Source organism: Schistocerca serialis, chromosome 1 (genome assembly GCF_023864345.2).
Source record: "Schistocerca serialis cubense isolate TAMUIC-IGC-003099 chromosome 1, iqSchSeri2.2, whole genome shotgun sequence".
NCBI lineage: Eukaryota > Metazoa > Arthropoda > Insecta > Orthoptera > Acrididae > Schistocerca > Schistocerca serialis.
Genome location: NC_064638.1, coordinates 253,953,517 through 254,241,874, shown reverse-complemented (window position 1 = coordinate 254,241,874; position 288,358 = coordinate 253,953,517).

The window sequence follows — 288,358 nt, the reverse complement described above, 5'->3', positions numbered from 1 at the left end:
AAAGTGAGTGAAATTTTTCAGCAATATCATTTCCAGTGCTGAAAATATAGTATCAGACCTTTACACTCTCATAGTGTGTCAAACAAATTTTACTCACATGATTAAGGGCGACAATATGTACAAAGATGAAATGGAAATAATTTAAAGATAATATCACGTTATTTAAATACACAACTTCACAAAGATAATAGATTGTGTACTTTAATTTCGTTGCATAGGTCTGCGATGTAGCTGCCAATTGTGTAAGCTTGGCATGCAGTAAATTACAACTAGACTATGACCTACTATCTTGAATACTTTACAGTTATTACATCTTTTGGGAACACTGATAAATTAAAAGGAGGTAGTGACTGCTGGTCTCCATGTGGTCACACACCTTGCCAGCTGCTCTTACTTGAGCAACACGTACATTACGGCAACGAACAAACAAGTACAGTCGCTGGAACGCAAATGGTTCAACGAAACGAAGGCACCAAAACCACTTACACATTCGATGGAGAGCGTTGTTCGAGATGGTGTCGAGGGATGTGTTTCTCCGACAAAACAGGCGCCGAAGCAATGCGACGAGCCACGCCCAGAGTTGACATCAGGCAGGTCCCCCACAAACTCGCGCTCGTCTTGCAAGGTAGACCGGCCCCGCCGCTGGTGACCGAGCCAGAGTGTTATCCCCCTTCGACCCCGCGAGCACGTCCTTCCGCCTCGTAGTAAGTCCGGCCACAACTCTCCGACCGCCAGAACAGCCGCCAGATCACAACAGGGGCAAAGATCGTAATACAGCCGGTTAATCGATAGTCACATGCCAAAGAGATGGTATGCCAGAAAAGGCGCACCACGGCTCATTCCGGCTTTTAAGGGTTATGCCTGGCTAGATACATACGAGTCCGACCTATTAGGCTTTTTAACGATGAACTCACTAGAAAGGTCCGTTCCCAGCTATAGACATAAGTGCGAGGAATAAGTATGAAGAGTAAGGAGGTATGCCATAACGATATACAGATACAGCAAGCAAAGCCGTTCTTATGTGAGTGTCCAATCCTTTTCTTCGTAGGCTGGACGGCCCTAACACATTATACCACAAAAATAAGCTACGAGCAGACCGAGCGAAGCAAAGTAGAATATAACGTCACCTCTATATCTACGTAGATACTATGCAAGCCACCGTACGGCGCGTGTCGTAGGGTGCCATGTACCACTACAAGTCATTCTCCCCCCCCCCCCCCCATTCAACTTGCAAATACAGCGAAGAAAAAAATACTACCTATATGCCTCCGTATGAGCCCTAATTTCTCGTATGTTATCTTCTCAGTCCTTACACGCAGTATACCTTGGCGGCAGTAGAATCGTTTAGTAGTCAGTTCAAACGCCGATTCTCTAAATTTTCTAAAATATTGTTCCCCGAAAAAAAAAACCGTTGCCTTCCCTCCGGAGATTCTGATATGAGTTCTCAAAGAATCTCCGTAAGAAAATGTTCAAATGTGTGTGAAACCTTATGGGACTTAACTGCTAAGGTCATCAGTCCCTAAGCTTAGCCGACCGGAGTGGCCGTGCGGTTCTAGGCGCTACAGTCTGGAGCCGAGCGACCGCTACGGTCGCAGGTTCGAATCCTACCTTGGGCATGGATGTGTGTGATGTCCTTAGGTTAGTTAGGTTTAATTAGTTCTAAGTTCTAGGCGACTGATGACCTCAAAAGTTAAGTCGCATAGTGCTCAGAGCCATTTGAACCCTGAGCATACACTCTACCTAACCTAAATTTTCCTAAGGACAAACACACACACCCATGCCCGAGGGAGGACTCGAACCTCCGTCGGGACCAGCCGCACAGTCCATGACTGCAGCGCCTGAGACCGCTCGGCTAATCCCGTGCGGCATCTCCGTAACACTCACGCGTTATGCGAACCTATCGGTAACAAACCTAGCAGCCCGCCTCTGAATTGCTTCGATGTCTTCCTTCTATCCGACCTGGTGTAGATATGAAACACTCGAGCAGTAAGTGGTTCAAATGGCTCTGAGCACTATGGGACTCAACTTCTGAGGTCATTAGTCCCCTAGAACTTAGAACTAGTTAAACCTAACTAACCTAAGGACATCACAAACATCCATGCCCGAGGCAGGATTCGAACCTGCGACCGTAGCGGTCTTGCGGTTCCAGACTGCAGCGCCTTTAACCGCACGGCCACTTCGGCCGGCGAGCAGTAAGTACTCAATAACAGGTCCTACTAGCGTCCTACATACGGTCTCCTTTACGTGTGAACCACTCTTTTCCTAAATTCTCCCTATGAACTGAAGTCGACCATTCGCCTTCCCTACGACAATCCTCACATACTCGTTCCATTTAATATCGCTTCGCAAAGTTACCTCCGGATATTTAAACGACGTCATTGCTTCAAACAGGACACTATTAATACGGTATTCGAACATTACAGGTTTGTTCTTCCTACCCATTCGTATTAACTTGCATTTTTCCACATTCACAGATGGCTTTCATCCATCACACCAATTAGAAAATTTGTCTACAGTCAGTCGACTTCGACACCTTACCGTTCACCACAGCATTATCAGCAAACAAACGCAGATTGCTGGTCACCCTGTCAACCAGATTATTTATGTGGTGTCACCGCCAGACACCACACTTGCTAGGTGGTAGTTTTAAATCGGCCGCGGTCCATTAGTACATGTCGGACCCGCGTGTCGCCACTGTGTGATCGCAGACCGAGCGCCACCACAAGACAGGTCTCGAGATACGGAATAGCACTCGCCCCAGTTGTACGGACGACGTAGCTAGCGACTATACTGACGAAGCCTCGCTCCTTTGCCGAGCCGATAGTTAGAATAGCCTTCAGCTAAGTCCATGGCTACGACCTAGCAAGGCGCCATTAGTAACATTGCATGTATCTAAAGAGTCTCACTTGTATCGCCACAATCTCCAGATGTACCAAAAGGATGGATTAAAGTTAAGTATTCCAGAAGCTATGTACTTTTCTTTATAGCATTCATTACGTATCCTGTTTCAGACCTCACGCCATCCTGCTTTAACTTAGCGCGTGCCTTTCGGCTTCCTCTCATTCTGTCTAGGCTGTCTTGTCTAGACACAACATTTATGTATATAGAGAACAAAAGCGGTCGCATCACACTTCACTGGGGCACTCCTTAAGATACCTTTCTCTCTGATGAACGCTCGCCGTCGAGGATAACATACTGGGTTCTATTATTTAAGAAGTCTTCGAGCCACTCACATGTCTGTGAACTTACTTCATGTGCACGTACCTTCGTTGACAGCCTGCAATTGAGCGCCGTATCAAACGCCTTCCGGTCATTAGAAATATGGCATCTGCCCGTTATCTTTCATCCATTGATAGCAGTATATCCTGTGCGAAAACGGCAAGCTCAGCTCCGCACAAGCGAGGCTTCCTAAAACCATGCTGATTCATTGACATAATGTTCTCAGTCTCAAGAAAGTTTACTATAATCGAACTGAGAATTTGTTGAAGGATTCTGCAACAAATGGAAAGTAGTGATTGAAACGCCCTGCTAAACCCGCAGGAGAGGACAGGTTGTTGGAATTGTGGAAAGGGGCCAAAATGAGCGGCTGTTAGTTACACTCGAACACATATAACTTAATTTATTTGACCAAACATTACAGTACAAATTCTTGAACTTTGTTATCGTGCTGAATACGCCACACTATCTTATGCCTTAAGGACACAACCACTTTAATTTAAAATAAAACGGTTAAAAGCCATTAACTCAGAATTCAGACGCCAAAAAGAATATTTAGAAGGCAGAAGGCCTCACTTTAAGTAAGTTCTATAATTTAGCTGAAGGCCCCAAAATCTAACACTTGAAAAGCAACAAACGTAATTTAAAGACGGCTTAAGGCCTATGATTTAAGACTTAAGGTAAAAGTAAATGAAAAACACAAGGCAGAAGGCCTTATCTTCAATTACGTTGAAGGCCCCAAACAGTCTGATGCTCGAAAGACAAAGATCCTTAATTTAAAAACGGCTGAAGGCCCCATAACTTTAAACTCAAGGTGAAATAAATTTAAACAACAAGCCTTATCTTAAATTAGGCTGAAGGCCCCAAACAATCTAACACTTGACGAGCAAGGAACCTTAATTTAAAAACGGCGGCAGGCCCATGACTCAAAACACAATTAAAATAATTTTTAGTAGGCAGAAGGCACAATATTTTAATCCGGCTGAAGGCCCAAATAATCTAACACTTGAAAAGCAAGGAACTTTAATTTTAAAGCTGCTGAAGGCCCATGACTTAAAACACCGCTAAAAACAATTCAACTTTAATTCTAAACCATCGGCTATGAGCCATACAAATGCACACAACAGAAAATAAGAAAAGGCAGTGCAGCTAACGGCGCTCAGAAGTTTCGGGGGTCGTCCAGCACTTGAAATGCTAACGTTCACTTAGGTGAGACAGGCAGTCGGCCCAACCATTCTCGATCCGACGACAACCCAACCAACAGACAGTCAGCAGACCCACCGACAATGTAACTTGGGCTCCACTCGACCAGCACACAACCGGTAGTTCAACTCAAACTTAAAAAGCATGGACACCCACAACCAAGCATACATTGAGCTGTCGAACTACATACTGTGCTGGACAGCGACCACACGGTGAGGAAAGGACACTGCCTAAACTTACATCAATGGCCAGTGCAGGTAACTGGAACGTTAACGGCCACAAGGCAGAAAATTCCGCTGGTGCACTTCAATTGAGAATAACCAAATACATTTTCACTCCACCTGATGGTGGCTAAACCTTCGCCAACTAGAACATACACGTTGTTGCTTGTGGGAATGTCACAACAGCCAAAAATGAGACCCAAACGGCACAATGTGAACAGTCTTGACTTGCTGGTAAATTAAATCCAAACTCAAATTTCGTGTCCAGGGTCGGTGAGATACGGACCTCGTAACAATCGGAACAGCCCCACACACTCCGACACTGCATAGAGACAGCCAGGGGGCCCGGCAAAACCACGCTCCGCAGAGATTTCCTCGCTGCTCCACGCCAACCGACCGACTCTCGCACACAGCACAGCCAGAAACTATAAGCACCAGACCATAGATACTACAAGATGCGAATATCGATACAAACTGCTGCTGCCTCTCACGGAGAGAGCGAACAACAGCATAACCACAATAACCGTAGGAAACCAAACACAGAATAGGAACCAATGGTTAAAAAGAATGGTTCAAATGGCTCTCAGCAGTATGGGACTTAACTGCTAAGGTCATCAGTCCCCTAGAACTTAGAACTACTTAAACCTAACTAACCTAAGGACATCACACACATCCAACCCGAGGCAGAATTCGAACCTGCGACCGTAGCAGTCGCGCGGTTCCAGAGAACCAAGGTTTAAACCAACTCATACATGAGCCCAACACGGCTTGGGGATATTGGTCTTTAATTTTGTAGGTCCATTGTTCTACCCTTCCTTTATTCTGAGGTCAATTATACTTTTTTCCCGCCGCTTGAAAGTCTATGCTTGAAGAGAGATTCACCTGATGCCAATCCGCCCTGCCATGCTCGCGCGTTGCTCCTACCCGTTTTGAGACACTCAATCGCCAACGTGAGATTTAGGCTGCACTACGTCTTCACTAAGAGACCAGTCACGCGCGTACTTTCGCACGCACAGCGTTCGTTTTATCAGTGATCAGCAGGTTAACATGATCGAACCTGAAGAATATCTTTTCGTTTTCCATCACGCCCCAGACAGCGGTCAGATACCAACTTGACTATCGCCCAGCATATGTCCAGACAACCAGGAGTGATGCTCTGAGGTGCAATCTCTTTTCATAGCAGGACCCCTTTGGCTGTTACCCGCGGCACTCTTACAGCACTACGATACTTTGAATATCCTTTACTCATCGTTCTGTTGCCCTTCACGGCAAGTCGTCTTCGTTTTACACTCCGCAAGACAATGCCTGCCCGCATAAGATGACATTTCCACTGTTTCTCTTCATGCTTGCCAAACCCTGCCTTGGCTAGCAAGACCGCCGGATCTCTTCCTAATTGCCGGCAGCTATGGCCGTGCAGTTCTCGGCGCTTCAGTCCGGAACAGCGCTGCTGCTACGGTCGCAGGTTCGAATCCTGCCTCCGGCATGGATATGTGTGATACCCTTAGGTTGGTTAGGTTTAATTAGTTCTAAGTCTAGGGGACTGATGACCTCAGAAGTTAAGTCGCATAGTGCTTAGAGCCATTTGAACCATTTTCTCTTGCTAATTTGCAACGTTTGACGGATTATGGGTAGGCCTCTCCAACCAACTCGGGATTTTGACTATCTTACGCGCCATTTGGACAGAATTTGGCACGATATTCCTCAGGAGGGAATTCAGAAACCCTGTCCATCAGTGCGAAGCCGAATAACTGGTTCCATAAGAGCCGGAGGTGGAACAACGTGTTATTGACTTGCTCAATTTGTGAACTCTTTCTCTGTGTGAACTCTTTCTCTGGATTAACGCATCCAGTTTTTCTGAAACTGTAATCGTTCGTTTCTCTGTGCATGAGCATCACAACTACCGATTTCCATCCAATTCGGGTAATTCGGTATATATACAGGGTGTTACAAAAAGGGGCCAAACTTTCAGGAAACATTCCTCACACACAAATAAAGAAAAGATGATATGTGGACATGTGTCCGGAAACGCTTAATTTCCATGTTAGAGCTCATTTTAGTTTCGTCCACCTACTCTCAATGGAGCGCGTTATCATGATTTCTTACGGGATACTCTACCTGTGCTGCTAGAACGTGTGCCTTTACAAGTACGACACAACATGTGGTTCATGCACGATGGAGCTCCTGCACATTTCAGTCGAAGTGTTCGTACGCTTCTCAACAACCGATTCGGTGACCGATTAATTGGTAGAGGCGGACCAATTCCATAGCCTCCACGCTCTCCTGACCTCAACCCTCTTGACTTCCATTTATGGGGGCATTTGAAAGCTCTTGTCTACGCAACCCCGGTACCAAATGTAGAGACTCTTCGTGCTCGTATTGTGGACGGCTGTGATACAATACGCGATTCTCCAGGGCTGCATCAGCGCATCAGGGATTCCATGCGACGGAGGGTGGATGCATGTATCCTCGCTAACGGAGGACATTTTGAACATTTCCTGTAACAAAGTGTTTGAAGTCACGCTGGTACGTTCTGTTGCTGTGTGTTTCCATTCCATGATTAATGTGATTTGAAGAGAAGTAATAAAATGAGCTCTAACATGGAAAGTAAGCGTTTCCGGACACATGTCCACATAACATATTTCCTTTCTTTGTGTGTGAGGAATGTTTCCTGAAAGTTTCGCCGTACCTTTTTGTAACACTATATATATATATATATATATATATATATATATATATATATATATATTGGGGGTGTCTTATGTAAAGCTAACGTCTCCATTTCTTCCAGTAGTATAGAAGCAAAAGATGTGACAGTATGGGGAGTAGCGCACTTTTACTTAATAATGTCGGTCATGTATTAGAATATTGCACAGTGCGTACGTGTTTTGTCTGTGTTAACTTCCGAACGATCAGGAAGTTAAACAGTACGCTCAGCCTCCTTTACCGGCTACGCAGTCTGCGGAAAGCGCAGTGGTTGTGTAGCTGGAAAGAGGACAACCACGGACATTAATTCCCAAGCGCCAGACGGCAACGTCGGAAGTAACTGATATGTTGACTCGGCGTCCCCGCGCACATGGCAGAAACAAACAGCGTAATACAACGTGGCAGCTCCGGAAGCGGCGGCCGTGAAAGACGCCGCACGTCGCCGGGCACCAGCCACGTCGCGCGCTCCCCACCCTCCGCCATTCACCCCTGAATTACGGCGCCCTACGTTCGTCCGTCCTGGACCTCGTCGCCGGCTGCAGCGGCGGCGGCGGCGGCGGCGGCGTCGTCTGTGTCCGCCCCCCTACAGCAGTCGCAATAATCATAATTCCAAAATTAATGTCGCTCCGGCGAAAGGAAATCCTCCGGCGCAACGTCTGCGGGCCCATTCGCCGGTGGACCGGGAGAAAATCTGGGACGGTTCGTTGCTGCGTGCTGTAGGCGCGCCTACGTGAGACGTGCCGTGGCCGTCCGAGGGGGCGGAGCGAAAGAGCTGCTGAAATGGGGATGGCCCGCGTCGGGATGGATGTTAAAAACACGCCAATTCAATCTCGGCACTGCATTAAAATATCGCGACGCCGCGCATAAATAACGGTTATGGTGCTCCGCTCCGGCTGACATACAAAGTTGGTCGTGCCGATATAAATACTCTAGAAACAGCGCTCTGTCTGGCGGACGGGCAAAATGTGTACGGATATATGCGAATACGTTCCGGACAACTCCTACGCTCCCGCTGTTTTTTTCCTATACTACCTTTTTTTTTCTCTTCTCGGAGCCGAGTCGCTCCGCGTTATGAAAATTTCAAAAGTTACTGAATGGCCAGTGTCGTAAATAACGCGCGGTGACGCGGCGAGGGTCTAAGAAACGGCGTGTTGCTTCTCCGCGGCACGGCCAGCGGCGGCCCGGTGACAAATACGTCTGTTTGGGGCTCGCTTTATGGCGGCCTTGCTGCCGTGCTGGACGTGGGCGTGGTTCGACAACTGCATCTCGCCTCAATGGCATTCCAGCAACAGCACTAGAGCTCCGAGGTACAGGCATTTACCGTGATGATGGCAGAAACTTTCAGGGATGTATGTATTAATTTTTAACTAAAACCATAGTTACAGGGAAGACTGAGTCGAAATTTACAAACATGTAGTGCGGCAACTCTGCCAGTGCAATAGGAAATGTAGATTGCAGGACGCAACCAGCTGATTTATTACATACACAAAAAAAGTGAAGCATCCAGAAGAAGAAGAGGGAATGACATCACTGGTTGAAAGGTTATGTGATGTCACTGCGATGATTACAAAACCAAATCAAATTTACGAAGAATTTGTCATTATCAGTATGGCATTTCACCCCCTCTGTCTTGAGTACATGCAATGATTCGGTTGGAAAGAGTCCCATAAAGCCATTGTATTCTCACCTGAGACGAGTTGGCCTCCAACTCTTGTAACTGGTCCCTGAAATCCTGGATGCTGACACTAGAACCGAGCTGATATCAGAGCTAATCCCACACGTCTTCTATTAGATCTGTGGATCTACACTACTGGCCATTAAAATTGCTACACCAAGAAGAAATGCAGATGATAAATGGGTATTCATTGGACAAATATATCATACTAGAACCGACATGTGATTACAATTTGTGTGCATAGATACTGAGAAATCAGTACCCAGAACAACCACCTCTGGCCGTAATAACGGCCTTGATACGCCTGGGCATTGAGTCAAACAGAGCTTGGATGGCGTGTACAGGAACAGCTGCCCATGCAGCTTCAACACGATACCACAGTTCATCAAGGGTAGTGACTGGCGTATTGTGACGAGCCAGTCGCTCGGCCACCATTGACCACACGTTTTCAGTTGGTGAGAGATCTGGAGAATGCGCTGGCCAGGGCAGCAGTCGAACATTTTCTGTATCCAGAAACATGCGGCCGTGCATTATCCTGCTGAAATGTAGGGTTTCGCAGGGATCGAATGAAGGGTAGAGCCACGGGTCATAACACATCTGAAATGTAATGTCCACTGTTCAAAGCGCCGTCAATGCGGACAACAGGTGACCGAGACGTGTAACCAATGGCACCCCATACCATCACACCGCCAGTATGGCGATGACGAATACACGCTTCCAATGTGCCTTCACCGCGATGTCGCCATACACGGATGCGACCATCATGATGCTGTAAACAGAACCTGGATTCATCCGAAAAAATGAAGTTTTGCCATTCGTGCACCCAGTTCGTCTTTGAGTACACCATCGCAGGCGCTCCTGTCTGTGATGCAGCGTCAAGGGTAACCGCAGCCATGCTGCTGTAAACGTCGTCAAACTGTTCGTGCAGATAGTTGTCTTGCAAACGTCCCCATCTGTTGACTCAGGGATCGAGACGTGGCTGCGCGATCCGTTACAGCCATGCGGATAAGATGCCTGTCATCTCGACTGCTAGTGATACGAGGCCGTTGGGATCCAGCACGGCATTCCGTATTACCCTCCTGAACCCACCGATTCCATATTCTGCTAACAGTCATTGGATCTCGACCAACGAGAGCAGCAATGTCGCGATACGATAAACCGCAATCGTGATAGGCTACAATCCGACCGTTATCAAAGTCGGAAACGTGATGGTACGCATTTCTCCTCCTTACACGAGGCAACACAACAACGTTTCACCAGGCAACGCCGGTCAACTGCTGTTTGTGTATGAGAAATCGGTTGGTAACTTTCGTCATGTCAGCGCGTTGTAGGTGTCGCCACCGGCGCCAACGTTGTGTGAATGCTCTGAAAAGCTAATCATTTGCATATCACGGCATCTTCTTCCTGTCGGTTAAATTTCGCGTCTGTAGCACGTCATCTTCGTGGTGTAGCAACTTCAATGGCCAGTAGTGTAGCTGGCCACAGAAGTACCTCAACATGCACCACGATACTGTCACATGAGAGTTAACAAATGAGGACACAGGATGTTCGCAGTGTAACACTGTGTCGTCAGAATTCTCTCTATCACTAGTAGGCATTACCTGAAGCAATACTAGATTGTTCCACTCACCATGAAGCCAGGATTCACACCGCAGCGCCTCTTCAAAACACTGGAAAAATGATACACCTCCGCAGGTCGCCATCATACTCGTCGACGACGGTCATCCGTGGTTGTGTAGAAACGCAATTTGTCACTGAACACAGAGCACATCAATTTAGCAGAAGTTTACGCTCCCCGATCGTTTTATTACTGTAAATGTAGACTTCGTGTCGTGGTGTTAACGGCAGCCTACGCATAGGACGGGAAACCCCCAGTTCGGCTGTTGCTGGAGCCCAAGTAATGGTGCAGAATGACACAGAGTGTTGCAATTACTTCTTTTCGGTTGGCTGTTGCAGATGTGAAGGGCTTAAAATGTGCTTAGTGCAAAATACAGCAATCCTCCGATGTGGTGGTTAGATGTGGTCGACCGGAACGACACGATGAGTACGCCTGCCATCACGTTCCCACGCATTCCAACACTTGGCCACCATCATGTGTGAATGACCCAACGAGCTTCGACCAATCGACCAAATGGAGACCCAAAATGAAGCTCCTTTCAGCCTCCCATAAATGCTTTCAACGCTGTCTCAACGATTACATGTCTTCTCTGTGTGTTTCGGAGTGATCACTCAACATATGACACCGTTAAAGCCTCCCAAATACTTAAATGTGTGTTGTTAGAATCTGGAATGACAGTGGTCGCTGGCCAAAGGTACATCAAACACTAATGCCTCGTTATTCAAAGAAACGCCTGGTTATACCGAGAACTTCATCTGAAATGCACATGAAAAAAAAAGAAAAACAAACGTGTGTGGTCAGTTGGAGTACCTATTTCGATGACAACGTGAAATGAAGTTTCGCCATTCAGTAGCATAAAGACACAATAATTATTTAAATCAAACACTTTTTAATACAACACGTTTCTAAAGCAGACTGAAAAGGATAAAATAATTTGTTCTGGCCCCACACAGATTCCTAACCCCACACTGAATGTCCTCAAAATTTACGCTTACGAATTTTTAATAGCTATGAAAATAGTTATAGAGTTTAAAACGAAAACTAGAGGGGTTTGTTATAGATACTGGTGAGGAGGTGAAATATTCATTCGTCAGTAATGTATTGCATGCATATCACGTTTCGCAATTAAAAATATGCACGTACTTTCATAGCTATTAGGAGTTAAGAACATTTATGGGGCTAAGAGAAATTATTTTATACTTTTTAGTCAGCTTTAAAACTTAATATATTGAAAAGCTTTTTATTTATATAATTATTTTCTGTTTTTCAGTCTTGTGTGTGACAAATATTTCAGTCGATTTCAAACACTGTGGCCAGATTTCAAGGGAGGAATGCTGTAACTTTCAGGATTATTTCAGTTTCTCTTCACCAAAGCTATTCAATGGTAAAATGATGGTGGTAACCTCCGCCATATACCAAACAAGAAAGCGAGTTAATATTGCATTATCATCCAGTTTTCAGCTGTCGAAAGTTTCAAGTCTCTAGCTCATCGGAAAGTTAATTTAAAATCAATTTCAAAATTTGTACTGGATAAACAGACCAGAAGTCGACCTAATAAAAACGTGCTAAAAATGTAATACATGAAAAAATACAAATGAAATTATTAGCAGGGTATACAAAGCTCACTGCATCACATGCCCTTCACGCAAAATTACTCTAGGCCAAAGAGCACTGTTATGTAGTTCGTAACTACGTGTTCACAATATATGACAATGAATTGCAAGAATTACTAAACTTAACACCTTCCATTAATATTTGGAACAATGCTGCAGTTCAAGGAAAAACCAGTACCAACTACAACGAACATGGAAAAAAAACGTTTCACTATGTATCTTGTTTAAGAACTTCCGTTAGTAAATATTGCAACTGAATAAAGACGATGAGAATAACCCAGACCTGACTAGTGTGAAGCAACATATCACAGTAAGTAATTGTTAGAGAAACCAACACAATGAAACAGCACATCCTATGTGGTGACTTGTATTTGACCAGCGAGAACTACCGGAATTATTCGAAATCAAACTGACATAAAATATCAACTCAGGTGCAACGTAAGTTAAACTTTGTTACAAGTATTACAGAACTGAAAGTCGTTGATGACGATTACCAATTCTGTGACTACACGTTTCTTAGTGCATACGGCTACCTGCGAGTATTTTCAACAGAAATCGTATTGAGAAAACGTTCTATCCCTGCACTTAGGAAGGAACTCCTCTGGCATCGCATGACTCACATCAGGACAATGACATTCTTGCGGAGTATTTGTTGCTACTAAATGCCCAATTGTTCTCAGTGACATTGCGTGTAGAGATTGTAAGTAGGCTATCCGGACACCCCCACAAACATACTCCATCTTCAGACCACGAGTGGCCTCCTGGGACCATCCGACCGCCGTATCATCCTCAGAGGAGGAGGTGGATAGGAGGGGCGTGGGGTCAGCACACTGCTCTCCCGGTCGTTATGATGGTATTCTTGACCGAAGCCGCTCCTCAATTGGCATCACGAGGCTGAGTGCACCCCGCAAAATGGCAACAGCGCATGGCGGCCTGGATAGTCACTCATCCAAGTGCCGACCACGCCCGACAGCGCTTAACTTAGGTGATCGCGCAGGAACCGGTGTATCCACTGCGGCAAGGCCATTGCTCCCACAAACATACGATTTTCGTATTAGGTGGCATGTGCTGCCACCTACTGCCTAGTTCTCCATACCAGTGACCCCAGTAGTCATTAGACATCGTGAGTGAGCAGAATAGGGCGCTCCGCGAAACTCAAGGATTTCGAAAGTGGTCAGGTGACTGGGTGCCACTTGTAACATGTCTGTACGCGAGATTTCCACACTCCTAAACATCCCTAGGTCCACTGTTTCCGATGTGATAGTGATGTGAAAATGTGAAGGGGCACGAACAGCACAAAAGCGTACAGGCCGAACTCGTCTATTGACTGACGGAGGCTGCCGACAGTTGAAGAGGGTCGTAATGTGTAATACGCATACATATATTCAGACCATAAAACAGGAATTCCAAACTGCATCAGGATCCACAGCAAGTACCATGATAGTTAGGTGGAAGGTGAAAAAATTTTGATTTCATGGTCGAGCGGCTGCTTATAAGCCACACATCACGCCAGTAAATGCCAAATGGCGCCTCGCTAGGTGTAAGGAGCGTAAATATTGGACGACTGAACAGTGGAAAAAGGTCGTGTGGAGTGACGAATCAAGACACACAATGTGGCGATCTGATTGCAGGGTGTGGGTATGGCGAATACCCAGTGAACGTCATCTGCCAGCGTGTGTAGTGCCAACAGTAAAATTCGGAGACCGACCGCTGTGACCGAGCGGTTCTAGGCGCTTCAGTCCAAAATCGCCCTGCTGCTACGGTCGCAGGTTCGAATCTTGCCTCAGGCATGGATGTGTGTGATGTTCGTAGGTTAGTTAGGTTTAAGTAGTTCTAAGTCTAGGGGACTGATGACCTCAGATTTTAAGTCCCGTACTGCTTAGAGCCATTTGAACAATTTTTGAAAATTCGGAGGGCGTGATGTTATCGCGTGATAGTTGTTCTATGGAGGGGGCTTGCACCCCTTGTTGCCCCTTGTTGTTTTAATTGGCACTATCACAGCACAGGCCTACATTGATGTTTTAAGCACCTTCTTGCTTCCCGCTGTTGAAGAGCAATTCGGGGATGGCGATTGCATCTTTCAACACGATCGAACACATTCTCATATTGCACGTTCTGTGGCAGAGTGACTACACGACAATAACATCCCTATAATGGACAGTCCTGCACAGAGTCCTGACCTTAATACTACAGAATATCTTTGGGATGTTTTGGAACGCCGACTTCGTGCCAGGCCTCACCGACCGACATCGATACATCTCCTCAGTGCAGCACTCCGTGGAGAATGAGCTGCCATTCCCCAAGAAACCTTCGAGCACCTGATTGAACGTATGCGTGCGAGAGTGGAAGCTGTCATCAAGGCTAAGGGTGGCCCAACACCATATTTGATTACAGCATTACCGATGAAGGGCTGCCACGAACTTGTAAGTCATTTTCAGCCAGATGTCCGGATACCTTTGATCACGTAGTGTAGCTAGTGATAGTCGCCTGCATTAAGACAAAGAGTCAGAGATATGTCTATATGAACTTTGACAATCGTGCATAAACTTTGTACAAATTTCATGGTGACAAGTTGCGGAAGATAAAGCCACCATCCAAAACTGTAAGTCTATACCTAACCGCCCCGATAGCTGAGTTGTCAGCGCGGCGGTCTGTCATGCCAAGGAGCCTGGGTTCGATACCCGGCTGGGTCGGAGATTTTCTCCGCTCAGGGACTGGGTGTGTGATGTCCTCATTCTCATTTCATCATCATCATCAGTGGAAGGCAACGGGAAACCACCACTGGAATTCCTAGACACTTATGCAGTGGACCTCTCTGACGAGGCTTCCCGCATGACAAGACCTGCCGTAAGGCAGAACACTAAGTTTGTTACAGCTAAAAGTTGTAGTGCAAAGCCAATGATCCCTAGTGAAATGGTTTGGTAACCAGTTATAGAATTAGCAGATATAGTGTTGTAAGGTGACAATATTCTCGGAAACCCTAGCTGTCACCTCGCGTTTTCATTCATATGCACGTAATTAAAAGTATTTATTTCTAAATGAATATTTAAATTCGCTCTTGGGCTCGGTGGTCCTTTGATGCAGCTGTTTGACTGTGAAAGTACTGTAAGGAGAGGATACTGTGCTGCAGAGTATTACGTTCTTCTGACGAATGCGTGAAAGACACGTGTTTTGTTGCTTTGTTTCTTTCAACTACTTGAGGCTTCTCATCTGACCACAGTGTGCGACGGAGGTGGACGCAGCCAGAGTGAGGAATGGCAGAGCAGTGTCAGGTGTGTGGATCGAGCAGTAACAGTGATAGGACGAACGACAGACGACTTGGGAGGTTGCGCAAAATTATTGCTAAAATTTACCATTTGAGGCAGACAGTCGAGGGTGCACGAGGGACGCTAGTATGATAAGTAAAACGATGGAACAATTTTTATTTTAATAACTGTGGAGTACGATTGAACTATGCAGTATTTTTGTATATTACCAATTAGTGTCAACAAACGGAGTGAAATTAATAATTTACAACTTAAAACGAATGAGTGTGAATCTTGTTATTCAGTTAACCATTTTCCCACAAAATTATCATCAAAGGAGCGACACACTCAACCATAGCTCAACATCATATTATGGGTAAAACATAGTAAGTTTTAGGTATTCTTTGGAGGACACTTCTTGAAATGTAGAAAATGGATCATGACAATCAATGAATATGAAAACGAGGAATTCAATAAACACTGCATGCATGCACTCTTTCACTGACATTTCTTTCTGCAGTCAGGCTACATCAGATAAACATAGAACATATGAGACCCGAGTTCCTTCCGGAATATACAGTTTTCGAACAACGTACAGGAATGAAGCCAGGTGACGTATTCGTGAACCACTGACATTTCGACAGGTGCACACCCTTGCTCTTACAAGGAAAAATTGTATCTAGTAAGGGCTGTGCAAGGGAATTTAAAACCTTTGTAGTGAAATTAATGATCAATAGGTGAGGTAATATTAACTCTGTTCCTCTGTTTTTTGTCAAGTGGGAGAGCAGGATTCCACGGAAGATATGAAGAAAAACCACCATTTCTACTTATAAGGTTACTACTTATAAGGTTAGTTGCTAGTTTAATTTCAACTGCTTCCTTAATGACTGTACTCCAACAGCTGTGAGTGCATAGCTCAATCTCAGTGTTGTTATATTTCATACGATGACTGGAGCCTAGCCAATGTTCTGCAGTGGTGGATTTGCTCGGGGTTGCAAACGTGCGTGACGCTTATGCTCAGTACACCGATCCTCCACAGTCCTGATAGTCTGACCAATATATAACATGCCACAACACCAAGGAATACGGGTAGATACCCTGCTTACACAAACCAAGATTTTTCTTCGCGGAACCTAAGACAACCTTGATCTTAGATGGTGGTCAAAAAACACATTGCACATCATATTTTCGCGAAATACGACCAATTATGTTCGAAGTGTTCCCTGCATAAGGTATTAATGAGGTAGAGTTTGGTACCATCTTGGTATTATCATCAATCACTCACTCACTGCACAGATGCACGATTACACAATGCACGTAAGATGTGTCTTTCACTCTAGCCATTCTGACAGAAGGTGTCCTCGAGATAGGCTCACTCAGCAGACCAACTCAGGGTCGAAGATGACGCAGGCGCTGTGCATCTCGGTACGAAGTACATCTTCACGTTGTGCTGAAGGGTTAACTATCAGCCTGCAGACACAAGTCAGCCTGAGTATGCTTTCTATAAACGGTATGTTCCGGCGTTATATATATAAATTTGTCAAACATTCCCACAAGCTTGTAGTTAAGATTTAGGTAGATGAAAGTATCCCTGATGATTGCAATATGGGTATCACATGCCTCAAACACATGGCGATACTATGGGGTGCTCTAGTTATAGGGGAATTTGCCTATTACCTACAGCATACAAAATATTCACCAACGGCCTTTTTAACAGGCTGGAACACTGGAAAAATGACACACCTCCGCAGGTCGCCATCATACTCGTCGACGACGGTCATCCGTGGTTGTGTAGAAACGCAATTTGTCACTGAACACAGAGCACATCAATTTAGCAGAAGTTCACGCTCCCCGATCGTCTTATACTGTAAATGTAGACTTCATGTCGTGGTGTTAACGGCAGCCTACGCTGTTGGTGACTAACAATGTGGGTTTCGCCAGGGAAGGTCTACTGTTGATCAGTTCTTCGCAATACGACAAATACTAGAAAAACTGCAAAGAATTTGGGATTGATACACATCACTTCTTTGTAGACTTTAGATCATCCTTCGAGAGCATTGTCAGATGGTAGCTGTATATAGTAATGGAAAAGTTAGATATCCCTAATAAAGTGATTGCCTCAGTGAAAACTACTATGGAAAACACCCGGAGTAAAATTAAAATACAGAATATGTTATCAAGTGCTGCGATCACAAAAAAATGAAATAAACAAGGAGACGCATTATCCTGCCTTCTGTTGAATATAGTCTTGGAAGTGGTTATAGGAGATGTAGGCATCAATACAAGTTGGATTATCCTGTATAAATCAGTTCAGGTGCTGGCATAAGCAGATGATATTGATATATCTGCAAGAATGCCAAGAGCAATTAAAGAAGCCTGTACAAGTATTGGAAAAGCTTCTAGTAAGAGGAACCTACAGATAACTGACGGGAAAACTAAGCATATACCTGTAATTAAGAAAGGTTATCCAAATGAGTCCCCATCGATAGAAATTGGATCATGTAAATTAGATTTCGTGCGTACTTTCACTTACCTCATTTGCATCTACATCTACATCTATATGGATACTCTGCAAGAAACAATTAAGCGCCTGGCAGAGTGTTCAGCGAACCATCTTCACAATAATTCTCTGTTATTCCAGTCTTGAAGAACGCGCGCAAAAAACGAACATCTACATCTTTCTGCGCGAACTCTGATTTTCGTTATTTTATTATGATGATCGTTTGTCCCTATGTAGATCGGCGTCAACAAAATATTTTCACATTCGGAGGAGAAAGCTTGTGATCATAAGTAAACTCTACGAACAACGTCAGTTTCGATATAATTCGGGAGAATGAGCAGACCACGCCATGAATGCAATATCTTCCGTCTCCAAGAAAACATCAGCAGCTCGCGCTATTCGTCCACGAGACTCAGAGGGCCATGGACACGGGTTCCCAGATAGAAGCCGTGTTTCTTGACTTCCGCAAGGCGTTTGATACAGTTCCCCAGTCGTTTAATGAACAAATTAAGAGCATATGGACTATGAGACCAACTGTGTGACTGGATTGAAGAGCTACGAGATAACAGAATGCAACATGTCATTCTCAATGGAGAGAAGTCTTCCGAAGTAAGAGTGATTGCAGGTGTTCCGGAGGGGAGTGTCGTAGGAGCGTTGCTATTCACAATATATATAAATGACCCTGTGGGTAACATCGGAAGTTCACTGAGGCTTTTTGCGGATGACGCTGTAGTATATCGACAGGTTGTAACAAGGGAAAAGTGTCCTGAAATGCAGGTCGATCTGCAACGAATTGATGCATCGTGCAGGGAATGGCAATTGAATCTCAATGTAGACAGGTGTAACGTGCTGCAAATTCATAGAAACAAAGATCCTTTATCATTTAGCTACAATATAGCAGGTCAGCAATTGGAAGCAGTTAATTCCATAAATTATCTGGGAGTAGGCATTAGGAGTGTTTTAAAATGGAATGACCATATAAAATTAATTGTCGGTAAAGCAGATGCCAGACTGAGATTCGTTGGAAGAATCCTAAGGAAGTGCAGTCCGAAAACAAAGGAAGAAGGATACAATACTCTTGTTCGCCAACTGCCTGAATACTGCTCACCGGTGTGGGATCCGTACAAGATAGGGTTGATAGAAGAGATAGAGAAGATCCAACGGAGAGCAGCCCGCTTCGTTACAGGATCATTTAGTAATCGTGAAAGCGTCACGGAGATGATAGCTAAACTCCAGTGGAAGACTCTGCAAGAGAGACGCTCAGTAGCTCGGTACAGGCTTTTGTTGAAGTTTCGAGAACATACCTTTACCGAGGAGTCAAGCAGTATATTGCTCCCTCCTACGTATATCTCGCGAAGAAACCATGAGGATAAAATCAGAGAGATTAGAAGCCACACAGAGCCCTACCGCCAATCTTTCTTTCCACGAACAAACGAGACTGGAATAGAAGGGAGAACCGATAAAGGTACTCAAGGTATCCTCCGCCACTCACCATCAGGTGGCTTGCGGAGTATGGATGTAGCTGTAGATGTAGATGTAGATGCTCTTTGAGGTCGATCATTATCGTCCATTAATTCGAAGTCTGGGCCCGCACCACCTCGCAACAACCGCACATCAGGTCCCAATATCTCGTCACGATAGCTGACAGCAGATCTGTTACCCTATGCACCCATACAATTTCAGGAAGAGGTGTTCGTCTTGTGGAGATAATTATGTCCACAACATTAGGTATCCACCTCGATATCGGTCTCTTACCATAATGTTTGGGTCCTGAAATCGTGTTCCACGTTATCTCCAGATGCGAATGCGTCGAGAATAACTCTCTAGACCAAACCTGTGGAAAGAACACTGCCCACTGTACCACCGTCCAGGTGGCATGTTGTCGACTTCACTCTAGACGTTCCCTTCTGCGAACACGCATCAGAGGTACACATACAGCAGGTCTCCAACAGTAAAGACCAGTCTGCCGAATCCTTCTATACACCGTTTGCCTTGATGCAACATGTCCATTAGATGCTGCTACGTCAAATGATAGGGAACGTGAAGTACTAAGGAGGTACTGTCGTGCCCTTACATCCAAATAACGGTCCTCTTTTTTGATATCACAGGTGGTCGGCCCTGCCCTGTTCTTTTGTTGTCCGTTGACGAAAATGCCATTTTCCTTACTGAACAGTTTGAATCAAACACAAGACGTGGAAATAGCGGATCGTTGTTTTAATTTTGGACACCAACGTATTACAGTTTTCGTTTGTAGTCTTTTTGGCAGTTTTTTTATTTTCTTTATTTATTTTTCAATTGAAATATTTCAGAAGGAATAAATACTTAAAAAACAAGTAGTTTGAAGTTGGAATGTAAATAAAATTTTATTGTTTTAAGAAGAATGTTAAGGAATGATAAGATACAGAAGAGATTTGTTAGCGCCATCACCGACTGTGACTGGTGGTCAATACCTCGGAATGGTTTCTTCGAGCTCTTGACCGCCAGTCAGAACAAAATAGTTCATAGTTAATAGTAGAGAAATGGTATTGCTAAACCTTTGACCTTTGGTAATTATCCGTGTACAAGAGCGGATGCTTTCTTGGCTAGTTTGGCAGCACTTAACACTACATTTACTCTAGTATTCTCTGTCCTTAACTATCATTTGACTGACGCGTACAATTTGGCAGTGCATTTTGGCGTGTTATATCTGATTCAGAATACTAGTTGCCGTATTTACTGTTACATCTCATCTTCCTTCTCCTCATCCTCTTCAGTGTCACTGTTGTTACTATCAATGCGGTTGTCGCTATCCAACTTCTGGAGAAGGTTGTTACACTGCATACAGGAAATCTGTTACGTCGTCTCCACAGGTACTCTTCGTGTGTTGTTTCTAAAATAGATTTTCTTAATGCATTTAATTATGCCAATTGTTCTCGGTTTCTTATTTCTGTTTATAGATGTGTTTCTGTTTTTGTGTAGTCTAGGGAGGCCGTGCAGCTGGATACAATCAGCCGCTTTTCCCCGCCGGTCTTTGGAGCACATAGGCGACCGAAGTCCCGCTCGCCGACCTTTGTGGCCGAGCGGTTCTAGGCGCTTCAGTCCGGAATCGCGCTGCTGCTACGGTCGCAGGTTTGAATCCTGCCTCGGGCATGGATGTGTGTGTGATGTCCTTCGGTTAGCTAGGTTTAAGTAGCTCTAAGTCTAGGGGACTGATGACCTCAGATGTTAAGTCCCATAGTGCTCAGAGCCATTTGAACAATTCGAAGTCCCACTCACTGCAGCCTGTCTCCGTCCACTGTGGCTGTCAAGTGGTAGCTAACAGCTGCCTTGGCGTACTGTTTCTAGAAGCAATCAGTAACAAAATATTTCCGGCAGAGGAAATAGTTGTTGTTACTGCTGCAGTTGTTATAAAGAAACGTAAAGTACAGAAAAGAAAGCACTGGCGTCATGCAGTATTTAGTTCGCGAGTAAGCTTAGGAGATTTTTATTGCCTTCACGGACACAGCGAGCAGATCCTGAGAAATTTCTATCACATGTCATTAACTTTATTCGCTGAACTGTATGCAACACTGAAAATATCCCACATAACATTGGAAGGGAGGGTGTCTGAGGTGGGAGCAAAACGAACTTCTTTGCTGCAGAATGATAGAACATTTCTTAGAACTATAACAAATTATTTGTCACAGATAAAAATTTCAATAAACATAATAGAACTCAATGTCATGGAAGTTTTACCTAATTGTACAACAGCGGAAGCATTGTATACATTAACGAAGCAAGAATTTTTTTCAAAGATTCAGGACTAACGAATTATTAAATTGGTTTTCGATTTATGTGATGGGATGAAAGGAACGTTATATGTAATTGCCGTTTACCATGACGGGATGGATTGTGGGGAGGGGGGGGGGGGGGGGGGAGTTGGATGATTCGTGTCAAAGGCGTTTGTAGAAAACTGCTGCGTTGGGTAAAAAGCAAAGATAATAAAAGAGGTTTGTCTTCATCAAATAATGCTGCGGTGTAAAACATTACACAATTTGTCTGTGTCTGATTTTGGATATTGCTTTGTAATTATTGTTGTTTTTGAAAGGATCTGTGCCCTCTCAGTAGTACTAACTCTCAGTTCATCGTTATGTCCTTCATCTTCGTCGTTTCTAATCGTGTCATCTTCTTCACATGAGTTATAGTACGTTCAGGAAAGAATCATGCGCTTGACAGCATTGAAAAATAATGTAATTTGAATGCTTTCAGTCTTGTAGAATAAGGTAATACACGAGTAGCGAATATTTTGTTCACTTACATTTCGTGTTGAATAATAAGTGATAAATATGTCAGGTCAGAATAAATATATTTAGTTTTGTCAGTCACTGCAGAACCACTCAAACACAAACACTTCTCTAGATCTTTTTATATCTTTACACTATGATAATCTCAAATTCTTCCACTTCCTTTGCACATCATTCCCTAAAAAATGACAACTGTCATTAATATATTTATATAAAAATAGACAGGTACTTAGTACTTGGCTGAGTCAATAATGTGTACCGAAACTGCGCACGGATGACGACAATCGGCCCACAGCAACCCGTGTGAAAGCTTCCGTAGGGCTCTGTGTAAAGCAAGTAGCAGACGATTCACTGGCAAGCGACGCTGTAGTTCATTGAGCCGAAGTCGAAACTCTGAGTGTCTCGGGTGAAAGGACGCATAAATCTCAATAACGCGAATTGCTTCGGCTCTCTATAGATGGTTGCAAGGTCTCGCGTGTGGTGTAGTGTATGTCTACTGTTTGATATTTGCCGACAGAAGAAGACTGTGTGTTCTGGGGCACCCTCTTCTCCGCATATGCATGTAGGTATCTATCACGAATTTAAGTGGTTAAAGTGCTTGGGCTAAGATCCGTATCCAGTTAAGAAACGTACGTACCATACCATTGTTAAATTCTCAATCGCTGCCTTATGTCACTAAGAAAGTCGTACAGTGTACTACGGCAAGAAAGGAAGAGTGATTGTTGGTGTTAATAACGATCATCCTCCTTTACCTCCTTTGCATTACTGCAGATGACGTGCCACTGAGCACATTTGTTCTGTGCATGCAGTACACGTGAGGTGCCTAGTTGTTTCCACTGCACTTTGTGGAATACGAAGGTTCTGTTATAGTTCACTAACCTGCTGTCTTCAAGTCGATGTCCCCAGCGCAGAAAACAGCACGCAGGTCGTAGGTTCTGTATCTTGAGGCTGAAACTGACTTTTAGCGAGGTTCTGTTCTTAAATAATGTATCACTTGTTTGGGATGCCACTCGCGTATTTTAATATAGCCACACGAGAAGACTACATGATCTTAATACAACACCTTCTGATACAGCAAAGTACATGATCAAATACAATGTTTACGAAAATGTATCTTTACACTATTTGTGGCACATGTCTGTGCCTCATGACTACCGGAGTGAATCTTTTAATACTGAATACTGGCAAACACATCCTGCCACAGATAACATGACTGTACATCTCGATTGCCTAATCCAGAGTGACGAACAGGAACATAAATAAAAATTGGAAACAAATGGTTCAAATGGCTCTGAGCACTATGGGACTTAACATCTATGGTCACCAGTCCCCTACAACTTAGAACTACTTAAACCTAACTAACCTAAGGACATCACACAACACCCAGTCATCACGAGGCAGAGAAAATCCCTGACCCTGCCGGGAATCGAACCCGGGAACCCGGGCGCGGGAAGAATTGGAAACACATCCTACAACAGACAACATGTCTGTTCTTCTCGACTGCCTAATCCAGAGCGACGAACAGCCCGAAACACTTCGCGCGCCATACCAGAAAAGGCGTGACCCGAACGCTTCCGAATTGCTTCGTGTGCGATTTCGTCAGTCTTTTGTTTCTGATTTAAATTGTTTTTAATAATTCTAAAATGACTGATTGATAGCTGTTGCGAGATATTTATATTAGAAAGTGAAATCATTCCAATGAGTAGTTTAACTAATAATAAAGTAGTTTAACTAATAATAATAACTATACTTTAACGTTTTGGCGCCCTTGCTCCGAACACAGCAGCCAATCACAGAGCAGTAGTATTATGCAGGCTGTCTTTCTCAAGGGAATGGTACCGAATCTAACATCTGTCACAGGTACCTCACACCACATTTCGTCATCTATATACTTCTTGCATCTCCACTCCTCTGGGAACAGCTTCTTGGAGCCTAATATGATGGCTGACTAAGCCAGAAATATTACAGTACGTCCCCTGTCACTTACATCCCACTCACCTTGCCATGTATACTAACTTCGGTAATGTGCTGGACGAGTATAAAGGTTAGAAGGCATGTCTCCCTGGTATCCCCTACCAGAAGGTGGGCCGCTCGCTGTCGTGGAAACCGTTTTCCCAGGCAGCCAGAGCTTTCCATGCCTCCGCACGATCCCTCTGTTGTTTCTGAAGTTGTAACTCGCCACGTTCCGGCACGGCTGAGCGGCACCCGCCCAATACATCACATTTTTGGGCGTGCTAATGTGCTCTGGATTCGAGCGCAAAGGCGGTGGCGGTGGCGGCTGTGGGGGCGGCGGGGGCGGTGGATGCGGCCGGCCATGCATCACGGCGGCAGTTCTTGCAGCTCCTTATTTACTGCCGCTTCCTTCCGCCGGGCCAGGCCGCCGTAACGAGTCGCCGGCGGCGCGGCGGAGGACGTCGTCGCCGTCAGAAGCGCGTCGCGGCGTCCCAGGGCCGGGGGCGGCGACCGACGCCGTTGCCAACCCGCAGCGCCGGCCGTCCCCGTAATTGCTTTATTACTCGGAATACGGCTGCGACACTGACTCTTAATTATTATTATTATTACTATTACTATTATTGTGATTCACTCCGGCGCGGGCTCCGGCGCGTCGCGGCATTTCCATCCTTCTCGTTCCGCTCCTCTGGAGGCGTTAACGTCCTGTTTGTTCCTGCGGCGGTGCGGCGTCTTCCAGCACTACCAAACAAGCGTGGCCTGCGAGGTGCTCCCACCACTTTGCGACGAAATATTTTATCCGACCCATTTGTGCCGACGAGTGCGTGAAACACGGCGCTGCCGAAACAAGAACGGGGTGGGTGGTCTCATCTCTCAAGCGTTAAGGAACTGAGCGTCCGCGCGAATGAGTACTGTGCGGGGGTTAGGCCAGGGCGCATTCTCTAGTGCTATGCGGTCGTGCCTTGCTGGAAACGGGAATGCTCCGGAGGTCGTTTACGAAGTTATAGTGGTGACTCAGATGGTGCAGGTGACAATACAGTAGTGTTACGTTTATCTTGTTGACTGCAAAATAGAACTGGCTCGGAAAATATTGTATTGTATTGTACTGTATGTCAACCGGGGACCTAGAAACGACGGAGAGGCTCCGTCCCCGCCGCAGCCGCAGTGGTCCACAACCCCACGACGACTACCGCAGTCCACTTCACCCCTCCTCCGCCCCACACCGAACCCAGCGTTATTGTGCGGTTCGGCCTCCGGTAGACCCCTCCAGGGAAGACCCTTCAACATCGCAGCGCGTCTGCAGTCTTTGGTTAATATATTAAAAAAACTAAAAACCCGGCCTCGATTGTGAAAAAAGCACCTAGTGTTAAGTGATAACCCAGGTTTCGGCGTAGATAACTACACCTTCTTCAGAACAACAATAAAACCCACAAGTGCCTAAGAAGACCTTCGTCAATGATTAAAAGAACATCGTAGTTATACATTTATAAACGCAAAAGAAAAGGAAAACACACACAGTACATATGTACAAAGTCAAAACCACTACTTACCTTAATGGTGTACCCTCCACCTCACACCGGTCTATGCTCGATGGGCCATGACCCGCCACAAACCTGGTTTAACACTTAACACTAAGTGCTTTTTTCGCAATCGAGGAGGGTTTTTAGTTTTTTAATACTCCCCAGGGAACGTCTCACACCAGACGAGTGTAACCCATATGTTTCCATGGTAGAGTAATGCAAACTTGTTTGCGCAGCAATCGCCGACATTGTGTAACCGAGGCGGAATAATGGGAATCAGCCCGCATTCGCCGAGGCAGATGGAAAACCGCCTAAAAACCACCCACAGACTGGCCGGTTCACCGGACCTCGACACAAATCCGCCGGGCGGATTCGTGCCGGGGACCAGGCGCTCCTTCCCGCCCGGAAAGCCGTGCGTTAGACCGCACGGCCAACCGGGCGGGCTCCGGAAAATATTTCATGCACCTCAAGATAAACAGCCCAACTTCCTAGTACAAATCTGTCCCGAATGGTTTAAGGAACATGAAAAATTTATCGGGTCAGTTTTATTTTGCCCATCCAGTACTACTTCGACCTCTGTGCTCCTTGGTATCGTCTGTCCTACACGATGTTTGACACATACTACTCATACCTCCAATACATCTATGCTCATCACACTAGCGATTAGCTGAACTCCCCAATAGACTGACAAGTCAACCGCGCCTATTCGTTTCCACCAATTTCGTAAAAATTTATGGTATAAGCAGAGCTTGGCCAGAAATGAAAGTGACACAAGTGGAAGCTCCAGATGAGCAAACGTTCAAAAAAATACAATTTCTAATGCTCGTAGGGATAGGCATGAGCCATATACATTTGCATAGTTTCCATGCAGAGACTGGCAGAGCGGAAGGAGTATACAACGGCATCCGATAGTAGTTGGATCGAGTCTATATGTCGGAACTATTTATTTTCGGTTTTTACGTTACTTTCACTGCAAACAAACCGAATTAATGTTTAGTATAATGTATTTATTCGTATTCTCGTGAAAGGCGTGAAAGGGACTGCAAATAAATTTCCAGGAAGAGGTAGTAGTCAAGACATATACGAAAACTTCGTATGTATAATTATATACTGATATTATTGTACAGTTCTTAATTTACACATTCTCGGGTGATATTCATCGTGAAAACAGGGTAAGCCACAGTTTCCTCGGCGTCTCGCACACTTTATAAACGCCACATTTTTGCAGTTACACTGTTGTTTCAAATTTTCTAAAGAGGAACAAACTTGGTTTCATTCATACAGAGTTCTCTCCGATGGCACAGATTGGCAGCAAACAACGAGTTACACATCATTTCGTCAAATATTGACGAGGATAGCTGATGTTGTACAGTGGAATGTATTTTGATGCAAATGTAAATGTTGTTTGACTAGGGCATCCCGTCGGGTAGACCGTTCGCCAGGCGCAAGTCTTTCGATTTGACGCCACTTCGGCGACTTGCGCGTCGATAGGGATGAAATAATAATGATTAGGACAACACAACATCCAGTCCCTTAGTGGAGAAAATCTCCGACCCAGCCGGGAATCGAACCCGGGCTCTTAGGATTGACATTGTGTCGCACTGACCACTCAGCTACTGGGGGCGGACATTTTGATGAAGTCTTCTCGGGATGTGATTTCCTTCTCTGTGGTAAGAGCTGTTCTGAAACTTTTGACCAAATTGTTTACCTGAAAACCAAAGTAGACATTGCAAGATTGCACTGACAGAGAGCTTTTGAGGGGACTCACTTTAATAATATCCATCTTTAAAAATGTAGTCTGATACTTGTGGTTTTGTTTGTCCTCCACAGAGGTCACTTATTGAAAGAAATTTGTTCTCCTGTCGTAGAACTTCACCATATTAGTCAAACATTTTTATAAGCCTTTTGTGTAAGTTTCCATGATTTTGATGAAGTAATGACGACTTTCCCTTGCCTTTACTTTTCAATCCTTTTACGAAAATGTTAATAAATGTAATAGATTGAGCATTACTCTGATTTATTTGCAGTGTAACTACCATAAAAACGGAAAATAAAAAACGTTGACGCACAAAGGACTCCATTATACAGCTTTCGAATTACCGTTCTATACTCTTCCCACTGCGCCAGTCGCTGCCTGAATACAACGCTGAAATACATGCTTATGCCTCTTCTGACCCACACCAAAAATGCTGTTTTTTATTAAACGTTTAGCCATATAGAGCTCCCACTTCTGCCGCTTTCATTTCTAGCAAGCCCTGCATATACCACAAATCTGAATTAAATCAGTGGTGACGAATAGGCGCGGTCTCATTGTGAGTTAGGGTCAGAAGGAACAGTTAGACGTTGCTATCAAAGCTTTTCCCAGAGATGAAAAACGACAGGTGGCAGTGAATGAGGCTACGGTGGACCAGCGACGTCGGGAGCAAAGTTTTTGGAGAAAGAAGATCCGTGACAATAAATTGGGCTCCGCGCAACTGCTTCGTGCGCCTGTAACGACCAGTCATGCAACACGATTTTGTTTACATTCTGTAAGTGGGCTGCTTCTGTATTGGCAGCGCTGTGTAGCGCTTTGCATTGGGTCTCTGACTGCACTTTCTTTGTAAAAGACTCTGCGGCTGGTTGAGCTCTTTGTTGAAAGTTAATCGCCAGTACTGTTGGGCAGTTGGAAGTTAGTCGCCAGCTGTGATGGAAGTACTGTTTCGGCAGTTGGAGGTGAACAGGCAGCAGTGATGGATGTTAAATGTGAGAAGTTAGCATTGATGGAAGGTAGAGGTCTGAAGTGTTAGCGTAGGCTAATGATCTGGAAGTATCCGTCTTAGAGATTGAAAATTATTCCTGATTATATATCTTTGTACTGGATGTCAATGACGATTTATATTCGGTTTGAACCGGATGTCACATTATTAAGGTAAAAAATACATTATTTGATTTGCAACAAAATCTTTCCTAACCACATGCCTATTACTAGTTAGTGGCTTTAGCAGTTAGAATCTTTTATTTAGCTGGCAGTATTGACGCTCGCTGTATTGCAGTAGTTCGCGTAATGAAGATTTTTGTGAGGTAAGCGCTTAATGAAATGTATAGGTTATTGTCAGGATTGCTTCTTATTCAGGACCATTCTCTTGTATTAATTATTTGAAGTCAGATTGTAATTTTTTTGAGCAGTCAGATTGCGTTGTGCTAGAATATTGTGGTTCAGTGTTGAAATGGTAAGAAAAGGTAAAGAGAAAGTAGGCTCATTATGTTCAGTTTTACTCAGCTGTTTCAGAATAAAATAACGTAGAAGTTTCATCTTCTCAGTCATTCAGCAATTTAAGTACAGATTCAAGCAATTAAATAAAGAAGTTTCAGTTCCTATGGCAACATCTCCGTGCCGCCGCAGTTGTAGCCCACAGTGTCTCTGAGGGTGCGGTTCCCATATCTTACTGGGACACTGTCGAGACACTATGAGATTGGGGAGTAGAAATGAAGTAAAAAAATTGTTCAACATAATTACTTTTTATTTAGACCACAAATACATGGAACTTGCTGAGGCAGAAGTAGTTGGTACGCCTTATTTTTCGAAATATTTCACCTTTTTCAGCTAGTCAGCAAGTAGCTGAGCCAAGCTCGTAACATTATTTTGCAAAATCGGAACAAAATTGGGTCTTGTCGTGTTGTCGGGACAAAAAGGTCCATGACGGTGACAGTCTCGATGTATCGGGACGGATGGCAACCCTGTCTGAGACACCACTGACAGCAGCGTTTTGTACTCCGCACTTCGAAAACTTGCAATACGACTGCCAATTGTCAGGGATCTCGTTTCATCGTATAGAGCATAGTTAAGAGGAACGGTGTATTGCTAGCGGAGGAGGTGATCCAAATTGCACAAGATAGGCTGTAACTATGCTGATGATTTGCCATCGCATCAAAAATATATGTATGATTTCTTTAAGGTATTGTACCGATTCGTGTTTTTTAAATTGATTTGCCATTAATTAAACAATAAACTTGTAATTAGAATGATAACTGATAGTTGGATGCTGACCCACCCTGATAGAGGGCTTCTACACACTGCTTCTGTAATTCGGGGAGACGCGTCGGCCCCAGATACAAACCGCCCAGCGGGTTGACGATGGGGACCGGTGTGCCGGCCAAGCTGGATGTGGTTCTTAAGTGGTTTCCTACATCCGACTAGGTGAAAACCGGGCTGGTACCCACGTCGCGCCTCAGTCTCACGATTCGAAAGCATTTAGCAAACGTTCGCACACTTTCACGTTCAATAAAAATAATACCAATCGCCGTTGTATAGGTTTATTTCTAGGCAACCGGTTTCGACGTTACACTCCGTCATCTTCAGGCCTAAACTGCTCCAATCCAACAACCTTCGTGTTACTGGATTGGAGCAGTTTAGGCCTGAAGATGACGTAGTGTAACGTCGAAACCGGTTGCCTAGAAATAAACCTCTACAACGGCGATTGGTATTGTTTTTATTGAACATTGAACAGCCGTAGTCCCATACTCCACCAGAAGATGGAGTTAAATTCACTTTCACGCTGGATAACGCTAGAAGGGTACACGAAGTCGGCCTGACTGGAGGAATGGGGAGAGTAGTGGTGGAGATAGAAAGGGGATCCGGCGGTCCCCTAATAGTAACACTGTCAAATTCGAAAATTAACATGCCGATGCCGAACCAGTGAAAATAAGGGATGAAACCTAGGAAACAGAAGAAGACTGCAAACTAGATGAAGTCACGAAGAAGTATGATGGTTGAGATTGCTGAACAGTTGTAGCACCTGTCACGAGCTCAAGAGCTCTTCAAGACAGACTTTGTGGGTTTCGGACATGTCTTTGCATATCATGTAATTTTCATGCGATGTCTCATTATTTCGATAAAGTGCTTGGACTATATTTAGTACTCTGAAAAGTGAATGAAATTCTCATTTTAAAACCGTATCAGGGACAGTTGCGGTTCTTGGTGCTTCTTAGTAAATAAACGAACATGCCGTTTCAGAGTACCACACGTCTTTCATAGTAACACTGAACCACTTCCACGTTCTGGTGTTCACTTCAAGCACCTCTCCATGATTCAACAGCTGCTGTTTTTTCCTGTGCAACGGGACGAATAGTTCTGAAATCATCTACAGATGACGGCAGGTTAGTGTTGATCCCATTTCACCTATTAAGATTCGTTATAATGGTTACATAGGTAGGTGGTGTGTAGTCACAAATAACTCTACCGCAGGGCATGCTAAATAGTTTGTTTATAACGTCCCACGCGAATTCTCTTGGGGTAGGGGCGGACGGAGCGAATAACGACGGAAACAAACTTCGCCCACTGAGTCAAAGAACATGAGGAGACGAGGGGCTATGAGCGATGCAAGGGGAACAAGGGTTCCTTGGGCACACAGTGCTGGTACTATACATGTGCTTTCTGGTTTGCTGCCGCGTCGCTCGACAAGCAGTTCGTAACGACTAAAGCACACACAAGTACTGTACTGTTACGTCACCAATGTTGACAGCGGCTGGACACAAACACTCGTGTTCCGAAGTCGACCGATTTCTACTACTTAGTCCTCGTTCAGTAAACAGTAGTTAACACGGACATTTACGAGTGCAGTTACCTGCCGTAAAGTGGATGATTTTTAAATTAACGGGATACCATTCCATGAAATGAAAGGGAAGGGGAAGAGAAAAGTTAAGTCAGTTTTTGGCCGACACTGAGATATCGCACCCATTCTCTGTACAATAACATCTTCTATCGACAGGTCGAAAATGGCAAATAGCATAAGTAAGAGAAGAGTTATGGGTGGTAAATGTTTTTCTGTCGGGTGAAAGTGTACAACCACTAAATAAATCATCCTCTCAGAGACAGAAACCAGCCCACTCAGATATCAATCAGGCGTCATGAATGTCTCCACTACTTTCGAAGGGGAAAGTATTTGCTTTGTAAACAGGTCTTCCACAGGAAAATGTAGATGTGACTAATTTCTACAACTGTTGCGGATTTGATTACGGACGATTCACCAGTTTAAATTCACAGTCAATTATTGAAAGGTTATTTAAGTGAGTCGCAACTTAATTGAGAGGTTAGTCACATTTAGTGTAACCTCCCCACAAAATAGTTTCCGTAACCTCCCAACAGTGAAAACAATATAATTATTTATTTCATTCAGTGTAACTACCCAACAGATAAATTCCGTAACCTACCAATAATACAATGTGACTAACCTCTCAATTAAGTTGCGACTCACTTAAATAACCTTTCAATAATTGACTGTGAATTTAAACTGGTGAATTTTGGACGTTAGCAGTGCTGCGTCATGGCCCTGAAAATGCATTATGAATAAATTGAAAAATGTTACCTCAGTTAGGTCGCCGGATAACGCATATATATCTCCTCCTATAAGAAATTTTTCTGGCGCAGCTCAGTGCAATGCTGGCAGATAGATTTGTCATATATAAAAGGAAACAACTGATTTTTCTTTCCAATAATCGGGATGACCAAGGATTGGAGAAATTAGTAAATACTTTAAATTAAAATGAATGATTGTCAAAAGTTACTTTTTAAGAGAAAGATTATTATTAAGTGATTTTTTTAAAACGTTTACATGGGACTTGAACTAACAATACTACGTATGCGCGAGGCTGCTTTTACCTTATACCACAACGCTCAGGCTCCGCCATAGCTCCACTACGACCGGCCAAGCCAACTCGATACACCAGACTGCTCGCTAGCAACTACTTACTCCTCCTGGTACACAGTTCCTACTGCTCTCTGGTCTGAGATTCTCTTATAGCTTACATATCGAAGGCAGCGCGTGAGCAATCCATCGAAATTACATCTGCTAGAGTGCTTAATCATGGACCTCTTACAGTCTTAAGAAGAAATTCTAGTTAATTGATTTTTATAGACTGAAAACTTTGTAATGGCTTCAAATGATAATGAAAGTCACTCTGTTATAGTTCCTAACTTGGTTTTAAAAAACAAGCATAGGTTTTAGGACTTTTAGGTAATTCTGTTTATCTCCGGAACTAAAATAAATAAAAATCTGAAATTTTGACACCATCATCCCATTAATAACAAAAGGCTGTGTACCCAATATGAACAAAATCAGATAATAAATAATATGGATTGTTTAGATTCGTAGAGGGTATGAATCTTCGTATCGACTGAATGTTACACTATGCAGTTCTCACGGCAGGCAGCTTCAGAGTGCTGTGAGCAAAGCGAAAAAAACATAGCCATCCTGCAGCCCTTGTACTAGATGACTGCGTGACTTTCTGCAACAAATGTCATCTCGTAACAACTTGCTGCGTTACACTCTCATCCTGCCCCTATTCCTTGTCGGTGTTTTCCACATATTCGTTTCCTCTCCGATTCTGCGCAGAATCTCCTTGTTCCTCACCTTATAAGTCCACCTAATTTTCAACATTCGTCTGTAGCACCACATTTCAAATACTTCGATTCTCTTCTGTTCTGGTTTTCCCACAGTCCATGTTTCACTATCGTACATTCTCAGAAATTTCCTCCTAGAATTAAGGTGATGCTAGCAGACTTCTCTTGAAGAGGAATGCTCTTTTTGCAAGTGCTAGTCTGCTTTTAATGTCCTCTTTGTTCCGTCCGTCATTGGATATTTTGCTGCACAGGTAGCAGAATACCTGAAATTCATCTACTATGTGACCATCAATCCTGATGTTAAAAAATTTTCTTACTGTTCTCATTTCTGCAACTTCTTATTACTCTCGTCTTCCTTCGATTTACTCTCAATCCATATTCTGTGCTCATTAGACCATTCCACAGAGCAGCTCATGTAAATCTTCTCCACTTCTCAGGATAGCAATGTCATCAGTGAATCGTATCATTGATATCCTTCCACCTTGAATTTTAATCCCACCCCTGAAAATTCCTTTAATTTCCATCATTCCTACTATCTTCACCTACTCTAGTCACATCTGCCGTCCCCCTTCTTCTCACTAATCCACCCACTGATCTGCATTCCGCATTACAATCTCTTTATTTATATTTTCTTTGTTCTTCACGGGAAATTCATTTGGTTGTCGCCTTGCACTGTCGGCGTACTCCTGAGTTAATCTTGTTTTCTTGTTTCCCCTTACTTCATGCGTTTCATCCTTTCCGTGATTTCTCCCGCGTGTTTGGTCGTATTTTTGCGAATTTTTTGCGAATACTTCCGGACGTAATTCTACGTCATTTACGTATTGTTACTCGTTTTTATGTACCATCATTGATCCTCGCTCCTTCCATTTGCGTCAAAAGTTTCCTTACCCCTGACCAGAAACCAGTCCCACGTGCTGTTCCTGCGTAGTTAATTGGTTCTTGAATTCCTCTAAATGGCCTTATCATCAAATTACCCATCTCCATCTACCACCCTTCCTTCCACAATGACCTCCATCTGTTCAGATTCCACTAGTCCTTAACCTTGACCAATATAGTCCTGCAAAACTATATCTGTCAGACAAAAGAACAATGTTGAATACTGCCTGATTCAGTTCACTCTTCCATCCCACTGCACCCAAATCACCCTCTGTTAGCTTTCCAGAATTTCTTAACCTAAAACCTTGTTAACCATCATTTCCTAAATTACTCAAAATATAAACTAGCTTTACATCTGCAGGACGATCCGCAATCCGCCACCTAAAAGCTGATCCTGAACTTATAATCCTACCTGCTGAAAAAGGCTCCATGACTGTTATTTTTATCCGCAAGGATTACCTAGAAGAATGTCTCTGCCAGCTGTCACATTCATCTACCTACAAACCCTGCCACAGCGACCCCATTCCAGAAATCCAGCAGGACCTCCAGTCTCTCCTCGGACCCTTAGGCCTGTCCTAGAACCTCTCCCCGGAGTCTCTCTCTCTCTCGCCACCCCTACCACTCCCGCCCCCCTACCTTCTACACGTTTGCTAAAGTCCATAAACTCAACCACTGCTCATCACTATTGATGTTGCCTCTCTGTACACCAACGTCCCTAATGTCCATGGCCTTGCCACTATTGAACATTACCTGTCCCTATGCTCGACAAATTGAAACCAACAAACTCCTTCCTAGCCGCCATTGCCAACTATATCCTCATGCACAGTTACTTCTCCCTTGAAGGCAATACCTATAAACAAATCAAGGATACAGCTATGGGTACTCACATGGCACCATCCTATACCAGCCTACTAATGGGCCATCTACGAGGAATCCATCCTCAACATCCGGAATCCCAAACCTATCACCTGGTTCAGATTCGTTGATGACTTCTTTGTTATCTGTATAAAAGATTATCTTATCCACATTCCTCCAGAACATCAGCACCTACTCCCCCATTCGCTTCATCTGGTCCTACTCAAACCAACAAGTAACCTTCCTCGATGTTGACCTCCACCTCCATCTCTGTCCATATCAAACCTACCAACTGCTAATAATACCTCTACTTCGAAAGCTGTCACCCGTTCCATACCAAGAAGTCCTTCCAAGAAGTGCCTCCCATACAGTCTAGCCACCCATGGCTATTGCATCTGTAGTGATGAGCAGACTGTCTCGAAATACACAGAGGTTCTCCCTGAGGCCTTCCCAGTCTGTAATTACCCTCCCAACCTTGTACAAAAACGGATTTCCATTGACTCATCTTTCCAATCACCAACGACCTTCCAAAGTCCCACCATCCAGCCAGAGAGGAACATTCCTTTATTAGTCTGTACCACCCACGACTGGAGCAACTGAATTACGTTCTCTGTCTGGGTTTTGACTATCTCTCATTGTGATCTGGAATGAGAAATGCCCTACCTACAATCCTTTCCACCCTCCCACATAGTATTCTGCCAACCACCAAATCTAGATTATATCGTCATCCATCCCTACAGAATCCCTGCTCACAAGCCCTTGCCTCATTGCTCATATTCCTATAGCAGACCTAGATGCAAGACCTGTTCCATACATCCTCCCACCACCACCACCTACTCCAGTCCCATCACAAAAATCAGCTATCCCATCAAAAGCAGGGCTACCTGTGAAAACCGCCATGTTTTTTAGAAATTAAGCTGCAAGTACTGTGTTGTATTCTAAATGGGCATGACAACCAACAAACTGCCCAAGCACATGAATGGCCAGCGACAAAGTGTGGCCAAGAAACAGCTGGACCACTGCATTTCTGAGCACGCCAGTCAAAAGATGTTCTTCACTTCAATGACTGTCTCACAACCTGTGCCAGTATATCCTACATTCCTGTAACCCTCCTGGTCTCAACCTACGTTGGTCATTGTCCTTGCCTATCTAGCCCCTTCCCTGTTACCATTTCATTCCTACACAGCCCTCCATTCCACCAGTGCACCCTCACCCTTTTTACTTCTCTCCTTTCTGCAATCCGCCTCTCCCCCAGCCTCTGCCTGACCACCTAACTGCATGTAGCTGTCCTACCCTCTCTCTACCTCATCCCTGTATACTCCCACCAGTGCACTTTCCATCCGTTATCCCTACCCCGCTATTCCTGCTCCTGCCCAGCCCAGACTTCTCCTTACCCCCACCAACTGGTTACCTTTCCCATCATGTGCTACTACTCCCAGCCTGTCTTCAGATATCAGAGACTGGGGTCATGTGTGTGTGTGTGTGTGTGTGTGTGTGTGTGTGTTGTGCTTGGAAATTTGGAAATTTGTGGAAAGGTCTTATGGGACCACACTCCTGAGGTCATCAGCTTACACAACACACTATTTCATCTAACTTAAACTAACTTACGCCAAGGACGACACGCACACCCATGCCCGAGGGAGGAGACTCCGATGTGGAGAGCCGCGTGGCGTGTTTGCCTGAGTGTGTGTATATGTAGTCTAATTTCGAAGAAGGCCTTTTTGGCCCAAAGCTCACTACCTGACTGTCTTTCTTTTGTGCCTATCTGCAACTCAGCGTCTCTGCTATAAGGTGAGTAGCAACTACGCATTTCATAATGTTGTTACATTCCATCTGGGATTTTCCATTGTTTGAGTTCTTATGTAATCAGGCTATTAGTGAGTCAGTGTCACTGTAGTTCACACGTATTCTTGTTCTGGAATCTTATCTATGAAGTATCATACAGTGTGTAGCTAATAATATTCATAAACGATACATTTGTTTTTGAAAGCATGTTCCAGCAATTTGCAATTAAATAAATGTGACCACTAGGCCGTTCTGATGGTATTAATGAGGATTTAAACTTACACTTCCTATATTATTGCACTGCAGTACGTTTATGGGCTTATTTGTTGGAGATTACTATGGGTTTCATGACTTTGATTGTTACCAGTAATTTTTATTAGTTAGCGTGAATTACGCTGCGTGATTTTCGTCAATGATGAAATCCACTGTAGTTATAAAAATTATTTATCTCTATAAAGGAAAGGACTACCCGGCTTCAGGACACATGACGTATCTTCAGGTGCATTTGAAAAATGTAAATGAATGGGTGTTAAATGATGAATGTCTATACAGCACTGATGAGTCGCAAAACTTACTCAGTGGGTTACTTTGTTTTCCTCACATACCTTTCAGATCGCCTACCTGTCTTCATGAAGATCCATGTGCGGCGCGCCCCTAGGCCTGGGCCGTTTTAAGTTTTCTAACTGGGGTTTAGGATGTGGGGCAGTTAATTCTTTAAATATTTTTTTTCCATTTAACGATGGTTTCCGCTCTTCTAATTGGGGATCAGGGAACCTTTATCCTTTAATGTAGGTCCTCCTCAGCAAGAGGTTTTCTGGCACAACTAGGATTGAAGAGGATATTTTCTTGCATATTTTAACCTTAGTTAGGCATCTTCTCTGGACTCACATTTTAATGTACGTATCTGTTTTTTTTTCTAAGAATTTCTATTGGTTCTGTTTAGCTTTGATTGTCGTAACCATGTTGATAGCTTTTATTACTCATTTCTAATTTTGCAGATGCACCTGGACATGTCCTGGAACCCAGTAGTGTTTTCCTTTTAAGACATAAATAATTTCTACAACTGTTGCGGATTTGATTACGAACGATGAATAACAGTTGCGGATATTCCACCAGCAGAAACCTGCTTTATTTTGCATTTGAATTACATTTTGATGTTTTCAGTGTACTCATATATAGGCCTACACCGAGCTTTTTGATGAACCTACAATAATAATAGGATGCGGTGCAATTACTATTTTAAATGTTCATTCATCCATCATACAGGAGATCAGATTTGGTACAATGTACTTGGCAGATACAGTCATGAAAGTAGGGGTGCATAATAAGAAACATTATGTATATATCAAGATAAACGGCATAATGATCAAGATCCACCAAAATTTAAAATCGGATTCTTAATGTCATCTAGTAGAGGAATGTAAGTAGTACAATGTGACAAGGTTTGTTTTTTGTAAATATGATTAATGTGATCGAAAATCTATGCTAACGATTGATGAACTCGAGCAAAACAATCGATGCTGAGGAAGAGCGACCATGATCGATTTTCTACTTAGAGTTTATTTCTTCTGCTTTTATCTTTCATGTTATACCGTTGTAGCTTAATCTTACTTTCTTCGCCAGTCGCTATACAGGGTGACAATTATTGAAATATATGATTTAAAATCGTCGTAAATTCTGAACGGTTTGCGTTTGGACGTTCAAACTGCACGATTAGCTGCGGGGCATGATAGGAATTAGTATAGTTTGGTTTAGCGACGAAGCCCACTTTTATTTGGATGGGTTCGTCAGTAAGTAGAGAATCCACACTGCATGATCGAGAAGTCTCTTCACCCTCAACGGGTGACTGTGTGGTGTGTAGTGTCAAGTCACGGGATAATCGGTGCCTTATTCCTTGATGGCACGGTGAGTACCAAACGGTAACGAATATTTTGGAAGATGATTTCATCCCCCTAAACCTCATGACACCGATTTCGACAAGATGTGGCTGACGCAAAACGCAGCTCGACCACATCGAAGCGGGAAAGCGTTTGAAGTCCTGGTGGAGCACTTTTGGGACAACATTATGGCTCTGGGGTACACAGAGGCCACTGGCGTGGGCCTCCATTCGCCGCCATATTCCCGGACACAAACACATGCTCCTTGTGGAGCTTTATTAAAGATAAGGTGTAGAGAAATATTCCCAAAACCATTGCTGAACTGAAAACAGCCATTCAAGAGGTCCTCAGCAGCATCGATGTTCCGACACTTCAGCGGGTCATGCAGAATTTCGCTATTCGTCTGCGCTACATCATCGCCAAGGATAGCAGGCATATTGCACACGTCATAACCTATATCCGAATATCTTAGTGACGCTAAAGTGTTGAATACAGTGTGTGCACGCCGTAGTCTGTAACTGATTTACGTTTTTCTCATATAGCTCAGTAGCTGTCACCGTGTACATCGTAAACGAAGTTCGAACTACGAGGGCTGTTCGGAAAGTGAGGAACAATAGGTCGCAAAATGGAAACCACAGTTAAAATCAAAACTGTTTTATTGTCAACAGTTAGCTACACCTTCCACCTACTTCTCTATACAGTCACTGCTCAGGCGTTGTACCAACTTGTCAGTTCCCTCGTTATAGATGAAGCCGCCAGTGCTTTCCGAAAATTTTCTACTCTGGACTGCAGCTCGTTGTCTGTGTAAAAATATTGTCTTCATAGCCAGCGGTTCATTTGAGCAAAGATGAACCTCAGGGGTAGCCAATTACGGGCTGTATTGTGGGTGATCAAACACTTCCCATCGAAAACGCTGCAGGAGCATCCTCATTGCCCCTGCAGACTGCGGCCGAGAATTGTCGTGTAGAACGAACCGCATGACAGTTATGTTATGAGGATTGCATAGCTTCAGGCGAAATCTTTTGCCAGGCCCTCATACTTGGTGGGAGACGCTAATTTATAGCCATTTTTACGTTCTCACTGTGACCTCAGAACTGAAAAGAGCGACATGAAGCGTTCAACGGGCGTACTAGACACAGTGCCCAGCGCATCTGTGCAAAGCTTCATCAGATTTTCACTGTATTTTCTAATTCGCGACTGATAGTTCCTTACTTTCCACATAACCCTCGCATTAGTAATAAGGCAAAGACCGGTATGAAATTTCTCTACATAGTGCATCCAGTGTATGCTGTAAATGGAGTTTTCTTGGTAAGTTGAGCAGGACACTCATATGTTACTGTTACCGACACTGTGCATCAAGTTATTTCTCAAGTTAAATAAAGACATCAAGAATGTTGCAGAATGAAGATGAACATTCCAATTCTGTGCAGAATACAAGTACAAGGAAAAGAAAAACATTGGGGTGTATTTCTCATTCTGAAGATTACGCGCCCTGAGTTACGTAACAGGTGACGACTGTAAGTGCTTACGACTGAGACTTTTCCAGATTCTTCCAGTTTTAGAAAGGAACAGAGTAACAAAGAAATTAAATCAAATGATAGTACACAAAACTCGCCTGACTAGACATATCGGTGTAAATTCTGCAGTGTGAAGAAGACCGAAGATGAAGCTGCATGTTGTGATTTTTCCTATGTGTATACGGTGCGTATTAATGGAGGTGGACAATTACAGGCTGTTTAGATATGTTATCCAGCATTCTTGGCATTACATTATCAGCAGACATCTTGTTACTCTTAAAAAGGCATTGGCTACGCCAAAGAAATCACATGCAGGGACCAGTGGAGAGCAGACGACAACAAAACACTAGAGCAAAAAAACTTAAAGAACAAACCGTATCTGAAGTGCATCAACATGTACAATCACTGAGAGGCCCCAAATTCATGATAGGAAACGGTTATATTTGCCAGAATTTAATATTCGAAAGTTACATCCGTTGTATTCAGAGGAAAATCCTCCAAACCATGTGTCTAACGAACAATATCGACTGATTTTTATTACTAACTACAACGTATGTTACGGTACGCAAAGGACGACCGGAGTGGCCGAGCGGTTCTAGGCCCTTCAGTCTGAAACCGCTCGACCGCTACGGTCGCAGGTTCGAATCCTGCCTCGGGCAGTAGTTCTAAGTTCTAGGGGACTGATGACCTCAGATGTTAAGTCCCATAGTGCTCAGAGCCATTTCAGCCTTTTTTTTTCGGTACGCAAAACTGACACCTGTTCAGTGTGTAACAAATATCGAGCCGACTGTTCTAAACTTGATTTACATATACACAATGAGAATCATGTAACTCAGATACAAACTTCAAATAAGCAGAATAAACATTTAACGTCGTAAATTAACCACATAAGAGGAAAGCAGACAAGTTTTACGAGAGTAAACATTCCGAACGTTTCAACTCTGGAAAATCTGTCATTAAGAAATAAATCTGTATGTATTACCAAAATAATCTGCCACTTTCAAATATTTTAACCAATGAAGTGTATTACCGCGGGTAGGTATCGTTTTATTCATTCAATATTCATTTACTTTCGTCTGGGAAATCAATATTTCATAAATATGACGAAACACTTACTAACAAAGAAGTTCAGACGACGTTCAGAACTAGTTGTACACCATAAAGGACGCAAGCATACATTTTTGATCAAACATCTTTCACTACTCGAAACAATTAGAAGACCTGAAGGTAATGTTTTGGAGTAACTACACTCATGTTCAGAAAAACAGAACACCTTGAACGACAAGAGATAAGACATTCATATTCCCAAAACATGTGCATAAGTATTCGTATATTCTGCAGAAATGATCAGCATTTTAGTCACCTCGGTTCAGCATGTGTCCTGCTCCCTAGTAGGCACAGGGTCCGCATGGGCCCCAATAACTTGTTCCATGCGTGATGGCATCGACGCGTATAAGGCGCGAATGGCGTCCTGTGGTATAGCCATCCAAGCTGATTTCACTTCGTTCTAAAGTTCATCTGTGGTGGTTGGCATTGGGTCACAGCGCTACACCTGCCGTTTCACCATATCCCACACATTTTCGATTGGCGACAGGTCTGGTGATCTGACGGGCCTGAGCGAAAGGCTGACACATCCTGCGACACCAAGAAAGGACATCGTGCAGCAACATGTGGTCGTGCATTGTCTTACTAGAAAACTGCGTTTGGAGTGTTGTGCAGAAGGAGTATGGCTACGGATTGCAGGATGTCATTCACGTAGCTCACACAGTTCACTGTGCCTTGGACACGCACCAGTTGTGGAGCACCACACAATATAAGACCGTGAGTTGGCGATGTGTGTCTTCTACGACTGCAATCACAGTGCTGCCGTCCTCTCTGTCTGTGGCAAACCAAAATGCAGCAATGACTTTCAAACAAAGAAAACCTGGATTCGTCAGAAAACATTGATGCCATTCCTGTCTCAAGTGATGTCGCTCCATACAGCATTTCCGTCTAGCAGGTTTATGCACTTTCGTCAAAGGTAGGCGGAGAAATGGACGACGCACACGTAACCCATGCCGTGATAAGCGGCGACCAACTGTAACCGCTGATAGTGTACTGTGTGTTACACTGTTCTGCAAGAGTCGAGAAGGACGCAGATCTGTCCTGCAATGCCATTCGGATGAGGCGTCGACCTTCTCGAGCTGTGGGGTGGGTGCTGTGACCTGACCCATCTCGTCATGTTCTACGGCTTTCCATGAACTATTCTGCACACACCCGTCGCACTGCAGAAACACTTCGTCATACACGAACAGCAGTTTCCCGGATGGATGCTTCACGTTCTCTCATGCCAATAATGGTCCCTATTTCAAACTCACTGATTTGACGGTACAGTTGGCACATACGTCTGCGAGGCATCCTGCACTCCTGTTCAAGTCACACTGTTCCATTACCTTTGGTTTAAGGAGACAACGAGAGCCGCAGGCACATTTTACCGGTAGGTGGCGTCACGCCGCCATATCGCCACTGACCTTGAACTCATTGGCCGACATGATGTTCAAATGATGTTCCTTTCTGTAGAACATACTAATGAACACGTTCGATGAATATGAACGTCCTATCTTGAACGTCCTATCTCCAATCGTTCAAAGTGTTCTGTTTTTTTCTGAACACGAGTGAAAGATGGTGAAGTACGACGTCAGTTTTTTGACGTAATGACAACTTTCCGTATTTCATCTCCACTGTCAGATACAGCGAAATAATCTTTGGTAGCATAAGGACGTTCCGTAGCTTCGTGGCCTCTCCCTGACATAATTGTACAACTAAAGTACCTAATGGTTTATTGAAATCTAATCTCTTGCAATGACAACGGCAGAAGTCGTGGAAAGCTCGAGATAGACAGATCTAAAATGACAACAATTTACTCAAGAACATCGCTTCGAAAAACTACGATTTCAAAGTTACACGCCGAAAAACGCGAAGAACATGTTTTATAAGGTGAACTTTTACGTTCTGTACGAAACCTTTCGACGCCAAGTTTAAGTTTCCATTCGTGTGGAAGATATTGTCTTGTGAAGACGGACGAATCTTTCTGAAAAACCGTGTACATTTTAAGTAATGACATCGTCACTGGAACGTAGCGGGTGCAATAATGTTAATAAAGTTAAGATGCAAAGGATCAATCTTGATACAGTTGGGGTCAGTGAAGTGAAATGGAAAGAAGACAAGGATTTCTCTTAAAATGAGATAGGTTAATATCAACAGCAGCAGAAAATGGTACAACGGGAGTAGGATTCGTTATGAATAGAAAAATAGGGAAGAGAGCGTGTTACTGCGAACAGTTCAGTGATAGGGTTGTTCTTATCAAAATCGACACCAAACCAACACCGAGAGCGATAGTTCAGGATACATGCCCATGTCACAAGCTGAAGATGAAGAGATACAGAAAGTACTTGGGAATACTGAAAGGCAAATACAGTACGTAAAGGGAGATGAAAATTTAATTGTCATGGGAGACCGGAATACAATTGTAGGGTTCGAAACCTGCCTTGGGCGTGGATTTGTATGATGTCCTTAGGTTAGTCAGGTTTAAGTAGTTCTAAGTTCTAGGGGACTGATGACCTCAGCAGTTAAGTCCCATAATGCTCAGAGCCATTTGAACAATTGTAGGGAAAGGATAGAAGAAACGGTTACAGGAGATTATGGACTTGGGACAAGGAGTGAGAGAGGAGACAGCCTCATTGAGTTCTGTAGTAAATACCAGATAGTGACAGAGAACACTATGTTCAAGAAACATAAGAGGAGGAGGTATACTAGGAAAAGGCCGGGAGATACGGGAATATTTCAGTTAGGTTACATCATGATCAGAAAGAGATTCCGAAATCAGATACTGGATCATACGACGTACCTGGAGCAGATGTAAACTCAGATCAAAATGTAGTTGTGATGAAGAGTAGGCTGAATTTTGAGAAATTAGACAGGAAGAATCAACATGCAAAGAAGTGGGATGTAGAAGTACTAAGGAATGACGAGATACGCTTGAAGTTCTCTAAGGCTATATATAGATACAGCAATTAGAAATATCTCAGTAGCCAGTACAGTTGAAGAAAAATGAATATCACTAAACAGCCAATCACAGAAGTTGGAAAGAAAAATATAGATACAAAGAAGGTAACTGCGAAGAAACAGAAGAAATACTTCCGTTGGTCAATGGAAGAATAAGTACAAAAATGTTCAGGGAATTTCAGGAATACAGAAATACAAGTCGCTGAGGAATGAAATAAGTAGGAAGTGCAGGGAAGCTAAGACAAAATGGCTGCATGAAAAATGTGAAGAAATGAAAAAGTTATGATTGTCGTAAGGAATGACTCAGCATTCAGGTTAGTGAAAGTAACCTTGAATGAAATTAAAAGCTAAGGTGGTAACACTGAGAGTGCAACGGGAATTCCACTGTTAAAAGCAGAGGAGAGGGCGGATAGGTGGAAGCAACACATTTAATGCCTCTATGAGGGGGAATTTGTCTGATGTGATGAAGAACAAACAGGAGCCGATTTAGATGAGATAGGGGATTCAGTTATATAATCAAAATTTTAAAGAGCTGTGGAAGACTTAAAATCAAATAAAATAGAAGGGATAGATTCCATTCCATGAAAATTTCTAAAATCATTGGGGAAAGTGGCAACAAAACGACTATTCACTTTGTCGTGTACAATGTTTGAATCTGGCAGCATACCATTTGACTTTCGGCAAGATCTCACCCACACAATTCCGAACACTGCAATACCTGACAAGTGCGAGAATTATCACACAATCAGCTTAACAGCTCATGCATCCAAGTTTCTGACAAGATTAATAAACAGAAGAATGGTAAAGAAAATTGTGGATGTTTTAGATGACGATCAGTTTGGCTTTAGGAAAGGTAAAGGCACCAGAGAGGCAATTCTGACGCTGCGATTGATAATGGAAGCAAGACTAAAGAAAAATCAAGACACATTCCTAGGATTCGTCGACCTGGAAAATGAGATCGACAAGGTAAAATTGTGCAACATGTTCGAAGTTCTGAGAAAAATGAGAGTAAGCTGTAGGGAAAGACGGGTAATAAACAATATGTACAAGAGCCAAGAGGGAATAATAAGAGCGGACGACTAAGAAGTAAGTGTTCGGATTAAAAAAGGTGTAAGACAGGGATGTAGTCCTTCAACCTTACTGCCCAGTCTGTACATCGAGGAAGAAATTATGGAAGAAAGGTTCAAGAGTGGGATTAAAATTAAAAGTGAATGGATATCAATGATAGGATTCGCTGATGACATTGCTATCCCTGATGAAAGTGAAGAAGAATTACATGTTCTGCTGAATGGAATGAACAATCTAATGAGTATAGAATATGGGCTGAGAGTAAACCGAAGTAAGACAAAAGTAATGAGAAGTAGCAGAGATCAGAACATTGAGAAACTTAACATAAAGACTGATGGTCAGAAAGTAGATGAAGTTAACGAATTCTATTTCCTAGGCAGCAAAATAACATGTGACGGACGGAGAGAGAAGAACATCAAAAGCAGACTAGCGCTGGCAAAAAGGTAATTCCTGACCAAGAGAGGTCTACCAGTATCAAACATAGACCTTAATTCGAGGAAGAAGTTTCTGAGAATGTACGTTTGGAGCACAGCATAGTCTCGTGATGAATAATGGGCTGTGGGAAAACTGGAACTGAAGAAAATCGAAGCATATGAGATATGGTGGTACCGATGACTGTTGGAAATTAGATGGACTGTTAAGGTAAGGAATGAGGGGGTTCTCAACAGAATCCGAGAGAAAAGGAATATATGAAATACAACAACAAGAAGATGTGACAGGATGATAGGACAGCTGTTAAGACATCACGGAATAACTTCCATGGAACTAGCGGGAGCTGTAGAGCACGAAAATTGGACAGGAAGACAGAGATTGGAATATATTCAGCAAATAGTTGTGGACGTTGGTTGCAAGTGCTACTCTGAGATGAAGAGTTTGGCACAGGGGAGGGATTCGTGGCGGGCCTCATCAAACCACTCAGAAGACTGATGACTCAAAAAAAGAAAAAAAAAGAAAAAAGACAGAGATAAAAATTTTCTCTCTCGATCACAAAATATTTTAGTTAATACATCGCCTGTTCCTGTGAGTGCTGCCCATAGTCAAGTACTCCGTATCTAAAGATGGTGCGTGAGTATTTGGAACCGGGCAAAAGGTAATAAAAATATTTTTCGATCGAGACTGAAAATTGTTATTTTACCACCCAGTGTATTGGTTTTGTTACGAAACAATGTTCTTATTCTCATTCTTTACCAACCGTGCTATTACAATTAGATGAGAAAGCATTCTACCTCTTATTTTGTTGATTTGGTTGAAATTATTTTAACGAACGGAAGGCTCAGAGGCACAGTTAAAGTTGGCGACTGAAGTACACTGCCACGCCCTTTTCAACGGAGCCTTTGAAACAGTGGCACGGCTAAGTAGTTTGTCACCCTCCATCACCGTCCTCACTGCCCAATCGATTCCACACAAAATAATATAATTTCTACGGAGGAAGCAATTTTCTGAGGCATGTGTTCAAGTAAGCAAACTGTAATGACAGCTATTTTGAAAACAGCTTTTATAATTGAAACAAATAGCTGAAACGCATTTTATTAGTAATATAATTTAACTGAATATTAATGAAGCAGTACAAATACACAAATATCTTCTTGTGGTACCCTGAGTTTAGCTATATCTTACAATCTCTTCCTTCGAACTTGTGCTGCAGAAAATTTTGAAACTGTTTCATCAAAATCGATATCTTCCGCTACACTATTTTTTATTGACAAAATTGACAGACCTGACAGTTGTGTTTGACTCATAGTGGACCTAAGTTAATTCTTAATTAGTATGTGTTTTAAAAAATTTCTCTCGCATGGTGCAAATGAAATACATGAACTTAAGAAAAATCTTAACGCCAGACTAGGTGTGTAATAAAGTGTAATAAAGAAATCGAATCAAGAGACTTTTCGTTTGTAACTCTGGTAGCCTGCAGGAATTTTACATTGAACGTGGAATTTCTGAAAGGATACCATCTGCAGATATCTCGTCATGGTTGTCAACTAAACTCTTACAGTCGCGGGAACTTCTATTTTTGGCTTTTTAATCAGACTACTGTGATTTTAAACAGTAAAAATATCTTATATGCGTTCCACGGTTTTTGCAATGTGTATCGATTTCTTGTAAAAGCCTAATAATTACATCGGTACAAATACTGAGCTACAGATTTTTTGAATTCAGGAAGCCCTACAGTACCTTAGATAATAAAGAATTTTACTATCCAAAATCTTCACTTACCACAAAATTATAACAACACGGTAGCTTTTACAGCACAACCGAATCGCCCAAAAAGGGTACTCACAGGCTAACAAGCTATGTTAATGAAGCTCCCTGTACAAAAACAGTATGTATCAAACTAAGATCATTTCTATCATTGTCTCAAATAATGTTTGAAAACAATTTTGTTTACACGCTATTTTAACCATAAAATGTGCGTAAAGACGCGAAAGTTCTATAATTGTCCCCCCATTCCCATAAGTGTCAAGAACGAAACGGAGAAAAAAGAAGTTTGCAGCTCGTGCCACATAGGAGTTTTGTCACCCCCCTCCCGCCGTCCACCTTCCAACCTGGTACCTGGAGCCAACAGCACCCCCATTGCTCTCCCCTAACTGCGCCACTGCGTTGGAATCAAGAGTATAGTAATGTGACATTTTCTCGTTTGTAGCGGAAGCTGCCTTACACAATGTGGAGAACGTGTGAAGTGTGAAAGCCGGGACTGCTGGTAAATCAGTTTCATCTGCTTTACCGCGAAAACATCGTATAACGGTGTGGGACTAGGGCATCATAAGTATATCAGATAAACAGTACAGTAAACGATTATATCTTCCTCCAGGCAAAAACGCATGTTTTACCACATTCCTGCCTAAATAATCACAACAAATTCCATTACCTCACAATTTAGTTCTTACGATAAGGAAACAACATTGTATTCGTTATTAAATAAGTCCGTTTCACATGCATTCAGCTGTGCGATCGAACTCTGTGGAAAACCTTAGCGCCTCAGATAATCGCGCTGGAATGAAATTCTTCCTTTTCCCCCTGATTTGTTCAACAGTGGCCACATCTGGCACGCGAGGAGCAGCAATGGCCGAAATCGGTCGTGTTTAAATTAAACTTTTAATACGTTTAGCTCATACTTTATAGACGTTTAAATCCGCACCAGAACACTTTTTTCCACTTCGTTAAAAATTAATCTCTAATTTCAAACAGAGATTAACAGAAATGAACTGTCGATACGTACCAAATGAGCGAAGTGTTTAAATTGAAAAAAGGAGTTTCCAGAGAGTAGAATAATTCCGAGCGCTATTCTTTTAAATTTGAGTTACACTTGCTCTGAAATGCGAGGTAATTCTTCTGAATGTTGTTTATAATACGATTCTGAAACAAGTGTCTTAGGAAGAACATGCTAGCAATGAAGTACAACGGTTTTGACATTAACACGAAATAAAATATAAAATGCATGTTTTACTTGTGTTTATATTATAATCAGTCATATAACAAACGTTATTCTTAGAACGGTGCGTAGGTTAGTAGTGTTTTGATTTGCATGCTTGTACTCCGACTGCTATGTGTTTACTTATGGACTACAATTTTTTGTTTGTAATCTGTTGCTATTTGAGTATGTATATTGTTATTTTGTCATTTGGAGATAGCTGGGCCGGCCGCTGTGGCCGAGCGGTTCTATGCGCTTCAGTATGGAACCGCGTGATCGCTACAGTCGCAGGTTCGAATCCTGCCTCGGGCATGGATGTGTGTGATGTCCTTAGGTTAGTTAGGTTTCAGTAGTTGTAAGTTCTAGGGGACTGATGACCTCATATGTTAAGTCCCATAGTGCTTAGATCCATTTGAACCATTTTTAAGATAGCTGGTGGAGCTGCGGACATCAGAAAATGGATATCAAAGAGGATAAATCGGAACATTTACGAATTGTTCTTATATTTGAATTCAGTGGAGGGGTGGCAGCAGCTGAGGCAGCAAGAAACATTTTTGCGGTGTAAGAAGATAAGGCTGCTGTATAGAACACGCCAAGAACATAGTTTTCTCGATTTAAGGAGGATCCTTTTGACATCAGTGTCTCTCAGCGATTCGATGAAGATGGTTTAAACGCGTTAATCCACAGAGATCAGCGTCAGTGGATTAATTACCAACATTCCACCACAAAGGGACGTTTACGTGCAATGGTGAATGCCCAAAAATCGGATGTGTGGGTACCACAAACTCTAAGCCAAAATCATAAATATGTGCTAACTCGTCATCATTTGGCTCGTCAACAACATCGACCATTTCTATCCTGTACTGGTGACGTGAGATGGTATCTCTATGCTAACATTAGAAAAAGAAGGAATGGCTGAGCCCAAACAAAGCAGCAACTCCCCATACAAAGAGTTGCTGGTATCCACAAAAGATAATGTTAAGCTTCTGGTGCATCGGCGACTGCGTGGTATGCTTTTAATTGCTTGCCTGAGGTGTAATCACCACTGCTGATATTTATTGTCGACAACTGAGAAGTCTTGCAGATACATTCCAAGAACAGCCACCAGGAAGACTGCGTGAACTGATGCTACTCCACGATAATGCCCTCCTGCATTCTGATAGACTGACAGAAAACACTATATGAAGGGCTTATTTCAGTAGTGGCACAAGTCCATTTTTGTTCAATTTGAAATACAGAGTCCTAAAGTTAAATGAGGGCTGAAAAATCTGCAGTTTTGCGGTTCTAGGCGCTTCAGTCTGGAACCACGTGACCGCTACGGTCGCAGGTTCGAATCCTACCCCGGGCATGGATGTGTGTGATGTCCTTAGGTTAGTAAGGTTTAAGTAGTTCTAAGTTCTAGGGGACTGATGACCTAAGATGTTAAGTCCCATAGTGCTCAGAGCCATTTGAACCATTTGAAATCTGCAGTTGAGGTACCAGAAATATTCAAGCATATGGCTTCTTGCTAGAGATGAATCTTTCTTTCTGTTTGTTTGGATCAGAAGCATTATAGACAGAAATGTGCAGGTAATGGACTTGTACCACTATTGAAATAAGCCCTTCGTATAGGAGTTGGATTGGGAAGACTTTCCGCATCCACCTTATTCACTTGATTTTGTGCCCACAGATTTTCACCGTTTCCGCTCTCTATTGAACAACCTCCAAAGAAACTCTCTCCGGATGAAAATGCACTCAGAAAACGGCTCGACGAGTTCCTCAAAACCAGGTGATTTCTACAGTCGTGGTATCGAAAAGTTATGCCAGCGTTGGCAGACTGTTGTAAATAGAGAAGGAGAATATACGCTACATGCCTAATGTCTCACTTATGTGTATCTGTTGTGTTTATTAAACTTACGGAAAAACGCTACGAACTTATGCACTAACCTACTAAATATCGTACCCACTTCATATCTGCGCCTACCACCCAAGAGCAAGTAATGGAGTCCCTGCAACATTCTGTGTTTACTCCAACAGTATCTGGATACTAGTGGTAGCCGGACTACGGAATTACCATCCCATGGTTAGTCTGTCGTTAGCACCGCAACACAAACGGCTGCGTTCGAAGTGGTGGAGTGCTGATAAAAGACATCACAACGTGTTCAGTGACGAATAGCGCTTCTGTGCTACCCCGGATGACGATCGTCGCTGAGTATAGCGGCGACCTGGGTAAAGGTCCCATTCTTCTAGTACTTTGCAGAGATACAGTGATGTTACACTTGACTTCATGGTGCGGGGTCTTCGGATATGGCATCAGGTCACAGCTGGTAGTGACCGCGTTAACTCTGAAGACACAGCAGTTCATCATGGACATCCTTCGTCCTCAAGTTTTGCCTCTTATGCAACAGTATGAGTATCGTGGTGCAATTTTTCCAACAGAACATTTCTCGTCCACGCATGGCACGTGTTTTAATGATCTTTCCACGTTATGTTGAGGTGCTCCCGTGGCAAGCAAGATCCTCAGGGCAGTCCTCAATGGAACGCGAATGGAATCAGTTCGGACCTCAAATATGTCCCAATGCTAGTATCTAAGACGTACAAGATCAGCTACAGGACTCTAGGATCGGCTTGCCTGTGGAGAGCATGCAACGGCTTTACGACACCCTTTCCAGTCGAATCAGGCTAGAGGATCAGCAATGTCATTCTGCACAGTTCTTTGTAAATTTGACACGGTTTAGTAATTACTGAATCAACGCACACGCTCTCAGTCCGTGAAGTTTCGCTTGTTCCCTTCTCTCTTTTGTGTTCTTCCCTTTTTCTTTCGTCAGATAGTGTAGACAATGAGCAGAGCAACAGAGAATTTGACAGGTCATAATTAACGGCAGCGGAACATTTGTGGCTGTTATCTGAGCCGCGGCTTTATTGGCCTGGAGCCTCGGCGTTGATAATCCACTCGTGCTACCATCGTTAAATCAGTAGGTGTACAATCGCGATTTACAGTCAGTGAAACGAACAAAGCAATAGCTCTTCGAATTAGTTGCTTCCCCATTTCTCCTAAGGCTTCAGAACTAAGTGATTACTGAAGTCAGTGTAGTACCTAAGCTGCAGGTCAGTATGCCTAGCCTAGCTGATGACTAGACCGTTGTCGAAGTGCGTGTTGTCTCCGAGAAGTACAACTAAAAAGAGTGCGGTGCCTACTCTCACTCTACGTCCCACTTAAACAAGAACAGTCGAATAACGAAAGTGGAACTGCCTTTTGTGATCAACCTATCTGAATCTTTAATCAGCAAATTATGAGGTAGCCGCTCTGTAATGTTGGGTACTACGCCATGGTGACCTCCAATTTCACTTTATAGGGGAATCCCTATTGGTGAACGCTGGCTCCTTCTTACAGAATGTTTCGTTTTAACTAAAATAGCCATCTTTATGATGATTGCAACTCATTAATGACGATAAGCAATGACTTTAAAAACATCGAGAGAAAAACGCTGTAAATGAGTAACGTCATCAATATATTGTCTTCTGTAAGCCAACATATACCTCGTCAATCCAACGACTTTTTGGACTCGATTGATAAAAAGAAGAGAAAATGGTGTTTTTAATGCTTCAGGTGACAGACATACACTGTGCCCCCCCCCCCCCCCCCCCTCACCCACCCAACGCACAGAACGTTCATACAACCATCGACAATTGTCAGAAAAGATCTTCCTTGGGATGTTATTCAACTCATGCGTCACGATGTCTTGAATGTCATCTCTTCACCTTTCATGTGAATTTCTGCAGATTGTCGCTTTGTAGTAGATTATTGTTAAAAACAGCGGGTCTTGTCACCCACGATAAATTTTTTCCAGAAAAGATGAGTCAGCATTTTGCATTTCAGTCTGGTCGCCGCAGGCGTCCACGGGTCGATTTCGCTCGGGAGTCAAGGTGTGCGTGATAAACTTCGCTCACACGTTTTCCTTCTTCAAAACTTTTGGGGAATGTCTTGAACACTTGATTTAGAGATGTCGCTCGATTGCGATTTGTAACACAACAACTTTGACACTACGGTAGGACGTCCTCTAAACTCTTCCTGTTCACAACTGACAGACCTAAAACACGTCTGTTGTACACAGTTGTTAGATCAGGCTCCCACCATAATTACTGCGCTGATGTCGCTAATAGCCACGAATAAAATCAGCCTCGGAACGTTTTGGACTGACCATTCATAAAATTACTATTGATTGGTTCAAATGGCTCTGAGCACTATGGGACTCAACTGCTGAGGTCATTAGTCCCCTAGAACGTAGAACTAGTTAAACCTAACTAACCTAAGGACATCACAAACACCCATGCCCGAGGCTGGATTCGAACCTGCGACCGTAACGGTCTTGCGGTTCCAGACTGCAGCGCCTTTAACCGCACGGCCACTTCGGCCGGCAATATTACTATTGAAATTTAAGTACTTTATAACTAATAATTTTGTATGTAACTTGATACTTAAATACAAATATGATACAGTACTTTCTCAAAAGTTCACATTTTGAGAAATGTGACTGCAGTACAATTATAAACCTTATAAATATGATATTGGCAACCCACCTATGTGTGACCTCACATGATATTGATGCGGGAACGAGAAATAAGGCTTAGACAATGTCTGGAGCAGAGCACTGTATGGTAGTAATGCTGCCGGAGATACAGAGAAGAACAAACTGGAGTATTTGTAATGTTACACAGTCGAAGGCAGTTAAATATTACATGGACATACAAAGTACGAAATTCTTCATTTGTGTGGCCATATTGTCCGTAGTTGCTTTACGGTTACGGAGGATACTTTAATTCGGTCTCTGCAGCTACAAGAAAATGCGTGTTTACCTTCACCAAATGCATTTCGGTTTATTGAAATAAAACATCATCAGTGGTCTTTAATTAAAGATATTTCCTATTTGACTTGCTTTCCAAATTAAAAAACAGTTTATTAAAAAAGGTGTTGATTTTTAATTACGATGTTTCATGCCTAGTTTTTCGCTCACATCAGCAAAACAGCATGTATTTGCACGTTATTGGATTATTTCTTCGTTTGGACGCAGCATGTGAAGGTTGCTGTGTGTGGGCAGGTTACTCCTGTAACCGAAAATGCAGATCTGAAGATGGTTCTAGCGGAACCGAAACCGGTCATCTGAATAAACATTTTATGCAATCAAGACGGATTATAAGTAACACTGTAAAACCACTGACTGCGGTTATCCCATCACACATTATGTCTGTTTTTGCATTGTCAAGATCTACAGTTGTAGACCGTTTCAGACAGAACTTGCAGAATATCATTAGTAGTTTTCCTGATCGTGCCGTTGTAATAGGGGGCGACTTAAATTTGCCAGGTGTAGACTGGAAGTGGTATGCCATCAAAATTGGTGCCAGAGACAGGGATTCGTGTGGCATATAAACTCAGTAAGTGGGTCAAAATTATCTATTCATTCTCTCAGTGACCACACCGGCACCGACACGGAACACAACAGAGAGAAGGCCGAAATACTGCATTCGATCTTTTGCAGTTGTTTCACGGCGGAATATCGCAACACTGTCGTACGAATATCGAAATGAGAGATATTGAGATAAACGATCGCGAAACTGAAAAGCAGCTACAGTCACTTAGTAGTAGAAAGGCATCAGAACCTGACCGGCGAACTTTAACTCGAAGGTACAAGGGATGGCGCATTTTTGACCAAAATTTTAAGCATGTGGATATAGGGGAAAAAATAAGAAGGACCACCAGAATTTTTGTGCTGTCGCGTTATGGTGGAAGCAGTTTCCGTGAGAAAGAAAGACAAAAGGAGACATTGTAAGTGAGTGAGGAGACTATGGCAGTGGGATATACTGTAAGTCAATGAGAGAGAAAGGGGACAGTGGTAGAGAGACGTGCACAGACAGTGGGAGAGAGAGAGTGACACTGAGTATGAAGGTTTAACTACAAAGATGGACTGGGTCAGAGGATTGAGAATTCTCTGTGTTAAAAGAACGCGAATATGTTAGCATGCCAAAGTTTTTGGAGAGGAAGGCGGAATGAGGCTTGAGACAGCTGGTTCCTACTTTTCTGTCACAATCATTTGAATAGGAACGTGTTTGTGCTCCGACAGAAGCATTTTTCCTCTGGTTTATCAGGTAGCTGGTTTAGAGTGTATGTACTTGGCTGGCGTCAGACGACAAGTGGTCTTTTCGAGGTACCTGCAAAATGTCAATCGTCAACATTGTTTGTCGCTTTGCTTAGCAGTAACTTCCTCTGATGCCATTTCGCAGACACTCTCAGCTACCCCATAGCACAACTCGATGGCTCTAGCACCCACAGATGTGATTGTGGGGTAGATGATTGCTCTGTGAGCAGCGATCACGCAGTTCGCGAGACAGGGCAGTGCAGAGCTTTGCAGGCGTGAGGTCGGTGCCACGCCGTTACGAAGCTATAAGTTTTATGGCCTCGGTCGCAAATGCGGCGTTAACGGCGTAAATCCCCATCGCGGCGTCTGCAGGAGCCTTTTGCAAATGACTGAAAGCTGCCGTGGGGGCGCGGCGGGCCGCAGCCAACGCCCCCTCTCATTGTGGATGCAAGCGGAGGGCTGCTAGCTGCTCTTCCGCGGCTCCAGGCTTACCTCGGCAGTTAAGAACGTTCTGGAGGCTTCGGGAAGGGGAGAGCACTCCGGCAGGTAATCGTCGCTCCAGCTAACTCACCTAACGAAGGAAAACTATCAAAAAGTAATGTATGGGTCCCAATAAGTCTGTGTACCCTTCATGGCTTTGTACAGTTTATTGGTATAATCACTTCGACAGTGACGAAATACGTTCTTGACAGTAGTATATCAACGAATTTGTACCGATTTTTATGAGTCACTTTTCTGACAAAGACATGGAACAGTGAGTTGCAGTCTGCCGTGCTTTTCTATCACTATTTCCAAACACAGTGCCTCGTTCAACAGTGTTATTTTTGATAAAAGTGCGATATATCGCAGTTAACACACGAGGAAAGTGTTTTTCTGGTCTAAGGAAAATCCTCATTATGTACTAGCAGGGCCGGTTTCCCGTTAGGCATGTCAGCTTTGGTGACGCCGATTGCCACGACCCATCTCCTGAATACATGCGACGATTTTTATGTCTGAGAGGTCATTTTCACTTTTTATAATATTGCAGTTCTGTTTGTTGGTCTACAGAATTCAACGTCAGGCTCCTTACATTTTAAAATTAAAATCAATAGTTAACGTAATAACTCAGAAGTATATTAAATAATTATACCGACGGACTTAAGTCGGTCATAGATTTAAGTATATTATTCAACCAATCAGAGTGCATTTCGGTATCTTGATTGCTCTCCACTGATAGACATTTCTCACAAACTACTGTTGCATGTTTTCGTAAATGAAGACATGCACAGCATTTTTTACACACATGCTTCTTGAGGCAAGTCCGGTTTACAAACGAAGATATGTACTGGATTTTTCATGTGCATACTTTCTTGTCTCCTTGTAACATAACTGGTATCTCTTTCCTTTTCTGTTCCCTTGTTGCAAAGAAAATTTAACGTTTTCTTGCTGGGATCCTTTGGGCTAGTATTTCACCAATATTGTCCTCATATCATCTGCTAGTTTTGTAATCAGCGCTCTTCTTTTGAGGTAATCTTCCAATAGAGTCAGAACCAAAGCTTTGAGTTATTCACGCCTATCCGAGTACACCAGACACTCGCTAATTTGGCCATTCTTGGAACATATGGGTGCCGGATTAGCGGAAGTACGGGATTATTGAGTGTCTGAAATTTATTTTATTCATTTATTTTGTTTTTTATTTATTTTGAAAACATAGGAGATGTAGTGTACTGTACTTTATTGAACCGAAGGATACGATTTAAAAAAATAGAGAATATACTTTATTAAATAAAAAAAAACATTAATTTTTAAAGAAAACTTCGTACTTGAGTGTATACTGTACATAATTATAAAGTCGTATCGCTAACTATGAAACATGTCCCTAATTTTTAACTGTCGCAATGATGATACGCGACTGTGGCAAGCTTTATGAAGCAACCGCTTTACAAGCATTACATCGTTACTGCTCGTATCTGGTTGTTGCATAATGAACTCCAGGAAGATCTCGGCAGCTTCAGCATCAGCAGTGTGAGATATCTTCACGCTCTCTCTTCCTGTGTCCTCTTCTTCCTCACTTTCATCATTAATTTCTTGAACGCTTTTGATTATTTCTTCATCTGCTAAAGTTTGCTCCTTCTAACAGTTTTCCTCATTCAGCCACTTAGTAACATCTCTATCATCAATTTCTTCTCCTGCTGGAAGGTTGTGGAACATGTCAGTGTACAAAGTAATTGGTAATTCCGAATTGCTTTCCACACCTTCAGCATAGTCTCGATAGAGTCGTTTCACTTTTGTTCAGAAAGGAGACGAGAAGTGAACTCGATAATGACGTTTAATTGATTCAAAAATTCCCTGGTCCATGGACTGAGCTAGGGCTGTCATATTGGGTGGGAGAAAGAGTGCTTGTACACCAACGGACTTTAGAGAAACATCTGAAGGATGAGTGGGAGCATTGTCAATTATAAGGATAGCTTTCAGTGGAAGCTTTTTCTTCTGTAGCTCTTTTCTCACTGCTGGTACAAACGTTTCGTGAAATCATTGAGAGGATATTTGTCTGTCCTTCCACGCTGAGCGCAATACTGTACTGTAGAGTACAGGTATTTATGTCAGTGTGTTGAAAAGAACGTCTATGTTGGGATTTTCCAATCACCATAAGCGGTAGTTTATGACTCCCATTTACATTACAGCTCGCTATTAATGTTACGCGCTCTTTCTGTTGCTTGTAACCACGAGCTTCCTTCTCGTTCTTGGCAGCTAATGTTTTTAATGAAGCGTCTTGTGAAAAGAGTCCTGCTTCATCAGCATTATATGAGGCATGAGCAGTTAAATCTTCTTCCTCTGTTATCTTCCATATCTTGCTTACAAACGTATCAGCATCGTTATCATTAGCTGAGCGACTTTTCCCGGTGATTGTCAGCAGCCGAATGCCATGTCGTTTTTTCCAGTATGATAGCCAACCTTCGCTCCATGCAAACAAGTTACTAAAGCCAACTTGTTTGTTAAATGCAGCTGCTTTTTTCTTTATAATCGGGACACTGACTGGAATTCCTTTACTGCGTTGTTGTATGAAACACCTATAAACAGCTACGTCCAGTTCTTCATTCTTACTCTTTAGCATAACTTTCCATTTGTTTGATCTCAGCAGCAATGGCATGCAATAGATTTAACTTATCTAAAATTTCGAGTTTCTGCTTGAGGTCTAGCGTAACGTGTTTCCTTTCATGATTCCGAACTGTAAAGAAAGCTACAGTTTCAAATACAGTATATAAAGAACTGTTTAACTAAGCATTGTTGCGCACGATAATTCATTGTGCATGTGTTTTTGGATGTGCCCCGGATTACTGAGAGGCGGGACAACTGAGGCCCGGATAAGCGAGAGGCTAGTGTATTCAATCTTGCTGCCCAAGAATGTTACTCCTGATTTGATGCCTGCAAAGTTTAGCCGCCTCCTCCTCCTCCTTGGTATAGCTACAATGTAGGTTGCATAGAGTTTGTCTACATCAGCTCCAGATTTGGTGGCATTATAGTGAAGTATAATTTGTAACTTTTTCTCTAATGCTCCTTAGCTTCCATTAGAAAAAGAAAGCATGATTGGGTTTAGCGTCCAATCGACATCGAGGACAAACTCCAGTTAGGGAAAGATGGGGAAGGAAATCGGATATTTCGAACGAAGCATTCTGACATTTGCCTGGAGGGATTTAGGAAAATCGCGGAAAACCTAAACATGGAAGGCAGGGCGCGGGTCTGAACTGTCGTCCTCCCGAATGCGAGTCTAGTGTGCTAACCACTGCGCCACGTCTCTCGGTAACTTCTATTTGATGATCATCCATCTTTAAAAAAGCACTTCTGGTGGGCTAACATTACAATGCATTTTATACACTTCATAGCTGCGGAACAGCAAACAAATAATTTTCATCACTTCCTGCCCCTCATTATTTTCCTTTTCTTCAGCCTGACGATCTGTATTTGAGTCGCAGATCCTGTTTCTGTTGTGTTTTCAGATCTGGATTCAGTTTTCACCAATTAATGATCTTCAGTCATCATCGAAAAGAAGGCTATTATCTCTTCCAAGTCCATAGATTTTTCTAAATCTTATGCTTCACTCATTGTCGAAGCTAGAATTCGTAGTATTAACGAAATGTACCCTCATTTACCAGACAGTATCAGAACTACCGACTTTTACACGCTCTAAACAATACTATGGTCGCATTCGATGGCAGAGACCACAGGATATATCTGCTGACGTCTGCCTTGTTTGGGACCTCGGCGTTAACGAGATAAGGCTGAAATTTCCGTGGAACAGTAACAAAGATGTCATGGACCTGCAAGCACTCATCTTTAGTTCTTGCTGTAATACTGAAAAAAAATACGTTATGTTTCTCACTGACACACGTGACTAACAAAGGGTTAAGGCCCAAACGACACAAGCCATCGTTTGGGAAACCAAACTGAGAAGGTCCACAGCGTCCCCACAGATATAAGGTTTGTATACAGAACGTACTGCAATTAGCAGCGGTCTCTTAGGACGCCAAACTGAGAGAGGTGCCATGGACCCCAAGTTGCAAGATTTGTATACAGTGCATATCAAAATTAGTAGAAAAATGGAAATAAGTGTACGGCATTGTGGGCCTGGAGTTCCCCATTCGGGCATGAAATAACAGCACTATACCCCGTCCCTGAGAAGAGAAAATCTCCTACCCCAGCTGGGAATCGAACTCGGGCCCCTTGGCGCGGCATTCCACGGCGCTGACCATTCAGCTAACGGGGGCGGACAGAATTAGTAGAGAGAACTGACACGGGTGAAAGCGTACGAGGGAAAAAAGTGGGGTGGAGGGGGCGTCAAATGATAAGTTGCTTGCATGGAAAAATGTTCCTGAACCGACCCTGTTTGCAACGGTTGGAAAAGAAAGTGTCTCGAGTTACGGTGTGGACTGCCATATTATCTCAATACTTGTGCGAACTACATTTTTTTAGGGGAAAGTGAATGGGAATTCTTACTTGGACGTTTTGAAAATGTGGTTAAAATCTTAGCTCCAAGACAAGGGAATCATAGATCATGTATCTTTGCAGCAGAACGCACTTTCAGCATAATTTATTCTTCAGAAGCATGGGTTCATTGGTGAACAGTTTCGAGGCCCCTTAATTGGGCTTGATTTATCAACATCTCCAGTCTCTTTGAAATGTTCGCCACTAATCCAGTACTTTATCACACTAGACAACTCATATGGGGAATAACCAAGTCCCACGTGGCTCAACGGTAGTACAAGACTAATGAAGAATTTCGCAGAAGTGCTGAGGGCGTCTTTCGAAGAGTGACTCTTCACATGCTCCGCAAGATGTCTGATCTGGTGCACATGCAGATCGCCAGGATACGTAGATTTTGTATGTTAGTGCTCCAACATGCTTGCACAATATGCTGTTTTAACCTAAGGTAACACTAATATATGGGCTATTACGGGTATAGGTAGAGATATTGTGATAATTGGTACCTTGATATGCACCCACTTCAGTGTTTTAGTTTACTTTCTCTCTGGGTCTAAAAGTCTTCATGCAGTCAAATAACGTAGTTTACTACCAGACCATCTCTGCACGGTCGTAACTGTGCTATGAAATGGACTATACTTATCAGAACAGATTATCCGTTTTCTGTCTGTGTGTCCACACTACAATACCTGACCTGTTGCCAAAGTTAAAATAACCATTAATGCCTTGCTTGTACCAAATATACTTGGAGGTACTAACCAACTTAAAAACACACTATTCGTAATACCTATAATTACGAGGGTTGGAACTTAATTAGTGGCAACTATTTATTCACAACCCGTACAAAAGAGTTACATGTTTGCACCTGTTAGTGTCGTTCAAAGTAGTCACCAATTTTGTTTAGAACGTTGCCAGCTATGTGGAAGGCGTAATATACCGTTAGCAGTGCCTGTTCTGTTCATGGTGAGAATGGAGCGGTCTACTGCCTGTGGAATCTCTGGAACAGTTCTGAAGCGAATGTCACGAAGTGGTTCCTTCATCTTCGGAATCAAATCAAAGTCACAAGTCCGGGGAGTATAGTGTATGGAGCAGTACTTCCTAGTCTCATCGACCGAACAGAGGCGCCGGCCCTTGTAGCCGAACGGTTCTAGGCGCTTTAGTCCGAAACCGCGCTGCTGCTACAGTCGCAGGTTCGAATCCTGCCTCGGGCATGGAGTGTGTGATGTCTTTAGGTTAGTTAGGTTTAAGTAGTTCTAAGTTTAGGGAACTGATGACCTCAGATGTTAAGTCCCACAGTGCTTAGAGCCGTTTGAACCATTTGAACCGAACAGGGCAACCGCAGCTTGCGCTGTAGGCGCCCGCGCATTGTCGTGCAAAATGATGGGTGGGTTGTGCAGAAAGTGTAGCCTTTTCTTCTTTCGCAAAGCTGGTCCTAGGTGATTCTCCAAAAACGAACAGTAATACTGTGCATTGACGGTCTGCCGTGGAGGAACGTAATGCTTTAGGATACCACCACCACAGACGTACACGAGAATCACCATAACTTTCGTCATACTGGGGCTCTGGCGCATTTCCGACTTTCGCGGCGACCCATAATGACGCCATTCATTGGTTTGGTGTCTCAGTTTTGGCTCGTACGATGTGGCCCATGTCTCATCCAGTGTTAAGATAGGGCATAAGAAAGCCTCTCCTTCGCGCTCATAGCGCTCCAAGTGCGTCTGAGTAGCGGCGTAACGCAGCCATCTCTGCATTTTCCGTTAAGCCATGCGGAACCTGAAACTTTCTGGCAGATTAAAACTGTGTGCCCGACCGAGACTCGAACTCGGGACCTTTGCCTTTCGCGGGCAAGTGCTCTCATTCTGGAAACATCCCCCAGGCTGTGGCTAAACCATGTCCCCGCAATATCCTTTCTTTCAGGAGTGCTAGTTCTGCAGGTTCGCAGGAGAGCTTCTGTAAAGTTTGGAAGGTAGGAGACGAGGTACTGGCAGAAGTACTGTGAGTACCGGGCGTGAGTCCTGCTTCGGTAGCTCAGTTGGTAGAGCACTTGCCCGCGAAAGGCAAAGGTCTCGAGTTCGAGTCTCGGTCGGGCACCCAGTTTTAATCTGCCAGGAAGTTTTATATCAGCGCTCACTCCGCTGCAGAGCATTCTGCATGCGGAACCTATCGTGATGCAATTTTTCACATGCCCAGGCGTTCCTTCAGGATACGAATCACAGTCCTATGCGCTTATCCGGTTTCGTGGGCGAGCTCACGAATCGTATGGCGTCGATTACTGTCCACTAACGCGGCAACAGCATGCACTTCTTCAGAGACTCTAGGATGATCTGCCCGATGTATGTCTGCCACAGTTTGCCGACCTTCGTTGAAGGCTTTTACCCAACGTGTCACTGTTCTATACGGCAATGCCGATTCCCCGCACACCTCCTGAAGACCTTGATGACACTGACGTTTGATCGCTCGCTCACAATTGCCAGTGTTTCCCTCGATTGTGCCCACGCCGGTGACGTGGGACGGGCGAGTCCATGTCAACAACGAGTGCTATCAGCGACAATAGTAGATTCCATTGCGTAGTGTCTCCGCAGCAGTGTTTCCAGTATTTAAGTTCCAACCTACCTATTAGTCTGCAAATTAAGTAAATAATAATGAAATGTTATTCATTACATTACTCAGTCATCAGTACAAATATCTTATACGCCTAAAACCCCGTGTATCTGTTCTTTTGAATGTGGAATGTATGCTTTCAGGGTCGGTGTTTCCTTCTCTTAAAACTTCATGGTTGACAGACTGTCACCGATGCATAAATCTCTTTACTAACGTTTCCTCCAGTCTACAAGAACCATATTCAGAACCACGTCGAAAAGTCAAAATGCTCCGAAATTATAGGGGCACGCTGGCCCGCATAGAGAGCATTACTATTCGTCAAGTGGTGCCGAAGTTGTAATCAACGGTGATACCATATACGGCTAACAACAGCAATCAGCATACTACATCAAGCATCTCCAGTTGGCTAGGAGTGATGTAAGGCACTTTCAATCTCTGTGTCTTCGTCTACATTTCGTTCCTCTCAAGTAGGTACTATCCCCCTTACCTTTCCAGATCCTGTTTCACTTGAGTGAAACACAGTTTCCTGGACATGCCTTTTGCTCCCCTGCCTTGGAGTACCTTTACAAGCGATTTCTTGGCTGTTCTCGTTCGATCCATACTTTTCATACATTGAAACCATTTTAAATTGGAGTTCATATGTTTTCACGTAGTGGCTGATTTTCTTGCATTTCTTGATAAATCTTCTCATGTTGAATTTTTTTATAGAGAAATTAACTTAAGGGGAATTATTTGTTAGTGAAAGTGTGCTCCCTTTTGAATTTTATTTATGATGACTGTGAAAGGCTTGGAGTCTCGGGCTACTAAATTTGTCCAGTATTATCTAACTTCTCGCTATCCAGGTCGATGGTAACATCTAATCTTTGTCTAATTCGCAACTGTTTTTATGTGACTGTTCTTTTAGGTCAAACTGTTTCATTTGATTTGTTGCACTACTTCTTCTGTGTTACAGCATATCGCCTATTCTTCTACGAAGGCATCTGTGCTTATTTTCTTTTCAGTTTTCTGTTTCTCTGAATTCGTTAATGCATCTATCGCGGCAATGAACAGACGCGGTGGCAGTGTGCTACCCTGCTGCACTCCTTTGCTTGAGGCAAATGAATGGGAATAGTCATCTCCTACCAAGATGCAGGTCTCGTCAGACATTACTACAACTTGTCTTTTGGCAAGCTGCCGTCAGCCTTTTGTAAATCGAGAAAGGAAAGATGATTTGTTTTCATTTGTCCCAGTATCTATGAATCCGGGGCAGCTTGAGCTTTCGATGCAGTCGTCGGTGTTCTACTTCTGGGGCTACTTCCTGCATACGGAGATGAAATATCAGTGAACAGCTTGTAAGGTGGGCCTCTCATTTTGATTTTTGTAAGTTACCGATATTAATGTAAGAGAGAGAGCAAGTTATTTTACTGTTAAGCAATTTTTCGTCCTATTGTGGCACAGACTTTGCCTCTGCGCAGTCTGATACATTCTTAGTTGAACCGTGGTAGATAATAGACATATTCAGTAGTGCTGTGTTGACTTTTGAGGGGAACTGTTAGATGAAGAAACATTTTTAGTTAACGACAGCATGGATGAAGATAGTGTATATATCGGTTTCACTTGCTTAGAGCTGAGAGAAAGATCACCCCACATCCCGAGTCATGCATTCAGGTATCAACTGATCAAGCTGTTTGATTTTTACACAAATCCTCTGTTAACCATATACCCTTCTTAAATCATTATTCACTTTGTTAAGCATAAGACCATGCAACGTTTTACTCTGTCTCTCTGAATACATACTTCGTTCTAAAATATTTTTCTTGGAATATCATTTCATAGAAATAGTTACTCTCCCCATCCCACTGTTTAAAGAATATTTATCATTACGCATTATCACACTGCATCATATGGTGTGTAACATTTTGAATATCTTTCGAAAATTTTGTTTCAAAATAGAAATCGAGCTAAGTCACTGCCTGCTTGCCTGTTTGCTGTTGTGCTTTCGAGAAATCTGCAACAACATTGTCAAGGCGCGAGGAAAGTCGAAATTTTCATTGGTATCAGACAATTGTTTCACTTCAGTTGAGCATTTAATACAAAGACATTCATTTCAGTTACAGTTCAATTCAAATTAGTTTCAGTTTATTCAACAGTTAGTATACGAGTTTAAGTTGGATAACAGTTTGTGGGTACATAGGTTTGGTAATACGTAGACTTTTTATGAAGTGGGAGGTAAATCTGAGGTAAAATTCATACAGAAACACGTAGCGAGGAATCTGCATGATAATGCCATTGACCGCAGCCTATTTATGTCGTTTGACTAGTATGATCTTTCCACATATTCCTTCCCTTACTCATTATGCAGGAAATCTTCTAAAGTATTATTCAGCTATCTAATTTTCGACATACTTCTGTAGCACCACATCTCAAATGCAGAAATTACTTTGTTTTCCCCCAGTCAATGACTCACTTCCATACAACGCTGAGCCTCTGACTTACATTCTCAGGAACCGTTTCTAAAATTAAGGCCAGTGTTTGATACTATTGGAGCTATTTTAACGGGGAATACTTTCTTTATTAATGCTAGTCTGATTCTTTGTCTGTCATACATTATTTTGATTCCAAGCTGACAGAATTCCTTCAATTTAGGTAACAGCATTCCTTCTCTTCGTGTATCTCGGTCTTCACAATTTGTTGTTACGTTAATTGTTAATCTTAATTCTGCTGCTCCTTTATACTTTCGTCTACCTTTGGTTTAGTGGCAGTCCGTATTCTACATTCGATTCACCGTTCCATTCAACAGTCAATTCTCGCTCCTTAGAAAATAGTTACAGAATCAGTTAGTCTCATCATTGATATATTTCTGCCCTGAGCTCTAATCTCATTTCTCAAGCTTTCTAGTATTTCCTTTACTGCTCAGTTGTACAAGCAAAGTAGTAGAGAGAGCGATTGCATAGCATCCTTACGCCAGTTTTCTTTTAAGGACTTCTCGTCTTCCCATCCTTACTATTAGCTCTTATTATTGTAGATTTTGTGGTCTATTGTCCTTCTGTTTCTATAATCCATACTAATTTGTCTCGGAACTGCAAACATGTTGCTACTTTGAACTGTAGAGCAATTTTTGTATATCCTCAAATATTACGAAAGTTTTAGGGATGTTTTCAAAATCTTTTGAATAGGAATCAGTTCCCTCATTTTCTGTAGAACTTTCCATCTACAGGTGTTTTGGCTATATAATAATTTCCTCAAACGTTAAATATTGCTCACTGAAAATTTTACCGCTCTTACAGTAAGTTGTTACTTTTGTCTTTCTTCCGAATATACCAACTAAACAGCCACAACCATTATATAAAAAAATGCTTTTAATCATGATAAGCTCACTGGAGAAAATCTTAGGCAGCTTGTTCATAGGACGCACCGTTCGCTTCGGAGGAGTGTAGATGGTGTTTAACTGGTATCAGATGGCCATTTGACCCTCCACCGATGCAAGTCACGACAATGAAGTACTGTCTGTGTGTCGGTGTGTATGTGTCAGTCGGTTGAATGGAATCAGTACAATAAAATATGTCGACGAGTAGACGTGACACAAGGGCAGGAAGACTTGACAATGATCACATTCTGAGTAAAGTTGCCCTATTTCTTGGTAAATCTACGCAGACTGCCCAAGGAGTCTGCAAGACATGATGTACCACTCGTAACCATGTAACAGAGATGAGTGGTCGTAAAAGATCATAACAGACAGGAACCGCCTTGAAAGAGACAATCTGTTTCAAATTTCCTTACAATTTATTTTGTAGTAATTCCGCCGTATTGTTTGTGTAGTTGATGTTGTTATCGTCTTCAGTCCGAGAACTGCTTTGATCAACTTGATACTGCTTCTTGCTATAGTCAGGCCTTACACCCGCTTCCACGTCCTTCATCACCAAGTTATCTTTCGCTTGCTACGTGAGAACGTGCCCTGCCAGCACATCCCTTTTTTCAGTCAAGTTGTACCATAAGTGGTCTTCCGTAACAAAGCATCTGGAGGCCCTAATCTGAACAGGTTAAATGAATTAAATGAATAAATAAAATAAATAAATAAAAGTCTTTTTTGCGCGTTACTTCAGTACTACTTCTCTAGTCAGTCGACGCATCCATCTAATCTCCAGCTTTTTTCTGTATCGCTAAATTTCAGATGCTTCTATTCTATTGGTGCTTGTATGTTTATTGATCAAATATCAGGGCTATATCGTGGCACATTCCATAAGAATACTTCCAGAAAAGAATTCCTAACATTTATAAGTTAGCAAATTTCTCTTTTTCAGAAAAGCGAATTGATTTACTGAATAAAATAACTGGTCTTCTATTTTTGATATATTCTTTCCTAACATAATTCCCCCAGCGCCATATGTTCCAATTTTATTGCACTCCATCACGCTTCTTTTATCTACATTTATTTCCGTCTTGTAACATCTTTTCAAGACAACATTGGTTCCCTTCAAAAGAACTTCCACGCCTCTGACAGAATGACAATCTCACCAGCAGATCTCAAACTTTTTATTTCTTCTCCCTGAACTTTAAATCCTTTTCCATAATTGCTCCTCGGTTTCCTTTGCTGTTTGCGCTACGTACGGACAGAATAGCTCGAGTGAAAGGCTCCAGCCCTTTTCAAATACTGCCTCCCTTTCATGTCATTCGACTCTGTTAACTGCCATCTGGTTTCTGTACAAGGCAGGTAACTTTTTTCTTTCCAACATCTTATCCCGGTTAACTTCAGAATTGCAAAGCCTGTACTCAGGACCACAGTGAGTTTTTTTTTTTCTAAATCTACAAATTCTCTAATTGTAGAGGTATGTTCTTTGGCCATACTGTGCAAATACTTTCACATAGTTTTGAAATTGAGAGCAGCTTTTCTCTTCTGTAGCTTCATTTGGCGTTTTTACTATTTTGTAAAAAGTACTTTTCAAAATTAGATAAACGACTGTTTCGAAACTGCAGAGAGATTGCCCTTAGGACATTCGCTGCATGGTGTGCAACATCATATTTTCCATGTTACCAGACGTGTGATCTTGCCACTTCCTCAGCCAAATCGCTAACCACGACTAAATATTACTTTCTGTCCCTCCCTACAGTTCATTTGGTGCAAGTGCTATGGCGACTTTTTTTTTTTAAAATCTAAAGGCAACAATATGACTTTATCGATTTTATGTGCTGTAACTTGAGGCGAACATAAACGTAATATTATATTATTTGAAAGTCTAGTAGACCCAATGACTCGTTCATAACATCAAGCAGAAGTGAGAAAAATAGTTATCCCGCCTTAAACTTGTTCACAAAGCACATAGGTACTGGAAGAAGTAATACATAGATTTCTAGAGACGCGTCGTCACTATCATTACGTTTACGAAAATTTTAATTTACTTTCAGTATTTCAGCTTTCAGTTTTCTAAAGAGCTAAGTACGCAAGCGGAAAAGTTCCGTTATCAGTTCCGAATCTGCACTCGAAGTTTCGTAACAGACTACATTCAAAGAATAGATGCACTCTGGGAGCAATGTCTGAGTAATGCCTTCTCCACCATATCGTTTCTATCAGTGGAATCCGTACACCGAAGTACGAAAGAAACCCATTGTGAATTTCTAAATATGGTAGAGAGATACTAAGCCCGTATCTTTGAGTCGGATCGCGAGTTGTGCTAAGGTGGCTCAGATGGGAGAAAGTTGCATAGGAAAACTGTAACTTTAGGTTCGGAGAAAACTCATATGGATGTAAGCACAATATCAATAGCTTATTTTCGGTGGAGTGTGCAGCATAGAATACAATGACATTTTATGACGAATAATTCCAGTTAAACTGCTAACAGTGTAATTAATAATGTTTCTTCCTTACTACGAGCTTGTTTCGGTCAAAGCGCCATTCTCAAGTAAACTTGTAGGTGCTACAATTGGTGAGTCTACTTACGTTTGTAAAAGCTATACATAAAGATCAGATTACAGGAATCTTTACATCCACTTTGAATGGATACCCATATTGCATCAGTGAGTCCACTGTTTCTTTGTTGCTAGACAGTTATAATCATGCAAGTTCTGTTTGTATGGGATATTTTAATGAAATACTTTTGACAGGTAGTTCAACAGTTTGTTGCCATCAATGCCTTGTATTTACAGTGCAGTCTTTGCTAATCAGTGATGTTAGTTGCGTTTCATTGACATTATAATTTTTCATAATTTGTACTCATGGCTAAATCTCAAACATAAAAATTATCTATAAAATTTTATTGATGTTTTGGAAAACGAAAATGGATAAAAACACAGCAATAAATAAACAAAAGACAAATAACAAAATTATAAAATCAATGAAACACGATTGACATCACTGGTTAGAAAAGATTACACTGTAAACATAAAACACCAACGAGAATTAAATGTCAAAGTAGCTGTCAAAAATATTTCACAAAAATATTCTATACAACTATAACTAAGGTGATTAAAATAATCTAACAAGAAATACAAAATCGGTAGTTTAATCACTAATGTAATAATGGGCATCTATTTCAACTAGTTAGATATAAACTGACCCTTACGTGCAACTTTTATAAACGTAAGTACACCACTCATCGAAAGCAAAATCGACAGGTTTATTCGAGATAGGCGAGATAACCGAAACAAACTTGTAGTAGTAAAGAAGATACATTGCTAGTTAAACTATCAGCATCTTAACTGGAGTTATTCATTATAAAATTTCTATAGAATTTTTTACCCCACATTTCTAAGGTATCACCTATAAATTCTCACTGAACTGCTTATTAACATTTTCTGAAAATTTAAAATTGTTGTAAAGCTTCCCTGTAAAAACGTACATCCTTTCACACGATTCTAAACAATGAAGCAGTATTCAGAAGCTCAGATAACCCTTGTCAAAGCTACTGGTCTTTATCAGAGTAGTGGGAAATACAGATTTTTGTAGATAAGTGGTGCAAGGGTATTTCATGCCAACAAAATTATTCTGATTAGCACCAGAGAAAGGTTTCAGTTCCTATGTAGAAAGGAACAAGAATTAATTTTCGCTGTCAGAATGTATTTGAACGACCTGTGTTTTCCTGATGACATGGTTCTATATGTTGCTGGTGCAGACAAAGAATGAAAGAAATTAATGCAGCAAGTTGCAAACATGGCAGGAAAACAATCAACAGAACAGAATTGGAAGGCATAGTTGTGACTGTAATGAAAATTAAATGACGTTGTGTAGGACATATAGAGAGGTGAATGTACGGTGGAAAAAATTGATTGCCGGCCGCGGTGGCCGTGCGGTTCTAGGCGCTGCAGTCTGGAACCGTGGGTCTACTACGGTCGCAGGTTCGAATCCTGCCTCGGGCATGGATGTGTGTGATGTCCTTAGGTTAGTTAGGTTTAAGTAGTTCTAAGTTCTAGGGGACTGATGACCTAAGATGTTAAGTCCCATAGTGCTCAGAGCCATTTTTTTTGAGCCAAAAAATTGATTGCCCAGACCAAGAATGCTTTTAATAAAAGGGTAAAAACATATTCACTACAAAGAATGTTGACGTGAGGAAATTAATGTTAAAGATAAAAGGCGGTGAGCTTGGACGAAGAGAGGAGACTCGCTGCATTAGCAACATGGTGCTATGGGAAAATGATGAAAACCAGGTGGAGAGAAATGACCAGGAACGAGGGGCAAGATAGGAAAGATGCTTCGTGGAACACCTACTAAGAAGAAAGGGCTAAGTTGATAGAACACATACTCCGACATGATAGTTCACTGAAAAGAATAACTGAGGGAGCAGATATTACAGACGAAGACCAGGACTGGAGTACATTAGACAAATAATGGAGGATATGAATTCTGCATACTACGAGCTGAAACGGATGTCGGACAAGCGAGGAGAATAGGGAGCTGCTGTTCACGGTTGACAAGTAGAGAGAGAGAGAGAGAGAGAGAGAGAGAGAGAGAGCGGCAAAATTAGTGGACGGTAGCTTACCCACGCCTAGGCCTATTCCTTATATGATAAATGTCAGAATGAAAGGAGAACAATGTCCTTAGTGTTATGTAATGGACGTTAAACATTAAACTGTAATCAAAAGAGTGTCTGTCAACAGCATAGTACTGCCTGTAAAACAGACAAAAGCCGAAACCATAGTCTGCGGCGCATTTCTCAGGAAACGAAAATAACATGGACATTGTGTTCGGCACGACTCATATCGCTTTATTATCAGAAGATCAATAGGAAATTCGGAGGGGATATGTTCATAGTACCGAGAAGTGCATGGGTTCCTATATAGTCTTTCGTTGAACCCCTCGGCACTTTTCGTATTCTGGCAGGGGTAGAAACTGATAACGCGGGAATCGCTCCGTCCAGCGCTACCAACACCATCTGTCGGTCCACAGGCGAATTTCGGTAGCTGTCGGTTACTGCGTGAAAGCTAAAACACATGTTCTCCCACGCGCCACGAGAACGCTACACGAGACTGCTTTATTCAGTCACTATCATTCTATTTATCCTCTGTCAACAGTCGGAAATTCTATATGTACATGAAAATAGTTGTAAAAGCAGAGGCAGTAGACCCAATCCGTAAGCACTGCTATTGCACTTTTTTCCCGTTGCACATCAATATTTCGTACGCTGATGATCGCGGAAATTTGTCCAACAATCGGAAATTCAGTGCGTACGTGAAAATAACTGTAAAAGCAGAGGCAGCAGACACAGTCCGTAAGCACTGCTACTGTACTGTTCTCCCGTTGCATTAATGTTTCGTTCATTGCTGTTCGCAGAAACTTGTCCAAGTAGGGCTAGATTCTAAAATTGCCATTTTTGAAGCAAGGGTGATTCGGCGAGTTCGAGAATGTATTGTGCCTCAAAAACTAATTCTGACAGGAACTGCACTAAATTTATTGTATCTCATACGACTGATGGGTCTTTCTCAACGCTTTTCGGGCAGATTACTTTAATACATTAATAAAAAACATATTTCACTAGTACGTGCAATGGACCATCTCGTTACAACGACTTGCATTACATCTTTCTTGTCATTAAAATGCATGATTTATAACAAATTATTTAAAAATTAAGAAACATGCATGTACCAATAATATTAGCCTATGCTGAAATTTTAGAAATTTAAAATAGAAAAAAAGAACATTGAATGAAAAACTCCTGTCAGGTAGGAACAAAAATAACAGCCAATAAAGACGCATTGACGCTGTTGTAGGTGGACAAACAGAATATAAACTTAAAAAAAAGGAAAAAACCACTCAACTTGGATACCAGCTGTAGCACTTTGTTTGCTTACAAAACATCACACCTCTCCAAGGTAACTGATTTACAGCATTATTTTTATTATTTCTGTTATTTAATGTTGAATGGCGTAATTAAATTGAACATAATGTTTTTTGAAGGTGAAGGATAGCTTCTCTTGGGGGAAAGTGCAGAACCTCCCAACACTATTCTCAGAGTGAGCCTATAGAAATGACAGCTAACTGTCGAGGAATGAACCAAGGCAACACGTATTTCCCCAGTTTGACGATTTACTGTGTAGGCTTGCCAGCTATAATGCAGGATTTGTAATTCTGGAACGGCGTATTGTGCTGCGCTGCAAGCATTGGAAACTGAGAGTGCCCTAGTTCATGGAGAGCAAATTTTTTACCTTGAAATTGCACGCTTTTTTACTCCACTTGTATCGAGTGTTATTTTTTACTAAACGGGTGTGTAGAGTAGGGATGGCGGTTATCACTGCAACAGTCAATTTTCGATTACACCGGTTTTTTCATCTCCACTTTAAGCTCACTGTTAAATCCGTTCAAAATAACAGGTTTCTGATATAACCGAGTTCTGTTTTTTTTTTTTGGTATCATTTGGACTAATAAACCTAGACTGATAAATTCTAAGACACGTTCACACTTTTGTATTATCGTTTCAGGATACGTACCATCAAAATATCAGATAAAATAGGTAAATAAATGAAAACTTCGTCTTTTTACCGTTCGCTGCTGCCCTCGAAAAGTAATTAGGGGTAGAATATTACAAAAGATCATCAATATTCTCATACTGATTGTATTTTTTTTCAGCTTTCCTCATAAATCATATTGTAACCGAGGATCATACCCCTATTTTCGTGTGAAGTAGTCCGAATCCAAGGACTACAAGTGGGTAAAAGCATACGATGTAGACACAGGCAGCAGATCAGCGACTTTCTAGTTTTATTATTAACTAAAAATTAATTGTCAGGTTTCTGATATAGTACTGTCACCTTAATGTCCTCTCTCCTTCGTTACTTTAGGGAAAAGGCAGACAAACAACAAGCTTTCGTAAAATTTTTTGAGTTCTCTTTCTTTAACTATTTCGAATGGTAAATCCGATTTTTGGCAAATATATTAATTTACTCTTTAATAGGAACCGTAGTACAGTTAATGGTGTGCTGACGAAGCAAAAAACATTCAAATGTATGTTTACCAAGAACAAATACGTGACTATTGTTAAAACTTCATCAATAAACTAATCCAGTGGTCAATATTTATTGTCAAGTTCGTTCATAAATACTCATTCTATAACGTCTAAACCTGTAAGTCGACTACTTTCGTGAGAAACAGCACCATTGAAAGACGATACAAATCTTTCAGAAGTCACATGACTTTCTAGCAACTAAAAATATTTCTGGGTTACACATGACAAATGTGGGATACACCATTCACTCTGCTCCCAGAAACCGAAAAGATCGCTGCTTCTGTGCTGCAAAGAATTTCAGTTACCCTAGTATCTCTGAAATGCTGCACCGATTATTATATCATGTGTGTCTTTCGGGTGTTGTTATTAAAACATCACTGATAGCTTTCCTCGGTTTCTATAACACTCCAGTATTTCAAAGCAACGGAAATTTTACGAATTAGCATTACTCTTCTTATAAAAGTTTTATTTAAAAACAAAAGTTTTAACACCACTTACCCTGTCATTTTCGGGCCAGTTCAAACTGGTTTTAGGTTCTACTTGTCTATAATGCTTTCAAAGTAGTGGACAACGTAATACCGCTATTATGATTTGCATTTTACTAACATTAATGCCGAAATACAAGTTACTTAGGAATGAAATAAATAGTAAGTGTAGGGAAGCTAAGGCAAAATGGCTGCATGAAAATGTGAAGAAAACGAAGGACAGACTCAGCATATAGAACAGTCAAAACAAGCTTCCGTGAAATTAAGAGCATGGGTGGGAGCATTAAGAGTGCAATGATAATTTCGTTGTTAAATTCAGAGGAGAGAGCGGATAGGTGCGAACAGTACAATGAAGACGCCAGTGAGGAGGCGTACTTATCTGATGAATCTAATAGAAGAAGAAACAGAAGTTGACAGGGAAGAGATAAGGGACTCAGTATTATAATCAGCATTTAGAAAGCTTTGGACGACAAAAGATCAAATAAAGCAAAAGTGATAGATGAAATCTATCGGAATTTGTAAAATAATTGTGGTTAGTAGCAACAAAACTACTATTTATGTTGGTGCGTAGAAAGTATGAAACTGGCAGTATATCATCAGGATTTCGGAAAAACATCATTCGCACAATTCCGAAGAGAGCAAGAGCCGATAACTGCGAGAATTATTCTACAAACAGCTTAACAGCTCATTCATTCCAGTTGTTGACAAAAAAATATACAGATGAATGGAAAAGAAAACTGAGGTACTGTTAGATGACGATCACTTTGACTTTACCTAAGGTAAAGGCACCGGTGAGGCAGTTCTGACTTTGCAGTTGATAATGGAAATAAGAGTGGAAAATAAATGAAAACAACTTCATAATATTGTTGACGTGGAAAAAGCGTTCCATAATGTAGCATTGTGCAACATGTGCGAAATTCTGAGTAAACTAAGGGTAATCTGAGAAATGACGGGTAACATACAACATGTACAAGAACCAAGTGGGAATAATAAGACTCGAAGACCAAGAACGAAGAAACACTGACGGAAATAAAAGAAAGATTCAAGAGTGAGCATAAAATTCAGGGTGAAAGGATACCAGACGTCAGGGAATAACTTCCACGGTATTAAAGGGAGCTGTAGAGGGTAGCATATAAGACTTGCAGTTGCTACTCTGAGACGAATGGGTTGCACTGGAGAGGAACTCCAGGTGGACTGCAGCAAACCATTCAGAAGAGTGTTCGTTGACTTTTTTTTTAAAATTCAACTACTGCATTTAGGTCATAATAGTACGTGTGAAAGATGATCTTTTGTCTTCAGCATCTTCTGGATAAATGTTACTTTTCAAAACATTAAACTTAATTTTAAAGTTGCATAACAGCTTCCTTTTTCAATACACGATACGGCTTTGGAACTAACCAAAAGAATGTGTCCCCTATGAAAATTGTCATGGGCTTAGAAGTTATAGATCCTCAGCTCATGGCAGCAAAATATTGGTTGATGATTTAAACAGATTTCAACATTCGAAACGTGGAGTTCTTGTAGGAAACCTAAAATACAGTTTCAGAAGAAATGTATGGAATCAACAAGCAATTACCAATGTTGTGCCATTGTTATAAATATGTCTGGTGTATAAAAAATGAGGTTGACATCATGGACATGTAGTTTAGGTGTCGCAATCGTCTTTACTTCCATAATCGACAGTCGGCGACTTGAAGTCGCAGGTCTTTGGACTGAAGAAAATGCTAAATAATTGTCGTGATGAAGTTGTATGGTATGTGAAGGGGAATTGGGGGCGAACGTAGACATTGTATACTGCATGCATGTTAATGTTGTGTTCAGAATTGCCACCGAAATCCTTATGGTAGTGTGTTGCACCCCAATGAGTTCTTTGCGAGGGAGGTACAGAGGAAAGATTGGGAAGTCTGTTTCCGTTCTGTCCTGTATGGGCTCGCATCCACCATGAATGCAAGACACCGCAAACAGCTGACGCACCAAGGAGAAGGCATAATTTTCTGTTAATAGAGTTGCGACCAAACAAGTCTTAATTATAATGACACTTATAAAGCTACACGATTTCCCGTCACTCTAAATCCGCCGTTCCGGCCTCCTCATTTAACGATCCGTGGTTTGCCTAGAGTACTTCAGGCAAACGCCCGGATGAATCCCTAAACGCGTCATGCGGTCCATACCGTTCATTATGAGTTACGGTTTCAACTTCATGTCTGGGGAAAACTTATTATTCAACTTTCCTAGCCCTTACTACGTACATCATCGTGATCTGTTGTGCTCTTGGAAGGTACTATCCGACAACTTCAAATATACCTCAAACAGTTAGAATCTAATTTCAGTAATATCAAGTTCTCAGTGGAGTTTGGGGGTAACTCCACAAATTAATTACACCGAATGATAAATATCAATGATCCCATTCATTCTTTTAAGATGTACGACAAGTCCATTACCACTGAAGTAGTACTCCCACTTAATTCTTAAAATCCAGTGAGCGTTAATCAAGCTGTCTTCTATTTAGTGATACAATGCCTAATGTGCGTCTCCATGAGTAATGGAAACTTCTCACGTACCATCAAGGAATGCTTCAGGTTTACATTAAAAAAAAAGTCTGCATTGTGCTCAACTCACTACCTCAATGTCTTAGTAAATGCTCCACAGTTCTATGTTTCGGAAAATTCTCTCAGAATGTGGCCAGAAAATCTAATCTATGAACTTTAAAACACCAATTTATGCGCGGAATGCTATTCGAAACGTAATGTCCAATGGTAAGCGCAGCACAGAACACTAGCTTTGGAAAAGAGTGAAATGTATAAAATCACAAGTAATTGTGACAAATTCCACGTAAGATATTCTGGTAGGGCAATAGACACCCGCTTGTAGGAAAACCATAGAAGTTAGAAATGTAGGATACGAGACTCAACCTTAGCAGAGAGCCTGTTTGATAAGGGCTACACTTAGAAGATGCCACATTTAGTCCCACATCCACGAAGGGAAAAAGATGAATCATCTTGAAACAATGGAAATTAACAAACATACAGCTCTTTTCTTGGTAATTGACTTATTATAAAGACTTGTTTATTTCTGGCGTACCGTAATCACTTTTTACACCGAAGAACCAAAGGAACTGGTACACCTGCCTAAAGCCTTGTTGGGCCCCAGCGAGCACGAAGAATAGCCGCAACGCGACGTGGCATGGACTCCACTAATGTCTGAAGTGGTGCTGGAGGGAATTAACACCACGTATCTTGCAGGTCTGTCCATAAATCCGTAAGAGTACAAAGGGGTTGTAACATTATGTGATTGCCTTATCATTTTAAATCATTCACTAATCGAGCAGTCGCTCGGCAAGAGCTACAGTTAGCAAATAATGTTGCGAGAATGTAAAGGGTGAACGTCCGGTGACGCAACGTGTTTATTGTCGAAGCGCCGTCAGAGATGAAGTGAGTCACTGACTTTTAAAACCGAGGCGCGGAAAACGGACAGAAGAAGAACACTTTTATACATTCTTTTGATGTACGAGAGATTCTCGATGAACAGTTACTCAGTTACTCATTTTTCTCTTGTGTCTTGTAACTTGTGTCGGATGCGCATGTCTTGCCGCCGTATTATTATTGTTACAAATAATATTATTTTAGTGTAAAGTAAAAGTGCAACACTAAACGTGCAATACTGCATAGCAGTAGATTTATTGTGCGACGTGTATGTGAAAACGTCAAAGGAATTATTTTCATTACGAGAAGAGAAGTGCCAGTCAAAACGGCATCCATGACAAAATCCTTCATTGCAGTGTAAGTTCATCTATTATTGGCATAAATTCAGCGTTAAATGGAACTGGTGTATGAACTATTTATTTAGTATAGAATCTATGTCTCACTCCTTCATGAAGTTATTTAATTTTCTTAATGTTTCTGCCAAATAGAGAGTTCACAGTCACGAATTCTTTCGTCGAAATCGGACGGAAGTTGCATGCGGCGAAATATTTCCTCCGCGCCATATTCTACTGGTAAATGCATGATAAACTACGGTCCCTTAGGAAATTCATGTTGAGCTATCCAAAAATAATTATATTTTTAATAGGCATTTACTGTCCTCTGCAATGCAACTTCCGACTGATCAGACGGTTATAGCTATATGTTACACTACAAAAGTAAACGTATTGTTATAATCAGCGACTACGAACGGGGAAATTTATAACTGTATGTTTATGTATACACATTAAGTAAACATATCGTTACAGGGTGGAGGTCTCTTCTGAACTTAACTTTGCAAGGCAACCCAGATATGATCATTAACATTCATGTCTGGGAGCTGATGGCCAGCGGAAGTGTTTAAAGTCAGAAGAGTGCCCCTGGAGCCACTCTGTAGCAATTCTGGACGTGTAGGGTGTCGCATTGCCCTGCTGGAATTGCCAAAGTCCATCGGAATGCACAATGGACATGAATGGATGCAGCTGATCAAACAGGATGCTTACGTACGTGTCACCTACCAGAGTCGTATCTAGACGTATCAGGGGACCCATATCATTCCACCTGCACACGATCCACACTGTTAAAGAGCCTCCACCAGCTCGAACAGTCTCCTGCTGACATGCAGGGTTCGTGGATTCATGAAGTTGTCTCCATACCCGTACACGTCTATCCGCTCGATACGATTTGTAACAAACTCGTCCGACCACGCAGCATGTTTCCAGTCATCAACAGTTCAACGTCGATGTTGACGGGCCCAGGCGAGGTGTAAAGCATTCATCAAGGGTACACGAGTGGGCGTTCTGCTCCGAAAGCCCGTACTGATAATGTGTCGCAATCTGACAATTGTTTGTGACCCCGTATTGAAAGCTGCAGCAATTTGCGGAATGGCTGCACTTCTATCACGTTAAATGATTCTCTTCAGTCGTCGTTAGTCCCGTTCATGCAGGATCTTTTGTCGGCTGCAGCGAAGTCGGAGATTTTATATTTTACCGTATTCCTGATATTCGCGGTACACTCATGAAACTGTCGTAAGGGAAAATCCCCACTTCATCGCTACATCGGAGATGCTGTGCCCCAAAGCTACGTCCAAACTCACTTAAATCGTGACAACATGCCATTGTGGCAGCAGTAACCGAACTAACAATTGCGCCAGACACTTGTTGTCTTGTATAGGCGTTGCCGACCGCAGCGCCTTATTCTGCCTGTTTTCATATTTCTGTATTTGAATGCGCATTCCTTTACCAGTTTCTTTGGCGCTTAAGTGTATAACACAATCATAACCGTCTTCGGCTCAATTGCCGCTTTATATGCTACTGTAGGAAAAAACAGAGAGCTTGTGCTAATATCTTACACTTAAAGCAAATCAAAGCTTCGCGTTCCGATTCTGAAGGGCCATCGGGACCGACTGTCGTGTTATCCTTCGCCAGAGGCGTCACTGGATGAGGTATGGAGGGGAGTGGGATCAGCACATCGCTCTCCCAACCACTGTCCGACTTACTCGACGTAAGAGCCGATACTTCTCACCCAAATAGGTCCTCCCTTGTCTTCACGAAGGCGAGTGCACCCCTTATCAACCCTTTTAAAAAGGAAAAATAGCTGGCAATAGCGGGATCGAACCCACGTCTTACCCAGAGCAGCCATATGTGCTGAGCACTGAGCTACGGAAGCTGCATTAAGACCTTAATACAAGTAAAACCATTTTCGCTAGGACTATTCGAAATATAAATAAAGTACGATTAAAATACAAATGAATCATTTCTATGGGTAACGTTAGATGAACAAATGTTCATCCGTTATCAAAATTAATCTATAACCAAAAATCATGGAATTATATAGATACAAGTAAGTGTACTATTCGTTCCCTACTCTTTGTACTAGACACGTGCACCTTCTGTAAGACGATCTGGCTCGTGAAAGCCATAAAATATAACAAATATTTCAGTGATATTTTATTAATAAAAAATAAGGGACAGTCGAATGAAAACGAGAGAGATGTACAAAAAGTACGCAAACTGTTTTCTATTTCATAATTAATCTCTATATCTATTAAAACATTTATCCTGCTGTGAGACAAGATGGTCAATGCCTTCATGGAAAAAAGTTTTCTGTTGCAAGGAATGTGTTCGCGACTGCGAATGTGATCATTCCAGCTGCACAATGTATTGGTTATAATAAAAATTCGTGCTGGACGTGGACTCGCACCCAGATTTCCCACTTTACTTGAGCAGTCGCCTTCAGTGCCTCAGCCATCCGATCACGCATCCAGGATGCACCCAACCTCTCAACGTACTGTACTCGAAAAACCGCTGTGCTTCTCGCACAGGGAGAGACAACGATTATTGTCGAGGCCTTGTCGTGGCAAGAAATACTGCATTGCATTGCCTGTGTTGTTACGGTGTACTCTTCAGTGACCTTCAGATATATCGTGTCGGACCTCCGTTTTCCAGACATAGTGCAGCAGCTCGAAGTGGCATGGACTCAACAAGTCGTTGGAAGTTCACTGTAGAAATATTGAGCCACGCTGCCTCTATATCAGTCCAAAATCGCGAAAGTGTTGCCTGTGTAAGATTTTTGCACGAACTGGCCTCTCGATTATGTTCCATATGTTCCATGGGATATACGTCGGGCAACCTGGGTGGCCAAATTATTCACTGGAACTGTCCAGAATTTTTTTTTCAAGCTGGTCGCAAACAATTGTGGCCCGATGATGTGGCACATTGTCATCTATAAAAATTCCATCGTTGTTTGGGAACGTGAAGTTCGTGAATGGTTGCAAATGGTCTCCAAGTAAACGAGCATAACCATTCCCAGTCAGCGGTCGGTTCAGTTGGACCAGAGGACCTAGTTAGTTCCATGTAAACACAGCTCACACCATCATGGAGCCACCACTAGATTGCACTGTGTCCTGTTGACACCTTGGGTCCATGGCTTCCTGGGGCCTGCGCCACACTCGAATCCCACCACCAGCTCTTACGAACTTAAGTGGGGACTAATGTGACTACGCCACGGTTTTCCATTCGTCTAGCGACCCACGGATATGATCAAAAGCCCAGGGGAAGCACTGCTGGCGATTTCGTGCTGTTAGCAAAGGCAATCGCGTTGGTCGTCAGCTGCCATAGCCCATTAAGGCCAAATTTCACCGTAATGCCTTCACGGACAAGTTCATCCTATGCCCCGCACTGATTTCTGCTATTATTTCACGCAGTGTTGCTGGTCTGCTAGCGCTGTCAACTCTACGTAAACGCAGCTACTCATGGTCATTAAGTGCAGGCCGTCGGACACTGCGTTGTCCTTCGTGAGAGGCAATGCCTGAAATTTCGTGTTGTCGGCACACTCTTGACACTGTGGGTCTTAGAATATTGAATTCCATAACGATTTCCCAAATGGAAAACCCCACGCGTCTAGCTCCAACTACCATTCCGCTTTCAAAGTCTATTAATTTCCGTCGTGCGGCCAAAATCATGTCGGAAAACTTTTCAAATCGATCACCTTCGCCGCCTCATTGTATAGTATAATTTAGTATTTGCGTTTGCCTGCGGAGCCATGATTCTACTCAGGAGTGCACCTCTTCGTTCTAAACAAATCGAAGGCCACAAATGTCTAATGTAAATTGTTTGGGCATTATGTGCAGGGCCTGTAAGGGTTTCCCAGCGCAACTGCTGCTGCGTACACGTAACAACATTGGTAACAGTCCCGATGTCTTCCTATGTAGTATCCATGTTTTTGCAGCCCTGAAGAATGAAATTCATTGCCGTTGATTTACTCCGAACGAAGAGGTACATTCCTGGATGGTATCATTGCTCCGTAGTGAAACGTCCCCTTTGAACAATAATACAGGACTGTGCTTAAACTGACACACAATATTTTGTTAGCGCAACGCAATCTGACTTTCAAAATTCCCTACAAAAGAATGGCCCTGACTAACATTAAACTATACCTTTCACAAATCACTTACCTCACAAAAATCTTCGCTGCTCAAGCTACTGCAATACAGCGAGCGCCATTACTGCCAGCTAAATAAAAGATTCAAACTACGGAAGGCACTAACTACTGATAGGGATAGTTAGCAAATGAAAGATATTAATAGAGAACAAACAATGTATTTACCTTGATATCATCATATATAAATATAGCAGTTCATGACAAATTTCAAAACTCCGCCATTTCTCTCCCCACATCCACCACTGCTGGTGGCTCACCTCCAACTGCGCAACGCTACGCGCTGTTCACAGCCAGCTGCCTAACACTACAATGGCGAGTATTACAACAATGCAAAGCAGCCACACAGCACAGCCAGTGATTTTCATACAGAGGTGGCGTTACCAATAAAAAACCTAAACAGCCTACTTACAGTAGGCAACCACAAATGTTTTTGCATGAAAGAATTGACCGTCTTTTCTCCCAGTGGAATAAATGTATTAAGGGTTACGGTGACTGTTTTTGAAATAATAAATAGTTTACAATTTTAAACATGGTTGTGAGAAAGAAACCATATAAGAATATGATTTGTATAATACATCAAGAATATTTTATTTTAACCTGGTTTCGACTCCAAGTCCCAAGAATAAAATACAGTAACAGATGAACAGGTATACGAGCAAAATTCACTGGTCATATAAAATACTTCATAAGAAGAAATCATTTAAAACCACAAAAATTATAGACCTTGTAACTGACATAAAATTGGTAATTGTCAATAAAATTTTCGCTACGTGGCCACCAATGGTTGTAAAAGGAAGCGGTGGTGCAGGTGGCATCAGGCTCTCATTCAAATGCTGTTGCAGCCTGTTGGCTGTTCTCTACAAATGATAAAGGTTTTACTTACTTTTTTTACATCTCTCTCGTTTTAATTTGACTGTGCCTTATATAAAAACAGAGTACAGGTCGTTGATTCAATAACACCATATTTAAAACAGACCAATGACTTTCCAATAAAAATAGTAAAGGTGAAATCCTCATGTTACAAATTTACGTTGATTGATAACGCTGCACCTCGAGCTGCTAGGAAGTGAACGGCACAATGCAGTACGCGGTCGCAGAGAGACACCATCAAAAGCTGGAGCATGTAGGACGCAGCGACAACCTCAGCTGAGTAAATCATCGTAAATATTAACATAAACATCTCCTCACTGAGGAGTCTGGCCGGTTCTTCCCGTTTCCTAATACAATTTCCCGTTTCCTCTAAACTTGTAGCTGTTTACTTTTTTCAGCTTTATGTGAAATTTGTAGTTGCTCGCAGAGTTAACAAAATCATGTCCCTCCCTTGCATATATAAGCCTGCTGCTAACCTAATGGCTCTGAGCACTATGGGACTTAATATCTATGGTCATCAGTCCCCTAGAACTTAGAACTACTTAAACCTAACTAACCTAAGAACATCACACAACACCCAGTCATCACGAGGCAGAGAAAATCCCTGACCCCGCCGGGAATCGAATCCGGGAACCCTGCGCGGGAAGCGAGAACGCTACCGCACGACCACGGGCTGCGGACTAAGCCTAATGCTGTTTTATTGTTGGCGTAAGTGTACTTCTTAAATCTCACCTCAAATGACCTACCTGCCGATATAGCGTTTATTTGCAGTCACGGCGTGGTATTTTATAGTCCGTAGGTCTCCAATATTTTTCTTATGTGTCAAGTAAGGACGCATTCGTATTTTTATTTTATTTCTTGTGCCGGCTGCCATTTCCAACCTTTTTCTCCGGAATGTTTGCTCAATTTCATCTGATGATTTATCTGTGTATGTCATAGTGCTTTATGATTGCCCCATAAAAAAGATTATGTCAAAAATGAACAAAACTTTAAAAAGATATGGCTATTTGTCCAATCTTGTACTCAGATCATCAGACGCATTTCCTTACCATGTGGGGCGGCAGGTAAATATTCAAATCGTCGATACTTTTGTAATGTCGTGATGAAGAGATTGCCTGTACATGGTTTACACCTACTTTCGCCGTTTATGAGAGCCTGAAAACTATTTTTGCGGTCAGCCAGAGATCGATGGAGAACATTCTGACCATACTTTCCAGTCTGCAAGTCCAGATTACTCTTTGTGCCCAGTGAAAGAAACTGTTCCTACCTGCTGTTTCCTCCGCGGATCAGGAACTATGACTATACATAAAAGTTCTGAGTTTTAAGTGATTGATGCACTCTGTAAAAGTTCACACGCACAAAATCATGACAATAATAAACAATAATAATAATATCCTTACCGGAAGCAGCACAATTAGCAGTTCAGAGGCGATCTGTACGGGAAGTTCTAAGTAAAATGACCTATCGTCCCGAGTTTTAATCACCAAAAAAAGTTAATTGCTCGCCTTAAAAATGGAAAAAACATCTCGCCACTTCCCACGCGGTTTCGGCAACATTACGGCAGCACACAAACAGTTACTTCCAGGACCGTGTACAAACCTCGCCAGTTCACTTTCTAGCTTTGCCGAAAACACTTTTGGTAGCTGCCCAGCTCTGACGTCATCCGAGGCGCAACACAAGCAGACGTTTTACTGATGCAGACAGTTTGATATCTCCGTTTGAAACGTCTCTTTTCATTGCCTTTCTGGCTGTATTTATATAGGGGCGCAGAGGACCACCAAACGGAACATTTGCTATCAACGGCCCTAGACACAGGTAGCAGTATCTAAATGGCCTCTTCCTCAGACACGTCTTAATTAATAGCTCTGTCCTTTAACTATTTCCAGTCTTCTTAATTTTTATATAAACATAGTTAAATTCACTTTAGTTACTGAAAAAGTCTTAGCTCGACTGCATTTAAACTTTGCTGGCTAGGATTCTTAGAACGGACTGACAGTAGAACGTGACCTCTAAACAGCCTTTTTAAGAATTCTTGTAGCCACTGTTATTCACAATAGTCTTGAAATATGTAACAGTTGTATTGTTGCATGGATGTAATCGAGTGCTGTAATTAGAACTTTATATTACGAATACACATGATGCTTAATCTATGACGAGTAAGGACCTTTCCGTTCCAAATTTGGTTTTTAGTAAATAACTTGAAAATTCGTGGAGGTGGCTTATTGGTGTCACATATTTAATGTTTTGACATCAAACTAAGACTACAAATAAATTTTCATATTTCTGGGTCTAATTTTAGCCCCTTCAATTTTTCACAAAAACTCCGATTTTGACCAAAATATTTCTGTGATCAATTTGAGACTTGTACCAAGTAGCGACAATTTACAAATTCTGAACAGTTTTTAGCATTGTAGTCTTATTGTCAGCGCCACTTATTGTTTTCTTAAGATTGTATATTTAGCGTAGCACATACATTTGATCATTCTGAGACCTTACATTGCTAACATTAATATTCTGAAGCTTATACTGAAGAAGTTTGGAAAAGTTATTTTAATTTTTAATTTCACCCTTAGGTTATGGTGCAATCCTTTGTATGTTAAGCACCGGCGCGTTATGATGACGTGGGAACTTGTTTCGCGCAACCAATCCTAATCGCAGATACTGCAAAACAACTCATCCACAATACTTTTTAAATTATTTCTCGCTCAATATTTTACTTTATTTCCGTTACTGGGGTTTAACTTAGCAGGTAATTTAATGCTCTATGATTACAGTTGTTTCACTTATCACTTTGCTGTCATCATGTGTCTGTCTTATAATATTGTACATGTTTAAGACAACATTATCATGCTCAGTCATCTCCTAGAAACATGTCACCTACGTTTACTGTATTTTGGTCAATTAATTTTTCTTCTCTGATTAATTGTTCTAATTTGTCATGTAGTTTCTTAGCTCAGCGTGTCATACATTTTACCTCTGTCAAATAATATTTACATAAGTTTCATCGAAATAATTCGTCACACTTTAATCTGATATCGAACTACAGTAAGTGGTCTCTCCGACAGACACTGAAAGACTCTTTGGACACACATAGTTTTGTCTCTCACAAAATTCACAGCGACACTTATTTATCTTTGTACCATACCTGATGATAGCCTAACAGCAGAAAACCGGATTCTTAGATAATACATACTGCAGAATATAAGAAGTGTCGTCGCGTGTTTCTCATTCACAACGAATATTTTGTCACGAACCAACGGAACGGTTATTCTACGTAAATCACCGGTAGCACACACAATCAGGGGTCATGTCCGAGGCTTTTTAGCAACTTTGGAAGTGATTGTGATTTCAGTGTTTTCACTGTTTCGATACCGTCCTCAGTTACCACCAGGTGATTTGCATATGTCCTGTAAATCTGCTGTAGCTCACTTTCAGATGCCTTTACATTCGCCCATGTCTTCGATTCAATAGCTCTTGATTTTGTAGTTTTTCTGCCCACTTAAATTGTATTATCCTTCTGCATTACATTAAAAATGTTTTCATTTACTTCCTACTTTTTCATCTGGATTTCTTTCTGCCCAAATTGAAAACTTCTATCTCAGCTTTAGCAATATGTTTCGTGCAAATCTGTTTCTTTCGTTGCAGAAAATTTCCTTGCCGTCCCTCATTCTTCACTTTGCTTTTCCCCTTGCGATGTACTTAACTTTTACTGACAAATATTTCGAGACCCCATGAATGTAAAATAGTTAGATCAATACATCCACGACTTTCGTGGGTACACCAATCCTTTAAATTTTTGAGCTCGTTGTCTGTTGTGGGGGTACCGTTCTACAACATCCCTTCATGATGTTTCTTCTTTACGTCTTCAATGAATGAATTAAATGATAAACTTTCATTAAATCTTGGGCGTAAAGCCGCATGAATCCCACTTCTTTTTCCACTATTTCGGCTGTGTATCGTTCACCCATCTTCAGAGTAAGCCGAATGACTGACCCTCCAGCACCCACTCTGTCGTTTCAGACTCGCAGGCAGCGCCAAAGCACATGGGGCCGCAGACACACAAGCAACAGAGACGATGATCGGCGGCAGAGTTACAGATACCAGTGTAGCACTGCGAGCTGTACGTGGTGACGTCTTTGTAATTTTATTACACAAAGTTCTAGATTCCTTAATTAATCCATTTCACCGATTGTCAGTTATTGTTTCTTTAACTATTGAGTACCAAAAATATGAAGTAGAGGCTAAAGTTTCGATGTTACCGTGCGCCATAGAGTGTCCAGTGTCAATACAGTGCTCTGCCACAGCCACTTTATAGTGCTGTAAGAGCCTGGTGTTGCTCTGGTGCCCTATGCATCTCTTATGTACAGTACGTGTCGCCTGTCCGATGTAAGAGCGGCCACACTCACAGGGGATCTTGTAAACCCCGGGCCTCCAAAGCAACAAATCATTTTTAATGGAACTTAAGTGTGCTGTTGCCTTTGGTGGAGGAAGAAAAATCGCTTTTACTTTGTGTTTTCTGAGGATACGTCCTACTTTTGGCGACAGGCTTCCCGCATATGGCAGGAAAGCCATGGATTTAAAATTTCCCGTGTCTTCTTCTGCATTCTTCATCGCCACCGTTCGTGTCATTCGTAGTGCATTATGTATCTGCTGTGGAGAATACCTGTTTGCTTCAAAAACTCTCTTCAAATGTAGATGATCCTCTTCCACATTGCTCTCGTCAGCGATGATGTGTGCTCTGTGTACATTCATCGTCTGGGAAGGATGGTGGCAGCTATTTGCAGATAAATATGAATCGGTATGCGCCTGTTTCCGATATAATGCATGTGTCAAAGTATCATCATCTTTGCGTCGTGAAAAAACATCCAGAAGTGAAAAGCATTTCTCTTCTTCGATTTTCATAGAAAACTCGATTTGTCTATGGATAGAATTGAAATCGTTTAAAAGTTTTTGTAATTTGTCTTCACTATGGGGCCGCACTACAAACGTGTCATCAACATACTTCCGAAATACTGTGGGCTTCAAGTTAGCAGATTCCCATGGCTACCAAGGGCGACAAGGGACTACACATGTTGACGCCGTAAGTCTGTTCATAACTTCATTATTAAATAAAAAGCATGTAGAGGTCATGACGTATTTAAACAAAGCTGAAATCTCTTCATCGAAGGTTTTGTCAATGAGAGGTAATGATTTTGGAAGGGGAACCTTTGTGAAGAATGACACTACATCGAAACCGACTAACGTATCAGAACTGTTCAGTATCAGTGATTTTAGTTTTCCAATGAAGTCCACAGAGTTAGCTATGTGATGGCACATTTTTCCACAATTCACCTTAATAACGACTCTAAGTGTTTGGCACAGTCATTGGTTGGAGAGTCAATGTTACTCACATAAGAAAAATTGCTTTCGGATCTTTGGAAGTCTATAAAGCTTCGTTTAAACATATCTGCTCGCCACATTTTTTTATTTAATGACGAATTTTTTGGATAGACCGACGGTGTCGCTTTGGGTAGTCTCCTTGATAGCCGACTTGTTTATGAAGGACTTCAAGGAAAAGGCGCTGGAATTTCCTAACTTGAAGACAGATCAGCATCGCTTGGGCGTTGTGTGTCAGTGGCAGCAACGCAGAATGGAGCGTCAGTCATTCGTCTCACTCTGAAGATCGCTGAACGATACACAGCCGAAATATCAGAAGAAGAAATGGAATTTATGCGGCTGCACGCCCAAAATTTAATGGAGCAGTGACTGCGCCGCGAAAACATGAAGGTACTGATTATGCATTTGTTTCCTTCTCACTAACTATAGCAGAAACGTAATAAGTGGAACTCAGTGTGGATGAAAATACTATTGCTACTATTAAATGTAGGACACGACATACGAATACACTGACAGCAACAGGCCTAACGCATATGGTACATGTCGAGTCTGTTGCCTCACTTCGCATACACTGTCCAATGTCAGGCAAAGCAGCAGCCACTTAATTGTCTCGTGATGCCATTGTTAGTGTGGGCGATGAACTGCTCGTCATAAGGACGACTTCACTTTTAGCTCAATGTTTTTTATATCGAATATTAAGACTGAAAGTCCGATTACTGGATGACTTAGTGGTTTATAATGTAAAAGGACGTTCTTTCCAGAATACGGATTCTTTATTTAGGGTAAACCATACAATCATTGGACACTTAAGGACGTTTTTCTTGGTTGCGAGATCAAGAAATTCTGAATACTCGAAATTATGTCTTCTTTCTTCCTGGGAAAACATTTCCTTGCCAACTCCAGTGTCCACCTTCAATTAAATGCGCACACTCATTAGGAATGACCCAGTCAGTACAAAATAGGCGTACAAGATAACTCTCCAGGCAGTAAAGCAAGCACCTATCGAAAGGATACAATCTTACCTATGTAATGTCTGTTCTTCTTCATATGTAGGAACAGGATATGGAGCAAAAAATTTATTGTGCTGTGGACTGCTTATGCTGAACTTCTAATTTCCTTGCAGCTGTTCTTAGTGATTTTCCGGAATTAATTTGTATTTCTTTAATCGCTTACTCCTTAGCAGGAAACTCATAAGAGGCTCGTTTAGGCATTCTGGCAGCCTACTGATAACAAGAAGTAAAAATTGTGTTATAGAGTACAGTAATGGGCCATGTGCCATGCAGTTATTGCCCTCCGTCCAAAAAATTGAAACGAGTAAGAAAGTCCGTGGTATAAAATTCAAAACGTATGACAGTTACTGGCTAAAACTGGGGTGGGGGGTAATCGGTAACTAAATATTCCTCATTATCACGTAGAGTTATTGGCCACACACAATTCTGTAATGAATTAGAATATACAATTACTTGAAATTCACGGTCTGCGAATATATACAGCTTCCACTTACTTATTAAACCGTTCACAGGCCTGCAGCAAAAAATTTTCAACTGCCAAAAGGATACAAAATTTCTTGTATCCATAACAATTCAACAAGAATCACAATATCTACAATCAGTGTTACAAGCTGGCAGCAAGTAAACTTCTCAGAGTAAACAATTTAAAGATAATGCTTTGAGGCAGTTGGAAGCAAACAATGCACTTCTATATGGAGGCTGAAATACTAACTTTCAACAAACATCATACTTATTTTGTAGTGTTATGTGCTGACTGATCAGTAACTGTCAGGTGACCAGGAACTGTATGGTTTACCCTATGAAACTTTCCTTTACTATATACCGATGAAAAGTAATGACATGAGGATGGCAGTGTTAAAAATATAAAAACGGAAAGTTACCTTTTAATTTTTCAAAATAAAAATTGTGGAGAATGCTTTAGACACGCATATCAGACAACAGATTTCATCTAGGTGATATGAATCTGGAATCGTATTTTTCTAGACAGTGGCTATTAATAATTTAATTTCTTTATTATTAATTAATATTTTGGCTTATGTATCATATTATTTGAGAAATTAGGTGTCTGAATGTAGATAATTTGACCTCTTGCTTCTATATAAATAGTTCAATTTCTTCAAAACGGTGTTTCAAAACTGGACCTCAAAATAAACAGCACAGAGTCCTCGTACAATAAGTTTGATGTAATTAGCTCACTGAAACCATCACCCACTCACAATAAATTTACAATTTTTTCTGCGTCAAGCTGGTAAATTAGTGGATTTACCTAATATTGTGTTGTTAAAGTCACTGGTAAAATCACTTCTTCTCTGTCACGTCACATTTCTCAGATACACTGCAGAGCGAAAAAACAGCCCTGGCGAACATTGACAGAATTAAAATAAACAATAAATATCTATTCAGAACTTTAAAACTCATTTCTATACAGTGTGCATACAGTGTGTTCGTAAATTCTTGTTACAAACTTCTAGTGCTTGTAGAGGGGAGTGAGTACATACAGATCTGAATAGGAAACCATGTCCAGAAAGTCCGGAAACGTCCCGTTTCATTCAACGACGGTTTCAGTACAGATGTTCTTCTCATCCTCTTCTGCCTGAGGAATTGAATTAGGCGTGACGCAGTGCAGTTATTAGGTAACAATTCGAAAGGAAACATAACGAAAATCCGTTATGATTTATGTATATCTGTTTGTATTGACACTTAAACGTTACGTGTTTACATTATTCAAACAAAAAAGAACCCAGAATACTGTAGATACAGAACAGTACTGAAGCATTACAATAGTGGCTCGATGTCGCGACGTTATTACAAACTAGAACAGGAAACTCTGAGACTTTCCTCGTTAACTCAGCAGTCGTGGACGGGGCGCGTTACACATCTAAAATGAAACCATCGTGGAACAGAAACGGTACGTTTCCGGGCATGTGTTCCTGCTCAAAATATTATGTACTTACTCCCCTCTATCAGTCCTGGAAGTCTGAAACGGGAATTTCCAAACACCTTGTATATGGACATAATGCCAACAGAAAATCTAAATTAATTCACACCTTATTTTCAACTTTAATCTTCTCTGCATACAAACAATGAATTCTGCAGTGAAGGATGTACCTCAGGATCCAAAACAGGACATTCTTGTCCCTGCAACGAGAAAGTTCCGTCGTTGCAGATTCGCCTCCAAGACTTCATTTTGATGTTTCGAAGGGTTTAAATCTCGAATCATTTAGGTTACTTCCTTTTGATTAACGAGCCGGGGCAGAGTTCATGAGATGGAGGGCAGTATTCTTCTACATATTCAACATTTACTGGTTCATTGAATTTGGGTCTGATACTGGGGCACAGGCAAATGTATTTAAGATATATTTGGATTTTGAATGAATGCCCCGCAGTGTTTGTGAGACAAAAGTAACCGTCTGAAAAATTGTCTTTAGGTTCATAACACACCATTGGAACAACTAATGGCATCGGATCGGCGTTTTCCTTCCAATCATTCGATTAAAATGGTAGTACAGTTTGTGTATGCAGTATGAGATGAAGACCTTTTATCTTTATGACCAACAGGACAATCGCCGGCCGGAGTGGCCGAGCGGTTCTAGGCGCTACAGTCTGGAACCGCACGACCGCTACGGTCGCAGGTTCGAATCCTCCTTCGGGCATGGATGTGTGTGATGTCCTTAGGTTAGTCAGGTTTAAGTAGTTCTAAGTTCTAGGGGACTGATGACCTCAGAAGTTAAGTCCCATGGTGCTCAGAGTCATTTGAACCATTTGAACAGGACAATCAAAATACAGTTTCTATGCCTTCTTAATTATCAGTTGTTGGTTTTCTTTGAGAGTTTCCACACACACAGAAGTAGTTGTCGGTGTGGTTTATATAACTACATTTTCAGTTCCCGTTTTTAACGAATGTCGGTTTTAAACACGACATCTTTCCAATGTCTCTCGCAATAAACACTCACTGAGGTTAGAAAAACTAGCAGTACACTACTGAACCAAAGGTAATTACGATGAGAATTGCACCATGAGTATTTCATCATACACTAGATCATAAAGTCTCTTTCTCACTGAGGATTATCTTGCTGTCAGGTAATGAAAAATTACGATCTCTATAACAGCTGCCATCATATGGCAATTGGTAGATTTTCTAGCATTTCTGAAAATAAAATGAAATAAAATTTATAAAAAATCAACCACCTAAACGAAAGAACAGTAAATACAGAAATACGGAAAATACACAATAAAAAATTGGAAAAGACTAAAAAGCAAAATGTCCTAATTGCTGGAACGTTCTGAAAGGCAGATCGGATTCTACACACCAAAATAAGTACTAAGTGGTATATCAGATGCGAAATGGCTGTTGACTAGTGTAATTAGAAAATGGGTTTTGACTGCCAGTAATTGGTGGCTGTGTTGCGCATCGTTTCTAAGAAAGAACGTGAGAGATATGATAGTGAAAACTACTTTGTCATGACTGATGGAAGAATGGAAACCATTTTATGTAATAACTGATGGAGTAAATATGAGTAAAATATTTGGTATATAAGGAGAAAATTTCAAGCAATCTTATTTTGTAACATGTTGATTTACATAAGAACCAACTTCTATATTTGGGTTAGAGAACCAAAGAAATGTTAGCCGGGAGAAAACTATCGTATGCAGATCGAGTTCCTGTAATCGGTCGTTGACTGTCCAGACTTGTCTGTTCATGAGGATTATATCGCACCCACTTTCCTCTGATTAACCTTCTTTCCAAAAATCGCTCCCTACTGCTATTGTGTCTCCCCACTATTTCCACATTACTGTTCGTGCTTTGTCATTTCTTTATAAGTACTGTAGACCCTAGCCAATTGCAAATTCAGACGTTGAATGATATGAAAAGTATGGCTACGATACGTTGTCTGAGATGAGGTAGGTTTCTGTTGTCTGTCCCAGACATATTTTAAATGAGGAAAACAGCCCTTGTGAAAAGTGAAAAATTCTCTCAAGATACAAAACTCTTGCAAATCGTCTTATGTCGTCTTGTTCTCTAATATATTTTTATATTGCTTCTTATATATACTTGAAACGTTTCTGTGGCATTCTACTAACGTTTATTTTATCCTAACAACAATAATTCACTTTGTTGAACACTCTCTTCACGGGCAGAGGACGTTTTTGTATGAAAATCGGCCTCGGAACAGAAAGAAATTACGACTTATCAACCTCAAGATGTACTAAGATTTTCCAGAAAAAAAGGTGAAATTACGTTGGAAATTTAGATATCTTTACAGATCAAACTGTCATCTTTCCTCTCCACTACCCCACAAATTGCGGTTCGCTTTCTTCCACTTACGAGACTATCAGTGTGTTGAAGTTTTCTATCTTACCAAGAAAGAAGTTGGAATTCTTGCTTCTTAATCTTTATTCTGTCGTTGTAAAGCTACGTGAACGTAACTCTTGTACAATTACAAATTTCGTATTATAGGAAAGCTACGACGTATCTTAATTTCTTTCTGTCATTCCAGTTTACTCTAGATGCGATATGAGGGATAAGAGCGATATGTGGGGCATTTTTCTCTGTTTTTCTTCTAATGTAACTCCTTACTAAAATGTATTTAGAAGTTATAGCAAAAAGCTGATAATTTTGGAGATAATTAAATCATGCCTTGGTACATCTACGACATTACCATGACTAAAGAACCGTATAAGCCTTGTGAAAATTGAAGAGAGTAACACTGATTGTCAACTTTGGAATTTTTGGATTCAAATACTGAATTGGAAAGTATACTAATTCGTTACATTATAGTACCCTTCGCTTCTTACATTGTTCATGGAGTGTTTCAATAGCAAATGAATTAGTTAGTTACAGACAGATCCTAAAATAGAATATAAAGTAAATGAAGAACGAAGGAATTTGGTGGCTTAACGTTACGTTGACAACGATTGGACAAAAAAAGTGTGACTAAAGATTACTTATTATAGATGTACTATTTTGAGGAGTGATATGATTACGATTACCTACTCCAATAAGATACACAGACGCATAAAATATTCAGATCTGTTTGTGTTACCAAACTCCACAGTAAGAGGGGATAGAGTTTCAAAGAATCTGTGTGTATACACTAATCACTAAAACACATACAGTGTACAAAAACCATAAAAACGAGCTTTGTAAAATAAGTTTTTCCAAGGTAATATCCTATTGTCATAGAAAGTTGATTTTCATTGGTGACAATTATCATTTCAGCACTGCATCTCTGTTACTTCGCAGGCTAATCGAAATATGAGGATATGCCAACAGTGGTATACAGGCTGATTCACGACATCTTACTTCTCAGGATAATCGATTTATAATGGTACGTCAAATATTCACGACATATTGATATCATCTGTGCGTCAGGAATACAATATTGTTCTTAGAATCACATTCTTTTTTCATCAGTCTTCTGACTGGTTTGATCGGCCCACAACAAATTCCTCTATTCTGGCAAATTCTTAATCTGAGAGTAGCACTTCTCCCTACGACCTCAATTATTTTCTGGCTGTTTTCTAATCTCTGTCTTTCCGTCCAGCATTTAGCCTTTACAACTCCCTCTAATAACATGGGAGTTATTCCTGGATGTCTTAACACATTTACTATGATCTTGTCAGTTTTTCCAGCGTGTTCCTTTCTTCGCCGATTCTGCGGAGAACCTCATCATTGAATAAAACGTTCTCGGTTTTCAAGCCGCGTCAATTCGAATAAAATCCTCGAGCTTTTGATGACCATCTCCGCCATTGTCGTCAGGAGTTCACTGGCTGCGGGGCTGCTACGGTTTCTCGCTTATATAGGCATGATGACGTCAGCAGCAGAGTGACTGTCATCCGGAGAGTGACTGTCGACGGATTTTCATATGAAGGGAACGTGGAATACGATGTCGAGACTCGAACGTTTTGGAAAGAGACCGGTATAGAGGAGGATTGTTAATGATATGGACAGGGATTATGTTGACCACTCGAACACTTCTTCGTAAAATTGTACAGGTGAATAGAATATGTTTAACTACTATCAGATATCGTGACGACGTCTTGGGACCTCTTGCACGGTTGTTGCGAGGTGTTGTGCGCCCACACTTCGTACTGCTGGACGATAGTGCACGGCCTCATAGACAACGAGTGGTTGATGTTTTCTTGGAAACGCGAGATACTGCACGCAAGGCGTGGTCTGCTCGCTCTCCCGATTTGAGTGCCATAGAGCATGTCTGGAGTCCAATAGGGAGACGGGTTGCATCACGTTAACATCCGCGAACCACTCTCCAAGACTTGCGAGCAGCTCCGCAGTAAGAATGGGCGTTATTGCCTCAACATGATGTTCATAATGCAATTCACAGCATGCTCCGTCGTTGTCAGGCCTGTATTGCTGCCGGAGATGGTCGCATCCCATAGTGAGCACATTAAATAGTTGTCACAATGTGCGTGCAGATCAGTTAAGTTGAAAAAAAACGAAGAACATTTTCTTCTACTGTTATGCATGTCATAGTTGGTTACGTTCTGTAATCTTCACGCTGTTTCTGCATTGATATTACCTGCTTAAGCTGTTTTGTGGAAAAATAAACGAAACTTGCAAAATTTCCGTTTGTTGCATTAATTTTGGACACCATTGTATGTAAGAGAGAAATAATTAATGTTAGTGTATTGTAAAAACGAAATTCACGTATTTGACTAGTTTTAAGTAGAGGTCACAAATGGCGGCGGCCGTCTTTTTCCCTGTATTTTTGGCCAAGGCATTCGAGCCGAGAGGTTGGTCAGTGGCAGATGGTGTTGGATAGTGGATCGGGTCGGTCAAGTGTGGTCTCCACTAATGTGCGTGATCGGTTAATATTTGAGTTAGGGACTTGTGGTTTTCTTTTGTAGTACCGTGAATTCTTTTAACAGTACAGCCAGTAGGATGCTGTGGACTTCCAATTATTCCATATTGAGTTGAACTTTGAACATCGGATTTAGTTGGTGGCAATCTGATCGTGTGTTCGAAAATAACCTTAATATCACGTAACACAAGATAACGTCACAAATCTTTTAATTCAGATAAATTAGAAGACCTTAACGAACAACGGAAAATTTCATCTACAAATAGACTCTGAGAAAATGCACCTTATATACAAAAAATTAAAGTTACAGGAAATGAACTTCGAAGTTTTTACTTCAGTGCATGCCTGATCCTTAGTGTCATCAAAATTGACCAATAGCTTCCTCCTGATGGTTCTGCTATGTTTTTTAGCCATCTTTGAGTAGATTTCTACAGCATTATCTGAAGATCAGAGCCATTCCTTGTGTAAACAAAGCATAGCTGCTGCAGTTCGTAATGCTATGCAGAGCCCCGTCTTCTGCAAAACTTCGCACTTTCTTATATTGCCCTGACTGAATGACGGAACACCGACAAACACAGTTTTATGTAGTCTCTTCCAAATCACATAATTCCACACTCATTTGGATTTTGAGTAAGCGGCGAAGACATTTCTTTAGCAGACTAATATCTGCGAAGTCTCGGAATATTGGCTTTATTTCGTGCATTGTGGCGGGTGGCAAACGATAAGGCTGATTGTACTGTTATTTAGTTACCGTGCTTCTATTGTACTTGCACCAACTATCTTCTCCTCTTGGACATAGCCCATATTATGGGTTCTCATTCCTGGAAGCTGTGTGAAAAACGAGAGCCTAGACTACTCTTCTCTTAATTTTGCGTCTGCTGAATTGTGTCTAATTGCTAAACCATAGCACTTCCGAATATGATCGTTAGCAGCCTCTGGCAGTCTGTTATTCCCATCTAAGGTTTTTCCATCCCTCAGTTTCTTGTCTTTCATGTTAGCCTTCAGCAGTTGAAGTCTTGATTCCGTCCCTTTCTGAACGTAGCCAATACACATTATTTTGCAGATGTTAATATTGTTCCTCAATTCCTTTGAACGCCTTTGAGTCACCATCTTCAAGACAATTTGTGTACCATTTTACTGAGCGCTGATAAATATTTCTTACTCCAGCAACTTCTACACCACCACTTGAATCACAATAATTTGCTACGCAATCTTATTCATGTTTATTTTTTAATGTATCTTTTGTTTTTTGTGCTTGGAAAGTATTGGCACATCAGCTACCTTGCCAGTATCCACACTTGTAGCTATTAAAATGCCATTCAGAGATGAGTGGTGTCTCTTCTGCCAGCTCCTATCAAAAGTCCCTGTTATTATTTTCAATAATAGCTTCCTCAACAGCATCTTTCATATTTTCCTGTGTTACATCTCTAAGAGCAGAGCCGGCTGCAATGATGTATTTTCCAAATTTTCATCACACCACATAACCCTGCCCTTTCAGGCAAAGGAAAGATTTTGTTGCAGAGCAAACACTGTATTTAGCGGATTTGACCTCATTCATGTGACATCCAGTTCCAAAAATTATATAATCATCAATAATTCCGTTACCCAAACATCAGCAAATACATCAATCATCATTTTACAATCCATGTCCAACCAATACTAAATCTCCATGGCAGACACGCGTCCAGACCGTCCGCTCGCGCAAACACTGCTAGCCCCCAACACTGCTAACTATTAACTTGTAACAGCGAGTCTGTCCAGCCACAGAGTCTCTTAGCGAGGGCGCAGAGCGGTGTCAGCGACATTAATGCAGTCTATAGCGCTGCCAACATACAAACATATAAACAGGCTACTTACAAGACCATAACACATAAGTCAATGTAATGTTTACATCATACAGTTTACATGTATCTGCAGTAACATGTACGGAATTGGAAAAAAAGCAGCACTGTGTTTGCAACAATTGCACATCAACTCTAATTCACAAGCAAGTCCTACATGTAGGTTTGTGTCCAGTGAAACAGCACATTTTCCACACTGTCTACAGCGCACTTCGTTCTCCAAAGCATGTGATAATAAAGACACATTTATTACCTCATATTTTGCAGTTTCAGAATTTAGTTTCTTGTATCGCTCTTCAATACCAGCCAGCTTTCTTTTTGAAGTACATTCAGGCGTTGTGGCAGCATCATCACTGCGAGCGCAGAGGTTAGACGCTACTGGAGAGTCAAATACCGCTGCAGACGATGAATCAGGCGAATTCTGAGTTCCCTTTAGTTTCTTGCGCCAGCGTACGTGCTTTTGAAATACCTTCAGACTAGGTCTTGGCATGTTTAAGGGAAGAAAGCGTAATGACTTCACCAAATACAACTTTCACAACATGCACATGGATTTACTCACAAAGGACACAGTACAAATGGCTCAAAATAAAAAAAAATGGTACAAATGGCTCTGAGCACTATGGGACTTAACATCTATGGTGATCAGTCCCCTAGATCTTAGAACTAGTTAAACCTAACTAACCGAAGGACAGCACACAATACCCAGTCAACACGAGGCAGAGAAAATCCCTGACCCCGCCGGGAATGGCTCAAAATCGATTGTTAGCTATCTTGAATTGTAGACAAAATACTCTCTTGTGCTCAGTTCTACCCCTGGCAAGGCAGGGTATACATCTGCTTCGCCTGATCTAGACTTCCCTCCCATGACAACTATATAGATCTCGATGCGATTTCAAACTCTGAACTACCTTCCTTCCTTCCTTCCAACTTTCAGCGTTTGTATAGTTGTGGACAGCAGAGAGAAGAGGTTATTATTTGTGGAAGAGTTGTATGTATTAGAATTACGTGTATTTTTATAAACACAACTACTTCAAATGCAAATGAGAGCGGAATATTTGTACACAGCGCAGTTTTACTGTTACGTGCAGAGTGCCGGGTGGCGAACAGGTCACTACGCGCCCGTATTACAGCTACATTAATGAAAAACTGGTTAAAATGTTAAACCTACTTTTCGCGTGTACGCGCCTCGTTTTTTTTACACCAGCACATTTCGCAGTGGCACTCCGCGTACACGAGCAATTAACAGCGCACCAGGTTTTCCGCCCGAAAATTCATACTGCAGCGGGCGGCCGCGCGAGCGGGGCGAATCAAAAATCTGACTGATGGTTGAAGTTGCGGCCGTAGTTTACCGGAATGCGCATTACGTGTCCGGCAGTCGGTAATTATAATCACCCCGGCCGCGGGCGCCGGATTGGCCTCTGCCTCTACCCCTGTAACGAATGAAAGCTATATTAGTCATCATAATAATACCTAAACTAATTCCTGCATGAATTGGAGCACCCGGAGGGGTACTTGACAAAACAGAATTCATACATTCGATGATGATAGTATTAGTGGTCCATCACAGAGGGCGGGGTCCCCGGCGCTGCAGAGCCGGCTGTTGTTGTGGCGTTGTTTTGCGGTTTTATAGGAAAGCCTTGAGGGTAATAAATATACACGAACGCGAGAGCGCGCGCACAGCGCCGACCGCGCCGCCCCTCTGGGGGGTTAGAAAAGCGCGGGAGCGGGGGGCGGGGGCGTGCAGGTTTTGGCCCGCAGCGGCGGCTGCAACTGTGTCATTGGCAGCTATTTGCGTGATATATCCGTGATGTAACAATGCAGTCGAAATATTGACGTATTAACGACACCCAAACTCGGGCCGGTCGCTTTCGTTGTTTTGCCGCCGGAATTGCCATTATCATAATCCAGCGCGGGGCCGAGCCCCCTGGTGTATAATCTCCAGAGTCGCGCGCTATTCGTCACCTGCTATAATGCCGGTGCTGTGCATGCAGATTATGCACCGGCCGACGCGCCGATGGCGACGCCGCTGTTGTCGCTGCCGCCCGCGGGTTCGACGCCGGTGCGCAGTACGCGCGCGAGCCTCGGCGATAGAAAGATAAAAAAATATCGTGGAATGAGAGAATCGGCAAATAAAGAAGGACATCCGCAGCCGAATGCGAGCTGAACTCTGGGGAGTAGACCTCTCCCCCCCCCCCCCCCCTTCAACCCCCACACCGGTGGCTGAATGCAACAATGAACCTACCGCTGTAAATGCGGGATGTAACGCAGAGTGTTCGCCAACAAGGAAATTTATGTTGGATATTTTATCATGGTCCCTTCCGATGGTCAGTAGCAATTTTTCAGCGTAATTACGAGGGTAGTCATGAAGATTTAATCACGAAGGGTGATCGGAAGCAACACTGAGGTGACAAAAGTCGTGGGATACCTCCTAATATCGTGTTGAACCTCAGTTTTGCCCAGCTTAGTGCAGCAGCTCGACTTGGCATGGACTCAACAAGTCGTTGGAAGTCCCTTGCGAAAATACTGAGCCGGCCGGAGTAGCCGAGCGGTTCTAGGCGCTACAGTCTGGAACCGCGCGACCGCTACGGTCGCAGGTTCGAATCCTGCCTCGGGCATGGATGTGTGTGGTGTCATAAGGTTAGTTAGGTTTAAGTACTTCTAAGTTCTAGGAGACTGATGACCTCAGCAGTTAAGTCCCATAGTGCTCAGAGCCAAGCCAAAATACTGAGCCATGCTGTCTCTACAGCCTTTCCATAATTGCGAAAATGTTGCCGTGCAGGATTTAGTGCACAAACTGTCCTCGTCAAATCTGTCCCTCGAAATGTTCAGAACGTTCTTCAAACCAGTCGCGAATAGCTGTGGCCCCGTGACATAATTGTTTGGAAATATGAAACCCAGAACGGCTGCACACGGTCTCCAAGTAGTCGAACATAGCCTTTTCCGGTCAATAACCGACTGACTTCGACCAGAGGATCCAATCTATTTCAAGTAAGGCGCTGCAGTTATGGACTGTGCAGCTGGTCCCGGAGGAGGTTCGAGTCCTCCCTCGGACATGGGTGTGTGTGTTTGTCGTTAGGATAATTTAGGTTAAGTAGTGTGTAAGGTTAGGGACTGATAACCTTAGCAGTTAAGTCCCACAAGATTTCACACACATTTGAACATTTTTTATTTTATGTAAACACAGTCCACACCATGATGGAGCCACCACCAACTTGCACAGTGCCTTGTTGACAACTTGTGTGCATGGCTTCGAGGGGTACGCGCCACGCGCGAACAACTATCTTCGGCTCTTACCAAATGAAATCGGGACTCATCTGATTATACCACGGTTTTCCAGTCGTCTAGGATCGAACGGATATGATCATGAGCCCAGGAGAGACGCTCATCGATGCCGTGCTGTTAGCAAAGGCACGCACTTCGGTCACCTGCTGCCATAGAAACTAACGCCAAATTTCGATGCGCTGTCCTAAAGGACACTTTCATCGCACGCCCCTAATTGATTCCTGGGTTTATTTTAAGCAGTATTCCTTGTCTGTTGTCGCGGACAACTCTACACAGATGCCGCTTCTCTCTGTCGTTAAGCGAAGGCCGTCGTGTATAGCGTTATTCCTGAAATGAGGTATTCTCGGCACACGTTGGACACTATGGATCTCGGAGTACTGAATTCCGTAACAATTTCCGAACTGGAATGTCCCACGCGTCTAGCTCCAGCTATCATTCCCGTCGCCCGGTCACAAGCATGTCAGAAATTTTTTCACATGAATCACCTGAGTAGAGTCCGCCCCGATAACTGAGTGGTCAGCGTCACGGATTGCCGTCCTACGGGCCCGGGTTCGATTCCCGGCTGGGTCGGAGATTTTCTCCGCTCAGGGACAGGGTGTTGTGTTGTCTTTATCATCATTTCATCCCCATCCGGCACGCAAGTCGCCCAATGTGGCGTCGAATGTACACTCCTGGAAATGGAAAAAAGAACACATCGACACCGGTGTGTCAGACCCACCATACTTGCTCCGGACACTGCGAGAGGGCTGTACAAGCAATGATCACACGCACGGCACAGCGGACACACCAGGAACCGCGGTGTTGGCCGTCGAATGGCGCTAGCTGCGCAGCATTTGTGCACCGCCGCCGTCAGTGTCAGCCAGTTTGCCGTGGCATACGGAGCTCCATCGCAGTCTTTAACACTGGTAGCATACCGCGACAGCGTGGACGTGAACCGTATGTGCAGTTGACGGACTTTGAGCGAGGGCATATAGTGGGCATGCGGGAGGCCGGGTGGACGTACCGCCGAATTGCTCAACACGTGGGGCGTGAGGTCTCCACAGTACATCGATGTTGTCGCCAGTGGTCGGCGGAAGGTGCACGTGCCCGTCGACCTGGGACCGGACCGCAGCGACGCACGGATGCACGCCAAGACCGTAGGATCCTACGCAGTGCCGTAGGGGACCGCACCGCCACTTCCCAGCAAATTACGGACACTGTTGCTCCTGGGGTATCGGCGAGGACCATTCGCAACCGTCTCCATGAAGCTGGGCTACGGTCCCGCACACCGTTAGGCCGTCTTCCGCTCACGCCCCAACATCGTGCAGCCCGCCTCCAGTGGTGTCGCGACAGGCGTGAATGGAGGGACGAATGGAGACGTGTCGTCTTCAGCGATGAGAGTCGCTTCTGCCTTGGTGCCAATGATGGTCGTATGCGTGTTTGGCGCCGTGCAGGTGAGCGCCACAATCAGGACTGCATACGACCGAGGCACACAGGGCCAACACCCGGCATCATGGTGTGGGGAGCGATCTCCTACACTGGCCGTACAGCACTGGTAATCGTCGAGGGGACACTGAATAGTGCACGGTACATCCAAACCGTCATCGAACCCATCGTTCTACCATTCCTAGACCGGCAAGGGAACTTGCTGTTCCAACAGGACAATGCACGTCCGCATGTATCTCGTGCCACCCAACGTGCTCTAGAAGGTGTAAGTCAACTACCCTGGCCAGCAAGATCTCCGGATCTGTCCCCCATTGAGCATGTTTGGGACTGGATGAAGCGTCGTCTCACGCGGTTTGCACGTCCAGCACGAACGCTGGTCCAACTGAGGCGCCAGGTGGAAATGGCATGGCAAGCCGTTCCACAGGACGACATCCAGCATCTCTACGATCGTCTCCATGGGAGAATAGCAGCCTGCATTGCTGCGAAAGGTGGATATACACTGTACTAGTGCCGACATTGTGCATGCTCTGTTGCCTGTGTCTATGTGCCTGTGGTTCTGTCAGTGTGATCATGTGATGTATCTGACCCCAGTAATGTGTCAATAAAGTTTCCCCTTCCTGGGACAATGAATTCACGGTGTTCTTATTTCCATTTCCAGGAGTGTAATAAGACCTGCACCGGGGCGGCCGGACCTGCCCCGCAAGGGGCCTCCCGGCAAATGACGCCAAACGCTCACTTCCATTACCTGAGTAGATATGACACCTCCGTCAATGTATTGCCTGTCATACTCTGCGTACGCGGTAATAACCCCATATCTATATACGCATATAGCTGTCCCATGACTGCTGTCACCTCGATGTAGTTTATACACTTGTAGCTTCTTGAGATGAATGCAGGTTAATTCTCACAAAGAAGAAAACAGCAACCAGCCAATATTAATACTGCTATTTATTTAGGTAAATAGCGCCGTTACCGGTTTCGAACTGGCAAGTTCATCATTAGACGGCTGTTCACATGATTTTCAGGATACACTTTACATTATCGTCCGTTTTCGATTTTTATTATTCCACTGTGGCGAAGTATTTTTGGTGTGTTGTTGCCGTCGAAAATTCCCAGCGGTTTTGTTGCGAAGTTGCAGAATTGTATTTTTCGAATATTCCAGAATATATCCAGCACTTACGTAATTTTTACATCACCATATTGTGCAAAGCACCACACACACACACACACACACACACACACACACACACACAAAAGAATTTGCCACATGTGAAGTTATCACAATATTCCAGATTTACAAACACAACTTTGTAAGAATTAACCTACATTAATTGTACACAGCCACGGTCTCACCGTGTCAGTTTTAGACAAAATAGCAGCCCGCATCTCGTGGTCGTGCGGTAGCGTTCTCGCTTCCCACGCCCGGGTTCCCGGGTTCGATTCCCGGCGGGGTCAGGGATTTTCTCTGCCTCGTGATGGCTGGGTGTTGTGTGATGTCCTTAGGTTAGTTAGGTTTAAGTAGTTCTAAGTTCTAGGGGACTGATGACCATAGATGTTAAGTCCCATAGTGCTCAGAGCCATTTGAACCATTTTTTGAACAAAATAGCATTCTTGGGATGAGTTTGAATATACACTCCTAGTAAAAATCTTGTACTTGCTTGTTCAGACACGTCGTCGCAGAGTTTCACCTCCTCTTTTGTAACGAATCGTCATGCCTGATACTCGGCACAGTTGCCTACCGCATTTATCAGAATTACCGCACAATGCTAATTTCTCTGTAACAGGCGATACTCCAGGAATATCGCCCTTGTAATATTAGATTCTGATCTCGTATGAGACCAAAAAAACTCAGCCTGTGACCATGAAAAGTGACGGTAGTCTTCCTACTTTTTTACATATTCACCATTCAGTGTGACACATTTTCTCGAGAATGGATGTCTTGGTGGAGGTCTTGGTTGTGGAAGCCTTACCTTTCAGCTGCTCACGTAACGTTCCACTGCGAAAATCACCTCGTCGTCGTTGTGGAAGTGAGAGCCTCGCAATGGTTTCTGCTTGTGAATAATTCACTGGATGCCATGTTAGGAGAACAGATGGAGAAAAATTTGGTACCTGAAAGAAGACGCCGACCGCGGTGGCCGAGCAGTTCTAGGCGCTTCAGTCCGGAACCGCACGACTGCTACGGTCGCAGGTTCAAATCCTGTCTCGGGCATGGATGTATGTGATGTCATTAGGTTACCTAGGTTTAAGTAGTTCTAAGTTCTAGGGGACTGATGAGCTCAGATGTTAAGTACCATAGTGCTCAGAGCCATCTGAATCATTTTGAGCTGCAAGAAGAAATGGCATTGTGTTCCGTGTCGGACATGTGTGACAGAACAGACACCACTCATGTCTATAATTCTATGGGTGCGACGGCATATCAAAAAGTTTCAGTACGCATGCACTCGTATGGGAGTCAGAAATCTGCAAGCAGGGTGTTAATGGGCGGGCGTTGTTGCAGTGCATCGAGTGAGAAGCTGGGTATTTGGGTCTTAAGGAAAGCGTGTCCGGATGCCTGAGGCGGTTATGACAACCGTTCTAGAGAAGGGGAGCATATGGGTTCGAGTCCAGGCCCGGCACCAATTTTCAACCCTAGCCGTCATATTGCCGCATTGCCCTTGCTGCAGGAAGTCATTATTTACTTCCTATCTCTTTCCTTTCCATTCCTTTCATCCAAATTATTCCTGTCTATGCAGCATGGTTAGTGGCGTTCTCGTGGAGCGAAAATACTCCTTCGGAGAGCCTCCTGCGACGCTTCGTCGCAACAGTTTCATAAAACCTAGGTAGATTTCGTTAATTAGCTTCTGTGGCGGTTTGTCCCTTACGAGTATAATCTGTTAGCACCATACCAAAGCGGTCCCATAAAATACTCAACATCACCTTTCGCGATGAAGGTTGGATCTTCTCCTTTTTCGGCGGCGGTGAGCCCACTAGTTTTTGATCGAAGCTTATAGTGTTATAGTGAAACAGTTAGCGTTCGACTCCCGGATACGGTAGGGTTTATGAACGTGTGTGAGCTGCCAAGGAACTCACAGCCTGTTACCTTTGACAACAAGGTTGTGATACGTTGTTGTTAGAGTATTATTTCTCTGGTAATTGCCAATTCTTCACAGAAAGGTAGTCTGCCACTTCGTTCTATGAAATTTATGTCTGTTTGACCACCCCACATCCGTCTGCCCTACTTGACCGTTGTGTCATATGATGGAATATTGTCACCGTATATTTGCACCAACTCAGCATGATTAGTTACATAATTGTACCCTGTCAAATTAGAAAACGAATGACAGCATGATGCCCTATTTTGTATGTTGATGGCACCATTTTGTTTTGATTCTTCTGAGGCGAGTTATGGTACTATGCTGCAGGGATTTAGATGTATACCAGGACTTCTCACAACTACTTACAAACAACCAAAAATAAATAAACAAACAAATACGTAACAGAATACAAGTTCCATTCAATAATTAACTGGATAAATTGTGCAAAATGTTGTATTAAAAAATTCAAAACTTAGAAAAAGCTTGTGCTTCTTTGCTATTTTTTGGTGGTGTTCTAGAACTATTATCAGATGGGAGTGACACTCCTACCTCATGTACGGGATGCTAGGAATCAGTGAAACAAGATGGCGGCTCCCTTTCAGGTTTGCACCAACGTGTAGCAGCGGAGTGTCATTAGATTTCTGATAGCTGAATGGTTGAAACAAATGGGAACCCACCGTTTGATGGCGGTTCAGTATGGTGAAGGTGGTTTTGAGTCGAATACAAGGGTACCAGTGGGTAGATAAGTTCGGACGACGTGGAACAAGGGCTGAAGATTCGCCACGTCCAGGATGCTGTATCTGTGCAGTCGTGGAGAAAACCATTGCGAGAGTTGATACGTTGATAAGAAAAAATAGGCTTGTCATGGTGAGTACTATTTTAACAACGATGAACTTGAGTGTCGGATCAGCCTATCATGTTGTTCATGACCGATAGATGTTCAAGAAAGTTTGTGGTTGGTGGGTTCCAAAAACATTTTACATCATAAATGAAAAAAAAGACGCATGGATGTGTGTAGGGAGCCCAAAAGTTTATTTGTTTAATGTTTTTGCCCGTATTCGGCGGACCCCGCAATTTCAGATTATCACGTTGTTAACTCATTGAAAGAAGCTCTTAGTGGCTCAAGATCCGTTGACGTAAGGACGTCCAGGCAGCAGTGCACAATTCGCTACGTACATTCCTTCAATAACTATTTCCACGTTGAACTGAGAACCTTGTACAGCACTCGCATACGTGCATAGAATTTGAGGGGGATTACGTTGAAAAACAAGAAAGAATTATATTCCATTCTCGTAATAGATTCCCCAAAAAAATTCCAATTTTTTATTGAATGGCCCTAATAACAGTTAAAATATTATGACTAGGCCTACCCTTTCTGTTGAATGTTTGTTTGTTTACTGTGGGCGTTCAGCTTCACCTTCAGAATTCCCTTTTATAGTGTTTCTGGAGTCCGGTGTTTTTATGGCGTGGCAAATTTATTTTTATTTTAACTTTGTGACTGTATACCATTCCTCCTCCCACACCGTTAGTTAACATAAAGTAGGTAAGTCGTGTGCGCCATTTGTCTGTCAATCACGTAAACTTTCTTGTGTGTGTAGCGTTATTTTAAAAGAACGTGTAACGTATTTCCGGGGACTAGTTCAGCATATGTCTATACAAGTGTGGAAAACCACCTAAAAACCACAATCAGCTTGGCCGCTATTGAATCTGGTGCATATTCCTGTCTCGCAAGTTAGTGCCCTGTGCGTTACGTTAAACTAGCGGGTCAAATTGGTCCTCAGCCCTTGTTCACAAAACTGTCGTTCTGAAGGAAAATGAATTAAAGGTGCAATAAATGTCTCAGGAACAAATCAGCAGAATTTAGTATTTCACTTATCTCTTTCGAGAAAATGATGAGCTGGTCACTCCGTAACACATTAAAATTTAGTGGTTGGACCAGTGGCTTAGGTGCTATCCAACTGAGACACTTTGGTCCTGAATTACAACACAGAGCTAAATATTAAAAAGAGGAACGGGTTTGGTTATGTCAGAGTTAAATTCACTAAATGAAACATGTCTGGCTCCATGATATTTTGATCTAGTTTTTTGTGCCAAATATCATATAAAAACATAGAACATTCGATGATAAATCTGTGATTTCGTATATGAATGGGTTATTTAAATTTAATTGAGAACTAAATAATTAACAAATGCACATCTGCATTTCTGCTTCATCAAACAACACGTAGGTCATGGGAACTTCAAGGAGAAACCAAGTATTGGACCATAAACTTCTATGTCAAAGTCGATGGTCCTGGATGGTAGTTAATATGGGTGTGCATGGAGTGAAGTAATCTGGTCTGCTAATCATATACTTGGCATCGCACAATATTAAATTACATAATTCAAAGCCCTGAACACACATTAGATAATTAAATTTCGTGGCTGGTTTTAGCTTTGCATCCATCATCAGCTCAGTCGAGTACAGCAGCGACACATAGTGCGTGGTCAGTACATCATCTCACAAAATTGTTTGTATGATGAATACGCTGGAGATGAGCTCTGGCGCAAGAGTTGAATTGGACGCACAGCTCATTGGACGCACTGCTCATCGCAGCTAAACCGACGTGCCGTCGTGCTATTAGTGTGTTGAAAATCGTCCATTACTGACATTTGGGTGATAGCCGTTGGGCAGCTCTAAATTACGGCTAGCAGTTACGTCTGCTCGGTGACTTCAGAATCAGAAGCTGATTCGCAAAGTACTACACTTGCTACTTCTGATTTACAGCAGACATAACAGCTAGCAGAGTATGTTACCTAAGTTCCTGTCCTGTGTCTGCGTAGTGAAGAAGCTAACGAAAAAGAAACGAACAAGTAGGATTGTCGCTGAGGTGCGTGAGCCCTTTTAAAATCTTGCATTCGTCTCTCCAAGGCTTTTCCTGCAGTTCTTTGCTCGAGTTCAATAAACTGGTAACTCTTTTGTCCTTTACTGTTGGTGCGCGCGCTTCAAGACGGGGTCATATCTATGGTTTTTAAATCCACTTACATGATTGCTTTCCTTGCTCACAACAGAACGCAGATCTTAAGACGGGTCACCAAGGTAGTTCTGCGTCTGCCTTGCAACATAATTAATCTCTCCTGAAATTCTGTTCAGCTTCTGATGGCAGTGACTGTTATTCACAGTTGAGTTACTTCAGTACATCAGCCTGTTTTGGTTGTTATGTCCAATGACAATAGTGAAATTCAGATAGAAAATGTAGGAAACGATAATTCGTCCAGATAATTGCGAGAGATAATACATGCTGCTCATCAGCCGAAGAGGGAAGTCTTCCGAAGTAAGAGTGATTTCAGGTGTGCGCAGGGGAGTGTCATAGGACCGTTGCTATTCACAATATACATAAATGACCTTGTGGATGACATCGGAAGTTCACTGAGGCTTTTTGCGGATGATGCTGTGGTGTATCGAGAGGTTGTAACAATGAAAAATTGTACTGAAATGCAGGAGGATCTGCAGCGAATTGACGCATGGTGCAGGGAATGGCAATTGAATCTCAATGTAGACAAGTGTAATGTGCTGCGAATACACAGAAAGATAGATCCTTTATCATTTAGCTACAAAATAGCAGGTCAGCAACTGGAAGCAGTTAATACCATAAATTATCTGGGAGTACGCATTAGGAGTGATTTAAAATGGAATGATCATGTAATGTTGATCGTCGGTAAAGCAGATGCCAGACTGAGATTCATTGGAAGAATCCTAAGGAAATGCAATCCGAAAACAAAGGAAGTAGGTTACAGTACGCTTGTTCGCCCACTGCTTGAATACTGCTCAGCAGTGTGGGATCCGTACCAGATAGGGTTGATAGAAGATATAGAGAAGATCCAACGGAGAGCAGCGCGCTTCGTTACAGGATCATTTAGTAATCGCGAAAGCGTTACGGAGATGATAGATAAACTCCAGTGGAAGACTCTGCAGGAGAGACGCTCAGTAGCTCGGTACGGGCTTTTGTCAAAGTTTCGAGAACATACCTTCACCGAAGAGTCAAGCAGTATATTTCTCCCTCCTACGTATATCTCGCGAAGAGACCATGAGGATAAATCAGAGAGATTAGAGCCCACACAGAGGCATACCGACAATCCTTCTTTCCACGAACAATACGATAATGGAATAGAAGGGAGAACCGATAGAGGTACTCAAGGTACCCTCCACCACACACCGTCAGGTGGCTTGCGGAGTATGGTTGTAGCTGTAGATGTAGATGTAGATGTAGGGTGATGAACTCACGGTGAGTTCATTGTTAGTGAAATAATAAAAGTTGCCATTGAGCTAATTGCTCAGAATAAAAGTTTATAATGAAATAGTTAGTTCTATTACTAAGCACTCAGGCACACTGACTGAGATGTTTTGTACAATCTTTGCGTAACTCTAGAAGCAGTTAAAACAATACGAAAGCAGTCAGATTTAAAGCAACTATTTTGAGATCTCTTCAAGGATTCAATGACAAACGCATCTTCACTACAAGACCTACTGACTATCATACAGACACACAAGTATATCTTTATCATACAGACATACAAAAACACTGTCACCATCAGCACGGTCTTAACACAGGAACTCCATATACCCAACAAACCTGAACACAAATGAGTAAAACAGAAACATAAAACATACAGACGCTACATATAACACAACCACCTTAAAAGCAATGATAACACCGAAAGGCAAATTTGTACATAGAATAAAGTCCATTTTTCGCATGCACTAACGGATGCAGCAACCAATTTAGCAAGAGGTGCATAAGCTTTCCCTAGTGTGGAGCAAGAATGGTGCAGTCATTTTCCAGCACTTGCTACTTTTACACAAAATATTATATGCTCAGGCCAGAGTGAAAATGCGAGAGTACTGACCAGTATGTGTTTACTCATCATTGACCATCCCTTATTTATTTCAACTGTTTGCTATCACTGAAATCTGAATAGATCTTTTCAGGGCTTGTGGATCCTCTTTCAGGTGTATCAAATTTTATTAATGTAACGAGGGGCACGGCTGTGAGAAAAGGAGAGAAACTTCATTGAGAGTAATATTAGAATAATACACAAGATGTGGTCTCAGTCCGCAGTCGAACCAGCACTTGGTACGAAGTCAGGCTTGTTGACAGCCTGCTGAGGAATCTGCGGTCCTACAATGGCTAGTGAGGACAACACCCTCAGGCGCCAAAGTAAGTAGCAGACTGTAAAATCTTCTCTCTGTACTGTGTCGATATAAAAGCAGTCGTGATTTCGTAAAAAGGGGTATGGGAGACGTACAGTATAACTGACCGCGACTTTCCACCCCAGGCTGCGCTAGTTAAGCTAATACTTTCATGAATTATCTTAATGAATCGGCCCGTAGGGTTTCTTTCCACCTGTTCGCTGTGAATCGTTGATGTTGTCCTTCAAAGCAGTTCCTGTAATGCATTGGATTGTTCAGAATATGCAAGCAGGCCACCTTTGATTATATCAATGCACATACAAACAGCTAATTTACTTGAAATAAGTCCCGGGATGCCATTACGATGCATTTATTAGCAAACTCCCTAAAACAGTAACAGTTTAATAGTCTGAAACAATTCAGCTCAAAAAGCTAATATATTTCGAGAGCAGGGTAAAGCCAGCTATTACATAAGAACAGGTTACGAGTATATCGTCTCACCGACTAGCGGGATTGGCGTGCAGCCGAAACCTCTTGCTTACATCGTAGAACTTCGTAGCTATTCGTACATCTTCGGTAATTTAACAGTATCCATTTTTTCTACTGAAATACCTGGTTTACTGCATAGTGTTATTACGGCATTAAAGCTGTGGTAACCTGTAGGTTCGTGCAAGTATTTCCTAGGAAGAAAGTGGACTTTAATAATTAACCTTTAATAAAGAAAATTCTGAGTTTCTCGCCAGAACATTTGTGACTCTCTGCCAAACAAGATTATTTCTCAGCGTTCGCGTACTTCTCCCCATTCTCATGATTCACTACCATGCCATATTGCCCACTCGTCACCTTCATAGGACCAATCTTTCTGCTCACTGCCATCGTACTCTGCAGCACTGCTTAAGAAAGCAAATTTCTTCTGTTATCCGCTGAGTTCTCATAAACGCAAAATTTAGAAAATAAAATACCTTCCAATATAGGAGGAACCTCATGATACGCTGGTATAAAGCCATACTGAGAACTTTCTTAGAAGGTTCTGGAGGAATCTTAGTCCTTAGCCTTAGGAATACCTTTGAGAGGGTTAGGGAAAACAGCTCTATGGGAGAAACTCGCCTAAGATCCGCTGTAAAGCAGTATATACTAGCAACTGACTGGTGCACAGGGTCACGTCAGTAGTCGTTGGGAGCAGTACCACGGCCGAGCCTCGGTCACTATCGAGTGACACTTTGGTGCTGCTACAATAGGATACTGAGAATGAGAAGACTTTTCAGTTTCGAGGGAGGACAACTGAGTTTCCGTTTAGTATCCGTTATGAGGGAGAAGAAAGACTAACTGAGTTATGCCAATAAATTTCAGATGGTAATAGCGAATACTCTGTTCAAGAATCACAAGAGGAAAAGATGTATTAGGAAAAGGGCGGGAAATACAAGACGATTTAAGTTGTATTACATCATGGTCAGGCAGAAATTAAAAAATCAGGTATTGGATTGTAAAGCCTACCCAAGAGCAGATATTATCTCAGATCACAATTTGGTAATAACGAAGAGTAGGAGGCTAGGTAAGAAGAATAGGTGCGCAATGAAGTGGGATACGGAAGTACTAAAAGAACAAGAGATAGCCTTGAAGTTTTCTCAGACTATAGATCCTGCCATAATGAATAGCACAGCAGACGTTTCAGTTAAGAAACCCTGGGTAGCAGAAGGATTACTTCAGCTGATCGACAAAAGAAGGAAGTACAAAAATGTTCAACGAAATACAGGAATAAGCAAATACAAAACTCTTAGCAATGACATGAATAGGAAGTGCAGTGAAGCTATGGTGAAACGCAGTATGAAAAGCGTGAAGAAATAGAAAAAGAAATGACTGTCGGAAGGACTGCCTCAGCAAATTCGAAACAACCCTCGGTGAAATTAAAAGCAAGGACGGTTACATTAAGAAGTGGAAAGAATACATTGAGGGTCTGTATGACGAAGAGGACTTAACTGATGACAGAAGAAGAAACAGGAGTCAGTAGGGGAGAGATAGGGATCCAGGATAAGAATCACAGTTTAGAAGAGCTTTGGAAGACTTAAAATCAAAAAAAGGCAGAAGGGATACATAACATTCCATCGGAATTTCTAAAATCAACAATTATTTATGTTGGCGTGTAGAATGTATGAGACTGGCGATATACAGTCAGACATTCGGGAAACATTATCCACACCGTTTCCAAGATCGCAAGAGCTGACAAGTGCGAGAACAATCAAACAATCAGCTTAACAGCTCATGCATCCAAGCTGCTGACAAAAAAAAAAAAATATAGACAAGAAAGGGGGAAGAAATTTAAGGATCTGTTATATGTCGATGTTATATGCATGCCTTTATGAAAGGTAAAGCCACAACAGAGGCAATTCTGACGTGGCGGTTAATAATGGAAGCAAGTCTGAAGAAAAATCAAGACACGTTCATAGGATTTTTCAAGCTGGAAAAAGCGTTCCACGATATAAAATGGTCCAAAATATTCGTAATCCTGAGAAAAATAGGGTAAGCTATACAGAAAGACGGATAATATACAGTATTTACAAGAACCAAGAGGGAACAATGGGAGTGGAAGATCAAGAACAAAGTGCACGGATTAAAAAGGGTGTAAGATGGGGATGTAGTCCATCGCCCTACTGTTCTATCTGTACGTCGAAGAAGCAATGACGGAAATAAAACAAAGGTTCACGAGTGGGATTAAAGTTCCAGGTGAAAAGACATCAATGTTAAGATTTGCTGATGACATAGCTACCCTCAATGATAGTTAAGACGAATTACAGGACCTCTTGATTGGAATGAACTGTCTGATGAGTTCAGAATATGCACTGAGAGTAAATCGGAGAAAGATGGAAGTAATGAGAAGTAGCAGAAATAGGAACAACAATAAACTTAACATCATAAATGGTGAGCGTGAAGTAGTTCAAGTTAAGGAATTCTTCTATCTAGGCAATAAAATAACCATGAGAGACGCAGCAAGGAGGACATAAAAATATGAGTAGCACTGTCAAAAAGGACATTCCGGCCAAGAAAAGTCCACTAGTATCAAACATAGGTCTTTGAGGAAGAAATTTCTGAGAATATACGTTTAGATGGCAGTAAAACATGGACTGTGGGAAAACCGGGACAGAAGAGAAATATTTGAAATATGATGCTACAGAAAAATGTTGAAAATTAGGTGGACTGATAAAGAGTTTCTCCGCAGAATCGGAGAGCAAAGGGCTATACGGAAAACACTGACAAGAGGAAGGGTCAGGATGATAGGACATATGCTAAAACATCAGGGAATAACTTCCATGGTACTATATGGTGCTGTAGATGGTAGAAACCGTAGAGGAAGACAGAGATTGGAATACATCCAACAAATAACTGAGCACATCGGTTGCAACTGCTGCTCTGAGATGAAAAGGTTGGCACAGGAGAGGAATTCGTAGCAGCCCGCATCAATCCAGTCAGAAGACTGATGACTTAAAAAAAAATAGTCAACAGTTCTTATCTAGAGTTTTCCACCAAGCACTGTAGAGTTTGTCGCTAGTAGCAACGAGTACTATTTGATATTTTCCGTGTATCAGAATATGAAGACGAACAGGAGCGGTCTCCAGTTTTGGTTAAGGTATTTCATTGTGTATTGTAGGAACGAGTTGCAAGCAGACCACTCGTCTCCGAAGGCGGAAAGTAGGTCTCAGGAACCGGTAGTTGCTGGAAGGGCCTAACAGAGAGAGTGTTAGGGTGGATTCAGTGATTTGCAAGATAAACCGCCACTGTAAATTGCCTCTACAAATAAGACAGAACTGTTGGGAAAAATAAATTGTTCCTAAACTGAATACTTAAGTGTTTGCACTGTTATAGACTTCCTACGAATCTCAAGTTCTCCTCTCCTTCCATAATCACCTGTGCTAAACATCCTAGGAGACATAAGCCCTCTCACGGCATTAAAGGTGACTTGGTACACCTCAGCTAACAGTGTTGTCAATGTCTTGATTGCGCTATGAAGGCCACACCTTCGTCCAATCTGCTGGTAAATCTTTTCCGGGACCTCACTGTGCATTCGTAGTATAAATCTAAAATCCATATTCGACTTTCATGGTGCCAAATGCTTACCAAGGGCAAAGTGCTGCCAAAACCACCCAAATTTCCACCTACAAGCATCATCGCTGACAGGCGCTTCTGGCCACTGCCAGTTCCATTGTGTGATGGGAAAAGTAGCTTGGTGTGCATAAAGAAAAACGTAAACTATAATTCTCAGAACAAGCAAATGGAGACCTCAGCTGTACCGAATGTGTCTATGATGATAAGACAAATTTTTAGCGATGCTGAACAATTGAAAATACTAATACTGAGAAAAGGAACCCTATTCCGGAAATGACGGAGACGGAAGTTTGAGAAAACCCCATTAGTTTTTGGCGACGTTAAAAACCCATGTAACCACTTTCCTGAAATAATTTTCGTTCTCTGTGCTAAATTCCTAGCAGTTGTCAAGCAACTTCAGAACATTATTATAACAGTTTTTAACATTGTTATTTTCAGTTTGAATCATGAAAGTTCCAAAATGCTCTAAATTTCCGCCACACGTGAGCAATCCACCTTTTGGTTATTTTTCCGTGTCTCAAACTTCACTGTTGGTAGCCAGCTTCCTAGTCGCTTTTCGCTTTAACATTCTCGTTGTTTTCAGATGTGTGTGTGTGTGTGTGTGTGTGTGTGTGTGTGTGTGTTTGTGTGTGTGTGTGTGTGCTATTGAGGTTGAGGGAGGATGGGTGAACTGGTGCACCTACCTGTTTATCATTTTACAGAAACGTGTTGGTAGCTCTCTCTTCGCTTCTCCCCGTCAGTATCATATACAATCGCAATATCTGTTCATTGCCTGTAATCACAGATCTCCATTCAGATATTGCGCTGCGAACACCTCATGGGACCAGGCACGTGATATCACGGTGGCTGAGTATACAAGTGTTTTCCCACAGCTGCCTCTAATTCTCATAATTTATAACAGCCCGACGGTATACTCTGTGACAAAAGTTCGCAGACTGTTATCATTACCCCAGCAGATCATACAGGGCAAATTCGAAACTGTTCTCGCATTTGCACGTTAACTTATCGGACGGTGTATTGATACACATTAATGGACAATACTGGACTGTGACTGGGAGATCGAGCTGCGTTATAGATCATCCATTTTAAGTTGCCTCGATGGTTTATGTTCAAATATAAAATTTCGAAGGTAATTTTTACAGTAGCTATTTCTTTCGCTTCAGTCAGTATTACAACGAGAAGTCGTTTTACAGGAAACGTTTCGGTACTTCGATGGTGTCTTCTGCTTCCCACACATTGTTAATACATTATTCCCTGTGGAACTTACTCGTTTGAAATGTCATTATGTTGTAAAGCGTGTCAGTTTCAGTATTTGAAGAAACTTTATGACGTATGATCAGAAAAATAAGTGGTATGTTTCAGTAGTATCTTTTATACTATGAGAGATATAGTGGCTAATAGAATTTGATTCTGGTGTCTTGTAGGATATACGAAAATCATCATTTCAGGCTTCTCCGCTTCGTAGATGTTTGCAGAGGAGTGCTTGATGCTTGTCAAAAACTGTAAAGTATTATGCTGTTCACACACACACACACACACCTACACACAAACACATGTTACATGTTAGCCCACATATAAATGGGAAAGATGCGTGGGAGTGCGTTTGTCACTCTTTCACGTTGAAACGACTGAACAACTGGACAGATTTGGAATGGAACTAGCTTATAACGTGAATTAACACATAGGCTATTTTTGAAGGTGTGTAGTACTAGATTTGGAGAATAGAACAGGAGATGTGGAACAATAATTACTCCTAGGAAAAGATATTTCCTCTTTGACTTTTGAATTGTATCGAATTTGTGAAAAATGCTTTTGTTGTTTAATACGTACTACATAATACGACTCAATGGCTCTGAGCACTATGGGACTTAACATCTATGGTCATCAGTCCCCTAGAACATAGAACTACTTAAACCTAACTAACCTAAGGACATCACACAACACCCAGTCATCACGAGGCAGAGAAAATCCCTGACCCCGCGGGGAATCGAACCCGGGAACACGGGCGCGGGAAGCGAGAACGCTACCGCACGACCACGAGCTGAGGACTACGACTCAATCTAATGAATACAATGCTTATGCAATTCTTAAAGTGCTTAATCCATACTTCCATACAAGACCGTCGCATTTTAACCACTGAGTGACAGTCGTATCTTATCACATCTGAGACGACTGACGATTCACAAAGACGGCGTCATTTAAATATCGTGCAAGAGACGTCGTAGAAGGCGGTAGGCTTTTAGCGAGGCTAGATTTGATTCTAATTATTTTATTTACTTATCGTATGATAAGAGGGGCAGCAGCCTTTTCAGTAGTTGCAAGGGCAACAGTCTGGATGATTGACTGATCTGGCCTTGTAACAATAACCAAAACGGCCTTGCTGTGCTGGTACTGCGAACGGCTGAAAGCAAGGGGAAACTACAGCCGTAATTTTTCCCGAGGGCATGCAGCTTTACTGTATGATTACATGATGATGGCGTCCTCTTGGGTAAAATATTCCACAGGTAAAATAGTCCCCCATTCGGATCTCCGGGCGGGGACTACTCAAGAGGATGTCGTTATCAGGAGAAAGAAAACTGGCGTTCTACGGATCGGAGCGTGGAATGTCAGATCCCTTAATCGGGCAGGTAGGTTAGAAAATTTAAAAAGGGAAATGGATAGGTTGAAGTTGGATATAGTGGGAATTAGTGAAGTTCGGTGGCAGGAGGAACAAGACTTCTGGTCAGGTGACTACAGGGTTATAAACACAAAATCAAATAGGGGTAATGCAGGAGTAGGTTTAATAATGAATAGGAAAATAGGAATGCGGGTAAGCTACTACAAACAGAATAGTGAACGCATTATTGTGGCCAAGATAGATACGAAGCCCACACCTACTACAGTAGTACAAGTTTATATGCCGACTAGCTCTGCAGATGACGAAGAAATTGAAGAAATGTATGATGAAATAAAAGAAATTATTCAGATTGTGAAGGGAGACGAAAATTTAATAGTCATGGGTGACTGGAATTCGAGTGTAGGAAAAGGGAGAGAAGGAAACATAGTAGGTGAATATGGATTGGGGGACAGAAATGAAAGAGGAAGCCGCCTGGTCGAATTTTGCACAGAGCACAACATAATCATAACTAACACTTGGTTTAAGAATCATGAAAGAAGGTTGTATACATGGAAGAACCCTGGAGATACTAAAAGGTATCAGATAGATTATATAATGGTAAGACAGAGATTTAGGAACCAGGTTTTAAATTGTAAGACATTTCCAGGGGCAGATGTGGACTCTGACCACAATCTATTGGTTATGACCTGTAGATTAAAACTGAAGAAACTGCAAAAAGGTGGGAATTTAAGGAGATGGGACCTGGATAAACTGAAAGAACCAGAGGTTGTACAGAGATTCAGGGAGAGCATAAGGGAGCAATTGACAGGAATGGGGGAAATAAATACAGTAGAAGAAGAATGGGTAGCTTTGAGGGATGAAGTAGTGAAGGCAGCAGAGGATCAAGTAGGTAAAAAGACGAGGGCTAGTAGAAATCCTTGGGTAACAGAAGAAATATTGAATTCAATTGATGAAAGGAGAAAATATAAAAATGCAGTAAGTGAAACAGGCAAAAAGGAATACAAACGTCTCAAAAATGAGATCGACAGGAAGTGCAAAATGGCTAAGCAGGGATGGCTAGAGGACAAATGCAAGGATGTAGAGGCCTATCTCACTAGGGGTAAGATAGATACCGCCTACAGGAAAATTAAAGAGACCTTTGGAGATAAGAGAACGACTTGCATGAATACCAAGAGCTCAGATGGAAACCCAGTTCTAAGCAATGAAGGGAAAGCAGAAAGGTGGAAGGAGTATATAGAGGGTCTATACAAGGGCGATGTACTTGAGGACAATATTATGGAAATGGAAGAGGATGTAGATGAAGATGAAATGGGAGATACGATACTGCGTGAAGAGTTTGACAGAGCACTGAAGGACCTGAGTCGAAACAAGGCCCCCGGAGTAGACAAAATTCCATTGGAACTACTGACGGCCTTGGGAGAGCCAGTCCTGACAAAACTCTACCATCTGGTGAGCAAGATGTACGAAACAGGCGAAATACCCTCAGACTTCAAGAAGAATATAATAATTCCAATCCCAAAGAAAGCAGGTGTTGACAGATGTGAAAATTACCGAACTATCAGCTTAATAAGTCACAGCTGCAAAATACTAACACGAATTCTTTACAGACGAATGGAAAAACTAGTAGAAGCCAACCTCGGGGAAGATCAGTTTGGATTCCGTAGAAACACTGGAACACGTGAGGCAATACTGACCTTACGACTTATCATAGAAGAAAGATTAAGGAAAGGCAAACCCACATTTCTAGCATTTGTAGACTTACAGAAAGCTTTTGACAATGTTGACTGCAATACTCTCTTTCAAATTCTAAAGGTTGCAGGGGTAAAATACAGGGAGCGAAAGGCTATTTACGATTTGTACAGAAACCAGATGGCAGTTATAAGAGTCGAGGGACTTGAAAGGGAAGCAGTGGTTGGGAAGGGAGTAAGACAGGGTTGTAGCCTCTCCCCGATGTTGTTCAATCTGTATATTGAGCAAGCAGTAAAGGAAACAAAAGAAAAATTCGGAGTAGGTATTAAAATTCATGGAGAAGAAATAAAAACTTTGAGTTTCGCCGATGACATTGTAATTCTGTCAGAGACAGCAAAGGACTTGGAAGAGCAGTTGAATGGAATGGACAGTGTCTTGAAAGGAGGATATAAGATGAACATCAACAAAAGCAAAACAAGGATAATGGAATGTAGTCTAATTAAGTCGGGTGATGCTGAGGGAATTAGATTAGGAAATGAGGCACTTAAAGTAGTAAAGAAGTTTTGCTATTTGGGGAGCAAAATAACTGATGATGGTCGAAGTAGAGAGGATATAAAATGTAGGCTGGCAATGGCAAGGAAAGCGTTTCTGAAGAAGAGAAATTTGTTAACATCCAGCATTGTTTTAAGTGTCAGGAAGTCGTTTCTGAAAGTATTCGTATGGAGTGTAGCCATGTATGGAAGTGAAACATGGACGGTAAATAGTTTGGACAAGAAGAGAATAGAAGCTTTCGAAATGTGGTGCTACAGAAGAATGCTGAAGATTAGATGGGTAGATCACATAACTAATGAGGAAGTATTGAATAGGATTGGGGAGAAGAGAAGTTTGTGGCACAACTTGACCAGAAGAAGGGATCGGTTGGTAGGACATGTTCTGAGGCATCAAGGGATCACCAATTTAGTATTGGAGGGCAGCGTGGAGGGTAAAAATCGTAGAGGGAGACCAAGAGATGAATACACTAAGCAGATTCAGAAGGATGTAGGTTGCAGTAGGTACTGGGAGATGAAAAAGCTTGCACAGGATAGAGTAGCATGGAGAGCTGCATCAAACCAGTCTCAGGACTGAAGACCACAACAACAACAACATCGTATGATGATACATAGCTTGGATCAAATACATAATTTTAAGAGTATACAATGTAAGAAATGACAAGCAAAATACAGGTGCAGAATCAAATGTACAAAGTATTATACTAAATTATGTACGCATTACAAAAGTTCTTAGATCTCTAAGTCCAATCTGTTGATCCAGCTGCGCCCTCTAGGTGATGCATAGTGGATGCCATTTATTGATCCACGAAGGCTCGTTTCGGGCATTCACCATCAATGTGATTTATTGTTTGCAGGGCAGCTCCGCAGACACAATCTGGATATGTTGCCCATCCCCATTTGTGTAGATATCCGCAGTTCCCTTGTCCTGTTCGGTTGCGGTTGATGGTTCTCCACTGGAGTCTGGGGAGTGTGAAACATGGAACTCGCGCATGGAAGGTTTTTCAACCAGATGGCCGTTGATTCTTCCCACTGACTTCTCCATACTTCGTTGACGTTAAAGTCCGAGGCTTAAAGATGTTGTGCAGTTCGCCAAGGTGGTTTTCTTGACTTCAGACGTTGATATTCTGCTATTAATATATCGCTGTGTACGGGTAGCTGGGGGTTCTTCTGAATGTTTCTCCAGATCTTCAGGAGAGCAACTGATCTTCGTATAGCTGGAGGTTGGATGTTACTTGAGACTGGTAGCCATGCAGTTTGAGTGCTACGTATGCAGCGTGTGATAAGTCGCATTGTCTGGTTGAGTTGCGCATCTATCTTGCTACAGTGAGCACTGTCCATCCACGTTGGAAACAATTGGTTACTCGCGTCCGTGACATACCCTAAGTCACACGCCCCTTCTGGGTGGTGCTAAACTAGTAACAACAACAGGATGAGACCGAACTGCCCGAAAGGACCTCCCGGTCATAGAATGCAGAGCAAACAACCAAAAAGTCTTCTCAGGACGCACAATTTCGTAGAAGTGGACGATCTATTCGAATATTTGATTCTGATGAGCGAGGGTGTCGGCTGGTGATAGGCACACACGTGAGGGCAGGTGACGATGTTGCACGTACAAATATTATAAAACTTGCCCTGCACCAAACTAGAAATTGTTTATTTTCTTTTTTCGTCGAGTTGGTAGGTTTGTTGCTTCCTCACACTGAAGCGGTTGAATATGGAATGGAAATAGCCTGCACCCTCATTTAACACATAGGTTACAATTTATTCAGAAAAAAAAAACCACTGTTCGTGTGGGATGGTCAGCGTGAGCACTGTCCCCATGGGATGGGTAACATGATAAAAAAAGCCATCCATGAAAGTTAACTAACAAATGAATGCATTAAATTTAGTGTAGTTGGCCTAATTAGCTTCTTCCCTTAGTAAACGAGTGAGTTGTGAGCGACTTGTATTCTGTCTCCTTCTTCCGTCGTTTTAAAATTTTAAAATTTTCTTGTTTTTTTCTTCTTTCTTTTCTTTTTTTCCCGTTGTTGTGCGGTTTACTGGGTTGCAAGCGGAACGCGTCTCAATACCTCCAAGAGAGAACTATTGTCAAGGCGTGTTTGCGTAGATTCTGAGTTTCAGCACTAACATTTCTTTATAAATAACTGTTTAACTGTGGATAACAGAGCGGGGTGCATCTAGTTATGCATAAATGTTCGTAATACGTTATCGCAGAGTATTTCTACTCGTAATCAGACAAAAAATTTATTGGAGAAGCCTTTTGGGGAATTTCACAATATTTTGTCATTGAGAACTAACTATGTTGTGTTGGAGACGAAGATTTGCAGTCCCTATTACCTTTTTTAGATTTCTAGAACACTCGTTATGTGGCATCTAATTCAAGTTTCTACTTCTGTCGTTCTATATTAGTGTGACAAGTAATGATACGTTTACTCTAGCGCTCATGAGAAGCTTTCCCTCTTTCGTCTATAGAAGGAGAATTGTATCAGAAACAACTACATATTTGTTCTAATTTGTGTATTTATTGAATGAGCTATTATTTACACCGTTTGGCGCTACTGAGGAACAACTGACATTTGCTAAACAAGAACTGCCAATTGCTTCGTAAAAACCGTCAATTCCTAAGGAATACGCGATCAGTGATAGCAAAAGGATATACAGAGGGCGAGACGTGTTACCTGCAGTGAAGACTGTGCGCGAACGCTCTGTATGCTTTCGACAGTTCACACAGCACGGCAATTGACGCAGTTTGGTGTGCAACCGATTAACGCGACATTCCGTGTGGTACGGAAATGTCTGCGAGATATCGTTTGGGTGGTTACGACCGTGGATGAGCAGTTGGATGGCTTGAAGTCTGTCAAAGTGTCACCACTGTGGCCACAGTAATGAGTGGAAATGCTGCGTGAAAGCATGGCGGTGGTCGTAGACGGTACTCCACAACGCAAGAGGATCCATACGTAGCTCTAGTGGAAGAAAGAAACAGAAACCTAGTTACTAGGCAGATTTCTGCAGGCCTTGCAACAGCTACCGGTACACCTATCTCTGCCAGAATCATTTCGCGGCTTTTGAATCAGGCTGATTTCAATGTTCGGAAGCCTGTTAAATGCATCTCACTTGAACCACGCTATCGTGGAGAAAGAGTTCGTTGGTGTAGAGAGCATGTTGTTTGGTGTCAGCAACAGTGGTCCACAGTGATGTTCTCCAACGAATTCCGCTTTAGTCCGGCAAGTGATTCTGGCCACCAGTTAGTGTGGAGAGAGAGGAGAACCACAGAACCAAAGAATGTTCATGAACATCATCGATGTGAAATAGGCAGTGTGATGTGGGCGGGCATTATGCACAATGTCCGAACACCATTGCAAATCTTTGCGTGAGGTTCCGTTACAGTACAGCAGTACTGTAGAAAGATTTTTTGGATGATGTCTGTATGTTTAAGCGTGCGGTAGGTCCCGACTTTCTTTTTGTAGATGGCAGTGCTCACGCACAGAGGATCGCTGAGATGTCGGACGCTCTGGGAAATGAAGATATTGAACGCATGAACTGGCCTATGTACTCCACGGACCTAAACTCTATACAGCATGCCTGGGATGGTCTTGGCAGACGTGTTTCTCAATGAACACTACCTCCCCGAGCCGTGCAAGAACTGAAAACTGCCTTGAAAGAGGAATAGGACAATAGTCCAGAAAGACTCCACAACTGTTCGGTAGCCAGCGCGAATAAATGGTGCGAAATGTAGCGGGGGGGGGGGGGGGGGCATATTCCTTGCTGACACTCCGATATCGACTTCTGTGTTGGGAGTCTGATCTGTGCAAACATAAACGTTATTTGTGCCTGCTTTTCCATGTGAAATATGTACCATTTTTCGTTAAAAATACACCATTCCACCTCTATTATGTATGTACTGCGTTTCTTATCATGCACTATTATCTGTGATTATTCCCTGTCAGACAATGTCTCTGTTCTTATAAATTGTGTAACAGTGTACCCAGCATTGCCAGTGGTGAAGCTTTGACAATGCCAGCCACTCGTGCTGGCGAAACGTCAGAAAAATCATTAGATGAACGTCGGCCGAAGAACCCGAGACAGGAGCCAATAGGCAGTTTGTCAACAAGTGGCCACGAAAGCCTTAACAATTTTTTCGTGTACCCAGACCCCAGACCGAAAAAATGTAAGACAGTGGCCCAGTTGATAAAAACGTACAGGTGTTGGAAAACAGAATACTGATATATTGGTGTAAACACCTTATGTAGCTAGTAATATGTCGTATCTCCTACATACTTACGTCGTCTTTTGTATTCTTCTTGTACTATGGTACCTCTAGAAGTGTTTGGAATCGCCATCAACGATATTGAACGCATGAACTGGCCTATGTACTGCACGGACCTAAACTCTATACGATCGTAATGGTAGAGTGCTGACCGCGTTTGATAGTCATTTTGCACCTTACAGGCTACCAAAAAGGATATATTCTCGACTGCTGCATAATTGGCATGTCTGTGACCATATACGTCGATTTTCTCTTCTTACTTGCAGCTAATGTACGCTCTTTCTGCGGGCGGAATTGCGATAGTGACTGTTTGTCCCAGTAGGTGCCACTGCATTCATCCAGTTGAGCAACTGTCATCCATGGTGAAGTGGCAGTTAGGTACGGGACATTGTACTGGTAAATATTTTCTCACGTATACCTACATGGGCATCTTCTGGGTCTGCTGGCGTGTTTTAGCTTGTCATCACTGCTCACTGAGCACAATTTTAAAAGCTCGTTGTTACGGTGGGTCTCTTGAGGCGAAAGGATCAGGAAAGTTCGTTATAGGTTTCTACGTTGGAGGGAGTAGCAGATCTGCTGTTGTCTGTTGCTTCCTGCTTTATGTAGCATGATTGATTGTCATCGGCGAATCAAGCATAGGCTCCTGTTGTCCTCCAGCTGGACGCAGTCCGCGCGGCGGTATTTATTCGTCGGTACCTCTCGCTTTTCCTCTTGCATATGCGGCCTGTTGGACTTGGAGGTCTGGCAGCTATGTTGGGGCCAGCCTGAGTCTACCCTCTCTGATCACCTTGTTACAGTGTTGCCGTATTTCTAAGCCTTCTCTGATCTTGTGATTTATAGAACCTGGCTGCTTGACAAGCGCACAGGCTTCGTTATTTCCTTGTCGCAGTCTTGCTGGTGTTAGGCCTCTGCAGATATGCTGTGTAGCATTAGACAAACGTAGCGCTCGTGTTCAGGTATGGGCGTTGTTATTGGCCTGCCGATCTCTCCGATGTGTACTTCTCCACACTGACACGGCACGTAGTACTCATCCGAAGTGTGTAAAGGGTCTACCTTGCCCTTGGTGCAGCTTAGCATTTTATGGATCTTGGGGATGCTGTAAAAGACAGGCTGAACACTGTAACCTTCCCGTAAAAAATAAAAGCCAATGTTAATGTAAATAAGCCAAGCGTAACTTCCTTGCAAAATTAAAGAATAATAATGGCCCAAATGTAAACTCCCCACAAAATTACGGAATGATGATTGATCATTAACCCACAATAATATTAATTAGATAATAAACCATGAAATGAATGTAACATCTGAACATAAATAATTAAACCCGATAAATTTCATAAGGACAGCAGCGCTGACCTTCGGCCCTGTATTCTGAATAAAAAAGCAAAAATTCTTACCTCAATAAAAACTGCATCTATATCTGCTCTTATTTATCGACACAGCTTCGTGCAATGCTGGCGTATATTTAATTTTGATTCTTGGAGGAAATGCATAGGAAATATTCTTTAAATTGGAATGAATGTTTTTCTTTAAAAGAGTTACTTTATAAAAGAATTATTATTGGGGCATTTTTTTGAACCAATTAATTACAATTAACATACATTATTAGATTTGCGCAATGCTGCGTTTTTACCTTCTACAACAATACACATCGTCCCGAATCGTGACCAGAGTCGCGAGAAGAGCACACCGCCGACGCATGGCGACTTCTGCTACCATATCCGACTGACTACTACTGCAGACAGAGTACAACAGCTGCCTCAGCCGACTCGCTACATACTACTACTGTCCCTGCCGACTCGCTACACGCAACTACTGACTACTACTGTCGTCTCGCGCGGTCAAGCGCAGACTAGCAACGATAAATAACTCTCTGGTCAGAGATTCTGTCATGCCTCGCCATCGCTGGTAATGAATACATACGTGTTTCATAACCCTCCACTGGGGGGGGGGGGGGGGGGGGGCAAAAATTTGGCAGCGATGGTGAGTCATTTGGACTTGCCTTGAGCAACAAATTTTTGTTAACTAACTAACTTTACAATCACAGAATATACAGATATATACAGGTATAGAACATGAAATAAATATAGTGCACATGCACCGAGTACAGAACATATCAGGTAATGACAAAATATATATACAATGAGTACAAAACAAATTAACAAATGACATAAGTGCACATGCACTGTAGTTCAGAACATATCAGCAAATCAAAAAATGTGTATGCAATTAGTAGAAGTCATGTTAACAAATGACAAAAGTGCACACGCACTGCAGTTCAGAACATATCAGCAAATCACAAAAATGTATAGGTCATGAATACAAATCATGTTAGCAAAAATGATTTTCACTATGTTACAAGAATTAGGATAGGAAAGGGAAGGATTGCATCATGGTTGTAGCACTTTAGGTTGCACTCAGCTGCACTGAAAATCCATGTCTTTCTACAGAAGCACAACACCAAGTGAGACAATCTTAAGTTCTTTTCCCAGAAGTATTAATCAGCGTAGCCAAGACACTGAAATGTCGAAGTTCTTTTCCCAGAAGTATTAATCAGCGTAGCCAAGACACTGAAATGTCGTAGTATTATTCCATGTTATCTTTTTGGTGGTACATTAGGTACACCAAACAGTGGGACCATATTAGCATCTCCATCGCTCACGGTAGTGGACAGCATGTCGTGTCAACACCACGATCTTGCAAGGTACATCAACGTAGAATTAGTGCAAAAACGAAGTATAGTGCTCCATGATCATGAGGATAGACAGGACAAACAGATATTGCAGTAATTTCAGGTAATTAGGTCAGAAGGTGAAGGACATTAAGTCACATACTAGTCTTCATTGAGAATTACACTAATAGCTGGTGGCACTCATAGCCCAGTTATTGAACATTTCTGTACCATGTAGGTAGTATTACAGAATAATGTTCATGAGTTGTTTTACAGAGAACATTTGCACTCATTGCCTAATTATAAACCATCAGAAGTCATCATTGAAAACAGGAGCTAATAAGTGGCATAGTATTATAGAATAATGTTCATGAGTCGTTTTACAGAGAACATTGGCACTCATTGCCTAATTACAAACCATCAGAAGTCATCATTGAAAACAGGAGCTAATAAATGACATAGTATTACAGAATAATGTTCATCAGTCGTTTTACAGAGAACATTGGCACTCATTGCCTAATTACAAACCATCAGAAGTCATCATTGAAAACAGGAGCTAATAAATGACATAGTATTACAGAATAATGTTCATCAGTCGTTTTACAGAGAACATTGGTACTCATTGCCTAATTATAAAGCATTATATATATATATATATATATATATATATATAAACAATGCATTGCGTTGGGTAATTACCGAAGAATTAAATTATTTGCTTTTGAGTTGTTGCTGCAAATGAAGATGTGTAACGTCATTCGTCATGAGTCAGCTTTAGCAAGATTATGAAACAAGTAGAGTATATGTAAACACATTCATAAATGACATAGGTTTAATGAACAACTGCTTATAGCACATTTATTTCATAAATTATTTCTCCTGCAAAATACAAAAATGGATTATTAAACTGAAAGAAGAAACGCATTTTATGCTGAAAAGTAGTGAACTTCGAATTAACAGGTAGTGAAATGTGTATATAAAAAAATGTGTTCCCTAGCTGTCCTTTCCAAAATTTTCAGTCATCATACTATGCAATATAACACATACTGTCAAAATGAACTGCAACAAATACTTAAATAACTACATAGCATCTCTTAACTAACAGCAAATATATAAACTTCATCATTATTTTCATCTGCAAAGAAAAACTTCATTATCCATATCAACATAACTCCATTATTATCATCACCTGTAAAGAAAAACTTCATTATCCATAGTAGCATACTCTTCATCATTATTCATCACCATTCATTATCATCTCCAAAAAAAGTCACTTCATTACTCATTACACAACTATTCCTTATATCTAGCATATTTCATCACTAAAACTAAGATGTGTAGTTTTGTCTGACAGCCTGCATGAATCGCCTTGTATTCTGAAAGAAAAATTAGTTAAGACTGCTATTCTACGATGTGTATAGTATACTCTTGTTAATGCTTGTTAATTCCGATCCATTTACTCTTACCGAGCGAGGTAGCGCAGTGGTTAGCACACTGGACTCGCATTCGGGAGGACGACGGTTCAATCCCGTCTCCGGCCATCCTGATTTAGGTTTTCCGTGGTTTCCCTAAATCGTTTCAGGCAAATGCCAGGATGGTTCCTTTGAAAGAGCACGGCCGATTTCCTTCTCAATCCTTCCCTAACCTGAGCTTGCGCTCCGTCTCTAATGACCTCGCTGTCGACGGGACGTTAAACACTAACCACCACCATCCATTTACTCTTCATCACGAAGTATTGTATCCTCTTTCGTTCATTCTGAAGGTGAAATTCCCATTTCTGTTTAATTTATTTCTTTTACACGTTATTTCTTTCTGAAAATGATGAACAAAGATTAATGTCTTGCATTTAATTCATATACCCATTAGATAAAAACTGGTTTATAGTAGCATAATTGAGCATACAGCATAGCATGACAGGAAACGTAATATGTCAAAAACATAGACAGTGTGCAGGTACAAAAATGTACACAGAGTATCACAATGTAGCAGCAAAAAAAAGAAGTAAAGTAGTCACGATGTTGAGATATCATAAGGCAAAAATGTCAAAGTCAACTGGTGTTTGCTATATCTTAACTATTTCATAGTGCATACAAACAAAACAGGAAAACAATCGTACATACATAAAAAATGGAAAATATGCACGGTCTGATATGTAACGACAAGAAGAGCGACCTGCTAACTTTACCTTGCCGGGCACTTGCCAAGAAAAAATACGACAATCATCAGTAAGTATTCATGAGAATATAATTGCATAAGTGGTCATAAAAATTAGCAAATGGCATTACAGCATGTTAAATCATAAAGTATCTTCATTCAATAAAATGTTTGATATTCGATATGTGGGGGTTTCCTTTGGTTTTTCTGGTTCTCAAAGTTTCGACGTGTACAACATTGGGGTGAGGAATGCTGTGAATCCGATATGGACCTGCGTATAGAAGTTCAAATTTACTGCATTTACTCTTTCCTTTGTTGGATAAATAGTGTGTACGTACTAATATCTTCTGTCCGATGTGAAATTCACGGCGTGTACGAACCTGTTTTTGCTGTCTTCTCCGCCGCTCTGCGGCACGTTTGATGTTGTTCAGCGCAATGCCAATTATTTCATGGTCTCGTAGTCGACGAGATGTAGAAAATGTTACTAATTCTTTAATTTTGTTAGGTGGTTCAACATTTTTCAGTGTAACAGACGGAGATAGCATAGTAGATTCATTCGGTATGGAATTAATTACATCTTGGAATGAGAGTATGTGTGTGTCCCAATCAATATGTTTTTTATGGCAGTAAATTCTACACAGTTTACCAATTTCTTTCATTAATCGTTCACAAGGGTTGGAAGAAGCATGATACCTGGATATATAGATCGGAGAAATGTTTCTAGCTCGTAACATACGTGTCCATATAGCAGATCGGAACTGTGATCCATTGTCGGAAATTACTTTCAACATATGCCCTACACGAAATAGAAAATGTTTTACAAATGCTTTCGAAACAGTTTTAGCAGTAGCTTTGCGTAACGGAGTGAAGGTAACAAATTTTGAAGTGAGTTCAACAGCGACAAAGATGTAGCAAAAACCTCTATTAGTTCTGGGAATCGGACAAAAAATGTCTACAGCGGCCATATGTCTCAATTTAACAGGTACAATGGGATGTAATGGAGGAATATGTGAAGTCGTATCTGATTTAGCTTTCTGGCAGATTTTACATGACGCTAAAACTCGTCGAATACGTTTCTCCATGTTGGTAAAATAACAGTTCTGTCTCAGTATAAGAAAACATTTTCTGGCTCCGTAATGTGCGTAACTTAAATGAATATATCAGATTAATTTGTTAAAAAGTTCGTCAGGAATGCATAATAACCAATTGTTGCTGTCAGGATGAGAGCGGTGAAACAGAATGTCATTGCGTACAGTGTAATGGTTTCTAATGGTAACATTATTCCTATCTTGCCAAAGGTGTTTAATCTCTTTCCATACGTTGTCTTTATTCTGCTCTTGTGCTATGTCTTGTAATGACGACGAAATGAAAATTTCAAATGCAACTTGTTGAATGTACATGACGCTGAAATTTGCTTTGCAGAAGTTGGTTGCGATGTCTTGCTGATTGTTGCTGAGATAACGAGATAGTGCGTCTGCTACAACATTTTGTGTGCCGGGAATGTGAACAATTGTAAAATTAAATTCCTACAAGTAAAGTTTCCATCTGCTTAATCTGTCGTGTGTAAATTTAGCCGAAAGTAAAAATTGTATCGCTCTATGATCTGTGTAAACTGTCGTGTGTCTTCCATAAAGAAAATTCCTAAATCTGGTAAAAGCCCATACAACACATAATGTTTCAAGTTCTGTAACAGAATAATTTCGTTCAGCAGATGACAGAATGCGACTTGCAAAAGCGATGTTTTTAATTACTGTACAACCATCTTCTTCAATTTCCTGAAAAATATGTACGCCTAAAGCGGTGTTAGAACTGTCGGTGGCAATAGAAAAATTTCTGGTAAGATCTGGGTGCGATAAAAGTGGTGCATTCAACAAAGCATGTTTCAAATAACGTTTTCGTGAACAAGATTCTGCGTGTCAAAAGTATTGTTTGCGTTACTGGAATATGCAACCTGTACTGTATCTAGTCGAATTCTATCTGGCGTGTTATTATTTTCAGGAGGATGCTGTGGCATTTCAACTATTTGTACTGTTCTATTATTTCTTCCGTACGTATTACGCTCTGAATGATACCTACTGTCTGGTTCATTCATGATTATTTGTTGTGGTGGATGTTCTTGCTGCTGATATAACCGACTGTTATTAAATGTACGCTTGAAAATTGTGCTCATTACTTTTACGTCTGTCATGATAATCATTTCTATACGGCGCATTGCGATAGGAATTGAAATAGTGTGTTTTCTGTACGTAGTGATTCCCTTGTTGCTTTGCCTTACTATTTGTTGGAGCTGAGACTATACGTGCACGCGGCGAAACATTAAAGCTTGGTTGACCTTGTGCATTACATTGTTGGTTAGGTATGCTAACTGGTTGGTTTTGTTGCTGCTGCGGTGAATAACCTGTATTGTTACCAAAATGCGTTCGATGTTGCTGATAATTTTGACGATTGCTGAAAATGCTATACATACTGATGATTACAATTTTATCTGTTATTAAAGTTCTCATGGTTGTCACTTCTGGAGCGTCTAATGATAAATTGTCACTTTCGGTAAAAACTTGTCATATCAGGTTTTCATTAGTCATTCTTAATCCTAGGTAGAGCAATAGTTGAAGAGTTGTTTTAATAGATATAAAGGACAGTGGAAGAGAAGGCAGCAGTGCAGAAAACTAAAGATGAAACAGCACTACTACGGCTCGGGGCCCTGTGCACGCTACGGCACATACTCATTAAAGCGTAATGAATCCCCTGAGGTCAATTACGCACTACAAATAAATTTCAGCTTTTGTGTTACAGGCAATGGCGGTAAAAATTCAGAAACAAATTGCTGTATCCATGCTAATTGTAGTTTCTGTAGTACAGGCAATGCTGTTAAAAATACAAAAATAAATTGACGTATCCAGTTCAAAGCGTGTACCTGTGCTCTGTCATTATTAAGTTCCTTAGATTTTCTTACGGGTAAAAATTGCTGATAATCAACGTTATCGTCTCTGAATTTGTGAACACGTTCAGGTTTGTGTGAGAATCTGTTTGTCTGTGTCATTTCAGATTTTAAGTCGCGTAGCTTTTCGGATTTTAAGTCGCGTAGTCTCTGTAAATTGCTTAAGTTACACTGGCTGTACGAGTGTGAGAAATGTTCGGAATGGCGCGTATGCTGTGCTGTGTTATTGAGTGAAACATTTTTCATTTCTGTTACTTTAATACGTTCGTCATTCTGCTTGTTCTGTTGTTCACATTTCTTATCGACTTCCGTATCCAATGTGTGTGAAACTTCTGGTAACTTTAAAGTAAACTCGTCGCGTATCTGTGTTGCATTTTCTGAACATTATTCAATGATCGCACTAATTTCATCGCTATGTGATTCTGTTGTGGCTACATCTGTATTACTTAATTCTTGTGTAACAAATCTAGTTTCTTCACTATTGTTCGTAGCACAATTCTTAGTATCCTCACGTAATTGTTCTTTCGTGTCGTGACGTTGTACGGTAACAGCTGTAATCTGTTCACTAACTTGTTTGTTCTGTCCGTTAAGGTTGTCGTGTTTTTCGTTCGGCTGTTTAAAACTTTCATTAAATTGTTTGCACGATTCGTCAAGTTGTTTGAAATGGTTGTCGAAACTTTCAGTAAGTTGTTTGTAATGGTTATCTAGCATTTCATTCCGCTGTTTGAAATGGTTGTTAAGTTGTTGTTTCAAATCTTCACTAAGTTGTTTGAAATTGTTGTCTAGTTTTTCATTAATTTGTCGTAAAAATGCCATAATTTGATCCGAGCCAAAATTAACATTTCTAATTTCTGTGCTGTGTGATGGTGTATCTAAAATTGTCACGTTTTGTGTATCTATTTGGATATTCTGTGATTCTTGAAAATGTTTGCTAATCGGACGTGCACTGTTAGTCACTACCTCGGAATCAAATAAATCTATTCTACTTTGACTATCCTGTTCATTTTCATTAGAAAAACTTATCTGTTCGTCACGTAAATCCTGCAAACCGGGTGTGTTAAACTGGGCAGAGCTCATTGCAACAGAACGTCCCGCGTCATCAATTGTCAAATTAACAGAGGACACAATTGAGTTCGTCTGTTCATCACTAGGATCAAAATCAACATTAGTGGTCGGTACACACTGATTGTCCGTAAATGGAGGATTGTCATCATTACACTGCGTGTCGTGAGTACTATCGGTCAAGTTGTTTAAGTCGGTTATTTCACTCATTATACATCGCGATGTACTGTTAACAGATTTTCGCGGCATTTTTACACAAATCACAATTATTCACAAATGAAACAAAGACAACGCAAAATCCAAGAAATACAAATACAACAAAGAGCAACAAATTGCCGATGATCTGTAGAGGAAAGAGTGACAAATTAGAAAATGCGTTGCGCCAAGTGCTAATTACATTTAAGTAAATAAGAGCAGATATTTGACTACTTCTCAGAAGATTCACAAAGAAATACGATCCTGGTCCGAATGTCGCCAAGTGTAACCTTCCCGTAAAAAATAAAAGTCAATGTTAACGTAAATAAGCCAAGCGTAACCTCCTTGCAAAATTAAAGAATAATAATGGCCCAAATGCAAACTCCCCTACCAAATTACGGAATGATGATTGATCATTAACCCACAATAATATTAATTAGATAATAAACCATGAACTGAATGTAACATCTGAACATAAATAATTAAACCTGATAAATTTCATAAGGACAGCAGCACTGACCTTCGGCCCTGTGAAATAATTAAACCTGATAAATTTTATAAGGACAGCAGCGCTGACCTTCGGCCCTGTATTCTGAATAAAAAAGCAAAAATTCTTACCTCAATAAAAACTGCATTTATATCTGCTCTTATTTAACGACACAGCTTCGTGCAATGCTGGCGTATATTTAATTTTGATTCTTGGAGGAAATGCATAGGAAATATTCTTTAAATTGGAATGAATGTTTTTCTTTAAAAGAGTTACTGTATAAAAAAATTATTATTGGGCATTTTTTTGAACCAATGAATTACAATTAACATACATTATTAGATTTGCGCAATGCTGCGTCTTTACCCTCTACAACAATACACATCGTCCCGAATCGTGACCAGAGTCGCGAGAAGAGCACACCGCCGACGCATGCCGACTTCTGCTACCATATCCGACTGACTACTACTGCAGACAGAGTACAACAGCTGCCTCAGCCGACTCGCTACATACTACTACTGTCCCTGCCGACTCGCTACACGCAACTACTGACTACTACTGTCGTCTCGCGCTGTCAAGCGCAGACTAGCAACGATAAATAACTCCCTGGTCAGAGATTCTGTCATGCCTCGCCATCGCTGGTAATGAATACATACGTGTTTCAACACCAACTCATAGAAGATGCTGACTAATCTTGTCTGTTATATTTTCCGCAAAGGGTAAGCGCACTGTTGACCGCAGTTCGTCGATTTCCTGTCTAGCTTGCATTCTTTTGAAGTGACGTAACGTCATGCTCAGAGAGCAGCAATCACAGAGTCTAAGGTACTCTACACAGTTAAAACACATAAGTAGACCCAGAAGAAAGCTAATGTAACCGTTGCTCTAGAATAGGTTTTATATTACGACTCGGTACGATACTCAGTAAACTTTTATGTCATTTTTCCCTAGAGTTAGACAACCCTATAGTGGCGACCATGGAGGAGCGCATTCTAACACTTCTTAGGAAAATGAGCAATTGAAGCAGATTCTTTGTTCGTAAGTCAAGCAACAGTGAAATACCGCTTAATATTCCCGACCGAATAAGCCACACAGGTAAGAAATAATCTGAAAATAACATTTTTTTTTGTTTTTTGTCCTTCTGGATCGACGCAGTTGTCCACGGTGCCTCATTGCTTCCATCCCAAAATTGATTGTTTGACTTTAGAGCATATTGCACTCCAAATAAATAGATTTACAAGGGGGTGAGAAAACCGTTGGCTCCCCTATATAGTTATGTTTCCGTTATGCACCATACTGGATATTATTAAACGTAGTGAGCAATTACGCTAGGCTCACTTTGAGATACAGTTTACGTGGTGATGCAACTTGAAAATTAGTTTCAAGTAAAAAGATAATTTGCGTCACAAGATACGAAACATCGTGGCACATTAAAGTGTGTACCAGACCGTGAGGCGAACGAGGAAATTTGCCTTTTGTAAGCAGTGCTCTTAGCGTCTCAGCAATCCAGCCACGAATGATGATACGACCCCACACCTTTGCTTCTAACGTTCTCCCGGATATCTTGCGGGACTAACAATGCTCGCAGACAGGACATTGCGGAGATATGGCTTAGCCGTAGAACGAATATGTCACTCTGCAATGGATTGTGCGCTGTTTTGAAATTTCGTGACAGATTAAAACTATGTGCCGGCTCGGGAAACAATTCCCTAGGCTACACCTAAGTTTTTTCTCCGTAATATCGTTCTTTCCAGGAGTGAAACGCGTGTAAGGTATGCAGCACAGCTTATGTGAAGTTTGGAAGGCAAGAGACAGTTATCGGCAAAAGTGTGTGAATAGCTTACGCCTAGTGATAATTTTAAGCAGATTGGTCAACAGCCTCGATATATTTTTAAAATGAAAACATTGTTCGTTACAGATGTATTTGTTACTGGGCGATTTCGGCTCTAAGTTACATTATGGGCAGTTTTCCGGCCTTTAGTGTAAGCATTCGGTCCCTAATTGATACAAATCACGCAGGTGATGTAAGGTTTTGAGGAACGAGCAACAACTGTGTAAGTTGTAAATATTTTAGTATAATGTTGAAATCTTATCACAGAAATACAAGCATTTCCACAGATTACAATTAACAATGTTACGACAGTTGTCAAACGAACAGCATCTTGTCCGCAGAAAGTGAAATCATTCTAAACTGTAACAACTAAACCGGCTTTTGACACCAAATGTAACAGTTGTGTTACTAAATGTGACACTTCTGTCATTCAATGTAACTGTGTTTTCTCTTTTGATGCTGTCAATTGTCAGGATGAGCATTCTAAAGCATTCTGTCAGGGTGAAAATATTAAATAAATTAACTTTTTTCTCTTAACAACATGTGGGCAGGGTGGGTTCTTCCTTGGCTCGGGTATGAGGTCGAGTGAAACATCATTTTTACATAAGATAACTTTTATTGAAGATTTATACAAATGTATCTTACGGGATGTTCTGGTTCGGAGAGCGGCGGCTGTGTCGTTTGTGAAGTCTTCTGCTGCGGCAGCGGCAGTGGCGGCGGCGGCGGCGGCGGCGGCGTCTGATTACGCGTAGCGGTGTGTATCTCGTATCACCGTCTCGCCCAGCTGACCGGAGACGCGCAGCGCGAGGTGGCCGGTTTAACTATTGCGAGCGAAGTCGTGCATCGGATGATACCTTGGGTGTGGCGTCCCAGTGTTTCTCTTCTCTAAGCGGCCGCGAGTGTTGTGCGTCGACCAGCAGAGCGGCGCGGCGGGGCAAGGCCAGTGTCCCGAACTCGTACCATGGACTCCCGCTTGCCAGTCTTCGGCTGTCAGGTCTTTATCCCAGCTCACAGGTGACTGCTGAGGTGAGGCCGTCTCCTTCCCATCCTCACGAGTCACCCGGGTATGTAAAAATCAGACTTCAAATACCTCTTAACTTCTGTCTTCTGGCGCCGCGGCTGCTGCTTGCTATTCCATTACAGCGGCGGACTTGGTGCGTCTGTGCATGATGCAGTCTCTTCTTGCATGACGGTCTTCAGCACCGAAACTGACTGAAAACTACTGCTACTCTTCTTTTCTTCCTTCATCTCTCGTCTTCGTCTCCGTCTCCGTCTTCGTCTTCGTCCCTGTCTTCATCTGTCTTCATCCGTCGGGCCCACCGCGTCTCGCGTATTTATTCACTTCAGTTCAATGGAGGTGAACGACTTCACGGCCATTGCCTCTTCTGTCACGTTGAAAAGCTTTTCGAAGAATCTTCTTGACCTCGGTCATTGGCTCTCGGAATGTAGGCGGGGGCCTCTGATCGCATGTGACGACTGAGAAACACGTGAGCCGGTCATTGCCTCTTCCGTCACGTTGAAAAGCTTCTCGAAGAATCTTCTTAACGTCGGTCATTGGCTCTTGGAATGTAGGCGAGGGCCTTTGCTCACATGCGACAACTGAGAAACACGTGAGCCGGTCGGGCGATGCCCTGACGGCTGAATCGACAGCGCCCGCTTATGTGGAACTAGCTGACTTCACGGTCATTGTCTCTTCTGTTCTGCCCGCTGAATGCCAGTATGTAACTCTCTAAACTAAACCAAGTTTTCCATTTATATTCTAATTTCTAGTTCACTTTGATTCCACTAATTTATTTACCTAAGTACCACTCAACATTCCTCCACCCTTCGGAGAAATTCGCCCTCGAATTTACCACTCAACATTCCTCCACTCTTCACACGGAAAAAAGCACAAGCACTGAAAACTCTCGACTTAGAAGATTACACACGCTTCACATTAAGTATGTGGAAAATACTTTATCACTTTACAAAAGCACTGTACAGTCAGGAATCACATAGTTCTTACATAAATAGTTGTAATAAGTGTAACAAAGCTTGATGACAATGAATAAACAAAAAATAGATTTTGCACTTAGAAAATTACAGAGCAACAGCTGTTCAATCTACCCTATACTAATGCAAGAATATCTATTCTACAGTATTGTTTATGTTAACAAGAGACTGTTTAACAAAGAATGAAGTACAATAAACAAAATTAATACACTAATGCTCAAAAGTAACTACTGAAGTACACCAGTTAAGAGTGTGGTATCCAATTAACAGTAGATTTGATGAAGTGGTATATTATTATTTGGCTTATTTTTTCGTCTTAAATAAAAGAAAACTGTACAAAGCAGAAACACCAACACAAAGGTTGCAGATATACCCATTTCTAGCATTATAATTTTAGTTTTGTTCACCTTTTAATTGTAAGACATGTTGCATCATAACATTGGCATCAATTTTGCCTTGCTGCGAGTTTATGAAAATATCTAATGACTTCAGAAGGGAACTGTCAAGGGAGTCATTGAGGTAGGATAGGTTTTATGTAGGAAATGCTTGCATGGCGTTTTCTGAAAAAAGCAAACAACATGGTTATGAACCTACCAACCTAGTAAAAACAAAAATAAAGAAAAGAGGAAATACATTGTTAACTACAAGATCTACATGTTTCTACGTTCAACTTTTCTTTCTTAAAAAATAAACCATTATAATTTATTAATTATTTACATTTGTATACTGTCCACAGTCTACTAAGATTCAACTAGGACATTCGCACCCTTGAACGAAGATTGTATGGTGCCATGTCTGTATGTTGTGCTGGCGTGGCCACTCTTTTTCCTTTACGGGAAGTTCCTCCACCCTTCGGAAAAGCAGACACTATTGTTGAAGGAATTACATCTGGAGCGCCCTTAAAAGGTTTTAAACGACTTGCATGGACAATGGTAGTTCGGGTGGGCAGTTGCAATTTAACGTTGACTGGTAACATGATCTCAATAATTTGATAAGGACCTCTGTAGTTTGTTACAAATTTCTTCGTTTTTCCTTTCGCTATGTAAGGAGTTGAAATCATAACCCACTGACAGATTTTGTAATTTGGATATTTAGCTTGGGTATTACCTAATCTTTCCTGTCGTTCCAAAGCCTTTGTATTAGATTTTTGAACCTTTTTCCATACATCCTTCATCATTCGACTGAAATCTCTTACTGTTTCTCCGACTTTTCCGTTTTTCTGCCTGATTACATCAAAAGGGGACGGCATTTTTTTTCCCATAGACCACTTCATAAGGTGACATGCCAGTTGCTTCATGCGTTTTGGCGTTGTATACCGACACGATTATTGGTAAATACGTATCCCAATTAGAATGTTGTTCGTTAATATAATAACTAAGCATCTTGCCAATTGTCCGATGAACTCTTTCTGTGCGCCCGTTGCACTGAGGGTGTAACGGAGTTGTGCGTAATTTGCGTATTTTTAATAAGTGGCATAGCTGTTTCATTAATTCAGACATAAAATTAGATCCCTGATCTGTGATAATAGCTTCAGGTACTCCAAATTTAAGTATCCAGTTGTTAACTAAAGCTTGGGCAACTGTATTTGCTTGCTGATCTGGGAGACTCACCATAGCTAGATAGCGTGAAAAGTGATCGATAATTGTAAGAACATACTTATTACCAGCAGGTGTTTTATGAAATGGCCCGTAGAGATCCAGTCCACAGATTTGAAATGGACATGAAGCCTCGGGGAGCCTCTGTAAGGGTATTTTTGAACGAGAAAGTTCAGCTCTTTGTGCGCACGCAATGCAATTACGAAAGTACTGCGCAACATCCTGCTTTCTGGTTTGCCACCAAAATCGGTCTGCTACGCGCCTTTCGGTTGTCCGCTGTCCACCGTGTCCTGCAAGGATATGATCGTGGGACTCTGCCATTATTTCTTGTCTAAGGTGTTGGGGAACAACAATTCGCGGTCCTAGTTTTGTTTTACGGCATAACACACCATCTTCAAAGCAAAATTGTTTTTGAGTTGCGTATTTTTTACATTCTGTATCCTCATCTTGTGCCTTTCTCCAGTCCTCAGTATCTCGGCCTGTTGCTTCCAAAAGTGCTATTTTCCGACTTAGGCAATCTGCATTTGTGTGTTTTTTGCCTGGTTTATGGATAACTTCGAAATCCATTTCGGAAAGACATAGGGCCCAACGGGTAAGACGACTAGATGGATGCTTTAACCCAAGCAACCATTTTAAAGCTGCGTGGTCTGTAATAACCTTGAATTTCCTACCATACAAGTAGCATTTAAAGTATTTGATGCCATAAATAACACTTAACAATTCTTTCTCCGTTGTGGAATAATTTCTTTCTGCCGTTGTTAGTTGTCTCGAAGCATAGGCTATGGGGTATTCCGCGCCATTAATATTCTGACTAAAAACAACTCCTACTGAATGACCACTTGCGTCAAAGGATAAAATAAATTCTTTATTATAATCTGGGTAGGCTAATACTGGACTGTGTGTTAACTTATCTTTAAGGGTTTGAAATGCAGATTCACAATCTTCAGACCAATGAAATGTTGCACCCTTTTTCAATAATTGGGTTAAGTGTCGGGCAATTTCAGCAAAATTTTGAACATATTTTCGGTAATACGATGCGAGACCAATGAAACTTTGTACTTCCTTAATGCGTTGTGGTGTTGGGAAGTCCTTAACTGCCGAAATTAATCGAGGATCTGTTTTAATTCCTTTTTCACTAATGACATGCCCAAGGTATGTAACCTCTGTCAATGCAAAACTACATTTTTCCATATTTAATGTTAATTCAGCTTTTCTAAGTCTCTGAAAAACGTTACGCAGACGCACAGCATGTTCATTAATGTCTTTGGAGAATACAATAATATCGTCTAGATATACACAACATTGTTGAGTTTTGAGTCCTCGCAATACTCCATCGAGTAGTCTTTGAAAAGTTGCTGGTGCTTTTTTCAAACCGAAAGGCATTCTTTTAAAGTACCAGTGGCCTCCAGGCGTAGGAAATGCTGTTTTATGCCTATCTTCAGGTGCAACTTCCAACTGGTGATATCCGCTACGTAGATCTATTGTTGAAAAGTATTTACTGTTACCTAAACTGTCAATGATGTCTGTAATGTGTGGAAGAGGATAAACATCTGAGATAGTTTGTTTGTTAAGGTGTCTGTAGTCACAACAAAATCTATATCGTTTCGTACCGTCGGGAGACTTCTTTGGAATAATTACAATATTTGAATTATAAGGTGAATCAGAATATTCTATAATTCCATCTTTTAGATGCTGTTCTATAAATTCATCCAGTACTGGCTGTAAGTGATGCGGAACTCTATAAGGCTTCCTATAAACTGGGGGGCTATTTCCTGTTGGGATCCTATGCTGTGTGATATCTGTTGCTGGCAGTGGACCTTCTGCATTAAATAAATCTTGGAACTCAACTAAAACTGCTTCTATCGTGTCTCTATCATTTCCTTTCAAATGCTCAATCTTCTGGAGTAATGCGGTTTTATAGGCGTCTGGTTTCTGACCATGATCAATATTTGACCAAATGAAATCTTCTTCTTCAAAAGTACTGACTGTAGCTACTAATATTCCCTTACGCAACTCTTTGTCCTCCACTCCGAAATTGTCAATATGTACCGGTACTTTTCTTTCTCCCTCAACGTCTTGAACCCGTACAACACTCCTACGTACAAAACAATGTGATACATCTAATTCCTCATTTTCCTCTAAAGGCTCTATTAGACATACTGTATCTGTAGGTACCTCGGGGTCAACGGTCATCCAGAAAAGTTTTCCTGAGCCAGATGGTATCTGATCCCGCGAATCAACCTTCAAGGACGTTGCACGCAGTATAGTTGATTTCGCCTTGCGGTTAGGGAAATCTTGCGGCAGCGGGCCCTTTGCAGCGGTGTCACCTAGCTGAAACACTATTCCGCTAAGTTCTACAGTTTGCTGTCTGAGGTCGATTTTAGCGTGATGTTTATTCAGGAAATCCAACCCTAGGATCGCGTCGTACCCGTCAGTTACCTTTGTTACCACTTCTACATCTTCTTGAAATTGTACACCGTGAATATAGAAAATCAGTGATGTACATCCTAATGACTTCACCACTCAATCTATACCTTGGAGGGTCATATTTCTTTTCTCCAATGCATTCATTACTCACTATTGATACGTTTGCGCCTGTATCCACCAGTATCCTTGTCTCTTTATCCTGTATGGTAGCAGATAACCAGCATTCCGCCATCACATTCGCCTTAATGGCATGAAATTTTATTGGGAACGCCTGGCGGCGGCTCCGACATTCCCGTTGGAGTTTAACTGATTTCTATTTCCAAAAACTTTCTTAGACCTGCGTTCCTTGAATGTGTGACCTATTCTTTGATAATTAGTGCATTGAGGTTGTCTGCAATTTTTTGCTATATGTCCCTGTCGATCGCACCTAAAACATCGTACTCCTGCTGAAAATACATTTCTCTTCTCCTTGTATCTGGTGGCAATGTCAATTTCTTCAAAAGCCGTCGCCACAGATACAGCTTCCGCTAAATTTTTAGGAAACTCTGCCCTGACACGACGGGATGTTTCAGGTGGTAACCCACGTAAAAATGTATCCAGAGCTCTATCTTCTGCCTCTTGTAAAATAACTTTACTTGCTTCATCACTAGTTGTCAACTGATAGGTGTTAATATTAACTTTTCTAATCCTATCTACAAAGCTTTCTAACGACTCGTTTTGCCTCTGAGTGATAGTTTTTAATTTTTCCCTATAAAATCTACAGCTGTTCTGTTTTTGAAAACGTTTAAATAATCCTTTCTTCAGTTCCTCAAATGTTGGAGCATTCCGTAATTCTTCATGGTATAATACGTGTGCTTTAGCCTCTCCTAGCAATCTTAACTTTGTCATTTGTAAGAGCTGTTCATCCGACCATGATCCTAACTTTGCAGCTGCTACTAAATCATCAAAAAAGGCTGTTATGTCCTCGCCAGGTTTACCTGAAAAAGGAGTTACTAAGGCTGCTGCTGAGGAATCTAAGGTGGGAGGGATTGAAATGGTTTGCCTAACCTCACTCAACTGTTTAAATCATGTATTATTATCATTTTTAAGCTGTGCTATCTGATTAACTAAGCTCTGAATAGCTTCATCAGTAGAAACCGCTTGTGGTGCTGACTCTGACTTTGTACGATTTCGTGTCATCATTTTACAAACTGTTGGTTACACAATCTTTCCACACTGAATAAAAAAGATGTTTAAATATTTTCGACAAACCCTTAAAATCATGAGAGAAAGTACACTTCTAAATAAAGAAAATATTACGACTGCTATGCAAACCTCTATCCTTTCACACATTAAACAATACTAACTGTGGACCTTGAGTGACTGTCATTCACCCCTCATATTGAGCCAAGGGTTTTTTCTCTGACACCAAATGTAACAACTAAAACGGCTTTTGACACCAAATGTAACAGTTGTGTTACTAAATGTGACACTTCTGTCACTCCATGTAACTGCGTTTTCTCTTTTGATGCTGTCAGTTGTCAGGATGAGCATTCTAAAGCATTCTGTCAGGGTGAAAATATTAAATAAATTAACTTTTCTCTCTTAACAACATGTGGGCAGGGTGGGTTCTTCCTTGGCTTGGGTATGAGGTCGAATGAAACATCATTTTTACATAAGATAACTTTTATTGAAGATTTATACAAATGTATCTTATGGGATGTTCTGGTTCAGAGAGCGGCGGCTGTGTCGTTTGTGAAGTCTTCTGCTGCGGCAGCGGCAGTGGCGGCGGCGGCGGCGGCGGCGGCGGCGGCGGCGTCTGATTACGCGTAGCGGTGTGTATCTCGTGTCGCCATCTCGCCCAGCTGACCGGAGACGCGCAGCGCAAGGTGGCCGGTTTAACTATTGCGAGCGAAGTCGTGCATCGGATGATACCTTGGGTGTGGCATCCCAGTGTTTCTCTTCTCTAAGCGGCCGCGTGTGTTGTGCATTGACCAGCGGAGCGGCGCGGCGGGGCAAGGACAGTGTCCCGAACTCGAACTACGGACTCCCGCTTGCTAGTCTTCGGCTGTCAGGTCTTTATCCCAGCTCACAGGTGACTGCTGAGGTGAGGCCGTCTCCTTCCCATCCTCACGAGTCACCCGGGTACGTAAAAATCAGACTTCAAATACCTTTTAACTTCTGTCTTCTGGCGCCGCGGCTGCTGCTTGCTATTCCATTACAGCCGCGGACTTGGTGCGTCTGTGCATGATGCAGTCTCTTCTTGCATGACGGTCTTCAGCACCGAAACTGACTGAAAACTACTGCTACTCTTCTTTTCTTCCTTCGTCTCTCATCTTCGTCTCCGTCTCCGTCTTCGTCTTCGTCCCCGTCTTCATCTGTCTTCATCCGTCGGGCCCACCGCGTCTAGCGTATTTATTCACTTCAGTTCAATGGAGGTGAACGGCTTCACGGCCATTGCCACTACTGTCACGTTGAAAAGCTTCTCGAAGAATCTTCTTGACCTCGGTCATTGGCTCTTGGAATGTAGGCGGGGGCCTCTGATCACATGTGACGACTGAGAAACACGTGAGCCGGTCATTGCCTCTTCCGTCACGTTGAAAAGCTTCTCGAAGAATCTTCTTAACGTCGGTCATTGGCTCTTGGAATGTAGGCGAGGGCCTTTGCTCAAATGCGACAACTGAGAAACACGTGAGCCGGTCGGGCGATGCCCTGACGGCTGATCGACAGCGCCCGCTTATGTGGAACTAGCTGACTTCACGGTCATTGTCTCTTCTGTTCTGCCCGCTGAATGCCAGTATGTAACTCTCTAAACTAAACCAAGTTTTCCATTTATATTCTAATTTCTAGTTCACTTTGATTTCACTAATTTATTTACCTAAGTACCACTCAACAAAACACAACAATAGTAAATTTTAACTAGAAGTTTGTTTACAAAACTATTTTTACAACTAATTCATGATGTTCTGCATCTACATCTACGTGATTACTCTGCTATCCATAATAAAGTGCCTGGCAGAGGGTTCAATGAACCACATATATGCTGTCCCTCTACCGTTCCACTCTCGAACGGAACGCGGGAAAAACGAGCACTTACATTTTTCTGTACGAGCCCTGATTTCTCTTATTTGATCGTGATGATCATTTATCCCTATGTAGATGGGTGCCAACGGAATGCTTTCGCAATCGGAGGAGAAAACTGGTGACTGAAATTTCATGAGAAGATCCCGTCGCGACGAACAACGCCTTTGTTTTAATAATTGCCACTGCAATTCACGTATCATGTCTGTGACACTATCTCCCCTATTTCGCGATAATACAAAACGAGCTGCCCTTCTTCGTACTTTTTCGATGTCATCCGTCAGTCCCACCTGATGCGGATCCCACATCGCACAGCAATACTCCAGAATAGGGCGGACAAGCGTAGTGTAATTAGTCCCTTTCGTAGACCTGTTGCACCTTCTAAGTGTTCTGCCAATGAATCGCAGTCTTTGGATGGCTCTACCCACAATATTATCTATGTGATCGTTCCAATTTAGGTTATTTGTAACTGTAATCCCTAAGTATTTAATTGAATTTACGGAAGTCATATTTGTGTGACTTATCGCGTAATCGAAATTTAGCTGATTTCTTTTAGTACTCTTTATTCAGGGTCAATTGCCACTTTTAGCACCATACAGATATCTCATATAAATCATTTTGCAAGTCGTTTTGATCATCTGATGACTTTACAAGACGGTAAATGACAGCATCATCTGCAAACAATCTAAGACTGCTACTCAGATTGTCTCCTACGTCGTTAATATAGATCAGGAACAATAGAGGGCCTGTAACACTTCCTTGCGGAACGCCGGATATTACACCTGTTTTACTCGATGACTTACCGTCTATTACTACGAACTGTGACCTTTCTGACAGGAAAGCACGAATCCAGTCGCACAACTGAGACGATACTCAGCAGGCTCGCAGTTAGATTAGAAGACGCTTGTGAGGAACGGTTTCGAAAGACTTCTGGAAATCTAAAAATATGGAATCAATTTGACATCCCCTGTCGATAGCACTTATTATTTCATGAGTATAAAGAGCTAGTTGTGTTTCACAAGAACGATATTTTCTGAATCCGTTCTGACTATATGCCAATAAATCGTTTTCTTCCCGGTACTTCATAATGTTTGAATGCCGTATATGTTCTAAAATCCTACTGCAAATCGACGTTAGTGATATAGGCCTGTAATTCAGCGGATTAGTCCTACTTCCCTTTCTGGGTATTGGTATGACTTGAGCAATTTCCAGTCTTTAGGTACGTATCTTTCTGTGAGCGAGTGGTTTTATATAATTGCTAAATATGGAGCTATTTTATCAGCATACTCTGGGAGGAACCTGACTAGTATACAATCTAGACCAGAGGCTTTGCCTTTATTAAGTGATTTAAGCTGCTTTGTTACACCGAGGATATCTACTTCAATGTTTCTCACCTTAGCAGTTGTTCTTGATTGGAATTCGAGAATATTTACTTCGTCTTCTTTGGTGAAGGAGTTTCGATAAACCGTGTTTAATAACTCTGGTTTAGTGGCACTGTCATCAGTGACTTCACCGTTGTTATAGCGCAGTGGCGGTGTTGATTGCGTCTTGCCACTGGTGTGCTTTATGTATGAGCAGAATCTCTTTGAGTTTTCTACCAGATTTCGAGACAGAATTTCGTTGTGGAATTTATTAAAAGTATCTCGCATTGAAGTACGTGCCATATTTCGAACTTCTGTAAAACTTTGCCAATCTTGGGGATTTTGCGTTCTTTTAAATTTGGCATGCTATTTTCGTTGCTTCTGCAACACTGATCTGACCCGTTTTGTGTACCATGGGGGATCAGTACCACCACTTATTAATTTATGAGGTATATATCTCTCAATTGCTGTTGATACTATCTCTTTGAAAACATTCCACAACTTTTCTACACTTACATGATCAGATTGGAAGGAGTGAAGACTGTCTAAGAGAGGAGTTAACAGCATTTTTATCAGCTTTTTTAAATAGATATACTTTGCTTTCTTTTTGATGGTTGTAGGTGTTACGGTATTCGGCCTAGCAGCAACTGGCTTTTGATCGCTAATCCCTGTATTCGTCACAACACTCACTATTTGTCCTGGATTATTTGTTGCTAAAAGGTCAAGTATGCTTTCGCAACCATTTAAGCTTCTAGTGGGCTCATGAACTAACTGTTCAAAATAATTTTCTGAGAAAGCATTCAGTACAATTTCGGATGATGTTTTATGCCTGCCGTCGAATTTAAACCTATAACTTTTAGAGCATATCGAGGGTAGATTGATGTCATCACCGACTATAACTGTATGAGCGGGGTACTTATTTGAAATGAGACTCAAGTTTTCTTTGAACTGTTCAGCAACTATGTCTTCTGCGTCGGGGGGTCGGTAAAACGATCCAATTAATAGTTTAGTCCTATTGTCAGGTATAACCTCCACCCATACTATTTCACATGAACTATCTACTTCAATTTTGCTACAAGGCAGACTACCTCTGACAGCAATAAATACTCCACCACCAACTGTATTTAATCTATCCTTTCTGAACACTGTTAGATCGTTTGAAAAAGTTTCGGTTGAACTTATTTCTGGCTCTCTGTACCTACAACTATTTGAGCTTCAGTGCTTTCTATTAGGGCTTGGAGCTCTGGTTCTTTCCCAACACAGCTACGACAATTTACAATACCAGTCGTTTCTACAACTACCTTACTGTGTTTTACATGCCCACTTTCTGACGGACGCCCCTTCTGTGGTTCCCTGAGACCCTCTTACCTAAAAAACCGCCCAGTCCCTTCCACTCAGCCCCCCCTACCCGTGTAGCCGCCTCCTGTGTGTAGTGGACTCCTGACCTATTAAGCGGAACCCGGAAACCCACCACCCAATGGTGCAAGTCAAGGAATCTGCAGCCTACACGGTCACAGAATCGCCTGAGCCTCTGATTCAGACCCTCCACTTGGCTCTGCACCAAAGGACCACAGTCGGTTCTATCGACAATGATGCAGATGGTGAGCTCCGCCTTAATCTCGGAAGCAAGACTGGCAGTCTTCACCATTTCCGCAAGCCGCCCGAAACCAGACAGAATCTGCTCCGATCCAAAGCGACACACGTCATTGATACCGACATGAGCCACCTTCTGCAGTTGGCTACATCCTGTACTCTTCATGGCATTCGAAAGCACCCTTTTCACATCCGGAATGACACCCCCCGGAATGCACACAGTGTGCACACTGGCTTCCTTCCCCTCTTTGGCAGCCATGTTCCAAAGGGGCCACATTACGCGCCTAACGTTGGAGCTCCCAACTATCAGCAATCCCGCCCCGTGTAAATGCCCAGACCTTGCAGACCGAGAAGATTCCTGTAGACGGGGTGGACGACGGCATCCTGTTCAGAGACTTCGTCAGCCACAGATAACGCCCGAAACCTGTTCCTCAAACGAACCGCGGAGGACCTACGATCGGCCCCACGGAAAGTGGGCCACTACTACGATAAATCACCTGATTCGGGTTCAAAGTTCGGTACTATTTAGAATGACAATCAAGTCTACGGAGGATGGTTAGTTTTGTGACAAGTTGAGCAAAAGATTACTCAAGGTCACTCGAGTTTACAGTGGAAGCACTCAGGCATGGATGTGTGTGATGTCCTTAGGTTAGTTAGGTTTAATTAGTTCTAAGTTCTAGGCGACTGATGATCTCAGAAGTTAAGCCGCATAGTGCTCAGAGCCATTACAGAGAACGCAAGCTGGTGAACCAAAAAGTTTACACTTCTGCTCGTGGTATTTACCTTAGCTGCAATGAGCTGTCGTCTGCATGGCTGCTCTCATCCTCCGAAATTCCTATAAAAACTGATTAAGCCTTTGTTGATTTTTCCAGCAGAAACTGTCCCTAAGTTTCTCATTATGCAAGAAAACATGTACTCATCCCTAGTCTTGGAATATGGCCGGAGCAGCGTGCATATTAAAATGCCCTCTCATCCTCGCAAGAACAGTTAACTAACTGGCTGGTTCGTTTCTCTACAGTGGAGCTCAACGGCGCTACAGCCAATATCTAGCTGAATGTCAGACGCAGTGAACGCAGTGTTCACACAAATTTCAACTCTGCATCGTACAGAGTGTTATACGCCCTGTTCTGCACTTGACCCCAGTTCAGAGAAGAGTTTCCCGAAAATTTAGCCATTCTCTTTCTCGCAGCTGAACTGTCTCACAACGTAGGTTCTTTCATTCTCCACGTCACGGCTTTCTCGACCAATAGGAGCGTTCCTCTTATTTTTGTGGAAACTCTCTCTGCCAATCGCAAGGGACCTCCCATTAAACTGCGTCTAAATCTCGGCACTTTACTCCTTCCTAGTTCGTTTCCGCCAATCGGACGTTTTGTGCCCGTGCCAGATCCCTAAAAGTTACATGCGTACATCATATGAGTACCACTCACTGTTCACGTTATCAACTGCATTACTGATTTTGTTCGTATCCATTTGGAATTCCGAAATGCAGTTTTCTAAAGCTTATTTGTGTCCTACTTTTGGTTGCCCGTTAACTTGCTCTTCAATATGCATCACCTGTCCGGTCGCTGAGTCCCGCCCCCTAAGAGCGTTTCGTGTTGCCTCCCGTGGTGCGGTCTCTGCTTCTGCCAACGCCTGCTCCCACAGAAAACGTTTCCTCTCGCTCCTTGTTTACCTTCTGCTCATTGACATGCATTATATAGGAGCGGTGTGTTAATACCGTCGATTGAGTATTACCCTTTTGCATTGAAAGGGTACAGTACCACCCGACATTGAAAATAGGTACAACATACTTCATTATTTTTGTCAGAGCAACACATTTTTTTTGTAAAATTACTCAATTTCAATTAATGCAGCGAAGCCGGATATCAGTGTGGGAAAGAATGACAATTTATTTATTTAATTGATCACATGTGCATTCCCACAAGGTAAATCCCTACATCCAGTTTGGTGAGATCTGTGAAATGAATGAATGTATGGTCGTCTGCTAACCACAGATAGTGAATGTGAATATATGATCATCTTTGAGACGATCCTTTGGCCACCTTTGGTGGGACCAAAGAGATGAAATTTACCTGAGCTTTGAGCGCCTGAAATGTGGCTGACCAATACGGTAGCAAGGTGCTCCCCCACTTCGGCAGAGGTGCGAGAGGACCTGAAGAACGGCCATACTTCAGCACTCTGCCGCTGGATCTTGTGCTGTTAAGACCTGTTTTAGTTGTGCTCCATAATGACAAAAGAGTGGAGACATGGTATGCATGTGGAATATTTAAGAGTAGTTTGAAATAATAATTTCTCTATTTCAGGAACTTTTGTGGGGATAATTAAATGTCAGGCAGATAATATTAATGGGATTGTAGTAATCTTCGGAAGTGACCAACGGTCACAATGAAACCACGTGTAGCAATAAGTTGAAATACTTCCGTGTGCTTAAGTTAAGCTGAATTACTAGCGTGTGTACAATAAGTTGAAATATTTAAGAAATAGCGTGTGTACCATAAGTTGAAATATTTAAGAAATGGCGTGTGCAGGACTTGAAATTAGAGACGAGTACTTCCACGTGGTGAGTACTGTGTGAGTCTCAATCTGTGTATGAGACAAAGGATAAAGAGAAGTACTCGTCCATGGTATCAGTTGAGGACTCGCGTGTGTGATGAATATGTTCTTAATATTACCTTGCGTGATATGATTCCGTGTGACGCCAGATTCAAACTCTGAGAGAGAAGCAAGGTGAGTCTCTATCCAGCAACGCCACTTGGCTTGCATTGCACAGGAAGACGTGCAAATATCTCCAGAGTTCATAGTAGGAAAGTAGAATTACAAAGTGGGGCGGTGTCGTGTGAAACTGGGATAAATACTAATTAGAGTGGGAAAGCTGAAAGTGATAGTGTTGTGACTATTTAGTGTTTTGTATTTCATGTCGTAGTGTGGTGTATGTCATGTAATTTGGGTATGTGTGGTTTGCATGGGAGAGTAGCAAGGTAGTTTCAAAAGATTAGTGGGTTATGCCTGTTCCTTCGGTACTGCTCGGTCTGGAGGAAAGTTTCGTGATGATGATTGTGAGAGTCGAAGTGTGAGGTATAATAAAAGATCCACCATCCTATCCAGAAAGTGCACTGTAGCGTTAAATAATTACGAGACCATAATATAGAGATTCACCAATGTAAAGCCATGTCCCACTGGGCGGAATTTCTCATGTGTTATTGTTGTAGGTTATAGAATTTGTGTGTTTTGGTTAGAGAATTTATCGGAATAAATAAGATAGTGAAAAGAAAAAGATTGGTGGACTTTTCCTTCGAATTGTATGTTGTCATAATGTCCCGAATTTATAATGTGTGCGCCATTCATATTCAGTGCGGTGGCCACGTGTAGACAAAAGCCGTTAAATAAAAAAGGAAAGAAAATGTGGTATTGCCAGTGCGTAGTGTACAGTCAGAGTTCTGTAAATTACTGATAGTCAGATGCGTGTTTCCGTTGTGTATTAATCATATAGGAGGATAACTTGTAACTTAAGTGTGAGTACTAGAGTTCATGTTACTCGATAAATAAGAATGAATCCAATCGCTTGGCAGACCACTCATCTTGCAGGCCTGACTGCTTGATGCCACAGTATGAGCAAGGCATGTGGGTGCCTCTCAGCATTACATACTTATAGCCAAATCTGCTCATTACCGCCAATGTAAGTTAGGAGTCATATTCACATTCCTGTTACGATGAATAAAACTCTTATGTAAGGTGGGAAATTCACCGTCATTTATTCTGACACCTTACAGTGTTTATAAATTTTCCACATGTGGGCATGTGGAATGATTTGCATGCTACTTGTGTTTATACATGTTACATAGAGATTATTATTTACAGCCACTGAAAAGTCAAAATTGGCGAATAGCATATAAATTGAAAAATTGTGCACCCTATGAGAAACATCCCCCCCATGAACCATGGACCTTACCGTTGGTGGGGAGGCTTGCGTGCCTCAGCGATACAGATGGCCGTACCGTAGGTGCAACCACAACGGAGGGGTATCTGTTGAGAGACCAGACAAACACGTGGTTCCTGAAGAGGGGCAGCAGCCTTTTCAGTAGTTGCAGGGGCAACAGTCTGGATGATTGACTGATCTGGCCTTGTAACATTAACCAAAACGGCCTTGCTGTGCTGGTACTGTGAACGGCTGAAAGCAAGGGGAAACTACAGCCGTAATTTTTCCCGAGGACATGCAGCTTTACTGTATGATTAAATGATGATGGCGTCCTCTTGGGTAAAATATTCCGGAGGTAAAATAGTCCCCCATTCGGATCTCCAGGCGGGGACTACTCAGGAGGACGTCGTTATCAGGAGAAAGAAAACTGGTGTTCTACGGATCGGAGCGTGGAATGTCAGATCCCTTAATCGGGCAAGTAGGTTAGAAAATTTAAAAAGGGAAATGGATACGTTAAAGTTAGATATAGTGGGAATTAGTGAAGTTCGGTGGCAGGAGGAACAAGACTTTTGGTCAGGTGATTACAGGGTTATAAATACAAAATCAAATAGGGGTAATGCAGGAGTAGGTTTAATAATGAATAAAAAAATAGGAGTGCGGGTTAGCTACTACAAACAGCATAGTGAACGCATTATTGTGTTGGCAAGATAGACACAAAGCCCATGCCTACTACAGTAGTACAAGTTTATATGCCAACTAGCTCTGCAGACGATGAAGAAATAGATGAAATGTATGACGAGATAAAAGAAATTATTCAGGTAGTGAAGGGAGACGAAAATTTAATAGTCATGGCTGACTGGAATTCGTCAGTAGGAAAAGGGAGAGAATGAAACATAGTAGGTGAATATGGATTGGGGGGAAGGAATGAAAGAGGAAGCCGCCTTGTAGAATTTTGCACAGAGCATAACTTAATCATAGCTAACACTTGGTTCAAGAACCATAAAAGAAGGTTGTATACCTGGAAGAATCCTGGAGATACTAAAAGGTATCAGATAGATTATATAATGGTAAGACAGAGATTTAGGAACCAGCTTTTAAATTGTAAGACATTTCCTGGGGCAGATGTGGATTCTGACAACAATCTATTGGTTATGAACTGCAGATTGAAACTGAAGAAACTGCAAAAAGGTAGGAATTTAAGGAAATGGGACCTGGATAAACTGAAAGAACCAGAGGTTGTAGAGAGTTTCAGGGAGAGCATAAGGGAACAATTGACAGGAATGGGGGAAAGAAATACAGTAGAAGAAGAATGGGTAGCTCTGAGGGATGAAATGGTGAAGGCAGCAGACGATCAAGTAGGTAAAAAGACGAGGGCTAATAGAAATCCTTGGGTAACAGAAGAAATATTGAATTTAATTGATGAAAGGAGAAAATATAAAAATGCACTAAAGGAAGTAGGCAAAAAGGAATACAAACGTCTCAAAAATGATATCGACAGGAAGTGCAAAATGGCTAAGCAGGGATGGCTAGAGGACAAATGTAAGGATGTAGAGGCTTGTCTCACTAGGGGTAAGATAGATACTGCCTACAGGAAAATTAAAGAGACCTTTGGAGAGAAGAGAACCACTTTTATGAATATCAAGAGCTCAGATGGCAACCAAGTTCTAAGCAAAGAAGGGAAGGCAGAAAGGTGGAAGGAGTATATAGAGGGTTTATACAAGGGCGATGTACTTGAGGACAATATTATGGAAAAGGAAGAGGATGTCGATGAAGACGAAATGGGAGATAAGATACTGCGTGAAGAGTTTGACAGAGCACTGAAAGACTTGAGTCGAAACAAGGCCCCGGGAGTAGACAACATTCCATTAGAACTACTGATGGCCTCGGGAGAGCCAGTCATGACAAAACTCTACCATCTGGTGAGCACGATGTATGAGACAGGCGAAATACCCTCAGACTTCAAGAAGAATATAATAATTCCAATCCCAAAGAAAGCAGGTGTTGACAGATGTGAAAATTACCGAACTATCAGTTTAATAAGTCACAGCTGCAAAATACTAACGCGAATTCTTTACAGACGAATGGAAAAACTGGTAAAAGCGGACCTCGGGGAAGATCAGTTTGGATTCCGTAGAAATGTTGGAACACGTGAGGCAATGCTAACCTTACGACTTATCTTAGAAGAAAGATTAAGAAAAGGCAAACCCATGTTTCTAACATTTGTAGACTTAGAGAAAGCTTTTGACAATGTTAACTGGAATACTCTGTTTCAAATTCTGAAGGAGGCAGGGGTAAAATACAGGGAGCGAAAGGCTATTTACAATTTGTACAGAAACCAGATGGCAGTTATAAGAGTCGAGGGGCATGAAAGGGAAGCAGTGGTTGGGAAAGGAGTGAGACAGGGTTGTAGTCTCTCCCCGATATTATTCAATCTGTATATTGAGCAAGCAGTAAAGGAAAAAATTCGGAGTAGGTATTAAAATTCATGGAGAAGAAGTAAAAACTTTGAGGTTCGCCGATGACATTGTAATTCTGTCAGAGACAGCAAAGGACTTGGAAGAGCAGTTGAACGGAATGGACAGTGTCTTGAAAGGAGGATATAAGATGAACATCAACAAAAGCAAAACGAGGATAATGGAATGTAGTCTAATTAAGTCGGGTGATGCTGAGGGAATTAGATTAGGAAATGAGACACTTAAAGTAGTAAAGGAGTTTTGCTATTTGGGGAGTAAAATAACTGATGATGGTCGAAGTAGAGAGGATATAAAATGTAGACTGGCAATGGCAAGGAAAGCGTTTCTGAAGAAATTTGTTAACATCGAGTATAGATTTAAGTGTCAGGAAGTCGTTTCTGAAAGTATTTGTATGTAGTGTAGCCATGTATGGAAGTGAAACATGGACGATAACTAGCTTGGACAAGAAGAGAATAGAAGCTTTCGAAATGTGGTGCTACAGAAGAATGCTGAAGATAAGGTGGGTAGATCACATAACTAATGAGGAGGTATTGAACAGGATTGGGGAGAAGAGAAGTTTGTGGCACAACGTGACTAGAAGAAGGGATCGGTTGGTAGGACATGTTTTGAGGCATCAAATTTAGCATTGGAGGGCACCGTGGAGGGTAAAAATCGTAGAGGGAGACCAAGAGATGAATACACTAAGCAGATTCAGAAGGATGTGGGTTGCAGTAGGTACTGGGAGATGAAGAAGCTTGCACAGGATAGAGTAGCATGGAGAGCTGCATCAAACCAGTCTCAGGACTGAAGACCACAACAACAACAACATGAGAAACTTGTGCTTATTGCTTTAATAATTATAGAAGTTGCTCATTCGGTTAGGTCATTGTCCATGGAAGGCAAAGGCACTGTGCTCGAGTCTCGGTCTGCTGCAAGGTTTTAGTCTGCCATGATGTTTCAAACAAGTGCACCCTCCATTGCAGAGTGAAAGTTTCTTCCTGAAAAGTGTACTATAACTGTATTTATTTCCTCAAATTTGTTTTAATTTGGAGCATAGGGAAAGGGATGGCAGTTAGCTATCGTTTACAAAACATATTCTCAACGACTAACACACACTATAGGTTATGCCTGTCAAGTAAATAATTAAATCAAGGTTTACAATCGTGGAAATTAGTCCTTGCTGTATGATCAACAGAACATTGATTAATGGTAAGTCACACGCTGAAGTATCCAGACAGATGTCGACAAAATAATAATTGTTTCTTTCTTTATGAAATCAGATGACAGTCGCTGGTATTACTCTGACAATTGCCGATTTCAGTTGTGTCTGTCGCTGCATGCATGTTCACAGTTCGGTCCTAGATGAGCTGGTCTAGGCATCTACCAGAAAATCTCAGACAGATTGTCCTTGATTTCTGTGATCAACTTCCTGTGTGTCCTTCCAGTCATATAAGTGCTAGAAGAAACTGTCCTCCAGTAAATGCAATATTTACGAGTGTACACTATTTCGTTGAATTTGCCAGCACGGATTCAGCGTCTCATCAGTGGTACGTCAGAAATTTCGAATTTTTTTGTCTCAAATACTTAATAACATTTTGGAGGATCCAATAAGAGATAAAATATTTTCTTTTTTCTTACACACAGCAAAAAAAGCTTTGCGCCTATTGCTTCCAAGAGATCTGGAACCTGTACATAAAATTGGAATAGAGGTCAACAGGAACATCATTTCCGCCCTTTTTATTACTCATGAAACCCATACATTGCATGTTGTACCACCATACAGGGAGACCTTCAGAGATGGTGGTCCAGATTGCCGTACACACCGTTACCTCTAATACACAGCAGCACATCTTCTTGCATTGATGCATGCATGGATTCGTCATGGCATACTATCCACAAGTTCATCAAGGCACTGTCAGTCCATATTGTCTCATTTGTCAACGGCGATTCGGCGTAGATCCCTCAGAGTGGATGGTCGGTCACGTCGTCCGTGAACAGCCCTTTTGAATCTATTGCAGGCATGTTCGATAAGGTTCATGTCTCGGGAATGTGGTGGCCACTCTAGTCGAGCGATGTCTTTATCCTGAAGGAAGTCATTCACAATATGGGCAAGATGGGGGAGCGAACTGTCGTCCATGAAGACGAATGCTATCTCCTATATGCTGCCGATATGGTCGGAGGATGGCATTCACGTATCGTACGGCCATTACGGTGCCTTCCATGACTACCAGCAGCGAACGTCGGCCCAAATAATGCCACACCAAAACTGCAGGGAACCTCCACCTCCCTGAACTCTCTGGACAATGTGTCTAAGGCGTTCAGCATGACCGGTTTGCCTCCAAACACGTCTCCGACGATTGTCAGGTTGGAGGCATATACGACACTCATGGGGGAAGAGAACGTGATGCCAGTACTGAGCGGTCCATTTGGCATGTTGTTAGGCCCATAAGTACCGAGCTGCATGGTGTCGTGGCTGCAAACATGGACCTCGGGAGTGATGTTCCGCTTCATGCAGCCTCTTGCGCACAGTTTGAGTCGTAACACGACGTCCTGTGGCTTCACGAAAAGCGTTATTCAACATGGTGGCGTTGCTGTCAAGGTTGCTCCGAGCCATAATCCGTAGGTAGCGGTCATCCACTGCAGTAGTAGCCCTTGGGCGGCCTGAGCCAGGCATATCATCGACAGTTCCTGCCTCTTGTACCTCCTCCATGTCTGAACAACACCGCTTTGGTTCACTCCGAGACGCCTGGTTCAAAAATGGTTCAAATGGCTCTGAGCACTATGGGACTTATTTGCTTAGGTCATCAGTCTCCTAAAACTTAGAACTACTTAAACCTAACTAACCTAAGGACATCACACACCCATGCCCGAGGCAGGATTCGAACCTGCGACCGTAACAGTCGCGCTGTTCCGGACTGAAGTGCCTAGAACCGCTCGGCCACTCCGGCTGGCCCGAGACGCCTGGACACTTTCCTTGTTGAGAGCCCTTCCTGGCACAAAGTAACAATGCAGCCACCATCGAACCGCGGTATTAACCTTCTAGGCATGGTTCAACTACAGAAAACACGAGCCGTGTACCTCCTTCCTGGTGGAATGACTGGAACTGATCGGTTGTCGGACCCCTTCCGACTAATAGGCGCTGCTCATGCATGGTTGTTTACGTCTTTGGTCGGATTTAGTGACATCTCTGAACAGTCAAAGGGACTGTGTCTGTGATACAATATCCACAGTCAACGTCTGTCTTCAGGAGTTCTGGGAACCGGAGTGATGCAAAACTTTTTTGATGTCGATATTTCATTAAGCCAAGTGGCAATCGCTAGTTTTATTTCCACAATTAGCGATTTCAGCTGTGATATGCAGCCAAATTTAGATCAGTATTTCAATAAATAAAGAATCATACGGCATTTTCGGCGGTGAGTCCCCGAGGGGTAGGTTCAGTCATATAATATAATAGAAAGCTCTTTCCTACCTCTGCCCACAGTGGCTCTTTTCTTCACGATGTGCAGTAATCGTTTCGTAAGTGCATCCGTTTGTAGCTCACTACAATGTGAGTGTGTATAGTACGGCGTCATATTTTTGTTGTGTGATGATGAGAGAAGGGAGAGGTGAAACCTTGTGACGACGCAATGCCCACCCCTCTCGAATAGTAGCAAGAGGGCCGCCAAGTTTAATGTCCCCATCCGACGGACGGATCACAATATTGTCGTATGTTCTCATTCCACGAGACTTTGTGGAGAGGTAGGGAACGTAATCGAAAACGTTTTTGCAAAGTTTTGTGTTCGCGAGCACCAGGACACACACCTCTCCTCCCTTACTGACCGAATGCTGGTGGAGATAATTTCTTTCTCCATCAGGATTACAGTGGATGGAGTAAACTATAGAAACACCAGAAACACAACACATTCCCGCGCCTGATACGGTGCAGGAAAGCCGTTGGCCTCAAACCAGATTCCACTCGCCTCGAAATGGATAAGTACAGATCATATATGGTTTTCAAGGGAATTTTGTACCATACTTCCTGTATGGAGGATGGAGGTGGTTAGCGATGATGCACCCTTCAGGTGAGTTTGGTGGTTAGGGGAGATGCGATGACTCATCCTCGTGCTTACAGAACCAGTTTTTAATCACACTTGCTTTTGGTTAAATTACCATCTTCAGCCAAAACGGCAGCGTTAGAAAACACACTCGTACCACGGACGTCCGCAGCTAGTTTGGCCTCCTGCAGCAGAGGCACATCAGAACCACCACTAAAATGCTCCATGTCACATAAAGCTGAGTCCAACAATAAGTTGAAAGAAAAAAAGTCATGTGATTAGGCATGAAATTATTTGCATGAAAATGATTTTGTTGTTCCCGCAGAGTTGGAAAGTGGGGACAACTGTTGTGGAGTGTTTTGTTATGGAGAATAAAGGCCATTCTCTTACTAATTTTCTTCCACCCAGCAGTGTTCAGTGTTTCAAATTATTTCTTGTCGATTTCAAAACACCTTTAGCTTCACCTTCAAGCGCTTTAGTAATGTGATTGGTGTCGTATGTCATTGCAAATATGTTCTGTTAATGAAACCCAGCATCCTCGCGTGAGGTAATTGTCAGACGTGACACTGTTGTCGAAATTTCAATCGTTGTGATAGAAATAAAGCTACAAACGGCAATCTTGCGCCTCTTATTTACATGGATGTGTAACCAGTAAGACAAAAGAAAAAAAAGTACTTTTGCACTTGTCGTCGTCATCGGATCTGGTCCCCTCTGATTTTTTACTGTTTCCTAGAGTGAAAAGCGACTTAAAATAAAGGTGTTTTTAGTGCACAGAAGGAGCAAATTAAAAATCGCCAGAGGATCTTCGCGGCATAAATGTGGACGACCTTAAACTCATTTTTACGTGAATGGGTCTTTGTCTAAGCGCTTTGTAGTCCGCTGCAATTCTGTAATTCTCCTGCAAAATAAATAAACAAATAAATAAATTCTCAGTCCTTTAGGCCGTTCCCGGTACAAGGAGGCCAAAGAAATTTACCGGTAGTAATGTAAGGGTTTCATAGATAATTCACACTTTGTATACGAAAACTACTCCCTTGAAAGTGATTGTTGAGCTTATAATGTATCAGGAGAACGACGATCATCGAAATCGGTTTGAAAGAGATTACATATAAAAAGCGGGCGCAAAAGCTGCTCTCAGAAAACATTTTGTAATCAACGTCAACTCAGAGACTGAAGCAGCGCAAAAATCTTACTAATGGCCTGTGAAAACATGTAACGCTGTGCGAGCATCCTTTCCCAGATTTAACTACCGAAGCGTTATATAGATTGCTTTTTCCGTTTCCACAGTTTTACATTGACAGTATTACTATGAAAACTTGTTTAAATTAATCTGAAAAATTTCAGCTGGCGGATCAATTGCTGTCAGGAACTCAGTTGCTGGGACGGATTGCCCACAAACGAATGCATTTCGCCCAGGATAACTATGCAGCTAAAAACAGCAATGGCTTGTAGATAACTGAAGTTGCAGCACATTATTGATGCCAATTACGCGCCAGTGGTACCATCTGTTGAAGAGAACAGAGCAAGGGGGAATTAGTTATCAACCATGCATATAATAAGGTTGATTCATAGCATATTACGCCATTCTCTGCAACCCATTTTCTGTGCTTCTTTTACCTGTACATTTACCTTCTCCATCCGTGTTTCCTGAATGGCCTTTGCAATTCGAACAATCCATTCAGGCCTAGGTCTAGCTCTTTTTCACCTTCTTGGAGATCTCCAACCACTCATTTTCTAAGGTATTCTGTTACGATTACTGTGTCTCATTGGACCATACCATTACAGTTGTTACCTTTCTATGCACAGTAACAATGTTAAATCTACTTCCAGCATTCGTTTGATAACTTCCTACCGTATCCTCTTCATTATGGTGTATTTGCAACATCTTCTCCAATACCTTCCCATTGTATGGTGCCTCTCCTTCATTTTCTTTGTCAGTGTCACACTACTGCCCCCTATGATCGTGCTGTCTACAATACTTGTGTGCAGTCGGTGCTGTGTTGTTTTAGAGATATTTCATAATGCGGTATGTAGTTGCTTAGTTATAACCTTAATTTCTTATTTTATTCTGTATATCTTGAACGTCCCTTCCGCCCGTTGACAATGCGATACGTAAGTACTTATGCGAGGTAGAATTTTTAATAATTACCTTCTCGCTTTTAGATCACACATTTCGTGCCCATGACTGTACACTGATTTTTTTAGACGTTCTTCTGCCTACCGCAGTTTCCGTATTCCTCTTCTAATTTTCTAGAGATATTACTATTTATTCAGCCCTCAAATTATCCGACATATGAAGCAAGGTGGAGCTTCGGTAAATTTTATGAATATCTTGCCATAGTTGTTACAGAGTACTATGGCCATAGGGATGTTTTATAAAATCATTTTGGTCACCTACATTCGTGAGTGGGGCAGACAATGATAGCGGCATCTTCGAGAATATTGTCAGCATTATGGCTTCTAGAAAGGTCCACGCTCGATTTGATCTGTAACAAGCTTAGATTTAAACGTCTTTCCTGTTCATAACAGTTGTCAAGAGTTTCATATTGTCCATGTTGGATTTGGGAGGACGGTATAATGTCCCACTTAGTACTGCACGGGATTTGTATACTTATCGCTGCAGTTGAATGGAAGCCACAAAAATGGTTGCCGTTCTGGCAGTTCTTGGTGCATTAGAGGTCACTGCTCCTTCGATGTGAATACTTGTCTTGCTGACAGTTACCCCATTTTCCGATTCTGTTTACGTGAGGAAGCAGTGCTATGCTGCACAGCTGAGCGAAATATATGTCTCTTTGTCCACTCGGGCGCTATTCGCATGGGGTAGCCGAGATCCTGCGTGTTGTTGAGTATGGCTCTCTCCTGAAGCTCGTTGATTCCTTATTCGCATGCCAGTTGTTGGGTCCCGTCCTAAGCGAGTGGAAATATCACGGAATAAGAAACTTCAGTTCGAGGGGACTCCTTCCGCTATCAAATTCTGATACTTGCTGGTTGACGTTTCTGCTTCTTACACACGGCATACCACCCTTTTCACACACATAACAAACATTAAAATGCGACTTCTGACTGAGAAAGTCATTCTTTAATGATTCGCTATGTGCAGAATGTAGATGGCATTCTTCCTACCGACTGCGTGTGAGGGTACTGAAAAGCTATTTATTTGCGTTTCCAATCATGCTGATATACACTTGACGTCAGTTTGGTGTCTGGTGCGTGCCACCTTCAATGAGTTGCATAACTTTGATGGTCAGCAGTGTACTTTCTTCCGTAAGTAGGAGGAGGTCTTATACCAACTAGTCTGTGGCCTCGAGGATAGAAGAAAGTGCTGGGACGACGAGAAGACTTCGTGAAGTATGTGGACGGCGCACTGGTCATCGGGTCTCATTGGCGGGCCTGCCGGCTCCCGCGTGACACACGCAACGACACGGCGCGGCGCGGCGCGGGGAATCCCCCGAGGAGGCGCCGGCCTGAAATGTGGCGCTCGTGCCCGCCGGGGATTCTGGACGCGCCGCCCATTCCGCCGGCCTTCTTCGCGCCGGACTGCGGCCAGACACCCGGCAGATACATTATGTGTCCCGCGCCGAGCCGGCAGCATTAGTCTGCTATAGGGCAGCGGGGCATGCGACGGAGGCGTTCTTGTCCCGAGGAATGGACGATAAAGTGCGCCCAAGTCTCCCCGGGCGACACCTCCCGCTCGCCGGCGCCCGCTGGGGATGCCCCTTTTCAATAACGTGCGCGGTCTTATACGGCGGGGCGGCCGCTCTCGCTCCCTTTGTTTATTGCTTGTTGCTAAGCGCGCACTGTGTTTTGTTTCTTCCTTCACTCTCCCTGCCTCCCCTCCTTATTCTTGGGCCGTGCCCCTGTGGGCCGGCAGGACACTCGGGCACTTGAATTGTTGTTTAATGACGGTCGCCACAATATCTGTAGTTGCTCGCGCCGGGAGACCCCGGGGGATTCCCCGGGCTGAGGCTCCGACCTCGCAATAATGCCACCCGCCAGCGGCCTGCCCGCAACTTACCCGCCTGCTGTTGGTGCAGTGTCGCTGGGTGCGTTCACGTCCTGTGTTCGACAGGCTTTGTGGCTAACATACAAAGTACTAATACCAGTAGAATGCCCCAGTCTCAATAGACCTCACATCTATCGACAATCTCTTGAGCAGGCAATAGCCTCATGTGACGCAGGTCACTCCGGTTAGGGGTAAAGGATCGGGAGTACTATTTTTTCCTCTGCTTTGTTTCGGCCCGCTGGCACTTTCTCTCACGAGTGAATTTACTGATCTCAAAGTAGCACTTGCACCATACGTCGCCAATTGTTTCTGGATGTATTCCGATAGCTGCCTTCCCCCACAGCTTTTACCCTCTACAGATCCCTCTAATACCGCGGAAGTTATTCGTTGGTGCCTTAACACACGCCCTATAATCCTGTCCCTTCACCTTGTCAGTGATTTCCATGTCATCCTTTCATCGCTGATTGTGTGGATAACGTCCTTTTTAGGGTTCTGTACCTCAGTCGGTGAAAACAGTAATATTATGGATTCGCTTTTTTGTCCAGCTGTCTGTCTGTCTGTTAAAAACCAGTTTTTCTCAGCAACAGGTAGATATATCAGTCACATACCGCAGTCTATAGTCCCTCAGCGGTGTAAGACATAGAAGCTTCTAAGTCAATGCAGTCAAAAGATACGACCATTTATGTCACATATTTTCATACTCGTAAACTCACTCATCAAAAGCTGTAGCGTACTACCCGTTGGTCTATAATCATGGTATTTGGCAGGAAATAAGGCTTCACAGTACAAGAAAAGGAAAAAGTCCGAAAATCGTTAATTTGTAATTATACCACACGAAAAAATATTTATTTTGGTATGTGTTATCCAACGTCAATCTTGAAATTAAAACAATCATTAGTTCTGGAGTCAGGTAGACTGGGTTGAAGTAGTTAAGTCAGACTTGTCTGGGAATATTTGTTCCACATGAAACGTGAAACGCCGTATCTATGTGTAGTAATCGCTCATGGACGTCTGATGCCTGATAAATTCCGACGTGCATCATATGAGCAATGAACTCATTCCTTGCCTGATGTTTGAGTTACCACTGCGACCCAGTTAGCATGAACGGAGAACTGTTGGTTTCTATAGTAACTGTCGCCTGCCTTCTGCACGAGCTTATTTCACATTTACACTGACAGCCAGAGCATTAGGAACATCTACTTAAAGGCGTGTTGGTTCATTTTTGGAATGCATTTGAGTAGTAATTCTGTGTGCCATGGATTCTGAAAGTGGTCGTACGGTAGCGTTCTCGCTTCCCACGCCCGGGTTCCCGGGTTCGATTCCCCGCGGGGTCAGGGATTTTCTCTGCCTCGTGATGGCTGGGTGTTGTGTGCTGTCCTTAGGTTAGTTAGGTTTAAGTAGTTGTAAGTTCTAGGGGACTGATGACCATATATGTTAAGTCCCATAGTGCTCAGAGCCATTTGAACCATTTTGATTCTTAAAGTACTTGATAGGTTGCCAGAGGTTTGTGGCACCAGATGTCTATGTACAGGTCATACACTTCCCGTAATTTACGGGTGGTCCCTAGCGGTTCTAGGCGCTTCAGGCCGGAACCGCGCTGCTGCTACGTTCGCAGGTTCGAATCCTGCCTCGGGCATGGATGTGTGTGATGTCCTTAGGTTAGTTAGGCTTAATTAGTTCTAATCTAGAGGACTACCTCAGATGTTAAGTCCCATAGTGCTAGAGCCATTTCGTTTCAATTGGTGGTTGGTATTTCGGCGCGGAGATGGCGCCCGATAGCATTTCAGTTGGGTTTCATTGGATTCAGATAGTCCGAATCTGATGGCCAAGACATCTACGGGTCTTCACTATCATGCTCCTCAAACTATTGTAGCACGATACTGCCTTGTGTCACAGAAAATTATCCTGCTGAAAGATGGAAGACATGAAGCAGAAGGGGTTACAGTTGGTTGCTGATAATGTTCACATGGTCCACACCTCTCACGATCCCTTCGATTACCACCGCACTTCCCATGGAAGCGCAGGTGAATGTCCCCCATAACATAATACAGATCCCACCGGCCTGCGTCCATGAAGCGCTGCATGTTTCGAGCAGTCGTTCGCCTGGATGACGGCGTATCTGGACACAACCATGGACTTGGTTTAACAATAAACTGGTTTCATCCGACCAGGTGACACGATTCCATTGACCTGCGGTGTAATCTCGTGATCCAGTGCCCATTATAATCGTAACTGACGATATTGTTGAGCCAACATGGGAACACATAGGAGTCCTCTGCTTCGGAACACCATGTTCAACACTGTGTGGTGAACAATGTGCTACAAAACACTTGTTCCTGCGCCAGCCTTGTACTGTGCCATCAGATCAGCCACAGATCGCCGCCAATCCTGTTTTAGAGAGTGGGCCAGCCTCCGATCTCTATGTTCTGTGATGAGATATGGACGTCAAACTACTTGTCGCCTACTTCTGGTTCCAGCAGTCTTAAATCTCATTCCGTGGATGTTCACGACAGTAGTACGCGAACAGCCGGCCAGCTTTGCCTTTACGAGATGCTCGCTCCCAGGTACTGGGCCACAACAATCCGGCTGTTGTCAAAGTCGCTTAAGTCGGCGAATTTCCGCATTTACGCCACTTATCGTAGCTAGAATGATTCTCAATTTGTCAATGCTCCGCTCATATATTTTTCTTCCGCGTTAAGTGCCCTCAGCGCCTTCGGACAGCATAAAACTACGCAGTGGGCAGTGGTCATAAAGTTTTGGCTCATCAGTGTATATTATTGAAATTAAAACATTCTCAAAAATCTTGGAATCCCTGAGACCGATATCATGCCAGTATCAAGCAAAATTGGTCGAGATTCTCGATTTCAGGAATAGATGAACTGTCTGATACATAATTAAGTTTGTTCGGAACCGTCAGAGCGCGAGACGTACTCGCATCTGGCCAGTTTTTTGTTTCTTATTTTTCGGTGCACCTAATCTTCCACATCCTTTTGTAGCACCACATCTCAGCCCACTCAATTCAGTGCTACTTCGTAGTCCCCAATTTTGATGCACTGTACGACACTAATCTCATTTCTACTTTTCCTCATTGCTTCGCCTTTCTACGGTTTAGTCTCAATCAATATTCTGAACTCAGAGACTGTCCATTCCATTTATTACGTTCTGTAATCCTTCTTTGCTTTGATTGAGTCCAGAAATGTCATCAGTGAATCATATTAGTCGTATCGTTCCACACTGGATTTTAATCCGACTCCTGAACCCATTTTTCATTTTCGTTATTGTTTCTTATTTGTACAGATTGAACAGTAATGTAAAAAGTGTACATCCCTTTCTTACGCCCTTCATAATCAGCGGACTTCTTTCTTGGTCGTGCATTCTAGTCGTTCGTTACTGATTCTTACACACATCGTTTTACCAGTCTCTCCTAATAGCTTCCCAAATTTCCTGAGAATTTCGAACATTTTGCACTCATTTAGATAGTACAATGCTTTTTCTAAGTCAACAAATGCTATGAGCCTCATTACTTTCGTTATCGAGTTCAACGCGAGGTTGCGTTCTGGTGCCTTTACCTTTCTGAAGCTACACTGATTATCACTTCAGTAATTCTCTCTTGCGTTTTCCATTCTTCTCTGTATTATTCTTGAATTCAAGACTGTTGGCCTGGTTACATGAAATTGTGCAGATGATATTTTTCCAAAGTCTAGTACGTCTCTCTCTGTCGAACACGTACTGTAATGACTGATCCCCTAAATCTACCAGATCAGCCATTCCTTCTTCTGTCACGTCATCAGATAGTTCTTTCCCCTTGTAGAGACCTTTCCACATATCATCCTCTCACAGCGGAATTCCTAGTGCAGTTTAATGGTGACACTTTTCCTTTTAATTTCACCGAATGTTCTTTTGAAATTTCTAACGCTGAAACTGCCCTTCCGACGAAACTGTCTTTTTTGACTTCTTCTCATTATTTCGCTTTGGCTTCCCTACACTTTCAATTTATTTCATTCCTAAGTGATTTATACTAGTTTTTTCCTACTGCTTCCCGATCACTTTTGTACTTGCTTCTTTCGTTGCTCAATTGATTTCTTCTGTTCTCCATGTTTCTTCACATTTACCTTCCTTCCACCTATATTTCTGCTTTCAAATTCTGTGATCGGCTTTTTTATAGATGTTGATTCCTCTTCAAGTGAACTGCCTTCTGTGGTATTCACTATTGCAGTATCTACACACTACAGGGTATCCGAGTCAAACCTCCCTGATTTCAAGGACCCAGGAGAGAAAATCCACAGCAGATAGGACAATGCAAAATGCACCACATTGTAGAGCATCTCAAAGAATTTATATTCCCGCGCCAGAAGTGCCACGTATCGTCGCCATAGTGCAGCTTGGTCGCATGAAGTGAAAATGACGACTCCACAGCAGCGCGCGCAAGCAGTAGTGTGGTTTACAGAAACAAAATCGCCTATTACTGTGCAAAGAAATTATCGTTTAGTATATGAATGTGATCCATCTGATATGAAAACAATTAAGGAATGGTATAGTAAGTTTCTGGCAACAGCAAGCGCTATGAAACATTCTGGAGGTGCTCGTTACGGACTTTCAGAAGAGACAGTGGAGGACATCAGACAAACGTTTCTCAGAAGCCCACGTAAGTCAATTCGTCAAGCATCTAGACAACTTGATGAGCATCGATCAACATTGTATCGTGTAGTTCACCAGCGTCTTCGTATGTGTGCTTACAAAGTGCAAATTCTGCAACATCTGACGCCGAACGACAAATCACACCGACAACAATTTGCTGTGGATATGCTGCAGCGTTTTGATATGGATGCCAGCTTCCTGCAAAGATGTTTATTGTCAGATGAGGCAACCTTTCATCTATCAGGAAGGATTAATAGGCATAATATTCGGATTTGGGGTTAGCAAAATCCGCACGTTCTCATTGAACATGTTCGTGATAGCCCTAAACTATGGTCAACGGCTATTCGCAAGTTCCTGGATAGGAAATTTCCCAATCGTTGTATCTGACGCGAAGGACCCATTGTCTGGCCACCACTTTTACCCGATATTACGCCGCTTGATTTCTTCACGTGGGGATTCGTGAAGGACCGCGTGTATGCGACCTAAGTGGACGATATTGCTACGTTACTACTTCGTATCACAAATGCGATTGCAACAATAATAGAGGAAATATTACAAAGAACTTGTCAAGAAATTGAATATAGGCTACCGGCCGGTGTGGCCGAGTGGTTCTAGGTGCTTCAGTCTGGAACCGCTCGACCGCTACGGTCGCAGGTTCGAATCTTGCCAAGGGCATGGACGTGTGTCATTTCCTTAGGTTAGTTAGATTTAAGCAGTTCTATGTTCTAGGGGACTGATGACCTCAGATGTTAAGTCCCGTAGTGCTCAGAGGCATTTGAACCATCTGAATATAGACTCGATATTCTTCGTGCTGCAAGTGGTTCACATGTAGATGTGTATTGATGATAAATAAATAAATTCATTGAGATGCTCTACAGTGTGGTGCATTTTTCACTGTCGTATACGTATTAAAATATACGTGCAACAGCAAGTTACAGAACAACGTCGAAATGCCGCTGAAAAAAAGTTAATATTACATTCTACAACTGCAAGCAGCTATAATGGTTTATGTCTATGTATAACATCAGGCCATGTTCTAATGAATGCAGTAAAGGTGAAACCTGCTTATATGCAAAAATTAAATATCAAGCAGCATACTGTCTTCCAGTTCTCTGCATAATTTTGTCACTTCACTTTCATTAATCAGTATGGGTACAAAGTACCTGAATTCTTGAACTCGTTGAAAGATATGCCCGTCACAACAACGGAAGGATGGAGAGCTTGACATGTAATCTAGATAATTAAAAATGAAGCATCATCACTTGAGAACGGCTTGACCATTGTGGCTGTTTCTTTTTCTTTTTTTTGTACGAATGACCATTCTTGGAAAGTCCATTGGGGAAATCCAATGAAATGTGACGGTCGGTTTGACAATTCTGCTGCAATATGTTCCCATAACAAAAAAAGTGAAAGCTTTCAGTATAAGTATTTTGCGAAAAAGAATGCAGTTGAGAGCGATATTTCAACGTGTTATCGCTGGTCATCATATCTTTGGTCTGTTGCTAGGATTGGTGTCAGTTCTTGATAATTTGGTGTGTTGCAAACATTCAATCGATTTCAGTTCGTGGTTTAGTGCTTTGGGAAAAAATGCCACCAGTCTGGTGTAAAAATATCGTCGACGTACTCGCTACGCAGGTCAGCTACATAAGACTGACGAAACGTATAGACAGCGTTTGGAGGGAACTCGAATAAACATTTCTCAAGTACGATCCATTATGACTGCCGAACAAGGAATACAATCGAGTTCGACTCGCTCATTTGGAGCTCACGCACAAAGGATTCGGCTGGATGTATCTCTTCTCGACCAACTGATTGATTGACAGACAACCCGCAGCCTAAACCACAGGAGATATAGACATGTTAGACAATAACCACTTAAACTGGCTGCGAGAAATAACATGCTAAGCTGTGCTGTGAAAATTGTGTGGTTTTGTTTTCCTTTTCGTAGTCCCTTTTAACAGGTAACATGAAAGTTGTGTTTGTATCTAACTTTATAATACTGCCTGCCGGCAGATAAGGACCATGCGAAAAATTGTCATAAAGCTACCATCCTCACAGCTGCTGCAAAGGTCTCTCTCGTACCCCGTGTGCTAATGTTTGCAACCGATTTACCCATTCATTTTGACTTCTGTTCCCTATCAAGCTTCCGTGTTCAGTAACAATATATAAGCTGAGAGAGAGGGTGGAGGACGAGACAGACAGAGAAGGGGGCAGGAACTTGATATAAATAGGGGGAAGGAGGATATAGACAGAGACGTGAGGAATGTGGAGATGGGCAGAGAGATTGTCGGATAAGAGTTTTAGAGGGAGCGGATAAAAGGTGATGATGGACAAAGATAGGAGGGAGCAGGAGGAGATGAACGATGGGAGGTGGAAGAGGAGAGGGATCGACAGAAGGGGGAGAAAGAGATTGGGATGTCTGTCCAGTTCCCGTACACAGTTAGCAATTGCGAAGCTCTGCCGGGTTCGTTGGTAATCTCAATCTTCTCTATGCAGTGTAAAATGCAATGTCCCGACTGACTGACTTACTCATCATTGCCCAGCCCAAACCGCTAAGTATAGGCACTTGAAATTTGGAGAAGATTTGGATCTTATACTGTAGGCATCGTTTTACAAGGGATTTTTCGAAATTCCAACCCTAAGGGGTTGAAATAGGGGCTGAAGGTTTTTTTTTGTTTTTTTTTTTTTTAATGTCGCTAATAAGGCAATTTTGAAACTAGACGTACGGAAATTGGTATTTGGTTTCCCGGTCAAAAATAAAGAAATACGAGTTTCAGCATTTTTGGAAATTTAACCTTATGGGGGTGAAATAATTCATGAAACCTTTTTTTAAAAATTTGTTATTATTAAAGAACTACTAAAGTGTTTTTAATGCTATGTCTAGAACACGAGTATTTAACTTCTCGGTTACATATAAACAAATATGTGTTTCAGCGTTTTTGGAAATTGAATCCCTAAGAGGATAAAATAGAGGATGAGATTTTTTTATGAAAAGACTTTATTTTGAGATCCATTTTAAAGCTAAATTTATGAAAATTTAAATATGACTTCTCAGTTAGAAATAAAAAATTACGTTTTTCACTGTTTTTGGAAATTCAACATCTATGTGGGTGGATCGGGGGGGTGTACTGTTTCTCCTGGGAGGACTTGGGTTTAAAAAAAAATGTAAACTAAATATTACGATAGATTTTATAAATAATCGACAAGTACGCCAAAGAAGGAGAGATAGAATTACAAGGGACATGTTATTCCGTGGACTCTTGCGCTTCTATGCATGAACTATTACCCAATAATCTCACGAACTTACCAAGGGGTTATCACGAAATAACCTACAAAATTCTTAGTTGATGATATCATAAGGGAGAGAATGTAGAATCAACCAATCATAACATTGAGCATATTGAGTTTTCCATTTAAGGACAGGCTTACATATGTATTTCAGCAGGTTTTCAAAATATTTTTTATGTACTTTAAATTAACTTAATACAGAAATTCTACCTGATAACGATTTAGAGACATTCATGTTGGTTGTGGATTCTCTAGATATGATACAAGAGGATGCACGACAACAAAGCAATAACGGTGGGTGATAAATAATAACCATAAACCTAGAAATAACGGTTATGGAAATCAAAACCGAAATAATAATTGGGGACATGAATGTGGCGGCAATAGCTATGAGAGAGCGAATGGACAAAAAGGAGGAAATGGGAATATAGGAAGGATATGTCGAGCGGTAACTGCTCGCCCAATAAGGCTAGAAATGACACGATGAATCGAAAATGGAGAAACGATGAGAATTACGGAAGTAATTTTCAACCTAAAAATATGAAACAAGGTGGCCAGTGGCGTCAGACTGTGACTGCTAACTGGTCGGCGCAGTCAAATAGACCGGAGCAGGGAGTCCCAATTAATAGTGTCGAGGCTATTCCCATGCCGGGGAACACTGCGACTTCAACATGGGTTAATAAACCAAGTACCTCACAAAATAGTGCGAACTGACAGCACAATGTGCAAATAGTAGAACTTACCGAGGGGAACCGGTCAACAAATTGCAGGGGTCGATGTAAGCCTTCGGCACCCGACCACCAGGAATAGAAGCGAATGCAGACTCGAAAATAACAATAATCGGATTGCTATGCTGCGCTATAATGACGGCCAGGATTTGCGACAGGAATTAATCACCGAATCTCGTAAATGCTCTGATCAGCAAACGGAGATTGTGCAGGCCGCAGTACACGTGAAAGTAAACGGTGTACATGCTAAGGTTTTGATTGACACAGGAGCGGCTCTGTCAGTCATGTCTGAGGATTTCTTTAACGTTATTAACGACAATAAAAGACTGCCTACGTTGCTGGTTCAAAATTGTAAAATTACGCGGGCGCTAAAGGGAAAGGCACAAAGTGTCAAGGACCAGGTGCAGGCAGGAATAGAAGTAGGAAATGATGCGATGTTAAGCGCGTTCCTCATTGTTAAAAATTTAACTGCAACTTGCATTCTGGGATGGGACTTCCTGAGGGAAAGGAGTGCTATAATAGAAATCCCTCAGGGCTTGTGATTCCTGCGAACGCCTACCAAGGATTTGCAATTAACATTGATTAAAACAATGGCAAGGCACAATAGGTATTGTCGGTGGTTCGAAAAGATAGAAGTAGAACCCTTTATACTCAATATTCAGGATAATGTACCACTAAAGGCGTATCCTGAAACAAATGAGCAATATGACGAAGAGGTCGTTCAGATACGACAGGAGATTCAATCCAAGGTTAAGGAGTCAGGATATTTAACCGATGAGCAGCAGCATGAGCTCTCTAAATTATTGAGTGATTACGCTGGCACATTTTCGGAAAAAACCGGAATAATTCAAGGCTACGTATATGATATGCAAGTATATCCGCATCAGACGTTTTGTCATGCTTCTTATTACGTGCCGTGGAGTAAACGTGAAGCTGTGTGGAAGGAAAATACTTTAGTAAGTAAGAAATTTTATGTTCGTACATCAATAGCATTAATATTTTTGTAGTCTTAGGATAAGATATGGTGATAATAAGACCTTAAGTCTGAAGGATGAACTTGATTTCGAAACAAAAACAAGTAGCAAGGAATAAATTCCTTTGAAGGTAGAATTAAAGGACAGTTGTCAGTATATACTAAGAAAAGAATTTCTTGTACATTTTTTGTGAGTAACCAATTTTAGTAAATAAAATGTGATTTAATATTATGTGATAAAGAACTTGCCAGAGTACATGAGAAATAATGATGTGGAACAGTGACTAATAATTGATTTCTCGGTGTGTGCATATAAACAAGCATATTATGATTACTTAAGAACACTATTGAGACCACATGGTAGTTTGTTTCTTTCAGAAATGACCTTCAGCCATGTAGTTGCATGCACCCGAGGGGCACTATTTAGAACCAAAGAGAGCATCTCATGTAGAGAAAGTAACTTCATGACAACCAAGTTTAAGGTTGAGGTCTATCAGGCAATGAAGCGTGCGAAAACATGGATTGTATGCATGAAGTTGAGATCTGGTCTTAGGGCAAACGGTTCCTCACTTAAAATTTAGAATAGTTAAGGGTGTGGATCTATGATGCATGGCTCATAACACACATGTAACTGCCTGAGGATCGGTAGTCCAGATGGCCCAAGGTCTACTTTCGGCACGAAAGGTTGAGGATAGTTGATGACAAAATCTTACAAATAACATCAAATCCTATTGTGGACAAAATGTTAATGTCATGACTTGTCAAACTGAAAATGTAATGTCAATCTTAACAGGATAAATATAATGTTTCAATAGACAGTATATGTGAAACAATGTCAGTTGTAGAAGCATCAGCGTGTGCTATGTAAGAAAAGAAAAAAATACTAGCAAACGCATCAAGGCTATGTCAATGTGCATTTTGTTTATCAATTAACAATTTAAGGAGAAAAAGACTCTAAAATTGGAGTTTGACGACTGACATAGAAATTTATTTTGTTCTGATATAAAAAAAAGTAGTTTTAATTAGTTAATGTGTGAAGACTTAGCTGTGCAGCAAAGATGACTTCACGAAATAATATAGATAGTGATATCGTGTGAAACTAAATTTTTTACACGGAGAACTCGGTAGTAAGTGTGAACCAAAGTAAATCTACCTTTGGACACCAACCATAGTGAAAGGGAGAAAACTGAGTGTGTGTTATACAACTGTGTACGTACGTGTTGCGGACGACGGTACAGAGTTGAAGTTTATGTAAAGCGACTACAAAAGTTCACAGGACATTCTAAGAGCGCCAAACTTAGCTAGTCACGGAGTAATAAACTATATAATTTTCTAAGGAATTAGACAGAAAACACATCGTGTCCCGAAAACTGGACAAAAGGTTACTCGGAAACTTGAGAACATCGAAACAAACACTCGTGAATGAATATTGAATGAATGAACTTCTAGTAACTCTCTGTTCCCCCTAGCCGGTAACATCTGTTACGGAGTTAGTTAACACTAATACTAGTATGGGTTACTTCATGTTCACGCGCATTCAGCGGACACGATACTGAGACGGCTCGCAAGCAGAGGCGAAACATCTGACCAGGGAGCCAAAGGCCACCGCTCAACCATCGCCTGTCCGCGCGTGTTGGGGTGCGCCAGGCAGCTTCGGCACGTGCAGCATCGCCGAGCCACCATCTTCGTTACACCGGCGCCGCAACTGCGGAGAATCGACTATCGACGAAGTGTATTGCGTGTGATGAGTGCGTGTGTTGTGGTAGCAAGCTCCAATTATAGGAGTCAAAGTGTGTCTGCCACGAAAAAGTCAAAAGTGTGCTCGGAATATCACATATGAGAAATTTTTGTGGTATGTATCAATATGTAACTACTGTCACTGTATTTTTTTTACTGTACCTTTTCTCTGACCTAATGCACTTGGGGAACATTCAATATTCAGATTGTCATGTTTTTGTGAGACACTGGACAAATGTTGCAATAGTCCGAAGACCATGACTCCCGATTTTCCCATGCTCGTGAACCCGAATGGGGGGGGGGGGCGGGTTAACATAAGTCGTTTTATAAGGGGATTGTACTTGCTCTCCCTTACCATTTGAGAAAACATGCATTTTAAATAATATGCGCAAACTAATTTTAGAAACTAACTGAATAAACATGCATGTAAAATCGTGTGGAAGAACTGAACACTACTGTGGTATATCTGGTCCAAAAACATCCTTTTGTCCCAGCCATACGAGGGGGCCGTTGTACTGTTTCTCCTGGGTGGACTTGGGTTTAAAAAAAAATGTAAACTATATATTAGGATAGATTTTATAAATAATTGCCAATTACGCCAATGAAGAAGAGATAGAACTACAATGGACATATTCCATGGACTCTTGCGCTTCTATGCATGAACTATCTTTCGTTTGTCTTTCGCTTATCTTATCTGCTTGGATTCGGACCTAAGAGGACGTTCTTGTGTAAAGCTCATCTTGCTGTACCAGCTTATAATGTAAGTTGTACTTAAAACTCGAAAAATGTAATGGTTATTTGGTCAAAAGAACTTGTGTATGTGGTCAATTAATTGATCGTCTGATACCTAGACTGTCTTAAGTAGATATGGGCCTTAACAAAGAATTTTCATTGTTAGGCGCCATCTTAGAAAAATCTTAAACATTTTTCTTTTAGCTCATCTACGAGACGTGCCGTCGGTTAGGACAATTAACTTTATTTCAGATCCCATGAGACCGGAGACAGCTCCTAATGATTTTCTTTATATAACGAGATAACAACCCAGGCAGTAAAGGTCTGGTCACAGGATTCCACTTCCATTATAGGATTTCATTTGTAGATGCTACTCTTGCTATCTTATATTTGGGAATCGAGACAAAACCACGACATTAAATTACATACTACAGTAGTGTACATCGAACAGACTTGGCAAACATTCTCTTGTGCAATAAGCACACGACTTCTCATGAGCCTAGTGTTGGATAGATAAGAAAAGGACAATTAATTATAGACGATTACGTAATTACCCTGAGAACTGAGCTAGTTTACAGAGTGCTTATACATGTCGGGCTAAATTAAACAACATATTACACTGTTAATAATATTCCTACATTAGTTATTTCTCTTTTATGCTGAGCCATTGCATTAATGTGTGTTTCTTTTTTGTATAAGTCACGACTCTTATTTTTATTTTATTACATTACAGGGAGATGGAAGTTTTTATGGAAATATTTCATTGTGCAAGCATTTTTGAAGCTAAATCTATGAAAACTTGTATTTGGTTTTTCTGTTAGAAATAAAACATAAGCACGTCACTGTTTTTGGAAATTCAACCCCTACAGGGCTGAAATAGGGTCAGGCTGATTCACTGACTCAGCATCACCCAGCCCAAACCACTAAGGATGGAAGTTTGGAGAAGATGTGGATCTTATACTGCAGGAGTCCTTTAGGAAGGGCTGTCCGAAATTCCACTCCAGAGGGGGTGAAATAGGGGATGAAAAGCTTTTTGAATGTATGCCGCTATTAAAGGAATTTTGGAGCTAGAAATGCGAAAACTGTTTTTTGGTTACTCGTTCAGAAAATAAAAAACATGCGTCTCAGCATTTTTGGAAATTCATCCATTAAGTGGGTAAAACAGTGGATGAAAGCTTTTTGAAAATAAGTAATTACTACAGAACTGCTAAAGGATTTTTAAGGCTACATCTGTCACGACTTGTATTTGACTCGTCCGTTAGACATAAAAAAAATACGTGTTTCAGTGATTCTGGAAATTCAAGCCCGAAGGGATTGCAATAGGGGTTGAAAATTCTTAAGAAAACATTTCTTTACGTTAAAAAATTTTAAAGCTAAATTTATAAAACAGGTATTTCACTTCTCGGTTGGATATAAAGAAATATTTGTTAGGAGATGAAAGTTGCTACGGAAATCTCTCCTTAAGAACGCAAAAACTTTGCCCTCCAGCTATTTGAATCGTTTTTTGGTGAAACATACAGTCCGTAAAGATCATGTTTATATGGCCTTAATAATCGTAGCGCTTAGCTAGTAAATAAATAAGTAATAAGCGTTTTGAGACTGCATGTGGCACCTTGCATGTTGCTATGCGATGAAGGACCTTCGACGTGATTTAGCGAAAGTAGACTGCTAGGAGCAACGGGCGTCGCCAGACCGAGAGGCGGCACAATGGGGCGGTGGGGGCGGCAGGGTGTTGGCGGTGGGGGCGGCGCTTTCTGTGCCTGCTAATGGGCGGCGCCATTGTCTGGCCGGCACCTCTCCCGTGCAGACGCCTGGGCAGCCGCTGTCCCGGTCGCTGAGGCTGACGCCACACGGCTGGGCCAGGCCGGACCAGGGCGGAAAGGCGCGGCTCAGAGCCGCCGGACCTTGATTGAGGATCCAGTCCTGGCGTGACCTGCACTCTGATGGCTTAAGGAAGAAGCACCCCAAGTAGCCAACGCAGCATATACAGTACACAGTTTGGGAATGCTATATGCTTACGGTCAGTCCCGTTTTGTCCCCTCATAACTCTTGTAAGCATGGTTTATGTAAGTCATATCGCTTCTGAAACACCTTCTTAAGAAACAGCATCGCCCTATGTCTCCATGGCCAGTATTTTATTGAGTACTTTTATTGTTTTCTTCAGGAAAATACCATGTTGTATTTGTGCAGAGAAATTACTTTCAACAGCCTCAATGTGCTCGCCTACCTATCATGCTGTATGTCATTTAGCTATGCTGGGATAATTTGGATTTTCAAGTTGTCTATTGCTCCTGGAAATTGTGGAACAATTGGTTCAGTTATTACTCATTCACCTCCATCATGCACTGTACCACCGAGTATTAATTCAGCTGGTATTTTTCCGTACCGCTTTGTAGATATAATCATTTTGCCCAATTTTCCTTCATAACCTAAACAAGTCATCGGACATGTATAGTTTGATGTTTGTATCATTTCTCTATTGGTGTTTCTTAATTTTCATTCATGGTATGTCTGTCCTGACATTCTGATTGTGAAGTCGAAACTTTCAGTATATCTTTATAATCACCAGAAGAATTTAGTAGTGATAGCTGCAGTCCGCACATATACCTTCTAAAAGTGTAACTCTTTAATTGCCAGTCTGCATTTCATATCTTTTCTACTTCAGTCATCATCACTTATTTAGCTGCCCAAATATTAATAGATACAACAATCTATTTCCATCAGCATTGCCTGATTTACCTGAAATTTGACTTCATTCCATTACCTTTGTTTTACTTCTGTTTTCGTTCATCCTATAATGTCATTTCAAGCTACTATTCATTCTATTCAAATACTGTACAAAATAATTTTTTGTTTCTGATAGGATTGCAATGTTGTTGGCAAACCATATATTATGTTATTTCTGTTCCTTGAACTTTAATTCACTTACCAAATTTCACCTTCGTTCCCTTTATTTCGTGCTCAATGTACAGACTGAGTAACAGTAACTTCCCTCTCTAAATCTCTTTCACGTCCTTTGGATCGTATGACTGCACTCTGCTTTCTACGCAAACTGTAAATGACCTTCGGTCTACGCATTTTATTCGTAGAACTTTCAGAAATTCAGAGAATATATTCCAGTCAACATTTTCGGAAACTTTCTTTGCATCTACAAGTGTCGTAAATGTAAGTTAACCTTTCTTCAACTTATCTTCTACAGTAAGTCCTAAGATTATTATTTCCCACGTATGCCTACATTTCTCTGCAAACCATATTGATATTCCACGATGGTGGCTCCTACCAGGTTCTTATTCTTCTGTAAATAATATCTGTCGTATTTTGCAAGCGAGACTTAATGAATTTATAATTCGGTAATGTTCACAACTCTCATCACCTACCTTCTTTGGAATTAGTATTATTATGTTCTCCGCTAAGTCTGAGGATATTTCTTGTGTTTCACAGATCTTCTACATCATGCGGAATAGGTTTTCATGGCTGATACTCAGAACCATCCCAATAACTATGAGGTAATGTCGCTTACATTCACGGATATTGTTTCGACTTAGACCTTTTAGTTCTCAGTCACAGTCATCTCGCAGTTTCGTATCTCCCATTTCATCTTCACCGAATTTCTCTTCTACTTCTATAACATTATCTTCAAGTTCATTTCTCTCGTATAAGCGTTTCATATATTCCTTCCAACTTTCAGCCTTCCCTTATTTATGTAGCACTTGCTTTCCACGTCAGCTCTTGAATTCATATAGCTGGTTCTTTTTGCTCCAAAGATCAATTTTCCAATACGCTTTATCTGTATTTCCCATAGTGTTGCATGCTTGCACAGCCTCCAGCCAATCCTACTTCGCTATTTTGCATTTTCAGCCAATCTCTTTTTTATACTCCTACATTCCATTTAGCCTAGTTCTTATGCTACGTTTTAATATAACCTTGTTTCATCATTGAATTTAATATATTGTGTGTCATGCAAGGATTTTTTTCTGAGCCTTGTCTTTTCACCTCTTTAATCCCATGCTACCGACACTATTTCATCTCTCAGACCCACCCATTTTCTTCTGTTGTATTTTCTGCTTTTCAGTCAAGCGTTTGCTAATGCTGTGCTTCACATTTTCTAGAACCTCTGTTTCTTTAAATTTACCTCGGTCATCACTCCGAGATTTCTTTAGTTTTAATCGGCATTTCATAGCCAATAAATAACGATCACTGTCCACATTTGCTCCTAAAAACTCTAATATCTGGTTTAGAAATCTCTGTCCGAACATTATGCAATATTTCTGAGTTACCTTCCGGTATCTCCAGACCTCTTTCACTTATACGGCTAGTGTTGGCAATGATTAAACTACGCTCTGAGCAAAATTCTACGAGGTGGCTTCCTCTTTCATTTCTCTCCCTCATTCCATGGTCTCTTACTCTCTCTCCTTTCCTTCTTTTTTTCCCCTGTCGCGTATCAGTCCTCCAGCACAACTAAATTTTCGTCTCCCATGACTATCTGAAAAATACTCTCTGTTCTCTCCACCATCCGTGGAGACAGTAGGATTAGTGTTCTACTGTAGTTGTGTTGATTTTGTAGCTGCTTGACTACGATAATGCATTCACCACGCTGTTCATACTAGCTCACTCACATTCCTATTTTGTTATTCATTGTTAGATCCACTCGTGCAATACCTCTATTTGATTTTGTATTTGTAGCTCTGTACTCAGCAGACCAGAAGTTCTGTTCTTCCTGCTACTGCGTATACCTAATTCTCATTACCTATTCATTTTCCTTCACAATTCTTCAACCTCCCAACCCTAATACCCTCTTGCGTTCAGTTACTCACAGCATCAACGTATCAAGGACATGCTCGCCATGTTAGAACGCTGGATCCGTCGACCATCCAGACTGTTACCCCTGCAACAACTTAGAAGTTAACCACGGGTTAGTCTGGCCTTTCCACAGACACCTATCCGATGTGGTTGCAACTACGAGACGGCTCTCTGTCATGAGTCTGTGTCACTTTAAAGTGTAGCGTAGCATTCAATAAAAGTTTCTTGGCTTGCCCTAAACATATCTAAAAGTTGCTTACTAAACCTCTAACCAAATCTTGGGTGTTATTTGTCAGTCTCGAACCACTGCCATACTAGATGAAGGAGAGAGATATAGAAAAGTCTGAGAAGTGTCGTGCGAACATTAACGGACTTGCATAGTCATGGCGTCGGCATTATAAAAATGTTCAGGAAACTGAAATGGTAGACCATACTACAATTACGGGAGATGCTGCTCTTGAAAATCACAGAAACGACGAGTCAAAATGAGTCAATAAGTTTCTTAGTTCTTCCCGAAAAAAAGTTTACTAACCAATAATCATTACGTATGCATCTTCTAGCTCTAAACTACCATACGAGGAAGCAACAATTTTTTCATTCGTGTTTAAGTCACCCTTTCTTTCAACTTTGAATGTAATCTGACACGTAATAACTATAATGGCGAAATTATAGAAATTCCAGTTTATACAGAAAGCTTTTACTTTCAGTCAACAGTGCTTTCACCTATTTGATACTGTCTTCCATTTTCCCCTGTCCTGTGCTAATCCTTTCATATCTATTTAACTACTAAACTCAGTATCCTCTATAACCCTTCCAGCAAGAAGTTAATTGTTCCATGATGGGCTAACTGCATCGCCCAACTAAAACATTTCTCTGATAAAAGTCTACCACGGACTTTATTCATGTTTTGTTACTTTATTTCTTCCTTTATCAGCCCAATTACTTTTCAACGACAGAAAGGTACCCATAGTCTGTCATCCTGCTCTCAGTCCGCTTTGGAACAACAAAAGAGACGGTAATGCTGACACGCTATATACCCTCCGTCACATACTGTGCAGAGTCTTGAGAATGCAGCACATGCACAGAACGCCAATATATGGCGTGTCATAAACACTTTGTCATCATTTCCATCATCATCGTCATCAACATGCTGATCATATTTTAATCCAAGAAAGTCTGATATGATTTAAAATCTAATGTTTCCTTCCATCTCTCTATGAAACGTACTAGAGCTCTTCTGCTGTTAGGGCTGTAGTTTTAAAACTACTGATGGGAGTCTTGTTTCGATCATCTGGTCGAAATGTACTCATTTGTCTTGATACTGATACGTACAGTACTCCCATGTTGGCAGCAGTCCAATTTCATGTTAATCCTTTCTTTTTTTTTCTCTTTCATTTTTTACACCTTGCCGTTTGGTACATGAACTTCATTTCATTAGCTATTATTCGGCTCTCATGCCTTCCAAGATACCGATTGAGCTCTGAACCGTGGTCCGATAAAAAGTGTTCGTTCCGCCTGGACTTATGTTAGACAGTCAGCTCGCAATGGAAACGCTAATAATGGCAGTGGAAATAAATTATATGAAGAATTTCAAAATGGACCCAAGTAAGTGGGTTATGGTGTCATGATGACGTTTGGTTTGTGGGGCGCTCAACTGCGCGGTCATCAGCGCCCGTACAAAGTCCCAATTTTTTTACAGTCCAATTTTTTGCACAATCCACTCAAGCCACTCTCACGAATGCTGGGGACGATGATGAAATGATGAGGACAACATAAACACCCAGTCCCCAGGCAGAGAAAATCCACAACCCGGCTGGGAATCGAACCACAGACCCCGTGATCCAGAGGTAGCAACGCTACCCACTAGACCACGAGCTGTGGCCAACTGGGTTTTGGTGTCGGGACACTTGCCATACCTAACATGAAGTGTTATCGAATTCCTAAGTTCGTAAATTAAATTCGAAGTCAAGTGTAATTCCAACGTTTTCTTCTCTGCACGTGTTCACATGGGGTCAACAAGGTCCAGAAATTTCATACCACCAAGTCTGACAGAATAATAAGAACATAACACATGAGCAATTAATTAATACTATTAATTCAATTGATCTAAACCAGACACCTTACTAAACCCAATAAACCACTGGAAAACCATGTGAACATTTTCATGTATGGAATGACGTTTACAGATTCAATATGATCATGGTCCGATCACGCCTAAAATTTATCATAATCTCGTAACTGCGAGCCGCAGGTACATCTTAGCATCTGTGATATGGAGACTATAGCTGCAAGACGTGCGTTACCACAACTAGACGAGCCTCAAACGTCATTGTGGGACAACCTTGTGTCCCTCATCTCCGGTGTCCCCCCTCCCTCTTCCATATCTCATAGGCGGGAAATTTTCTAAGTCTGGAGCCACCAGAAAAAGTCCTTAATGAAAGCCAAGGCCACAACAACTTCACTCCAAGAGTGCATAACCATGTAATCGACCCTGAGACTTTTCTGCTTCTCCTCTCTAGAATTCGGTTACAATTTTGTGCAACTTCGTCTGCCAGTTGGACAGCTAGCTCCAAAGGTTCTGTCCCGTGGTAAGTTTAATGACGAATTTATATCTCCAACCTAGGAATTTCTTTCTGTATGAACCAATGGGCAATGTTCCCAAGCCCAGAGAAGCGAGCGCACAAATCATCTCCCAGGTACTTACCGCCCCCAAAAAGTAGGAAACAAAGCACAGCGCAAAATGGCGTCTGCTTCTCATGCGACGTAGAAGGTGCATTTGTGCTTTCTACGGCTGGAGGGCTTCCTCTGAAGAACATTATATGGCCCACCTGATAGCCAGCATTGTTCACTTCTGCATTTCTTGAGACAGCCCAATATCCACATATTCTTAGGCTCTACAGACTATTTTGGTTTCTAATGTATAGTAAACATCATACGGCACAGATAATAGAATCACTATTCCATATATTAATGATTTCAGAATGGCACATAGTGCCATTAGAATGACAAAGGATGCATGGTGTAACATGACCATGAGTGGAGAAGTACACAAATGTAGTCACCAAATTCCTGAAGCGTCAAGTGGTTGCTAAAGTAACACGATAGAAGGCGGAGATGATGAATGGCATACGCCATCGCACACCATGCCAAGTATCTATTTGGAGCTGATGTACTATCCTTCTCGGTACGTCAGTGGGACCTCTGGCACAACAGACCTGACGCTAGTATTACCTGAGTCACGTCTGTACGCTAGCTGAGTCACAACGTCCAACATAGACGACTCTAACAGGTCAGGACATGCTGGATCATATTGGCAGTATTTCAAGGCCGACCGCAGGTGCATCACGCAAGACACATGCCAGGGACACTAGGTGGCGGTATGAAAGGACCAAGTCTACAGTGTTGTTAAACACACTAGCATTGCACTAGTGTTGCAGCATATGCCAGTTTTGGCCCCCCTTTACTTTTTTTTTTTTTTTTTTTTTTTTTTTTTTTTTTTGTGCCCCGATGGGACCATCTCAATTTTTTTCCCAGATGCACTAAAGAGAGTATTCCTCGCATCTGATGAAGAACGGACCCAGGATGTGGCAACTGATCTTTTATAGAAATAAAATAAACTGTTCAGGAGTCATATTAGCATTAGAAGAACTGTGGTACGACAAACGAAATTGTGAAGATCTCCTATGACTTTTTAGGATGACCTACAGAGAGCATATGTTTATGCTCAGTGGCCATAGATGCCGTCACAGATATTTTGATATAATATTGGTTTTTTATAGATCATTGTGGTGTAGATATTAGAACCTTAACACCACAGAAATGTCTCAGACATAACGAAGCAAAACTTGAAAACTGCTTCATGGATAGTCCGGTCTTCTAATAAGTGAAGGAAATGTAGCCTCTCATTCGACCTAAAAGAAAAAAAAGGTGACCACATGCAAGTAGGACACACGCACTGAGGCTTCCATACAAATTTAATTACGATAGACAGTTCATCTATCCTGGAAATTGAGAATCTCGACGATTTTTACCTTTTGTCGACATGAATGCTGGAAAGATATCGGCCTAGTGAATTCCAGGACTTTAGAAAATGTTTTAATTTTAATTTTGAAGTCAGATAGCCAGTGACAAAAGTAATATTTTTTCGTGTGATGTAATTACAATTCTTTGATTGTATGTGAAACATTGCTTCTTGCCAAATTTCATGATACTAGCTCAACGGAAGTACGCTATAGGTTTTGTTGAGTGAGCACTTGGGTGTTAGTCGGAATATCAACATCAGTGATTAATATACGGAACTCACTTGTGATAACTGTTAGGTTTCATCAACAGAAGTTTTCGGTAAACATTTTTGTTGGGATAGCTGGCCTGTACTACTGCCACCACATTAAAGTGGTTCAGCATACAATTAATTGTAGATACTTTAGCTACAGACTGCAGAACATAGTACCACTTATTTTCCGTAGCAACCTCTACTTTCAACAAAAAGGAGTCGCAGCACATTTCAGTGTTCCTGAGCAATAACATTTGTCGAGTTTTGAAAGACTGCGTAGGTCCAACAAGACCTGATTTACAATATGACTGTTCGCCTAATTTACCTATCATTTTATTTTTCCTTGCGTGGCTTGAACCTCTGATGTATTTATCGTGATACTTTGTAGAGTTGCACAGGCATTGTGCGAAGTTATATGCATGAAATGATGTGGAATTTTCGAGTCTCTTTGATTCACTTAGGGTCTTACGAAACTCTCATGTCGTTAGTCACATACAATAGGTTCAAACCACTGTCTTCAGTGAAAAATGTAATTACTTTTGAGTGAATTATATTTCTTCACTTACGAGATTTTTCTCAATTCCTATCATGAAATATTAGTGACTGAATTCAATTTCAAGGAAAAAAATGTCTTCCAGTTATGGAAACTGCATCTGAAGCATCGCTGCAAATACTAGGACTACAGACAGCTACACGTAGAGATGAGTTTTCAGATGTGTTCTGACAAAATTGAGAAGAAACGAAAGATGAACTCCTCAAAATCATAAACTGTTGACGTAATTATGGCAGTCTTCCAGATGACTTTGCACAACGTAGCTTCATATTTATTAATGGAAATGAGGATGTAAGAGCCAGGTCCAGTACAGAATGATAAACATGTTTTCCTATGCAGAAAAAAAACATTCATAATTAAAAATACATTGAATAAAATGCCAGTCAGAATTAGAATTTGATAAACATCAGTTTAGTTTCAAACCAGAAAGAGAAGTCATCCTAGAACTTAGTAGCTTACTACAGAGGACGCTGAATTTGAGTAGAGGTATTTACAATGCCTTTATTAATCTATGAAAGGCATTAAACAGTGTTAGTAGGATGAAAGCCCCACGAAGCACTTACCTTGGCACGATGTGATGGCTTGCATGACTCAGCTGATATATACCACGTTAGAGAGGTACCGGTGAGAGGACAGGACAACCTATAATCGCTGAACAGGGCCAGCAGCCGTTTAATAATTTCAGAGGCATCTCTGGATCATTGACTAAACTGATCATATAACATTAAGAGGGACATTCATGAAAAACACACACGATTTAGAAGATGCACCAAATCCACAATTTTGAAGGTAGGGCAATGGAATTTTGTATCACGCTTTACATGAAAATACTGTCACACAGTTACTGTTAAGTTCTTTGGATTACACATATTTAACTTTTTTAAAGAATTTTATTTTCAGATAATAATGTGTACCTTTTTCTGAGAAACTATTCAAAGAGATTTCTACAAAATTTTGCATAATCTCTTTGCGTGTAGTAAGCTTTTCTCATGAGCTTCGTTGAATATATCGAATAGAAGAATTTTAATATTTTTTAAAATTGTAATTCTGTAAGTTCAACATAAAATTCATACAAAATTCCAAGCACTTTGCCCAATATCTCAGCTTATACTCAGAATTTCAACGCTTACTCTTGAGAAAATATTTATTGGGTTTGTAGAAATAAGTGTACAAAACTTCATCATTATAGCCTTCATAGAATCTGAGAGAAAGGTATACAACGCTAAAAAACATAATTTTCCGTAAATGCAATTTAAAGTTGAACCTAACGTTTTCTCCTATATAATCCCTTCAGAAGGCCCAGTATTTGTACTCAAGGTACTCTTTGCCTTTAAGGATGCACTTTTAGTTTCTTGTTTTCTACCTTCTTTCCTTTATCAGCTCTTCAACTGATTTTTCATCTGAAGAGAGGCGCTGTAAATAAATTTTTCTCAAGATGTCTTGAGTGAAATGTCCTGTCTCTAAGCCCATTCTCTCTAATAGTTTCATCCTCCCTACGTTCTCATCATTACATACGAGAATTGCTCCATTAGCTGAAATTTTGACGACTGTAGCGGATCAAAATGTGATTTTAGGGCATTGTTTCCATAAGACTGAATTTACAGATTCATTTGGCTTCAGGGTATTGTCGGGCATACATTTTTATAGAAGTTCAGGACCGGTCAGAATACCTGTATGTGGGCTTTACGACATCACAACATCAATGACACAATTTGGAAGCCTCTCATTGTAAAGCCTCCGAGCCAGCAGATATTGAAGTGTTGCTTCAAACAGTGGGCGTGACGGGAAGGTCGCGTCACACATTTAATTATTTTTCAGTCGTTTCGGATGCGATTTCATCACTCTAACGTTCTAGTTGTCCGTGAGTTCTACTAATAAATCAAAAAACTGAAAATTGACATTTCATGAACTCCCTCCATAAATTAGAGTGGCCTTGTTATATTGATACAGTGACACATGTGTACTTTTTGCCTCGACTAGTTCCTCTGCCACAGGGGCACACTAGTAACAGTGGTGCACTGTTTCTTATAACTCTTTGATGTCACAGGTAACCAGACGCTTGACTTATCTCACAGGAGGCTCTTTGGTTTGCAGCGGCCAATCAGACGCTAGCCGTGTGATTTCAATTTGAACTGTGGTGCTGTGTGAGGCCAGTCACCCTGGTAGCTGTCTTGGTTCTGCTAGACCACGCGGTCATCGTTAGCAGTGTCCACTTCACGTTGCCACTAATTCAATTAATGAGATCGCTACATGCTTTCCGTTTACACAACGCACTGCAATTTTTTAATAAAAATTATGGTTAAGTTACTGCTAGATATAGTTGCAATTGTTGCAGTAAGAACAGAACTTCACGTAAGGTTTCTTAGTGGCTGGTTACGCACTGTACTTCACAGTACGTGCTCCTTTATTGCCGTAGCACCTCCATTGCTTTTCCACACACTCCCACCGCCATGAGTTAAAAGATGGAGGTGGAGACGTTTCAGGGTAAACAGTGCAGCGGTGGCACCATGTGCATTCGCCTATCAACCAGGAGACCAAGGTTCGAAAACTGAAGCTGGTAAAACATTTAATTCACATCTTTCCGGCCTGAAATCTTGTTGACTCGAGCAGAATGGTTCACAGTCGAACTGAACTCCGACGACAGCGAAGAAGTGTCTGGAGATGCACCAGACAGCGGTGGCATAACAACCTGATTGTCGCTCGCTGTACGGCCCGACAAGCAGAAGTGATGGTGTAGGGTGACTTTTCTTTTCATAGCAGGATCCATTTGGCTGTCATCCACTGTACCCTTACAGCACATCAGTACGTCGACCTGTTCTACGCCCAGTTTTGTTAGCCGGCCGAAGTGGCCGTGCGGTTAAAGGCGCTGCAGTCTGGAACCGCAAGACCGCTACGGTCGCAGGTTCGAATCCTGCCTCGGGCATGGATGTTTGTGATGTCCTTAGGTTAGTTAGGTTTAACTAGTTCTAAGTTCTAGGGGACTAATGACTTCAGCAGTTGAGTCCCATAGTGCTCAGAGCCATTTGAACCAACCAGTTTTGTTCCGCTTCATGGCAAGCCATCCTGGGCCTATATTTCAGCAAAATAATGCCCGCCTGCACACGACGAGAGTCTCTGCCGTTTCTCTTCGTGCTCCCCAAACCCTTGGCTTGTCCAGCAAGTTCTCCAGATCTCTCTTCCGTTGAGAACGTTTGAAGCATTACGTACAGTGTCCTCCAATCAACTCGGGGTTTCGACGATCTAACAGGCCAATTGTACAGAATCTGGCACAATATTGCTCGTCAGGACACTCAACAACTCTGTTTGTCAACGCCAAGCCGAATAAAAGTTTGCATAAGGCCACAGGTGGAGCAACGCGTTCTTGAGTTACTCAATCTGTGAAGCTCTTTCTCTTGCATAAATAATCCAAATTTTCTGAAGTTGGAATCATTTGTTTTTATGTACATGTACATAACATCTACCGATTTCCGTCCATTGCGATAATTCCTTTGAGGTGTGTCGTTTTTTTTTCTTTTTCTTAGAGTGCACCTATTGTGGCAAGATATACACAATGCCAACGCCCACTATGGTAGCACAAAATCGTACGCCCACTGACTCCACAAATCATGAAGAGATCGTATGATTGCATTGCGAGGTAAAAGAGACCTAGGGACACCGGAAAGTTTAAAATAGTTTATACATTGATATGGCAGAGAGTTCGGGATCAGATTTTAAGCTACAAAACCTTTCCATGGGCAGATAGGGACTCTAACCACAATTCATTGGATTTGAATTGCAGATGTAAGCGGAAGAAACTTCAGAGACTTAGTAATCTGAGGGGATTGGGCCTGGATATATTGTAAGAACCATTGGTCGTTAGGCAGCGACTATCTGAAGGAAAATGGCTCTGAGCACTATGGGACTCAACATCTTAAGTCGTAAGTCCCCTAGAACTTACAACTACTTAAACCTAACTAACCTAAGGACATCACACACACCCATTCCCGAGGCAGGATTCGAACCTGCGACCGTAGCAGTCCCGCGGTTCCGGACTTCAGCGCCAGAACCGCACGGCCACCGCGGCCGGCTATCTGAAGCGGGGGAAAGAAATACAGTACAATACAATACAAACGAATTCTCATGAGAGATGAAATAATGATGGTTGCAGAGGATCAAATAGGGAAAACGACCAGGCCAGTAGAAATCCTTAGTTAACACACGACATAATTTCTGAAAGAACTAAATATGAAAATACAAGATCTGAAGAAAGAAAAGGGAAGAATTATGTTGACAGAAAGTGGAAATGGCTAAGCAGAATGTCTAGACGAGAAATCTACATCTACACCTATTTCTGCATGGATACTCTGCAAATGACACTTAAATCCCTGTTCATAGAACCATCTTCACAATAATTCTCTATTACTGTACTCTCGAACATCACACGGAGAAAAACGAACAGTATATCTTTCCGTGCGAGTTCTGTTTTCTATTTTATTATGATGATCGTTTCTAACTGTGTAAGTCTGCGTCAACAAAATATTTTCGCATTGGGGGGGGGGGGGGGGGAGGGGGGGAAGTTGGTGAGTGAAATGTCGTGAGAAGATCCCGCCGCAATGAAAAAGGCCTTTATTTTAATAATGTTCACCCCAAATCCCGTATCATGTCAGTGACACTCTCTCCCTTATTTCTCGATAGTATAAAATCTGCTACTCTTCTTTGAACTTTTTCCGTTAATCCTGTCTGCTAAGGATAACACACCACGCAGCAGTACTCGGAAAGAGGACATACGAGCGTAGTGTAAGCAGTCTCTTTAGTAGAGCTGTTGCATCTTCTAAGTGTTCTGCCAGTAAATCGAAATCTTTGGTTCGCCTTACCCGCAACATTTACTGTACGTTCTTCCCAATTTAAGTTGTTCGTAATTGTAAATCCTATGCGTTTAGTTGAATTTACGATCTTTAGATTTGACTGATTTATCGTGTTTAACGAAATCCTCCTGTGTCAATAGACCGTTCTCTTCGAGGTAACTCATAATGTTCGAACACAGTATATGTTCCAAAATCTGCTGAATATCGACGTTAATGATGTAGGCCTCTAATTTAGTGGATTACTCCGGTTGACTTTCTTGAATATTGCTGTGACCTGAGCAACTTTTCAGTCTTTGGGTACGGATCTTCCGTCAAGCGAGAGGTTATATATGCTTGCTAAGTATAAAGCTATTGCCTCAGTATACTCTGAAAGGAACGTAATTGGTGTAGAGTGTGGACCGGAAGATTTGCTTTTATCAAGTGATTTAGGTCGCGTTACTACTTCAAGGACATCTACTTATAAGTTACTCATGTTGGCAGCTGTTCTTGAATCGAATTCTGAAATATTTACTTCTTTTTTTTTGTGAAAGAGTTTCGGAAAGCTGTGTTTAGTAACTCTGCCTTAGCAGCACTGTCACCGATAATACTTCCAATGCTATCGCGCAGAGACGGCACTGACAGCGTCTTGCCGCTACCACACTTTATGTACGACCAGAATTTCTTTGGATCTTCTGACAGTTGCCGGCCGTTGTGGCCGAGCGGTTCTAGGCGCTACAGTCTGGAACCGCGCGACCGCTACCGTTGCAGGTTCGAATCCTGCCTCGGGCATGGATGTGTGTGATGTCCTTAGGTTAGTTAGGTTTAAGTAGTTCTAGGTTCTAGCGGACTGAGGACCTCAGAAGTTAAGTCCCATAGTGCTCAGAGCCATTTGACCCATTTTTCTGAGAGTTTCCGAAACAAAGTTACTTTGTGGAAACTATTATCAGCATCTCGCATTGAAGTCCGCTATAAATTTCGAGCCTGCGTAAAAGATCGCGAATCTTGGAGATTTTGAGTCTCAGCAGCAGTGTTCTGTGTCGGTAGAAGAAATCATGACAAGGGAAAGAATGATGCCGCCAGTAGGAAAATGAAAGAAACCTTTGGAGAAAATGAAAGCAACTTAATGCTTATCAAAAGCTCAAAGGGCGCGCCAATACTAAGCAAAGAAAGGAAGGCTGAAAGGCGAAAGGAATACGTGAAGTGCTTTATGAAAAAGGCGAAACTCAAGACAATATTATGAAGATCTAAGAGCAAGTAAATGAAGCTGAGATGAGATATATGGCATTGTGAGAAGAATTAGGGTCTCTGAAATAGATCATAATTACTTAGAATAAAGGGAATCGTTGGGGCAAAACTATTCTATATGATATACAAGGCACATGAAATAGCCGAAGTACAGTCAGTTCTTCAAGAAATGAGTAATAATTCGATTTTCAAAGAAGGGAGATGCTGACAGATGTGAATATCACCGAGCCATCAGTTTGATAAGCGCGGTTGCAAAATATTATCTCGAAATATTCACAGAAAAACGGAAAGACTGTTAAAATATGTTGAGGAAAAATAGTTCGTGTTCAGATGCAATCTCAGAACACGCTGCGCAATACTGACCTTACAAGATAAACTGAAGAAAAATAGATCTACGTATAAAGCATTTGTACTTTTAGAGAAAGCTTTTAAGTGTTCACTGGTGTACATTCTTTGAAATTCTGAAGGTAAAAGGGATGCAATACAGCGTTTGGAAGGTTGTCCACAAATTATACACAAACCAGACTGCAGTTATAAGACTCGTAAGATCTGAAAGCAGACGGGCAGTACTTGGGAAGGGAGTGAGACCGTGTTGTAGCCTATCCCACATTTTATTCAAGCTGTGGAATGAGCAAGCAGTAAAAGAAACCAAGGAGAGATTCTGAGAGGAAAATTGAATTTCATGGAGAGGAAATTAAACTTTAACATTTGATGATGTCTTTATTCTTCTAACGCTGAGGGCAAAGCATGAAGACTGTTCCTGAAGAAGAGAAATTTGTTAACATTGAAACTAAATTTAAGTGTTACGAAGTGTTTTTTTCCGGATATTTGCCTGGAGGGTAGTCTTGTTTGTTAGCGAAACGTAGAGAATAAACAATTCCGACAAGAAGAGAACTGAAGTTTTTGAAATGTGGAACTGCAGAAGAATGCTAAGGATTCGATGGGTAAATCGGGTAACTAATGATGACATGCCAAATCGAACTAGGGAGAAAAAAAATTATTAATTGTCAGTTTTACTTCTGAGGCAAGTGTGAGTGTGTCAAGAAGACCTTGGCTAGCCAACGGTAGGCAGATTCAAATCGATGTAAGTTGCTGTACCTACGTAGAAATAATGAAACTTACGTCGAATCCATCTTAAAGAGTCCTGTAAATGATCAGACAGTTGTCAAACTTCACTAGTTTTGTCAAATAGTTGGCCTTTTGCGGCATTGTATGACGCGTTTGTCAAAGTTAGCCGGCCGTTGTGACCGAGTGATTCTAGGCGCTTCAGTCCGGAACCGCGCGACCGCTACGATCGCAGTTTCGAATCCTGCCTGGGGCATGGATGTGTGTGATGTCCTTAGGTTAGTTAGGTTTAAGTAGTTCTAAGTTCTAGGGGACTGATGACCTCAGATGTTAAGTCCCATGTGCTCAGAATCATTTGAACCATTTGATTTTTCTCAAACTTATACTATTTCTGACTTGTTTGAGAAAAAGTCTGATTGCCAGCGGATCTGACAAGATAGAGGATGTTGTTGACATTGATGTTTTGTCTCACATGTCTAGCAGAAAAGAGTTTTATTGCGATTTATCTCACTGTACCACGAATTTCCCCAAATGTGGAAACTAATAATATCAAAGCAAAAGAGCACTGGAAATTAGTGAAGTGACAGAGTAGTTGCGCCTTTACCAGCCATACGCAGGGTTACTTAAAATAATCACGAAACTTTCACTTCAGTGCAAGAAATGTTTGGAATGGTCTAAGGTATTCCACGGTCCAGTTTTCAGATGAGTCACAGTCTATGCTCCATCGGTCAGATGGCCGTTGACTTGCACGGCGTGAAGCGTCTGAAAGCAAGCACTCTGCAGCAACCACCGGAAGGGTGCTGGCCTGGGAGGGAGCGTTTGATCTGGGGAATGTTTCCATGGCATTTCCTGGGCGATCTGAGTCACTCTGGAATGCGCAATGGATCAACTCAAGTATGCATCTATCGTTGGGGACCATCTCCACCCCTACACGTAGTTTGTATTTCCTCCGCACGTTGGCATCTATCAGCAGGACAACGCAACGTGTCACGAATCCCGCAGTGTACATGAGTGCTTCGAAGAACACCGGGATGAGATTAAGGCAGTCCACTGGCGACCAACAGATTTAATTCCTATCTAGAGTCTATGGAACCACCTCACTAGGGCAGTACACGCCATGAATCCTCAACCGATAAACCTAGAGCAGCTGGCCACGGCAGTGGAGTCGGAATGGCTCCATATAACTGTCGGTGCCTTTCAGAGCCTCACTAACACTCCTATCACAAAACTGTAGGGGGAGACGGAGATCGGAAGATATTCAACAAGTGATTGAGGACGTAGCTTGTGCTACTCGGAGATGAAGAGGAAGTCGTGTTGTGCAATATTAAACAAGTGGACTGATGATACCTAAAATTATATATGAAATTATATTCGCACCAAGTGTGTAAATACCACTCACTGATGATATTTTCCTTTTTTCTCAGTCATCTGTTTCGTGGCCTGTTACATTTGACCAGGTGTGAATTCCTCTCCTCTTACCCCTCAGAGTGGCACTTGGACACTACATCCTGCGCTATTTTTTTAATTTATTCCAATCTCTGTCATCCCCTACAGTTTTTATCCTCTGCCGGACCCTCTATTACACTATGTGATCAAAAGTATTCGGACACCTTGCTGAAAATGACTTACAAGTTCGTGGCGCCCTCCATCGGTAATGCTGGAATTCAGTATGGTATTGGCCCACGCTTAACCTTGATGACAACTTCCACTCTCGCAGGCATACGTTGAAAGGTGGCTACACTGAGCCACAGCGCCAGAGATTGCGCCAAAGAGTTTTATTCCGCCGCCTCCACTGGCAGTGCTTGTCGAGATGTGGCAGTAGTCAGTGCTTGTTGAGAAGTAGTAGGAGTCAAGTCGTTGTTGAGATGTCGTCGTAGTGAGTGCTTGTGCAGATCTTGCTGAGAGGATATTGATAGCTGTGCTATTTGTGGCCATGTTGTATGCAGTTGTTTGATGGGCTAGACAGCAGATGTTGTTGGAGCGGAGATATTGTAATGATCAGAGTGCTTTTCGTCAATATATATGAAGGTAAAAAAATTCCCTTTTCTTTTTATTATTTCAATGTCTTAAATAATGCGTCATTACAGGTTCAGTCAACAAAGCATCTGGCTTGTGTTCTTGTATTAGAGTGTAATTCTGGTTTTCTAGCGCAATTATAGTATTTAATTTTTTTTAATTACTTCAGTGTAAATGGTATTTAAAATTTCTTGTCTTATTGAAGAAGAACCGTGCCAGATGTGTACGCTGAATCATACTTCCACACACAGAACAGTTACACTTGTGCTTTGGTTTCGTACGTTTTATAGTTGCTGAGGACTTAATTAATTAATTGTGTTAACGGAAATTTTCTTTCATTCTTTGTTGTTATTCTATGCAGTCAAATTGCGTACAAATACTAGTCAAGGCCAACCGTTTACGAGACTTCGTAATCGGACAGACAGCTACTAAAAAAAATTTGAAATTATTTGCATTAAAATTTAATTAAGCCCCCATGCAACGTTCAGTCAGGTGCTGGAAGGTTTCTTTGCGAATGACAGCCCGTTCTTCACGGAGTGCTGCACTGAGGAGAGGTATCGATGTCGGTCAATAAGGCCTGGTACGAAGTCGGCGTTCCAAAACTCCCAAAGGTGTTCTATAGGATTCAGGTCAGGACTCTGTGCAGGCCAGTACATTACAGGGACGTTATTGTCGTGTAACCACTCCGCCACAGGCCGTGCATTATGAACAGGAGCTCTATCGTGGTGAAAGATGCAACAACCATCCCCGAATTGCTCTCCAACATGGGAAGCAAGACGGTGCTTAAAACATCAATGTAGGCTTCCGCTGTGATAGCGCCACGAAAAACAACAAGGGGTGCAAGCACCCTCCATGAAAAACACGACCACATCATAACACCACCGCCTCCCAATTTCACTGTTGGCACTACATAAGCTGCCAGATGACGATCACCAGGCATTCGCCATACCCACACATTGCCATCGGATCGCCACATTGTGTACCGTGATTCGTCACTTCACACAACGTTTTTCCACTGTTCAATGGTCCAATTTTTACGCTCCTTACACCAAGCGAGGCGTCGTTTGGCATTTACCGGCGTGATGTGTGGCCTACGAGCAGCCGCTCGACTATGAAATCCAAGTTTTCTCACCTCCCACCTAACTGCCATAGTACTTGCAGTGGTTCCTCATGCCTATTACACACCACCCTCTTCAACTGTCGGCGATATCAGTCAGTCAACAGACGAGGTCGGCCTGAACGCTTTTGTGCAGTACGTGCCCTTCATGTTTCCACTTCACTATCACATCGGAAACAGTGGACCTAGGGATGTTTAGGGGTGTGGAAATCTCGCGTACAGACGTACGACTCAAGTGACACCCAACCACCTGATCACCTTCTGCTTTCTCACGATGTCTAATGACCATTGAGATCGTTGATATGGAGTACCTGGCAGTAGGTAGCAGCACAGTGCACCTGATATGAAAAACGTAAGTTTTTTGGGGGTGGCCGGATACTTTTGATCACATACTGTATCGAGGGGCGTTATTCCCTGACGTTTTGACACATGTATCATTTTGTAACTTCTTCTCATTGTTTTGCAATTGTATCTTTCCCCACCGATTTTGCAGAGAACCTAACCACTATTTATCAAGTCATCTTAAACTCTTAGATTCTCTCTGTTCGTGTTTTCCCACAGGCCATGGTTTACTACCATACAATATTTTGCTCCAGACGAGATTTCTCAGGAATTTCTTCTTGAGATGAAGCCCTTGTTTGATACCAATACTATTCGCTTGACCAGGAATGACATCGTTGCCTGTGCTAATCCCCTTCTCATGTCCTCCTTGCTTCGACTGTCATCTCTTATGTTACTTCTAAAGAAGCAGAACTTCTTAATTTCGTCTACTCCGTGTCTCCCAGTTTTGATGTTAAGTTCATCGATAGTCTCATTTCAGCTGCTCCTTTCTTCGTCTGAATTGTAATCCATATTCTGTACTGATCCGTCTGTTCATTCCATTAAATGTGTTGTGCAGCTCTTCGCTTTCACCGAGGATAGCAACGTCATCAGGAAATCTTATAATTTACATCCTTCCACGCTGGATTTAAACCCAATCTTGAACCATTCTTTTATTACCCTCATTGCAGCATCACTGCATAAATTGAAAAATAGGAGCAAAAGACTACATCCCTATGTTACACTATCTTTAATCCATTCGAGCATTTCGCTCTTGGTCTTACATTCTCGTTCTTTCTTCTTTATTCTTGTACATATTGCATTTTATCTATCCTTCCCTATAGCTTCTCGAAATTTTGAATTCTTGCGCCGTTTTAGATACTGAACGCTTTGTTTCAGGTCGACAAATCCTATGAATGTGTTTTGATTTTTCTTACGTTTTGTTTCCATTATCAATCGCAACGTCAAAACTTGATCTCTGGTGCCCTTATCTTTTCGAAAACCAAAACGATCATCATCTAACAGATCCTCAGCTTCCATGTCTGTATACCTGTATCAGTGTAAAGTATGTATGTAGCTTGCACCTGCTCCGTATGGTGCTGGTTCACAATATTCCGCCAAATTTGTCTTTTTTTAAAATTTCCTTTTTTTTTAATTTTTCGTTTATAGACTTCCATTTGGAATCAGTACTATCGTTACTCATTATTTTAACGTTTACAAACCACCAACATACGCTTCAGTAGGAATGTAGTACTTCGTCAACGTTATAATTACTACCCTTAGATATAGTATGTTTGGTGTGTAGGATTCTGATGGTTGTTGGATTATTGTGTTGATTTATTCATAATGGTTCAAATGGCTCTGAGCACTATGGGACTTAACATCTGAGGTCAGCAGTCCCCTAGAATTTAGAACTACTTAAACCCAACTAACCTAAGGACATCAGACACATCCATGCCCGAGACAGCATTAGAACCTGCGACCGTAGCGGTCGCGCGGTTCCAGACTGAAGCGCCTAGAACCGCTCGGCCACACCGGCCGGCGATATATTTGTATTATATGTTGTGTGATGCACCTCGTGTCGTTTGAATGTGATAATACAGAAAAATTTTAATCAACTGCGGAAGGTTAAAAGAAAAGCCTGTAACTTTTCGTTTAATTATATGCATATACGTATATAAATCCTTGGAATCGATTGCAAGTACGGACATCATCTCTTCAGATAACAACGAGAACGAGTAGTAATAGACAACGAACAAGAGACAAGTAAAGCAAAATTTTAAAGCAGGAACTTCAATTCATCATGATTCAAATCCTATTCTCTTATTATCTTCAAGGTGAGGAGAAAATGTCGCAAAACAAATGACAGTAGAACTCAGCGAACTTCATTACGTGTTATTTATGTACGTGGTGTCTCGAAAACTATGCTACAAGCTTAGTGTGTTACAGCGTCAAAACTAATTCAGACATTTACCCCAGGTTTGGCTTATGTGACAGACAAACTTACAAAATATTGTCTGTGCGAGTGTTCTAGGCTTTCGTGAGTGAAGCCTAATGATAACGGTTCAACAAAAGGCTCAGCGTGTGGAATGGTTTATTCAGACTAAACCGGACACACGGGTTCAAATGAGCTTCCAAACACGGTATAACAAGTACCCACCTTCGCTGACGTCGAAACGCTGGTGATACAGTAATTTTGTACAGACAGGAAAAGTTGATGTGAAGCGTCACACTGGATGGCCTGGAACAAGAGAAGCCCACACAGAACGAATACAGCTGGCTTTTCAACGTCTACCGCAGAAATCTTTTCGGAGGGCGTCGCAGAAGCTGCAAATTCCTAGATTGACCGTGCACCGTGTCCTCGGGAAACGTTAAAAGACGTATCCATATGGATTGCAACTATTGCGCGCAATGAAACCAGACGACAGTTCAAAACGTATACAATTCGCTGTGGACGTTCTTCGCTGTTTAGAGGAGGATGAAAACGTTCTGAAGAACCTAACATTTTCTGACGCGCTGGCCGCTGTGGCCGAGCGGTTCTAGGCGCTTCAGCCGGAACCGCGCTGCTGCTACGTCGCAGGTTCGAATCCTGCCTCGGGCACGGATGTGTGTGATGTCTTTAGGTTAGTTTGGTTTAAGTAGTTCTAAGTTCTAGGGGACTGATGACCTCAGAAGTTAAGTCCCATAGCGCTCAGAGCTATTTGAGCCATTATTGAAGAATTTTTTTCTGACGCAACAACAGTCCACGTGTGTGGTGAAGTAAACGAACGCAATGTTATCATCTGGAGCACCACGCATACTGTGACGAAAGAAGTACGTGTCAGTCCGGAAGAGAATATGTGGTGGTTTTTGTGGTTGATCACATTGTGGCATCATTTTTTTCTCAGGGAAAGAAAAACGGTTAATTCTAATAAGTACCTTGATATATTGGACCTGTTTGTGTTACCACAACTGTCTGACGGCCAAGACACGGTCGTTTCCCAACAAAATGGCCCACCGCCACATTGGGCTCAGGCTGTGCGACATTTTTAGATCGGGTGTTGCCAGATCGCTTGGTTGGCAGGTAGTGGTCCATTTCCATGGCCTCCTATGTCTCCTGACATTGGACCGATGGGCATTTTTCTATGCGGTATGTCAAAGACAGAGTTCACACAACTCCTGTAACCTACGTCAACGATTTAAAGACTCGAATGGTTGCTGCGACTTCCACAGTTGATGTATTACGCTGAGCTGAATACAGACTGGATGTTGTATGTGCTACCAAAGGCGCACATGATAGACTACCGGAAAAAATTAGTGCACCATGAAAGATGACATCGATTTTGATCCGATAACGACATATGCCATCTAGGGAACAGGAGTTGTACTGATACTGGTTTCAACGTCGTTCGCCCATTGATAGCCTACTGGCATAACTATTCGTGCACCATCTGTGTCTACCGTTTAATAGGGAATGTTGAGAGTGGTGCAAAACTGTGAAGCAAGCAGGCGACCATGCCACGGGGAAGCAGTCGTGCTTCCTACAGCCAACTGAGGGAGTTGGAAAGGAGTCAAATTGCGGCCTTCTGAGTGGCGGTACGGTCCTTTCGGAGAGTGGCCACACAAGTCGGACGTGCTGCATCATGTATCCGTGGTCACGTGAGCACTCTCACACCTATAGACGAGGTTCTGGACGTCCAAGGAGCACAGGGGCCCGCCTGCATCGCCTTACTGTAAGGGCAACAGTGTTATGTCGTGTAGCTACTACAGCACACAAAAGAGAGCTTGTCAACCCTAACTGTCAACAGAAACTGTTGCGGACCGGTTACTAGCAGTGGAACTATGAGCAGGCACACATCTAGCCCGTCTTCCACTGACGCCACAGCTTATACATCTGCGGCCCGACTGGTGCAGCCAAATGATCACTAGGAAGATGGAATCGAGCGCCGTGTTCTTCAGAGATGAAAGCAGATTCTGCCTGCACGCAGGTGACATTCATCTGAGCGTACAACGTAGACCTGGAAAGCGTTGTCTCGTAGAATGTACTGGCCCGACCGAGATCTTATCGCCTGGGGTACGACAAGCTTCAACTCTCGTTCACCTTTGGCGGTTCTGGAGGGGACGCTAACTAGTGCTCGATACGAGCAGAATGTTGTTAGACTAGTTTTTTTTTTACATACTTGCCACAGGAAGGGAATGTGTTGCTCCAACAGGATAATGCTCATCCACACACTGTCCGTGAAAGTCAATGTGCTCTGCAGGATGTACAGAAACTATCCTGGCCAGCACTATCTCCGGACTTGTTTCCAAAGTAGCACTTGTGAGATATGATGGGACGAGAAGTGCAACAACTATTACAGAATTACGTGTGCAGGTTGATAAGATGTGGATAACGTATCGCAGATCAGCTGGCTGGATACCAGAGTAACCATCTGCAAAGCCGCACATTGAGGCAAACCATGTACTAAGGTATGGTGTTTCAGCATTGGTCGATTCCTGGTACCTAAGAACCGTTTATGTTATTGGTCTGTAAATGTAATCATTTCATGTACTCCATATGCACTGTTGCAACAATAAAACACAGAGCGAGGTGGCCATCCTCATTTCCCGTGATTTCCCTAAATTACTTTAGGCAAATGTCGGGATCGTTTCTTTGAAAGGGCACGACCGACTTCCTTCCCCATCCTTCCCTAATCCTATGGGTCCGCAGCTCGTGGTCTCGTGTTCGCGTTCTCGCTTCCCAAGCTCGAGGTTTCGGGTTCGATTCCCGGCATAGTCAGGGATTTTCACCAGCCTCGATATGACTGGGTGTTCCTGTTGTCCCCATCATTTCATCATATTTCACGGAAAGTGGCGAGTTTCGACTGAGCAAAGGTTAGGAATTTGTAAGGGCCCTGATGATGGAGCAGTTGAGCGTTCCATAATCAAACATCATCATCATCATCAACTAATCCTATGGTCCGATGACTACGCTGTTTGGTCACTTTCCCCAAATCAACCAACCAACCAACCATCATTAAATCCTGAGTGAGCTGGAATTGCTTCAGTCCGGAACCACGCGACCGCTACGGTCGCAGGTTCGAATCCTGCCTCGGGCATGGATGTGTTTGATGTCCTTAGGCTAGTTAGGTTTAAGTAGTTTCTAAGTCTAGGGGACTGATGACCTCAGATGTTGTCCCATAATGCTTAGAGCCATATGAAATATTTTTTTGAGTTGGAAATCTGTAAGGAGAGTACTAATTTTTATCCGGTCGTGCGTATAAGTTATAACTCTTAACGATGTGTCGCTATGTATCAAATAATTATACTCTGTATCGGTTTATAGTCGCTATACTCATTTTCAGTTGCTGTGTATGTCCCACAGTTGTTTATTTTTCAGCCAACACTAGTAGATTCAACCGACTGCCCAGACGGTGTTTGTAAGCCAGACGCTATCCGCGACATATGCCGTCTGGTCGGAAACCGCTTTGCGCCCCCGGCGCTGCTGGGCCGCGCGTGCGCGCAAACATAAGGCGGTCGCAGAGGCAGAGGCGGCCTCCGGAGACGGCCCGACAGCAAGTAGCCGGCCGGACTGCGGCCGACGCCTCGGCACCAGCGGCGAGCCGCGGTTACGACTGCCGGCCGGCCGCTGGCCTGTGATCACCACAGACGTTGACGGTCGTCAGCACAAAGCGGGGCCAGGCGCCCTCTCGCCGCCACCGGCCATTGTGCAGAGGAGCGGAGAAGATAGTCCTACGGCTGCTGCCGGCGCTGAGCCGCGGTCGGCGCCTCGCCTCGCCTCGCCTCGCCGTGTCCTTTATCCCCACCCCTGCCGTCCTCGGGCCCTTTCTCCTGGCGCGGCCGACGCCCCAAAGCCGGCCGACCTCTTCAAGCAAAACCTAATACGTGGCGGTGACAGCGAGCAAATTTCCTTCTTGCTCGGCCGGCGCAGCACCTCCTCTGCCCGGCCGCCGGCTCGTCACTGCGGCGCTGACTGTTCTTTCCTGGCCGGTCCACGCCGCCGCCACAGACCGGCGCCTGCGGGCTGGCGGCCGCTTCTGTCCGCCGACGCTCAGCTACCAGCCGAGGCGCCGCAAACACAGACCCGCAGGGAGCCGGCGCAGAGGAGGACGACGAGGACAGAGAACTAATTAGGGATAAGAAAGGGCCCCTCACACCGCCTCACCCCCCACAGCTCCGCCCCTCCTTCTGCCTCCCCTCCAGCGTCCCGTCACACCCCGGCCACTCTCCATTGCGTCGCTCACACCCCCGACCGTCTCCCGCCCTCCTTCCCGATTGCAGCGGCGTTGTCAGTCAAAGGAAAATATATAGAGGACTTCCAACAAAGGCTGATTGTCGGGGCGATGAAAGGAAATTAATTAGCCCATAGTCATGCGGCGCCGTCGCTAAGACTATAAGCTATCTGGGGCCGGCGGAGATGGGACGGCGGCGCTGCTGTCGATAGCAAAGAAGCGGCTGCGAACCACTCTGTGTGTGGGTGTGTGCTGCGCTGTCTCGGCTGTCCATCTCAGGCTTATCAGCTCCGGTGGTGGGAGAGAAAGCCAGGGGAGAGGGGGGGGGGGGGGGAGGAGCGAAGGGAGCAGCCGCGCTTTTGTCAGAGACCTCACGCTCAGGCTTTCATCAGAGATTTGTACACTCACAGAGGCGCTGCTGCGAGAGTCCATTACGTGGCGATACGCAATCCGTATTCGAAGCAACCAGGACTGGTGTACCTCAGATATCTACTTTGGGTCCTTTCATATGTAAGATAAAAAAATAAAATTATAAATAGCCGACCAGTTGCAATGGATAAAGAAATTCTTTACCTAGGGTTCGACAAGTATAAATTTGTCTTCTCCAGAAGGTAGCAATTTTACATTAGTAAGGACTAATGTAAAATTGCCACCTCCTGAAGAAGACAAATTTATATTTGTCGAAACCTAGGTAAAGAATTTCATTATCCATTGCAAATGGTCGGGTGTTTATAATTTTATTACGTGAAACCGTTGCTGTTGTGCAGCTATGTTTAAAATATTGATAAAAGATATTATTTTGCGCCACAGTGATTCCGTGGCCATATTAAGTAATTTATTCACATGTCGTCCTCCATATAATGGAATACGCCTATGTGGAACGAATCGAACTACTTGCTGTAGGTGGAGTTTAACTCTTAAATGACTCAAAGAACACATACTAAAACGAACAGAAGTACGGACAGAGCATCAGGAAATAACAAAAAGAACTATGCTATAGAATGTAGAACTATGATACTAAATACAGAAGTCTCCTGTTTCTACCCATAGCTTTTATGTCAACGAAGCGGGATGATAATATTTGTCAATCTGATGAAGATTTCAGATCGAAACGAGTCATAAATGATAAAAATAGATTACGGAAGAGCTTTTGCAAGTAAAGATGTCTTTTCTGTATCAAATTATATAATAATTTGGGGCGGTGCGGTTGGTCCTGGCGGAGGTTCGAGTCCTCCCAAGAGCATGGGTGTGTGTGTTTGTCCTTAGGATAATTTAGGTTAAGTAGTGTGTAAGCTTAGGGACATGACCTTAGCAGTTAAGTCCCATAAGATTTCACACACATTTGAATTTTGGAGAAGCAGCCACTCACGCTCCTCTTGAAGTTACAGATTACTGCTGTTGCTAACTTACAAAATTATTGGAATTACTTCTAAATCGGTTTATAATCAAAAACGTTTTACTTTGAAAGAAGCGATTACTCTCTCTCTCTTAACTAAATTACTCCGCTACTTCTTTCTTCAGACTAATTAATTTCTGAAGATTCAGAAACAGGAATTTCTTTTTTATGCCTTACAGGAAGAATTACAGACTAGATATTAAAGTATACATATCTCGGTTCTTTCTTCAACGAGTCTTCTTTCTGTATAAGGGAGCCATACCGAAATAACAGTAATTGGTATGGTTGATGGGTTCGCTTCATATCATCAGATATCCAAATGGCACAAGAGAATCTTTTCCACTCATCGAATCACTGACGCTGGAAGAACACGTGTTGAACATATCTGTGATCCCAATTAGGGCCGAAATACAAGAATATTTTTCTTTTGTATATATACAAGGTTAGTCAAAGTTATCTACAAACTTCCAAGTAACTGTAAAAATGTTCTTATTGACGTATGGCATTACAAAGTATATGATTATATGCACAGAAATAGCAGCTCACGAAGTTTCTCACGTTTACAGTTGCTCAGTGTGCGAACCGTTAGTCGGTCCAGACCCGCTCCAAAGTCACATCCCCGGCCGGGATGGCCGAGCGGTTCTAGGCGCTACAGTGTGGAACAGCGCGACCGCTGGAGTCGCAGGTTCGAATCCTGCCTCGGGCATGGATGTGTGTGATGTCCTTAGGTTAGTTAGGTTTAAGTAGTTCTGCGTTCTAGGGGACTGATGACCTTAGAAGTTAAGTCCCAAAGTGTTCAGAGCCATTTGAACGAAAGTCACATCGATGTCAGTCACAACTGCCTCATACGTCCGTCTCTACAGAGACATCTCATTTCCTTTAACTCCTTTACCTACTCATAAATGATCTGTCTGGCACGTGCTGCCTTTTGTCACCGTGGTCCGAAAAATTCCAACGCACTACAGTTGCGGACTTGCTGTCGCAGAACTCCATCACGCGAATGCCTTCTCCGTTAGTCTGACAGCCATGTTGACTGAAACTGACGGAAAACGCTGAAAAAAAAAGTCTTCAGTTCTGTACCGTGCATATAACCATATAATTGATGCCTTACCTCAATGAAAAAATTTTTTACAATCACTTGAAAGTGTCTATCATTTGAATAATCAAGCATAATTTTTATTTTTGCCTTTGGCTATGGACAACACTATCACCAAAACTAATTGAAAATATTACTTACTCCGATCTAGATTTTCGAGTTGTTCCATTGATTGCAAGGCAAACGCAGAACCTGTTAATCTCATGCCATTTATTCTCATTTCGAAAGGTATCTGCTTCACTAGCAGCTCGACTGATATTTGGATGCAAAGGACAGAAGCTCCATAACGTGACACATGTGAAACAGCCCATTCTACTTCATTCGGAGAAAATGAAAAGTGCAAAAGGAAGCCGCAAGGCGTATACAACACACCTGCCAACCCACCCACACTCACTCTTTTCTCTCTCCCTCTCTCTCTCTCTCTCTCTCTCTCTCTATCTCTTACACACACACACACACACACACACACACACATAGTATCGTGTGGCTAGGGCCTCCCGTCGATTTGACGCCACTTCGGCGACTTGCGCATCGATGGGGATGAAATGATGACGATTAGGACAACACAACACTCAGTCCCTGATCGGAGAAAATCTCCCAGCCGGGAATCGAACCCGGGCCCTTAGGATTGACATTCTGTCGTATATATATATATATATATATGGAATCCGTCGGTTCCTATTAAGGACTTCTGGATTTTCTCTTCGTTACCAATACATTGACGGAACTAAAAGTCACTTCTCAAGCATAGCTAATTAGAAACTACTTTGCCTTACTTTCAGCTTCCTGGTATTAGTCTGAAAAGAACTGACGGGAAAAAACGGAGGAAGAAACATTTAGCGTCAGAGTAAATCGAAACTGAAAAGGTCGCCAAGTGATTTGAACTGTTACCTCTAACAATAGGTGTCCAGTTTCTAAAAGACTACTCCAACGTACTCGACATGTTTCGTGTAAATATTTATATTTTTACTAACCACGTGTTTGCACCGGTAACAGATTGGAATACAGCCGTACGGGATCATATGTTGACGTGACGCTGTAAAGCAGATGCTCTGCTGAACTGTCACTCAAGAATGAATTTCACGCAAGTTCACATTGCCGAGTGACAGATGACTCAGAGGTGAGGTAGCGCTGAAGTAGACACACATGACGAAGTGTTAATATCGACACCAAGAGAGTCGATAGGCATCTCTTTTCAGCGCCGCGAATCCGCCCATCACCCAAGGCGGCTTTTCAGCGCGCTGATAACGAGGACAGCAGGCGACGCGCTGTGGCTGTTATTTTCTAGTTAACACGCAAAGGCTGTCGCCGTGCCGGCTGCCTCCATGTCGAAGCTGATCCGGCGGTAATGACAGACCCGTCAATCAGCGCGGCCGTAATCTTCCCGTCCGCAGGTAGCGCCCCTGACGTCACCACGCGTCTCTCTGGCTGACAAGCCATCCTCTGCGGGATCTCGCGTCAGCCGCCAGCGGCTCCGTGCTGCTGCTGTTTTGGCCCGTCTGTCGGCAGCTGGGTCCACTCGCTATAACACTTTCCTATGAACTCTCTCACTCGACTCACACTTCGAAAGGGCTCCACTGCATGTTATTGTAATCATACACGTTTGTACCTTACTGGACCACATGATGTACTAAAATGGTTTTGGTTTATTGACAAATGTTGATGGTGTTAAGACAGCAACCAGCCACACATTTATTTTCAGTTCCTTTATTCAAAAGGTACCGTTACCGGTTTCGAATCATTACGATTCATCTTCAGACGGCTTTCATGCTTTCATTAGAACATGTGGTGCGTTTCTTTACAGATTAATTGTCTTAAAATATAAATAACACATAATTATTAGCACGCCACACAGATGGCTGCGTTACAGATTTGCATTGGATGTGGCTTACTTGAAATGTCCGTTTGGAGTGTTTGTTTTCATAGTTTTCATCTCAACACCATCAACATTTGTCTTCAAATAACAGCCACGGTCTCCAGCCATATCATCAAATGACAAAATTGCATTTTGATTAATTTCTTTGAGGTCATATATTTTTCACTCTCGCCGAATGTGCTCTTTTCCTATGGTCACAGTAAGTTGTTTTTCTCGTACGTCAACCTTACTTAAAAAAATTTTCTCTAATTTACAGGGTGTTTGACAAGTCACGTTAAACACTCCTGGACGTTGTGGAGGGTACTTTCTAGATCAAAAGTGTTACAGAGGAGCCCATGTCCAGAAACGATTAGTTTCCACGTTACAAAGAAAACAAGTTGTACACGTTACACTCCTGTTTGCAGTGAAATTAAAACAGCAGTTCGATATGACGATCACCAAGTTCGGTACACACAGTGTCTCCGCAATAAGTTCGCATAAACTCTGTCCTACACACGTCGTGTGTGGTTAATCACTTCTGCTGCAGCCATGATCCTTGCAACTAGATCTTCCTCCGGCTTGTAAACAAGATTCTTCATGTAGCTCCACAAGAAAAAGTCAAAGGAGGTTAAACTGAGGGTCTTGGTCGCCAAGAAAGGGGTCCACCTCGAACGATCAGCTTGCCCTGTAGACTACCTTCAGATGGTTTCGGATGCAAACTGCAGATACTGCTGCGCCATCATGCTGGAACCACAATTCATGCTGATTGTCCAATGGCACATCTTACAAAAAACTCCGCCAACACTTGTTGCAGGAATATCAAGTACCTGGTACGTGTTAGGTGTGGAAGGAGGATGTGCGGCCCAGTCACATGTCCAGACACTGACACCGAAGGTGTGCTGAAATCTTCGTGTACACGTGGCTTTGGGGTTTCCTTGATCCCAAATGTGGCTATTTTGAGCGTTCAAAAGACTTTCCCTGTTGAAATGCTCTTCGCCGGTGACGAAAATACGCCTTAGAAACTGAGGAAAATCCACACAAAGGTCTAGAAAACAAGTACAGATATTGACACAGGGCACGAAATCCGCTGGAGCATTGTGCTGATATAGGTGCAGTTGTTTTTCATACAGAACACGCCAGACACCAAGTCAGACACAAGTAAGCCACGTGCAATGGCTGGAGTAATCGTCGAACTATTCTCTTCAACTTGATGAAGCACTTCCTCTTCCAATATAAAAGGGCTCAACCTTCTTGGAGCACAGCAGTTTGCTCTCTCGCTTGTGAATTTCCCGGTTTCTCCCAGCAATTTTTCTACTTTGGCAAAAATGGGACGAGACGGAGTCACACTATTTAGAAACAACTCGTGTTACCGACGTTGAGATTCCCTTTCACAACTTCGAACGTCACCGTAAATTGTGCTCTGCGAGCATTTACTCAGGCCTTCTGTTACTGCAGTGCTAGCCACCGTATTGTCAACTGACGCATCACCATGAAGCATAAAAATAAAGTAGATGGGAACAGATAACCTCATGTGACATAGAATCATCGAACCATTCATGATTGTGGGTAGTCTACTATAACTGCGAAAGAAACATCTACTGCGCTACTAAGCAGCTGTTGTTTTCCGCCGGCCGGAGTGGCCGTGTGGTTCTAGGCGCTACAGTCTGGAGACGAGCGTCCGCTACGGTCGCAGGTTCGAATCCTGCCTCGGGCATGCATGTGTGTGATGTCCTTAGGTTAGTTAGGTTTAATTAGTTCTAAGTTCTAGGCGACTGATGACCTCAGAAGCTAAGTCGCATTGTGCTCAGAGCCATTTGATCCATTTGTTGTTTTCCTCGTAGCCTGGAAATGAACCGTTTCTGGACATGGGTTCCCGTGTAATATTTGATCTACTAAGTCCCCTCTACAATCTCTAGAAATGTATAACATGAATTGTGAAACACCCTGTGTATAATCTCATTTCTGATTCCTTAGGCCTTTCTTTGTTGCACCGTTCGAATTTCTTTAAGTTCTAGATTTGCTACGACTTTGGTAGAATCCCACAACTTGAGCAGTTAAACTAGTTGGCTCTATTCTTTTAACACACAGTTTTAACCTGCAGGTTTTCATATCCGAATAAATGTTGGTACAATTTTAAATTTTCTTATTTGGTATTAATCCACATGTTCCTTCTGCAGGATAATATGTACCTAAAATTTCCCTGATTAACCTTCGTTCTCTCCTTCGGATTTCTTCAGTGTCCTCCTTTCTGCATAAAATTTTTCTTTCAGCCCCGAAAAACACTAATTCGATGACTGCGGTGTGGTGTCTCGTTTTTGTGTATTCTGAGATGCTACAGATATCTTTTGTAAGTCTGGAGGTCTTTTTTTCATTTTACGGCAAAGAATTTCTCAATCATCTTTTCTAAGCCACACTCCTACAACGTGAACTGACTAAATATCACGATTTTCCCATACTTAGTTCTCAGAAATTTAATTGCCACGTTGTTGCCAGAAAAGGATTTGTTTCTTGAATAATATTTGAAGACGCACTATTTTTGCTGTTTCTTTAACAATTTTTGTGTCCTGTTTCAGTGTACTGGTACACAGTCGACAGATAATCTGCAAAAGCAAAGCAACCTATTCTAATATCGGTTCTTCGCAATTTCGTTGGTTCGTTAACTCCGGCCACTCTTAGATTAATTTTCCTAAGAAATAGTCTGACTTTCAAAATTTCTGACCCGAAAGTTAAATTTTGTATCATTTAATGTCTAGAAACATTGCAGTACTTTTGAGGACCCCAGCTTGTTCTTTCAGATATTGGAAGGGAGACTTAGTATCGAATAAGCAATGAGGTTTTTTAAAATTTATAAGACGTAGGTACAACTATTATACATTCGAGGACACTGAAGATCCCTTGCAAAGAATAAAGGCGTTGTTTGTGTGGTGAAAAAATTCTGCTTAGCTCAGTTGTCATTAGAAGGTCCAAAAATAAAATTATCAACTTTCTTATTATGTATTTCTTCATGTCTCATAATTAATCATCACTGCATCGTGTTTTTTAGGTACGTCTGAGAAGATTGGTGGAAGGATCTATACCTAAATTTAAAATCGTGGTCAATGCACGTAACTTTCCTAAACTCAAGTAGCACCTCTTCTCTATCCTCCATCCTAAAGAATGACCTACTACTGTGTCTCTTCATGAACCTCCCAAACGTTTTGTGATGTGTAGAGTGTACAAAATAAAACTGATCAGACGAACATTTCATGCACCGTTAAGACAGGCAACCCAACTTACATCATCCACACCAGGTAGTATGATGTCAGTTGGGTTGCCTAACTTAATGTGCAAGAAATATTTCTTGGACCAATTTTATTTTGCGCAGCTTGTATCCAGGATAAATTAAGGTACATGCAAGGCATGGGAGATCAGTCGAGTTGGAGAAGGGGTGTGGGGGGTGTGAGGGAGGAGCCTCGTCTCGGAAGCAGTTGCTCCAGGTGGTGGGCTGAAGGCCAACTGTAGCTTTCATATTTATAACGGTACTGCATTGAGGATGAGGCAGCGCAAACGCGTCCAGGGAACAGAAGATAGTAACGACGTAATTGGACTTTCTTGGGAACATGTATGATCGAATGTCCTGTCATGATCAATTAAATGAATTAATGACAGTGGAGAAGAGACGCAGAGCAGTTTTCACATGTCGAATTCAGAAGCTGCTGCACGTAACTTATACCTCAATTTAATCCCAAAAATAGGAGTAATTGAAGAAGTAAGGTTTGAAAGTTACGTTGGTGGGAGAAGCATTGTGACTGAACAGTATGTACTGGTTTTCTTGAGAGACAGGAGGGACAAAACTGACAGTAGGAACAATCACTTCGCTAGCTACACTGGACGGAGAAAGATGTGCTATAGAGTGAGGACGAAAGCGTAAAGTATAGACTGTGGCTTGCTCATTTTGGCAGTCAAAGCTGCCCAGTTTTCACAGTGATGTGCAGTTCCACTGATATACACACCATATTAACAGTTTAAACAGTAGTGTTCAGGTGAAAAGCATGCACTGATCCTCAGATGACAATTAACTTCATTGTGGCTCGTTGTATTCGATATTTCGTGACCTTCATGATAATAAATGTAACTTTAAGATTATATGCTTAGAGTGAGATGTGTCGTAGTTGCGCATTAAAAAGAGAGTAATATGAATATTCCATATGTCCAGCAGCACTTCACAATCTCACCCCCACAACCACAAAATACGTTTAATCGCCTCACGCTACCAGATGGAATCTTCCCTGAAACCTACCCTTCCAACAGGTCACCACTCAAACCCAAGTGAAGCCTCCAGTCCATTCTTCCTCTACCTGACCGCAGTCCTACTTTCCTCCCAGAATCTACATATCTACATCCCATTGACTAGCTGTTTCCCACCCTACATCTGTTCTGTAATGTAGCAGCGTTGTCCAATCCTGCTTCTTTTTTCTTTTTAGTCATCAATCTTCTGACCCGCCACGAATTCGCCTTCTGCGAAAATCTTTTCTTTGCAGAGAAGCGTTGCATCCTACGTCTTCAGTTATGTATTTCAGTTTCTATCTTCCGTAGTTTTTAACCCTCTGCAGTTTCATCTACAACCACTGAGGTAATTCCCGGACTTCTTAACACATATGCTATCATCCTATACCTTCTTCTTGTCAATCTTTTACATACATTCCTTTCTACGTCGATTCTCTGTTACGGTTTTTCCACAGTCCATGATTCACTAGCCTACAATGCTGCACTCCACACGTACGTTCTCATAATTTCTTCGTCGAATTAAGGCCCATGTTTGATACCAGTAAAGTTCCGTTGGCCAGGAATGCCTTCTTTTACTGTGGTAGTCTGCTACTTATGTCCTCCTTGTTTCGTCCGTCACGGGTTACTTTGCTTACAGAGAAGCAGAATTCCTTAATTTCGTCTACAGTGTGATCACAAATGTTAATGTTAACCTTCTCCCTACTTTTATTTCCGCTACTTCTCATCACTCCAGTGTTTTTACGGTTTATTCTCAATCTACACTCCTGGAAATGGAAAAAAGAACACATTGACACCGGTGTGTCAGACCCACCATACTTGCTCCGGACACTGCGAGAGGGCTGTACAAGCAATGATCACACGCACGGCACAGCGGACACACCAGGAACCGCGGTGTTGGCCGTCGAATGGCGCTAGCTGCGCAGCATTTGTGCACCGCCGCCGTCAGTGTCAGCCAGTTTGCCGTGGCATACGGAGCTCCATCGCAGTCTTTAACACTGGTAGCATGCCGCGACAGCGTGGACGTGAACCGTATGTGCAGTTGACGGACTTTGAGCGACGGCGTATAGTGGGAATGCGGGAGGCCGGGTGGACGTACCGCCTAATTGCTCAACACGTGGGGCGTGAGGTCTCCACAGTACATCGATGTTGTCGCCAGTGGTCGGCGGAAGGTGCACGTGCCCGTCGACCTGGGACCGGACCGCAGCGACGCACGGATGCACGCCAAGACCGTAGGATCCTACGCAGTGCCGTAGGGGACCGCACCGCCACTTCCCAGCAAATTAGGGACACTGTTGCTCCTGGGGTATCGGCGAGGACCATTCGCAACCGTCTCCATGAAGCTGGGCTACGGTCCCGCACACCGTTAGGCCGTCTTCCGCTCACGCCCCAACATCGTGCAGACCGCCTCCAGTGGTGTCGCGACAGGCGTGAATGGACGGACGAATGGAGACGTGTCGTCTTCAGCGATGAGAGTCGCTTCTGCCTTGGTGCCAATGATGGTCGTATGCGTGTTTGGCGCCGTGCAGGTGAGCGCCACAATCAGGACTGCATACGACCGAGGCACACAGGGCCAACACCCGGCATCATGGTGTGGGGAGCGATCTCCTACACTGGCCGTACACCACTGGTGATCGTCGAGGGGACACTGAATAGTGCACGGTACATCCAAACCGTCATCGAACCCATCGTTCTACCATTCCTAGACCGGCAAGGGAACTTGCTGTTCCAACAGGACAATGCACGTCCGCATGTATCCCGTGCCACCCAACGTGCTCTAGAAGGTGTAAGTCAACTACCCTGGCCAGCAAGATCTCCGGATCTGTCCCCCATTGAGCATGTTTGGGACTGGATGAAGCGTCGTCTCACGCGGTCTGCACGTCCAGCACGAACGCTGGTCCAACTGAGGCGCCAGGTGGAAATGGCATGGCAAGCCGTTCCACAGGACTACATCCAGCATCTCTACGATCGTCTCCATGGGAGAATAGCAGCCTGCATTGCTGCGAAAGGTGGATATACACTGTAATAGTGCCGACATTGTGCATGCTCTGTTGCCTGTGTCTATGTGCCTGTGGTTCTGTCAGTGTGATCATGTGATGTATCTGACCCCAGGAATGTGTCAATAAAGTTTCCCCTTCCTGGGACAATGAATTCACGGTGTTCTTATTTCAATTTCCAGGAGTGTATTTTCTGAACTTGTTAGGCTGTTCACTCCGTTCAACAGATCCTGTAACTCTTCTTCACCTTCACTAAGGATAGCAAAGTTATCAGCGAATCTTATCATTGATGCCGGCCGAAGTGGCCGCGCGGTTCTGGCGCTGCAGTCTGGAACCGCGAGACCGCTACGGTCGCAGTTTCGAATCCTGCCTCGGGCATGGATGTGTGTGATGTCCTTAGGTTAGTTAGGTTTAACTAGTTCTCAGTTCTAGGGGACTAATGACCTCAGCAGTTGAGTCCCATAGTGCTCAGAGCCATTTTTTTATCATTGATATCCTTCCACCGTCTTTTTCAATTTCACTCTTGGAGTTTTCCTTTTATTTCCTTGCTTATTCGAGGCATCCAGCCACAGGATGATAGGTCCGCAGTTGTTCAGTACTTTGGAAATAAGATAATTGTTTGTCCCGCCCTTTTCACTTGCACCGATGTAAAATTCTGTTGTAGTGGTTACCGATATCAGGTTGATAAGTCCATTCTCAAACCACACACCTAAAATTACAAAGTACATGTCTTACAGTAAGATGTATTCATATGCTTGTAAGACATACCTTGCTACTAACCGTAATTATTCATACACTATTGTGCCAAAAGATACGAACAGTTTCTGTACAGCGAAGTATACAGTGGGCTACAAGTAGAGTAATTGATCTTAGCCTGCGTATCTGTTGCAAGTGACTGACATAACCTAACTGATACCTATTAGCTACAGTAATCAACAGGACGTATTCGTAGGTTCCACCCTCGTACATACGCGCATGCGCCTATGGCTGCTTATTAGTTTTCTATGGTGCTGCCACAACCATTATTATTTATTACTAAGATCGTAAAACATTCCACAGTATTGAAAATGCTGATAATTTTGTTTTACAAAATAACGTAGCATCCAAATGAAAATGTAAGTTTTACATCACAGGAAATGTTATCAGCTTTTTACGAAATAACGTAGTATCCAAATGACATATAAAGCCAGTATACGACGACACAGCGCGGTCTCATGTATACAAACCAATATTTTCTTAGCATGTAATGACGCCATAGGCAGCTACTTATAATTTAAAATGCATTCGCACTGGTGAGTAAGTAAAAAGTGATTTTTATTAGTGATACACAGTAGATATCACTATATATAGCACTACACATATATATGCCACAGCGAATTCAATGGCGTAAACGCGTACCGTTGAAAGTACACATACTAGAAGCAAAAAAGTATCACTAAACATAGGGTCGAAAATGCATACTTTAAGAGCTACAAGCAGTTTTTATCTTCGATACTGTGAAACAAATCTCTTCTGCTACAAGTTCTTTTCTCTTCATATTTTGGGAACTGGTAGTATGGACCAAAACAAGAAAAAGAGTCCAGTAAGCATGTGCTCTAAAATGCATTCCTTAAGAGCTATGAGCTCTTGTTCATCTTCGAAACACAACTCTTCTAATGATCACAGTTTCGAAGATGAAAAATTGCACTTTAAGGTATGCATTTTCGTCCCCATGTTTACTGAGAGTTTTTTGCTTCTAGTATTGTGTACTCTTAACTGTATGCGTTTACGCCTTTAATTGTGATATATATGACAGAGTGTAAGAATCAAGAGATTTTGCTTTAACAAGAACATTTTTAAAATAAGATAAGTGAAATGGTAAGCGGCGCGATTCCACAAACCCGGCATTGTATGATACAGTACGCATTGGTCACACAAAAATTTTCTGTGCCCTATATGACAGCGATACTTACGGTTATTCACTTTCTGAGTGAAAACCACATATTGTCATATTACTAGCGCACTTAAGGTGCGTGCGTACATGATCGCCTGACACACTTGTTCAAATGTGTATGACCAAAATCTGCACTCGTCGTAATGGCGCATATTATGCGTAACATGCTCGTTTGCAATGTAGCCCTGTGTATGACACGTTATCAGCACTTTACATAGTACTTTTACCTACGGTTATTATGTGTGTATGGCCAATGCACGAAAGAGGTTTGACTTTGAATGCGGTCTCGCCGACTTGAATGATGTTTGAGTTGAACGATGTTCACATGGTGCTGTGTAATGTTTATTTAATGTGTTACTGTTGGGTTGGTATCAAAGGTTACACTAATAATGTAATTTTAATCTGTAGTGGTTTATTGTGTTTTGCTTTAGTTTGTTTGTAGACAATATGTGGCTAACATGTAATAATGAGCAGCATATTTTATGTTTTAGTATTGACTCCCTGTACGCAAGGCGGCACTGCTTAATACTATACGCTGCTACAAAAATACAGGGTTGTATGCAGGAGAGCGCGCTACGCAGTCGCCTACTAGCTTTGTATGTTTCACTTAGACGCTACGTTATTTTATAAAAAAAATTTAAGATGTAAAATTGTTATTTTTCTTTGGCTGCTACATTAGTTTATAAAACAAAATTGTCAACATTTTCTATATTGTAGAATTGGCATTGCTTCTTTTTTTAAATCTTATCAATAAAAGACAATAGTTGCGACATCATAGAAAACCAATAGGCAGCCACATGAGCTCGCGCGTGTGTGTGAGGGCGACACCTGCGAAGGTGTCCTATTTCTACTGTAAGTACTATTTGTCAGTTCGGTTGCGTCAGTCAGTTACAACGGACACACAGGCTAAGATCAATTATGGTACTTGTTGCCCACTGTATGCCTTTTGGCATCATATCGTTTGAATAATTACGGCTAATAGCAAGGTATGCCTACAAGCATATGGGTACACATTAATGCAAGACATATATATTGTAATTTCATGTGTGTGGTTTGAGAATGGACCTGTCAACCCGAAACCAGTAACTGCTACATATGAATTTTATAACAATGCACCTGTGACGGACGAACTAAAAAAATTATCGAACTTCCTGATTTACACTCCTGGAAATGGAAAAAAGAACACATTGACACCGGTGTGTCAGACCCACCATACTTGCTCCGAACACTGCGAGAGGGCTGTATAAGCAATGATCACACACACGGCACAGCGGACACACCAGGAACCGCGGTGTTGGCCGTCGAATGGCGCTAGCTGCGCAGCATTTGTGCACCGCCGCCGTCAGTGTCAGCCAGTTTGCCGTGGCATACGGAGCTCCATCGCAAACACTGGTAGCATGCCGCGACAGCGTGGACGTGAACCGTATGTGCAGTTGACGGACTTTGAGCGAGGGCGTATAGTGGGCATGCGGGAGGCCGGGTGGACGTACCGCCGAATTGCTCAACACGTGGGGCGTGAGGTCTCCACAGTACATCGATGTTGTCGCCAGTGGTCGGCGGAAGGTGCACGTGCCCGTCGACCTGGGACCGGACCGCAGCGACGCACGGATGCACGCCAAGACCGTAGGATCCTACGCAGTGCCGTAGGGGACCGCACCGCCACTTCCCAGCAAATTAGGGACACTGTTGCTCCTGGGGTATCGGCGAGGACCATTCGCAACCGTCTCCATGAAGCTGGGCTACGGTCCCGCACACCGTTAGGCCGTCTTCCGCTCACGCCCCAACATCGTGCAGCCCGCCTCCAGTGGTGTCGCGACAGGCGTGAATGGAGGGACGAATGGAGACGTGTCGTCTTCAGCGATGAGAGTCGCTTCTGCCTTGGTGCCAATGATGGTCGTATGCGTGTTTGGCGCCGTGCAGGTGAGCGCCACAATCAGGACTGCATACGACCGAGGCACACAGGGCCAACACCCGGCATCATGGTGTGGGGAGCGATCTCCTACACTGGCCGTACACCACTGGTGATCGTCGAGGGGACACTGAATAGTGCACGGTACATCCAAACCGTCATCGAACCCATCGTTCTACCATTCCTAGACCGGCAAGGGAACTCGCTGTTCCAACAGGACAATGCACGTCCGCATGTATCCCGTGCCACTCAACGTGCTCTAGAAGGTGTAAGTCAACTACCCTGGCCAGCAAGATCTCCGGATCTGTCCCCCATTGAGCATGTTTGGGACTGGATGAAGCGTCGTCTCACGCGGTCTGCACGTCCAGCACGAACGCTGGTCCAACTGAGGCGCCAGGTGGAAATGGCATGGCAAGCCGTTCCACAGGACTACATCCAGCATCTCTACGATCGTCTCCATGGGAGAATAGCAGCCTGCATTGCTGCGAAAAGTGGATATACACTGTACTAGTGCCGACATTGTGCATGCTCTGTTGCCTGTGTCTATGTGCCTGTGGGTCTGTCAGTGTGATCATGTGATGTATCTGACCCCAGGAATGTGTCAATAAAGTTTCCCCTTCCTGGGACAATGAATTCACGGTGTTCTTATTTCAATTTCCAGGAGTGTATTTCTATTAGTGCTGCTTCGACGTGTATATTGAACAGCGAGGGTGAAAGGTTGTGACCCTGTATTATACACTTTTCAATCCGAGCACTTCGTTCTTGTTCGTCTAGTCTTATTATTCCCTCTTGGTTCTTGCACAGTGTATATTACCCATCTTTACCTATAGTTAACACCTATGTTTCCAGAATTTAGATCTTGAACAATTTTACGATGTCGAACTGTTTTTCTAGATCGACATGTCTAATGAACGTCAATCGAATTTTGTTCAGTCAATGCATCCATTATCTAGCGCAACGTCAGAACTGCTCTCAGGTGTATTTGCCTTACGTAAAACCAAACTCATCCTCATCTAACTCATCCTCAACTTTCTTTTCCATCCTTCTGTAAGCTATTATTCTAGTCAGCTTCAATGAGCTGTTAATCTGATTGTGCTATAATTTACGGACTTACCTACCCTAGGTTTCTTGGGAAGTGTGTGGATGATATTTTTCCGAAAGCCTAATGGTACGGCGCCAGTCTCACAGATTCTACATATCGACCTGAATAGTCGTTTGGTTGCCAATTGCCTCAATGATTTTCGAAATTATGAAGGAATGTTTCCTATGCCTTCTGCCTTATTTGATCTCAAGTATCCCAGAGACATTTTGAACTGCGAATGCAATAGTGGGTCCCCTACGTCTTCCATATTGACACCAGTTTCTTCTTCAATGGCGTCATAGGGCAGTCTTCCTCATCATAGAAGTTTTCAATGTACTCTTTCCACTTTTTCGCTGTCTCCTCTACGTTCAGAAGTGGAATTTCCGTTGTACTCTTAATGTTACTCCACTTGCTTTTAATTTCATCGAAGGTTGTTTTGACTTAACTGTATGTCGAGTCACTCTTCCCAACTACGTACCATTTCTTTTTCGATTTCTTGACACCTTTGCTGCAACCATTTCCTCTGGGCTTCCCTGCACTTACTATTTATTTCATACCTAATGGATTTACGTTGCTGTATTTCTGTCTGTTCCTGAACACTTTTGTACCTATTCAGTAGCACGTGACCTACCTGACCACAGCAGCTGACCATGTCTAGCACTTGTCTCTTGTCCCTGCCACTCTTGCATCCGTTCTGTCTCGCCGTTCTACCACTACTCCTCTCTCTACTGTCCACCACTCATATTCTTCAAAGACTTACAGTGCAACACCAAACACTACTTAACACAAGCACTCAGTTTCATGACTTTTACTATACTAAGTACAGGATGTTGTCAGCGTTTCTGCCACAGCGTTTTACAAAATAGTTGTCGTATTTCTCATAGTATTGCAGTAGCAACACAGATACTCCAAAAACATTGTGATCACTATCCACAGCGAGACTGAATGCCACATGGCGGCGTTGTGGGCCTATGATGCGATAAGGAATGTATATAGGGTGATTCAACTGCCCCTAACTATGGGTTTCAGGCAACCTGCAACGCCTTCGCAAATCATGCATGAGATTTCCATAGCTTGCAGGTAGTGACGGAGAGAATGTTAAAATTGTGCACTTGGTATGTGAAGGAATTGCAAATTGCATAAAACCCGTAGTTATGGGTAGCGTCTTTGATTAGTAATAAAAACGTCCTCGGTTCTGGGTTCGAAACCTGCTACTGCTTAAGTTTTGATTAATAATCAGCATTGGCTTCCGGCATAAGAAGTCAGCCTCATTCTGCCAACGGCCTTGTCGAAGAGGGAGGAGGAGGGGTCAGAGATTCAGGGCACTCTCTTGTCCTTGAGGTGGGAAACTGCCCATAAAGATAAAGAATCAGCAATGATCAACGGCATGCGGATGCAGAAGGCAACGGAAACCACTGCATTAAAAACACATAAGATATATCCACAGGACATGTGACCTGCAATTGAAAAAGGGTCATGATGATCTCTCCACTAGCAAATGATTCCAGAAGTCCCCCATTCGGATCTCCGTTCTACGAGTTGGGGCGGGGAATATCAGAAGCTTGAACGTGGTAGGAAAACTAGAAAATCTGAAAAGGCTCAATCTACATATAGTTGGGGTCAGTAAAGTTAAATGGAAAGAAGACAAGGATTTCTGGTCGGATGAGTATAGGGTAATATCAACAGCAGCGGAAAATGATATAACGGGAGTAGGAAGGTAGGGCAGAGACTGTGTTACTGTGAACAATTCAGTGAGAGCGTTATTCTTTTCACAATCGACAGCAAACTGACACCGACAACGATAGTTCAGGTATACATGCCGACGTCGCAAGCCGAAGATGAAGATATAGATAAAATATATGAGGATATTGAAAGCGTAATACAGTACGCAAAGGGAGATGAAAACGTAATAGTCATGGGGGACTCGAATGCAGTTGTACGGGAAGGAGCAGAAGAAATGGTTACAGGATAATATGGACTCGGGAGAAGGAATGAGAGAGGAGGAAGACTAATTGAACTCTGTAATAAATTTCAGCTTGTAATAGAGATTACTCCGTTCAAGAAACACAAGAGGAAGAGGTATACTTGGAAAAAGCCGGGGATACGGGAAGATTTCAGTTAGATTACATCATGATCAGACAGAAATTCCGAAATCAGATAGTGGATTGTAAGACGTACCCAGGAGCAGATATAGACTCAGATCACAATGTGGTAGTAATGAAGAGTAGGCTGAAGTTTAAGACATTAATCACGAAGAATCAATACGCAAAGAAGTGGGATACGGATCTGCTAAGAAATGGAGAGATACGCTTGAAGTTCTCGAAGGCTATAGATAGAGCAATAAGCAATAGCTCAGTAGGCAGTACAGTTGAAGAGGAATGGTCATCTCTAAAAAAAGGCAATCACTGAATTTGGAAAGAAAGATATAGGTTCAAAGAAGGTAATTACGTAGAAACCATGGGTAAGAGAAGAAATACTGCAGTGTATCGACGAAAGAAGAAAGTAAAAAAATGTTCAGCGAAATCCAGGAATGCAGACATGCAAACCACAGAGGAATTAAATAAATACGAAATGTGGGGAAGCTAAGACGAAATGGCTGCCCGAAAAATGTGAAGAAATCGAAAAAGAATTTATTGTCTGAAGGACCGACATAGCATATAGGAAAGTCAAATCAATCTTCGGTGAAATTAAATGCAACGGGGGTAACATTAAGAGCGCAACGGAAATTCCACTGTTAAAAGCAGAGAGAGTGGATAGGTGGATGGAGTACACTGAAGGCCTCTATGAGGGGGAAGATTTGTTTGATGTGATACAAGAAGAAATAGGAGGCGATTTAGAAGAGATAGTGCATCCAATACCCGAATCAGAATTTAAAAGAGCTTTGGTGTACTTAAGATCAAATAGCCAGAAGGGATAGATAACATTTCATCAGAGTTTCTATTCATTGGGGGAAGTGGCAACAAAACGACTATTCACGTTGGTGTGTAGAATGTATGAGTCTAGCGACAAATCATCTGACTTTCGGAAAATATCATCCACACAATTCTAAAGACTGCAACAGCTGACAAGTGCGAGAATTAACGTACAACCAGCTTAACAGTTCATGCATCCAGCTTGCTGACAAGAATAATATACAGAAGAATGGAAAATAAAATTGAGGATGTGTTAGATGACGATCAATTTGGCTTTATGAAAGATAAAGGCGCCAGATGAGTAATTCTGACGTTGCGGGTGATAATGGAAGTAAGACTAACGAAAAATCAAAAACGTTCATAGGAGCCGTCTATCTGGAAAAAGCATTCGTCAATGTGAAATGGTGCAACATTCTCGTAATTCTGAGAAAAATAGGGATAAGCTACAGGAAGAGACTTGTAATGTGCAGTAGGTACAAAAGACTATAGGGAATAACAGAAGTGACCAAGAACGAATTGCTCGGATTAAAAGCGGTGTAAAACATGGATGTAGTCTTTTCCCCCTACTGTTCAATCTGTATATCGAAAAAGCAATGATGGAAATAGAAGAAAGGTTGAGGAGTGGAATTAAAATTCTAGGTGAAAGAATATCAATGTTACGATTCGCTGATGACATTGGTATCCTGAGTGAAAGTGAAGAAGAAGGACTACAGGATCTGTTGAAGAGAATGAACAGTCTCATGAGTACAGAATATGGATTACAGTATCTCAAAAAAGTACGAAAGTAATGAAAAATATCAGAAATAAGAATAGCGAGAAAGTTAACATCAGGATTGATGGTCACGCAGTAGATGAAGTTAAGGAACACTGCTACCTAGGCAGCAAAATAACGAATGATGGACGGACCAAGGAGGACATCAAAATCAGACTAGCAATGACGAAAAGGCCATTCCTGGCCAAGAGAATTCTACTAGTTCTATAGGCCTTAATTTGAGGGAGAAATTTCTGAGAATGTACGTTTGGATCACAGCGTTGTATGGTAGTGAAACATGGACTGTGGGAAAACCGGAACACAAGAGAATCGAAGAATTTGAGATGTGGTGCTATAGACGAATGGTGAAAATTAGGTGGAGTGATAAGGTAAGGAATGAGGAGTTTCTGTGCAGAATCAGAGAGGAAAGGAATACATGGAAAACACTCTTAAGAAGAAGGAACAAGATGGTAGGACATGAGTTAAGACATCACGGAAATACTTCCATGATACTAGAGGGGGCTGTAGAGGGCAAAAACTGCAGAGGAAGACAGAGAATGGAATACGTCTGGCAACTAATACAGGACGTAGGTTGCAGGTGCTACTCTGAGATTGATATGTTGGCACAGGTGAGGAATTCGTGACGGGCTGCATCAAACTAGACAAAAAAAAAAAAAAAAAACGGTGCAGCTGAATCATGCTGTATAAGCAGAGCATTGACGAACAAGCAACCACCAAGGGGGAAATTCACTGACATAACAGAAAATTGTTATGGCTCAGCGCCGGGAAACGATCGCCTCGGAAACGACGAAGCTGGTTGGCTGTTAGCCTGCTACTGTCGTTAGCGTCTGTTGCTAGCGTCACGAGAAAAAATTCAGCCTCTAGCTCTACGGGGTATCGTAGGAGGTGACCTAAATGTGCCAACAATGACTTCTTCGTCACTCATTTCGTTATTTAAACGCTACACAACAACAGGATTATTCTTCATCACGCAACTACACTGCCACAACTGTTGAATCGCTTCGTTGGCATCAGAGAGACAAAGAACACAGTAGCAAAGAAGTGTTCCGAATGGTGCCGACGTGAAACGATCAGTACTTTTCGCACGCCACCGATAGTCTCTGCTGGCTGAGGAAATTCCGCGCTTCCAAGATTACTTTATGTAAGAGATGTGTGAATAGAGCTTTTTGTTATTGTCTTGAAAATGAACAGTAAAAATCAATCATCTGTGTGAAACTTTTTCAGGAAAGTGGGTGACAGTTCTCAGTTTGTAAAGTGTACCAGCTGCATTAAAGATTATAAACATAATCAGGGAATATGAGTAATTAAAGAGACCACTAAAAAGAAAGCATGGCGAAAAACTAGAACCATGGATTATTTATAGAATTGAATGGTAAGTGATGAAGTTGTGACCTAAATCAAGTGCAAGAGGTGCAACCAAATGAATGAGACGCTCTATAAAAAATTATTTTAACAGAAGTCACTTGTACGATGCCATTTCAAAAGTAAAAAAGAAGTTGATTCTCTTTATGCATAAATGATTGCTATCGATATGCTGCTGTACAGAACTTCTGCCCCTCTAGGTTTGAAAAAATTGTTTATGCCTTAGACAGCAGATGTGAGTTGTCAGATAAAATCACACTTAAATGATTACTGATTTCGAAAGTATAGGAAGAGATAAAAAATAATTTAGAGAAAGTTCTTAGAAAGTATAATTTTTTTAGTGTTACGATTGACATGTGGAAAAGCAACGCGAATAAAGGCATACTGCCATTGAACTGCCACTTTATTATAGACGAAAAATTAGTTACACTCATATTTAAAGTGACAGAAACTTCAGGTCATCACAACGTTTTTTAAGATGATTCTTTCTGTAACTAGCCCTTTCACTGCTCCAGACGTAAATATACGCTAATCGTTTCAGTGCTCCAGACGTATATATACTATTTACTATAAAAATACTTACAGCGGTTCCCTGCCACAGTCGTATAGTTACGTATAACGCCGACAATCTGGCCAGCGAGTCGGAGGTAATTGTTGCGCAAGTATGCAGTTTAATTGTTGTAATACTAGGAAATACCTGAACGACTATTGAATGCTGAATTCTCTTTCTGCAGAGTTCATTCATATCGCTATATTACCTAGTTTGTGTGCTGCCGTTTCCTCGTTAACTAATAAGATGACGCGACATTACCGTCCGTTTACAGACGATGAGCTGCTGAGTTTTCTAAACCAAAGTGACGACGTGGACATCATCATGCCCAATCCAGCTGATTATGGGTGGACAGATAATGACGATGACGAGCTTTTTGGTAAATCTGTCACCACAAATATAAAAAAATATTTGTGAACCAACAAATGTTGAACCAGTAAATGCAGATCCAGATTTTGATGTTATCGTCGATTCTTTCTCCGATTCCGAAGAAGAGCCTGAGCGTATGCCTGAAAAATCTCCTAAGAGACACAAAAACTGATTTGGACCCTAAAGTGTATAATTTCGGTAACAGTGGTTCTGGTCGCAAAATCGTCAATTTAGATGATTTATGTACTGTATACGACTGCTTCCAAGTTTTTTTAGCCAAGAAATTGTGAGCTACATAGCAGAGCAATGTAATTTATATTATGAACACCTTTGCAATGATGCCAGTGAAAAATCAAGACTGCGACGTTGGAAAAACACAAACAGTGACGACGTTTACTGTTTCCTTGCTGTAAATTTTCTGATGGCTCGAGTGAGAAAAAATGAAATAAACAATTATTGGACCAATGATCAGTTACTGTTTACTCCAGTGTTCGCGCAAATCATGCCGAGAGACAGATATCTTCTGTTACTTAGAATGTTACATTTTGCTGATAACAGTAAGGACCCTGGGGATGAGAAAATCTGGAAATTACGTCGAATTGTTGATCACTTAAGAAAAGTATTTCCAGGTAATTTCTATCCTATTGAAAATTTTTGCATTGACGAAAGTTTAGTTCTCTTCAAAGGTCGTGTCTTCTTCAAGCAGTACATTCCTTCCAAACGCCGAAGATTTGGTGTAAAATTTTTTGTGTAATGTGAATGTCAAACTGGTTATACTCTTGACTTTATTATTTACGTGGGTGCAGCAACAGACGTAGAAACAGAAACTGACTTTAGTGTAAATGTTGGAATACCTGGAAGCATTGTTATCACTTTACTTGAACGTTACCTTGGTAAAGGTCACACGTTATATGTTGACAATTGGTACACTAGCCCAACGTTATTTTCTTATTTGCATGACAGAGTGACTAATGCCTTTGGAACTGTGAGAACAAACAGCAAAGGCATGCCTGCTTTATCAAAAAAACTTAGAAAAGGCGAGATAGAGTTACGTCAACAGATAAACTTCTTGCTCTGAAGTGGCAGGACAAGCGGGAAGTGAGGGTGCTTTCAACTCTTCATACAAACGAAATTACAGCGACTGACAAAATTGACAGAACCACGAATGAACCAAAAACAAAACCAGCTTGCATCGTAAGCTACACTGAAAATAGTGGGGGCCGTCGACAGGAGAGACATGGTGCTAAGTTCAGAAGAATGTGTACGAAAAACTGTAAAACGATACAAAAAAGTTTTTTTCATTTGGTGGATATGTCTCTGCTCAATGCGAAGTGCATTATATAAAACTCAAACGGGACGAAATATTTCAGTATCTGATTTTCAACAGAAACTTATCAAGGAGATCCTAGAGATTCACCACCAACTGCAAACAGAGGGACGTCGTGGAAGGAGATCGGCTGATGGTGACAATCCCTTACGCCTAATCGAGCGCCAATTTATCTCGCTAATCCCAGGAGCTTCAAAGAAGAAAGCCGCCCAGAGAAGGTGTATTGCATGTGCAAAACATGATAAACGAATTGACACAAGATACATTCGTGTAAAATGTAATGTGCCTTTTTTTAATAAAGTATCTTTTTTGAACAAAATAAGACTTTCTGAACAAAGATTTTAAAAAAGGAAACGATTTACATTGACAATAGTGGATTTTGCGTCTCATTTTTTATCTCAATAATAACGGTAGGCTACTACAGTCGTATATATACGCACCGGGTGAAAATAACGCGCACATGGCGGGAGCCGCTGAGAGTAAATTCGCAGTGAAAGGGCTAGCCAATGCTGTGCTTTGTTTCATTCTTGTGATCGGTACATGTAAGTCAATTCTTGGTAGTTTCAGCCCTCCCCTTTCCGCCCTCACCCTTCTTGTCGACAGAAATCTGAAGGCATCGTGTCATTTGCGTGCTGTATACGGACACTGCCGACCGTAACAAATCATTGAATAATTGCGTTGCAACAGACTTAATATATTTTCTTATTCATTACTACAAATAACAACATATTTGGACATAGAAGTCTGTATAATGCACTTTCTCAAAACATTGTTACTTTCACGCTCAAAGTTTTCACTTAAGAGTTTGTGCGATAGCAGACTAGCCGATGAGAATCAAACGCGAACCCAAACAGTCTGAACCAAAATTAATACAGCATAGCAAAATCAGTTGGCAGAGGCGTTACAATTACTGTATTGCTGTCTTCTGAGTATGTAAACAATTTGCTTTTATGCGGAAGTGCTTCCATTGTGTTAGACATTCGGAACAGAATTAAAGCTTTCGTTGCTTATAGAACAGCGTCAATATTACTGCATATATTTTCCAAAAAAGACTAACCTTACCAAGCTGTAAATATAGGCCTTACTAACCGAATCGGAACTTTCCAGTGGTAATGGGAAACTCTCAGTTATTGTGTAATGGCAGCTATTGTGTCTCCACGACGAAACTCTATCAGTCAGGTTCTGTGAAGTACAAACTTTGAGCGCCGCAGGTATGTTACAGGAATACATTGGTATGATGGCTAAAGGTGCCAGCACGGCTGTCTCTCACCACACCTGTCCTTATCCTTCATTACTGCCGTATTGTGCTCTTTATACCGCTCCGTGCGCTTCCCCCGACGAAAGGTGAAACATCCCACAAAACTTCTACAAGCTACACACTTTATATCGACTGCACTAAGATCACAGGTGCTGCAGATCTCAGCAATGTAGCAGCTGAAACACTGCAGTAGAGTTGTTTTGTATGGAGTGTCAAATGCCGGCCGAAGTGGCCGTGCGGTTCTTGGCGCTACAGTCTGGAACCGAGCGACCGCTACGGTCGCAGGTTCGAATCCTGCCTCGGGCATGGATGTGTGTGATGTCCTTAGGTTAGTTAGGTTTAATTAGTTCTAAGTTCTAGGCAACTGATGACATCAGAAGTTAAGTCGCATAGTGCTCAGAGCCATTTTTTTGAGTGTCAAATCAACTGAGAAAAAACATAATGAGTGAAGAATCCATCCTTGATCTTTTCAACGGAGTTTCAATCTTGTTATCCCCACGTGCAGTTCATACCGTATCTGCCGAAGTTCATCAACAAGCATGCACACTTAAGTTAGCAGTATTGTGTGGCAGGCCAGTAAACACTTCCCCTCTCGCATCCCTATTGCTTATGGTGACCTTCCTCTTCTTCTTCTTCTTCTTCTTCATCTTCCTGTTCCTCTTCCTGCTGTCCCCGTGCTTTTAAGACGCTCAGGCACAACGAAACATCGACAAGTAATACATTGGCCCAATTTTTATGAGTATTACTTTTCTTATATATGAAATTAATTTTTCAGATAGCAAAACTTTGAAAAAAAGGAAGTTTTTGAGAATATTATGCAAAATTTCGGACATACTGGCAGGTTACTATAACATTACATTTTTTCAGGTCATCTATCAAATGTTACTAGAAAACAACATCCGTGATAAGACAGTAGTACTGGTTGCAGACAACGCTGCAGTTTCGAAAAAGCTTCCTAAGTCTTAAGGATTCGACATTCACCCTGTTTTGCCCACTGTATCAACTTAACACTACTAGATTGTTTCAAAGGAGAAACATTTTCCAAAATGTTATTGAAAACAAAGGCTATTATGACTTTCTTTCGTAACTCTACACGAGTCAGTGACAAACTTCACAATGTTCAAAATAGAGCAAACAGAAAAGAACAGACTGATACAAGAGATGTCAACTCGATGGAACAGCTAATAATACACACTCAAAAGAATTTTGGAAGTACAAAGTGAGCTTGAGATTGCGATCAATGAAAAACTCCAAAGCACTGACTACCATCACAGCAGAAAATTACTTAGCTATACAAGAGATAATATATTTTCATGAACCTTTTGAAGTAGCAACTACAAAAATCTCAGGGAGTGATACATCACTGCTTCCTTAATTGTACCTCTTACGCGAGATATTGCTGCAAAGTTTTCAAACTTGTGAAGCACCTTAACAACTAATGAAGGAAGAAGTGTTCTGGATTCCTTGATTAAATCAGTCAATGAAAGAGTGAAACCATTTAACACATTGACTCTTAATCCACTCGTGACATTATTAGGTCCTAGGTTTAAAAAACTTGTTTCAGGACATTTCACAACGCTGCACAAGCACTTCATAAAGAGTATGCTGCTGTCATCGAATCAATTACAATAATAACACCTGAAACAGAAACATCGATGAGCAGTGCTAACACGTCTACTGATACGTCTAACAGTCTGAAATCGGATGATCTTCTTTTCTTGCTCAATTAGCAAACGCTTAACGTCGATGTCGTTACACCAGTCAGTGATTCCCCAATTGACCTACATAAATATTTTATTTAGAAAACCTGTAATAGACAAGCATGCATGTTTATAAGAATATTGTGCAAAGTCTAATAGTATGTTGTGTGTAATAGTCATTAAATTTTTGTGGTGTCCAGCGACTTATGTTCCTGCAGAGAGGGTTTTCTCCATGGCAGGGTAATAATTACTTAAAACCGCAACAGACTAAAGGAAAAGAATTTAAACACCTTATGTATACTTCTTAATATTTTTTTTAAACAACAGACTAAAGGACAAGACTTAAAATACCTTACTTTTTACAAAGAAAAATTTGCATTTTTAGTATTGTTCTATTTTAAGCAATAAAAGTTCCTAGAAAGCTATTTTTCATTTGAAATACCTGCTCAACATAATCTATAGTTAATGGATACATCGATATTTTATTAAAAAACTATAGATAATATCGGCTGTGACAACTATCGATGTTTAAGCTACATAAGGTGCCACCTGCTCGCCCACAATGCCTCGTCCGTGATTTACGGCAACTGCTTGACCTGTGCGTGTTCATCTTGTGTAGGAAACCAACCGAGGACATGCCTAATCCATGTCACACAGAATCGCTGAGCTAGTGCGTTCCAAAGGTGGACCAACACACTATTAGAGGAGAGTTGCCTATATTGTACCAGCACCTAAATTGCACCACAGCTATTAAATTCGTATCTCTTGTACTAACCGACATTTAGTGATATCAGCGGGAACTTCGCGCTCCTTGGAGCTATATTGTTAGCTACGAGTTCTGTGTGCGTTGAGGAACTGGTCGTCTGAAGACAGCGTCGATTTTATTGTATAAGGAGCGATCTAAAAGTCTGCCTTTGAGGGTGTTGCTGCGGCGTATATGCAATGTAGCGCGACTCCGATGCGGATATATAAGTTCCGACATGTAGGCAAGGGATTAGAGTAGCATTTTTGTCCTTTACACGTGCTTGCCGTAAATGCGAAAACGTAAACTATGGCGATGTTACTACGAAATGCTTCCAAACAGGACCAATGTGCAGTTATTCTTTTCTTGGCTGCTTAAGGACAAACAATGGTAGACATTCATCGAAGAACGAATAAGATGCATGGTGCCACATGTCCCTCGTAAACAACTGAAATAATTTGTCAGTTGGTGCTGCTGCTTCACTATAACACACGTCCCCACTACGCCAATGTCGCCAACTCAAAGACACTGGAGCACCCGCTCTGTAGTCCCGATCTCTCCTCATGCATTATCAAGCCTTTCTGTCTCTTAAAAAAGAGAATGAGGTGTGGACATTACCTGTTGGACGAGGTTGTGCAGCAAGCAGTAATTGACTTCTTCACGCAGCAGGACACGGTGCTTCACAAAACTGGTATCATTAACCTGGGAGGTCGGTGTGACGATTACCTCAATGCTCACTGCCATACAGATTCTGGACTCTATGGTTTTGATAGCACCTTATAGTTTTGACCTAATTTTTTATGTATGCGGTAAAGAGAATACGTGTTATCAGGGGTCAACATACAGTTTTACCTGTGGATGGATAGGCATAAAATAATTTTAGTTTTCTGACAGTTATGAATCTGGATTTGCTGTACTTCGTTTTTAGGAAATTAACAAAGTGATTACTGCGAAGTATCGCTATAAATTTCCGATATTGGGCCGGTACAGTTTCAGAAACTGGCTCGTATAATGAGCTTTAAAAACGCGTTTAGCATAGTTAGTGCAATGTAATGTTTGTAAATGACGTCGTTAATTTCTTAATGCGTTCCTTATCCTAATACGTTCATTAAAGAAATATTTATTATTACAGTATGAAAACGAAAAGGCGTTATGGAAAGTGGAGCAAAGGTGAATTGCTTTTAGCTGCAACAGCATATCTAATGGGGGATCATGGATTAAATGAACGTGCGCGCATTATGAATGTAGATAAGTCAACAATTTAGAGGCATGCTAAAAATAAAACAAAAATGCAAATTTGGATTTAAAAATTTTAGTCGTAGTAGAGTGTTTTCTAAACGAAGATAAAAACGAATTGGAAGAGAATTTTTTGCGTGTGAAGAGATGACGGACGCAAGAAAACATGTAGCAAGAAACGGACTGCCCATAATTTCAATTCAGAAGCACTTATGATGGAAAAAAATGATCTGAAGGTGTCCGTCCAATACAGACTTCGGAGCAGTCCTAGAAGAGTTCTAGAATTACAGCTCTCCCTGCCAAAAGGAAGTGTTTTTCAGACTCTGAGGGGCAACCACCACAGTAACTCATTCGTAAAACAGAGGTATGGTGTTGCGAGTTGTGCGATATAGATCACATTGAAGAAATGACCAGATGCATTTGTAAAATGTGGACTCATACAAAGCGTGAATGGGTGGGGAAGTGAGGGAAAAAATTATATTGCAGTGCCAGTAAATAGTGAAGCAAGAACTAAAGTATGGTACATTTACTTGAATTTGGACTAGTACGTATCTTTAAACTCAGGAATATGTTTTATAACGGTTGTACAAGGTATGCACCCACTGGCACAAATTAGAAGACCAGGTTCTTCATTTGTATCACTTGCAAATGATTACCAAATTAAGTACATAATATGTGTTTTCCTCAGAATGTCCAGTACTTAAATTAAGCACCCTTGAGGGTAGCATTGTTTAAACAATTTTGTTACTTTTTGCGACTCTCAGGAGGTCATAATGTATTGGGTCAACGATGTAGTTCATAATTATTTCACAGTCTTTATACATTATCGGATTACATCAGTCACAATGATTTATAAATATCATGAGGTGTGAAGAAATGAAAGAAACTTATATTTTAGAACTGATAACGGCGCTGAAGCACCACAAACACTGTCAGTTAAAGCGCGATGGGACTCACATTGCTCGTAGTCCAAATCAGTGCTGGTTGGCAGAAATATTATCAGTTAAGTAATTAAACGTTAAGCCGATTTAGAGTGCTTGCTAACGTTCCATGCGTACGAAACGCTAAATGACAACCAAGGCATGGCTGAAGACCAGAGCTGACGATATACTGTTTCTGAGCAGGCCTCACACGAGGGACGCATGTGCAACGTACGGTTTGGCCCCAAGAGTTGCAGTATTATCACGTGGCTGGCCGGATGGTGGTCGCCTCTTGCGAAGCCACGGAATAAATCCTTGGAGCGCCACGGAGGAGCTGGCGCTGTGGCGGGCCTTCCTTGCGCGCCTGCGCTAGTCGCGGCGGCAACCCGCATTACACGGGGCCGCGACATTTCGGCAATTATGAGGAGAAATACGCGAGCGCGCTCACTCAGGACGGCCCCGGCTATGAGATCTTATTAGTTGGAGGTATTTAATAAGGAAATGTTGCTAACTAAAGCTGTAATATAGCCGCGTGAAGGCCCACGGTGCGGATAAGACCACAGTTTATTACGCGAGGAAAAATTCTCATCTAGATTATTTGCATAAACTGCACCTAACTCGCGGTATTTTTTTTGTCGGCGCAGCGATATTAGTCTACGGGGCGCGTCTCGGTATGAATTTACACGCACCCTAAAATCTCACTACCGGCTAAGATAGGGAACCGCGAATAATGATAATCTTTACAAATTAAGAAGTTCTGATAATGCCTTCCTTTCTCTCTCTCTTTTCTTGTTTTCGGCGCGCCTTCTTCCTCGGTGCGTCCTTTCCTCCGCCGGTGGTGCTCCCTTCCTTCTCGGAAATACTTAGTCTTCCCCATAAAATTGGAGATTGTTGCAATAATTAGAGTTTGCGGCTCTATGCAAATGTTTATGGTTATCTTGGAAGAGGCGAGAACAGTCAAGGAGAGATTATCATAAAGATGAAACATTCGTCTGGAAGCGCTCGGAAAGACTCTGTAGGATTCGACTCGTAAGTTTATTGGCGGCGATTGGGCGCATAATTCGTGATTTCTTTCTGTGCAGATAGGTAGAATTTGTTTTCTTCGCTCTTATTTTCTAAATTTCTCAGTTTTGCTGTACACGTTGCCTTTCAGATACGTAAATGTTAAGTACACTCAATAACGGTTCGGTTTGCACTCACTGGGGAACATGTCGACAGCAAAAGTCTACATCCATTCATTTTCCTAGTATCGCAACTTTTTATCATCTTGGTTCTAAAAGAAATCCCTTATCTTTTAATTTTCTAGCAATCTGGCATCATTGTACCTTTCAAAATCCTATTTGAGAAAGTTATTTCATTTATCAATGTCTTATACAAGGTGTTGAATACATGTGTCGAGTATGTTGGTAGGTATCCACCAAAACAAGAAAAGAACTCCATTAATCATTAGCTCTAAAATGCTTACCTTAAGAGCTGGAAGCACTTGTCCATCTTCACTACTGTTAAACACATCTTTTATGTTAAACGAAGGCTCGTAATTCTTAAGGTATGCATTTTAGAGCTATGTTTACTGAACATTATTTAATTATTTTGGTCCGTAGTACCTCCTCCCAAAATACGGAAAGCAAAAAGCTGGCAGTAGAAGAGACGTGTTTCTTAGCATCGAAGATGAAGAAGTGCCCATAGCTCTTACGGTACGGATCTTAGAGACCATGTTTATTGGACTTTTTTCTTTTTTCGGTGGGTGCTACCACCTCTCAAAATATTCGACACTTTTTTAACACCTAGTGCAATCATTTTGAGAGCGACGTCAGTACTGTGCCTACTAAATTTATCTCGTGTATCCTTTAACTGATCAGGAATGACAGTACTGTTACAAATTACTCTTCCTTCTCCAAAGCAGCCCGACATGACTGCCTCCCCTGTGCCAGCTCTTCATCTCTGAGCAGCACTTTGACTCAACGTACTCAATTATTTGTCGTGTGTATTCCAGTCGCTGCCCTGCCCTGAGGTGTATACCTCTATCAGGCTCTCTAGCCCTATCGCCCAACCTCTTCTTCCAGTCATTGTTCTCAACATTTTACCATCTTCTCAACTTCTGTTGAGAAACTCTTGATTTCTTTTTTTTTTTTTTTTAACAGTCTACTTAATTTCCGACATCCCTCTTTAGCAAAACGTTTAAAATGAAAAAAAAAAAATCTTCGCTGCTCTTCTTTTCCAGTTTTCCAATAGATCTTGGTTCTGTTGCATATAATGCTGTGTTCCAGACGTACCTTCAAACAAATTTCTTCTTAAAACTGAAACCTTATGTTTCATACTTGTAGACCGCTTTTAACTAGGAAATTGCTGTTTTCCTGTGATAGTAAGATTCTCGTATCCACCTTGTTATGACCGTGATTATTTTACGTCAAAGGTAACAGAATAACATCACTTCTTCTACTACGTTGTTCACAATGTGATGTTAAGTTTATCGCTAATTTTATTTCTGTTAATCTTTATTACAATTTTATGTCTGTTACTGCTCATTACCTTCATGTTTCTGTGGTTACCCATCCACTCTTATTAAGTGCTCGTTGGACTGTTTGTTCAATTCAATAGATCTTGTAATTCTGCTCATTACCACTGAGGACAGGAATGTCATCCAGGTGCAATGGGCAAACTACAGCTTTTAACTAGTAACTTGGAATGAACATTTGTCAATTGTTATGGTTTAAACACCGCAGAGGAAAATATTATGTTGTAAAGGACATGTGTCATCAACTTATATGTTGTCAAAATAGATACTTATAAATCATTTGTAATGGACCTTAAATACATTCTTGCAGTTGGTGCATCTACAACTTTACCTTTTAATAACAGCAAACACTGGATTCTAGCATACTTGTCTCTCTTAACTTAGTGTGTCTAAAAGCAATCTGATACACTAACATTACATGTATCACGGATTAATTCTTAATGGCGTATGTCTCGGTTATGTAAACCATAGTAGGGGACTCCTAAAACATTTTTATGGAAGAGATTCTTATGAATTATACTTTTATGAAAGAAAGTGTAAGTCCATACGTGTAAGAAGAACAGTATATTATACTTTAGTTGAAAGAGCTCCTAAGATGTCTAGGAGCCACCGTAAATGAAGACTGTATCATACTACGTTTCCAACTACAGTGTGTATAAAATTGAATTGCCTATTAAACTGATGTAATCTGGGCAGTCAGACGAAACTGTGGATAGGTAAATGCTATGTCTTCACAAATCACACACCGACGACAAAGCAGTTACAACAAGAGAACTGAACGTCTTTGAGGCGTGTCTCTACAGAAAGATACGATATAGCGTCTGGAGTGACTACGTGCCATACGCGAAACATGAAACGAACCTACGGAAGGAAAAATAGACTATATACACAACAAGGAAGCTAGCTCATATCATGAGACATCGCTACTACGTGAACGGTACAATAGTTGGTAGCCGCGGATTAGCAATAACGAGAAACTCACGATTCAGATTAGTCATAAGCCGATTTCTGAAACTGACCAATGACTTTTTGTAAATGTGCTCAGAAAAGACAAAACTGTGATCTGACTGCATCAGGTAACGTTTCCATAATTCGGTACGTTGTGCTGCATATCTTTTTTATAAGCCATTACAGTGCTAACCATAACGTAAATTAACTCGCTAAACATCACAGTACTATGAATCTGTGTGCACATAATTGCATCGCCAACAACCAGCTTTGGTGTGAGCGATAATAGGCATAATTTCTCATGAAGCACTGTATAAAGAGGTCGTCGACCGAGATGAGATAGGAGCCATTATTACGTCTGACTTGTCTAGTGATGCGATGTTCTCCATGATGGTAGTAACGCTTCTCTGTATTGAGGGAAAAAGACATCCTCTTTTCACTGATACTGATGAGAATAATTTTGTTTTCCGAGATGACAACTTGACATTACGTTTCACATTTCAGAATAGTAGTCCTAGAGCTTTGGACACAAATCAGATGAAATAAAATTTAAGATTATTCTCGGCTGCTTACTTGTGAATGGAAATGGAACTGAGAGATATGACAAATTGCATACCTCGGAATCACCACCAAACTAGGATTGTTCAACAAAGATTCTACGTCAGAATGAGCGAATACGCTCACTGTTCACTAAAGTCAAGTTACTCTAAAGTAATATTATCAAGTCACAGGGCACAGTTCCTGCGTTTATGTCAAAAGCGAAGGCATAGACTGAGCCCATCGAAAAACAGCTAATGGCTTTGTAACATGGACCTACTAAGGTTCTCCTGCATTGGCTACATTCAAAATTAAGAAATCTGCTGGGAATAAAGCAATTGTCAACTTCGTAACAAAAAGAAATTTCGGAAGATGACAATGTAATTTTTTCAAAAAGTTGTTCTCCACAAGGTATTCCATGTTGCAAGAACCCATTGTGGACTAAACCACCATTGACATTTCTTAGTTTTTCCACGAGTATGTGGAAGCGGATTTACGTGTACGGTATTACAGGTCGATCTTATTCACCTGGAACCGCATGTCTTAATATAGCTAGTGCCTGGACTACATTAATTAATCTGACTGCAGAACTACCTCCAATTTATTCCGTACAATGTTTGTGCAGATGTAGTCCGTTTTGTAGAAGATCTCGTAGCAAATTGCAGTCGTACTGAGATGCAAACAGTTTAAATGTCTGCCTATGATTGGATTTGCAGGATCTACGGATTTACGTGTACGGTATTACAGGTCGATCTTATTCACCTGGAACCGCATGTCTTAATATAGCTAGTGCCTGGACTACATTAATTAATCTGACTGCAGAACTACCTCCAATTTATTCCGTACAATGTTTGTGCAGATGTAGTCCGTTTTGTAGAAGATCTCGTAGCAAATTGCAGTCGTACTGAGATGCAAACAGTTTAAATGTCTGCCTATGATTGGATTTGCAGGATCTAATCTACTTTGAATAACATTCTTGGATGCCGTTACGGTGCATTTGTTAATAAACGTTGTAAAATAATGAACAATCACTCAGTCTAATACAAACAACTTCAAAATACCAGCGCATTTTCGACATTGACATGAGATCTGGAGTGCATCCTAATGCTGACGGAAGTGCTTTGAGCATCACAGAAAGCTTTGTCTGACTTTGGAATGATTCTTGATTGTCAGTAGAATATTAAGTACCTTTTATTCATGATACAAATGGTATGTTGCGTATGGAAATTTTGGTAACTAAGCTTTAATGACTTTACGATTACATTTAGCAATTAATGTGTCAGAATTGGCTTGTAGTTATTAATGTTTAATATAATAAAGATAGCAGTTCCGCACCTAAATACTGGTGGACCCCATCGTTTACAATCACCAATTTAGATTCGACCTCACAACTTGCACAGTCTTCCCATCTCACTGGCATACTTTCAGCACCATGTGGGGTTACCAGCTTACTAGCCTACGTTCCAACCATGGGAAGTGATTCCTTACTCGCTACAGCAGCGATCTGTATTGCATATTAAGAGAGCAAATTACTCATCTTAGCCACAGGGTTCCAATACAGTGTCTAATAAGAAAATAAATCGTGTTCAAAATAATAGGATCGCACATACCGCCTTCAGTATTTTCTTTTAGAGATTGTTGATTTTTAAAACTAAATTACAGTTCTGAAATGCAGTAGGGTCACTGTATAATAATACATACGGGAAGCCATTACATTCTTGTAATGTTTCTCAATGCAGCTAACTTTATATGTTTTCTAAGCGTCAAAAACAGAATTCTAACTGAAGCTATCTGCTTGTTCCTTTAATTATAATGATTAAGAAATGGATTTTCATTACAAGTTTCCTTAACATAAGCTCTTCATAGAGTTGTTTTTTTTAAATCTTGTTACAAAGCAAACAAACTTTATAAAACTTCATAGATGTATTAAATTCACATTAATCTTTATTCTTCAGGTTACTATAATTTTAGAACTCTATTTGTCATGCTCTCGTAATTTTAAGATATCTAGCCGCTCGAAGTGGCCTCGCAGTTTGAGGCGTCATGTCACGGATTGCGCGGCCCCTCCCGTCGAAGTTTCAAGTCCTCCCTCGGGCATGAGTGTGCGTGTTGTTCTTTGCGTAAGTTAGTTTAAGTAGTGTGTAAGTCTAGGGACAGATGACATCAGCAGTTTGGTCCCTTAGGAATTTACACACATTTTTAAGACATAAAACCATTTTCTCATTATAAACAGCAAAATATCATTTTATTTACATCAAATATGCAACATGCAGTTTAAAACAATAATCCCCCTTGCCAAAATGTTGACTTGTTCGTGAAGAACAAAGTCACGTAATTATTAAAACATTTTTTCCTGAAAGTGTACGTTACACAGAATTTCAGTTACTCTCATCAAACAAAGTTTTAATAATAATCATTAATTGAATCTCATTTTGCACTACTTCTATAAAAAAAGACAAACATTACATTCACATTTTTCTGTGACTTGGATATTGTTATACATTAATCCAAATGAACACTGTTCAGTTACATAAAATTATTGCGCAGAATATTATTCATAATGCCTATGAGTATGGCTCATTGTCATTTAGGACACAAACGGTACAATTTCACATGGAAAGCACGATTTTTCACATCTTTCAGTGTATTGCCATTCATCACAACTTTTTCATGAAAGCTTAGGACTCTATGGTCATTATTTTGTTATACATGCCACTGAGACTATTTTTTGCTGTTAAACCACTTTTCTCATTTTCATCAGATTTGATGATCCTTGATTTTGTAAAACTGACGTGACTAAGTTCTCGTTTGTCAGAATTTGGTTTACATTGTCGTTTGTTTCTGTTTCCATTTTCCTATAATTTCCACCTCACACTTTTCTGAATGTTATCCTCCGTTACCTCTCTTGACCAAGCAACCACCTCGTGCAGTGTCTTCCCGAAATCCTCAGTTTTCTTTCTATGGGTCCTGAAAGGGTATTCTTACTTCTTAACAACAAATTTGTTACAAATATCTGCTCCTCATTTTCGCTAAATCACTTATTCTGTGCCGCTTTTCCTTTTAGATCTCTTAGGAGGTAACTACACCAAACTATATAATAACTAATAGGTAACTCTCTTATTATTAATGTGAACTTTGACTTACTTTATGTAAGTTTTTCACTCCCTGGATGATGTAGTTGGTTGACTATATGCCGGGACAGTGCCCACACATCGAACTCTGGACTTTGTGTGTGCTCTGGTATTAAATTTTAACTTCCTTCCATATGCTGTGTGAATGCTTGATTGTCTCACGAGATATGCTGCTGCTATCTGCAGTCGTTTTCCTCGTGTTGTCCTCATAATGATCTTTTGTGATATTCAATTCAAGAAATGTTCATAATCCTTGGATGGGAACCTGATCTCGCTGCGACGTGAAGTTATTATGCTACCTGACAGACACTTTGCACATTCCACAATTCACACTGTTATACCTTCCTGTTTTAACCGCAAGCCATACATTACAGTCACTTGTAATTTCACCGTCGGAATTGTTCATATTTCTCATCTTCAGCGCAGGTATTCCAAAAACCAGTCCCCTATTCTCCACACAGATTTTTCAAAAAGTTGTTCCCCATCAGGGATACCGTAGTGTAAGATCCTCCACGGACTAAATTTTCATGCATATTTCTTAGTCTAGCTGTGAGTCCATAGAAGAGAATACAGGTGACGTGTGTTATCGCTAGTTGATCTTATGTGCACGAAACCGCAAGTCTTAAGATAACTGTTTCCTCGATGAACTTAGTGAATCAGAGTGTAGCACTTCCTCCCACCTGTTCTATACAGTGTTCTCACGAATGTCGTCCTTTGTAGCAGATATCGTAGTGAACTGGAATCATTCAGGGATACAAACTGTCTATATGGCTATGACTGGATTTCAGGACGCTAATCTGCTTTAACTAATATTCTGGGATGATATTACGGTGCATTTATTGACAAATGTCATAAAATAATTATCAGTTACTCAGCTTTATCCAAACAACTTAAAACATATGGGAAATACAAGGCAGCATTCGACACAGATAACAGTTCTCGACTGCACCCTAAAACTGACTGAAGTGCTTGTCTTGCAAACAAAAAAAGGTAGCAGTTTTGTGCCTCAACGTTTATGGGTCTCCAGCCATTAGGATCGCTAAGTTACGTTCACTGTCACGACTTGCACAGTTCACCCATCCCAGTGACCACGTAGCGGTACAGCCTAGCAGCCTCTGTTCCAGCTGCCGGAATTGCTTTCTTACTCTTCATTGTTGCTCAAGATAGCAAATTATTCATTTTAACTGCAGTGTTTCAATACAAAGTTAAAATAACAGAGGAAATGGTCTTCGAAATAAGAGGAACCTCACAACGACAAACAGAAACGATTCATTGGATGTTTAGAAAAAGAAGCTGGCTAATATGTTTAATTCATTCTGACTTGCTATCTGCATGAATCGAGGCATTTTTCTAGTGACCTGCACGCACATGACGTGACAAAACTGCTACGGCTTTTTCAAAAGGAAATGATTCAGCATGGGGTCAACATAGGACTGCCCAGGAGTTCCGGTGAAGTGCACCATATCCTGTACATCAAAAACACCTGATCATCGATTGAGAAAAGAGCAACTAAACTAAGTTCTTAACTAGATATTAGAAAGAGCATAGTCAATAGAAAAGCATAACACGGACGACTAACAATATGATAGTGCTGTCGAGCAGGCTAAATAATCACAGCTGTAACTATTAAAAAGAGAAACCTTAAGCGTGGTAACGGAGTGGCAGTGTCTATTTAGTCGAGGCTGATGCCGATCTAGGAGCAGAGACGACATCTGCTTCACTCACATGTTTTATACAATTACACTCGATAGCTATTCTCGAGAGAAAAGGCTCTGAGACGAGTTCCGCTTGGGTTTATGGGGTTTATGTCAACCACTTTGATTTCAAGTAGATCATGCCAGTATGGTAATCTGATGTAGCTGTGTTAGCCCCGCCTAGAGTGTATAGGGGTTATGTTCTATATTTTTTATTTCAGTTTGTGCATGCCAATACATGATAACTGGAAAACTGTACTACTGAGTCAGTTGTCAGCAGTCTGATGAGATGGTATCTACGAGGTTACTAGATTTGCGTTATTAATGGCCCTGGAATACTCTAACGGGCTTCAGCCATGTGTCTGGTAGAAGAGTGGCTCTACCTGATGATATGAATACGAGTCAGTGTGTTTGTTTGCGTAGTAAAAATAAGTATTTCAATAAATTTGTTATCCTTAAACCACTTACTACGTATTATAACTGCTAATGGCTTCAAGAACATCTTAATGTTAAATACTACTATCGCACATCGAGGAAAGTCTGATTGTATCATAATCATGCGAGTCCACACCGGGCGGTCTGTATTACACACTGTACCTTTCATTGTCCCAACTATTACGGAGACACACTGTGCCTTTCATTTTTACAACTTACAGAGACATATATCTTTTTCAGTAGCACTCTTTAAATTTAGAACCTGGCAGCTGGGCTACTGTATACCAACAGGATTCATTCTCTGCTGGCTAAATAGAAAAGTGAAGAGTGACACAAAAATAAAATACATTTAAAAATCATAAATCAGCAGCAAATTTTATGCTGAATTTTGGTTACACTCTCGAGTAAATTGTGGATGCCACTAAAAGATTATTGCAATACAGTCATCATACTTCGGCCGGCCGCTGTGACCGACCTGTTCTAGGCGCTTCAGTCCGGAACCGCGCGACTGCTACGGTCACAGGTTCGAATCCTGCCTCGGGCTTGGATGTGTGTGATGTCCTTAGGGTAGTTAGGTTTAAGTAGTTCTAAGTCTAGGGGACTGATGTCCTCAGATGTTAAGTCCCACAATACTCAGAGCCATTTGAACCATACTTCAATCGACAATAACATCATATCAGCCTACAAGTCAAGAAAATGAAAATAGTTTGTTCATTAATAACAGTAATCAATATGCCCCTTTAATGCCACTGTAGAGCAGTTTTGTTTACTATTCAGTATTTCATTTCCTAATCAGTAATTGAACTGTTTGCAGATTTAGTAACTAGGTAGCGCAATAAGATGTAATTCATTTCTATACTGAATGTTATTTGTTTAAGAAATGAGAGGGTTGAACAATTAACTAACACTCGCAGCAATCAAAGACAGGCGTTAAAAATTTGTGTGCGTTACAAAAAGTGGTTAATTTTTATTTGCATATTCTTAAATAAAAGTGATTAGCATTGAGAAGACAGCTGTATTTAATATTTCCTAAATTCCATTTCATCACAGTGCTGCAGTTACTATCAACTTAGGACATTTCAGTTGGACGTAATTTCGTCTTCACTCAACTCTCGGATGGGTCGGTCCGTTTGTGGTAGAATCAGCCAGCTCCATGTGATTTTCTAAGTATGAATCAATATTTTTCAATCTCCACTCCGAAAGGAAGGGTGAGCGATTAGAATAATGACACACTGGAAAGCCAGGGCCTTTTCAGCTTGCAAGTAACTGGAGAACTGTTGGTGGGTTAGAGAGAGCATCAATCGAAAACATGTGGGAGGTGATTATCCATTCCGATATTTGCCTTACAAACAAGAAAAACCTCCCATAAACCTACGTCACAACTTGGATAAGACGGTGAAAAGGGGGGGGGGGGGGGGGAGGGAAGTGGGTAATTGCAATTTAAATTTGCGTCAGTATGTTCCAGACCAAAACTATGAAAGTGTTTTGTGTGTATGTATGACTCTTCCTTTATACGTATACGTAGTACGGTTGATGATTTACTGCACATGTGAGTCTCTTGTAGGTTTTCTTGCATTTCGCCAGCTACTGCACTTATCGCCTCAGAGTAAGTAAGCGGTCGCTGCCCTGCCACTTTAAAATTTACAAGTCTGGTCGTTGTGCACATTACTACAATTTGTACAAAGCGATCTCTTAAAATCAGATAAATATTACTGCAGTAATAGCTGCAGAGTAATTTACATATCAAAACCTCAGCACCACTCTTATGTTCCGATTAGAGTGAGGATGCCGGCTACTGGTTTCACATCAGTTCCGCATTAATACATGGTTAACTGAGAGTCTAACACAACCTCCAACAGAAAGAGTTCCTTTGCAACTTCAACCCTTCAGACACATGATGAAGTAACCGTAAAGGTTCAAGCTCCTACAGCTAGCATTTCCAAGCAACATGATCACTAGACATGACCCTGAAAATAGACAAATCTCACAAAACGGAAACAATAAGTTCAGACTACACCCAGAGACTTCGAAATAACAATAGGCTAAGACAAAGTTACGATATAGGAAAACAAAAGGCAAAATCAAGCAATGGATCGTTACTTGAAGACACAGAAGAATTTAAGTTCTTGAGTTTACGCTGAAATACATTGTTTTTCCTACGTTGTTGCTATCATCAGGATAACGACAGATTGTTTCGGTTCACAGCATCGCTTATCTGTTGGCATAACACAAAATCGGTATGCCATGCGCAAGCGCCATTCTTGACGCTCAGTAATCGATTGCATCTGCCCTGTGTATGTGTCTGCCTCGTTCTCGGTGTGCTGGAGGACACCCGCCCACAAAGAGAGCGAGCGAGCCGTTGTGAATGGCGATAGAGGGGTGAACTTGGCAAGCGAGAAGGAAGTGGCTTGCTCGGTGAGACGTGAGCAGTTGGAGTACCACGTTTACCTTAGCCATGTGAGCACTCTGTTGGAGCTGGAAGTCGATGGCCTGACCTGTGGAGTTTTAATGGTGCCAGTACACCGGTTGAAGTTTAACTGTCAGCTACTCTACCGTTAGAGGAAGCAGGCCTGCTAGGGGAACCGTTGCGTGCCCATGTTGTCGACTATATGTGTTCAGGCCTTTTGTAAAGGGCACTAATGTTGTTCTTAACTGATGTTTGAGCCACTGTGTCTTGGTTCTTTTCGGGTGTAGCTGATTTTATAGTCGCTCATCCGATTTTCTATTCTGAGTAAAAGTGTTCCTTTATACACTCCTGGAAATGGAAAAAAGAACACATTGACACCGGTGTGTCAGACCCACCATAGTTGCTCCGGACACTGCGAGAGGGCTGTACAAGCAATGATCACACGCACGGCACAGCAGACACACCAGGAACCGCGGTGTTGGCCGTCGAATGGCGCTAGCTGCGCAGCATTTGTGCACCGCCGCCGTCAGTGTCAGCCAGTTTGCCGTGGCATACGGAGCTCCATCGCAGTCTTTAACACTGGTAGCATGCCGCAACAGCGTGGACGTGAACCGTATGTGCAGTTGACGGACTTTGAGCGAGGGCGTATAGTGGGCATGCGGGAGGCCGGGTGGACGTACCGCCGAATTGCTCAACACGTGGGGCGTGAGGTCTCCACAGTACATCGATGTTGTCGCCAGTGGTCGGCGGAAGGTGCACGTGCCCGTCGACCTGGGACCGGACCGCAGCGACGCACGGATGCACGCCAAGACCGTAGGATCCTACGCAGTGCCGTAGGGGACCGCACCGCCACTTCCCAGCAAATTAGGGACACTGTTGCTCCTGGGGTATCGGCGAGGACCATTCGCAACCGTCTCCATGAAGCTGGGCTACGGTCCCGCGCACAGTTAGGCCGTCTTCCGCTCACGCCCCAACATCGTGCAGCCCGCCTCCAGTGGTGTCGCGACAGGCGTGAATGGAGGAACGAATGGAGACGTGTCGTCTTCAGCGATGAGAGTCGCTTCTGCCTTGGTGCCAATGATGGTCGTATGCGTGTTTGGCGCCATGCAGGTGAGCGCCACAATCAGGACTGCATACGACCGAGGTACACAGGGCCAACACCCGGCATCATGGTGTGGGGAGCGATCTCCTACACTGGCCGTACACCACTGGTGATCGTCGAGGGGACACTGAATAGTGCACGGTACATCCAAACCGTCATCGAACCCATCGTTCTACCATTCCTAGACCGGCAAGGGAACTTGCTGTTCCAACAGGACAATGCACGTCCGGATGTATCCCGTGCCACCCAACGTGCTCTAGAAGGTGTAAGTCAACTACCCTGGCCAGCAAGATCTCCGGATCTGTCCCCCATTGAGCATGTTTGGGACTGGATGAAGCGTCGTCTCAAGCGGTCTGCACGTCCAGCACGAACGCTGGTCCAACTGAGGCGCCAGGTGGAAATGGCATGGCAAGCCGTTCCACAGGACTACATCCAGCATCTCTACGATCGTCTCCATGGGAGAATAGCAGCCTGCATTGCTGCGAAAGGTGGATGTACACTGTACTAGTGCCGACATTGTGCATGCTCTGTTGCCTGTGTCTATGTGCCTGTGGTTCTGTTAGTGTGATCATGTGATGTATCTGACCCCAGGAATGTGTCAATAAAGTTTCCCCTTCCTGGGACAATGAATTCACGGTGTTCTTATTTCAATTTCCAGGAGTGTATTTTTCTACAAGGCTGTCTTAGCCTGTTTTCTGGACACATATTCGTCTTTCGTGGTGAACGTGGGCTATAATTTCTTGCTTGTTGCCTACTCCCCATTTGAGTGGGTAGAGTGGCTCTGTTGTTCGTGTATGCAATCCCACACTTCTTCTCAAATTTTTCTGTGAAGTTTACTGTAAACCACTTGTCTCGCACATTACCTATTCAGTGCTTACCAGCCTTGCTTTATTCATTGTAGTATTGTCTGTTAACGAGCAATTGCCTTATAGCAATCAAAAAATTTTGTGCAACTGCTTATTGCTTTCACTTATTTGTATAATTTTATTTTGGTTTGCCAATGTTGGGCTATCTTTGTTATCTTTTCAAATTAGCACCTTGCATCCCAGAATTTCAAGAACAGTATTTATTGATGTGGGGAACCTTGGCATTACCTGCCTTATTCATTACTCAATAGTCCTCTCACTATTAAATTGTGTTATTTGTCATTATAAAAGAAAATTTGGAAATTTGTGGTAAGGTCTTATGAGAGCAAACTGCTGAGGTCACCGGTCCCTAAGCTTAGGCACTACTTGATCTAAATTAAACTAACTTACGCTAAGGACAACGCATCCACCCATGCTCCTACGAGGGGAGCCGCGCGGACCGTGACAAGACCCCTAAGACCGCGCGGCTCATTATAAAGGGTTTAATTCATTCTGATAATGAAGCGCTGTTCAAGTATAGTTTATTTTGTGCTCCCAGTACCTTACCACCCCGTAATTAGTTCCCTAACACTTCAATCGTGCCAGCTTTCCAGTTGGCTTAGAGACTTAGCACCGGATAGAAAGAACCTTGGTCTTAACCGGAATAAATCCTTAGATGTAAAAGTAGCTTCTGGCGTACCGTAAGAGCTTTATTAGGCAGTTAACTGCGCACGATGGATGTAAATATCTACAGCGCAACGTCGAAGTAGTCCTGAAGCTGATCACAGTCAATGCCGTTGTACATAAGATAGAAGCAAACGTAGAGAATTTTTGCGAAATGCTAAAAGAACTACAGAAGATCGATACGTCTCGGAGACACCAAAAGCATACTCCACAATAGAGGCATTATACGTCACGCAAAGGTTTATGATTGGATTTACGAGAATGAAATAGTCGAAGCAGTTATTACTTTCTTCCATACATACTGCGCGAAATGACCACGAAACTAGATTCAGAGGAACACCAGGTCGTACGGGAACTTACAGGCGGCTGCTAAGGAACAAAAAATGAGACTCGAATTCCAAGTAATCTCTGCCATATACCGCAAAGTGTGTCGAATTATACAGGGTGATTCAGGCGGAAAGGTACCTGCTTTCAGGGGTGATAGTATTAGTAATTATGAACAAAAAACTTCATATGAACTTATGTCCTGTTCTTAACAGTTTCCGAGGAAACTAACGAACATAGTGGGAAACATGACAAATGCAAGTGATAGCTAAGGAAACAGGGTGATTTAACGTTTTGTTTAATTGTGTACATTTCCTCACAAAAGATGTTCAAAAAGTCCATGTCAACTGCAATGCATTTTGCAGGTGTGGTGCTGATCTGAGCTCATTCGTACGCTCCTGTACTTGAGCCCACGCATTTAAAATACGAGCAAGAAGTTCCTTCTTTGTGTCCACTCTGGGCTGGTAGACGTTGCTCGTAAACCAACCCCACCAACAGCAATCTAATGGAGTGATGTCGGTGGCAAAGAAATGATCCATGGCGACCGATCCAACACCCGGGTTACGTTCCAGTGATGTACTGTATCATTGGCCATACGGAATGTGCAGGAGCTCCGTCATTCGGAAAGTACATACGACGTCGTGCTGTCAAGGGCGTATCCTCTAAGTATTCTGCAAACATATTTTGAAGGAAATCAAGATACCGTACTCCATTAAGACGGCTGTCTGAAATAGGTGGACCGATTAGTTGGTCATCAGTAATAGCACACCACACGTTCGACGATGAAAATTTGTTTCTACAGAAGCGTGTAGATTTTTATCTGTCCCAACGTAACAATTGCGCGTGTTACTGATGCCGTACTGTAAATGTTGACTCATCAGTGAACAGAAGATGTCGAACACAGCGTTCATAGGAAATGATCCACTGATAGAATTCCTTTCGTTTGACATCATCTCCTACATGCGAGTGTTACACACTCAGCCGATGACAAAGATCCAGACGCTGCTCATATACTGTGCACATTATTCGTGTTTCAGGAATACAAATCTGTGCAGCAATTTTTCTAAGGCTGGTTGTTGGGCTGCATTCAGTCATTTCAAGAATGTTCCCAGATTCACTAAGGTTTTGAGGCTGGATCGTTCAGGTACAACATGTACCCTTGGCAGCGTACCACGTTCAACCAATCTATATACGCTGTCCGGAACTATGCGATTAGGAATTCATCGTTCGTATTCGTGAACAGCGGCTCTGGAATTCCCATTTCTAAACCAGTAGACAGAGATCATGTCACCATACTCCGCATGTGTGAAGACCTGTGGCATTTTCGCTACACTGACCCGTACTGTTTTGATTATACAAGTAACAATAATGTACAGAACTCCTATATAATAGGCTGAGTCGCCCGCCATGTTTTCTCCAATTCTGAAGATTGGGCAACGTTTACATTGTGTGCGGCTAACATACTCACGCAACATTTTATAATATTCCTTATAAACTATTTGGTATTGCATTTACAATGTGTACTGAAAAGTAATTACTGTGTATAGAGATATTTAGAATACCCTACTCATATAACAGAAAAACTGAAATGTTACTTCATACGGCTATGGAAATGTAGGCTCAGAACTTGCGTAGTAATTTGTAAACATTAATTGTGATGAGTTAAGAACTCAGTACCACTGTTTTCAAATATGGGAGTTTTGCAGTATCTGTGCCTATTTATTAGTTTTTGTCTATACATCGGCACTTGTAAAAGTGGTGTTTATTTGTTAATCATAAGTAGGTACTTTATGAAATGCGGCATTTTTGTTGTACAGAGGACGGGAAATTATAGTTTCATGTTACAGCGAAACGAATTTCTGTTAACAGTTTCATCTGTCTGAATAACATCATTTTGGTTTCCAAAGGACATCAGTTCGAATAAAATTCTCGAGTTTTCAGTGGATATCTCCGACAATTGTATTCGAACTGAAGTGGTTTGGAAACCGATAAGATTTCATTCAGACATCCCTCCACGAAAGACTCCGAGGACACAAGGTTCATCCGTCATTTAACTAGTATTCATTTTGTGTACTTTGTGGTAGGTTCGTTGCTTGTCGAGTTGTGGTAAAAACTTTATTCTTTGAAGGTAATGTTACTTGTGGATGTTGCCTCGCAATGAGCAACCCGCTATAAAAATGTCTTAATTATGACTCATCCTACCGTACTTATATAAGAAAAGAGGTCAAATATTATTCAGTTTGTGTCTGTATGTTTATGACAAGACGCATAAATACATCATAAATGTTCCTCTCCACTTTGTCAACCGTGAAGATACCACAGGAATCGAAAACTTTTGAGACGAACTGCTTCAGTACAGTTTTCGACTATGAGAAGAAACGCAGTTTTATGCAACTGGGTTCATGTTCATAAACACTTTTTTAAACGTTTATTTACAATACTCAATTGAGCGCAAGGTTTTGGTTCCCACATTTTGTACCTGGCAATTTATGGCCCACTTTTTTCTTCGTTCCGAGCCACTTGAAGATCTAAACAAGCGAAACTATTTTCGCAATACATAGTGTAGCCGTGGTCTAGGAGTAGTGTCTTTGATTCGTAATCAAAACGTCTTCGGTCACGCGTTAGAATCCCGCCACTGCTTAAATTATGATAATCAGCGTTGGCGGCGGAAGACTTCTACCAACGGCCTCGTCGAAGAGGGAGGAGGTGCAGACAAAGGTTCAGGGCACACTCTTGCCCTAGGGGTGGGAAACTGCCCCTAAAGGCGGAAGAATCAGCGATGATCAACGCCTTGAAGATGCAGAAGGCAATGGAAACCGCTGCATTAACGACACGTAACGTCTGTCCACAGGACATGTGGCCCGTAATTGAAGAAGTGTCATGATGATCTCTCCATTGGCAAATGATTCCGTAATTGTCCCCCATTCGGATCTCCGGGAGGGGACTGCCAAGGGTGAGGTTACAATGAGAAAAAGATTGAATAATCAACGAAAGACTAACGTTCTACGAGTCGGGGCGTGGAATGTCAGAAGCTTGAACGTGGTAGGGAAACTAGAAAATCAAAGAGGGAAATGCAAAGTCTAAATCTAGATATAGTAGGGGCAGTGAAGTTATATAGAAAGAAAACAAGGATTTCTAGTCAGATGGGTATAGGGTTATATCAACAGCAGCAGAAAATGGTATAACGGGAGAGGATTCGTTATAAATAGGATGGCAGGGCAGAGAGTGTGTTACTGTGAACGGTTCAGTGACAGGGTTGTTCTTATCATAATCGACAGTAAACAAACACCCACAACGATAGTTCAGGTATACATGCCGTCGTCGCAAGCTGAAGATAAAGAGATAAAAAAAGTGTATAAGGATATTGAAAGGGTAATACGGTATGTAAAGAGGGATGAAAATCTAATAAACATGGGGGACAGGAATGCAGTTGTAGGGGAAGGAGTAGAAGGAAAGGTTACAGGAGAATATGGGCTTTGGACAAGAAATGAGAGAGAAGAAAGACTAATTGAGTTCCGTATCAAATTTCAGCTAGAAATAGCGAATACTCTGTTCAAGAATCACAAGGGGAGGAGTTATACTTGGTAAAGGCCGGGTGATACGGGAAGATTTCAGTTAGATTACGTCAAGGTCAAACAGGCAATCCGAAATCAGATACTGTATTGTAAGGTTTACCCAGGAGCAGATGAAGAATAGGCTGAAGTTTAAGACATCAGTCATGAAGAATCAATACGCAAAGAAGTGGGATACGGAAAAACTATGGAATGACGAGATACGGTTGCAGTTCTCTAAGGCTGTAGATACAGCAATAAGGAATAGCTCAGTAGGTAGTACAGTTGAAGAGGAATGGACATCTCTAAAAAGGGTCATCACAGAGGTTGGGAAGCAAAACGTAGGTGCAAAGAAGGTAATTGCGAAGAAACCATGGGTAACAGAAGAAATATTTCAATTGATCGTTGAAATGAGAAAGTACAAAAATGTTACGGGAAACTCAGGAATACAGAAATACAAGCCGCTGAGGAATGAAATAAATAGGAATTGCAGGGAAGCTAAGACGAAATGGCTGCAGGAAAAATGTGAAGACGTCGAAAAAGAAATTATACTCGGAAGGACAGACTCAGCATACAGGAAAGTCTGTGACATTAAAAGCAAGGGTGATAACATTAAGAGTGGAACGGGAATTTCACTGATAAATGCAGAGGAGCGGATAAATGGAAAGAATACATTGAAAGCCTGTATGAGGGGCACGATTTGTCTGATGTGATAGAAGAAGGAACAGGAGTCGACTTAGAAGAGACAGTGGATCCAGTATTAGAATCAGAATTTAAAAGGGCTTTGGAGACTTACGATCGAATAAGGCAGAAGGAATAACATTCCATCAGAATTTCTAAAATCATTTGGGGAAGTGGCAAAAAAATTACTATTTAGGTTGGTGTGTAGAATGTATGAGTGTGGCGACATTACGTTTTACTTTCGGAAAAGAATGATCCCCACAGTTCCAAAGACTGCATGAGCTGACAATTGTGCGAATTACTGCACAATGAGCTTAACAGCTCATGCATGCATCCAAGTTGTTTACGAGAGTAATAAGGAGGCCGGTGTGGCCGAGACGTTCTAGGCGCTTCAGTCTGGAACCACTCAACCGCTACGGTCACAGGTTCGAATCCTGCCTCGGGCTTGAATGTGTGTGATGTCCTTAGGTTAGTTAGGTTTAAGCAGTTCTAAGTTCTAGGGGACTGATAACCTCAGATGTTGAGTCCCATAATGCTCAGAGTCATTGAATTTGAGAATAATATACAGAAGAATGGAAAAGAAAGTTCAGGCTGCGCTAGATGACGATCAATTTGGCTTTAGGAAAGGTAAAGGCAAATAGACGGCAAATAGACGGCAAATCATCGAGTAAAACTGAAGTGATATCAGGTGTTCCCCAGGGAAGCGTCCTGGGACCTCTGCTGTTCCTGATCTATATAAGTCACCTGGGTGTCAATCTGAGCAGTTCTCTTAGGTTGTTCGCAGATGATGCTGTAATTTACCGTCTAGTAAGGTCGTCCGAAGACCAGTATCAGTTGCAAAGCGATTTAGAAAAGATTGCTGTATGGTGTGGCAGGTGGCAGTTGACGCTAAATAACGAAAAGTGTGAGGTGATCCACATGAGTTCCAAAAGAAATCCGTTGGAATTCGATTACTCGATAAATAGTACAATTCTCAAGGCTGTCGATCCAACTAAGTACCTGGGTGTTAAAATTACGAACAACTTCAGTTGGAAAGACCACATAGATAATATTGTGGGGAAGACGAGCCAAAGGTTGCGTTTCATTGGCAGGACACTTAGAAGATGCAACAAGTCCACTAAAGAGACAGCTTACACTGCACTCGTTCGTCCTCTGTTAGAATATTGCTGCGCGGTGTGGGATCCTTACCAGGTGGGATTGATGGAGGACATCGAAAGGGTGCAAAAAAGGGCAGCTGGTTTTGTATTATCTCGTAATAGGTGAGAGAGTGTGGCAGATATGATACGCGAGTTGGGATGGAAGTCATTAAAGCAAAGACGTTTTTCGTCGCGGCGAGATCTACACTCCTGGAAATTGAAATAAGAACACCGTGAATTCATTGTCCCAGGAAGGGGAAACTTTATTGACACATTCCTGGGGTCAGATACATCACATGATCACACTGACAGAACCACAGGCACATAGACACAGGCAACAGAGCATGCACAATGTCGGCACTAGTACAGTGTATATCCACCTTTCGCAGCAATGCAGGCTGCTATTCTCCCATGGAGACGATCGTAGAGATGCTGGATGTAGTCCTGTGGAACGGCTTGCCATGCCATGTCCACCTGGCGCCTCAGTTGGACCAGCGTTCGTGCTGGACGTGCAGACCGCGTGAGACGACGCTTCATCCAGTCCCAACCAGCTCAATGGGGGACAGATCCGGAGATCTTGCTGGCCAGGGTAGTTGACTTACACCTTCTAGAGAACGTTGGATGGCACGGGATACATCCGGACGTGCATTGTCCTGTTGGAACAGCAAGTTCCCTTGCCGGTCTAGGAATGGTAGAACGATGGGTTCGATGACGGTTTGGATGTACCGTGCACTATTCAGTGTCCCCTCGACGATCACCAGTGGTGTACGGCCAGTGTAGGAGATCGCTCCCCACACCATGATGCCGGGTGTTGGCCCTGTGTACCTCGGTCGTATGCAGTCCTGATTGTGGCGCTCACCTGCACGGCGCCAAACACGCATACGACCATCATTGGCACCAAGGCAGAAGCGACTCTCATCGCTGAAGACGACACGTCTCCATTCGTCCCTCCATTCACGCCTGTCGCGACACCACTGGAGGCGGGCTGCACGATGTTGGGGCGTGAGCGGAAGACGGCCTAACGGTGTGCGGGACCGTAGCCCAGCTTCATGGAGACGGTTGCGGATGGTCCTCGCCGATACCCCAGGAGCAACAGTGTCCCTAATTTGCTGGGAAGTGGCGGTGCGGTCCCCTACGGCACTGCGTAGGATCCTACGGTCTTGGCGTGCATCCGTGCGTCGCTGCGGTCCGGTCCCAGGTCGACGGGCACGTGCACCTTCCGCCGACCACTGGCGACAACATCGATGTACTGTGGAGACCTCACGCCCCACGTGTTGAGCAATTCGGCGGTACGTCCACCCGGCCTCCCGCATGCCCACTATACGCCCTCGCTCAAAGTCCGTCAACTGCACATACGGTTCACTTCCACGCTGTCGCGGCATGCTACCAGTGTTAAAGACTGCGATGGAGCTCCGTATGCCACGGCAAACTGGCTGACACTGACGGCGGCGGTGCACAAATGCTGCGCAGCTAGCGCCATTCGACGACCAACGCCGCGGTTCCTGGTGTGTCCGCTGTGCCGTGCGTGTGATCATTGCTTGTACAGCCCTCTCGCAGTGTCCGGAGCAACTATGGTGGGTCTGACACACCGGTGTCAATGTGTTCTTTTTTCCATTTCCAGGAGTGTATTTACGAAATTTCAGTCACCAACTTTCTCTTCCGAATGCGAAAATATTTTGGTGAGCCCAACCTACATAGGTAGGAATGATCATCAAAATAAAATATGAGAAATCAGAGCTCGAACAGAAAGGTTTAGGTGTTCGCTTTTCCCGCGCGCTGTTCGGGAGTGGAGTGGTAGAGAGATAGTATGATTGTGGTTCGATGAACCCTCTGCCAAGCACTTAAATGTGAATTGCTGAATAATCATGTAGATGTAGATGTAGATGTAGAGAGGCAATTCTGAAGTTGCGGTTAATAATGGAAGCAAGACTAAGGAAAGATCAAGACACGTTCATAGGATTTGTCGAACTGGAAAAAGCGTTCGACTATGTAAAATAGTGCAAGATGGTCGAAACTCTCAAAAAAGTAGGGGTAAGCTGTAGGGAGAGATGGGTCATATACAATATATACAACAGCCAAGAGGGGATAATTAGAGTGGATGGCGAAGAACGAGGTTCTCGTATTAAAAAGGATGTAAGACAGGGATGTAGCCTTTTGCTTTTACCGTTCAATCTGTACTTCGAGGAAACAATGATGGAAATAAAAGAAAGGTTCAGGACAGGAATTAAAATTCAGGGTGAAAGGATATCAATGATTCGATTCACTGAAGACATTGCTGTCTTGCGTGAAAGTGAAGGAGAATTATATGATCCGTTGAACGGAATGAACCGTTTAATGAGTGCAGAGTACGGATTGAGAGTAAATCGAAGAAAGACGAAAGTAATGAGTAGTAGTAGAAATGAGAATATCGAGAAACTTAACAGCAGGAGTGATGGTCACGAAGTAGATGAACTTAAGGAATTCTGCTACCTAGGCATCACAGCTGAGGGGCCACCGATATTTACGACGAATTATTCAATAGATTTCATTGGATATCACCATTGCGTCGTGACTCATTTGTAAACAAGTATGAACATCCAGTACTTTGGGGAAAACATGGCGGACAGTTCAGCTCAGGTTATAGGAGTCTGTAACACAGTAAGGCATTAATGCAGCCACTGTGTTACTGAGAGCCGGCCGCTGTGGCCGAGCGGTTCTAGGCGCATCAGTCCGGAACCGCTCTGTGCTACGGTCGCAGGTTCAAATCCTGCCTTGGGCATGGATGTGTGCGATGTCCTTAGGTTAGTTAGGTTTAAGCAGTTCTAAGTCTAGGGGACTGATGACCTTAGATGTTAAGTCCCGTAGTGCTTAGAGCCATTTGATGCATTTGTTACTGAGACGTCAGGTAAACGACGTGTACACTTGCAGAACTAGTCCCGTCTCTAGCTCAAGTTAACTGCACATTGAAATGGTCAATAAAGACAATAGTGTGTTGCCTGATGTCACTTTGGTTGGGAGGACGTGCGACTGACACCAGCAGGTTTCAAACAGCCTAATGTCGGATACAGTTAAGAAAAAGGCATATTTATGTTCATTTTAAATTTTTTTTGTTTAGAATCACCAATACTGTCACCCCTCAAAGCATATTCCTTCTCTCCTGTGCCACCCTCTACATTGAACCTTCCTATTACCGTCATCAGTACGAAAATTAGCGAAGGGCGTGGTACTTGAAACTCCTTACACTACTGAAATTCACCTTTTTAGACTACGTAGTCGGCAGTCTTCAGCCCTCCTTTTTAGCTGGCGGAAGGTGTTTCTTTGGAGACAACCGAAACGACCTCCACTTTTCGGCGCGGCACCTACGGGTATAAACGTATTTCCTTGTTAACGCAAATTAAAACGGTGGACAATAATTGACATTACATTTCGCAGCTCAGAATGGCCGTCTAATGGCTTCACCCGTTAACGAGGGCGCCGACAGCGGAGTGGCGCGAAACGAGACTTTTCATTTAATTCCGGCGCAGTGCGCGGTGCGGCGTGTGCACGCGACCCTTGACACGGTCCCAAGGCACTGCCGCCGGAATGTTCCTTATGGTACGACCCAGCGCTGGGTTCCGTTAATTGTAAAGGCCCGCAAACGGCGTGCCGGCTTGAGGCCCAGGTAGCTGAACAGTAGCGTCCATCTCTCCAGCGGAGAGAGAGACAGAGAGAGAGAGAGAGAGAGCCGGAACAAAGGAAATCCTTTAAAAGCGACGCTATTTCGGTGCCCCGATGGGCTGGCTTCACTGCCCCTCCGACAACGATCGGAAGAACACGTTGTTTCGCCGGCGGCTGGGGTAGGCCAGGTATACCTGCTCTTGCGGGGCGACCGCGGGGGCGAGATACCGCTCGAGGCGCTGCTCGCGAGGGGTGGCGCAATGCGGGAATGGGAGAAGGCGGGTTATAACGACGCGGGCGGACCGGACGCCTAACAGCGTATAAGCGCCGGCTGCGTTTATTTTGATATTATTGCGGCGCGGAATAATAATTGGAGTCGGTCACTGCAGGGTTGCAGGTCCTCGTGCGCGCAAGACAGAGAGAGAGAGAGAGAGAGAGAGAGAGAGAGAAATCTGCTGCGGCAGGAGGTGGTCAGCGGCGTAACGGCGGCGGCGGCGCGCCGAGGTTGCAGTGGTAATCCTGCGAGGGTCGGTCCTTGGCGGCCAGGGGAAGAATGGTGGGGCTTTGGCGAGGTGCGGCGCTGTCACAAATCACTTTTACTGTCGCTGTATGCGCTGTTTGCTAATGCCACTGTCTCCGAGAAAGCCCTCCGGCCGCGGCGGCGGCGCGCGATTTAATAACGGGGGAAGCGCCGCTGCCTCTACTGCCCGCGCAACGGCCTCGATATGAGCCATTCATTAGAGCTAAAACCCGCGCGCTGACCAGCGCGTCTAACGTGCCCGTAATGAGAGTCCACCTCTGCAGGGGCGCGCGACCCGCCCCCCGACTCCCGCCTCCTTCGCGCTAACTGCGTCCCTCAGCGCACGCCGCTCCCACCATTTCCCTTACGCAGTAGAGCGAAATCTGCTTGCGAATTCCTTTTGTTTCGCCAGATACTCTGGAACAGAGATCTCCTTTTTCTGAGCTCGAAAACATTGGGCGGTGAGCGGTCAAAACATCCAACTGTAAGTAATGATCTGCCTTTTGACGCTCACATTCCGGTTGTCAGATTATTCTAGATTCCTCTGCATTTCCCATGCAGTATAGTCATTACACAGTAAGACGTTGCAAAGAAACTTTGCTTTCTGAGTCTCGAAAAAGTCGAAAGGTGGCAGACCAAAATTCAGAATTGGAATTAATGTAAAATGCTCCACTTGATTTCAACTTTCCAGCTTTCTCGAAAATATTCCATGTTCAGAACAGAAATATAGTGATTGTAGACCCATATGTTGCTCCTTATGCAGTAAAACGAAATCTACTGCGAATTCTTTTCTTTTCGCCAGATACTGCTGGAAAAACCTCTTTCTCGAGAACTCGAAAAAGGAGAGTGAAAACGGATGAAAACTGACAACTGGAAGTAACGTATGATCCATCTTTTTGTGTCCACTTCCCAGTTCATAAATTCTTCCACATTCCTCGAGAATATTCCACACTAGCAGTGAAACCCAGCGTTGCCCAGGTATTTATTTACGTCTGTTCGTTCACGCCCTTACCATGGAGCGTCTGGTGTTGTGCGTAATGTTTATGACATTGTATCTCCTGGACTATGCGTCGTACAATGAGATAATTTTGTAGCTACATCCAGAGGCATATGTGGATACTGTATGCGAAATTTGTTTGTAATGGAGTTACAAGAAACGAAATACACACATCAAAAAAGTTTTGCATCGTCCCGGTTCCCAGAACTCCTGGAGATAAACGTTGACTGTGGATTAGTCATTAAACTCGCCCAATAATGTAAACAACCATACATGAGCAGGTCAGACGGAGGGGGTCCGACAGCCGATGCCGCGCGGGACTAGCCGAGCGGTCTGAGGCGCTGCAATCATGGACTGTGTGGCTGATCCCGGCGGAGGTTCGAGTCCTCCCTCGGGCATCGGTCTGTGTGTTTGTCCTCAGGATAATTTAAGTTAAGTAAGCTTAGGGACTGATGACCTTAGCAGTTAAGTCGCATAAGATTTCACACACATTTGAACATTCGACAGCCGATCAGTTACAGTCATTCCACCAGGAACGAGGTTCACGGCTCATGTCGTTTGTAGTTCAACCATGCCTAGACGGTAAATACCGCGATTCGATCGCGTCCACATTTTTACCTTGTGCCAGGAAGGGCTCTCAACAAGGGAAGTAAGTGCCCAGGCGTCTCGGAGTGAACCAAAGCGATGTTGTTCGGACATGGAGGAGATACAGAGAGACAGGAATTGTCTACTGCAGCGGATGACCGCTACCTACCGATTATAGCACGGAGGAACCCTGACAGCAACGCCACCATGTTGAATAATGCTTTTCGTGCCTGCATAGGACGTCGTGTTACGACTCAAACTGTGCGCAATAGGCTGCATGATGCGCAGCTTTACTCCCGAAATTCATGGCAACCACGTTTCCATGCAGCACGGTACAGATGGGCCCAAAAACATGAAGAACGGACCGCTCAGGATTGGCATGACGTTCTCTTCATCGATGAGTGTTGCATATGCCTTCAACCAGACAATCATTGGAGACGTGTTTGGAGGCAACTCGGTCAGGCTGAACGCCTTAGACACACTGTCCAGCGAGTTCAGCAGTCAAACAATATTCGCAATGGGCGATCTACTTGGCTGTAATCGTGTGTGCCGTTTATGATAGTCTGACCAGTGTATGCCATGCCACAGTTACAAGGAATGTGATATACACCCTCCTTACGCAGATCAAGACCATACTTAACACAACCCAAAAGCACTCTGATTTTAGGTGAAGGTCGTAAAACACATTTCACATCGTATTTCCGTAACATACGATCGATCTTGTTTGAAGTGCTTCCTGCGTAAGGCAAAAAGGCAGTAAACTTCGGTGTCGACTCAGTATTATCATCAGTCACCCGATGCACAGTTGGTCGATAGCGCAACGCACGTTCAATCTGTCTTTCACTATAACCATTCAGACGAAATGTAGCTTCAAGATAAACCAGCTCCGCTGGCAAAGTTTCATTGTCGGAAATGACATGTGTCCTGTATACCAAGGTACGAAGAACCCCTTAACGCTGAGCTGGATGGTGACAACTATCAGCATGTAAATACACCTCCATAGTAAAACGAATGTTCGGGTGGATCGAGTTCAGATGTTCTGAAAAGCCATTCAGATTCTCCTTACCATGAGGCCAAACAATAAAAGTATCATTAACATATCTGAAGAAACAGGCGGGTTTCAAAGGCACCGACTCCAATGTACGTTCCTCGAAGTCTTCTATAAACAAATTTGCAATCACGGGAGACAATGGGCTACCCATCGCAACAGTCTGCTCGTAATACTGGTAATTGAATAAAAAGTAACTGAATGTCAACACGTGTCGAAAGAGATTAGTTAATTCAACACCAAACCTAACCTCAATTAATAGCAATGAATCAGAAAGAGGAACGCGAATGAAGAGAAAAACCACATCAAAACTTACTAAAATATCAGTCAATCAACCGCATTCCCTCCAGACGACGTAAGAAATCAGCTGAGTTCCTGATATGATGTTCACACCGATCAACTTGTGGGCTTAACAGACCAACAAGATGCTTGGCTACTAGATATGTCAGAGCGCCGATATTGCTCACTATAGAACGGAAAGGAACCACTTCCTTGTGTACCTTCGGAAGGCCATATAATCTAGGGGGAACAGCACTATAGGTGTTAAGACTCTAGACAGTGTCCTGCGACAAACCACTTTTCTTTCTGGAGGCTGTTGGTCTTACTTTCAACATTTTTCGTGGAGTAGCATCGATCCCGCGATAAGCTAAGTCAGATAATAAACATTACATATTTTGTACATAATTCTGTTTGCTTAAAACAACGATGACACTGCCCTTGTCCGCAGATAAAATAACAATGTCAGGATCAACTTTGAGAGAGCGTAAAGCAACCCTCTCTGCTGCTGTTACATTACTATTGGGTGGACGAACCCTAGTCAACATACGACTTCGATAATCTTTCTTGGCACTAGTGTTCAGTGTGTGTGGTATTATCATTCCGAAATTACTCTGAGAACCGAGGTTTTAAAGTTGCTTGTACATCGCCTGTCCGCTGCAGTTTGTGTCTGGAAAATGTCGGTCGGTGTAAATACTACCTGACTGAATTCCCGTAAGTTGTTTGAAAATTGTCAGCCTGTATGTAAGTATGTGTGTGTATATGTATGTTCCACACCTACTCCTAAACGACTGGACCGATCTTAGGCAAACGTTCCACGTAGGGAGTGTGGAGCCTAAACTATAAATTACTGTCAAAGATTATTTTCACAAAACTCTTACCAGAAGGACTTTTTTCCGCTAATTATTGCCATAAGTTTTCCACTTGCAATAGCAACGTATCTGCGTGTAAAGTGAGTAGGATGATGGAGGAAAGTAGTCACTCACACCATTTGAAATGTTTCGGTACACGGATTGCTTAAAATTAGGATGAAAACTTTCGTTTAGCCTAAAAATTATTGAGCTCTTCGATGTCAGAAAAAAGGGACAAAAATATGGTGGAACGTACAGATACTATTGGCAACAAAAAGTATGAAAAACTAGCTTGGCTTCAATTTCCTAGTGGACAAGACGAGTACCACAAATGTGAGTACGCCTTATAGTCATCTGTCTCTAAAACTAATGCACCAGCAGAGCTTGGTGACCGACAATTCCTGTGGGATTCTCGCCCGGTGAGCAAATGGGCCGTCAACAAAATACTTGCAATAAGTGGGTTTCCCAACGATGTTTCACTGTGGCTGTAAATATTTCAAATGTGATATAAAATGTTTTTCTGAAAAATCGTAGCGAATATTGCCATCTGATGTGTGGGAACTAACTGATGACCGGACCGTTCTAAATGCAAATAATGAGCAGCAGCGACTGGAATAAAATGCCATGTGTCGGCAAAACAACGGACCCGCGCATTTTTAATCAGATACGTCGGAAATGAAGAGAGGGGGAGGGGAACGCAGAAACCATCACGGCAGTTACACACTTAAATTTTCTGCAAGAAATTACTGCGTTTGCCACCGCACTTACACTTTGGCAACTGGATACTCCAAAATGTATATGTTACTCACCGTGCACCTCCACCGGCGTATTTCCGAATCACGACGCAGGAAAAGGCGTCGAAATATGTTTATCGAAAGATGCAACTTTAGTTCCATTCCACCGGTGTTATATTAAGTTCGTCAGCGGAACGTCACCTCGTGGCCTTTAGTATCGAAGATACGTAGCGAAGTGCCACAGTTGTTGGCTAGACTACCATTCCAGAGAGTGGTGGTTCAAATCCCCACCTACCCACTGGGATTTGTTTTTTATATGCTTTCCGAAGTTCCAGGATGGCACGATAGATTTCTTTCGCTATCCATGTGCACATCTGCTTCGCCTCTAACGACCTGTACCCGACCGGGACGCGGAATCAAACCATAATCATAATGTTATGGGACAAAAAAATAAACTTCTTATCTTTTTACAAGATAACGAATTTGAAAAGCACGTTGATGAATTATCACCATATAAATACACTACTGGCCATTAAAATTGCTACACCAAGATGAAAGGCAGATGATTGGACAAATATATTACACTAGAACTGACATGTGATTACATTTTCACGCTATTCGGGTGCTTAGATCCTGAGAAATCAGTACCCAGAACAACCACCTGTGGCCGTAATAACGGTCTTGATACGAATGGGGATTGAGTCAAACAGAGCTTGGATGGCGTGTACAGGTACAGCTGCCCATGCAACTTCAACAGGATAACACAGTTCATCACGAGTAGTGGATGGCGTATTGTGACGAGCCAGTTGCTCGGCCACCATTGACCAGACGTTTTCAATTGGTGAGAGATCTGGAGAATGTGCTGGCCAGGGCAGCAGTCGAACATTTTCTGTATCCAGAAAGGCCCGTACAGGACCTGCAACATACAGTTCTGCATTATCATGCTGCAATGTAGGGTTTCGCAAGGATCGAATGAAGCCACGGGTCGTAACATATCTGAAATGTAACGTCCACTGTTCAAAGTGCCGTCAATCTGAACAAGAGGTGACCGAGACATGTAACCAATGGCACCCCATACCATCACCCCGGGTGATTTGCCAGCATGACGATGACGAATATGCGCTTCCAATGTGCGTTCACTGCGATGTCGCCAAACACGGATGCAACCATCATGATGCTGTAAACAGAACCTGCATTCATCCGAAAAAATGACGTTTTGCCATTCGTGCACCCAGGTTCGTCGTTAAGTACACAATCGCAGGCACCCCTGTCCGTGATGCAGCGTCAAGGGTAACCGCAGCCATAGTCTCCGAGCTGATAGTCCATGCTGCTGCAAACGTCGTCGAACTGTTCGTGCAGATGGTTGTTGTCTTGCAAACGTCCCCACCTGTTGACTCAGGGATCGAGACGTGGCTGCACCATCCGTTACAACCATGCAGATAAGACGCCTGTCATCTCGACAGCTAGTGATACGAGCCCTTTGGGATCCAGCACGGCGTTCCGTATTACCCTCCTGAACCCGCCGATTCCATATTCTGCTAACAGTCATTGGACCTCGACCAACGCGAGCAGCAATGTCGCGATACGATAAACCGCAATCGCGATGAGCCCCAATCCTACCATTATCAAAGTCGGAAACGTGATGGTACGCATTACTCCTCCTTACACGAAGGATCACAACAACGTTTCACCAGGCAACGCTGATCAACTGCTGTTTGTCGGTTGGGAACTTTCCTCATGTCAGCACGTTGTAGGTGTCGCCACCGGCGCCAACCTTGCGTGAATGTTGTGAAAAGCTTATCATTTGCATATCACAGCATCTCCTTTCTGTGGGTTAAATCTCGCGCCTGTAGCACGTCATCTTCGTCGTGTAGCAATTTTAATGGCCAGTAGTGTATAAAAATACGAGGGATTTGTGAAAAGAAATGCATCTGAATTTCGAATTTCCTATGTGAATACTCTTAAAGGTCTTTAAATAAAACAAACTTTATTAACATTCCACATCTTCATTATTGATGTTTACACATTTATTTCTCAACATACTCACCCTGGCGATGAACACATTTCTCCCAACGAGAGACTAGTTTGTGTTATCGTCCCTGTAGAATTCATGACTTTGTTGACGGATCCGCAAACGTACTCCTGCTTGCACTGCTTCATCGCGATCAAAGTGATTTCTTCGAATGTGTTCTTTTAGTTTCGGGTTGGTTCAAATGGCTCTGAGCACTATGGGACTTAACATCTGTGGTCATCAGTCCCCTAGAACTTAGAACTACTTAAACCTAACTATTCCTAAGGACATCACACACATCCATGCCCGAGGCAGGATTCGAACCTGCGACCGTAGCAGTCACGCGGCTCCGGACTGAGCGCCTAGAACCGCGAGACCACCGCGGCCGGCTTAGTTTCGGGAACAGATGAAAATGAAACGGGGCCAAGTCGGGACTGTATGGAGGAAGATAGATGACAGTGAACTCAAGGCGTCGGACTATTGCAGATGTCGCAGCGCTCGTGTGCGGTCAGGCATTGTCGTGCTGAAGAAGAGGCTGTTCCATTTGTGGATGATCTCTAAGAATAGGAAACTCGAGTACAATACGCCATTTCTCAAGTACCGACGTAATTACGTTACACACCCCCATGTTACAAGCTACAATTCGGAGCCATCTAGCTACAGAAGCCTGCAAATATGTAGACATGCAGCATAAAGGTGTAGAATGTTAATAACGTTTGTTTTCTTTAAAAAGCTTTAAGACTTTTAACATAAAAAATTCGGAGGCATTACTTTTCAGCACGCCCTTGTAGTAACCCATATGTTGAACACAGAGGAGTATAATTTAGAGCCTATTTCTCCGTGGAAAATATTAAGCAAGGAGGAGTTAAATTTAAAAAATAAGGTCAAGCTCAAATCGTAGAAGACTGTAGTTCATGCTTAGATCAGCTTTTGGAATCCAGTGCTCGCCATCTGCTGTTAATGGAAAAGTCATCTTAAATTAGTACTATATACAGATTCGTTCTGGGTAATTTTAATATAGTCTAAGAAAGAAAAAGTTTTATCATTATTATAGCACCTAGCAGACAAAAGAAAGCAAATAATGGCCTGTAGCGACTTGATACTATCATTCTGAAAGATTATGAAAGGATGTGGAAATTTTACGTACAACTTATAACTTCTGTTGTGCTGTTAATTTCCCAGCGGAAATACACTGGAGAGCGTAACACAAATGACAGTCATATTTCTACGACCACAATTAAGTACATAAATACTTGTCCAGTAGTGAATGGTCTGTCTGACAATGACGTAAAATTAACAGTAGTAAATAATTTACTTGGTTGTAATCTTCTTATTTTTCTTTTGCCATTGTCCCGCGTCTACGTGGAGTCAGCATGCCGGATGCCAATACCCCCATCCCCGCTTCCTCCATCCTAGTAGGAAATACGCGTATCCCAACTGTCTGCGTGTAATGTTATCTAATGGCAGGCAGCAATACTCATGTTAGAACGAGCTCGAGATTTCCCGATTGGCCGCAGCGCTCCATACTGTGTCTACCCTGTTTGAACAATTACGTGATACCTGACTCGTGTGGCGCGAATGCCAGGGATATGCGAGAAACTAGGATCTAGCCTCAAATATAGCTCCCCCAGCCACAACAACCAGCTACGGCTCTACTTAAAATTTGAAAATATCGTGAAACTCGTAAGGAAATAGCATTAAATATTACAACAGTACGAACTGCTGTTGCATTTGAACAAATATGAGATAGGAGTTCTCACAGAGCACCGTCACGCATGGCTATACAAACTTTTGTGCTCAGTTTTAAGTGAAGGTAACAGCCAAGGCGAAAATGTAGCACCCCCAAAAATTACTTTACGGTACCGAATACAACGTTTTATTTGGTTATGAGAGAATAATAATTTTCCAAGTGGGTTGCAAAATAGCATTTCAGTCTCTGTTTACTTATTATAGTAATAGGTAAAAACTTTACCAGATTTTAATGAGTTTGAAAACAAGATAATATTAAGATGAAACAAGGAAAAAATAAACAGGAATTCAATGCCAAACAAATTGAATACATCGGAGTTAACTGAATGTAATTGCTACCGCAAGAATACGACAAGACCGGTCTTGAAGATAGTTCCAACAAACGTCACTAGATCGCAGGACGATCGAACGCTCGATAAATGGGGACAAGCATGATTCCAGTCTCCTACTTATTTATTAGTTGCCTTTGGTACATACATCCTGCACCCTAGAAGACATTTTAGTCCCTGTTTCACACTTCTTTTTATTATTAAAATCCATATAAGGGCGAAGATAGGTCGTAGACATAGTACCAACAACAGTCACTAGAACGTGGGCCAATCGAAAGGTTGAACAGAACCGGAGATTTCCCGAACTTTGAAGTAAATTGTTCGAATAGTTCGAGTCGTGCAGAAACACGGCCCTAGTGTTATCTATGTTAAAGCATGAGAACGTTTTGTAAATGTTTTCGAATAATGTAACTACGGCGGAACTTGGGCCACAGCCCTGTATTCACCTATCCAGACGTGGAAAACCGTCTAAGAACTACATCCAGGCTGGCCAACACACCAGCCCTTGACATTAGTCCGCCAGGAAGTTTCTGTCATGGGCTGGCACAGCTGCCCGAATCCTGGAGGCGGTGTACTAGCATATGAGGCTATTTGGACGAAAAACTGATCTGAATGCAATGAATTATGCAGAACAGAACAGTTAATGAAGACAACAAAATATTACATTGGAAGCAGACTAACTGAAGAAAAGACAACAGAAAGTTTAAAAGCAGACTTAGAGGAAGCAAACGGTAAGACGTTTATAGTATGACAAAAGTCAGTTCCCAATTCAATGTAATTGTAAATGGATTTCTATCCCTCTTTACCAACTCCTTTCCCAAGAAAACAATAAAATATGACGCTAATATATCAAAATGTCATTTCCCTGACACAGGCAAATTACATAGGAAAATCTATCACATTTTGCAAATTTTATGCTGGACACCCATGAAAAATTCTGAACGTGGCTTTCACTGAATTTTACCCCAATTTTATTGATCATGGTTTTCTCAAAACCCGATCTCACTCAAATAACAATGTTTCGGATGTTGTAGAATTTTTGCAAGCCCCAACAAAGAGCTATTCTGAGAATTTAGGTGGATAATGTACTGTATGTTATACTTCCAATTTTCATAGAAAGAGTTTTAATGATGTTCAAAAAATCATTAAATGAGTGTAGGTGTCCATATAAAGTTAAAGAATTCAGATCATAGCTAACAAGGGGGAAGTCTGGGAAACGGTCAGCCGATTCGGCTCATTTTGGCAATCTAAAATTAAGCACTCTAAGATACGATTTGGCTTAACATCACTTAATCTTTGAGAAAACCACCCCTGAAGTTCACGACGCGCAGTCGCCTCAAAATTAATCATTTAAACAGAGCATTTTTCGGCGTTGTGTGTGGAATCCGCAAAGCATGCTTTTTTTTAAAAATGGACAAAAGAAACCTTCCCAACTGTCGCTTATTTACGTAGAAGTTAATCGCTGTTCATTGGAGGCACCGCTGGCGTTGCGACCAAGGCATGTGGCTAGAAGCAGGGAAGCTGTGTTCTTTTCCCAGACGGTTTCTGCACTTATATTTTGATTCGTATTGTTTATTGCATCGAAATTGGTAAAAAAAAGAGGAAGGCAAGTAAATTAATAAGGAATAATAACAAAGAACCCAAACAAATTTCTCAAACTACTCGGATATGTAAAGAAATAAAATTTGAAGCCCTATTGTGTGAAAACAATTCCACTCTACGCAAGTGACACACAAGGGAGAAAAACGAGTCCTGATCGCAATTGGTCGTACACATGAAATAACGCATTATTACACGTGGCAATAGTCCCTCACACCGTCTGGAGATTCGCTGGCTAAAGTTTCTCGCATCACTTGCACCAAATCCAAGAAATTGATAAATTTGGTTTACAAAATATGTCCTTAGAATGTTTTAAAATGGTTCATTGTTAATAAGAAGTTTTGTCTGGTGTTGGATTCCTGGGGTGGCCAAACCAAAACTGATAGCATGTGCAGGTGGTGTATAAAGAGTGATTCAGACACCCCTACTAGTGGGTTTTATGCAACCTGCAACGTCTTCAAACCCACACACCAGTTTTTCATATTCTCCCGCTCACTCGCCCAAACTATTAACGGAACAGAAAAAAAAATGAACACGACCTCTTTGTAGGAAACTTAATGCAGCTAAATTATATACTGCGATACGTTTTCGCTTTAGTTATTCAAGTAAACCAAGTTTGAAGCTCACTTTTGTGCATTTTTCTTGAATAATTGGAAAATTACACCCTCTAGAGAAAACATATCCCAATACAAAATTTTATGCAGTTATATTTTTTGAGAATAGAAATAATCAGTAGCAGGCTGCATATGTTGTTGTTGTTGTGGTCTTCAGTCCTGAGACTGGTTTGATGCAGCTCTCCATGCTACTCTTTCCCGTGCAAGCTTCTTCATCTCCCAGTGCCTACTGCAGCCTATATCCTTCTGAATCTGCTTAGTGTATTCATCTCTTCGTCTCCCTCTACGATTTTTACCCTCCACGCTGCCCTCCAGTACCAAATTGGTGATACCTTGAAGCCACAGAACATTTCCCTTCTTCTAGTCAAGTTGTGTCACAAACTCCTCTTCTCCCCAATTCTGTTCAATTCCTCCTCATTAGTTATGTGATCTACCCATCTAATCTTCAGCATTCTTCTGTAGCACCACATTTCAAAAGCTTCTATTCTTTTCCTGTCTAAACTATTTATCGTCCATGTTTCACTTCCATACATGGCTACACTCCATACAAATACTTTCAGAAACGACTTCCTGACTCTTAAATCTATACTCGATGTTAACAAATTTCTCTTCTTCAGAAACGCTTTCCTTGCCATAGCAAGTCTATATTTTATATCATCTCTACTTCGACCATCATCAGTTATTTTGCTCCCCAAATAAAAAAAATCCTTTAATACTTTAAGTGTCTCATTTCCTAATCTAATTCCCTCAGCATCACCCGAGCTACATTCCATTATCCTCGTTTTGCTTTTGTTGATGTTCATCTTATATCCTCCTTTCAAGACACTGTCCATTCCGTTCAACTGCTCTTCTAAGTCCTTTGCTGTCTCTGACAGAATTACAATGTCATCGGCGAACCTCAAAGTTTTTATTTCTTCTCCTGGATTTTAATACCTACTCCGAATTTTTCTTTTGTTTCCTTTACTGCTTGCTCAATATACAGATTGAATAACATCGGGGAGAGGCTACAACCCTGTCTCACTCCCTTCCCAATCACTGCTTCCCTTTCACGTCCCTCGACTCTTATAACTGCCATCTGCTTTCTGTACAAATTGTAAATAGCCTTTCACTCCTTGTATTTTACGCCTGCCACCTTCAGAATTTGAAAGAGAGTATTCCCATTGTAGGCTGCATATATTTTTTATTAAATTAACTTTTTAAATATGTTTCAACAAGCAGGCCGCTGCGGCCGAGCGGCTCTAGGCGCTTCAGTCCGGAATCACGCTGCTGCTACGGTCGCAGGTTCGAATCCTGCCTCGGGCATGGATGTGTGTGATGTCCTTAGGTTTAAGTAGTCTTAAGTCTAGGAGACTGATGACCTCATATGTGCTTAGAGACAATTTGTTTCAACTGTTATCGCTAGTCAGATTCATAGGCCACCTGTTTGTATAGCGATCAGTGTGCCTAATGCATTTTTCTACATTACGCCATTATCTGGTTTTAAGTGTGCTGTGATGCAGTAATTTATAAGAGCCATAGGTAGGGGCCCTAAACGGAGAGATAACTTGCAAACACGCACTGGGACCTCGCGCTCGCTAACGAGTCGGATGTCTCAGCCGGAGCGGGCTCGTATCCAGCGGACGTCCTCCACGTCGAGACAGGAAAGTTCAATATAGCGCCGCTTCTCCATCGACGCACGGCGCCACCATCAGCTGATTATTAAACAAACCTGATCATTGTATCCAGTTCTCAGGTCTTTTTACAAGTTATGTGATTTCTGCATTAAAAAACTGTACGCTTCATTAACATGTGACATAAGCTCTTAACAGTGTTTCACTTTTGTAAGACTAATATTCAGTTTCGTTTGACTTTGTTATAGACACGAGCGCCTTCATTGAGCTTAGTCTTCGTAAGCTTTCAGGCACACTAGCACTCGTTGCTTCCGATGTAATTGAAATCTTTTATAGTCAGACTACCAGTCTGTTGGTGCTAATCATCATATCTCTCGTGGTTTTGTAATGTTTTACGTAGGATGCGAAGTCTTTTGGGCCACCATATCTTTGGGATTTTTACATTACGTTTTAACTGCTTGACAGTACTATGTAAATTTTATTGAAGGTACCTTTATAATCTGTTTCTTACTACACACCTATTATTATTAATCGGCTGTTAATTATGATCCAACCCTGATTATCGCTAAACTCTTATTCTATACCCTTTTTTGTAGGACGCTACCGTCCAGAGTTTGCATGACGATTGCTTTCAGAGGTAAGCTTAATTGTATGATTTTCTGAAGATGGAAAATTAATTTGCCGGAACTAGTCAAGAAGTTAATTTAATAAAAATTTGTGGAGCTGGCGACTGTTTATTTCTATTCTTGCTTCACTTTTGATGACTGACAGCCATGAATATAATTTTAATGTTGTTAGTTGTATAAAACCGATCGGTAGTGACAGCTGATTCACCCTGTAGATAACGAGGGTAAACGGACTTGCATGGCAAAGTAATACCGTCAACTGCACACTTATGTGCCAGCCATACCATGTCTTTTTCATTGCCAAGTTACAAACTTTATTTCGAGGCTTCAGAATTGCCATGTTCTTACAAATCCAGCGGGAATGGCACAACCGTGCGGATGCAATAACTGAGCCGGGCCACGGCCTGTCTGTAATTCGTCGCCCTTCTCTGAGGCAGCGATTCTCATGCGCGTAGCGGTCCAACGAGAGGGCGCACGTGGAGTGGCAAAGCGGATTTTGACAGTAAGGGGAGGTGCGAGGCGTCGCGAGCTCAGTGGCTGTTGTGAATTGAAGTGCTGAGGAGTTAACCAGGGGCCTTCTGGCTTCCTAGGCTCCTGGGGGTCACGGAGGACGTCGTGCTCTCACGAAACGTGAGGCGCGAAGAGTGTGACGCTGTTTGTGACGTCTGGTTGGAAAAGAGCCGAGCCGTCCGAAAGTCTGCGGTAGGATCTGATTTTGGAGGTGCGACCGTTTGGAATTTCGTCCACCGACCTCCCTGCCGCCTCCAGGATCAGCTGCATTCACCGCCTACTAAGAATCCGGTGAAGACTTAACTAGTGTGGACCCATTCGAACCACAGTTCCGTTACTGTGCTGCGTTTCATTGGTGGTAGATGCACGTTAATTCGACGGCTAGTTCATGGCTCCCTACTAACGGTTCCCTCTAGAATCATAACGGTCGCTAGTTGTGGTGACGGTAGCCGATATCTAACCGAGTTCTATAAAATGGTTTTGGCAGCCTCCCTGTATTGTAAGTGTTCCCGGATGAGCAGCACTTCTGTCCATTCTGAGGTATTCCATTTGTCATAGATTTTGATGACAGTGCCTGTCTGGTCATTAATACGTTGGCCGCTGACTATTTTCTGTTGAAGACGTTACTGCTGCGGATATTGATTATCCTGTTGTATTCGTGTACTTTAAACTGTGGAACCGAGTGGACCTACTTGCTATGTGCCGCTCTGTCGTGCGAATTGCTTACCTTTGGCGGGAATAATAAACTGCAAATTCATCGGTAGAACAGAATCGCATTTATCCACGGACGTGCTTGTTCAATTTTGAAATCAGTGTGAGAGAGCCTACTTAAATTTTCTGGCACTTTGTGCTACTTCTTGTGCGCTGTCTTATCCAGTGTTAAATTTAGTCATTGGTCTAACTTGACCTCTTTCTGGGGCTCCTCGCGATTCGTTTACTATTCCGAGAGAAGGGGATGCAGATAACATGTTAAAACAAATTATTCATGGCGTGATTGGCTCACTCACTTCAAGATTTTGTTTCATCGATCTGCCCTAAGCTGCATACACACCCGACGTTGCGGTTGGCTCCTTAAATTGGTATTTAATTGTTACATGTATCTATAAGAGAGTATTTTTTTTGGTACGGACATGTTGTGCTTCCGCTCTTAGCCTAGAAGTCAGTGCGGCGTGTCGCCGGACGTGAAACTACGGCCTGGGAGGCTAAAGCGATTTGTTTAATTCTTATGTTTGGCTGTATTTATGGTACCTCTGTTATTCTGTAACTATTCTTAATTGTAAAATTTTGTTTTAACTTTGGTATAGTTCTTGGAGCACTTGATTTTTCCCATTTGGGACTCTGATTAGTAAAACAATTTCTTGTTCCTTTGATGTCTAAAAACTGCTTGATAATTCTTGTTCCATGGCATTAAATGTCAGCGTTGCTTTGTCGTTAGCATTTCAGAACAATTGTTGTTTCATGGCCCTGACGAAGCCTAAAAGCTCTTGTTCTGTATCAATCGGAATATTGTTCTCGCTACTAAATACTGTGGTAATTGTTTTAACTATTCTCTGAAGATAGTACATCAATCTTGTTCTATGGTTTTAAATAAATTGTATTAAGTGTATTATGAATAGTGCTTGACCTTCATTCGGATCCTGTCCTTTCAACCCTTGATCAATCAGTAAATCGCAGAAGGCGTACCAGTAACAATTCATAGCATAATTCATGATGTGCTTTGGCTCTGAGCACTATGGGACTTAACATCTATGGTCATCAGTCCCCTAGAACTTAGAACTACTTAAACCTAACTAACCTAAGGACATCACACAACACCCAGTCATCACGAGGCAGAGAAAATCCCTGACCCCGCCGAGAATCGAACCCGGGAACCCGGGGATGTGCTTTCAACACCAATTTTTTCACGTTGTTATCGTATGCATGGTGTCCATCTTCATTTATTACCGAAAAATAAATATTTTTGAATGTAAACCTAGTCAGTTTTCCGCCGAATCTTCGGAAGAAACGATGTAGTTGCACGAAGATTGGATTAATTAAATGTTCTTGGTGCCCCGAGTAAATTTGCTTCTAATGGTTATATTAAAAGCACCTTCCGTCTAGTTATTCTAAGAAAATTGAGGACATGCAACGGAGTAGTGCGACGGCCATTGTAGAGCGACCAAGATTAAATTTTTTACTCTTTATTGATCCAATGAGTTTGAAAAATTTATTTACGTATCTTGTTAATATTTCTTACTGATTTGCCTAACTTGTTAACCCTACAGTTCGAAACTGAAAAAATACAATTAAAAAAACTGCAGAATACATTTTGTAATCGAACACAGGTACTCCGCTCTACAGTCAGATGCGTTCGTCGCTACTCCGATGACTCTTCCGTTGAAAAGCGTTGACCTTATGGGTATGTAAGCGATAATCGAATAAGTTCGTTTCTTCGATGTATAGGAAACTATGCGTTTTCGAATCCCATGTATGATGAGATGAAAAATGCTCAGTTTTCAGTTATCTATAGATCCCGATAATTCTGTGTCGAATGCGCATCATGAAATTTAGGAGTGGTTTTCTCAAAGGCGGGATGATTTGAGCCAAAATATCTTAGTCTTTTACGTATTTCAGGTTGCACACAAGCGACCTGCCAAATATTAGCCTTCTCCTTGCGATCTTAATTCTGTAACCTGTGTAAACCTACACGCGTTTCGTAATTTTATTGAAGGTAAACAAATCCGTTTTTATATGAATTAAAAGTAGAGCATACAGCATTCAAACGTGTTGAGTACATTCTTTATTATGTTGTTCCCGTTCACATTCCATCCACTTTATTTAACTGAACTGATTCGTTGATCCATTAATTATTACAATATGTGCTAAACTTCGTATATGTAATTGGTGTTGCGTGACGAAACCGGTTGTAAACAGCTGGAGCTGTCATTGGAGAAAACGCATAGCGGTGGACAGCCACCCTTTATGACTGTAGACCCACGCTCTATCGTCAGGGTCGTTCGCTAGCGCAGGCCCCGGTAAATACAAGTACCAATGTGAGACCACTGACGTAGAACGTCGCCTTGCAACTTTACCACTTAAAAGATACTTTGATGTAGGTTGTACAGTGCGATCTGTCAAATATGGGCCGAATCGGTAGTCCGTGTTTAAGGCGCTCCCTTGCAAGTGTAGTTAAGCTGCCGTAGATGGTGAATAAGCTTTGTCAGATTCAACAGTTGAATCAGCTACTTTGAAAGTGCAACCAAAGTGAAAGATGGAAAGCTGCGTTCGTATTAAAATTCATCTGTGTTGCTGTTTCACTGTTCGCTAAAGTTCATCACACAGACTAACCGTCGCACAGTCCTCCAAACGCGAAACCGCATAACACTCTAGAGCAGCACGAAAATGTGTAAGTCCCTATGCTTTAAGCTCAACTCCTGCCGAAAGCCGTTCTAGTCATTTTCATAACTTGTTACCAAATTGTGTTAAAATGATCATCACGGAAATGCAATTTTTTCTTTTTTTAGTAAACATTTGGAAATAAGCGGCTATCCGTTGCTGAGTACTTTTCCGAACTTATGAAACATACTAACTTATGTGTAAACACCAAATGTTAATGAGAACATGATACAATGTGATCAAGCACAAATTTTATTACAATACAAGTAAATATTTATCTACAATTGTGTCATATCAGAATAGAGCGCCATTTCTTGCTCGTCTGCATGATATTTTCAGGCTTATGTAGCGCACACCAAATTTCAAATACGACTGATTTAATTAGTGGCCAGTGTGCATCAAGCAGCATAATAAGCAGCATAATACATGTCAATAATATTCTTCAGGCTGTGTGTCCGCTTTGTCAAAATGTAAAAAATTCTCTGTTTCGGACAGTGTTGGAAATGGCCCTCTTCAGGATGTTAAGCCGACTCCAGACGTCGGAGAATTTTACAAATTAACGGTACGATCAACGACCTTGAAAAATTTTATTGGTGATGACAAAATCCGCCGAAACATACGCCTGCGTAATACTTATTGTGGTACAGAAGGGTCTTACATATCTAAACACAAATATACTATGTTATCAAAAGTATCCGGACGCCCCCAAAAACATACGTTTTTCATATTAGGTGCATTGTGCTACCACCTACTGCCAGGTACTCCATGTCAGCGACCTCAGTCGTAATTAGACATCGTGAGAGAACAAAAAGCCGCGCTCCGCGGAATTCACGGTCTTCGAACGTGGTCAGCTGATTCTGTGTCACTTGTGTCATATGTGTGTACGCGAGATTTCCACACTCCTAAACATCCCTAGGTCCTCCGTGTCCGATGTGATAGTGAAGTGAAAATGTGAAGGGACACTTACAGCTCAAAAGATTACAGGCCGACCTCATCTGTTGACTCACTGACACAGCCGACAGTTGAAGAAGGTCGTAATCTGTAATAGGCAGACATCAATCCATACCTTCGCACATGAATTCCATACTGCATCAGGATCCACTGAAAGTACTATGACATTTAGGCGGGAGGTGAGAAAACTTGAATTTCATGGTCGATCATTTGCTCGTAAGCCACACATCACGCCGGTAAATGCCAAACGACGCCTCGCTTGGTGTAAGGAGCGTAAAAACTGGACGATTGAACAGTGGAAAAACGTTGCGGGAGCGACGAATCACGGTACACAATGTGGCGATGTGACGGCAGTGGCGAATGCCCGGTGAACGTCATCTACCAGCATGTGTAGTGCCAACAGTAAAATTCGGAGGCGGTGGTGTTATGGTGTGGTCGTGTTTTTCATGGAGGGGGCTCTTGCACCGCTTGTTATTTTGCGTAGCACTTTCACAGTACAGGCCTACACTGATGCTTTAAGCACCTTCTTGCTTCCCAGTGTTGAAGAGCAATTCTGGGATGACGATAGTATCGTTCAACACGATCACCTGTTCATAATGCATGGGCTGTGGCGGAGTGGTTACACCACAATAACATCCCTGTAATGGACTGGCCTGCACAGAGTCCTGACCTTAATCCTATAGGACACCTTTGGGATGCTTTGGAACGCCGGCTTCGTCGAGGCCTCACCGACGTACATCGATACCGTTCCTCAGTGCAGCACTCCGTGAAGAATGGGCTGCCATTCCCCAAGAAATCTTCCAGCACCTGATTGAACGTACGCCTGTGAGAGTCGAAGCTGCCATCAAGGCTAAGGGTGGTCCAACACCATACTGAATTCCAGCACTACCGGTGGAGGGCCCCACGCAACAACAAGCCGAATTAACCGCTCAGGATTAGTGTCTCATATGCCTTCAACCAGACAATCGTCGGAGACGTGCTTGGAGGCAACCCAGTCAGTATCAGCGCCTTAGACACATTGTCCAGCGAGTGCAGCAAGGTTGAGATTCACTGTTGTTTTGGGTTGGCATTGCGCGGGGCCGAGGTACGCCGCTGGTGGTCATCGAAAGCGCTGTAACGGCATTACGACACGTGAATTCCATCCTCCGACCGATACTGCAACCATTTAGGCAGCATATTGGCGAGGAATTCGCCTTCATGGCCGCCCCCATTGTGCACATCTTGTGAATGACTTCCTTCTGGATAACGACATTGTTCGACTATCGAACATGCTTGGGATAGATTGAAAAGGGCTGTTTATGGACGACGGGACCCACCAACCACTCTGAGGGATCTACGCCGATTCGCCGTTGAGTAGTGGTACAATCTGGACCAACAGTACTTTGATGAACTTGTGAGTGATGAATACAGGCATGCGTCAATGCAAGAGGACATGCTACTGGTTATTAGAGGTACCGGTGTGTACAGCAATCTGGACCACCACCCCTGAAGGTCTCGCAGTATGGTGGTACAACATGCAATGTGTGGTGTTCATGAGCAATAAAACGGGCGGAAATGATGTTTATGTTGATCTCTCGCCCAATTTTCTGTGCAGGTTCCGGAACTCTCGGAATCGAGGTGATGCAAAACTTTTTTTTTATGTGTGTACATAGGAAAACGTATGCTGGCATTATAATACTCTGGAGTGGTCCGCAGCTCGCGGTCGTGCGGTAGCGTTCTCGCTTCCCACGCCTGGGTTCCCGGGTTCGATTCCCGGCGGGGTCAGGGATTTTCTCTGCCTCGTGATGACAGGGTGTTGTGTGATGTCCTTACGTTAGTTAGGTTTAAGTAGTTCTAAGTTCTAGGGGACTGATGACCACAGGTGTTAAGTCCCATAGTGCTCAGAGCCATTTGAACCATTTGACTCTGGAGTACATTTAGTTGTGGTCAATTTGAGTGGCTTTAAACAAAATCGTCGCTACTCTGAATTCAGTTTTCATGGATTTAAATAAGATCTTCACTACTCTGGATCCAGTTAAGTTCCCGATCAGTTATATTACCAAGTGTTTACTTTACAACTTTACAGTTCAGCACTACGGTAATTTGAAATATTGTTTATGAATGTGGCAGTACTACTTTATCAACAATATGGTTTAAAATGTTTTTGCATTCATTGTTTATGAGAATGATAGTTAAAAGATAAAGTTCACGCAGTATCGCTCGATGCTACATTAGACTCCTGATGTGAAATGTACAGTCTAATAACCTTATTCATTAGACACGTCTACTGAATCCAATTTTGTATTTTTTATGTAACGTTGCCGAGTGTACTTGTACACCCGCATAGCATCGCGCGTTAGCATGCTGCTTTCAACAGCCCCCATTCCTACTAATCTTCCAAAAATGTCTCAGTTCAGCTGGTTAGTCCGTAGATGGTGGTATAAGAGGCCTACAGTACAACTGCCCACGCTTTTCCACCCGAGTTTTGCGATGACTAAACCATTAGTGAGCCGCCGCATAGGAATTCTTACTATTTGTTATGTGGAGATACTCTCATAGTTGTATGTCCCCTTGCAGAGCCGTAGCAGCGCAGCGAAGAAGTTTTTCTTGTGCAAATGATTTTTGCACAGGATGCCATTATGGGGCGTTTATTTAAGAAACGCCGTAAAATAACTTGTTCACACTGATCATAAGCTATCAACGTTACGAGAGCATTATCTACTGCATGACTAGATCGAAACGCATCCTATCAATGACTGCCAACTATGGCGCACAGTCTTAGTTCGTATAAGATCGTACATCTTCGGCTATGCCAAAGTTATTCATTTACTTATTAATATCAACGTTTCCTGACATTGTAAAATTGCTGAAAGACGGTATTTCTGACTCATAAACTCCTCCCAATTCTGAGTGGCAAATGACAGCTTTTGTTAGCAAATATGTATTAATAAACAATGACTTGATTCACGCAGGAATAAATGTACTTTCCCTGCGTATCTCTCTTGTTGCGAGCGATTCCTGCATCGGCACCTCATCCCACTCGCCCTGAAAGCGCCAGATGACTGACCAGCTCTGCTAGCCAGCGTGTGAACCTACCGCTCGCCCCTTACTCGGTACGTACTGCGGCGCTGATACATTCACATCACATATGTGAAATAGTAAAACTGGAAAAAATGTAAAATGCACTCTTATCTGTAAATAAAGGGTACCTTATATGTAAAATGCGCTCTTTTTAACAAATAGGGAGTACCTTAAACGTACGCCGCGCGGGATTAGCCGAGCGGTCTAGGGCGCTGCACTCATGGACTGTGCGACTGGTCCCGGCGGAGGTTCGAGTCCTCCCTCGGGCATGGGTCTGTGCGTTTGTCCTTAGGATAATTTACGTTAACTAGTGTGTAAGCTTAGGGACTAATGATCTTAGCAGTTAAGTCCCATAAGGTTTCACACACATTTGAACCTTACATGTAAAATGCGCTTTAATCAGCAAATAGGGGCTACCTTACACGCTTCCATTCGGAAGGGCGCACCGACCTTAGATCGGATTCGCCTGGCATATTAACGAGGGTTAGCATGCGGATCAGCCTGGGTGTGGTTTTTAATTGCTTTCCTCACATCCGACTAAGTGAATACCGGGCTAGTACCCAAGTCAATCCTCATTTACACGATTCGCAAACATTTCGAAAAACTTTCTCACACTTTCGCAAGGGGTAACACTAGACACTGACAGATGGGGTATACGAATACCACCCAGGCGGAAAGGGGTGGCGGGATGGAGGGCATACAGCGAGCCTCTACCACTAACGTTTCGAAATCCATAGTAACGTGTCAACCCAGCGAAGATACAGGATAAGGCGACGAAAAAGAAGCAAGAAGTTTGCGAAATGATATTTTGTGGCTCCAAAGTGACATTTTTGTCCATGCATTCCGAACTTCCGTGACCACCACAACATGTTCAGGGATTTCCATCCAGATGCTGTAGCATACAGTCTTCGTACTGAGCACTCAGCCCTAGTGAATCTTACGAAAGTACCCGTCGCCACTGTACTAGGCTCTGTTCCTAGACCAAGACAATAGCCAGCCAGGATTGTAAATTTACGACATGTATACCATTCCGACAACTGTACCTAAATATCTGAAGCTGTAAAAAGCTTGCCGGCCGGGGTGGCCGAGCGGTTCTAAGCGCTACGGTCTGGAACCGCTACTGTCGCAGGTTCGAATCCTGCCTCGGGCATGGATGTGTGTGATGTCCTTAGGTTGGTTGGGTTTAAGTAGTTCTAAGTTCTAGGGGACTGATGACCTCAGACGTTATGTCCCATAGTGCTCAGAGCCATTTGAACCATTTTTGCAAAAAGCTTTGAAATCAGCTTGAAACAAAATCAATAACTGACGCAGCTAAATGGATAATTGATATGAAAATATCCTTTGTGGTGCATAATTTTAAGCGTGTCATTTAGTTCTTGGTTGATCGCTAACTGATGTCGTTTACGGTACACACTTACCCTCAGTACACGCCCAAACATCCCAGGAAATGCACGTATCACAGAAAAGTCGTAGACTGCTTGGTGGACTTGAGCACTGTTCGAAAAACTTTCTGCCTGAGACGACAGACAGGGAGCTATGTAACCGTTACAAGCAGGAGGCGATGTCCTCCGAGAGTAACTCTGGAACCCAACGACCGGTTCCTCGGCTGTGTGGCCGCCCTCTCTGGGACGATTCGGTCCGTCGCTGGCGAGGACGTCCCGCAGACGGCAGGCGGCAGGCGCCGTCCATCGCCGGGGAAGAGGTGCTTAAGCCCCCGGCGAGCAGTAAGGCCCGATGGCCGGACGGCGCTTGCATACGTCACGCAGATAGCATCGCTGCGAACAGTGGCGCCCTCACGACGCTGCCCGGGGTGCAGATTGGCGGGCCACGCCGATATGGACCTTGTCCCAGCCCGTGCGTGGCCGCCCTCATTATGGGGTACAGGTTTACCATCCGCTGTGGTCTGAGGCGGTGTAGACGGGAGAACTTTATGACTAACGCCCTCAGATCATCACCATGTGCCACTTATCTTAGGACTACACACAGATGCGAATTAAAATTCCAAGATAGTGAAGGCGACGTGCAACAAAAGCAAAATGTGTTGAAAATGCAAATCATCAGCATTTCTGTTCAACCGCAAAGAGTAAGAAGATGTGAGGCTATCCACATTCTACATGTAACGAAAGATTATACACTGAAGAGCCAAAGAAACTGGTACATCTGCCTAATATAGTGTAGGGTCCAAGCGAGCATGCAAAAGTGCCGCAACACAATGTGGCATACAACGAATAATGTCTGAAGATGTGCTGTAGGGAACTGACAATAGAATCCTGCAGGGCTGTCCATAAATGCGTAAGAGTACAAGGAGGTGGAGATCTCTTCAGAACAGCACGTTGCAATGCATCCCATATATGATCAATGATATTCATGTCTGGGAACTTTGGTGGGAGTTTGGAGACCGTCGAAAGTGTTCAAACTCAGAAGAGTGTTCCTGGAGCCAGTCTGTAGCATCTGTGAATGTCTAGGGAGTCAATCTACATCTACATCTACATGTATACTCTGTAAATCACATTTAAGTGCCTCGCAGAGGGTTCATCGAACCACCACGCAATTCTCTATTATTCCAATCTCATACAGCGCGCGGAAAGAATGAACACCTATATCTTTCCGTACGAGCTCTGATTTCCCTTATTTTATCTTGGTGGTCGTTCCTCCCTACGTAAATCGGTGTCAACAAAATATTTTCGCATTCGGAAGAGAAAGTTGGTGACTGGAATTTCGTGAGTAGATTCCGTCGCAACGAAAAACGCCTTCCTTTTAATGATGTCCATCCCAAACCCTGTATCATTTCTGTGACACTCTCTCCCATATTTCGCGATGATAAAAGAAAGTGCTTCATTTCTCTGTACTTTTCGATGTACTCAATCAGCCCTATCTGATAAGGATGCAGGTGATCAGGCACGATGCTTATGTACGTGTGACCTGTCGGAGTCGTGTCTAGATGTATCAAGGATCCCATACCACTCCAACTGCACACACCCCACACCATTAAAGAGCCACCACTAACTTGAACAGTCCGCCGCTTACATGCAGGGTCCATGGATTCATGATGTTGTCTCCATTGCCGTAACCGTCCATCCTCTCGATGGATTTGAAACGAGACTCGTCCGACCAGGCAACATGTTTCCAGGCATCAATAGTCCAGGTGAGTTGTAAGTCTTTGCGTCGTGCAGTCATCAAGGGTACACAGGTGGGCCTTCGGCTCTGAAAGCCCATATCGATTGTGTTTCGTTGAATGACTCGCACGCTGACACTTGTTGACATCTGCACCAATTTGCGGAAGGGCTGCACTTCTGTCACGTTGAACGATTCTCTTCAGTCGTCGTTGGTCCCATTCTTGCAGGATCGTTTTCCAACCGCAGTAGTGTCGAAGATTTGATGTTTTGTCACATTCCTGATATTCACGGTATAGTCGTGAAATGATCTATGAAAAAATCTCCACTTGATCGCTACCTCAGAGATGCTGTTTCTAGCCGCTTATGCACCATCTATAACACCACGTTCTGTCTCACTTAAATATTAATAACCTATAGAGAGGACAAGTTACTCTCTCATCTAATTTTCGCATACAGAAAATTATTAAAGATTTTATTACAACCTGACACACCTTAAGCGAGACTCTAGAAAGTTAATGGCCTGAGCAGATGTTGATGGAGCCTGGTAAGGCGCTAAGAGCATGAGGTATTTTTCTGATTCTTAGATCATAGAAACGGGGAGTAAACGCAATTGGCGGCGAGCCCATCACTTAGTAAATCTTGCCGGACAGGCCCACAGTTGTACAGGGCAGACAGGGCTGCCCCTTATCATGACAGGGCTCCAGCAGAACAATTCTGCGATACCTGCCATGCTGCCAGCAGAAGACTAGTCAGGGGTGACGGTCTAAAGGAACACGTCTGTCCAGTGGAGTCGTAAACTGGGCATTGTGTGCAGAGCCACATGTAATAAAAATTCACATGTTTTTGTGTTTGCTGATAGTGCAAGTAGGCCAGCGAGCCACTTCCCTCGGCCGCCCCAGTTGTATAAGTACACTCTGGCATCTGAGAAACGTTTAGAGATAGAATCTTTATTACACCTCATAGCTAGGACTAACAAGTTCCAAGGCACAGGCGAGATAAAGATCTTTGAGACTGTATCTGTTCCCTTGTTGCCATGGGAAGAGACACAACTTTGGAGAAAATCATCTCTTCCGCCTCTGTGAAAACTTAAAAAAGCCAGTAATTGGCGGTTTCTCTTTTTTCAGAGACGAAGGTTTATTAATTCTTGCCCTGGTTCGGCAAGAGTTTGTGCAGTCATGTGGGAGTGGAGAGTTAGTGCCTGTAGAGCCCTATGTTTGGTTCAAGACGGGGTGAAGGCAGTGTCGTTCGTGCACCTTGCAGGAAAACGAATTTTTTTTTTTTTTTGCTGGAGAGGTGTGAAGCACTGGGGTGCGTGATTTTAGTCTGGTAAGGGTCTTCTAGTGGAAGCTCTGGCATGTGTGGTTGGTACTTGGGACCTCTCCTGAAACTGACTTCACTTGCGAGTAGTTTGGACTGGGGAGCTTGCGGTGAAGTTCTTACCGTATTGGCAGTGTGACTTTAAAAGTCTCGGACTACCCGTTTGCCGAGGGCACACTTATTCGTTTTTGGTTTGCCAGTCTTGATGTTCGGTGTCCTTGTGCGCTCTGTTGTATAATTGAGCCAATTTGGTCCTTGGTACGACCAGCGAATGGGTGTGCTACACATTGAAATTTACTATGATTTCACAGCTCTTATAGAGAGTAAATTGCGATCTGTCTGCGTGATCGCTAGACCGTGAGATTTTTGTATTTCTTACGTGGCCGCGACCGATTTACATGTGCTACCTCCACGTACCTCGTCCCCCGCACATATCCCGCCAGCTGCAAGTCACGTCACTGCACGAGGTAAACTGCCGCTCCGGCATTGTCAGGGCGTACAGATCTCTGTCGTCACTTGCTCTCAGCTGAACCTATGTAGAGAAAATTCAGTAGATTTGATCAGTCAAAGTCTGGTCAGCGTCAGATCATTTCAGCTTGCGTTAATGACATTTTTAGGGCCAGAGTACTTGACTCACTAATCACCTAGTTAAACTTTGGCAGCAGGATAGCGACCTTTCGGTTCTCCGGTTAATTGTACGCTAAACACTGCTCCTCAAGTTGGTTGGCATCTCAAGACTGTCAGATGAATACGGATTTGATGAACAAAGGAGGTCCATAGTAAATACTATGCAGGAATTCAGAGGCCCCATGCGAAGCGTTCGAGACCACACCATCTCGTGCTCTCAGCCGAAAAGGGCGGTACAGACACGTCACGTACCTCAAATCAGGTAATGGGCCTGTTTGCAGCAAGACACCCTGAGAGTTCGAGGCGTCTAGAACACTAGACTCTTCAGCACACCGATCGTTGTTGCGGAAAGCATAAATATCTTCCAGCGCCATACTTTAGCGAAAGAGCTTGGCGGCAACTTGAGAAATTTCTTGTCCTACGTAAAATCACGCAACGGGTCAAAGGGTGCTATCCAGTCAATCATTTACCAGTCTGGTGTGACAATAGGAGACAGTAAAACGAAAGCTTATGTTTTAAATTTCGCGTAGGCCTATAAGAAATCATTGACGCAAGGGAATTGTATAAACGCACCGTCGTTTGACCATCGCCCAGAGTCCTGTGTGAATGACGTAGTAATAAGCATCCCTGGCGTAGAGAAATGACTGAAAGAGCTGAAAAGAAATACAATGCAAGAGCCGGATGGAATACCAATCATTTTCACAAGCAGCACTCTATGGCAAGGCCCCTTTCTTAGTTAGCCTGCATTTGTCTCGAATCCCTCGAGTCTCGTCCAATGCCCCAATCGACTGGAAAAAAGCCGGAGTTGACTCCCGTATAAAAGAAGGGCAAAAGATTGGATCTGCAAAATTACAGTCCAATATCGTTAACACTGGCATGCTGCATGATTCTTAGACATACTTTCAGTTCGAATATAACACACTTTCTTACTTACGTCCATGAATCTGCAGGGTTTTATAAAGTATCGCTTGTGCGAAACTCAGCTTGCCCTTTTCTCAAATGATATACTGTAAACTAAGGATGAAGGGCAACAGGCAGACGACATATTTATAGATTTCCGCACAGTATTTGGCATCGTACCCCCCCCCCCCCCCCCCTGCAGACTGCTAACGACGGTATGAGCATACGGTATAGGTTCCCAGACACGTGAATGGTTCGAAGTCTTCCTAAGTAACATAACCGAGTATGTTGTCCTCGATGGCGAGTCTCCATCAGACACACGAATATCGCCAGGAATGCCCCAGGTCCGTATAATAAGACTTCTATTATTTTCCATATTCGCAAATGATCTGGCGAACAGGGCAGGCAACAAATTGCGGTTGTTCGAAGGCGTTGGTGTGGTGTACGGGAAGGTGTCGCAGTTAAGTAACTCCAGGATGATACAGGATGACATCGAAAAGATTTATAGCTCTGGAATGGAAACCTAGAAAAATGTAAGTTAATGTGGATAGGTGGGAAAAACAAAATCGTGATCGTCGAATACAGTATTACTAGTGTCCTGCTTGACGCAGTCACGTCGTTTAAATATCTGGGCGTAACGCTGCAAAGCGATATGAAATGGAACGAACATATGAAAACTATGGTAGCAAAGACGAATGGTCAACTGCAGTTTACTGAGCTAATTTTAGGAAAGTGTGATTCATCTGCAGAAGAGACCGCATATAGTAAGGTAGCAGGACCCTACTCTTCAGTACTGCTCGAGTGTTTGGGTTCGGACCAGCCTTCATTAAAAGAAGATATCGAAAAGATTCTGAGACAGCCAGCTGGATTTGTTGCCGGTAGCTTCGAACAACACTTAGGTATGACATAGATGCTTCAGGAACTCAAATGGGAATCTCTGGAGAGAAAGCGACGTTCTTTTCGAAAAACACTATTGAGGAAATCTAGAAATCCGGCATTTGAAGGTGACTGAAGAACGATCCTACTGACGCCAACGTACATTTCGCGTAAGGATCACGAGGATAAGACACGAGACATTATGGGTCATACGGAGGCATATAGATAGACATTTTTCCCTTGCTCTGTTTGCGAGTGGAACAGGAAAGGAAACGACAAGCAGTGGCAGAAGGTACCTTCGGCCACGCACCGTGCAGTGGCTTAACGGACAATGAAACACGAAAAATGATTGTGGCAGAGTATCGAATATAAACAGTATAGGAAATATTCCAGAATTACTAGTAGGAACTAGTGAAAAGAATAAGAGGAGTGGCCACAGGGCACTGTTAAGCTTGGATTAGAATGATTGGTGCTCATCACACATATTTTTTCCAGCTTTGCTGGAAGCGTTTTCAAAATGAAACCTGCTGAATGCTGCAACCTTTTCTGTACAATGCTCCAGTAAGTTTTATCCAAGTGCATATGGTTTTTCCGTCTCTTATACTGTGCCATCTCTGGAATATATATATATATATATATATATATATATATATATATAACTGCCATTTCCTGCGCTAAGAATATTCTTGGCGAGTGAGCAGTGTTGCCCCGGTGTAGAACGTCATACTCAATTATAAACTTAAAACAAGCAAAGTAAATGAGCCTTCGTCTTTGACGCCGGAGACAGTGGATACTATTTCTACAGTGAAAACAGGCACCATTTAGTTTCTGCGGAAGGTCTTGAACGTGATACTTGTGAGATAGCAGAATTTAAAATGGTTCGACATCTCTGACCCTTCGACCACCTTATGACAGTATAATTTCTCTTTTACTATAGTTCAGCTTCGTAAGTTGTATACATTGCGTTTTGCTGTCGTTATTTGTTAATCTGATCTCTGAATCCCGCGTAGTGATGATACTTGATAGTATATCAGCTATATAATTTATATTGCGTCTCATGTCTTTCACCATAACAAATGGTTCAAATGACTCTGAGCACTATGGGACTTAACGTCTGTGGTCATCAGTCCCCTAGAACATTTTTTAAAAAAAAAATTTTTTCTTTATTTCCAAAAACATATTAATTATACAATGTAGCCCACTGCCTTATGTGATTAGTGGGCCGAAGGTACTTATACATTTATGTAGGTTGCAGCTATTCTAAGTGTGATTTAGTAACTAGTTAGTAGGCAAGCTATATGGATACTACAATGGGCAAATTAGTATGTTAATTGAGTACTAAGTGGTAACCTAACTAACTAACTATAAACTAGTCACTAAAGCCTGCAACGTTACAAATGTGTCAGCTGAAAGTATAAACCTACTATAAGGCCTTGCTCATTGAGCTAACCCCAATGAGCGTGCCCCTGACACTGGGCAGGCCATGGAGTTGGTCGCTGCAGGTTTCTAAGAATAGTATCTATAATCTAGGTCCTACAACTAACTTATCCTAAGGTCAAATTAGGTGCGTTGTCTAATCGGTGAAGTTACACCCCACTCCCCCTATCCCGAGTCACGGTGGATTCCAGACTGCAGGAGTCGGCCTTTCCGCGCCCAGGCGGTTTGGGAATAGGGTGCTAGACTTTATCAGTATTTGAGTGGGTCTCTAATGAGTGCTAATTTGGTTCTCTCAGGTAGTCCTTTAAGACTTTCTGTGATACCGCGTTAGCCAGGTTGTTAATAGTCTGAAACGTGTCTTGATGTCTCAGCAGTCTGTACGTGTCATTATGAGGTAGATGGTCGCGTAGAACTGAGGCCACATCATTGAAAAGGGGGCACTCGTAGACTGCATGGTCAGGAGTACCCTCCGGAACACCACAGTCACACGCAGGTGTCGCCTTTTTCCCGAATCGACATAAGTATGTCGAGTAGGGTCCATGTCCAGTGAGAAAGAGAATCAGTCCCCTGGTTGGTTCAAAATATGACATTCCCATTCTTTCCCTAACATCTGGTAATAAATCATAAGTTCTGCGCCCTGTTTCTTCGCCTTCCCATGAATGTTGCCACAACTGATCCCTTCTTAGCCTAATCTCAATTTTGTTTTCAATCCTGCTTCCTAGAATTTGCTCTATTTTCTCCAAGTTCCCCTTTTTTGCCCAGTACCAAGCGGCCTGCTCCCGAATTTTGATATCTAAGGGGCAGAGTCCCATTATAACTAACAGGGCTCCTCCCGGTGTGGTCCTGTATGCCCCCACAGATCTCATAATCATGTTCCTCTGCACTCTTCTCACTGTCATGGCGGGCACCACCCTCGTGAGCCTGTGTGCCCAGATTCCCGAACCGTAACCCACTATGGAGGTGAGTATGCTGTTGTGGTATAGTTTGATGAGATGTGGTGGGAGATGGAAACGTTTATGCCCAATGGAGATGAGGTTGTTGAGTAATTGCAAAGCTCTTTGAGTTACAGTTTCAATGTGCCTGCCAAATGACCATCTTTCATCAATGATGATGCCGAGGTATCGAGTCTCACGTCGCCTGAGAAATGGTGAGCCCTCTGTTCTGACTGTTGGATTTCGAACTAGTTGTCCCTTCAGAAGGAGGTATGTGGACTTAGCTGGTGAAATCGTCATTTTTGTGTTCCGGCACCAAAGTTGTAGTGTTTCTATTGCTCGTTCTATCTTAGGCTCTAAGTCTTCTCGGCTTCGGCCGCCAACCAGTAGGAGGAGGTCATCGGCGTAGGCTATCACCTCTAGCACTTCGTCACTTTGCTGTAATTTGTCTAGTAAGGGTTCCATGTGGACGTCCCAAAACAGGGGACCTAGTACGGAGCCCTGGGGACATCCCTTAGTGATTGTTTTCCTAACCCTTGTGCTAGGGGATGACAGCCAGACCTCCCGATCGTCGCAATAGCTCCTCAGACACCCATATAGCGGCCCTGGATACTCCTTCTCCCGTAAACAGGAGACGAGCGAAGGCCACCACAGGTTGTCGAAGGCGCCACTTATGTCCACCATGATGCCGACAACGTACTTGTACGGGGTAGAGCCACAGACCTCAGCCGCCAGGGCGATTGCATCAGATGCTGATCACCCAGGCCTGAAGCCGAACTGCCTGCTGCTCATCCCGCACAGCACTCGGTGCGCAGCCAGTCTGTCAGCCAGCAGTCTCTCCAGAACCTTCCCAAGCAGATCAAGCAGGCAGATTGGTCGGTAGGATTTTGTTTCTGCTGGGTCTTTATCAGCTCCTTTCTTAATGATCACTACATTTGCCCTCTTCCAAATTCGGGGGAACTTTTGCTGTCTGAGACACCTGTTGTATAGGTGAGTTAGAGGGGCAACTATCTGGGGGGCCAGAAATTGCACCACCTCCGCCACAATGCCATCCGGCCCGGGAGCTTTCCCTATCTTCAGGGATTTTATATGGGCAGCTACCTCCTCTTCAGAGAATGGGTAGACTGCCGTATCGTTTTCATATACATTGCTGTTATAGTTTTCTCGCAGCTGCTGTTGTTCGTCTGTCTCTCCATCCGCTGTGTCATCAGGCAGCAGGGACTGGAGAAGGACCTCAGCAGTTTCCTGCCAAGACTCCGTCGTCCCATCCCCACGCCTGACGGTTGAGAGCTCCATCGGAGAGCGGATTTTTTCCCGGACAAACTTATAGGGAACTCCCCAGGGGTCTAGAGCAAGTTGGTTCAGAACAAAGTGTTCCCAGCTTTTAGATCTTACTTCACGTAAGTGTTTGTGAAACTTGTCTTTCGCTTCCCGGTATAGCTGCAGCCATCGCTCCAGACGACACTGCGCTGGTAGTGCCTCCAGAGCCTTCTAACAGACCGGCGCATCTCCTCTAGTTCAGCTGACCATGGTGACGGAGAGGCCGCCACGGCCTTCCTCCTAGTAGGTACAGCAGCCTTTACCGCTCGAGTTATTGCTGTCATCAGTTCCTCAGCTCTGTTGCCAACGTCAATGTCCAGGTCCCCTCGAACTTAGAACTACTGATGTGTGTTGTCCTTAGGTTAGTTAGGTTTAAGTAGTTCTAAGTCCCCTAGAACTTAGAACTACTTAAACCTAACTAACCTATGGACATCACACATATCCATGTCCGAGGCAGCATTCGAACGTGCGACCGTAGCGGTCGCGCGGTTCCAGACTGAAGCGCCTAGAACCGCTCGGCCACACCGGCCGGCTCACCACAACACTTGTGTCATCTGTAAGTGCAAATTTCTTTTAATTGTCTGTAACGTTTAGTGGCAGATGATTCATATGCGCTCTAAGACAAAAAAAAAAAAAAAAAAAAAAAAGAAGACACGCAACGAAGAAAATATCCAAATGGGAGAGATATCCATAGATGTGATTTACATTTACCGATAAACAGATGATCACAGTTCCCGAGATGGTTGAAGGGTCCTGCTCATAATTCTCCAAAAGCGCTCCACTGGGGAGAGATCTGGCGATCTTTCTGGCCAAGATAGGGTTTAACAAGCACGAAGACAAGCATTAGAAACTCTCGCCGTGTGCGGGCGGCCGTTATCTTGCTGAACCGTAAACCCAGGATGGTTTGCAATGAAGCGTTAAAAATCGGGGCGTAGAATAACGACGACATACCACTGTGCTGTAAGGGTGCAGCGGATGTCAACTAAACGGATCTGCTATGAAAAGAAATGGCACCCCAGACCATCACTCCTGTTTGACGGGCCGTTAGGCAGGCGATAGTCAGGTTGCAACCCAACCGCTATTCGGTGCGTCTCCACTCGTCGGCATGGGACTTCATTGACTGGAGTAGAATTGTCTTCATTGATGAGCCCCGTTAGAAGTGAGCCTGAATGATCAGAGAAGACGTGTACGGAAAAGCTCCGAGCAGCGGTAGGATAACCGCCTGACTGCTGCCAGCCATAAGGCGCGACAGCGAGGGGTGATGGTCTGGAGTGCTGTTCCTTTTCACAGTACGACCGCTTTGATTGTCATCTGCGGCACCCTTACAGCGGACTGGAGTGTCAATGATATTCAGATCCCACGTTTTGTTGCCCTTCATGGCAAGCAATCGTGGGTATACATTTCAGCAAGAAAATGTCCGCCTATACATGGCGAGAGTTTCTACTACTTCTCTTCGTGCTTGCCAAACGCTCTCTGGCGAGCAAGATTGTCGGATCTCTCCCCATTTGAGAACATTTGGGACATGGTGGGCAGAGCTCTCCAACTACCTAGAGATTTTGACGATCTAACGCACCAATGAGGCAGGATTTGCCACTATATCCCTCAAGAAGACATCCAACAGCTTTGTCAGTCAATGCAAACCGAATGACTGCTTGCATAGCGGCCAGGTGATGGTGAACGCTTTACTGACTTGCTCAATTTGCAAAGCTCTTTATCTTGAATAACTCATTCCATTTTTCTGAAATTGCGATCATTTATTTATGTGTACATGTACATCACTTATGCCGATTTCCATCTCATTCGGTTCGTTACTTCGTGGTGCGCATTCTTCTTCTTTTTGTCATAGAGTGTGTATCAAGAAGGGCAACGAACCCAGAACAAAACTCGATTCGTTGACGCTGGAGGACAACCTTCTGCTTCCTACTTTGCAGCCATGAAACGAAACATTGCTAAGATTTTTCCCTAACCCTACAGCTCTGCAACTTACGCAAAAGTATTTTACTGTCCACACAATCATTTGCTTTTATTAAGTAAGAGAAAATATTACTGTCCTCAACCTATCGTTTAGCCCTGCTATTGCCTCAATAAGAAGATATTAAATAGCATTTTCTGTGGATACTCTTCTGCTGAAGTCAAACTGCGAGTCTGACAGCGTACTGTGTGCCATAAATCTTTGTAGATCTTCTGTGTCTGATATGTATTCTTGCCATTTCACTTTATGAGTAGTCAAGCAGAAACAGACCTTACGTTTTATGTTACCTTTGTTCATCTCACAAGTGTCGGAGGCATACGGAGAAAGAACCAGCCTACCGACTGACAGACAATCCCTTTGCTCTTCAGCTGTAAATCATAATTAGTCCACACTGTGAGATTTACTGTAATGTGCTGCAGTCAACAGCAGCCACAGCAAAGTTGGCAGCGATTTCAGACTCCAGATGCAATATTACTCCAATATATCGGAAATTTACACTTCATCTAACTGATTGTTCATTAATTTTCATGGGAGCCTGCCTGAGCAACTGGGCTGATTTGCTCAGAGACATTTATTGAGCCTCCGAATGTTACTATTGACATTACACACGCTGGCAAATGACGTTCACCGGGCATTCGCCAGTTCCACAACCTGCCATCAGATCGCCACATTGATTATCGTGATTCGTCACTCCACACACCGTTTTTCCACTGTCCAGTCGTCCAATGTTTACGTTCCTTAGACCAAGCGAGGCGTCGTTTGGCATTTACCGGCGTGATGTGGGGCATATGAGAAGCCGCACGACCATGAAATCCAAGTTTTCTCACCTCCAACCTAATTATCATAGCACTTGCAGTGGATCCTGATACAAATGATTCAGATGGCTCTGAGAACTATGGGACTTAATATCTGAGGTCATCAGTCCCCTAGAACTTAGAACTACTTAAACCTAACTAACCTAAGTACATCACAGACACCCATGCCCTGGTCAGGATTCGAACCTGCGACCGTAGCAGTCACGCGGTTCCGGCGTGAAGCGCCTAGAACCGCTCGGCCACCGCGGCCGGCTGATCCTGATGCAGTTCGGAATTACTGTGTGAAGGTATTGATAGATGTCTGCCTATTACACATTACGACCCTCTTCAACTGTCGGCGGTCTCTGTCAGTCCACAACGTGGTCGGCCTGTACGCTTTTGTACTGTACACGTCCCTTCATATTTCCACTTCAGTATCACATAGGAAACAGTGAGCGTAGGGATGTTTAAGACTGTGGAAATCTGCGTACAGACGTATGATAGCAGTGACACCCAAGCACATGACCACGTTCGAAGTCCGTGGGTTCCGCGGAGCGTCCCATTCTACTCTCTCACGATGTCAAATGACTACTGAGGTCGCTGATATTGAGTACCTGGCAGTAGGTGGCAGCACACTACACCTAGTATGATATACGTATGTTTTTGGGGTTGTCCGGATTCTTTTGATCACTTAGTGTACAGCCAGAGTACTGCCGTACCAAGTCACGTTAAGTTTCGTGCCACACTGTTGGAATTTCTGAGAGGAGGAAATGGAGAGCGGAAAAGGGATATTTAACATATTTGCAAACCATCCTTACTGTCTTCTTTTACACACATTTACTTCACTAAAGACGTTCAGAGTTCTGATTGTCCGCACTCAGACTGTATACGTCGGTTCTAGAAGATAACAAATTTACACATGTTAATTTTTTCAGAGCCATAAGCCATTCTAAAATAAAAAATTTTGGAGGTATCATAAACATAGTTTGTATCGATGTTGTTGTTGTTGTGGTCTTCAGTCCTGAGACTGGTTTGATGCAGCTCTCCATGCTACTCTATCCTGTGCAAGCTTTTTCATCTCCCAGTACCTACTGCAACCTACATCCTTCTGAATCTGCTTAGTGTATTCATCTCTTGGTCTCCCCCTACGATTTTTACCCTCCACGCTGCCCTCCAACACTAAATTGGTGATCCCTTGATGCCTCAGAACATGTCCTACCAACCGATCCCTTCTTCTGGTCAATTTGTGCCACAAACTTCTCTTCTCCCCAATCCTATTCAATACTTCCTCATTAGTTATGTGATCTACCCATCTAATCTTCAGCATTCTTCTGTAGCACCACATTTCGAAAGCTTCTATTCTATTCTTGTCCAAACTATTTATCGTCCATGTTTCACTTGCATACATGGCTACACTCCATACAAATACTTTCAGAAATGACTTCCTGACACTTAAATCAATACTGGATGTTAACAAATTTCTCTTCTTCAGAAACGCTTTCCTTGCCATTGCCAGCCTACATTTTATATCCTCTCTACTTCGACCATCATCAGTTATTTTGCTCCCCAAATAGCAAAACTCCTTTACTATTTTAAGTGCCTCATTTCCTAATCTAATTCCCTCAGCATCACCTGACTTAATTAGACTACATTCCATTATCCTTGTTTTGCTTTTGTTGATGTTCATCTTATATCCTCCTTTCAAGACACTGTCCATTCCATTCAACTGCTCTTCCAGGTCCTTTGCTGTCTCTGACAGAATTACAATGTCATCGGCGAACCTCAAAGTTTTTATTTCTTCTCCATGAATTTTAATACCTACTCCGAATTTTTCTTTTGTTTCCTTTACTGCTTGCTCAATATACAGATTGAACAACAACGGGGAGAGGCTACAACCCTGTCTTACTCCCTTCCCAACCACTGCTTCCCTTTCATGTCCC